The 268,350-nt window shown below is 45.4% G+C and overlaps 3 protein-coding genes across 5 annotated transcripts; 2 read left to right on the forward strand and 1 right to left on the reverse strand.

The window, feature by feature from the left end:
* Nucleotides 1-24,946: 24,946 nt before the first annotated feature.
* Nucleotides 24,947-175,438, forward strand: prkacb (protein kinase cAMP-activated catalytic subunit beta). Of its 2 annotated transcripts, XM_033029074.1 has the most exons (11): nucleotides 24,947-25,089; nucleotides 130,447-130,455; nucleotides 132,737-132,798; nucleotides 139,071-139,199; nucleotides 143,237-143,335; nucleotides 149,331-149,413; nucleotides 161,722-161,848; nucleotides 167,925-168,020; nucleotides 168,581-168,703; nucleotides 170,307-170,471; nucleotides 175,096-175,438. In XM_033029074.1, exons 1-11 carry the CDS (start codon nucleotides 25,044-25,046, stop codon nucleotides 175,219-175,221), a joined length of 1,065 nt encoding a protein of 354 aa, XP_032884965.1. In that variant the 5' UTR covers nucleotides 24,947-25,043; the 3' UTR covers nucleotides 175,222-175,438. The 2 variants fall into 2 exon arrangements, with proteins under 2 accessions (XP_032884965.1, XP_032884966.1); XM_033029075.1 differs by lacking the exon at nucleotides 130,447-130,455.
* Nucleotides 175,439-206,820: 31,382 nt separating this feature from the next.
* samd13 (sterile alpha motif domain containing 13) lies at nucleotides 206,821-236,725 on the forward strand. Of its 2 annotated transcripts, none has more exons than XM_033029078.1 (8): nucleotides 206,821-207,757; nucleotides 208,330-208,829; nucleotides 214,082-214,214; nucleotides 223,443-223,537; nucleotides 225,253-225,334; nucleotides 227,793-227,886; nucleotides 229,824-229,932; nucleotides 235,613-236,725. In XM_033029078.1, exons 2-8 carry the CDS (start codon nucleotides 208,332-208,334, stop codon nucleotides 235,760-235,762), a joined length of 1,161 nt encoding a protein of 386 aa, XP_032884969.1. In that variant the 5' UTR covers nucleotides 206,821-207,757; nucleotides 208,330-208,331; the 3' UTR covers nucleotides 235,763-236,725. The 2 variants fall into 2 exon arrangements, with proteins under 2 accessions (XP_032884969.1, XP_032884967.1); XM_033029076.1 differs by having other exon boundaries at nucleotides 206,822-208,181.
* Nucleotides 236,726-240,330: 3,605 nt separating this feature from the next.
* Nucleotides 240,331-257,816, reverse strand: LOC116978053 (uricase-like). The gene is made up of 8 exons (XM_033029079.1): nucleotides 257,681-257,816; nucleotides 252,831-253,046; nucleotides 250,440-250,556; nucleotides 247,613-247,691; nucleotides 247,050-247,236; nucleotides 245,406-245,529; nucleotides 242,890-242,973; nucleotides 240,331-240,573 (listed from the first exon to the last, which is right to left on the reverse strand). The coding sequence occupies exons 1-8, from the start codon at nucleotides 257,711-257,713 to the stop codon at nucleotides 240,499-240,501; spliced, it is 915 nt and encodes a 304-aa protein (XP_032884970.1). The 5' UTR covers nucleotides 257,714-257,816; the 3' UTR covers nucleotides 240,331-240,498.
* Nucleotides 257,817-268,350: the final 10,534 nt, after the last annotated feature.

The raw sequence follows: 268,350 nt of genomic DNA on the forward strand, positions 1-268,350 counted from the left end.
AGAGATAGATCAGCCATGATTGAATGGCAGGGTAGACTTGATGGGCCAAATGGCCTAATTCTGCTCCTATCACGTATGAACACGATCTCTGCAAAACTAATTGCCATTGATCCCCATTGCTCTCTGCAGCTTCAGCGAAACATCTTAGCGTCCAAACCACGGGTTACAAGGTTCCACATCAACTGGGACGAATGACAGCGGTGAAAAGACAGAGGAGCACTGAATTCACCAGCTCTAACCTGCATTCTGGTCTCTCCATGAGTACTGGCTGAACTTTGTTGCCTTCCACCACAGTGAAGAACGCTGTGGTGGATGTTTGTGTTAAATCTTATTGTGTATTGTGTGTTCTCTTTTTAAGTGTATCGCTGCTGGCAAATTCACTTCACTGCACCTCCGGGTGTATGTGGCGAATAAAATTGACTTTGACATTGACCTTGACGGACGGCACGTGAGACAGTCGTCACAGAAAACATCAGGATACGACAGAGCATCACTTTGTTTATTGTGCTCCACGTATTTCTGTCAGAGCACGGGGTAGCGGTGTGTTGACCTGTTTGTTGAAAAACAAAAGTGAAGTATGAACGGCTGGTCTGCCGCTGCTGGGCCAAAGCTGCTGGTTTGATGCGGCATGACACCAAATAGTAGTATAGATACTTGTATAGATACTTGCTATATGTATGTATGTATGTATGTACTTAATCTATGAACCACTGTAGTATAAGGTTAGTACCTCCACCAATGTAAAGCACTTTGGTCAACGAGAGTTGTTTTTAAATGTGCTGTAGAAATAAAAGTGACTTGACTTGACTTGTAAACAAACGATATTTCCAAAGAGGAACTGTTTGAACTAGTGATTGGAGTTTGGGTGAAGTAGTGAGAGCTGAGGGTTTTCTGTTTGCACTTGTATTTCTGTGGATTGGGCAGTTTCCACCACTCTCTGGAATCTCTTTCCTTCCTGGGGGTCGGTGTTGCCGAACCATGCCGTGGTGCAACCAGTCCGAGTGCTCTCTGCTGTACAGCTGTAGAAGTTCAATAAAGTCCGCGCTGACTTGACCAATCTGCCCAACATGCGCCTGAAGTCCCGCAAACCCTTCTGGTCTTCCGTTAAATCCCTGGAAGGCTTTGACTCCCGAGCCTGAGAGGCGGCGGAGCCTGGGAAAGATGCCGACACCAACAACGGAGAGGTCATCGCATACCCCCACACAGTGAAACCACCGGGTTTTGACCTCCATCACAAGCAATGGCCGACCCTGAACAGAATCCGCACCCTCCATGCAAGAACAGCCCTTCACCTGCATGAGTGGGGGACAGCCCTGCCTGCTACTGCGGCCATCCAGACTACACAATCCCACACATCGTGGATAATTGCCCACTGAGGCTTTTCCCTGGTGGCATCCACCCTGTAACTGATGCTGTCCTGTCCTGGATTTCTACCCTTGACCTACAAGTTTAGGCTGTGCACGCAACACACAAGTATTTGTTGATGTGCCAAAGTGCCTTCATGTTCTAAGGACATACGATACGATACAATACGATATAGCTTTATTTATCCCAGGACAGAAATTGGTCTGCCAACAATCATACTACACGACAGGAGACATGGAACATGAAATCAAAGTGAAGAGTGGAAAGTCCAGGATTGGGAATGTGCAAACATTGGGGAGAAGGAGGAGTCAGTCTAGCCCACGACAGAAGGGGGAGGAGTTGTACAGTTTGATAGCCACAGGGAGGAAGGATCTCCTGTGGCGTTCTGTGCTGCATCTTGGTGGAACCAGTCTGTTGCTGAAGGTGCTCCTCAGGTTGACCAGTGTGTCATGGAGGGGGTGAGCTGTATTGTCCAGGATGCTCCGCAGTTTGAGGAGCATCCTCCCCTCCAAGACCAACCTCCCATGAATCCAACTCCAACTCCTCCCCTAGGACGGAGCCAGCCTTCCTGATGAGCTTGCTGGTCCTGGATGGTGGGGTGAAATCCAACTCCTCCGCTAGGACGGAGCCAGCCTTCCTGATGAGCTTGCTGGTCCTGTTGCCATCTGCAGCCTTCGCCCTGCTGCCCCGGCACACGGCAGCGGAGAAGATGGCCACCACCCATTGATAGAACATCTGCAGCATCTCACTGCAGACGTTGAAGGAGCGGAGCCTTCTCAGAAAGTCCAGCCGGCTCCGTCCGTTCTTGTACACGGCCTCAGCGTTCCTGGACCAGTCCAGTTTACTGTCCAGGCTATCTCCAAGGTACTTGGTAAGCTGCACAGCCGCACCCTTGATGGAGACTGGGGACAGGGGTGTTCCTCTCCTCCTAAAGTCCACCAAGTAGAGGCGTTGAAATGCAGAGGAGTCCTCCGCAATCACAAAGGCACTCGCTGCCACCCGGAGTCGAGTGTGGGCAGTGGGAGGAGAAGTTGCCAAGCCGCAGCATGTATTTGTGAAGAAAGCCTAGCGTGAGCTGACACTCAGACGAGAGGAGAGAAAACTGACTGCATGGCCCCCCAAAATGATAAGAATCAGATTCCAAATGTACCTGTGCCCTAAGAGGAACTCAGGATGGGGGGGTTGCTGGGAACCAAGGGGGCCACCGAGAACACAGGGAGGGGGGGGGCCCGAGAACACAGAGGGACCTGGCATGGGGAGGGGGGTGGCCACCAAGAACAGAGAACAAAGGGGTACCTGGCATGGGCTGGGCGTGGGGAGAGGGGGGGGGGGGGGGGGGGATCGAGGAGGGGATGAGTAACTATTGTAACTTCGCCAGCATCTTTGTGGCCAGCCTTTCATGTTCCCTGTATGCAAAAACAAAGAATTCCACTGCACGGCCGTTGGGAGATGGGGAGGAAACCGGAGCAGCCGGAGGAAGACAACGTGGTCACGGGGAGAACGTGCAAACTCCACACAGAGCGCACCCGAGGTCAGGATCGAACCCGGGTCTCTGGCGCTGTGAGGCAGCAGCTCTACCCGCTGCACCGCCCTGTACTTGCCGCTCGCAAAGACTCGGCTTGATTGTATTTATGTACAGTATTGTCTGATCTGCTTGGACAGCGGGCAAAGCGATGCTTTTCACTGTACCTCAGTGCACGGGACAACAATACGCCGAAAGCTGAAGACGTGATGAGCCCACCCTCATGTTATAAACAAAAATGCTGGAGAAACTCAGCGGGTGCAGCAGCATCTATGGAGCGAAGGGTCTATCCTTCGCTCCATAGATGCTGCTGCACCCGCTGAGTTTCTCCAGCATTTTTGTGCACCTTCGATTTTCCAGCATCTGCAGTTCCTTCTTACACACTCATGTTATAAACATTGTGCGATGCTTAAATATGATACGATTCAGTGATAAACGTGAATGTGGGGGGCTGAGAGAGAGGGGGAGAGCCAGGGAAAGAACTAATGTAATCCCTGTCAGCACGGCCCATAGAACAGATGAATTCTACCGACTACATTTGATATCCAACACATTTGGTTTGCATTCTCAGTTGTCAGAGTTCTTTGATTCCAATCCAAGTTGAGTTCGACTTCTTAAGTCTCTGACTGAAACCAAACAGCCCGTGATATATGGAGGCTTGGAGCCCTATGGAAGGGAACTGACTCATGCTCCCACTACGCAGCTCCGTTTCAGGGCTGCCATCTTTCTGGCTGGTTGCTGCACCACTCAGAAATAAATCTAGCTGTCACTGAGGGGATGTAATTGAGCCACTGCACACATCTACATGATTCTTGGCAGCTATTGATTCCCTGAGTAATGAGCCTTACTTAATTCCATTTCTCAGCAATGCCTCGGAGTGGTGTCGACGGGAAGTCAAGTGGGCCTTTTATGCAGCCTAATGGAGCTGTGGGATCAGTCAAAGATCCTCTAGCGGAGCAAGATAGACCACTCCTTCTAAATGCAATGGGCTGACGTGTAGTACGCAACGGAACGGAACGTGGGCCTTTTTTTCATCCATTTCCGTAACCCGACCCGACCCGACCCGACCCGACCCGACTCGCACTGTAATCAACATTGCGGGGGAACAGTTTATGTTAATAAATTAAAATTCTGAAAATGAGGTGAAGATTTTTACCAAAGAACTTTTATTATTACGAGGATGTTTCCGTAACCGGCTTCTGTCTCTGCACTAGTATCCTAGAAACAGAAACATAGAAATTAGGTGCAGGAGTAGGCCATTCGGCCCTTCGAGCCTGCACCGCCATTCAATATGATCATGGCTGATCATCCAACTCAGTATCCCGTACCTGCCTTCTCTCCATACCCTCTGATCCCCTTAGCCACAAGGGCCACATCTAACTCCCTCTTAAATATAGCCAATGAACTGGCCTCGACTACCCTCTGTGGCAGAGAGTTCCAGAGATTCACCACTCTCTGTGTGAAAAAAGTTCTTCTCATCTCGGTTTTAAAGGATTTCCCCCTTATCCTTAAGCTGTGACCCCTTGTCCTGGACTTCCCCAACATCGGGAGCAATCTTCCTGCATCTAGCCTGTCCAACCCCTTAAGAATTTTATAAGTTTCTATAAGATCCCCTCTCAATCTCCTAAATTCTAGAGAGTATAAACCAAGTCTATCCAGTCTTTCTTCATAAGACAGTCCTGACATCCCAGGAATCCTATGGGATCTTTGGTGCGGAGACGGAAGCCGGTTACGGAAATGGGGCCGCAAATTACCCATGAATCTGCCCATGACCGTACTATGTCTTTTTCGTTGAGTGATCTATCTTGCTCGCTCTAGGGCCTTTGGGTTCAGTTACCGGCCACGGTGGCCGATGATGGCGAACACCCCAGACGACTGAAGAAGGGTTTCGGCCCGAAACGTCGCCTATTTCCTTCGCTCCATAGATGCTGCTGCACCCGCTGAGTTCCTCCAGCAATTTTGTGTACCCCAGACGACTATATGCCTGCTTGCCGCAGAACCAGATGTACAATCACATATTACAATCGCCCCGCACTCTTAACTCTCTACTCCTGCAGGAACGCTTCTTGCTTCACCTTCCCTCATCATGTACACTGTAAAAGGCTCGATTGTAATCATGCCATGTCTTTCTGCTGACTGGATAGCACGCAACAAAAGCTTTTCACTGTACCTCGATACACGTGACAATAAACTAGACTGAACTGAACTTATGTTTCATGAGTAGAAGATGATAGGTCAGGGATGAGTCGGTGGGGGCATTGCAAGCCGGCACCCCCTACAGCACCGTGTTAGTTTTTCTACTTTTTTTGTTTTTTTAGTGTGTCTCAATGTGTGTTTTTAATGTTTCTCTGTGTTTCCTGTGTGGGGAGTGGTGTGGGGGGGGTAAGGGTGAAACCGTTTCGGTCGCCTCCTCCACGGAGAGGCGACTTTTTTCATGTCGCCTCCCCCGTGGCCTAACAGCGAGGATCGGTGCGGCCTTTCCCAGAGACGTGCCCGGGGCTTCAGCTGCGGGCGCAGCGTGTACTTTCGTCGAGGAGCGGGCGGGCCCTCGCCGGGACTCACCGGAGGGGAGCACTCTGTTCGCTGGCCCGCAGCAGCCTGAAGCCACGGTCTGCAGAGCTCCAGCTGGCGCGGCGTCCGGAGCCTGGGATTCCTCGTTGGGGACCCAGGAGGAGAAGAGCTCCGACCGCCGGCATGTGGCCAACTTCTAATCGCGGACACGGCGGGGGCTTACCATCCGGAGCGGGGTCCCTCGCCGGGGACCCCTGGAGAGGCCTGCGGCCAACACCATCTGAAGTCACGGTCTCCGGTGGGGAGGCACCGAATCAGGACTTACCTGGACTTTACCTAGGTATGTTGCAAAGCCTACCTGAAGCGTCGTTGAAGATCTGCTGCTGAGGGTGTGCGCGATTTTGGCGCCGTTTAGAGGGGGCGGGTTTAAAACGCGATTTTCTCTAAGCTGTTCCAATCGAAAATGTTCAGCCTAGTTAATTATTAACGAAAAATCGCTGGAAGACCCCGTCGCAAAAGCTATTATTAGGTTTAAAGGCCTTGAATAATAGTTATAGTAGTTTAAAAATCAATCTCTAAACCCGCGACCGCCAGCAACCGCAGGGTCTCATAAAGCAAATAGCAGAAGTTAGGTTGTATATTTTTACATTAAAAAGGGCTTCTAAAGATCCCTTTATACAAAGTTTAATATTGCGAGTAGCTCAATTTGGGCCCATTATATCGCGCAGTATTTTTCTCGGCATTTGGGGCACAAATCTACCGCAATGTGAACGTTCTAAACCAGCGCGTTCCACAGGGACCCACTGGAAAGCTGATTTAAATGGGCATTTATTTACAGCAATTAAACACTAAATTCCTTCCATTTGGCCTATAAATTAATGTAAATGAGATTTAAAAATCATGTTTTATTGTGAATTATTTGTGAATATTATTTGGACATTTAGGCTATTTAAAAATGTTAATCATTTATTAAGAAATGGATAGATGTTTAGATCTAGTAATTGAAGTCTGAAATTAGCTACAATTAGGTAACTAACTAATTATATGCTTTAATTTCAGGTCATCCAAGTAAGATTATTTTATATTTGTTTCAGAATGCTTCAATCTATGATAACTGAAAATTTCATTCAGTTCTCTTAATTTTTAAGAAAGTTATGGGCTTTTGACTGTTCACGATCACAGCTTTTTTGTTATGTCCATAGAAAATCAATAGGGAACAAGATGCTCATTTCCCAGTATGAAAATGGCCATAACTTTTTAAATACTTGAGATATGAAAGTGAATTAGGTGTCAAATTAAACTTATTTTTATGCTTTATCTGATGGGATAAATTACAGACTTGATTTTTAAAATCTCAAAATTTTGTAACATTGCTACTTTACCTTGTCTGAACATCTGGACGCCCGCAGCAGCGGCTGCGGAGGGTTGAGGCCCCGACTACGGGGGGAAATGGAGGAGGACTGGCCAAATGTTGTGCCTTCCACCACGGTGATGAATGCTGTGGCGGATGTTTATGTAAAATTTTATTGTGTTTCTGTGTGTTCTTTTTCATTGTATCGCTGCTGGCAAATTCATTTCACTTGCACTTTATGTGCAAGTGACGAATAAAACTCATTGTGATTGTGATTGTGATAAACAAATCACATAGTTATTTGAAATACAGACGCAAAATGCCGGAGTAACATAGGCAGCATTTCTGGAGAAAAGGAATAGGTGATGTGTCGGGTTCAAGGTCAAGTTCACATGTATTGTCACATGCACCAATTGGTACAGTGAAATTTGAGTTACCATACAGCCGTACGATTAGCATTCACCACAGTGGAATCAACATTTCTCACTGTGATGGAAGGCAATAAAGTTCAGTCATCTTCCTCTTTGTTCACCCCGTGGTCGAGACCCTTCTTCAGACTGAGAGTCAGGGGAAAGAGGAACGAGAGATATAGATGGTGCTATAGAGAAGCAGATCAAATGAATAAAAGATATGCAAAAAAGTAACGATGATCAAGGGAACAGGCCATTATTAGCTGCGTAACTCCACGGGTCAGGCAGCATCTCTGGAGATATGGGTGGCGATTCGGGTTGGAACCTGTTTGGTATTTTTTCCTGTGCCCTGCGGCCACTTATTTGGAACAATAAACTGTACAGCACAGGGACAGGCCCATTGACCGACAATGTTTACGCCGAACAAGATGCAAAATTAAACTAATCTCTGCCTGCCCGAGATCCATATCCCTCCAAAAGATTATAATATTTTGGCCCAGAGAACACGGTTAGGTGACGCCTTGGGTCAGGACCCTTCTTTGGCCTGAAATCAAACTGTTTTATGTTATTTATTTTATATCAAGTCAAGTCAAGTCAAGTCAAGTCACTTTTATTTCTATAGCACATTTAAAAAAACAACTCTCGTTGGCCAAAGTGCTTTATATTAGTGGAGGTACTAACGTTATACAACAGTGGTTCATAGATTACGTACATACATATAGCCCTCACTCAGAGGACGTCAAGAAAGGCTTGAGAGTAAAGATGAGTTTTAAGTCTCGACTTAAAGGAGTCGATGGAGAGGGCAGTTCTGATGGGAAGAGGGATGCTGTTCCACAGTCTAGGTTCCACAGTTCTAAGCATATCATCTCTGCTGAACACCCAGTTTCCAAAGCTTCAAAAGACACATGCTGGAGTAACTCAGCGGGTCAGGCAGCATCTGTGGAGAACATGGATAGGTGACGTTTCACAGAGTGCTGGAGTAACTCAGTGGGTCAGGCAGCATCTGTGGAGAACATGGATAGGTGACGTTTCACAGAGTGCTGGAGTAACTCAGCGGGTCAGGCAGCATCTGTGGAGAACATGGATAGGTGACGTTTCACAGAGTGCTGGAGTAACTCAGCGGGTCAGGCAGCATCTGTGGAGAACATGGATAGGTGACGTTTCACAGAGTGCTGGAGTAACTCAGTGGGTCAGGCAGCATCTGTGGAGAACATGGATAGGTGACGTTTCACAGAGTGCTGGAGTAACTCAGTGGGTCAGGCCTCATCTCTGGAGAACATGGATAGGTGACGTTTCACAGAGTGCTGGAGTAACTCAGTGGGTCAGGCCTCATCTCTGGAGAACATGGATAGGTGACATTTCACAGAGTGCTGGAGTAACTCAGCGGATCAGGCAGCATCTCTGGAGAACATGGATAGGTGACGTTTCAGGTCGGGACCCTACTTTAGACTGATTGTAATGGGGGGAGAGGGCAAAGTTGAAGAAATTGGGAAAAGAGGGGGAGGACAAAGCCTGGCGAGTGATAGGTGGATGCAGGTGAGATGGGTTTTTGATGGGCAGATGTTTGAACAGATGGCTTCCTAGAACATAGAACAGTACAGGAACAGGCCTTTCAGCCCACAATGTTTATGCCGATCATGATGCCAACTTAAAATAATCTCCTCTGCGTCCACGTGATCCATATCCATCTGTTTCTTGCATAGAGAACGGCTGAGGAAGCACAATCTGCCACAGGCAATGACGGTCCAATTCTACACGGCCATCGTAGAGTCTGTCCTCACCTTCTCCATCATGGTCTGGTTTGGCTCGGCCACCAAGCACGACATCAGGAGGCTGCAGCGAATCGTCCGAACGGCTGAGAAGGTTATTGGCTGCAACCTTCCCCCCATTGACGAACTGTACACTGCAAGGGCCAGAAAGCGAGCGGGCAAGATCATCTCTGACCCCTCTCACCCTGGCCACAAACTCTTTGAATCATTTCCCTCTGGAAGGCGACTCCGGACTGTCAAAGCTGTCACAGCCAGACATAAAAACAGCTTTTTTTCCACGAGTAGTAGCTCTACTCAATAACCATAAATCTGTAGCCTCCTTTTGCCCTAGTATTTTATTTAATTCACATGTTTAATCAATAATGTTTTATTATTAATGTTTAATGTTTTATGTGTCATTCCTAACTGTAACTGGACGTCATATTGTCACTTGTGGGCGGAGCACCAGGGCAAATTCCTTGTATGTGAATATTTGGTGAACGGCTGCTAGCAGCAGCCGTCCGTCTTAAATTCGTTTTTTTTTTAGTTTTTAGTGAGTCCTGTTTTTTTGTTTGTAGGGGATATGGTCTTTTAATGTGGGGGGGTAGGTGTTACTTTATTTATAGGTCCCTACCTGGTCGGTGTGGCAGCCTTTTTTTCCGGGCTGCCCGTCGACCCGTCGGCGTGGCCTACCAGCGGGCTTGGAGCGCCGTTTCTTGGCGGGAACCTCGGCCTGCGTGGCGGCACTGCATTGGAGCGCTGGAGCGCTGGAGCGGAGCGGAGCGGAGCGGGCGATGCCTTGCCTGGGTCGCCGCGCTGGAGCTCTGGCGAGCTGGACCGCCGTGAGCAACATCTCCGGGCTGCGGGTTTGCGGAGCGGAGAGACGGCGTGCGTAGAGGCGGCAAGGCGGCAGTGACGAGAGCGGGCGCCGACTTTTTCATCTGGAGCCTAGGAGCGCCAAACCGGCGCGGCCTTGTCGGCTTCGGCAGCCGCGGGCTCCAACCAAGAAGCGGCCGTTCCAAGTGGCCCAGCCGCCGAAAGGACTCTCCCGACGCCGGGGCAAGACCACCCGGTGAGAACGGCCAGGGACATCGGGCCTCCGTAGAGGCAATTGCGGTGGCCCCAATAGGCCTGACTTTGGGGTGAACATGGGGTGGGGACTGGACATTGTGCCTTCCTCCACAGTGCTATCCACTGTGGGGGGATGATTTTTTTTTTTTTTGTCTAACTGTAGTCTTGTAGGTCTGTGTCCAAGATGGCTGCCGTGAAGGGAGAGTGGACGCTGGCACGAATTGGTTGCCGCTGCTCTCTCTTCACACTGTGTTTTTGATTTTCTGTTTTTGGATTGAATTCTGTTTTTAATTTGTGTCATTGTGATGTCTTTAATTTCTTGTTTTACTCCGATTATATGTTTTTATTCCGATTACTATGTAAGGTGTCCTTGAGATTTTGTATGAAAGGCGCCCATTAAATATAAAATTTATTATTATTATTATAAACGGATTCATTCATTCATTCATTTCCCAGTGATGGAAATGTCAAATACGAGATGGACATTTGCTTTAAGGTCAGAGGGGGAATATTTAAAAGGGATGGGCGTAGCAAGGTTTCCACTGCCTCTGACAATCTGCCTGGGGCAGTGGTGGAGGCAGATATGATAGTAGCATTTACAAGGCTTCTAGATATAGACAGATGGATATGCAAGGAATGGAGGGATATGGATCAGGTGCAGGCAGAGGAGATTAGTTTAATTAGGCATTGTGTTCGGCACAGGCATTGTGGGCCGAAGAGCCCGTATCTGTACTGCACTGTTTTACAGTACGTGTGGGAAGAAACTGTAGAAGCTGGTTTATACCAACTAAGTAGAATAGAGGGATCCACGTTTTCCATCATGAAACAAAGCCAGAGTTTGGGTAAAGGGCCTGTCCCACTTCGGGGATTTTTTCGGCGACAGTCACTGTCGTGGCGTGACGCTGAGAAACCGGCCCCCTACGACAATGTCCACGACCGGCTGCCACCTAGTCGACGTCAAGCTCCGACAAGCTACGTCAACTGGCATCCCAATTCTTCTCGACACGCGATGTCAACCCACGACGATATAGACAACAGCCTAAGACAACCGATGTCAACCTGATAATTGCTCATTTCTTAGCTTCCCCCCAGTCTAGTTTCAGTAAAAACACTGAATCAAGCACTTGAAACAACTACATTTTATTTTAACAAAAGCACGTCACAGTTCAACTACTGTACCTATCCCACCGTGGGTTCGATCCTCGTATCTGCCCGTTCAAGCCCTCTAGGCCTCGCTCAGACAGAGACACTCCAGAAGGTCACGCAGTCCTAAGCGCTCTCCAGAAGATCGACACTGAACCTCGTGGTAGCGGACTTTTATATGTCCCGGGACCTCGAGGGGCCGAACCACATGGGGGTGGTCCCTTAATAACCCAATTACAGATATCGATTAACCCACATTGAATGGCAGTGCAGCAAATGGCCTACTTCTGCACCTATTGTCTATTGCCGATACTGTCGCCAGTTGACGTAGCATGACATAGGCTGCCGCCACTTGAATTCGCCAAAGTCAGCAGCCGGCGACAGCCAACGTTAGATAGCGTCAACCTGGCGACAGCCTACGACAACACCTACGCCAGGAGAAGTCACGCAACGGCAAGCTAACTGTCACCAAGCATCGACAAGAAAAAGGCCACGTCACGCCCCGTCATCCCGCCACCATGTGGCCACAGTCTATTTCCCGGCTGTTGCCGAAAGAGTCGTCTAAGTGGGACAGGCCCTTAAAGTAAGCAATTAGGAAAGCAAATGGTAACATTGGCCTTTATTATTATGAGGGAGTTTAAATTTGGGAAAAAGGAACTCTTGTTACAATTGATAGACACAAAGAGCTGGAGTAACTCAGGGGGTCAGGCAGCATCTGTGGAGACAAATCATTGGTGAAGTTTTGGCTTGGGACCCTTCTTTAGACTAAGAAGACTAGATTTTATTAGTCTGGGAAAATTTCAGTCTGAGAAGACTTCAGACTTCAGAGTCTGTGCAGGAAGGAACTGCAGATGCCGACACCGAAGATAGGCACAAATTGCTGGCGTAACTCAGCGGGACAGGAAGCATCTCTGGAGAGAAGGAATGGGTGATGTTTCGGGTCGAGACCCTTCTTCAGACTGTGTTCACCTATTAGCTGCCGCACTTTGACCTGCCCCTCCTCTCTTTTTAGCTCTTGCCCCCACCCTACATCCCCAGACCACAAGACCACAATCAGTCTGATGAAGGGCCCTAACTCAAAACGTCACCTATCCATGTCCTCAAGGGATGCTGCCTAACCCACTGAGTTACTCCAGCATTTTATGTTTTGTTTTTCCCGGTAAATGTAGCCCATACCCTTTCCATCCACTAGGTGGTGAAGATTACCATTTTATAAATTGATAAGGGATAGGAGAAGGATTAGGCCCATCAAGTCTACCCCGCCATTCAATCATGGCTGATCTATCTTTCCCCCTCAGCCCAAATCTCCTGCCTTCTCCCCATAACCCCTGACACCCGTACTAATCAAGAATCCATCTATCTCTGCGTTAAAACATCCATTGATGGCCTCACCACCCTCTTACTATAGAAATTCCTGCTCATTTCCTTTCTGAAAGAACATCCTTTGATTCTGAGGCTGTGCCCTCTGGTCCTAGACTCTCCCACTAGTGGAAACGTCCTTCCCACATCCACTCTATCCAGGCCTTTCACTATTCGGTAAGTGTCTATGAGGCCCCACCCACCTCGTCCTTCTAAACTCCAGCGAGTACAGGCCCAGCGCCGACAAACACTCATCATATGTTAACCCACTCATTCCTGGGATCATTCTCATAAATGTCTGGACCCTCCCCAACACCAGCACATCCTTCCCCAGATATGGGGCCCAAAACTGTTCACAATCGTTGCAGTCTGTCCAGCGCCTTATAGAGCCTCAAGGATAAATTAACTGTGTAACCCTGTGCCAAGAAACGTATGGGTTTCAGTTCATTTCAAAGCACCTTTTTTAAAATCTTATTTCCAGTAAGAAAGCAAAGAGAAATAAACTAATTAAAAATAAACTGCAGATGCTAGTTTATACCAATGATAATCACAAAGTGCTGGAGTAACTCAGCGGGTCAGGCAGCGTCTGTGGAGAACATGGATAGGTGACGTTTCGCAGTGTGCTGGAGTAACTCAGTGGGTCAGGCAGCATCTGTGGAGAACATGGATAGGTGACGTTTCACAGAGTGCTGGAGTAACTCAGTGGGTCAGGCAGCATCTGTGGAGAACATGGATAGGTGACGTTTCGCAGTGTGCTGGAGTAACTCAGCGGGTCAGGTAGCATCTCTGGTGGACATGGATAGGTGACGTTTCACAGAGTGCTGGAGTAACTCAGTGGGTCAGGCAGCATCTGTGGAGAACATGGATAGGTGACGTTTCACAGAGTGCTGGAGTAACTCAGTGGGTCAGGCAGCATCTGTGGAGAACATGGATAGGTGGCGTTTCGGGAATAATATTTAGTGCAAGGTATAAAGTCAGCAAAATCTGATCACGGATAGTCCGAGGGTCACCAATGAGGTAGATAGTAGTTCAGCGCTGCTCTCTGGTTGTGGTAGGATGGGCCAGTTGCCTGATAACAGCTGGGAAGAAACTGTCTCTGAATCTGGAGGTGTGTGCTTTCACACTTCTGTACCTTTTGCCTGTTGGGAGAGGGGAGAAGGGGGAGTGGCCGGGGTGCAACCCGCCTTTGATCGTCCTTACTCTCACCAATGTGGAGGAGGCCATATTGCCAGCACTGTGTACAATGGGCCAGTTTGGACAGGTGCACGTGAATCTCTGCCTGACCTGTTTAGGTCCCTGGAGGGTGGGTGAGGGAGAGGAGGGCGGGCAAGTGTTGCAGCTCGTACGTTGCAAGAGAGAGTGCCAGGGGAAGGGTGGGTGATTGGGATGGGGTGGGCGGACTAGGGGATGGCCCATGGGGCTCCTTCTCCCCCTCATCCCATTCCTCACCTGCTTCCACTTCTCATCTACCAGTCCCTGCCTCCCCCCTCCCTCTCACTGCATTACGACAGGCACAAATAGCCGGATAACTCAGCGGCTCAGGCAGCATCTCTGAAGAAAAGGAGTAGGTGACATTTTGTATCGAGACCCTTCTTCAGACAGAAGAAGTCACCTATTCTTTTTTTCCAGATGCTGCCCGACCCACCGAGTTACTCCAGTATTTTGTGTCAGCCTTCGATTTCTCCAGCATCTGCACTTTGTCCTTACACGCTCCCACTACACTCTCAAAGCTGATAGGACTGGTTTGGTGGGATTTGGGCCAAACGCAGGCAGGTGGGATGGGGCACTTTGGTCAGCTTGGGCCGAAGGGCCTGTTTCCATGCTATATGACTTAGCACGCAACAAAAGCTTTTCACTGTACCTCGGTACATGTGACATGAAACTGAACTAAATCACAATGACTCTTTTCCTTCACAGATGCCGACTGACCCACTGAATTCTGCCTGCAGTTTAATTTTTGATCTTGATGAGTGACAGATTTGGATCAAAGTGCTCTCTACTGCTCGTGTTTCTTGTGTTCTGGTAATTTTCAGTGGTAAGGAGGCTGCTAGTAAGTAACACTTATATCATTGTTCGAAGGTAGACAAAAATGCTGGAGAAACTCAGCGGCTAAGGCAGCATCTATGGAGCGAAGGATTAGGTGGCGTTTTGGGTCGAGACCCTTCTTCATTGTTAGAAAGAATATTTTGAAGGAAATATACAGAGCTGAGAGATAAAAATCAGAATCAGAATCAGAATCACACTTTATTCGCCAAGTATATTTTGCAACATACGAGGAATTTCATTGGCCAGGTCAGTCGTACAATTAAAAGCAACAGATCACTTCAAAAACACATTTTAACATGAACATCCACCACAGTGACTCCTACACATTCCTCACTGCGATGGAAGGTGAAATAAAGTTCAAGTCCTTCCCTTCGTTCTTCCTCGGTCGTGGGCCTTGAGCCCCCGTTGACGGGACCTCTTGACTCCCGTAGTCGGCGGCGTTCGGGCCCTCCGCGTCGAGGTGATAAAGCTCTCACATCGAGGGGGATGTCAGCTCCCCCGCGCTGGGCGATCGAACCTCGAAGGCTGGTGAACCATCCGCGATGTTGGAGCTCCCGACTCGGCCTCACCCGAGACTGCGAGCCCTTGATGGTGATTCCACGGTGGTCGCGGTGGGAGCGATCCCAGGCAAGGAATCAGCCCTGATGTTAAGTCCGCGCCCCGCGGTGGGGCTCACGGCAGTCCGAGGAGGCTTCCAGCTCCAGCGATGGAAGGTCGCAGAGCCCGGAGAATGTGATCCGAAAAACATCTCCGGCAAGATAGGAACTTGAAAAAAAAGTTTCCCCCGATCCCCTCCCCCACATAAAACAAACCGAAGAACATTAAAACAAAACTTTTAACAAACTAAAAAATAACAAAAGAGTGAAAAGACGAACAGACTGCCGGCAGGGCAGCCATCTCCCCAGCGCCCCTGGTAATGTATCTTTTCTCAGTTGGCCTGTGAGCTTTAGAGGGAGCTCTTGACCTTTTTTTTAATCTCAACACCTTTGCACAGTTTATAGACACAAAATGCTGGAGTAACTCAGCGGGTCAGGGAACATCTCTGGAAAAAAGGAATAGGTGACGTTTCGGGTCGAGATTCATCTTCGACCTGAAACATCACCTCAAGGGAGAATAAAGGAGGACCTGGCAAGGGGGGACCGTTGAAAACTAAGGAGGAACCACACTTGGAATGTGTTAAAGATGGTTTGTGTTAAGCTGGGATAACTTTGTTGGCCCCCTTTATGTGGCCACCCTTTGCGTTCAAAATGTGTAGGAAGGAACTGGAGAATCCGGTTTAAACGGATGATAGACACAAAATGTTGGAGTAACTCAGTGGGACAGCCAGCAACTCTGGACCATTCCTTCTCTCCAGAGATGCTACCTGTCCCACTGAGTTATTCCAGCAATTACAATATATATTGACCAGCATTATATATATAGTATGTGTATTATATATTATATAATATTATTATATAATATTATTTTATAATATATTTTATATTATTTTATAATATAATATTATTATACAATATTATTATATAATATTATTAAATATATTATATGTGTTTTATATTACATAATATTATTATTATTATTATTATTATTATTATTATTATAGTATTATATGGCCCACTTTTCCTGGTGTGCTTTCGTGCCTTAAATTAAACTATTTATTCACAAAGAACTATCTATTATTTCCTTAAATGTTAACGCACAGTCGTTTGTTTTGGAGTCATTTCCCCGTCTATCATAGAAGCATGAACCAGGATAATTTATGGGATGAGGCTTTGTGTTTGTGTGGGGGGAAATTAAGTTTTAGAATTGAGAAAAATATGAGATGAACTAATTGAAATGTACAAAATGTAAGCAACTCGTGATTTTTTTTTCTATTTTCATATTTCTGCATAAGGGTTGACAGTTCATTGTTGGTTCCTGTCTAGATGAATGTGGTGTTCCACTTTACCATTTCAAATCAATTCCTGGTGCTCGTCTGCTGAATTCTAAAAATATTCCTCTTCCTGGCAAAATCATCAACCTTTTTCTTTGATCTGATATTCCCTTGAACTTCTCTGTTTATGCACAGTTGGTCGAACTTCCCATTCAGTTTTGGCTTTTCAATGGATATTCATTGTGCACTACATATTAATTATTTCAATGTTACCCATTGTTGAGTTTAGTTTAGTTTAGAGGTACAGCATGGAAACAGGCCCTTCAGCCTCCGAGTCCAGGCCCCGACCATCGATCAGCCGTTCACACCAGTTCTGTCATCCCACTTTCCATCCATTCCCTACTCACTAGGGACAATTTACAGAGGGCCAATTCATCTACCAACCCACACGTCTTTGGGATTTAGTTTAGTTAGTTTCGAGATAGAGCGCGGAACCAGGCCCTTCCGCACACCGAGTCTGCACTGACCAGCGATCCCCGCACATTAACACTATCTTACACACACACTAGGGACGATTTACATTTATACCAAGCCAATTCACCTGCAAACCTGCACGTCTTTGGGATGTGGGAAGAAAACTGGAGCACCCGGAGAAAACCCACGCAGTCACAGGGATAACATGCAAACTCCACACTGACAGCACCCGAGGTCAGGATCGTACCCGGGATTCTGCCGCTGTGAGGCAGCAGCTCTACCCGCTGTGCCACTGTGCCATACCTTTTACCGTTCTTTCCCAATCTACCAGCTTCAGCCTCATAACCTAGTATTTGTTTTGTTTAGATATGTGATCTTGGTTTTGTAACAAATCAGTCTTTATATAAAATTCTATCATATTTTGGTCACTCCCCCCCTAAAGGCCACTTAACTACAGGTTATTAATTTACCCTTTCACATTGCTCTTTTATCTCATTGGTTTCTCGACATACAGATCTGATGAATCATAGATAAACACAAAATGCTGGAGTAACTCCGTGGGTCGGGCAGCATCTCTGGAGAGAAGGAATGCGTGACGTTCTGGTCAAGACCCTTCCTCAGACTGAGAGTCAGGGGAGATATGGAAGGGTAAAACCTCAGTCTGAAGAAGGATCTCGACCCGAAACGTCACCCATTCCTTCTATGCAGAGATGCTGCCTGTCCCGCTGAGCTACCCCACCATTTTGTGTCGATCTTCGGTGTAAACCAGCATCTGCAGTTCCTTCCTACACATATTGTTTGATGAATGATATCCTGTATGCTTCATGAACTCAGCCTCCAACTGCTGTCTCTGATTCGGTGTACAGTGGCTGAGAGTAGTGGGAGGGGAATGTGCCAGTGCCTGAGTCTGGACAGAATACAGCTGCTGCTTGTGGAAGGAAATGGGAAGGTCACGGGAAGGATATTTATGGAAATACTTACGAATCTTGACAGAACTTTGTGCAATAGATTTTTGTTTGAGTCAGTCACCTTTTGGAGATGAAAATAAATGCTTGAGGAACGGGTGTAAAGGGAGGTATTTTTCAGTGCAAGATAAAGTCAGTAAAGTCCGATCAAAGATAGTGCGAGGATCACCAATGAGGTAGTCCAGGACTGCTCTCTTTAGCCCGATGGGAGAGGGGAGAAGAGAGAGTGGCCAGGGAGCAACTCGTCATTGATTATGCTGCTGGCCTTGCTGAGGCCGCATGAGGTGTGATGGTCTGGGCTGCGTCCACAATTCGCTGGCCTCCTCCTGTGTCTTAAACTCCCTTTGATATAAATGCAAGTGCTTCTTTTAATCTGACTGACTGCAGAGGGGTTATATCGTCAGAACATAAGCAGGGTCAGCCTCTCCAGACAGCTCAGCTCTTCAATAATGTGGCCAACCCAATTTTGCTCATAAATTCTCCTTTCCTGCATGCTGTCTATAACCTCTCATTCCCGATCAAAAGTATGTTTTAATTGTAATTTTACTCCGGAGATTGACTCGGGTGTCCTGACAATAAAGGGCCTGTCCCACGAGCATGCGACTGCACGCGGCAAGCGCGACCAAACCGGAAGCGGGAGCCGCGCGGAGGTCGAATGATCCCGTACGAGTTGACGTGAAGTTCGAGCGAAGTCCACGGGAAGTTCGCGCTAGGCGTACGGCGTCAAGACGCTGCGTACGGCATCAAGACGGTGCGTACGGTGTCGAGACGGTGCGCACGCCCGTCGAGGCGATGCGTACGGCCTCAATGCGGCTGCGGGCCGGCAGGCCGTTGCCGCGCGGAATTTTTGAACAGTGTCAGTTTTTCGGAGCTCCGCGCGATGTTGGGACCAGCTCCGCACAACTCCATACGGCTCCGGCGACCGGCCCTGCGAGGCCGTACGGCTCAAGTGTCCACGTTAGGTCGCGCTTGCCGCATGCAGTCGCATGCTCGTGGGATAGGCCCTTAATGAGTTTATTGGTTCGTTTCTGCCCTCTCGTACATTTAAAATAATTCTTCAATTTCCCTTAAATAAGATTGAAGAAGGAAGGGCATGCAGGAGCACATGGGCATGGCAAACAAGGTATAAAATGATGAGGGAGCCCGCTCGATTTATCATATCTCTGCTTGCCTTTTGAAATAGTTATCTAATTATACATCTGGCCCTTCCATGTTGCCCTGATCTTTTTGCGCCTTGTCCTCATTTACTTTACAAACCATTTCAGTATTGAAGTCCCCGCTACAGAAAACCACTTCAGCTTCCAGCGCCTCTCTGGAGATCTCCGGAGAATGTTGGTGGTTGTAAACAATTCACCCAAATCCAATCAGTTCAGAAGGTAGACACAAAATGCTGGAGTAACTCAGCGGGACAGGCAGCATCTCTGGAGAGAAGGAACGGGTGACGTTTCGGGTCGAGGCCCTTCTTCAGACTCTTCTCGAGGTACGTCATTCTTTCCTACACATTTTGTCCGCTCCACGGCGGAATCTCCTCAAGGTATGTCAACCCATTCCTTCTCTCCAGAGGTGCTGCCTGTCCCGCTGAGTTAAGGGCCTGTCCCACATTTCACGAGCTAATTCACAACCTTTTTTACACGTGGACATTTTTCATCATGCTAGAAAAATGCCCCGACCTACTTGATGCTACGAGTACCTACGACTCGCATCACGACCTGCTACGACCTACCTATGACCTCCTACGACCTTGTGACGACCATGCTGCGAGTATGCGTCAATGGCAATCTCGGCAGAGGTCGTGAATTAGGTCGTGAAAGTGGGACAGGCCCTTTACTCCAGATTTTGTGTCTACCTTTGATTTAAACCAGCATCTGCAGTTCTTTCCAATCCAATCAGTTCAGTTCAGTATACAAATTCACGTTATAGGAGTAGAATTAGGCCATTCAGCCTATCGAGTCTACTCCACCATTCAATCGTAGCTGATCTCTGCCTCCTAATCCCATTTTCCTGCCTTCTCAACATAATCAAGAATTTGTCTATCTCTGCTTTAAAAATATCCACTGACTTGGCCTCCACAGCCATCTGTGGCAATGAGTTCCACAGATTCACCACCCTCTGACTAAAGAAGTTCCTCCTCACCTCCTTTCTAAAAGAGCGCCCTTTAATTCTGAGGCTATGACCTCTGGTCCTAGACTCTCCCACCAGTGGAAAAATTCTCTCCACATCCACTCTATCTGTGCCTTTCATTATTCTCTAAGTTTCAATGTGTCCCCTCAACCTTCTAAACTCCAGCAAGTAGAGGCCCAGTGCTGTCAAATGCTCATCATATGCTAACCCACTCATTCCTGGAATATATATTACTAATAGTCTGATCTTGACCACTTCCTATTGTTCTGTATATTGATTTTAGAAAAAGCACGGCCACTTACGGCTGTGATTTTTGGCCATCTTACTCAGGGTCCCCCTCCACTGCGCAGGATAAGAGGATTTTCCCCATCTATGAAAAATAAAAGAGTTATTAGTGTTTAAAAAATGTTGAGATTCTCTCTCCTGAAGGCCACCCCCCTTCCGGAGGGGCTATAAAACCCGGTGTTGAGTGCCTCAGTCAGTCTCTGCAAGATGGGGGATCGAGAGGGTCACGCCTCTCAGTCTGAGCTGTGAATAACATTGAACACATACATGCCTACTAAACTGTGAGTGGTTTTACTGACCTGTGAGTGCCCTTAATGTGGTTTGAAAATATAGTTTGGAAATGCTAAAGCTGTGTTGCCTTTGGTTTGGAAATGCTAAAGCTGTGTTGCCTAATTAAAGTTGCAGTGCCTAATTAAAGTTGCCTTGCCTAATTAAAATTGCCTTGCCTAATTAAAGTTGCCTTGCCTAATTAAAGTTGCCTTGCCTTCTATATAATTAAAAGTCTAATCTTGACCACTTCCCGTTTGCGGTTTATATTGATTTTAGAAAAAACGCTACCACGTACGGCTGTGATTTTTGGCCATCTTACTCAGAGCCTCCCTCTGCTCATCAGGTGCCGAGGATTTTTCCCATCGATGAAAAATAAGAGTTCTCTCTCCTGTCAATCACGCCATGGTGGCCACGCCCCTTCTGGTGGGAGGGGTGAGGAACTATAAAACCTAGAAGTGTGGGCGTGGCTCAGTTTCTGCAAGATGGAGGAGGGAGAGGTCTTTGGTGGCCTTGCATCCTGGCTGTCTTTGGTGGCCTTGCACCCTGCTTGAAGTGGTAAGAAATTGCACTTGAATTTGGTGGCCTTGCACCCTGCTTGAAATGGAATTTCAAGGAATAGCCGTGAGTCAACTGCCAACCCACCAGCCGTGAGTGAGTGAGCTGCCAGCACAACAGGCTTGAGTGACTGAGCCGCCAGCCCAAGAATCCATTCAGCCCACAATGTCCATACTAGCCCTTTGGAAACCAGTCCCTTCAGCCCACAACCCATACTAGCGCTCCAGAAAGCCCCCCCCCCACCGTCACTGGCCACCAATATTGTGGGACTAAGTGGGACCTAACGGGTCCCACTTAGTCTAATATATATATTAGACTAGTCTAATATATATATATATATATATATGCATATATATATATATATATATATGCATATATATATATATATATATATGCATATATATATGCATATATATATGCATATATATATATGCATATATATGTGTAAGTCTAAAAAAGGGTTTCAACCCAAAATGTTGCCTATTTCCTTCGCTCCATAGATGCTGCCTCACCTGCTAAGTTTCTCCAACATTTTTGTCTACCTTTGATTTTCCAGCATCTGCAGTTCCTTCTTAAACAGGTACTGACCTCCCCACCATCGCAGGGATCTACAGGAGTCGCTGCTCAAAAAGGCTGCCAACATCATCAGAGACACACACCACCCACCCTGGCCACATTCATTTCACCCGTCATTTGGAAGAAGGTACAGGAGCCAAAAGCTGTAACATCCAGGTTCAGGAGCAGCTTCTTTCCTATTAAACAGCACCTCATATTTCACTTGGGTAGCTTACACCCCAGTGGTGTGAACATTGACTTCTCTAACTTCAAATAGCCCTTGCTTTCCCTCTCTCTCCATCCCCTCCCCTTACTCCCACCAGTGTTACTGTCTCCAACTACATTTTATCTCTGTACCGCCCACTCCCGACATCAGTCTGAAGCAGGGTCTCAGCCCAAAAAAGTCACCCATTCTTTCTCTCCAGAGATGCTGCCTGTCCCACTGAGTTACTCCGGCATTTTGTGTCTACATTCGATTTAATCCAGCATCTGCAGTTTTTTCCCACACTTAAGTATGTATGTATATATATATATATATATATATATATATATATATGTGTGTGTGTAGATAATCACATGAGGTTTAAGTGCACATTGTCAGATTTTAATAAAGGCCATTTTTATACATTTTGGTTCCCCCATGTGGAAATTACAGCTGTGTTTATACATAGACCCCCATTTCAGGGCACCATAATGTTTGGCACATATGGGTTCACAGGCGTCCGTAATTGCTCAGGTGTGTTTAATTGCCTCCTTAATGCAGGTATAAGAGAGCTCTCAGCACCTCGTCTTTCCTCCAGTCTTTCCATCGCCTTTGGAAACGTTTATTGCTGTTTATCAACATGAGGACCAAAGTTGTGCCACTGAAAGTCAAAGAAGCCATTATGAGACTGAGGAACAAGAATAAAACTGTTAGAAACATCAGCCAAACCTTCGGCTTACGAAAATCGACTGTTGGGAACATCAATAAGAAGAAAGAGAGCACTGGTGAGCTTACTAATCGCAAAGGGACTGACAGGCCAAGGAAGACCTCCACAGCTGATGACAGAAGAATTATCTCTATAATAAAGAAAAAAACCCAAACACCTGTCCGACAAATCAGAAACACTCTTCAGGAGTCAGGTGTGGATTTGTCAATGTCCACTCTCCGCAGAAGACCATGAACAGAAATACAGAGGCTACACACTGCAAGATGCAAACCACTAGATAGCCGCAAGATGGCCGGGTTACAGTTTGCCAAGAAGTACTTAAAAGAGCCACCACAGTTCTGGAAAAAGATCTTGTGGACAAATGAGACGAAGATGAAGATCCTTTTAAATTCCAGTGAATACAACCCGTCATTCCAATCTTTCCTCAAATGAGTCCTGCCATATGTAGGAAAGAACTGCAGATGCTGGTTTACACCCAAGGTAGCCACAAAAAGCTGGAGTAAGTCAGCGGGACAGGCAGCATCTCTGGAGACAAGGAATGTTACTGATCTGAAAAAGGGTCTCAACATCACCCATACATTCTCTCCAGAGATGCTGCCTGTCCCACTGAATTACTCCAGCATTTCTGTATCCATCTCCGGTGTGTATGTATGTGTGTTTACATGTTTTTCCCTCTCGTTCACTGTATGTTTCACAGAGTAACAGAGGCCAGCCACGATTGAATGGGGGAGTAGACTTGATGGACCAAACGGCCTCATTCTCCTGCTATAACCTGTGACTGCTATACGTACATACCGTGTCAGCGGTGCTGCTGCGATTAAGAGTTTTACTGCAGCTCGTTGTGTCTCTCACAATGTCGTCGTTGTGTCTGGGGACAACTAGACAATAAAACACAATCCGGACGGGAATCTCACCTGCTCGGCGTGTCACGTGGTCGCCGCCCCCAACGTCCGAACCCGCGTCACGTGGTCGCTGCCCCAATAGACCATAGGTGCAGGAGTCGGCCAATCGAGCCATTCAATGTGATCATGGCTGATCATCCCCAATCAGTACCCCGCTCCTGCCTTCACCCCATATCCCCTGACTATCTTTAAGAGCACTATCTAGCTCTCTCTTGAAAGCATCCAGAGAACCGGCCTCCACCTGCCCTCTGAGGCAGAGAATTCCACAGACTCACCACTCACTGTGAGAAAAAGTGTTTCCTCATCTCCGTTCTAAATGGCTTACCCCTTATTCTTAAACTGTGGCCCCTGGTTCTGGACTCCCCCAACATCGGGAACATGTTTCCTGCCTCTAGCGTGTCCAAACCCTTAATAATCTTATATGTTTCAATAAGATGCCCTCTCATCCTTCTAAACTCCAGAGTGTACAAGCCCAGCTGCTCCATTCTCTCAGCATATGACAGTCCCGCCATCCCGGGAATTAACCTTGTAAACCTACGCTGCACTCCCTCAATAGCAAGAATGTCCTTCCTCAAATTAGGGGACCAAAACTGCACACAATACTCCAGGTGTGGTCTCACTAGGGCCCTGTACACCTGCAGAAGGACCTCTCTGCTCCCGCGTCACGTGGTCGCTTCACGTGGTCTGCCCGACGGCCGAACGGCCGCGCCTTCACCCCCTCGTCACGTGTTCTCCCCGACGGCCCCCTCGTCACGTGGCCGTCACCAACGCCCGAACCCGCGTCACGTGGCCTCCCCCGACGCCTCGCCCCCATCACCGCCTCCCGCGTCGCTCCATGGGGTCACGTGGTCTCCCCAATGGCCGAGACCGCGTAACATGGGCGTTCCCTTCATACGTCACCAGGAGGGATGCCGTGACGACACACGGCGCTCCCCTCCCCCTTCATTGTGCAGCGGGGCCCCGCCGTGACGTCTGGACGCCGGACACGACTTCCGCCCCCCGACCAGCATGTTTGTGTGTGTGTGTGTGAGTGTGTGAACGGGTGCGGGAGAGCACTCCGTCACTTCCGCCAGCGAGTTTGGTTTGCGAGACCGTGACGTCACACGCCCCACCCCCCCCCCCCCCCCTCTTTCTCCTTCATGCAGCGGGGCTCCGCGGTGACGTCAGGATGCCGGCCAGGCCCCGCCCCCTGTGTGTGGCGCGGGCAAGCAAGCAGCGAGTTTGTGTGTGAGCGGGAGCGCGCCCGTCACTTCCGCCAGCAGGTTGGGTTGCGTTGCGCGTTGGCCCGTCGAGAAGACGGAGCGGCGGCGGTGGCGGCATCAGCGGGGGGAGAGAGAGAGTGTGTGTGTGTGTGGGGGAGAGAGAGGGAGAGTGAGGAGACGCATCCGCACCCGATCAACCCCCGAGCCGCTCCCCGCGGGGGCGTGGTGGGTGAGGGGGGGCCGAGGTCCATTTGTATTGTTTGTCCGCGGGGGGGTGGGGGTTTGAGGGAGGGGGGGGAGAGAGTGGTGGTGGTGGGGGGGCAACGCAGGAGCAGCCACAAGCCGCCCGCCCGCTTCACCCATCGAGTCTCCGCCGGCTCTTGCGAAGGATGGGAAACGCTGCGACAGCCAAAAAAGGCAACGAGATCGAGAGCGGTGAGTCGGCACTCGGGGAGGGGAGGGGAGGGAGGGAGTTAAAGGGAGGGAAGCAGAGACTGAGGAGGCTCATTCATCCCTCCTCCCCCAAACTCCCAGCGCCAGGCTTTGCTGAGGCCTACTGGGCCTTGCCTGGACGTCTGCTACTGCTTGTGTGTGTGAGAGTGTGGACACACACACACACACACACAGCCTCGGACCAGACTGCCACAGGCAGACAAACACAAAAGTGCAAACACAAAAAAATAATGCAAAAATAAAAATACCCCTCCTCCTCTCCCCCACCCCAATCCAGATAGGAAGCCCTCACCACAGCTAAATAGTCTTGTATACAATCAAAACGACACACACACACACCGTGAAGAATGCAAAAATAAAATGCCCCCCTCCCTCCCCTCCCCTCTCCTCTCAATCCAGATAAATGCCCCTCAATACTGCTAAAGAGCCTTGCAAGGAAATAGAAAGGGAGGGACACACACACACACACACACACACTGCAAAAATGATATACCCTCTCGAATTCACACCATAGCTAAAGAGCCTTGCGATGAATTAGAAAGGTACACACACGAAAGCAGATCAAGAAAGAGTAGACACAAAAAGCTGGAGTAACTCGGGGGTACAGCAATACTCTACTGGAGTAGACACAAAATGCTGGAGTAACTCAGCGGGACAGGCAGCATCTCTGGAGAGAAGATATGGGTGACGTTTGGGGTCGAGACTCTTTTTCAGAGGGACCGTCGGATGTCTGCACATGTCCACACCAGGGAAGGCACACACCCATATACATCATGACAGATAAACACAAGGGGATTAGTTGCCACATTATTATTATCCTGAGGTTAAAAATACACGTTGATTAAAAAAACCCATTGTTTTCAATTCCAATTTTCGTTGTGTTTTGGGTTGGAGGCCTGGTGTTCTATTATTAGATAATGGGTTGGTGTCGTCTAAGGTAAAGTCGTATTGCATGTTGAGGCCTATTTACTCCTGCAAACAGGTTTGAATGCTAGCAGTAATCCACTGTTGCTCCCCCTCAAATTTAGACAATTCATTGAATGATCTTGGTTGTTTTAGAAGCATGTAGTATTCAGATATCTACATTGCTAATATTTTGCACTCGTTAGTAGGACTGCCTTGTTGTGTAAGATAAGTGAATTAACTCGATGATGCGGATCTATTTTTGTCAACTTTTGTGCAATGCTGCTATGATAACCACAAATATTTGTAATGTGCATTCATTGTTTTAAAGTGGACAAAGCCACATAGGAAATGTGAGTTTATATCTGTAAGAGTTTTGGCCTCAAATGTTGTGAGCTAACTTGTGAGATATGAACTTTTGTGGTCGTTTTGCGGCATACAGCTCCAAGCAATCTGGCTACATTCATATAGACCACGTTGTTGCTGTTTTGTGCTGTTCATAGACTGATTCTCGGGGAACTTTGTGAGTTTCATTTTGTAATTGTTATATCTGTACAGCAATCTGAAGACAAAATGGTGATCTATTTTTAGAATATGGCTTCATAATGATAGACTCTGGACATTATGATCTTTGAAATCATTCATGGTAACTTGCCAAAGCAATTGAAAAATATGAAGGTTTTTCCATGCTTGGTTAATCATCTGAAATGTTGTAATTCTTTCACAAATGGATAAGCATTTTTTAATGAGATCTTAAACTTTCCCAATTCTAATGTTTCAGAGAAATGTTTAAAAATTATGATGACATAATTGACATGCCTTTGTGATTACTTGTATGTTCTACCATTTTGAAGTAAAAATTACGTTGAACATTTTTAAACAACTAGTTCCTTGTTATGTATTAAATATATGGTTTACGTTGGCTGATTGAAAATAACCTGGATAAATGGCAGTAAGGTTGGCTTAGCCGTTGATCTATTGATGAGGATATTATCATGTATCAAATATGGTGTAGCATGGCTGTTAGTGGTTATCACAACGTTTGTTGGTGTGGCAAACAGTGCAGCGAAAACCAAAAAAAAGACCCATTAGCTCTGTTTCTTGTTCGAAATGCATTGCAACAAGTAACTAGTTTGGTTGTTTAATTGGCATTCTCATCCAGTGTGCATGATAATTTCAATCCGTTCTGTATATAAAATGTTGCATTTTTAAAATATTCATAATTTGGGGTTGAATGGATGGTTCCTATTATTATGAGTGATTAGAAAACCTAACATTACTGGGTCTAAGTTGAGTCCATTGTTAATGTTGGATACAAGAGCAGACAGTAGGAATTTCCTCTGGGCACCCTCTCCCAGTTAGCAAAACCCCCACATATGTAGGTTATTGAGCCAATTGGGATAACCCCCCCCCCCCCAAGAAGATCGTCGATCGTCATTTATAAAATCAGAAATTATAAAGAAAAATTGTTTAATCCACAAAGATTGTTCTATCTGGAAATGATGTACAGTTACTCTAGTGTGACATTTACAGTGTGGGAACTATTCAAGATTAACCCGCATATCCGCTCGCTTTGCAGAGATTAATATCGGCCTCTTCTGGTTGTTAATGTGCCAAAAATCATCTGGAGTTTCAGGCAATCTGTTCTCTGCCCACAATCCTGAGGGGAGTTTTTTTCTCTCCTTAATCTGACCTTGCTCAAGGCTTTTGAGCTGTCAGAGAAAGCAGCAAACTCACTGTCCATTTGTAAGATTTAAGTCGTGTACCTTTCTTTGGGCTCTTTTTGTGGATTTTGTCTGAGGTTTTACTTTTCATCCTGATGTCAACTTTGCTCTGAATTACTTGTGCATTAATTAGGTTTCTGATTAATGGGTATTTTTCTTAATAGTGACCACAATTGCAAATCTGACCCATCACTGACCTCCACAGTGACTGCCCTGTATAACCTATCCTAATTCTTAATCCTGTTTCTAGGTAATGCTCTCAAACATGTTTTTAGACTGAGAAACTATATTCACTTTTGCCAGAAATTTATTTTACGCATATTTTTGTGATAGGCCCTTGTGCAGTTATATTGTGATCAAAATTATTCCGCGTGCCTAAGTATCAAAGAATTTGCTTCCCTCGTGCCTACCACATGTTCTTGCATCTAAAGATTTAGATTTATTATTGTCATTTGCGAAAAGCTTTATTTTGCAAACTTTCAAGACAGATCAGATACTATATATGAACACACTCAAGTACAATAGATAGAGCAAAGGGGGAGATGAACAGTGCAGCATATAGTTCTCAGCATTGCAATGTAAGTTCTTCATTTAGATCTAATTATAAAATATGTTTTCTGAAGGTTAAGTTCTGCTGTAATATTCTGTAAACTGATCCATCAAACTTGTCATTGTAGATTGTGGAGACCCATTAGTTTGGGGGTTGATTTTTAGGGTGGCATTGTGTGCCGTATAAAATAAACACTTTATTGGTTTATAATATTTACAACATATAATTGGTGCGGCGGTGAGGGGATCCTAGAAAAAAACAATAAAATGGGCCCGATATTTGAGGAAGGTTGCACTGCTCTGGAGAGGGTCCAGCGGAGGTTTACGAGAATGATCCCAGCAATGAGTGGGTTAACATATGATGAGCATTTGACGTAACTGGGCCTGCCTGTATTCACTGGAGTTTAGAAGGGGATCTCATTGAAAGGCCTGGATAGAGTGGATGTGGAAGAGGATGTTTCCACTCATGGGAGGGTCCAGGACCAGAGGTCATAACCTCAGAATTAAAGGAGGTTCTTTTTGAAAGGAAATGAGGATGCATTTAGTCAGGGGGTGGTGAATTTGTGGAATTCATTGCCACCTAAGGCTGTGGAGGTCGTCATTGGATATTTTTACGACAGAGGTAGATAGTTTCTTGATTAGACATAGAAACATAGACAATAGGTGCAGGAATAGGCCATTCGGCCCTTCGAGCCTGCACCGCCATTCAATATGATCATGGCTGATCATCCAACTCAGTATCCCGTACCTGCCTTCTCTCCATACCCTCTGATCCCCTTAGCCACAAGGGCCACATCTAAGTCCCTCTTAAATATAGCCAATGAACTGGCCTCGACTACCCTCTGTGGCAGAGAGTTCCAGAGATTCACCACTCTCTGTGTGAAAAAAGTTCTTCTCATCTCGGTTTTAAAGGATTTCCCCCTTATCCTTAAGCTGTGACCCCTTGTCCTGGACTTCCCCAACACCGGGAGCAATCTTCCTGCATCTAGCCTGTCCAACCCCTTAAGAATTTTGTAAGTTTCTATAAGATCCCCTCTCAATCTCCTAAATTCTAGAGAGTATAAACCAAGTCTATCCAGTCTTTCTTCATAAGACAGTCCTGACATCCCAGGAATCAGTCTGGTGAACCTTCTCTGCACTCCCTCTATGGTAATAATGTCCTTCCTCAGATTTGGAGACCAAAACTGTACGCAATACTCCAGGTGTGGTCTCACCAAGACCCTGTTCAACTGCAGTAGAACCTCCCTGCTCCTATACTCAAATCCTTTTGCTATGAAAGCTAACATACCATTCGCTTTCTTCACTGCCTGCTGCACCTGCATGCCTACTTTCAATAGGTACACAAAATTGCTGGGGAAACTCAGCGGGTGCAGCAGCATCTATGGAGCGAAGGAAATAGGCGACGTTTCGGGCCGAAACCCTTCTTCAGACTCCTTTCTGCCTACTTTCAATGACTGGTGTACCACGACACCCAGGTCTCGCTGCATCTCCCCTTTTCCTAGTCGGCCACCATTTAGATAATAGTCTGCTTTCCTGTTTTTGCCACCAAAATGGATAACCTCACATTTATCCACATTATACTGCATCTGCCAAACATTTGCCCACTCACCCAGCCTATCCAAGTCACCTTGCAGTCTCCTAGCATCCTCCTCACAGCTAACACTGCCCCCCAGCTTAGTGTCATCCGCAAACTTGGAGATATTGCCTTCAATTCCCTCATCCAGATCATTAATATATGTGTCAGGGGTTATGGGGAGAACGCAGGAAAATGGGATTAAGAGGGAGAAATAGATCAGCCGTGATTGAATGGTGGAGTAGACTTGATGGGCCGAATGGCTGAATTCTGCTCCTATCGCTTATGAAATCATTCTCGTGGGACTTGGCAGAAACTGTTGGGGAGTCATTGATGTTAATAACGTACACTGACTACAATATCAGAGTTCGAGTAAATTAACAACCATGTGCCACTTGGCCTTGTGCTAATCTTCCAATTCATTTGTGAACTTCCAACTAAAACAAAACATTTTTAGAACTCTAATTCTATATAATGTCTTATTTTATGTTCATCTTGTACCATTTTTTATGCTTGGGGTGTTTACCAAAATAGCTGGTTCCAAGTAATTGTATTAGATTACTCATCAGTGACACAGAAGACGACTATTTGGCCCATCTAGTCTACACCCATTCCGGTTAGTGCCAATTTTCTCTTTCCCTCGGTACATCCTCACAACTCTGCTCTGATTCTTTTTTTTTTGCCTTTAATGTCTTCACCACACCCAAGTCCAGGATTGAATCTACCATGCCTTTGTCCTACCATTGTGTTAGTACTACTACGACTCATTTCCATGATGTGACTTTGGGACAGAAAAAAAATTTTGCTTCATTTAACGCAAGTTTTGTAATAGAGATTCCCAATCGATTTAACCAGAGTGGAGTACAAAACGAACGTTTACAGCAACAATAAGGCGCTTGATATTTCATCTCCTTTGCAAAGTGTTGGGGACATATTGGTGAGAGAAGATGATTGTTAGTGCATTGGAAATGAAAGGAAACACTTAAGTGTTGTAATGGGATGAGAATAACTGCGAGTGTATGTAAAGATTTCTCAACCCGTTGTCAGTTTCTTCCACTATGAAAAGGGAGGGGATTAGATGAAAGGGAAAAGTGTAGTAGACATTGAAAAGGTTAATGTCAAGCAGGCCTGGACTGTTGGAATATGACAAATGAATATACTGTGCAGAAATGCAATGTTATTCATTATCACCAGAACAATAAGAAACAGCACAACTTTAAATATGTTGTAAGAAAATGTGACTTTTGAGTGCGTTGCATAAATCGTTGAAGGTGTTGGGCATACGGAAGGTGCTTTGCTAATAGAGTTTAGGATTCTGGACTCTCACCACACCAAAAAAAGGATGATTAATTTAAGTGGCCCAAATACAATTCAGGTTGCCTTGCCATGGACTAAAATGTGTCTTAAGATTTTTGGAATTTGAAGAAAAAAAGCTTTGTTACCCTGCTTGAGTATGAATTGGGTGAGGATGTAGGTGGTTGCTGCATAGCTGAAGGGCCAGGTACAGGGTGTATTTGGCCCTCTGGTCAGCATGACATGCCACCACATTGCTAGTGATTCACTGTTGCACCCTTGACATGTCTGGCCCTGTGAAATGCTGGTTATCGCACAAGTGGAGTGTTCTTCACTTCTGGTTACCACTTAGCCTCAATCTATAGAGACATATTGCATGGAAACAGCCCCTTTGGCGTGCCAAGCTCACGCTGAACAAACCACAAACCCGCACATCTTTGGGATGTGGGAGGAAACCGGAGCACCTGGAGGAAACCCCCATGATCACAGGGAGAACGTGCAAACTACACACAGACAGCACATGAGTTCAGGATCGGACCCGGATCTCTGGAGCTGTGAGGCAGCAGCTCTACCGCTGCACTGATATGCCTCTCTTGGAACAACATGCAAGCTGAAGAGGGTGCAGAAAATATATTTTTTTGAATGGTTGAAGGAACGAGGAGATTTTGAATCATAAAATCGCTAAAAGTATTATAAAAGTAGGTCTACCACTACCATCCAAACTATTGAGTTCCTTCAGTTAGATTTTTTCTCCAGATTACAGCATCTGCAATATTCTGATGCATGAAAGTATCACCCAGTGTGTGAATGTGTCAGTAGCCCACTTTATTACACTGAGATTAAACAGGCACTGCACAAAATGACCAGAAAGAGGATTGCCAACAGTGATCAATGCTTCAGTGCAGTTATGGTAGAATTAAGGCACAACTAGCTGGGGCTAGCTTGGGCACCTTATAACGCAGCGATAATTGATTTCTCTAACTTCAAGTTGCATCCCCCCTCTCTCCATTCTCCCCCCCTAAGTTGTACTAGCTTCAAAGTCGTTCAGATACTGGTGGAGAGATACTCGTTCAGATACTCGTTCAGAGTCTCGTTGCCTGTAACTCGTTATCACCTAGTCCCTAGCTAACAATGGTCTGTTTCCTTTATCATCGTGACTTTTTTGCATTTTGTTAGTTTAGTTTAGAGATACAGCACGGAAACAGGCCCTTCGGCCCACTGAGGCCGCGCCAACCACTGATATCCGCACACTAACACTATCCGACACACTGGGGACGATTCACATTTATACAAAGCCAATGAACCTACAAGCCTGTACGTCTTTGGACTGTGGGAGGAAACCAAAGATCTCAGAAAGCCCACGTGGTCGCGGTGAGAACGTACAAACTCCGTTCAGACAGCACCCATAGTCTGGATTGAACCCACGTCTCTGGTGCTGAAAGAGCTGCAAGGCAGTAACTCTACCGCAGCGCCACCATGCTGCCCCTTCATTTCATATCTTTCATTCATTTGTTCTATATCTCTCCATATCACTGTCATTATCTGTTGTTTCCCTTTCCCCTGACTTCAGTCTGAAGAAGGGTCTCAACCTGTCACCTGCTTCTTTTCTCCAGAGATGCAACCCGCTCAGTTACTCCCAACTATCTCACCTCGCACAGTTGTTTGTTACTTTTCATGTTAGTGGCAGGTGTTCCTATTACTTTTAACTTTTAAAACTCGCTCCACCAGTCTTTGTACTTCCACGGGCAGAGTTCTGTGTTGCTGTTGCCAGGTGCCCGGAGTAATTCCTTAGAGCAAGGCTTGTGGCATCTTGACGATTGCGTTTCACGGAGATTTGTTGGCAGTTTATTTGGCTTTCATACATTCCATTGGATCTGTGGTTTAATTTATCATTGTGTATCTTGGATGCCTACCTTTGTTCAGAGAAATACTAAATATTAATCCTGGTGTGTGTCTGGGCTTCACAAGCCTATTTGAAACCTGTTCCTTTGTATACCTGCTTTGGTTTCCCCCTAACTTCTGGTTTTTTCTATCTTATTCGTGAAAATGAAGTGTTTCAAAACATATTTTAAAATGCTATACGTCCTGAGTTTTGATAAAGCACTACAAAGAAATGGAGAAAACTGAGCCCTGCAAATTGTAAAGTTGATTATATGAATGCAACTTGAGTCATCAGAGGAACTGTTGAAAATCTACAAGTAGTTTGTTGGTAATTCCATGATTCTGATTTCTAGATAACATTTCAAGAATCAAATCTCGAATATTTAACTGCCATGTAGATTGGAACAATGAAACATAGAAAATAGGTGCAGGAGTAGGCCATTCGGCCCTTCGACCCAGCAAAGCCATTCAATATGATCATGGCTGATCATCCAAAATCAGTAGCCCGTTCCTGCTTTTTCCCCATATCCTTTGATTCTGTTAGCCCTAAAAGCTCTATCTAACTCTCTTGAAAACATCCAGTGAATTGGCCTCCATACAGAGAATTCCACAGTTCCACAATACTCTGGGTGAAAACCACAGATTCACAACAAAACTCTTGTTGCAGCTTCACAGGCACATTAACTTCAACAATAAATTATCATTTATAAATTACCATATGGTGCAAGCCAAAGTAAATGGTGCAACCTTGATGCAAAGTCATAAGTGATATGAGCAGAATTAGGCCATTCGGCCCATCTTATACTCCACCATTCAATCATGGCTGATTTACCTCTCCCTCCTAATCCCATTCTCCTGCCTTCTCCCCATAACCATTCACACCCGTACTAATCAAGAATCTATCTATTTCTGCCTTAAAAATATCCATTCACTTGGCCTCCACAGCCTTCTGTGGCCACCGTGGTTCAATGCTTAAGGGGTTGGACAGGCTAGATGCAGGAAGATTGTTCCCGATGTTGGGGAAGTCCAGAACAAGGGGTCACAGTTTAAGGATAAGGGGGAAATCTTTTAGGACCGAGATGAGGAAAACATTTTTCACACAGAGAGTGGTGAATCTCTGGAATTCTCTGCCACAGAAGGTAGTTGAGGCCAGTTCATTGGCTATATTTAAGAGGGAGTTAGATGTGGCCCTTGTGGCTAAAGGGATCAGGGGGTATGGAGAGAAGGCAGGTACAGGATACTGAGTTGGATGATCAGCCATGATCATATTGAATGGCGGTGCAAGCTCGAGGGGCCGAATGGCCTACTCCTGCACCTATTTTCTATGTTTCTATGTTTCTAATGCTGATGTAGGGTTGTGTAGGGTGTTTCTAATGTTTAATGTTTGATGGGAAGACGCTATTTTTGAACCCGCAGATAAAGGTTCTCCAGCTCCCATACCTTTTTTCTGATGATAGCAGTGAGATGATAGCGTGGCCAGGGTGATTCTTTGTGAGCTGCCGCCCTGAGACTGCTGTTCCGGTAGGTCCTTCGATGGTGAGGTGACTAACACCCGATAAGCCAGGACTTTTCCACAATTTTCTGCAGCCTCAATAATGATCCAATGACACTTTATTGTCACATGTAATGCTTTGTTTTGCAAACAGCCGGGTGAAATACAGTGAAATGCTTTGTTTTGCATACAGCCCGGTAAAATCAGACCTCATCCAGGCACCTCCTTCATTCCCGAGTGATCGAAATACCACAACCTGGCCATGAATCAACCAGTCTTCATGCGCTCCATTCTACACCTTAAGAACTTTGCTAAATGGCAAATCCTCTCAAATGCTGAGGAAGTAGAAGTGATGTTTCTTTGAGATTGCATTAATGTTCCGGGTCCAGGATGGATCATCGGAGATGAGTGCACCCCGGAACTTGAAGCTTTTAAGTTTCTGTGAATGCTGCCTTGCCAATGAAGACGAATGCATGGTCCCTTACCTTTCCCTCACTGAAAATGTCATTCAACTGGTGAATTGTGTAAGAACAAAATGAATGGATATAGGAGCAAGTTGCACGTCCCGTTGGAGCTCTGCCATTCAAGAAGTTCTTCCACATCACTCTCAAGTTGCCACGCGAACACAATACCCTTGGATTCTATGGATTCCCCAAACAAAATCTTACTTCAGCTTTAAATGTACTGCATGCCAGGGTTGGCGTACAAATCTCCAGTTTTTTTAAATTTTGTGACTTCAATTGTGGTAGCTTATTTGAGTTTAGGATTAAAGGATATGAGGGGGGTTTATGTTAGGCATAATTTTAACACTTTCATTTTTGCAGCATTTATCAATGTGCCCTTTAAGCTAATTATCAGCTATTAAAACTTGCCTGGTTTTGTATGAAATAGATCACAGAATTAAAAACAATTACAAACAATTTCCTACAAACTCTTAGCCACATCCAGAGAGAGAATGTTAACATTTGAGGTGAATGACCTTGCAGACTATCTTGGGTTACTGCACCCCATCGTAGGCCCCCCTCGGTCATGACTGACCATGGGTGATGCATCTTAGTTGCTGGCTGCTTGCTCCAAACCTCGGCTGGAGCAACGTAGCTTGTGCCTGAAGAGACCAATGCGGGAGTGACAGTCTCCGTGGCAAAGAGATTGACTATGGATTTGCACCAGTCTTTTCCTTTAATACTGTGGAATGCTTGCATTTGTGGTGTTTTAATTTGTTCTTCTGGACATGGTTGGTGACTTATTATTAATACACAATCTCTTTATCCCTTGGCTGGGAAAACCATTGTCTTTACTATCAAACATTATTCTGTAAACAAACTGCTGGAAGTACTCCGGGTCAGTCAGCATCTGTGGAGGGTCCCGACCTGAAATGGCGTCTGTCTATTTCCCACCACAAACATTGCTCGTCCCACTGAGTTCCTCCAGCAGTTTCCTTTTTATTCCTAGATTGCAGCATCTGCAGCCTCTTGTGTGTCCATTGGTTATGCTGTTATTTCTTAACATAACCAGTTTATATTGTTAATGATTACAAAGTGATATTTTGGATTCTGATTCTCCAATATATTATGCATTGGCTATAAGGATTAATCGGTATGTAGGAACTCCACAACTAGCCACCACTTTGTGTTCTGAGAAATGGATTTTACTCTGTAAATCTTTGTCATGAAAAAAGAAAATGGATAAAGAATAGTATTGTAATTCTTGGCTGTGCACAGACAGTAAAACAGATTTGATTAAGGGTCTCGGTGGCATTAACTCAGGTCGACCAGGACAGTGTTTTAATGTTACAGTTGATGTCAGTTGCATTGGGTTGGATTGGCTCAAAGGTTGAGCTACAGACCAACCTTTTATAATTTGCATAAAATGTGAGAGGTAATTGAGCAGAATTTGTATTGACTTCATCATCAACAAAGCCAATGTCAGGCGTGTATGTGAAATTTGACGAACTTTGCCACTTCAACGAAGAAAATACAATGAGGTAGCATGTTTGGATGAAAAGGATTGAAAGATAAAGCATGAAAATAGCCTTTGGCCCGCCGAGTTCATGCTCACAATCGATCTCCCATTCATACTAGTTTTGTGTCAACTCCCTACACATTAGGGGCAATTTAGAGCCAAATTAACCTGTAAATCTGCCCTTTGGAAGAAGCTGGAGCACCTAGAGGAAACACAAGCGTTTGACATGACCTTATGAACACCCACGGTCAGGATTGAATCAGGGTCTCTGGCGCTGTGAGGCAGCAACTCTACCAGCTGCGCCACCCCTAACATCGAGGTTTGTTAACAATAGCAAATTGGTCTAATATCTTGTCATTGTACTTAAAAACAAATCTAGCAATAGAAACAAGCTCTTAAAGTGAGAATTTGAGATGAATTTCTGTTAATTGAGGAAGTAGAAAATTGACTATTATTAGCGATTCTGTGGTTCACATTTTGAAATGGATGCCATTAATCGGGATAATAAAATTGCCATTTAAGGAGGATATGAAAGTACTATATTTGTTTATGTTACTCTGGCTGTGAAATCGAGCCAGTGAGATGATTTAGTTCAGAAGTTGTAATGTTGGCTCTGAGCAACTGAGACATGTATGTGTTGTGGGAAGTGAACTTGCCTTGTTCTGTGGCAGGCCTATTTTCCCAGTATAAATCGTCACCTTGTGTTGGAAATGGAACAGATGTTATGTAACCTTGTGTGATTATAGTTACAGAATTATATTAGTGTTGTTTAGTGATAAAATAAAAGGCTATGCATTGTGGAAATCAAAAATAAAAATAGATCGCGATTGGGCAGAGGCAGTGTATTTCCTATCAATGTGCTTCCATCTAAACTGAAAAATCATCAATGTGAATAGTGAAATTTTATTCCTTCTCCACAGACGTTGCTTGACCTGTGAATTTTGAGATTTTTTTTGAGTACTGCCTATTTGGACAAGGTAGACACAAAATGCTGGAGTAACTCAGCGGGTGAGGCAGCATCTCTGGAGAGAAGGAATGGGCGATGTTTTGGGTCAAAACCCTTCTTCAGACTGATGTCAGGGGAGGTGGCCAGGACAAAGATAGATTGTAGGCAGAGACAGTAAGACTAGTGGGAGAACTGGGAAGGGGATGGAGAGAGAAAGCAAGGGCTACCTGAAGTTAGATAAGTCAATGTTCATACCGCTGGGGTGTAAACTACTCAGGCGAAATATGAGGTGCTGTTCCTCCAATTTGCGCTGGGCCTCACTCTGACAATGGTGGAGGCCAAGGTCAGAATGGGAGGGGGAGTTGAAGCATAGATGAACTATGGGAGTCAGAAGGTTTGTAGTAGATGTCGGTCAATAGTCTGTTTCCTGTGATGGAGACGGTAGAGATCTAGAAACGGTGGTCCAAGTGAATTTGAGTGCAGGATGGAAATTAGTGGTGAAGTTGATTCCAAGTGAATTCTGCACTCATTCACTTGGACCATCTCCGACATCTCGCTACCGTTTCTAGATCTCACCGTCTCCATCACAGGAAACAGATTATTGACTGACATCTACTACAAACCTACTGACTCCCATAGTTATCTTGACTACACTTCTTCCCACCCTGCTTCCTGTAAAGACTCTATCCCCTACTCCCAATTCCTCCGTCTACGCCGCATCTGCACCCAGGATGAGATGTTCCTTACCAGGGCATCGGAGATGTCCTAATTCTTTAGGTAACGGGGGTTCCCCTCTTCCATTATAGATGAGGCTCTCATTAGGGTCTCCTCGATATCCGGCAGCTTCGCTCTTACTCCCCTTCCCCCATTCGTCCTATGTCCTCACCTTTCACCCTATCAGCCGTCATACATAGTATATTAATCCTCCAACATTTTCGCCACCTCCATTGGGATCCCACTACTCGTCACATCTCCACCACTTTCTGCTTTCCACAGAGACCATTCCCTCGGAAACTCCCTGGTCAACTCGTCCCTTCCCACCCAAACCCAGGTACTTTCCCCTGCAACCGCAGGAGATGCAACACCTGTCCCTTTACCTCCACCCTAGATTCCATCCAAGGACCCAAACAGTCTTTCCAGGTGAGCAGAGGTTCATTTACACCTCCTCCAACCTCATCTACAGTATCCGCTGTTCCAGGTGTCAACTTCTCTACATCGGCGAGACCAAGCGCAGGCTCGGCGATCGTTTCACTGAACACCTCCGCTCAGTCCGCCTGAACCTACCTGATCTCCCGGTGGCCCAGCACTTCACCTCCCCCTCCCATTCCCAATCTGACCTTTCTGTCCTGGGCCTCCTCCATTATCAGAATGAGGCCCAGCGCAAATTAGAGAAACAGCACCTCCTATTTCGTTTGGGTAGTTTACACCCCAGTGGTATGAACATTGACTCCTCTAACTTCAGATAGCCCTTGCTTTCTCTCTCCATCCCCTGCCCCATCCCAGTTCTCCCACTAATCTTACTGTATCTGCCTTCATTCTACCTTTGTCCTGCCCCCCCCCCCCCCCCCCCCCCCCAACATCAGTCTGAAGAAGGATCTCGACCCGAAACGTCGCCCATTCCTCCTCTCCAGAGATACTGCCTCACCCGCTGAGTTACTCGAGCATTTAGTGTCTACTTTCGATTTAAACCAGCATCTGCAGTTCTGTCCTACACTATTTGGACAAGGGTTCTGTTAACTGCATTCTGTAATTGTATTGGCCATATTAGTCTTGGCCAAGAAGTATAGCCAAGTTAGACACAAAATGCTGGAGTAACTCAGCGGGGCAGGTAGCATCTCTGGAGAGAAGGAATGGGTGACGTCACCCATTCGTTCCCTCCAGAGATGCTGTCTTTCCCGCTGAGTTACTCCAGCTTTTTGTGTATATCTTCGGTGTAAACCAGCAACAGTAGTTCTTTCCTACACAGTATAGTCAAGTTAATTTATTTCTGTTGTGCTCTGCATATTAGATAGTTTAGGGAAATGTATATAGAAAATGATTCTAATTTTGGCAAGAATTTGCAATCCTTGTTTTTTTTTTGTTTAGGCATCCTACATTTTACAAGCATCATATTTTGTGAAATATAAGCATCATATTTTTGGATGCGTTTTGCCTAAAAGATCTATGCCAGAGATAATAGTTGGGATATCTCCTAACTTAAATAATCACGTGCCGACAAGATCTCCAATTTGAATATCGCATTATTTATTTTCCCCAAAATCATATGTTTTAGGAACATTAAAGTCTCAACTCACTAAAAAAAAGCTTGGGTGTTTAAGAAGGAACTGCAGATGCGGGAAAAATCGAAGGTAGATAAAAAATGCTGGAGGAACTCAGCGGGTGAGGCAGCATCTATGGAGCAAAGGAATAGGTGACGTTTCGTTTCAGCTTGGGAAAAGGTTTACATCTCCAACTTATTCTTGCTGGTCCTCATAACATAAGCTAACATAACATAAGAGGTCCTCATTATGTTATGGTCCTCATAACATAAAACACCATTTACCCATCTGAAAAAATGAATGTTTTAGAAAGACACAACAGGTCCTGCAGCATCTGTGAAGAAATAGTCAGTTAACATTCCCCTCAGAACTGGAAATTATTAGGGAATGATAAGGAGATGTTAGATCTGTGGTTCGGTTCTGACAAAATTCATTGATGTAAATGTAACTTTTTGTCTCTATTGATGCGTGGCCTGAATTTTTCCAGCGTTGCTTTTATTTCAAGTTTGTAGCATTTGCACTTTTAAATTGTTTTTCATTTGCCTCTCAATGCATCATGATGAAGAAAATACAGGGGGGATATTTTTAAGTGCTCTCCACCAGTTTTAATGGTCAATGATATTTTCTGCTTAGTAAGATATTCTGAATTAAAACATTCCACTTTCTTCTGGATACTTTATAATTTAAATACAAAAGCAGTAGAAAAATGTGGTCACTGCGAATCTCATAAGTGGACAGTTAGCACTGATACAGTCCTGTGTGTGTGTGTGGGGGGGTTCCTTGCTAAATGCAATATGAAATAATCCAAAGAAGGAAATACTTCTGTAAATTAGAATATTTCTGACTCTAAATGTCAATATTCTTTGAAGGAACATTGGGTGTCGGGTTTGTTTTTACAAGGAAGCATTCAGAGATGGATTTGCCCCTTCTGCACCCCTGTCCGTTTCACTATTCCACCAATGGTGGCGTTGATTACTATTCTTGTGCCCTAAGTTCTAAAGTTCTTTCCCTGAGCCCCTCCACTTCCCTCTTTCCTCAAAATCTAGATCTTTTCCTAATTTTGTTACATTAGGCAAGGGAACTTTGAAAATTTGCAACAGAGATCATTGCTGGCATTGGAATAATTAAAATATTGGCAGCCAACTAGCCACTTGAGGAGTGCAGACAAAAAATGCTGGAGAAACTCAGCGGGCGAGACAGCATCTATGGAGAGAAGGAATAGACAACGTTTTGGGTCCCGAAACGTGGCCTATTCCTTCTCTCCATAGATGCTGCCTCACCCGCTGAGTTTCTCCAGCATTTTTTGTCTACCTTCGATTTTTCCAGCATCTGCAGTTCTTTCTTAAACACTTGAGTGCAGATCTTTTTATTAAAAAATATAAGATTGTAGAATATTACAGATATTTGGAGGCATTTTAAATAATGAGACTTTCAAACTAAAGATGTAGCCGAACAGTTGGTGTAACGTATAATATTCTGTCAATTTTTTGAAGCCAATCTGCTTGGCATTTTGTGTAGAAATACTTGTGTTAAATTACCTGTTTTGCTTAAAGTTTTTTAGAGCAATATTTATTTATATATATGCAATGACATTCGGCAGCCAATAATACGTAAAAAATGCAATATTCAAGATATAAAGGGAGTTAATGTTTAGAGCCAAGTTTTGGTTCAGCCACCGAGTTGAATACAATAAAGAAAAGTGTTTTTTGCAGTATTCACAAAATAATTATCGAGTGCCGTGCATCACTATAACTTGATATTTTGATGTAATTCTTAGAGGATTCCCATTTACCTCAGAAGCAGGAAACTACAATATCAGCTCCACACAATTGTTGACTGCGGACTTGATTTCTGACAACACCTCGCAAAGCTGCAACTCCTTGTACAGATGAGCGGACAGGAGCACCACCACCAGCAGGTTCCCCTCCAAGCCACATAGCATCCTGACTTGGAAATATACTAAGTGACCCACCTTTAGGCATTGGGTCTAAATCCTGAGCTCCCTAACTTTAAGCAGAGTTATTTCACTGGAAGAACTGCAGTAGCTCATGAAGACAGCTCATCCATCATCTAGTTTAGTTTATTATTATTGTCACGTGTACCAAGGTACAGTTAAAAGCGCTTTTCGTCTTGTGCTATCCAGTCAGCAAAAAGACATGATTACAATCAAGCCATCCTCAATGTACCGATCTGTTGAAATCAAGATTTAAAAGAGTGGAGTGATTGTAATGAATGATTGCAGATCAACTTCTGGGACCAGCAAGCAAAGTGCCGCCTGGCACTGGTGCCATCTTGCTCGAAGGCATTCGGAGATGAGTAATGTGTAGAAACGTGGAACGGCAGATGCTGGTTTACCAAGGAAGGACACAAAGTGCTGGAGTAATTTAGCAGCATCACTGGGGAACATTGATAGTTGACGTTTCGGGACGGGACTCTTCCGTCTGAGGGGTCGTGTTCTCCAGGGATACTGCCTGACCCACTGAGTCACTCCTTTTTGTGTCTTCCTTGGGATGGGCAGTGATGCCTGTGTGCTGAGCAATGACGTTTTAATCATTAACTATTTTAATTACAATTGTGCCACAATCTTTTGTTTCAAGGGAATTTATTTATGCTGTTTTGGAGAAGTACTGACTATATTTCCGTTTTTGGGGGAAATTAGTGACAGCAAACCCAATCTAAATTTTTATACAGTTGATCAGTTTCATATTCTGGAGTGGTCCTTATAGTTATTTTGATGCTTGAAACACAAATCGAGGTTTTTGAATTTGAGTACAGAAATGATTAGTGGCTCGTGAAATTGCTCTACTTCCCCTGCTCTTTCTGGCTATTGAATTTTCAGCAATGGTTTTTTAATCATTAAGAAGAAAACTATTTATTCATTCATGCTTAATCTAGTGCAAATATTGCATGTAGTCGAGGCTAACTTCAGCATCCCCAGTATATTTGCTTATGCTATATTTGTCATTTTCATAAATAATTTATAAAGTTAAACGCTCACCTGTCTGTCCTCTGGGGATTGACTCAAGTGAGCCACTCGCGGCCAATAAATAATTGGTATAATCAAGCTTGTAATTTGTTTTAAGTTGCACCGTTCAACATCGTATAAACTTAGATGCATTGCAGATTTTAAAATGGTGACATTGTAGTTTGATGACAATTGCAGTGCCCATCATTTAGCAAGTTCAGACCAGAAATGTCAGCGTGGAAAACTGCAATGGCAAGACTCAGCAGTCGATGACTAATTGCCCTGCAGAAATTAGCTACCTGTGGTGTGGCTTTTTAGCACCTCTTGATGTTGTGCAACCATTTCTGCAGGAGGAAATATGCTTTTGTTCTTTACCTCGGAGAAATGCACGTGAATCCTAGCTTGACAGTGGCCAGCCAATTTAACACGTTGGTTTTGCACTAAAATGTTGCCGTTACAGCACTAAATCCCTCTTATATACTTTTAATCTGTTCTGTTTTCAAGGTCTGTTTTGTCTCCTATTTGTCATTGAACATAGGGACATCTCATCAGACCTCCGTCAGAGGATCAGCATAATTATAAGCTTTACATGGTTTGACGCAGTTGGTCCTGGTCTCCCTTCTGCCGGTGCACACAACATGCTAATACCCGCTGAGTTACTCCAGCATTTTGTGTCTACCTTCGATTTAAACCAGCATCTGCAGTTCTTTCCTCCACCTGCTAATACTCAGTTTGTAGATTCAGTGATTTGTTCCATCTGTACTGATACTAACGTGAAATTGTCCAGTACACTTCATGCAACTTTCTTTTTGTGTCTCGTTAGATTTGAGATGCTGACACGCAGCACTAATGTGTAGCACCTCTATATTCAGCCCAGCTAATCCATGCCAGTGTTTGTTCCATACATGGCAAATCCTATTCCTCTTCATCTAACCCTATCAGTATAATCTTGTATTCCTTTCTTAATTGTAACTTTCACTTAAATTTATCCATGCGCCCCCCCCCCCTCACTATTTGTGGTAGGGAGTCATTATTGCAGTAAGTATAAGTAGCCTTTATGCCTGAACACACTTGTCTTAATTTTCATTTAGTTGCTGGATAATTCCGAAATAAAGTGAGAGAGGAGTAGAAATTGTGTGCAGCATCTGGATACTGAAGTGCTTTCAAACCAGATAGAGCTGCCTTCAGTATTAAGGAATATTTAATTGTGGTTAAAATTGCAGCAGTACACGGCTTCTATCGGTATTATTGCAAGAGCTTCTCTTGCATGATGGGTCTTTCCAGATGGTGTTCAATATGAGTCAATGAATGCTATTCGTTGTAGCAGATGACGGCTTGAAAAACAATCAACTGTACTATTCAGATGAATGGGCCATTGCGCTTGGCTTTTAAAAATACAAAACTAAAATGTCTTGGCGCCATGCATCATGAATAAAATAGTTGAGATATCCTTCCTAGAGCAATTCAGTTGCGCTGTAATGCCGCCTAACTGCGAGTCCTCTTTATATTATGCAAAGCACATTCATTGCAGGCGCACAGCACAAGGCAGTTTGTGAAAGGGTGAAGGAGTCTTGCATTGTAGTTTGTGTTGCTTTTGTGCTTAAACTGACATCCAGTTCAATATCTGAAGTGGATGGAAAAGTGCTAAAAGTGTAATTTAATTATCAGGGAATTCTCTAGTGTTCTGTCCAATCTTTGGCCTTGCCTTTTCTTCTCAATAAAGCTCATGTCAATGCTGTTATGGGATCTTGGCTGTCATGTTTTGTGTAAGAGGAATGTTTGATTGGCTATGATGCTCTGAGGTGGTTCTTTTCATAGCTTATTGCTTGTTTTGGTGATCTTGTCATGCACTAAATTGCATAATTTGTTCTTGTGTGAGTAAATTTGTTTTAAGCACTGGTATTTAATACGTAGTAGGGTTCTGCACTTAATGCATTTGTGCGCGATCATAAACTTAATTCTGTGATTCAGAGCAGCTTTGGGAGGCAGTGTTAAACAAGTGTAACAGAAGGCTTCAATATGTGGTACTGCTTTTATATTTATGTCACTTTATGAATGCACATCTGCATGATTTTAATCTTGTATATGAAAAGATATAAGATATTGCCCAGTAATAATACAGGCTTTAAGCTGGCATAGTGTTCACTGTACTAAGACCAGAATTAATGTTTAAACATACTTATATGGGTAGCTATAACCCATGCCCCTAATTATAGGGAGACCTACCTCTTTAATTTTACTTTAAGTCAGGGGAATAAACTGATTGTGTGTAGATTGTTTAAAATAAGAACACAAATGCTATGGCCTACCGGTCTGGCCTTGCATATAATACTGTGTAAAAAGCATAAAGTATTGTGTAGCAGTTCCTCAGCAGTTCCACTACTGCAAAAAGGTAAGATCATAAAGGGGGTTTATAAATGGATTGTCGCAATCAGTGGATTGAGGAATATGATGTAGAGCACATTGGACTGAAAGTTTGGGAAATGAGGGACATTAAGGAGAGGGGATCAGAGAGAGGATAATAAATGGAGATAACATTCAGGAAAGATTTGGGGTTAAGGAAGGTCTGCTGGTGTTTAGATTGTGGGATTCAGGTTGAGGAAGCATATCAGATGTTGTTGAGGAAGCATATCATCTTGCTTGACATGTTTGGAACTTCTGAATGAAATGTCAACTATCTGAATTTAAGATTTCTGGTAAGAATTTGGAAAAAATGCTAACTGCTGGAAAAGACACGTGTTAATAGAAACATAGAAACATAGAAAATAGGTGCAGGAGGAGGCCCTTTGAGCCAGCTTCGCCATTCATTGTGATCATGACTGATCGTCCCCAATCAATAACCTGTGCCTGCCTTCTCCCCATATCCCTTGATTCCACCAGCCCCCCTAGAGCTCTATCTAACTCTCTCTTAAATCCATCCAGTGATTTGGCCTCCACTGCCCTCTGGCAGGGAATTCCACAAATTCACATCTCTCTGGGTGAAAAAGTTTTTTCTCACCAGTCTTAAATGGCCTCCCCTTTATTCTAAGATTGTGGCCCCTGGTTCTGGACTCGCCCAACATTGGGAACATTTTTCCTGCATCTAGCTTGTCCAGTCCTTTTATAAATGTATATGTTTCTATAAGATACCCCCTCATCCTTCTAAACTCCAGTGAATACAAGCCTAGTTTTTCAATCTTTCCTCATAACAATAATGTTAACAATAATGTCTAAGATTTTAGCAGTTGAGCAGGTAATACATTTTATTTAGTTTCACTTAATTCCATCAAATCACGTGCAGTAAAAGGATATGCTTTATTAAACACTTCAGTTGTATAAATTCACCAGTAGAAAAGAGGAAATATGATAACCAACCACTTTCTCGGCTCTTCACACATGTGCATGTGGCTTATCTGGCAAGCTGCTTGGCGAATTCAGGTTGAAGAAGCATATCAGATATTTATCAACTTGCTTGTTGAAATGTTAAAATCCAGTGAACAGGAATAAAATTGCCATTTTTTATATTTATTGGATATTAACTATAACAATTCACATGACATTGGGTTTAGCTTTATTGTCATGTGTACCACTAAACAGTGAAAGCTTTGCTTTGCATGCTATCCAATCGGTCAGATAATACGATCTATATTACTAAAAGTCTGTTCTTAACCGGTTTTGGTCATCTGTGCTGCGATTTCCGAGAGAACGCCGCCGCCTACGGCCGTCATTTTTGGCCACCTCGCTCAGAGCCCCCCTCCGCCGCATGTGTGCCGAGGATTTTTCCCGTTGATGAAAAATGACAGAGATATTAATGTTTTTACAAAATTCCCCATTCTCTCTGCTGCCCCTGCTGGAGGGAGGGGGAGGGACTATAAAACCAGGAAGTGGTGTGCCTCAATTAGTCTCTGCAAGTGGCGTGCCTCAATCAGAGCTCTGAATGACACTGAACAAATGTCTCCACAGCTGTGAGTACCCATAATGTGGTTTGAAAATGAAAATATGGTTAGTTTGAGGGGAAAAAGCACTGCCTGCAAATGGTTGTTTGGGGGGTTTGGGTTGAAGTAAAAAGGCACCCTCCTCTCTCTCCCCACCTCTCTCTCTCTTTCCACCTCTCTTTCTCTCCACCTCACCTCTCTTTCTCCCCACCTCTCTCTCGCCACCTCTCTCCCCACCTCTCTCTCTCCCCATCCCTCTCTCTTTCTCTCTCTCTCCCCCCTGTCTCTCTCCCTTTCTCTCTCTCTCTCCCCACCTCTCTCCCCACCCCCCCCCTCTCCCCATCCCCCCCTCTCCCCATCCCCCCCTCTCCCCATCCCCCCCTCTCCCCATCCCCCCCTCTCCCCATCCCCCCCTCTCCCCATCCCCCCCTCTCCCCATCCCCCCCTCTCCCCATCCCCCCCCTCTCCCCTCCCCCTCTCTCCCCATCCCCCCCTCTCCCCATCCCCCCTCTCCCCATCCCCCCTCTCCCCATCACCCCTCCTCTCCATCACCCCTCCTCTCCCCATCTCCCCCCCTCTCCTCTCCCACCCCCCTCTCCTCTCTCCCCTCTCCTCTCTCCCCTCTCACTCTCTACCCTCTTTTTCTCCCTCTCCTCCCCTCCATCCCCTCCCCCACCATCCCTCCCCTAAACCCCCCTCCCCTCCACACACCCCTACCCCTTCCCTCCACCCTCCCTCCCCCTCCCTGCTCCCCACCTCTCCCCCTCCCCTCACCTCGCCCCCCTCTCAGCACACCCTCTCACTCCCCCCTCCTCTCTCTCCTCCTCTCTCTCCCCCCTCTCTCCCCCCCTCCCCCCTCTCCTCCCCCCTCCCCCTCTCTCCTCCCCTCCCCCTCTCTCCTACCCCCCTCCCCCTCTATCCTACCCCCTCCCCCTCTCTCCTCCCCCCCTCTCTCTCTCTCTCTCCCCTCACCCACCCTCCCTCCCCTAAACCCCCTCCCCTCCACACCCTCTTCCCTCCACCCTCCCTCCCCCTCCCTGCTCCCCACCTCTCCTCCTCACCCCCCTCTCAGCACCCCCTCTCTCTCCCCCTCACTCTCCCCCTCACTCTCCCCCTCACTCTCCCCCTCACTCTCACCCTCACTCTCACCCTCTCTCTCTCCTCCCCCACCTTTCCCCCCTCACCCACCCTCCCGTAGATAGGGTGGTTATGGGGTAAAAGGAGCAAATTAATAATATTAGTATAATATCAAGGGGGGTGATTAGCGTGAGAGCGGGGGGGGGGGGGGGGGGTATATTTAGTGTGTGTGACGCTGCATGCCGCCTCCCCCCCCACAACCGCACGTTGGGGGAACAGACCCAACGGGTCTGCACTTGGTCTAGTACATAAATATAATCATGTCAAACTAGTGTACATTGGGTAGAGCAGAGAATACAAAGTGCAAAATATAGTTCTCAGCACAGTTCTGATGCAGGGTATAACAGCACAGCAGTTCCATAGACCAAGTCCAATGTCTGCAGCAGGGTAGAACGTACCCTATCTTATGGAAGGATTGTTCAGAAGGATTAGCCAGTTATATTTGAGAAGACACAATTTATTTCTATTTTCACCTCTATCTTTTGTTTTCTTACCAGGAAGCCTTTATGTAAACCTTTCAACAGTTCCCATCAAGTGTTTTTAAAAATGTAGTCTTGAGAATTTGAGACATCGTCCTGTCCATAATACATCCGGGGACAAAGCACCTCCTTGATTACACAAAGTTTTCTGCCATTGTTTCCAAATAGAAGTGTCATTTTATGTAATAGTCCTTGAATCCATATTTAAAACTGAAATGGTATTTTTGTAAAAGAATTTCATACTAAAAAAATTCAAACAGCATTATTTTTTTGCTTTGTGTAATTTACCATTGGCTCCAGATTTGACGTTGCGATTTTAACCCACTCTTTTGAGCCTTTATAGCTTTGTTCAGCATTGCCTCCTTTGAAAAAGCAGACGGTTTATTTTTGGGTTATTTGGTGGGAGATCCCATAGTCTCTCTGACAGATTCCATACTGACATGTTTCAAAATGTTGGTTGTGCCTCAGTGTTCTATATCCTTTCAAAATTAAAACATTAATCCATTAAAAGCTAAATGTTAAGAAGCACTAACATTCAATGCTTGAATTATGGTGTATCTTAATTTGTATCACAAATATTGGTTGTTTATAATTTAGCGCCATGAGGAAATCATGTTATTTATAATTGGCATTGATAACTGATTATCTGTCCACATTTTATTTGGAACTTTGACCTTTTATATTTTTAATGTGCAGTTTATATTTAGATTCCAGTACTCCCCATCATGTAGACATAGTTTACAGTATGGATGGCTTTTAAAAAATAATCCTTCTGTCAGCTTTGATTTATAATATATATTTATGTTATTTCTAACAAACCCCGCTGGTGATGCTTTAGTTTAGTTTTGAGAGACAGTGTGGAAATGGCCCTTCGGCCCATCGAGTCTGCGCTCAGCAGTGATCCCCATACACTAGCACTATCCTACACACTGGGAACAATTTACAATTTTTTACCAGAGTCAATTAACCTACAAGCCTGTATGTCTTTGGAATGGAACGGACAGTGCTGCCAAAGAGAAAAAGTCAGTTAACTAATACCCTTGCAATGCCCTTAATTAATCATTGCTGTCATGTTGACACAACCGATGTTAGTGGAAAACATTTTAATGAGTGCAACCTCACCCCAGTATCAGGATAATCAGGACCGATACAGTTTTGTACTTGTGCATAACACACAATGGCTGTGCACTTCTACTTCACCACAATCCTAATTGTCTTTGAGCTTTGTTCTTCAAGAATGGCAACTTGCAAATCCACGTGCACTTTGACAAGAATCTGTGAGGAGGAAAATAGATCAACATTTTGAGTTGACCTTTCATGATCAAAGGAATAGTTTAAAAGGAGAGAAGTTGAGAGATTTCAGCGTTTTGGTTTAGAGTTACAGCATGGAAGCAGCCCTTTAGCCCACCAAGTCCACGCCAACCTCTGATCATCCATTCACATTAGTTCTGTTATGCCATATTCTCATCGATTCCCCAGATAAGGGGCAATTTAGAGGCTAATTAACCTACATATCCGCACGTCTTTGGGGTGTGGGAGGAAACTGGAGCACCTGGAGGAAACTGACCTGGTCACAGGGGGAACGTACAAATTCTGCAGACAGCATCCGAGGTCAGAATCAAACCCAGGTCTCTGGTGCTGTGAGGCAGCAGCTCTACCTGCTGCGCCATTGTTCCGCCCTAATTCAGAGCTGTCGGCCTTGCGTGCTTGATGGTAAGCTCACTGACATTCAGAGGGAGGGAAATGGAACAGGTGATGCATGGAAACCAGTAGAAGGAAAGCAAAGGTCTTGGATGGATTTAGGGCAGAATGAGATTAGAGGCAAAGGGGTAGAGATTTGATTCCCATCTGAACCTTTTTAATTTGCAATTTAGCAGTCAGATGACATTTTGATGCCTGGACAAGGAGCAAATACGAGCATAAGCTGGAAGGAGAAAATCATAGAATAATGTGGTAGGGCTGTTCAGTCGGTCGAAAGAAGGGTCTCGAGGAGAGGATTTACTCGGATCTGGAAAAGCATTCACTTATTAGGGATAGTCGGCAAGGCTTTGTGTGAGTTGGCATCACAGTGGGCATGGACATCGTGGGCTGATTTATTGTGTAGGAAGGAACTGCAGATGCTGGTTTAAACCAAAGATACACAATGCTGGAATAACTCAGCGGGACAGGCATCATCTCTGGAGAGAAGGAATGGGTGACGTTTCGGGTCAAGACCCTTCTTCAGACCCGTTACCAGATCTGTTAGAGAGAGTTAGATCTAGCTCTTGGGACTAACGGAATCAAGGGATATTGGGGAAAAAGCAGGAATGTCAAGTCAAGTCAAGTTTATTTGTCACATACACATACAAGATGTGCAGTGAAATGAAAGTGGCAATGCTCGCGGACTTTTGTGCAAAAGACAAACAACCAAACAACCAAACAAATTATAAACACAATCATAACACACATATTCTTTTACATAATAAATAATGGAAGGAAAAACGTTCAGTAGAGTTAGTCCCTGGTGAGATAGGCGTTTACAGTCCGAATGGCCTCTGGGAAGAAACTCCTTAACCTCTCCGTTCTCACCGCATGGCAACGGAGGCGTTTGCCTGACCGTAGCAGCTAGAACAGTCCGTTGCAGGGGTGGAAGGGGTCTCCCATGATTTTATTTGCTCTGGAGTTGCACCTCCTGTTGTATAGTTCCTGCAGGGGGGCGAGTGAAGTTCCCATAGTGCGTTCGGCCGAACGCACTACTCTCTGCAGAGCCTTCTTGTCCTTGGCAGAGCAATTCCCAAACCAGATGGTAATATTTCCGGACAAGATGCTTTCCACCACCGCTGCGTAGAAGCACTGGAGGATCCTCGGAGACACTCTGAATTTCCTCAATTGCCTGAGGTGGTAAAGGCGCTGCCTTGCCTTACTCACGAGTGCTGAGGCGTGTGATGCCCATGTCATATCCTAGGAGATGTGGACTCCCAGATATTTAAAACAGTTCACCCTATCCACAGGATCCCCATTTATCCTCAATGGAGTGTACGTCCTCGGATGATGTGCCCTCCTAAAATGTGGTACTGATTTTGAATTTAAGAAGGAACTGCAGATGCTGGAAAATCGAAGGTACACAAAAATGTTGGAGAAACTCAGCGGGTGCAGCAGCATCTATGGAGCGAAGGAAATGGGCAACGTTTCGGGCCGAAACCCTTCTTCAGACTTCAGACTGATCAGTCTGAAGAAGGGTTTCGGCCCGAAACATTGCCCATTTCCTTCGCTCCATAGATGCTGCTGCACCAGCTGAGTTTCTCCAGCATTTTTGTGTACTTACTGATTTTGAATGATCAGCCATGATCATATTGATTGGCTTGAAGGACCTATTTTCTATGTTTAACACTTGATGTCTCGTCAGAAGTATAAAGAATGACATTTGACTGCTGGAATGATGCCAGAAAATTGGAGGACTGATAACATACCCGTTTAAAAGTGAGAGGAAGTATAGCAAAACCAGGTAATAAGCGACGGGCCGGGGACTGTCAACTGCACCTCTCGCCTTCTCCAGTGGCTGTCGGTTAACCCCCTCGATGCCGACGAAAGCTGAGCACCAGTCATCAATGGGGATGCACACAAAATGTTGCATCAACGGGGATGCGCACAAAATGAAGTCCCAGTAAGAAATTGCAGTTAATTTATTTCGTTTTGCAGTAAGAGCGTGCACAAGTTTTTGTGCTTTTAGGAAATAGTGTTGCTTTTTTTTGGTTTTAACAGCTGGCTGCATACTTGCTTTGAAATCTACGACATCACCTGACCTGCTGGGTGTCATTCCAACTCATTTAAATTAACCAAAAATGCAGCACCTCCCCAGGCTGTGAACGCCCAACTCGTGTGCGGATGAACACGTGTCTGTGAAGCTGGCAGAATGGATTTGCTGGCTGCTTGCAGGGCTCCAGGCATCTTTCGCTATGTGGAAACATCTCAATGCTTGAGTTGAACACCCCTGTTTAACTAAACGGCACCCTTGGTTGGCTTATATTCTAAATATATTGTTGGGCGGTGGTATTTCGGTCTTGCGAACAGTTTGGGGTACGAGATGGGAACTAAATTCTGTCATAAACCCGGGGAGGACCTGCACGTACAAATCTCGAACAAGGCCAAAGTTAGCACATGCTGAATATTTCTTAACATGTTTGAAGGATGTTAAGCCAGACAGCGATAGACGTTACATGGTCTATCACAGGAACTGACTACCCCACCATTGATGGAATCCATAGCAAGTGCTGCCTTAAAAAGGCAGCTAATATCGTCAAAGACCCACTTCACTCTGGCCACGCTCTTATTTCACACCCACCAATGGGAGGAAGGGTCAGGAGATTGAAAACCGTGACCACTAGGTTCAAGAACAGCTTCTTCACAACAACCAGAACATTTGTGAAAAAGGTGTAACATGAACTTTAGCAACTAGTAACTTCTATGGACTTTCTTTGGTTGCACTGAGAACTTCAGTGTTTGCACACATTCAGGTTCTTGATTTGTTTAATATATAATCTGTGCATATTGCATTTATGGACCGGTAATGCGACAAGGAAGAATTTCAATCGGTTGTCAGTACACATGACAATTAAGCGCTTAACTCTTGACTCTAGATGCGGTCCCTTCACTCAGGTGAATTCATAATCCTGTGAGACTATTTGAAGGATAACGAAGAAGATCTCTCAACATACTGACCAATTTTTATTTTGCAGATGTAAAATTCAGCGTACAAGCAGTGATCAACTATTTGTCGCTTTAGCTTTATCTCAATTTATAACAATATTTATGAAATGTTCGGGTTATTGCTTGGCTGGCTACACTGCAATAAAAACTGTGTTCTAAATACTGCACTGGTTGTATACTCTGGGGAATTCAACTCTAAATAGATGTGCCAGGTTTCTGCAGAAAATCAATGTATTAATTTTGTTGCATAAATGGAACAAAACTTGTCTTAGATTTAACCCTAAAAAAATATGAAAAATGCTCTGTAGATGCAAAATATTATAATTTTACATTAAACTGAATAATGGGAGAACATTTTATATATTGTCAGCAAAGCAAGGTAACACATAATCCTCTTGCGCTGATTCTACCCATGCAGGAAGTGGTTAGTGATGAAGATATCAGCACACAAATCAGCCAATCTGGCCACACTGAACATATAAATGCCTCTGAAACAGCTCAGAGAAAGTTTTAGACAGTTAATGTTTAAAAACCGCTTGCAATAAATATCCAGCAGCAGCAGTGACTGGTTGTTGTGTGGGCAGGAGTGGCAGAGAAAGTAAGGGACACTTTAGTAAGCAGCAAATTGTGAAAAATGGGGTTACCGTCCAGAGATATTAACAATGATTTCCTCAATATCTCAAACTGGTTCTTATTCATTTCGCACTTTGTGTGTCCGGGGATATGTTGATGTGCAGTGTAAATGTAGTAATACCTAGTTTTTTAATTACATCAAAGTTGTGTGATCAGCTATTATTGTTGAATACATTTAATCTTTAATATTAAGGTAATATCTTGAAACCTCATTTCTTGCCTAATTTGAAATGAATCCACTAACAATGTGGATCTCAGGTCCACCAGAATGTTGTTCAGAAATAGGCCATAACATGTGTAGGAAAAAACTGCAGATGCAGGTTTAAATCAAAGCTAGACACAAAATGCTGGAGTAACTCAGTGGGACAGGCAGTACCCCTGGAGAGAAGGAATGGATGACGTTTCGGGTCGAGACACTTCTTCAGACAAAGTCTGACCCGAAACGTCACCCATTCCTTCTCTCCAGGGATGCTGCCTGTTACTCCAGCATTTTGTGTAGGCCATAATATGTTTAAATCATTGCACAGTTGCTTTGTTTTAGTAAAGGGCTGCTTACTGAGGAATTTAAGGTATTTGATAGTGGGGTTGAGGCTTTTAGATGGGTAAATGGATTTGCAGAGAATTAAAGGGATATGGATCATGTGTAGGTAGTAATTAATTTAGCTGGCTTCATGTTTGACATGGACACTGTGGACTGGAGCCCCTGTTCCTGTGCTGTTGTGTTTTATTTCTACCTTTACGTCACATCTCGATATATATTCTTAAACTGAGAGGGTGAGTATGATGTGTTTCTGCAACTCTTCCACTTTGCTTCGCCTTTGATCAATATGTCTAGAATGGAGGCAGCTCAGATGAGGTTAGCAGATCAGAGGGTCATGTCTGGAGACTTTTGCTGTTTGGGTGATTATTTCTTTGATTCCCTCACTGAGAAGAGTGATTGTTTTGACATTTTGAAATGCAATCATTATCAACACGATCACTCTACATTTAGCTAGCTGTCAGCTGTTAAGGACTTTTCTCTTTCTGATTTGGGTTATATTTTTGCAACAGAATTCCTTGTCCACGTGAAGCGCCTGGGTGAAACAACCAATACAATAGGTACACACACAGTGATATCTGCAGGATGGTGACAAGTTGTGGTGTGATTTTTAGCACATCAAAATATCACACATGGCTGTGTGAGGCCAATATATTGGATCTTTTTAAATGGAGATTGATAGGTTCTAAATGAATTAACAGGTTCTTGATTGGGAGCGGCACAAAGGTTACTGGGAGATGGCAGGAGAATGGTGTTGAGGGGGGGGAAATAGATCAGCTCTGATTAAATGGTGAAGTGGACTTGATGGGCCGAATGGCCAAATTCTGCTCCTATATCTTATGGTCTAAAATGACAAAAGTGTAATAACGGAATAACCAAATGGGGCACCACTAGGAACAAGTGATTGCGTCATAAAGCTCAAAGCATTGGGGAAGCTGTTCTTCAGTCAGGAGAAGCTGTGCTGGCTTTCAAGCTCCTGTATCTTCTCCCAGAAGGTAGAAGAGTCGAGAGTGTTTTGTCACGTGTCCCAAAGCAGACCAATGGCATTCTTGCAGCAGCACAGCAGATATATGAACATAGCGCTCTTAGAATGGCCAGGATATACATGCATCATTCATGCTGCAGATAGTTTCATCCATTACTGAAAGTGTATGAAAACTATATTCTGAAACTATATTCAATGACTATGTAACCCACCTGTTAAATGAATTAACAGAACACTTGTCATTGTTTGACTATTAAAAGTAAACATCTTTTGAAGTTTGTATAATGTTGGAAACTTTCTGAATTTATTTGTGATCTGTGGATGCGTAACTGATTTCTGTTCCACCCGTTCCCTAAATTGTATTGTACTGTATCAGAATGTAATGAATACATTGAAGAATTAGAGTGAAGATAAAATAATCTGATTAAAGTAGAGGTTTCTTGCTCTGGTTCAATTTTACATGCACCATTTCTCATCCATTCATACGCATTGGTTTCTTAAGTTACTTGATTCTAAGCCCTATTCTATTTATCCATCTGCTGCTCAGCAGCCATATTTTATGAAAATATCCTTACGGCATTAAGCTCCATTTCTCAAACATTGCCATTGACCACAGTCAGAACTGCTGCAATAGTTAGTAGCTTTTGTTTAGTTCATTGAATTGTAGGATCATTAATGTGCAGGAGCAGCCCATTCAGCACATCTCCAGGTTTTCCTTCTAAGTTTTGAAATTTTAACCATGCATATCATATTTAAGTTATTAAAAAAAAATACTCCAATCACTTGTCCTAGAGAGCACCACTTTCTATCCTCCTCCACTCTGAATAACAGCCACACACCATCCCTTTACTTTTTGTTCTTAAATCAATTTCTTATTCAAGATGCTGCTGGCGTTCAATGCCTTAGGCCTAAATTTTATGGGGAGCTTTGCTAAATGCGTTCTGTAAAGGACCTGTCCCACATGGCCGTCATTTGCTCCTCATTTACACGTCATTTGTAAAATAGGTTGACGCGTTGTTACGCGCGACGTCTCGCACAAATCACGCGTCATCATGCCGTGACATAATTACAATACCCTACGGCGCGCGGCGACGCATGGTTACGCACGGTGACATAACCATGCGTCACCAAGCGATACGCGTGAGATGTCGGGACGCCAGTGTGCAACGCCAATGTGTCAGCGTGCGTACACGATACGTCACGCAGGTGGCGCGCGAGGATTTCGTGCAGCAAGAAATCCTGGATCGCCGCGCGATACCACGAGCAACTCCACACTCCTCCATGCGCTCGTCCGGCGCTACCCACACACTACCCGTGCGTCACAATGCGACGACCACATTTTTGGAGGTCGGGCAAATGGCGTGCAAATGCAGCCAAGTGGGACTGGCCCTTAACTCCAGAGACTGCATTTTGCATTCCTGTCATTGACCATCAAAAGGACTTCAATTGTCTTCGACAAAGTTTGCCTCCGACAGGTTAACTGTGCTTTAATGTAAACTTCTCCAAGTTCCAATTAATCTTTTACTGCTTATTGTGTGGGAAGGAAATGCAGATGCTGGTTTACACTGAAGATAGACACATAATGCTGGAGTAACTCAGCGGGACATTGCTTATTGTTTGTTTTGCTAGTTTCTCTACCATTAAGCTTATATTGTTCACGCCTGTAGTTGCTGAGCATATGTTCACACTTTTTTTTTAACAAGGATATCATATTTCCTGCTTTCTAATCCTTTAGTGCCTCCTGTATTTAGGGATGATTAGAATATTGTTAAATCTGTCTGGATTCTACCCCCATCTCCCTCTGACCTTGCAGTCTGAAAAAGGGTCTCGATCTGAAACGTCAAGCGTTCCTTCTCTCCGGAGATGCTGCCTGTCCTGCTGTGTAACACCAGCATTTTGTCTATCTTCGGTCCATATAACTAGCATCTGCTCTTCTTTCATACACATCTATTTATCCAATGCTAGTTCATCAGTTTTTATATCTTCTGTAATATGTTAATTCAATTCAATGTGCACCTCTACTTGAATTTTGGTGTCCTCTTTCTTATGATCATTTAGTTCTCCAGCCTTTCTCTCTGCCTCAGTGTGCACATTACTTTCTTGGTCTGAAATTGGCCCCCATCCCTTTTGCTCTGTTTTTGCAATTTACATGCCAAGAGAAAACTTCTGTGTTCTATTTTTAGATTAACTGCCATTCTCTTGTCATTTTTTTGTCGTTTTGTCTTTTTCCTTCCACATCAACTTAAGGGCCTGTCCCACTTACACAATTTTTTTCGGCGACTTGCCGGTCGGTACCCGTCATAGTCGCAGCAGGTCGCCGAAAATGTTCAAAATGTTCAAAATGTTGAAAATCCAGCGGCAACCAGAAAAAGGTACGACTCTTTGGGCGACTACTCATGACCAAACAGGCGTCACCGTGCGACATGTCGACACGTGATGCCTGTATGGCCGTGAGTAGTCGTCTAAAGAGTTGTGCCTGGTCACCGCTGGATTTATGACATTTTGAACATTTTCAGCGACCTGCCGTGTGACTATGACGGGTGCCGGCAAGTCGCCGAAAAAAATCACCTTAGTGGGACAGGCCCTTTAGCCTTCCTCCCAGAATAGTTTCTCCATAAGAAATCAGGGCTTGTGGGTTAGAACTAATACGCATAAAAGGTTAGATTTTTGATTGAAAGATGCATGGAAACAGGCCCTTTGACCCATCAAGCCCATGCTGACCATCTATCACCCGTTACACACCAGTTTTATGGTATACCGCCATCTTACACTCGAGGGGCAATTTTACAGACCAAATAACCTTCAATCCAACAACTACTTTGGCACGTGGGAGGAAACTGGAGCACCGTGCCCATGCGGTCACAGGCAGAAAGTGTAAACTCCACACGGATAGCACCCAAGGTCAGGATCAAACCTGGTTCTCTGGCACTGAGGCTACAGCTCTACCAGCTGTGCCACTGTGCTGTCTATAAATGCTGTAAATAGCCATGGGGCCAGTAAGGGATTTGGAAATATTTTCTATGTACTTCAACCTAAATTAGTTAGTGGCTCCAAATTCAGCGATGTGATGTATTCTGCAGTGAAGGGTTGGAAGTTGTGCAAAGATTTCTGGCATGCATCAGATTCTAATTTGTTTATTAAAAAAGTCTCAAAGGAAAAAATACTTGGCAAGCTGGTTGCTTTGGTCTTAAGGCTGATGGTAGTCCCTGGAACAGTAATTAATGTGGGGGAGAAGGGCTGTGGATTTTGCTGGGACCACGCAAGCCTTTCATTCAAAAAGTTTGGGAACCAGTGCAACGGACTGATTTTCAAGTCCCTCATCGGCCCCTTGACTGTTTACAGTATTGATGGCATAAAAACTAACTGCTGGGAATACTTCAAAAGCATCTGGGGAGAGTAAAACAGAGTTAGCAGTGAATTGGCTGATGGCTTTTCATCAGGATAATATCTTAAGAACTTGAAAGAACAGGCTGCATCTTTGTTGCTGACATGAAGCCGGGTCAAAAATCAAAGTTGTGAGAGAGAAACAAAGTTTAAATGTGTTTAAGAAGGAACTGCAGATGCTGGAAAATCGAAGGTACACAAAAATGCTGGAGAAACTCAGCGGGTGCAGCAGCATCTATGGAGCGAAGGAAATAGGCAACGTTTCGAGCCGAAACCCTTCTTCAGACTGATCATAAATGTGATCATAAATGTGGATAGGTTAAGTGAGTAACAGGATCATTATTACATGGGGAAAATGAATGGTTAATCACTGTGGGAGAAATAATTAGTTTGCCAGATAGTGAATTTTGTGAACGTTGTATAAAGTCTTGCTGATTGAATCGATGTAGAGCAAAAAAAATCAGGGAGGCAACTGCGCAATGACTTTTATTTGTTGGGGTTTGGTGTAAGAAAAATGGCAAAAGCCATGCCTGAGTTAAGTTTGGTCAGACCATGAATGCAGTACGGTGTGCAATCTTGGGCTCCGAACACATAAGAGGAAATTTACAGACACTGGGAACTGCAGCTGCTGGAATCTTGGGCGGAACACAAATTGTTGGGGTAACTCAGGGGGTCAGGCAACATCTCTGGAGATTGACTGTTGATATTTCATGTCAGAACTTTTCTGCCTGAAGAAGGGTCCCAACTCACAACGTCGCCCATCCTTGTCCTCCAGAGATGTCGCCTGATCCGCTGATTTACTTAAGTACTTTGTGTTCCATTAAAGAAATGTAACTTGCCAACACTCTTGATTCCATATTTGAGAATCGATGGACCCATACCTCAAGCTTAGAATAAGAGGCGCTTTTGAAACACTAGCGGTGCTTGCTAAAACTGAGAGCTGTGGATGTTTAGACCTCTTTGTTTCAGGTTGGCAATTACAATAATAAAGTTTAGCGATTTGAGACTTTAGTTTAGAGATGCAGCACGGAAGCATGCCCTTCGGCCCAGCGAGTCCGCGCCGCCCAGCGATCCTCGCACATTAACATTACACACGAGGGGCCAGTTACAATTTTACCAAGCCAATTCTAACCTTCAAACCTGCACATGTGGGAGGAAACCGGAGTTCCCAGGGAAAACCCGCATAGTCACGGGGAGATCGTACAAACCATGTACAGGCAGCACCCAGAGTCAGGATTGAACCCGGGTCTCTGGCGCTGTGAGGCAGCAACTCTACCGCTGCGCCACTGTGCCGCCCTACTTTGACTAGTGGACATTGGGCAGGAAGTCAAGTTGAGGTAGCCACGACTTCCTTAGTGCTCGTTTATTGGATCAGTTTTGTACCTTGGAGTTGTGAAAGATGTTTGTCTTTCTAATGAGATGAACATGTTACAAAGAAAACCCCTTCCTGAATGAAGGCACGTTGGCATGTGATTCTCCAGCTGCTCGAGGATCTGACGTCACTGCAGCTGAACGATGCAGTTGTATGCACCAACCACATTTCATATGGGTTTCTGTTGGCCTACATGTGAAACACATTTATTCATAGTGTATTGAGACAGTGTAGAATTTGGCAAAAATTATTCCATGATGCAGAGGTACCTTGCTTATGGCACAGGAAAAAGTTCATATTAATTAGAAGCTCTGTGTAGTATTTTGTGTGAAGATATACAGACCGAGATGAAGAACCATGAATACTTTGTGACCAAAATAGCCACCTGCAGGCAGTTTTGTTTTTCTTTTATCACTTTGATATCAAAGTTTTCAAACTGGTAGCGCAGTTAATCACCATCCTTTTCTTAAAATGAACTCCAGAGGGCTCTTTAAATTGGAGCATAAAGCAAAGCTGCTGGAGGAATTTAGAGGGTCAGGCAGCATCCGGAATGACAAAGGGTGGTGGGAGTATGGAACAAACTACCAGAGGAGGTAGCTGAGGCTGGGACTATCCCAATGTTTAAGAAACAGTTAGACAGGTACATGGATAGGACAGGTTTGGAGGGATATGGACCAAACGCAGGCAGGTGGGACTAGTTTAGCGGGATATGTTGGCTGGTGTGGGTAAGTTGAGCCGAATAACCTGTTGCCCTGCTGTATCACTCTGATTGTCAATGCTTCTGGAAAGACCATGAATCGGGACAGTGTGTGTGTGTGTGGGGTGGAGGGGGGGGGTAGGGAAGGGAGTGATGTGGGCAGATGGTGCTGGGTAGAAGGAAGGGGGGGCAGCGGCTTAGACACTAGAGGGCTGCAGATGCTGCTGTCTAATAAGGAAGGCGATGGATGAAACCAGATAAGGGAGGGGGAGGGCAGCTCATGGGCCGATGGGTTAGTGGAGAAGTAGATGGGTGACGGACATATGGGACCAGTTGAGGGTGGGGAAAAATGGAACGTTGTAGTGGGTGGCTGGGAGAGATTGGAGAGGTAGTGGGAGCATCAGAAAGAGAATTGAACACAGATGGTGCAGATGCCATGAAATTGGAGAATTCAATGTTCATACCACTGCATTTTGGAGGACTGAGGTCGATTAAGAGGTACTGTCCTTTAGTTTGTGTTTACCCTCACCCTACCAATGGAGAAGCCTGAGAAGCCAGGTAGATGTGGCAATGGGAAAATATCTACCCCAGCTGAATCAACTCAGACCAGGATTCAAACGAGTAAAGCTATTTAGGACTGAACTGAGAAGAAATTTCTTCGTGCAGCGTGTGGTGAATCTTCGGAATTCTCCACCCCTGAGGAATAGGCAAATTCCAATATCGAGAAATCCAGGGAAAGTTAAGGAAGAATTTCTGTCAGGATTGTAATCATTTAGAGTTCCTTAATTTGGAGACTGGATGCTGATATGACTGTCCATCTGAGGGATTCCAGGTATATTAAGCAGACTACTGGACTCCCGTAAACTTGGGTGTATTCCCATGGCCTTATTGCAGACCTTGGACTGCTGTAACACTATCTTCGGTATGTTTCATCTTTGCATTCATTACCTGTTGTATTTGCGAATGGCATGATTATACTCGTAAAAAAGTATGATTTGACCGGATAGCATGAAACCAAAGCTTTTCACTGTGTCTTGGTATGCATGCCAATTACAAAATCAATGCCAATTCAAGATGTGTCCCTATGTTGAGAGTTTGATCTGAAGTAGTAAAGTTAAATTGTCAAGGAAGGTGTCTGCAATATCACAAGCCTGGGTGATCACACAATTCACATTGGGGTGAATGGCCTATTTCTGCTTGCATCTTATGATCTTATAACAGAAAGGAAGAAACCATTGCTGAGTGTGCTTTCAAGCTTCTGTATCTTCTGCCGGTTAGCAGCAGGGAGAAGAAGGAATGACTGGGGTGGGTCACGCTTTTGATTATGTTCGCTGCTGTTCAGAGGCAGTGTGAAGTGTAGATGGAATTGCCCGTGGGAAAGTCTGATCTGCGGGATGGACTGGGCTACATGTACAACTCTGCAATGTCTTTGTTTTTTTTAAGTTATAGGAATATTGTTGCCCACTTGGGGTGACATTTCCACTGAAATTCTGTTGCAGCTGAAATTCTGCCCACTGTTGCAGCTCTTCTTTAAATATCGTTAACAGTAACCATGTGGCATCCAAGGAATTAAAATATTTCAAGATCTGACATCCAGATCATAAATTTTAAGACAGACACAAAGTGCTGGGGACAAGCAACAACTCTGGAGGATGTGGACTAGGGGCTAGTGGAATCAAGGGATATGGGGAGAAGGCAGGCACGGGTTATTGATTGGGGACAGTGCTGGCTCGAAGGGCCGAATGGCCTCCTCCTGCACCTATTTTCTATGTAGACAGGTGACGTTTTGGTTCGGGATCCTTCCAAGACTTGTATTAATAAAGTTGAAGTATTGGTTGGTGTGAATTAATGCACAAGGTATTGTGTTAAAATACCAATTAATAGTGAAATGTAGTTGAGACTTCCTCTGATTGCAACTTCCTCATTTGAGAGTTCAGTGAGGAACCTGCTTTTATAGCATGACAACCATCTGAATCCCAAGCCTCTGCAGTGAAATCTGTTTGAAGATTCTGCTTTGCTTGCAGTGCCTGCTACCTTTCAAGACCAGTTAAAACGCAGTGCAGAGTTGTTACTTAAAAATAATGCACTTCCCCATGGGAAGGCGAGTGAGAGAAGTTTTCTTTGGAGCGTTATGGCCCTGTCCCACTTAGGCGATTTTTCAGCGGACTGCCGCCGACTGTCAACTTTCCGGCAGACGCCTGAAAAAGCAGGAACTGGAACGGCGACTGTCAGAATGGAACACACACACACACACATGTGAGATGAACAGGAAGGTTGGCGCTGTAAAAAACTGGCTAAAGCACAGTGTATGGTAAGTCCTTTAAGAGAGAGGGAGAAGAAGTGGAGACAACTTTTAAGAAGCCAGAGATACACGGCTGTGAAGTTCGGCGGACATTTAACATTACCGGTCGGTTATCGTTGGTTCTGAAAAATACTGCTTACCTTTTATTTTCCCAGTGAGCCAATGAAATTCACCGATCAGCACCGGCTACAGCCTACGACAACCTGGCAACTCACTAGGACCTCCTGGCGACCCACCTACGGCTCGAGAATTCTCGCTACTCTCCATGGCGGCTTCATTCTAGTCCGCGCTAATTTTTCAACATGTTGAAAAATTCCCGGCCATCATAATGAGGCCGTGACTAGTTGCCAGAATGCGGGAACTCCTCACGACCATGAAGGCGACTCCCCGGCAACCATGTGGCGACTGCATAGTCTCCTGCAGTCGCCTAAGTGAGACAGGCCCATTAGCAATTGAAAGAGTTAAGTTAGAATTCTGTGTGTGGTCATCGTGGATGACCTGTCCTCGGCCCAACACATAGATGTAAACATGAAAAAGGCATGCGAACGCCTCAAAGTTTAGAGAGATTCGGCATGTGACCAAATGTTCTAACAAACTCCTGTTCCCCCTGGTCAGCATCTATTCCCAGACACTTCATTTGCTTATTCGCCAGTTCTTAAACACTCCTATTGCTTTCCTTTATAGTAGGCGGAGAGAGCAATAAATATATTCTTGCTATTTTAGTCAAATGGATATACTGAAAATATAACTTGACATGTTGCATTTATTGTCATGTGTATAGATATAGTGAGGCACAGGTACAATGTCCATAAATATTCTTGGACACAGGCCCTTAGCACATACCACAAAAAGCTGGAGTAACTCAGCGGGACAGGCAGCATCTCTGGATAGAAGGGATGGGTGACATTTCGGGTCGAGACCCTTCTTCAGACTAAGTCAGGGGAGTGGGAGATACAGAGAAAAAGAAGTGTCAGGTGTGATAGCGAGCCAAGGGGGGATGTAGATCGAGGAAAATGTAGAATAGATCATTGTTAGCTGGGAGAAGGTTACAGCAGAGCATGGGACGACAGATGGCACAATGGGCTAAGTGTTCGGCTGGCGACCGGAAGGTAGCCGGTTCGAATCCCGCTTGGAGTGCATACTGTCGCTGTGTCCTTGGGCAAGACACTTCACCCACCTTTGCCTGTGTGTGAATGTGTGTGAGTGATTGGTGGTGGTCGGAGGGGCTGTAGGCGCAGAATGGCAGCCACGCTTCCGTCAGTCTGCCCCAGGGCAGCTGTGGCTACAGAAGTAGCTTACCACCACCGAGTGTGACTGAGGAGTGAATGAATAATGCGATGTAAAGCGCCTTGAGTATTAGAAAGGCGCTATATAAATCCCATCCATTATTATTATTATATATAGATAAAATGTAAACAAGGCCATTCAGACTAGTCTGAGAACTGGGAAATGGGGGATGGAGAGAGAGAGAGAGAGAGAGAGAGTGGGCAGGCAAGGGCTACTTGAAGTTAGAGAAGCCAATATTCATACCGCTAACCATAATGCAGACTGGGCTGGATGTTTTGCTTGGACTTACCTGCTCAATGGATGTCTTTGGCCCGGAGACTGAGATTACCGTTGTCAGTGGCTGTGGGGCATTGTGTCGGTGTGTCATTCTTCTCCCTTTCAAAATGTGCAGAAGGAGTTGAGCGTATGTGGAAAATATGCCTCATTGCTACAAAAGATCATTGTTGAGTTCTATGGGTGAAGGGCTTTGCATGCGCAGTCAAGAGGATAGCACCAGACTTCAGAAGGATAGTAAAACAGATATGTTTAACAGGAATACAGAAATATATCTTGCAGAGAAGAATGAGGGGGACTGTAAACAGAATGGGCCAGTTATAAACATGATACAAGGATAGTAATCTGCAATGGAATCATTGTTCTTTTGAAGATTGAACAATAAATGGAGTCCTAGATTTCATAAACTGAGTCATAGAATACTGATGGTGGGTGTGATGAGCATTTTGTAGGTCGATGATTAGGCTCGGTCTAATGTATAGCTTTAGTGGAATGGTACTGGACATAGGAATTTTATTTCAGTTTCAGTTTAGTTTATTGTCACGTGTACTGAGGTACAGTGAAAAGCTTTTGTTTTTTGCATGCTATCCTAATATCCATGAGGATATTAAGGTGAAGATAGACACAAAACGCTCGGGACAGGCAGCATCTCTGGAGAGATGCTGCCTGTCCCGCTGAGTCACTCCAACATTTTGTGTCTACCTTCGATTTGAACCAGCATCTGCAGTTCTTTCCTACACAGGATATTAAGGAGGATGGAGTCGTTTTTCTTTAAACATAAAGTTTAAGGTTGCACGGTGGCACAACAGTAGAGTTGCTGCCTTACAGGTGCTTGTCTGTACGGATTTTGTACGTTCTCCCCGTGACCTGCGTGGGTTTTCTCCGGGATCTGCTGTTTGCCCCAACACTCCAAAGACATACAGGTTTATAGGCTTACCTTGATTCTTCAAAGTAGGCATACCTTGATTCTTCAAAGTAGGCATACGTCGCCTATTTCCTTCGCTCCATAGATGCTGCTGCACCCGTTGAGTTTCCCCAGCAATTTTGTGTACCTTCAGGTTTGTAGGCTAATTGGCCTGGTATAATTGTACATTGTTCCTAGCGTGTCGGATAGCGTTAATGTGCAGAGATCGCTGGTCGGTGTGGACTTGGTGAGCCGAAGGGCTTGTTTCATTGCTGTATCTCAACAAAAAAAAAGGACTTTTTAGGGATGTTTCATTTTTTTTTTTTTTTTGGATGAGTTAATATGGAGAAATTGTGGGCAAGTAGAAGAGGATTTTGGGCTTGGAACAGCAGGCTTATGACATTATAAACACTGGTTAGGCTGCACTTGCAGTACAGATTTGGTTTTCCCACAATGGGAAAGGTGTGATTGTGATTGGGAGAATGCAAAGGGAATTTGCCGGGATATTTACTGGATTGGTGGGTGTAATTATGAGGAGATATTGAGTGGACTGTTTTCTTTGGTGCGAAGGAGGCTGACAGGTGACCTATAGATAGGGTAGGTAGCCATTTTTGTTTCATATTGTGGGGGTGTTTAGAAAGGAGTACATTGGTTTAAGGGGGAAGAGTTTGGAGAGGTTGAGTTATTTTTTTTTTACAGTGGTTGATATCAAGAGATGAGCGAGTCGAGAATGTTTAATTGTCATAAGTGCCGACAACACAACAATGACATTCTTATGTTAACCCATAACCACAACACACGGAAAATAAACAGATTTTCAATAAGTTAATAACTAGAATGTTAGGCTAGTGGATGTAGTAGATGCCATTACAGCATTTAAGGGCCATTCAGACAGATATAAATAGTCAAGACATGAAAGGCTATGGTCCCAATGCAAGCAATTAGTGTAGATTGGCAATCAGTATACACGTGGAGGGCCGAAGGGCCTGTTTTTGTGCTGCAAGACTCTTGCAATGTTTATGACTTAACTGGAGCAGGCACATTTAAGATAACGAGCAAAAGAACAGAAGGTAATAGGAGTATTTTAACATAGTTATTATTGTCTATTGTGTGGTGCCAAAAAAAGATGCATAATAAACGGATTGTATGGAAGCGTTCAAGTGGCTGGGTTGGGTGAAGTGGCAGAGTATATAAAGGAAATAAATACCTCTTTGAACTAAATGACCGTACGTATTATATCGTATCATATGAAGAAGGGTCTCGACACGAAACGTTGCCTATTTCCTTCGCTCCATAGATGCTGCCTCACCCGCTGAGTTTCCCCAACATTTTTGTCTACCTTTGATTTTTGTCTATCTTCGTTTGCGGTTCCTTCTTAAACACTACGTATCATATAATTCAGTATTATCATGATAATAAAGGCATATCTATCTATCTATAAGCTGCAACATGCTGATTCTGAGAATTGCTGCAAATTTGCTTTGTCTTGCATTCAAGTTGTAAATTAAGTATTTTATGTTGATCAGAATTGTGTATTGGGAAGCGTAGTTTAAATGAACATTATAGTGCAATACAACTTTTGTTTCAGTCCTTTAAGATGGTAGTCGTCTTTAAACCAACAATGGTCAACGGTCTCTTTATTGTCATCAATACCAAGTACAATGAAATATATTTTTTGCATAGAGCTCAGCAAGACTATGCCCATTCTTAAGCACAATCACCCCAGTTTGTATAGTATACACAGAACAGCTCACTGAGCTCAAGAGGCGCCATTTTACAGTCCCAGCTGCAGCTGGCCAAAAAGCTCGTTGCAGCCGTCACGTACATTTCGGCCGTCCAGCGATCCGATGTCCCTCTCCTCACCTGGCCCTCATCAGCCCTCGTTCCCCAGGGGGCTTCTCCTGCAGCTGACCTCGAGGGAGCAGAAGGTAAGACCCCCTCGGTTCCTCTCACCAGGCCCCTCTCTGCCGCCGTCGCCGTCTCCTTCCACCTCCACGATCCACGGAGCAAGCCAGGACCGGGCTCGGCGGCCTTCAGGTGAACCGGATAACCAACAGGTTATAGGTGTGGCATTGCGTTTAAGATTTTGAAAATTATTATTTCATGAGCATTCTAGGTTCAAGTCATACTACAGATACTTGAGCATAAGAACTTGTCACTTTGAGATACCATCTGAATGAAAGGTCGAGTCACGGTGAAAAATCATAATGCTATTTTGAGGTCCAGAAGATTTCGCCCAGTTATCATATTAATTACTTGCTCCTTAATTAAGGTAATTGAAAACTCCACTTTTTGTGTCTATCTTCGGTGTAAACCAGCAATGATCCTTCCTAAACATTTTGTCTGCTCCCCTGGAATATCTCCTCAAAGAATGCCTACTTTGAAGAAGTTCTCCTCCTCTCTCAGAGTTCTGCAACATCCTCTCTCGCTGCTCCTACTCTGTGATTTCTCCTGCTCTGGCCCTATGACTCAGACTCATTGCTCTTTGCATATCTTTTATTCATTTTTTCTATGTACCTTCTATATCTCTCTTTTCCCTTTCCTCTGAAGAAGGGTCTCGACCCAAAACATCACCTATTCCTTTTCTCCAGAGATGCTGACTGACCCGCTCAGTTACTCCAGCCTTTTGTCTATCTTCACTGAAAAATATTAGCTGGGAACTCCCGTGCTAGTGTGTGTAGGAGCTTGCCATGCACAGATTGACAAAGAAAGGTACAAAAATAGGTGCAGGAGTAGGCTATTCGGCCCTTCGAGCCAGCACTGCCATTCAATATGATCATGGCTGGTCATCGAAAAATCAGTACCCCGTTCCTGCTTTTTTCCCCATACCCCATGATTCAGTGTTTGTTGTCTAACCACAGCTGAACTTTGGTTGTGAAAAGCTTTGGGGCATCCTAGGGCTATGAGTTGTGTCACTCGTATATATGTCCTTTTTTCATAGTTAATCAGTATTTCTGCCCTTGGTCTTCTGGTATATGGATGATGTTTTAAATCACTAATTTTTAATGCCAGTCAATTGCTACCCACAATGTTAGGCAGAATACCAAAAATAGAAAATAGACACAAAATGTTTGAATAACTCTTAAGAAAAAAGCTTTTCAGATGAGGGGCGGCAGCGGTAGAGTTGTTGCCTTACAGCGCTTGTAGCACCAGAGACCTGGGTTCTCGACTATGGGTGCTGTCTGTATGGAGTTTGTACGTTCTCCCCTTGGTTTTCTCAGAGATCTTCGGTTTCCTCCTACACTCCTACACTCTAAAGAAGTACAGGTTTGTAGGTGAATTGGCTTGGTATAAGTGTAAATTGTCCCCCGTGTGTGTAGGGTAATGTTAATCTGCGGGGTGTGCTGAGCGCCTGTTTTCGTGCTGTAACTCTAAACTTAAACAAAACTCAGATTACTTTTGTTGTGATTGAAAGGAATGGGCAAGGAAGGTGGGGTTATTACAGACTAGCTTATAATGTAGATACAATTTGTTTTGAGGTGACATGAAGTACATTTTTTTTCTTCAATTCTACAATGTATCATAAGCTATCTGCCCAGCCTCTCTAATCACCCCAATTGGAGTTCATCTTAACCACATCCCTATTACTCGTATCTTCCAAATCCTCTCTGATCATGCTGTCTTTTCTTAGGTCTCGGAGCCCAAAATCTAAAATTTAGAACTGTTATCTCCCTTTTTTGGCCTTGCCATAACGCAGGCAGCTTGTTACCCCGTCTTTTCCCTGCTTTCTCTCCTTGCCCCCGCCCCTCCCCCCCTCCCAAAAAAGCTTCATTTTCCATAGTAGAAGGGACAGAAGGATTGAACGAAAAAGACCAGCATTTGTGTAGTGTCATTCGTGGCTTCAAAGTGCACTGGTTTGCTTTTCATCTCATTTGTGTTTATTCATATCTCTTTACACTGCTCCGAGCAAATCTCATGATTCCTGACTTTCTGTGCATCCTTCCTTCTGTCTGCCAGGCACCATAATAATGAATTCCCTCCCTAAATGACTCTGCCTTCACACATGCAACTTTCACTATTTAGGCCACATTTCTGCTAAGGCATCAGTTCCATTTTTTTTGTCTGAATTTTGCTTGTGAGCCGCTGTGGAATATTACTCTATGCATGTGACTAGATTACAGCTGAACACATCTTAGCATTTGTTTGTCCTCCTTGATTATTAGTCCAGGTGTTAGGGGTTACGGGGAGAAGGCACGATAATTGGTTTTAGAGTGATAGATAGATCAGCCATGATTGAATGGCAGAGTAGACTTGGTGGACCGAATGGCCTAATTCTACTCTGATAACTTATGAACTTTTGAAAAGTGGTATAGCACAGAGCTAGTGTGAACGGGTGATTGGTGGTCTGCGTTGATTCAGTGGTCCGAAGGGCCTGTTTCAACGCTGTATCTCGTTTTTTAAAAGCGTGGCTAAGCTCTGAGTCATACAGAATGGAAATTGGCCCTTTTGGCCCACTGTGTCTGTGCCAGCTATCAGGTACTCATTTGACTAATCATTTAATTCTCCCCACATTCCTATCACCAGCCTCTGGTGTCTACCACTCTCCCATTACTCCAGTGGCAATTGGCAGTGGCCAATTAGACCTCCTTGCATGTCTTTGGATGTGGAACAAGCCAGAGCACCCTCAGAAAACCCCATTGTCACAGGGAAAACATGAACTATACACAGCACCCGAAATCAGGATCGAACCCATGTTGCTAAGACACTTCACTATTCTGTGAGACAGGGCTTTTTGACTTTTGCACTTTATATCGTTTTGTTTCTCAGTTTTTAATATAATAATAATAATAATAATAACTTTATTTATAGAGCACTTTAAAAACAACCACTGTTGCAACAAAGTGCTGTACATGACTAATCATGAACAAAAAATTATCACAAGACAATAAAAACATTAAAAAAGAGTAAAAACAATATAAAACATTAAAAACACTAAAACAGGAGCAAAGTCTCATGCAGGGTCAAAAGCCAAGGAATAGAAAAGGGTTTTAAGACTGGTTTTGAAGATGGACAGTGAGGGGGCCTGTCTGATGTGCAACGGCAGAGTGTTCCATAATGTCGGAGCAGCAACAGAGAAGGCTCTATCCCCTCTGAGCTTCCGCTTAGACCTCGGTACCTCCAGGAGCAGCTGATCAGCTGACCTGAGGCACCAGGCAGGATTAAAAACGATATCAAATTAAAATGGATCTGTGAAGATCAGCTGAGAAGAAATTAATCTGCCAGCCTTAATGAATTGGCACATTCAGTGTAATAATGCCACAAGTTATTTGGAAACTGCACATCAAAAGCCAGCAGTGTAAAACACCCGCAGCAGTCATAAAAGAAAGCTTTGTTTTCAAGTACTTCAGTCAACTGATGGCTCTTTTACATAAATGAAGTGGTAAAATTCAACCAGCTGCTCACATTAATTACTCTGTATTGAATGTGGAATGTAAGAAACCTTGTGGATACAAGTCTTAGGCTTCTTTTGTACATGATAACTCCTTCAGAATCAAGATTGTAGATTTGTCAATAGAATGGTAAACTAGAAGAGGCTGGTGAGTGGCCATGTTAATAGAATTTGTTTAGTGTCACTCTCAAGTTCTCTTCAATGAGGAAGTTTCATTCACTCAAAACAAGTAATTACAATTAGATAGACACAAAACGCTGGAGTAACTCAGCGGGACAGGCAGCATCTCTGGAGAGAAGGAATGGGTCAAACCCCTTCTTAATTACAATTAGTTGGGTTTTGTGTGGCCTACGCTCCTTTTGTATAATTATAATTTTTATAAGTTAATCTTAACCCCACTTTGGGAAGCTGCCCCATCTCTATGCTCTGCCAAGTGTCTAATAACGTGGTCAGTATATTGCTATCTTACCATTTTCTCAATACGTGGAATATTTCAAAAAACAAAACGCCTCATGAAATTTAAAATTTAGCAATGTGGAGGTAATTTATCCTCTGCTTTTCTCTCAGTGGTGAAAAATACGTAAACTGTATGTTGCCAATATATACAAGGCAAAGTTCAAAATGAATCTTGGTCTTTGTGGATTGAACACATTTAAGTAACTTTAGTGTTTAAGAAGGAACTGCAGATGCTGGAAAATCGAAGGTACACAAAAAAGCTGGAGAAACTCAGCGGGTGCAGCAGCATCTATGGAGCGAAGGAAATAGGCAACGTTTCGGGCCGAAACGTTGCCTATTTCCTTTGCTCCATAGATGCTGCTGCACCCGCTGAGTTTCTCCAGCTTTTTTGTGTACCTAAGTAACTTTAGTATCTGCCAGCGAATTCAGCCCATTTCTTGAATTCACAAACTTGTTTTACGTGGGGAGTAAAAACAGTCCTAATGCTCAGTGCAAATCACACATTTTGGAATAGTTTTAAACTTCTACTTTTAATTTGAAGGTTAAATCCATGACGCGTGGCTCGTTTGTGTGCAGTTTTTCAGGCAAACATTTCCTGTTCGTACTGACCATAGCAAATCATTGCCAAAGATTTTGAAATTATGACTGCATTTCCAAAACCATCGCTATCTGTAAAGTAGAACAAGCTTACATAAAAGCAGCAGGCTGCAATGCCCTACATGAAACGCAGCCTCATTTTTAGGAAGCCATTCAAAGATCGCCACCAATGACAAGTGTACTGTGACATGCTGAGTGCAATTGTGAACAATTATTTGTTATTGCACTTATTGTTTATAACTGAATAAAAATTCAGATTTCATGGACCATTTCGTCCATTGAATCTAAACATCAGTATATAATTCTCAACAGTGTAAAATCTTTCGGACAGTGTCTCAGTGTGAATTGTGCTCCCAACCTGAAGAAAGGTCCCAACCCGAAACATCAGCTATCCATGTTCTCCCGGGATGCTGCTTAATCCGCTGAGTTAGTCCAGCATTTTGTCTTTCCCCGAATTGTGTCAAAGCTTGTAATGTACAAATTGCAAAAACTTTCTCCTGTAACAAATAGTGACATAATCATATACTTATTAAAAGTCTGATCTTGTACGTGTGTATATGTGTATATATATATATATATGTGTGTGGGTGTGTGTGTGTATGTGGTTGTCTTTACATCTTCGCAAAAACACTACGCGGTAACGATAACATTTTTACATATTCCGATCGACATTTTTCCCATCGAGGCCGGGAACACCTTATCTGAACATTTTATGCTTTATTTCTTGACTTATTCTCGACTCATTACTGATTAAAAGTCTAAAAGAGTCAAAAGACTTTGAAATTAAAACGACCAGCTTCAACTGATGACATCACAATGGCTCAGCTACCAGTGACCAGCCTCAACGAACATTTCATCCTATATGTGACACGTTATTCATGATTAAAGCTTTAAAAATGCCAACTTTCACAAGATTTTTACATATTCTGATTCACATTTTTCTCCTCTAGGCAAAGATCACTTTCACTGAACATTTTATACTTTATTTCTCGACTTATAACTGATTAAAGTTTTTTTTAAAATCAAAATACCTTGAATTTCAAACCGACCAGGTTCAACTGATGACGTCACAATGGCTCGACTAGCAGGGGGAAGGCAAATTGCTTTTGCAACACGCAGGGCACGTGCAATTGAATTTTTTTTAAAAGATCCCTACTGAGGGAGGCAAGGGGAGTGCTGGAATCTTACGTTCGGGAACGGCTTGATTGGAGGACCACGCCTCCCGTGGGGGCTACGGGTAGGGAACAGGTGCGTTGGGGGAGCACACCCAACGGGGTCTGCATTTGGTCTAGTAGCATATAAATGTCAAATTTTATGTATGGCTGCTCTTGAAACTGACAATTTCATTCAAAAGGAATGTGCTGACAGCGATGCTACTTGCCTGTAAGTGATATACTGAACATGGAAGGTAGAGTAAAAATGCTGGAGAAACTCAGCGGGTGAGGCAGCATCTATGGAGCGAAGAAATAGGTGACGTTTCGGGGGTCTCGACCCGAAACGTCGCCTATTTCCTTCGCTCCATAGATGCTGCCTCACCCGCTGAGTTTCTCCAGCATTTTTGTCTACCTTCGATTTTCCAGCATCTGCAGTTCTTTCTTAAACACCAGCATTTTGTGTCTATCTTCGGTGTATAACCAGCATCTGCAGTTCCCCCCTACACATCAAAAGGATGGTATCATTTCACCTGGCCGGGCAGAATAGGCACATTGCTTGTGTTTTTACAAAGCACTGGCACTGTACTGGCATAGCGGGTAATGGGTTTCAAAAATAGTCTAACGAGACTATTTTTGTAGTTAAGCTGTTACTATCAATGCGATTAAATGGGCCAGATGACCTCTAGTGGCTGGAACACTGAAGTATTGACTGACTAACTTACAACTTTAACTTTTTACAAACATTTTAAAACTAAGATGTAGATACAAGGAACTGCAGAAGCTAGTTTACATAAAAGGACAGTGCTGTAGTAACTCAATGGGTCAGGCAGCATCTTTGGATATTGTGGATAGCTCATCCTTCGGGTTGGGACACTTCAGACTGATTGGGATAATTAGTATGAACAAGGATCCCGACTCAACATCACCTATCCCAACTCTCCGGAGATGTTGCCTGACCCGCTGAGTTACTCCAACACTTTGTGTCATAATTGAGCTTGCTAAATCTTTTGCTGAACGTTCTTCAATGTACACTGCTGCAGAAAACCCTGGCCTTTAAGCATTTCCACTGTCCTTTTTGTGAGAATCCTCTTTACCAGCAGCACAGTGGTGCACCTGATAGAGTTGCTGCCTTGCAGCATCAGAGACCAGAGTTTGATCCTGACATTGGGTGCTGTGTGTGTGGAGTTTGCATGTTCTTCCTGTGACTATGTGGCTTTGCTTCTTGTGTCTAAGTTTCCTCCCACATTCCAAAGTTGAACTAGTTTGTAGGTTAATTGGTCCTAGTACGTGGGGAGTGGATGCAAAAGTGGTTGGTTGAATGGATGATCAATGATTGGTGTGGACTTGATGGGCCAAAGACTCTGTTCCATGCGATATCTCTAAATTAAATTTGCTTGAGTACAAAAAATACTTGCCCTGCATGTCTCCTTTAAACTTTCCCCCTCGCCCTATAGCATGCCTTCTAGTATTTGATATTTCTATCCTGGGAGAACGGTTCTGACTGTCCACCTTATGTGTATCTCTCTTAATTTTAGAAACTTCAATCAGGTCTCCTCTCAACCTCTGGTGTACAAGAGAAAATAATGAAAGTTTGTCCAACCTCTCCTTGTAGCTATTGCCCCCTAATCCAAGCATCATTCTGGTAAACAAACCTCCTCTGCATGTCACCTCTTTTTCACCCTGCCCTCCCAATTTCCCAGTGGCAACACACAGCCACTTTGGTTTTACTCCATGTACAAAAATACGCTAGTATTCTTGCTCCTTTTACACTCCACCTTCACTATTGTCAGTTCTGCCTTGAACTGCCTGGGTTATTTCATCAGTATTTTTTTCCTGAACCCCACCCCCACTTTGCCCTAGGTTTAAATTAAAGTTATTTTCATTTAACAGTGCTAAATCCGCATAGCTTTTGTTTAACTCTTGAAATTGTATCCATAAACTATGGCTTGAGCAAATGCAATATTGTCAATCGTGGTACATTTTTCCTAACATTTCTTTGGTCATTACTTCTGTTTTCCAGTACCTGAGTCATTCATTCATTTATCCTGCGTTCATTTATACAAAGATGACTAAGACCATACAAGGTTATTGCTATGTAAATACAATCACGTCAAACTCAAGTACATGAGGTAGAGGAAAGGGAACGATGCAGAGTACAAAATATAGTTCTCAGCATTGTTGTGCATTAGTTCCACAGACAAAGTCCAATGACCACAATGGGGTAGAGGTGAATCAGACACCACCCTAGCTTCTGGAATGACCTTCAGAAGCCTGATAACAGAAGGGAAGAAGCTGTTCCCGAGTTTGGTGGTGTGTGCTTTCATACTTCTGTACCTCCTGAATGGGAGCAAGGAGGAGGAGGAGGAATGACTTGGGTGGGACAAGTCTTTGATTATATTGTCTGCTTTACCCAGGCAGCATGAAGTGTAGATGGATTCAATGGTGGTAAGTCTGGTCTGAATGATGGACTGAGCTACATCAACAACTCTGCAATTTCTTGCGGTCTTAGGCAGAGTAGTTCACAAACCAATCTGTGATGCAACCCAACATAGAAAGTATGCTTTCTATGGTGCATTTGTAGAAATTTGTAAGAGTCACGTCCTTTGACTTCATCCATCGTACCAAGACACTTAAAATAGAATAGATACGTTACTAAGTTCCTCCTGGGGAATATCTTTCAAGATAGAAATTGGTCTTTATTGATTGCAGAAGAAACTGCGACTGTTTCAGTCTGATTCCAGCATTACTGAAAGAAGTGTTGATATTGTGTCTGAAATCTTTTAATTAGTTCTAATGAACCCGAAGTGACTAATGTTTGCCATGTACTATTTAATATTTTGCTGTTGGTTATCACCTATTCTCTAATTCTGATGTATGTTCGAGACATCAACATCCGTTCCAGTGGTTAGTTTATATTGTTTTAGAGTGACTAGTAAACTTTAGACCTGGAGTTTTATTCTAGTAACAAACACTGCAGAAGCTGCACCAAAGAGATAAAATACATCTGCAAGAGATTCCAAATAGTAGCATTGCTTTCGATAGCAATAACTGGTGAAAGATAAGGATGCTCAGTAGTTTTATCTTTATAAACTAAATTGAAGCAGCAACTTTATTGCCCCCTGTAATATCTTCTGTCGTAAGATCTTCACTTTCATTGTTTTGTTTTAAAATCATTGTTTCATTTCAAGGTATATTGCGTACCATTTAATTTAGTTTAAATCTCTTAGCCGTTTGATCACTGCTTAAAATAAGCCGAAACGTTTGTAAGGGGAGGGCTGGCTCAAAGCGTTTTTTTTTTTTTTTTTGCATGTCTCGTGTTTTATTGAGTGGCGACTATTGACAATTTTAAAAGGTTCCTTTTTGTACGTCGATTGCCGGCATCAGCCACTGCAGTTGTGAAGATGTTTTAAGGCTGCTGGGCTTTGCTCCAGTAATGCAATGGAATAGCAACGCAACTTTACCCACATCCGTTTTCTGTAGTTTGTGAACAAGTTTGCCCTTTATACCTAATTACAAAACTGCATTGAGAATGTAAAGAAAGGTGAGTTCAATGTAGATCAAAGACTTGATGTAAAATGTGAAAAATACTGCACTGTCTCTTTTTTGTTAATTTCTCCTTGTATGGGAAATGTTAAAAGATCCTTGACCTTGGTGTGAATTAACCTGACTGAATAGTGAAGGATCATTTTGCAGAGGTGTTACTGCATGGTATGAGAATTACTGCCTGAGATGTGATTTTCTCTCAACGGCTCAAGCATTGAATTGGATCCAAGAGCTAAATACAGCTCTGCTCCCCCTGCAAAATTGATTTTTGTGTAACTTCACTCGTGGTACCAAACTGCAAATGTATCTTGTCTGAAGAGTCTGAAGAAGGGTTTCGGCCCGAAACGTCGCCTATTTCCTTCGCTCCATAGATGCTGCTGCACCCGCTGAGTTCCTCCAGCAATTTTGTGTACCTGCAAATGTATCTTGTGGTGTTTTCCTCACTGGCGATATCTACCAATGTTGTGCCCTCTAGTGGTCCGATGCACTTTATCTTGCAGTTATGAGAGCTACATTAGGTGTGGCCTACCCGCTGAAATGTTTTCAGCATTTTGCTTTCCATAGTAATATTGTCTAAGAATCATTGCAAAGTTCAGTTCAATACATCACGAAACAGCCAGAACATTTCCTTGATGAGTTGTATTATAGGCATCAGTTAAAAATATTTACTTCACAGCAATTTTTTGGCAGTTTCTAAATCACTTAAATAAAAATCCTTAGTTTTAAATTCACTTATTATTTAAACCACTGAGAGCTTTGATTCACAACTTTAAGAGATGTTTGGTTAGATACCTGAACAGGAGCAGAGGGATGTCGACCATGTACAGGCAAATAAGATTAGTGTAAATTGGTGTTCTGGTATGCAAAGTATTGTGTGCTGATGGGGCTGTTGTGCTGTAATGTTCTATGTAGTTTGGTTCTAGAAGAACCTCAAATGAAAATTAATAGAATTCGATTTTTAGTGTAGGAATGAAGAATTGTAAATGCTGGTTAATAAATAAGACACAAAGTGCTGGAATAAGTCAGCAGGACAGGGGCATCTCTGGAGAACATGGATAGGTGACTTTTCGGGTTAGGGCCATTCTTCAGACCCATCCCAGTCTGAAGAAGAGTCCCGACTCTAAACGTCATCTATCCTGCTTAGTCGCTCCAGTGCCATCTTTAGATTTTTAGTATATTGGTTTTGAAAAGTAGGTTATATTTTACTGCCTTTCTGAATTGAATCACTCTGTGTGAAAGCTCCAATCTGTCATCCCGGTTTTATCTCCAACTAATTCCCATAACTATACCTGGCCCAGTTTATCACCATGAAAAAAAGTTGGCTTGTTTGCTATTTTCTTTCCCCTCTGAACAAGGGTTTGGCTCCTTTTTAAATATAAACAGTTCAGCACAGGGTGAGCTGTTCGGCCCTTGACGTTTGTGCCAGCCAGAGTGCCAATTTAAATCGCACATCTGCAATGTACCTTTTGTAAAGACCCAAAACACTAGTTTTCTCTCTCAACAGATGCTGCTTGACTGAGCATCTGCAGTTTTATATTTTCCCCAACGTAAAATCCAGTTCCCTGTTCCCGTTGCCAGAATATTGACCCAGGAAGTCCTGGTGTAATTTATGCTCCCAAAATAAGAGAGAAATACAGGGTATTGACTCGTGGAATCTGACCTGATTGAGTTGCCATTTTAAGAGGCTTTTGAGGCAAATCCTTATTTGGCAACATTTTAGATCTGTTAGGCTCTCTGAGTTCAGCGTAAGCAGACGCTTTCAAAATCTGTGCAGCGACATTGGAATTTTTTAATAGTTTGCCAGCATTTCTCCTCTTGGATGCCTTCCATCCAGCAGTAGTGTTTTAATCCTCGTTGGCTAGCTCAAAATTTGGCTCTGTTTCTTTGTCCGTGTAGTTGCTCATCTGCCAAAAGTGCCAGAGCAATTTCTCTGGAAGTCATGGACTGATTTTGTTGCATAAGCCTGTTTTGCAGGAATACTGATGTCATTTATTACACTGCATACGAACATCGTGGATAATTTGTGGGAGCAGAATTCTTTCCCTGCTTCACCAATTCTTGTCTTTTGACCTGGTACGGAAGAAGTCAAAAGCAAATAAGACGTGAATTTTTTTAAATCATTATTAATCCAATTTGAGTGCACATGATTGAAAAACAAAACAACCTGACCCAATACATCACCTGACCATGATCTTCTGAGATGCTGCTTGACCTGCTGAGTTACTCCCAATGCTTTTTTTTTTTAACTTAATAGCTTCACTGCCACAGAAGGTGAACAAGTTACCAGTGCAAACCACCACAATTTAACTGGTGGCAACATATTTAAGACAATGGGATCTTTATAAAAATCCACATCTAAAAATAAACAACAGCATGCATTAATATGATACCATCTACATCTCAAAAGAAATCCCAAGAAAGCTCGTGGTATGGGTGTCGGGTTATGGGAAGGCAGGAGAATGGGGTTGAGAGGGAAAGATAGACCAGCCATGATTGAGTGGCGGAGTAGATTTGATGGACCGAATGGCCTAATTCTGCACATATGACCTTATGACATTATGTATATGTGACCATAAATATACAATACAATACAATACAATACAATTCAATTTATTGTCATTTGGACCCCTTGAGGTCCAAACGAAATGTCGTTTCTGCAGCCATACATTACAAACAAGTAGACCCAAGACACAACATAATTTACACAAACATCCATCACATCGCTGTGATGGAAGGCCAAAAAAACTTATCTCTCCACTGCACTCTCCCCCCCGATGTCAGAGTCAAAGTCAAAGTCAAAGCCCCCGGCGGGCGATGGTGATTGTCCCGCGGCCATTAAAGCCACGCCGGGTGATGCAAGGCCGCACACCGGGTTCTTGATGTTAGAGCCCCCGGCGTGCGCTCACAGAGTCCCGCGGCCATTCCAAGCCGCGCGGGGCGATGATGTAAGGCCCCGCTCCAGGAGCTCTTCAACCCCACAACTCGGGCGGGAGAAGTCGCCGTTGCGGGAGCCCTGAAAAGCGGTCTCCCTCCAGGGACCCACGGGCTCCCGGTGCCGCCGTCCGCCAAACCCGCAGTTGCAGCCTCCGAATCTCCGGAGGTCGGGCCGCAGCAGCGTCCACCACAGCTCCACCCGCTCTGGACTCGGCCAGCTCCGCGACGGTGAGGTGAGTAGTCTGCACCAGAGCCCCCGGTCTTCCTGTTGGAGGCCGCTCCTCGTTGCAGCCCCAACGACAACGGAGACCCGACAAAGAAAAGGTCGGGTCTCCCGTGCAGGAAGAGATTTAAAAGTTACCCCCTCCCCCCCCACACCACCCCCACCCCCCCCCACACACATACCCCAACAAAAAATAACAAAAACTACATAAAAACATTGACATAAAATAATAAAAACGCAGGGACTGCAGAGGCCGCTGCTGACGAGAGTCGCGCCGCCCACCGAAAATCCATTGATTAATCAGGTAACTAACTCTTTCCATTAAAAGAATCCCCTCGCTGACATGCGCTATTGTGCAGCAGGTCTCCATGGGGTACACTATCAAGTTATTTTCCACCAGTTCCCCACACCATTCTACATCAAGCTATTCTACTAAATGTGTTGAGCTATTTCCCCTTCATGACTGACATTAATGAGCTAAATGGGGGTTTTTACAACAATCTGGCAATTTTATAAATGTTAACTTTGTAATTTGCAGATTGTTTTCGGAAAAGTATTAAAGAAACCGCCATAATGGGATTTGATTTTTAATCTTTGTCTGAAGTTTTTGATCTGTTAACTCAATAATTTAATCACAAAGCTACCAGTAATTGGCCTGCAATAAGGGATTCTCTTCAAACACAGATTAATCAAATAAAGATTTATTTTGTTTTTGTTTTTCTGCTGTGCAAAAGTTGGCAACAGAAGTGTGTACTGCAATTGTATCAGGCAGTTGTTAGGAGCTCATGTTTCCGTTCTCAAATGGAATAGAATTGTGTTTTCACTTTGTGTTCCTGTTGGCACTTGTCAGCAATAAAATATGGACTGCATTACCACCAAATTAATTTGTGCTCGATTACCACTTGAATTAGTTAGCTGGGTGACTTTCTGAAATGTTATGACCTGTACAAATGAGTGGCATGAAATACTGTGAAGTACCCAGTCTGCATTCGGTAATAGACTTTCGAACACTTAATGTGTTTTTTAAGATTAAAGGTCACAAATTTAGAGTAATACTTTTAAAATGTTTAACTTGAGAAAGAATCACTTCTGAAATAGCAATCCATTTATGCAAAACATGGAGCTGTTGAAGAAATTAACCAGTAGCCTTTTACAGAAAGTGTAGATTTTTTTTGTACGTATGTGAAAAGGCTAGGGAAATAATGCTCTTGGACCTATCAATGCAATCATATAATGCTGTCAGTAATCATCTCTGCTTACGACGGAAAATCTACCAGCCTCTATAGAAACTATTAAAAATATATATTTATTTTGCCACATTATGTATACCCCAATGGTCTAAGAACCTGTTATTCTGGAATACTGGATCAATGTATTGGGCCGGCAATCCTGCCAGAGTGTCCACATAAGGTTTATTTATAATCACCATATTTAGTTGCCATTGGGTTTCTAAAATTGGTTTCACTCGATGGTCTTATGTGTGGATGCAAAATATGGATGTTTATGTGTAGGCAACAGCTGAGAGGCTTCAGCAAAAACTGCAGTGTATTATTTAATTAAATGGCATTGCATCACTGGCACCAAGAGTGTCTTTCTACTCTGGCAGTTGACAGGGTTGGGAATGCCTTGCTTCAAGTCCGTTGCTGAGTTGGCTGAGACAAAAATGAGACCCGCACACTCTGCCAAAGTTGCGCAGGAGCTGCATGACGGGGTGGGCGGGCAAATAGTTTGGTAATCTAACAAAGTGGAATGCAAGTATTAAGCCTCTGATGCACACAAAATGGAGGAACAGTGCTTCATATTTCACTTGGATAGCTTATAACCCAATGGTATGAACAGTGAATTCTCAATTTTAGGTTGCTGATCTACAAACGCCCCCTGCTTTTTCTTCTCGGCCCCATTTCTCCCCCCCCCCCCCCATCCCACCACAACTATATTCTGGCTTCATATTTCACACTTCTTACCTCATTTGTTCATCTTAACCCTCGTCTGCTTATCACAAGCCCCCTCACCCACATCCCCCTATCACTTGCCAGGCTTTGCCCCTCCCCCACCTCTCTTCCAGCTTTCTGCCTCTTACTACAATGTCTGAAGAAGGATCCCGACCCAAAATGTCACCTATCTATGTTTTCCAGTGATTCTGGTTTACCTCCAAGGACTTCGTCCAAGGACCCCGACAGTCTTTTTTGGTGAGGCAGAGGTTCACTTGCACCTCTTCCAAACTCATCCACTGTATCTGCTGTTCCAGGTATGGACTCCTATATATCGGCGAGACCAAGTGTAGACTTGGCGATCGTTTCGCTGAACACCTCCGCTCAGTCCACCTAAACCTACCTGATCTCCCGGTTGCTCAACACTTTAACTCCCCCTCCAATTCCCACACTGACCTTTCTGTCCTGGGCCTCTGCCATTGTCAGAGTGAGGCCCAGTGCAAATTGGAGGAACAGCACCTCATATTTTGCTTGGGTAGCTTACACCCCAGCGGTATGAACATTGACTTCTCTAAGTTCATAGCCCTTGCTTTCCATCTCCATCCACTCCCCCCTCCCAGCTCTCCGACCAGTCTTACTGTCTCCGACTACATTTTATTTCCGTACTGCCCACTCACCTGACATCAGTCTGAAGAAGGGTCTCAACCTGAAGCGTCGCTCATTCCTTCTCTCCAGAGATGTTGTTTGCATGTCTCGCTGAGTTACTCCAGCATTTTATGTCTATGCTGGTTGACCTGCTGAGTGACTCGGCACTTTCATTTTATCTACCAGCACCTGAGGTACTTTGTCTACAAACCTTTGGTAGTTGGTCAGAACTGTTGTATTGTGCACCATTTGCACCCATCCTTTCTCTTCCTTTGTTCAATGGCACCTGTATCTCATTGCGAATCGACACAAAATGCTGGAGTAACTCAGCAGGATGGGCAGTATCCCCGGAGAGAAGGAATGGGTGACGTTTCGGGTCGAGACCTTTCTTCAGATTGAAAGTCACGGGAAAGGGAAACGAGAGATATAGACGATGATGTAGAGACATATAGAACAAATGGATGAAAGTTATGCAAAAAAGTATCTATGATAAAGGAAACGGGCCATTGTCAGCTGTAGCTACAGTGCATTCAGAAAATATTCAGACCCCTTCACTTTTTCCACATTTTGTTACGTCACAGCCTTATTCTAAAATGGATTAAATTCTTTTTTTTTTGTCATCAATCGGCACACAATACCCCATAATAAGAAAAGTGAAAACAGGTATTTAGAAATTTTTGCAAAGTAATTAAAAAGAAACAATTGAAATATCACATTTACATAAGTATTCAGACCCTTTACTCAGTACTTTGAGGCACCTTTGGCAGCAAGTCTTCTTGGGTATGAAGCCACAAGCTTTGGTGGTCCTGGTGGTTCCAAAGTTCTTCCATTTAAGAATGACGGAGGCCACTGTGCTCTTCGGGGCCTGCAATGCTGCAGAAATAGTTTTATACCCTTCCCCAGAACTGTGTCTCGACACAATCCTGTCTCAGAGTCTACGGACAATTTTGCTCAATTTTGAGTGTCATAGCAAAGGGTCTGAATACTTATGTAAATGTGATATTTCAGTTATTTCTTTTTAATGACTTTGCAAACATTTCTAAATGCCTGTTTTCGTTTCTTCATTCCGGGGTATTGTGTGTCGATTGATGATTTAAAAAAAAAGAATTTAATCCATTTTAAAATAAGGCTGTAACGTAAAAAATGTGGAAAAAGTGAGGGGGTCTGAATACTTTCTGAATGCACTGTAGGTGAGAATGAAAGCTGGTGTGACTTGGGTGGGGGGAAGAGATCTGTCTAATTGTGGATGCATTGTTGCTCTGCTTACAAGTTAGCAATATTAAATTTCAGCTGCCGTTCCCCTGATCTTGTCTGCTTCTACCTTTGGTAAGGCACGATAACTTTTTCAAATTAGGTTTAGAAATTGTAGAGTTCCCTGGTTGCAAGGCCTTCTATGCCTGCACCTCCAGACTCGGGAACAGCTTCATCCCCAGAGCCATAGCTGCTCTGAACCAGCCCTGCTGAGTGCCCGCACCTCCATGAACTGTCTCCCTCGGATGGTCACGTCGCACATTGACCCGGCACAGACCTATTTACACTTTATACTGTTTTACTGTTCTTTTTTATAAATCATGTTTCTCTGGTATCTAAATTTTAGTTGTTTAAGTTATGACATCGGATGGAAGCTGCATACCAAGCCTCGTCGCACCTATGTGCAATGACAATAAAAGATATTATTATTATTATTATTATAATTATTATTGCTGGGATGGGTGGCATGGAGATAGTTGATGGAAAAGTTTTGTTTTTTAATGGGACGGTAAGAGATGCTTCAAGGGCACATAAATTCTATTGATTCAACATAAGGCATGAGAACCCATAAGCCAGAAGGCCATTTGTGGAGCTGGTTAAGCACGAGGCTATTAAAGTAGGCATGTTTCAAGGATGGAAAAGATATCCATTAATATATACACTCCACCCAGTATTCACACCCAGCACCCTCGACCCTGTCATCTCCCATGACTTCACTACTCCCATTTAAATTGCCAGACATGCTTTTCAGGAAATGTGCCAAGAACTGCTTCCAGTAATTCAGGTGTGATTTAACCATTCTATGAAGAATGCCTTGAGGATATTATTCCCTTGTCACCTGAGGGGAAAAAGAATTAATCTCATTCATTGGACGTGACTTATACTTTGGAAAGCAATGCTGGCCGTCACTGCTGTGTGTTAAAAGTTTTCAGTTATTTTACACTCTGCTTGAAACTCCAGTAATTTCCCAACCACACGTATTAGGTTAACGTCTATTATCCCTTATATACCCTTCCATCTTTCTTCCAGACTAGGGAAACCATCGATTCTCTGTAAGAACTGTTGAATCAGTTTAAACTTGCAGATCCCCCGACTGTGCCCTTCCAATGCTATCTCGAACGTCCTGGAGATTTTTACTGGCATAACTTTCTTCATTATTGGTACTTTGCTGATGGACTAATATATTTGCATCCCAAGATTTCTCTGTTCTACAATATTCTCCAGGACCCTGACATTTGCTGTAGGTCCTGCCCTGATTTGTCCTACCAAAAATAATCCTCCAGCACCTTGCGTTTATCCGAATTTGAGTCCAACTGCCATTGATTGGCCTGATGACCTGATTGATAAAGATTATAGAATAGGTGCAGGAATTGGCCATTCGGCCCTTTGAGCCAGCACCATCAATCAATGTGAGCATGGCTGATGATCCAAAATCAGTACCCCGTTCCTGCTTCCTCCCCATATCCCTTGATTTGGTTAACCCTGAGCTATATCTAACTCTCTCTTGAAAACATCCAGAGAATTGGCCTCCACTGACTTCTGTGGCAGAGAATTGCAGAGATTCACAACTCTCAGGATGAAAAAGATTTTCCTAATCTCAGTCCTAAATGGCCTACCCTTTATTCTTAAACTGTGACCCCTGGTTCTGGACTCCCCCAACATGGGAACATTTTTCCTGCATCTAGCCTGTCCAATCCCTTAAGAATTTTACATGTTTCTTAAGGGATATCCTCTCATCCTTCTAAATTCCAGTGAATATAAGCCCAGCCGATCCATTCTTTCATCATATGTCAGTCCTACCATCCCTGGAATTAACCCGGTGAACCTATGCTGCGCTCCCTCAATAACAGGAATGTCCTTCCTCACATTAGGAGACCAAAACTGCACACAATGCTCCAAGTGTGTTCTCGCCAAGGCCATGTACAACTGCAGTAGAACCTCCTTGCTCCTAAACTCAAATCCTCTCGCTATGAAGGACAACATTAGCTTTCTTCACTGCCTGCTCTACCTGCATGCTTACTTTCAGTGACTGATGTACAATGACACCTAGGTCTCGTTGCACCTTCCCTTTTCTTAATCTAACACAATTCAGATAATGTGAAATAAAGAACTGCGGATGCTGGTTTAAACCCGAAGATAGACACAAAAGGCTGGAGTAACTCAGCGGGACAGGCAGCATCTCTGGAGAGAAGGAATTCTCTCCAAAGATGCTGCTGAGTTACTCCAGCTTTTTGTGTATTTACCATTCAGATAATAATCTGCCTTCTTGTTCTTGCCACCAAAGTGGATAACCTCACATTTATCCACATCATACTGCATCTGCCATGCATCTGCGCATTCACCCAACCTATCCAAGTCACCCTGCAGCCTCATAGCCTCCTCGCAGCTCACACTGCCACCCAGCTTTGTGTCATCAGCAAACTTGGAGATGTTACATTTAATTCCTTCGTCTAAATCGTTAATATTTATTGTAAATAACTGGGGTCCCAGCACTGAGCCTTGTGGCACCCCACTAGTCACTGCCTGCCATTCTGAAAAGGACCCGTTAATTCCCACTCTTTGCTTCCTGTCTGCCAACGAGTTCTCTATCCATGTCAATGCCCTACGCCCAATACCATGCGCTCTAATTTTGCACTATAAGTAACAAGCAATAATGGACCCACCGCCGATCCCTGTGGCACACCACTTGTTGCAGGCCTCCAGTCTCAGAGAAAACCGACGCAGGTCAAGGAGAGAACGTACATACTCCGTACAGACAAGCACCCGTAGTCAGGATCGAACCTTGGTGTCTGGTGCTGCAAGGCAGTAGCTCTACCGCAACGCCACCGTGCTGCCCTTGTATCCATTTATATCCAATTGGGCAGCTCATCCTGGATCCAACGTGACCATAGACTAGAGGATTCTTGCACACTATTTTGAACATATCCTCCATGTCCTGCTAAATATAGTTTCAACATCACATTTTTAAAAGAAAAATAGGTTGACTTTTACCAGAATTTTCATTTGTGGTAGCTTGCTATTCTGTAAATTGGCTGCCTTACTCTGATCATTACAACATTGACTTCCAAATGTGCTTCTATAATTAAGTCCTTGCATGCCCAGAGGTCATGAAATAGAATGATAGAAATTCAGGTTTAAGTTGAGGTAGAGAATCTATTCCCCAAGTATTGAACATGATGCCAAGATAAGTAGCGCAGCAGTTAGCATTGTTACCTCCAGACCCTTGGATCAGTATTGCTGGGCAGATGAGAGAGAATAAGTTGTGTACAGGGAAATGGGGAAAGAGAGGATAAAGGCATTGATGCTTAAATCTGTCATGGACCCAATGTTGCCCTCTGTGTGAGAAGGGGGTTTTATAGAAGATGCAGTGTATCCCATAGTCCTCTGCAAATCCTCTCAGCAAAGTAAACTGGCATGAGATGGTTGAATCAGTGGTGTGTGTTGAAGTGGAAGCTAATTGCATGCATGAAGGAGAATGAAATAGTGAGCAGGGAAGTTGGAGGTCATTAGAACGAGTGGAAGATTGATTGGAATATAAACAGCAATGCAAACAATAGATTTCATCCTCTAAAAACAAGTAACAGGATTTTAAGTTATCCTTTGATTTTATTAAATCTAGTTTGTCTTTATTCTTTTCCCCTGTTAATCAATTTCTTGAAGATGGCCCTGCTTTTGGCTTGGTAAATATGGAATCATCTCATTGTGCTCAGCGCACTTCTGTCTTGTCAATGGTGAACACGTTTGGACTTGTTTTAGAAGAGCCTTGTGGTACTAACCTTCTGGGTTAAATGAGGTCTATTTGTACATTTCAAAATGTGTTTGTAATTTGGTTATTCCACCTGGATATTTCATTTGCTTCGTGTAGAAGCAGCCCTTGAATTTGTAACCTTCTCTGCTATTTTTAGCACGACTATGCATTGCGTTCCTCCGCATAACCTTCTTGCATATATTTTAATGCCTTCTGCAAACTGGGATGTTTTATTTGATGGAGGTAATTATAATATCATAAACATTTGGATCCAGTAATGAGGTATGAAACAACAAACATTCTGCTGGAGGAACTCAGCGGGTCGACTAGTATCGGTGGATGAAAAGGAGTAGTGGACATTTCAGGTTTCCACCCGCAGATACTGCTCGACCTGCTGAGTTCCTCAACCAAATGCTTATTGCTCCCGATTCTAGCATCTGCAGGCTCTTTGTCTCCTTGTTGCTCAAGACCACAACATTACAAGAACCGAAATGCGCAGGAAGGAACTGCAGAAGCTGGTTTAAACCAAAGATAGATACACAATGCTGGAGTAACTCAGCGAGACAGGCAGCAACTCTGGAGAAGGGTCTCCACCTGAAACGTCACCCATTCCTTCTCTCCAGAGATGCTGCCTGCCTCGCTGAGTTACTCCAACGTTGTGTCTATTACAAGAGCTGACATAGATTGCTACACATGGCTTTGTGATTTTTTTTTTCCCCCAAAGCTAATCAAGTATGTCTGAACAGACTAAATCGCCATCTTGACCATATCAATTCACTTATAGTGGATGATCTGCTTTTCACAAACCTGCTCAATCTAAGAAATGTTGCCTTGGATCTTGCGCAATGCTCCATAAATTCTTCATTCCTATTGCGCATGGATGTGAAATTGGGATTGTTTTGTTCATTCTTCTTTTAGAAGCAACTTGTATTGGGAGGCACAAAATGCTGGAGTGTTAACTCAGGGACCCGAAACGTCGCCCATTCCTTCTCTCCAGAGAATATCTAAAATATCTTGTATTAATGATTGGCCTGGAATTGGTGGGCTGAAGGGTCTGTTGCCTTGCTGCATCTCTAAACACCCTTCCCTTCCTGTGAGATGGCGGTGCTGCCTTAGCAACTGCGGCTCACCTGTTCTTTTGTCCTGTTTAGTTGATTTTTGGTTTATTATGTTGTGTATGTGGGGGGGGGGGGGAGGAACACGTTTTTGGTCTCTTCCTTCGGGGGATGCGACTTCTTTTGTCGTATCCTCCGTCTCCGTCTCCGCCTGCGCCGAGGCCTAATGGCGAAGCTGGCGGCCTCGGAGCTGGGGCAGCGGCGGCTGGGACAGCGGCAGCGATAACGGCGGCCTGGCCTCAGAGCTGGGACAGCGGCAGCGGCCGCCTGGCATCTGAGCTGGGACGGCGGCGGCAGCGGCGGCCTGGCCTCGGAGCAGGGGCAGCGGCCACACGGCATCGGAGCTGGAGCAGCAGCACCGGCGACCTGGTCTCGGAGCTGGGACTGCGGTGACCAGAACTCGGAGCTGGGGCACGTTCCGGCGGCAGCGGCCACTCGACCCAACCGCAGGCCCAGTGGACGACAACGGCGGCTGGGACAGCAGCAGCGGCCGGGACAGCAGCAGCGGCCTCGGCGCAGAGGGAGAATAAGAAGGGATGAGACAAAGACTTAAGACTTTTGCCTTCCACCACAGTGAGGAGGTGCCTGGTGAACTCACTGTGGTGGATGTTAATTTGTGTTTATTGTGTGTTTTGTCATTTTTACTATATGTAGGACTGCAAGGCAACAAAATTTCATTCAGACCGCAAGGCTGAATGACAATAAAGGCTACTTGATACTTGGAGTTAAATATGTTGAGGTAAATATGAATCAGAAATCCTGTATCTTTTAACGAGCTTCGCAATGTTTCCAATTCCACAGTGCTCTTGACCCTATCAGAAGTTCCTCTGAAAACCCAAATACACTGCATCTACTTTTTGTCCTCATTTATTCTATTAAACACTGCAAAACTCTGACGAACTCCAGACCGATCAGAACTTTTCAGGACTGGTAGATCTCCAAGGCTCTTGCATTTTACTCCATATACTATACCATTTTTATTAAAAAGTGGTATTACAATAGTATAATTTTTCCAGGGAGCTAAATGAGTTTAAAGTGGGTGCTGCAAACATGGACCAGTGTAATTTAGAGTTCACATTGGGTTAGTTTAGAGATGGAGCATGGAAACAGGCCCTTCAGCACACCAAGTCTGCGTTGACCATCGATCGCCCGTTCACTAGTTCCATCATCCCAGTTTTACATCCTACACAGGGGCAATTTACAGAAGCCAATTCACCTACAAGTCTGCACATCTTTGGAATACAGGAGGAATCCAAAGCACCCGGAGAAACCCCACGCGGTTCAGACAGCACCCATAGTCAGGATCGAACCCAGTTTTTCTGATGCTGTGAGGCAGCAACTCTACCGCTGGGCCACTGTTTAAATGTGGGCAATAGGGAATGTGGGCAATAGAGTAAGCTTAAAGGAACCAAATAAAGCCCAAGCTGATGAGCCGAGTCGGAGCCATTGGGATTTCCTAACATATGCTTTATTGTACGTCCTCAAACTCCAGTAAATTAGTCAAACATGATGTTCCAGGTAATTTTTCTTTCTGTAAATCATGCCTTAAGCACTTTCAGGTAGCAGCAGCAAACCTATTTCTGCTTCATAACATATTTATGGCCATTGGGCCTACTTTTCTTGATAAACTACTTCTTCACTAGAAACTATCCAGTGATTGTTTCAAGTTGGGCCTTGAAAAATATTGTTAAAATGTTGTTTCTTTTGAAGCGGTTAGAGTTGAGGGTCTCTATGAAATATCATTTGACACCTTCAACTGATTTAACAGTGAGTGATTGAATCATATTTTTCCCCAGCTAGTTCATAGATCTTAGAATTGTACAGCACAAACAGAATTTCTGGCATGTTTGCCCAAGTAAGCTGTTGGAATAAAGACACAAATCAATCTCTGCTCCTTGCATTCCCCCCCCCCATAGTCCTGCAATTTCATCAAGTATTTATTTACTTCAGATAAATACCAAAACGCTGCTATTTTGACACTCTGTTAAATTCCCCAGAATGTTCACTGTTCCGCTGTAAGTTATCCTTCACTCGCCTTTCCACACAACTTTATTCACTAATCTCCGGTGCTTAACTGTTAAACCACCACAAATGCATTTCCAGCACACGAGCGGCCTTTTTAAAGCATGAGCCCAGAGCTGTCGGCATCGGAAGTCGGTCATGGGGAAGTGATCGGCCTGCTCCAGCCAGGCTGGAGTTCCAGAACCCTGGCCGCAGGAGGCAAATTCAATTTCTTCTCTCCCAGTGTCTCTCACATACTCCACCTTGGAAGCAGCAGATGAGAGGGGAGGGAGCCCCACGGTGACCGAGTACGTCTTGTCGTTGGCAGCAGCCTGCAGAAAGCGCTGACGGCCAGGGGATACCACGTGAGGGTTTCTCTGGTACAGACCAAAGATCCTATGATAGACCAAGATAGATCACTCCTGCTAAATGCAATGGGCACGCAACGCAACGGAACGTGGGCCTTTTTTTCCATCCATTTCCATAACCAGACCCGACCCGACTCGCAGTGTAATCAACATTGCGGGGGAACAGTTTGTGTTAATAAATTAAAATTCTGAAAATGAGGGGAAGATAACTTTTATTTTTACGAGGATGTTTCCGTAACCGGCTTCCGTCTCTGCATTAGTATCTTTGGGATCTTTGGTGCGGAGACGGAAGCCGGTTATGGAAATGGGGCCGAAAATTACCCATGAATCTGCCCATGACCGTACTTTTCGTTGAGTGGACTATCTTGCTCACTATAGGATCTTTGGTACAGACCAGCGGCATCAGTGCCTAGTTTTCAGGTGAAACAATGTGCTGGAGTAACTCAGCAGACTGAATCAGTCTGAAGTGGAATCCCGACGTTACCTATCGTGCTGAGTTATAACGGACAATCCTTCCCCACCCCTCTATGGTCCATTATGGTCCACGGGGGTTTACTATATTTAAGGGGAACTTTGCAAGGTTATGCAGTGTGAGTAGTGGGAGAACAAGGCTAACCAAATGCCTCGAAAAAAGCAAACCCAAATTTGGGCTAGATGACATTCTCAGAGAAACTAGAGGAGACGTAGCTGACTGGAGGGTTTGTCATGAAGAGTAACAGGAAAAACTTTAAACAAAAATGCTGGAGAAACTCAGCAGGTGCATCAGCATCTATGGAGCGAAGGAAATAGTCAACGTTTCGGGCCGAAACGTTGCCTATTTCCTTCGCTCCATAGATGCTACTGCACCCGCTGAGTTTCTCCAGCATTTTTGTGTACCTTCGATTTTCCAGCATCTGCAGTTCCTTCTTAGACAGGAAAAACTGTACACACTGGCTTCAAATTAAATAGGGCCTCTGGCAGGAGTGAATAATTCCCTGCTGTGCATTGTTCCAAGTCATGTAAAATTACAAGTAACATAGTCAATAACATGAAAATGATATTGAAGATATTTCGTTTAAAAAAAAGTAGGTAATTCACTCACCTTAACCACAACAAATAATTTTATACCACATTCTTATTGTGATATTAAACAGTTTCAATTGCAATAAAACAAATTTTAAAATGTCAAGTGCTATGTATCTGGGTGTAAGGAGGCAGACAAAGCTGTCACCCTTTATTGCCTTCAGAAAAGTCATTATGTATCACCATAAGATTGTGCTGCAGGGAAGAAAACAACAACATTTTGCTTGAGAGCAATTAAAATTAATTGTTAGGGAGTGAACAGGGAGACCTATATTTATTGGCTGTGTACAGTGTAGTGAAGGAGGAAATGCCTAGTAATGCATCATTAAAATGAAAAGCTTAAGAATATAAGGTTTGATATTATATTTTGTGAACCAACCCTTTTTAATAATTGACGTGAAGAGAGATTTTTTTTAATGTGCACTTAGAGAATCTGAATTGAAGGGTTCCACATCCCTCCTAAGCCTCGGGTCCTATGGTGCTGGTGGATAATGTGTATGGTTTTACAGGTGGCACAAGTCCCCCCCGGCGCTTTGTTTAGGTTGTCATTCATCTTTTGCAAGCTTCCATAGGTGGCAGGCAATTGGCTGTGGTTGATATTCAGGGCAAACGTCCGAGTGCCCTTCTGTGAGATTCACTTGGTTATACAGCAATGCTGGAAGGGCTGCTGAAGCGAACATCTTGTCATCTTGCACAGAGTCTCTTGCCCGGACTAGGTGAATCGAGGACCAGAGGACATGGGTTTAAGGTGAAGTGGAAAAGATTTAATAGGGATCTGAGGGGTAACGTTTTCACACAAAAGGTGGTGGGTGTATGGAACAAGCTGCCAGCGGAGATAGTTGAGGAGGCTGAGGCTATCCCAATGTTTATGAAACAGTTTGACTGGTACATGGATAGGACAGGTTTGGAGGGATATGGGTCAAATGCAGGCAGGTGAGACTATTGTAGATGGGACATATTGGACAACATGGGCAAGTTAGACCGAAGGGCCTGTTTCCACACTGTATCACTCTATGACTATCTTTTCTGCATTCAAGGATGATTGGCGTGTCCCAGCAAAGTGTGTTACCACATAAAGATCATGAATTTTATTTCATGGATGTGTTCACATAGGTCGACTAGTGTTTCAGAATTGTTTTAATACTGTTTTACACCATAAAACATTGTTTACGAAAGAATTGCAGATGCTGGTAAAATAGAAGGTAGACAAAAATGCTGGAGAAACTCAGCGGGTGAGGCAGCATCTATGGAGCGAAGGAATAGGTGACCTTCGCTCCGTTTCTCCAGCATTTTTGTCTACCATAGTACAAAAGAGGATCAGGTCCTTCGACACACAACATCATTGCCAATCATGATGCTAAGTTAAACTAATTTATTCAGCTTGCACATGACCTGTACCCCTCCATTACCAGCATACACATGTGCCTATCTAAAAGCCTGTTACATGCTGCTATTATATCTGAGTCCACAACCACCCCACAGCAGCACTTTCCAGGGCACCTTCCATAGTTTTTTTTTAAATCGCCATGCACATCTCTTTAAACTTTACCCCTCTCACCATAAAGCTATACCCTCTACTCCTTGACATTTCCATCCTGGGTAAAAGATTGACTGTCTTGCCAAACTAAGTACCCCATTATTCTAACAGGTCTCCCCTGAGCCTCTACTTCATAGAAAATAATCCAAATGTGTCCAAATTCTCCAGGTAGGTAATATCTTCTAATCCAGGCAACATTCTGGTAAGCCTAACAGAGACACAAAATGCTGGTGTAACTCAGTGGGACAGGCAGCATCTCTGGAGAGAAGGAATGGGCGACGTTTCAGGTCGAGACACTTCTTCAGACTGGTTAGGGATAAGGGAAACGAGAGATATAGGTGATGATGTAGAGAGATAAAGAACAATGAATGAAAGGTATGCAAAAAAGTAACAAAGGAAACAGGCCATTCTTAGGTGAAAATGAGGAGCTGGTGCGACTTGGGTGGGGGAGGGATAGAGAGAGAGGGAATGCCGGGGTGACCTGAAGTTAGAGAAATCAATATTCATACCACTGCTCTGTAAGCTGCCCAAGCGAAAAAAATGTTCCTCCAATTTGCGTTTAGCCTCACTCTTACAATGGAGGAGACAAAGGACAGAAAGGTCGATGTGGGAATGGGAAGGAGAATTTAAGTGTTCAGCAACCGGGAGATCAGGTAGGTTCAGGCGGACTGAGCGAAGGTGTTCAGCGAAACGATCGCCCAGTCTATGTTTGGTCTCGCCGACGTACATCTGGAACAACGGATACAGTAGATGAGGTTGGAGGAGGTGCGTAAACCTCTGCCTAACCTGAAAGGACTGTCGGGATCCATGGACAGAGTCAAGGGAGGAGGTAAAGGGACAGGTGTTGCATCTTCTGCAGTTGCAGGGGAAGGTACCCAGGCAGGGGGTCATTTGGGTGGGAAGGGATGAGTTAACCAGGGAGCTGCAGAGGGAACTGCAGTGTGTAAGAAAGAACTGCAGATGCTGGTTTAAATCGAAGGTAGACACAAAATGGTTGAGTAACTCAACGGGACAGGCAGCATCTCTGGAGAGAAGGAATGTGTGGCATTTCGGATCGAGACCCATCTTCAGTCTCCAGAGATACTGCCTGTCTTGCTGAGTTACTCCAGCATTTTGTGTCTACCTGTGGAGGGAACGGTATCTGCGGAAGGTGGAAAGGGGTGGAGATGGGAAAATGTGGCTGGGATCCCATTGGAGGCGGTGGAAATTTCAGAGGATTATTTGTTGTATGCGACAGCTGATGGGGTGAAAGGTAAGGACTAGGGGAGTCTCTCTGTTGCGACAAGGGCGGTGCTGTGGGATACCAAGGAAACACGGGTGAGGGCCTCATCTATGATGGGAGAGGGGATCCCCCATCCCTAAACAATGAGGGCATCTCAGATGTCCTTGGATAGAACACCTCATCTTTGGCGCAGATGCGGTGTAGACAGAGGAATTGGGAGTTGGGGATTGAGTCTTTGCAGGAAGCAGGGTGGGAAGAAGTGTAGTCGAGATAGTTGTGGGAGTCAGTGGGTTTGTAATAGACGTCAGGCGATAGTCTATTTCCTGTGATGGAGAATGAGATCAAGAAAGGGGAGGGAGGTGTCTGAGATGGTCCAAGTAAATTTGAGTGCAGGATGGGAATTGGTGGTGGTATGGTAGAGGGGAAGCCATCTTCAGAAAGAAGGAAACTATTTTGGAGGTACCTGTTCAGAAAGTCTCATCTTTGGAGCCAATATGACTGAGACAGAGGAACAGGGAAAATGGAAGGGAAATCTTACAGTAGGCAGGGTAAAATAAAATAAAATTAGGGTAGCTGTAAGATTTCTTGTTGATTCTATATTAATACAGTTTGACTAGCAGACACATCCCATAACCCTGCAATTGGCTATAAAAACACACACAAACATAATTCTTCTCTAACTGCCCCATGAAGCATTTGACCTCCATCCTATATTTCCATTCCTCCAGACACTTTATCTGCAGCTCAAAACTATTCTTTCCCAGATAGGATGAGTAGCTCTGACCTAAAATGTCAACGTTGTTTTTCTTTTCAAAGAATTGTGAATGACTTACTAAACATTCTTTACAATCTATTGCAAAGCTATTCTGTGGGACTCTTTCATACTTCAAGTGTAGCTAAATTGGATGCCATCCTCCAGTTGTGACCAGCGATTCTTACCAGTTCAATGTAATTTCCCTGCTTTTGTACATTCTGCTTCTACTTTTACGAGTTTTGCTTTCTATTTGAATTTGAACTGATCATATTTATGCTTGGTATATCTGATCTGATTGAATACCATGCACATCAAAGCTTTTCACTGTACCTTGGTACATGTGACAATAATAAACCTAAACCTATTGGTTTCCACTTCATGAATTCATAGGAACAGATGCTTTTCATTAATTCAAGGTATTTTCTGATGTTGATGAATTAATTGAAGCTTTAAATTTGAGTCAAAATCTGGAGCAGCGCTGCTTTTGCTCAATTTCTGGGGTAAATGTTGGTGGTTATAACTTTAAACAAAAGCTCAGTAAACTCAGTGGTCGTTGAGTAGCTTGATTTTAATCCATCCTCTCGGGTCACCTGTGTAACCTCCAGAAGATCATTTTGATTTTTAATTATGCCAGAATATGATCTGACGTTGTTTTAGCTGGGTCACCGCTGCAGCAGGTTTGAGAGCTGTAGACTAGTTGCGAATACAGCACATGCTTCTGATCGGGGTTGGTGGTTTGCTGTAGACAAGCAAATAAAGGCCATTCTCCTGAGCAATTGCCCCAACCTTTGAAATCACATGTGCCAGAGGGGGACCTCCGCATCATCCTTGGAAAAGCGCGTTGAAATTCACAAGATAGGGAACCCGGTGTTTCTGGAGCACATGAATGCCAAGGTCGGAAAAGATGGAAAACATGATTGGTGAGGCAGATGGAGCTAACTCCATCGAAGTTGTCATCCCCACAAAATGCTTTGAACAAGGTCTTGCCATAATTAACGAGCAGTTTCACCATGAAAGCAAAAGCAAGACCCTCTGGTAACACCCCTAATTTAAGAATGGCTTTTAAATATAGCATTTATTTATTAGATTATATCATCATTACTGCAAGGGGATAGAGAGGTGCTGGGTAGGAAGGAACTGCAGATACTGGTTTAAACAAATGATAGAGACAAAGTGCTGGAGAACTCGGCGGGACAGGCAGTATATCTGGAGAGAAGTAATGGGTGACGTTTCAGGTCTCGACCTGAAACGTCACCCATTTCGTTCTCTCCAGAGATGCTGCCTATCCCGCGGAGTTGTAGAGGGACTGATATACCAGGGATTACTAGCTGGCATCAAAATAATGTGGTAACAAAAACCATGCTGCAATAAGATGAGTGCTGAAGATTTCACAGACCCTGTCAAGGTCGCTCTTAAATGCGTACTCTCACCTTGCCGTCCCCTATCCTGTAGAAGTCGCCGTGTGTCCTGTGTCTGACCGCCTTCGTCCGCTGTAACTGCCACCTAGGCTTCTAAAGAAGGGTTTTCTGTTATGCTTGAATCTTTTTGATGCCGTACTCCATGCATCTGCAGTGCAATGAACAATTTGGATTCATGCAGGCACACTTCATGTCATATTGTCAGGCTGGTAGAATGTGATAGAAAAGGTACATGAAAGTGGTACTTAACAGCATCTTTTCTGAAGGGTATGAAAATTGAAAGTAAGGGAATATAGCTTTAAAATGCATTAAAATCATCTTGGGTCATCTTGCAGGATCTCGACTCAACAATGTCCACCATCCCAATGCTTTCACAAATGTAGTCTGACCAATCTTTCTCCACCAATTTGCCTTTAGCCTAAAAATCACATTATGGACACCGATTCAGTGTTGCTCATTCATTGTTAATATTTCTTTGAGCGAACTGCATTAATTTAAGTGTGAAGATAGACAAGAAAAAGCTGGAGTGAAAGTCCTGTCCCACTTGGGCGACATGGTCGGGTCATGACGCGCGGTAATGCGCGATGTCTCCCTGCCGTCCCAGGATTTTGGAAAGTTCAAAATCCTCGCTCGACATCTGCGTGTCTTATGTCGTGCGCCCTTCCGCACGATGACCATATAACCATATAACCATATAACAATTACAGCACGGAAACAGGCCATCTCGACCCTTCTAGTCCGTGCCGAACACGTATTCTCCCCTAGTCCCATATACCTGCGCTCAGACCATAACCCTCCATTCCTTTCCCGTCCATATAACTATCCAATTTATTTTTAAATGATAAAAACGAACCTGCCTCCACCACCTTCACTGGAAGCTCATTCCACACAGCTACCACCCTCTGAGTAAAGAAGTTCCCCCTCATGTTACCCCTAAACTTCTGTCCCTTAATTCTCAAGTTATATCCCCTTGTTTGAATCTTCCCTACTCTCAGTGGGAAAAGCTTATCCACATCAACTCTGTCTATCCCTCTCATCATTTTAAAGACCTCTATCAAGTCCCCCCTTAACCTTCTGCGCTCCAAAGAATAAAGCCCTAACTTGTTCAACCTTTCTCTGTAACTTAGTTGCTGAAACCCAGGCAACATTCTAGTAAATCTCCTCTGTACTCTCTCTATTTTGTTGACATCCTTCCTATAATTAGGCGACCAAAATTGTACCCCATACTCCAGAATTGGCCTCACCAATGCCTTGTACAATTTTAACATTACATCCCAACTTCTATACTCAATGCTCTGATTTATAAAGGCCAGCACACCAAAAGCTTTCTTTACCACCCTATCTACATGAGATTCTACATGTGCACAGTTATTCCCTGATCCCTCTGTTCACCTGCATTCTTCAATTCCCTACCATTTACCATGTACGTCCTATTTTGATTTGTCCTGCCAAGATGTAGCACCTCACACGTATGGATGACGCATGGTGACGCACGATCATTGCCTATGCACATTTATTTTGCATCACAACGCGTCACCCGTACGTCGTCGTGCGTCAAGATGCGTCGCGACACGTCCCCGTTTATAGAGAAGCTGGTCAATCAAATGACGTCTCGCGCTCCAGATGACGCAACCTGTCGTATCTTGCCATATCGTGTCGCGGGTGGACGTACAATGACGGCGCTTGACGGATGTGACGTCACAGGCGCTGTCCTATGGTGACGCACGGTGACGCATGTCCTGTCCCATGGTGACGCGTGGAAATTGGTGATGCATGGTGACGCGGAGTGACGTACCTTGTCGTATCCTGTCGTGCTACTTGACGGTTTTCAGGCGACATCAGGCGTCAGTCACTGACGGCCGTCGTTGCCCATAAAATCGCAAAGTAGGACAGGCCCTTAACTCAGCGGGTCAGACAGCATCTTTGGAGAAAAGGAATGTTTTGCGTCGAGACCTTCCATTTGGGTGTGTTGATTTACATTTTTCTAAGGCTTGATTACAAATGGATTTTGTTTTGCTTTCGTTGAATCTAATTGGTTGGTTCTGTAGTGTTTCCTCCGTGAAAGAGTTTCAAAAAAGTTGAAGAATGCTGAACGTTTTACTGGTATGTAACCACATTCTTCCCTCTACCAGATCAGATGAATCTATCATAGAAGTTCATTTTGGGTCCCATTTTTAAGAGACCTTGTGTTCAAATTGTTTACAGCTTTTGCCTGCTGATGATAAATGTACTTTTCAAATAATTTGAACAGTTTTGAGGTTTCCTGGTATTCATAAAAGATATTTTTGAAAACTAACAGGAATGTCAGCTTTGAAATCATACGATAGTAAAATACCGAAGCAGCAGTTACACAATAGACAATAGGTGCAGGAGTAGGCAATTTGGCCCTTCGAGCCAGCACCGCCATTCAATGTGATCATGGCTGATCATCCCCAATCAGTACCCCGTTCCTGCCTTCTCCCCATATCCCCTGACTCTGCTAATTTTAAGAGCCCTATCTAGCTCTCTCTAAAAAGCATCCAGAGAACCTGCCTCCACCGCCCTCTGAGGCAGAAAATTCCACACTCACCACTCTCTGAGAAAAAATGTTTCCTCGTCTCCGTTCTAAATGGCTTACTCCTTATTCTTAAACTGTGGCCCCTGGTTCTGGACTCCCCCAACATCGGGAACATGTTTCCTGCCTCTAGCGTGTCCAAACCCTTAACAATCTTATATGTTTCAATGAGATATCCTCTCATCTTTCTAAACTCCAGAGTGTACAAGCCCAGCTGCTCCATTCTCTCAGCATATGAGATAGTTAGTAGATCTGCTGCCTCACGGCACCAGTGAACCAGATTAATTCCTGGACTCCACTGCTGACTGCAGTTTATGACATTTAAAATGCACTTCAACGGGTACATGGATAGGAATGCTTTGGAGGAATATGGTAGGAAGGGACTGCAGATGCTGGTTTACACTGAAGATAGATGCAGAATGCTGCAGTAACTCAGTGGGACAGGCAGCATCTCCTGAGAGAAGGAATGGGCGACGTTTAGGGTCGGGCCCTTCTTCAGACTTGAGTCTGAAGAAGGGTCTTGACCCGAAATGTTATGCATTCCTTCTCTCCAGAGATGCTGCCTGTGCCGCTGAGTTACTGCCGCATTTTGTGACGATCTTTGGAGGAATATGGACTAGGTGGAGATAAGTGGGACCAGCTCGGTTAGACAACTTGATTAGCATGTTAGAGTCGGGTGGAAGGGCCTGTTTCCGTGCTGTATAGCTCTAAGGCTTCCAGATATGTACACTTTAATTTAAAAGCAGATTCAACGTCTAATTACCTTTCTATGTTCCTGTCTGCAGAAAGTTTTTAGAGGATTGGAGATAGCTTTCTAACTTTATTTCCTAATGACAGACATTTTTATCAGATTTGCATTTACAATACCAGGAATAGGTTTCATCAATACGTACCAGGGCCCCATCCCCGACCTTTTACCTCCGTTACATTGACGACTGCTTTGGGGCCACCTCCTGCACCCACACACAACTGACTGACTTCATCCACTTCACCACCAACTTCCACCCGGCACTCCAATACACCTGGACCATTTCCGACACTTCCCTACCATTCCTTGACCTCACCATCTCCATCGCAGGGGACAGACTTCTGACCGACATACACTACAAACCAACTGACTCACATGGCTATCTGGACTACATGTCTTCCCACCCTGCCCCCTGTAAAGACTCCATCCCCTACTCCCAATTCCTCCGCCTACGCCGCATCTGCTCCCAGGATGATACGTTCCACACCAGGGCATCGGAAATGTTCTCGTTCTTCAGGGAACGGGGATTCCCCTCCGCCACCATAGATGAGGCTCGCACCAGGGTCTCATCCATACCCCGCAACACTGCTCTCTCTCCCCATCCCCGCACTCGCAACAAGGGCAGAGTCCCCCTAGTCCTCACCTTTCACCCCACCAGCCGGCAAATACAACAAATAATCCTCCGCCATTTCCGCCACCTCCAACGTGACCCCACCACTCGCCACATCTTCCCATCTCCCCCTATGTCTGCCTTCCGCAAAGACTGCTCCCTCCGCAACTCCCTTGTCAATTCTTCCCTTCCCTCCCGTACCACCCCCTCCCCGGGCACTTTCCGTTGCAACCGCAAGAAATGCAACACCTGTCCCTTCACCTCCAACCTCGACTCCATTCAAGGACCCAAGCAGTCGTTCCAGGTGCGACAAAGGTTCACCTGTATCTCCTCCAACCTCATCTACTGCATCCGCTGCTCTAGATGTAAACTGATTTACATCGGGGAGACTAAGCGGAGGTTGGGCGATCGTTTCGCCGAACACCTCCGCTCAGTCCGCAATAACCTACCTGAACTCCCGGTGGCTCAGCACTTCAACTCCCCCTCCCATTCCCAATCCGACCTCTCTGTCCTGGGTCTCCTCCATTGCCAGAGTGAGCAACACCGGAAATTGGAGGAACAGCACCTCATATTCCGCCTGGGTTGCTTGCGTCCGGATGGCATGAACGTTGAATTCTCCCAGTTTTGCTAGCCCTTGCTGTCTCCTCCCCTTCCTTAACCCTCGAGCTGTCTCCTCCCATCTCCCCGCCCTCGGGCTCCTCCTCCTCCCTTTTTCCTTCCTTCTCCCCCCCCCCACCCCCCATCAGCCTGAAGAAGGGTTTTGGCCCGAAACGTCGCCTATTTCCTTCGCTCCATAGATGCTGCTGCTCCCGCTGAGTTTCTCCAGCATTTTTGTGTACCATAGGTTTCATCAACTTTGTTTAGCTCAACAGACCAATACAGTTGTTGCTGCTCATCATTAGTGATTTAATCTCAAGATCTTTTAAATGGTCCTGTTAAGAATATAAAATAGCATTTATTGAACAGATTGATCGCATCACCAGACATTGTATATTCCAATACAATTCTGGATAAGTGAATGGCACATTGTCTGTATTGACCAAACTGGCATACTGGACTAGTCCCATTTATTTCATTTGGCCCATAACCCTCTGGTCACTTCCTATCCATATGCCTGTCAAGATGTATTTTATAAGTCGTAATTCTATCTGCTTCTATAGCTTCCTCTAGCATCTCATTCCAGATGCAGACTCCCCTCTGAGTGAGAAAGGTGCCTCTGAGGTCCCTCTTATCTTTCCCACTCACCCTGTCACCTCACTTGTACTACACAATTGTTAGATCCATACATTCAATTGACAATAAGTGCAGGAGTAGGCCAGTCGGCCCTTCGAGCCAGCACCACGTTCCTTACCAAGCCACTGAAAGCTCAGGTATGCAAACCAGAATGCCTAGAGCCTCTCATTTGTATTAAACTATTTAGCTTAAATGTTGCGAGGTCTAAAATTGATTTTCAGTACATGTTTGCAAACATGAAGTGCATTGAGAGAGGCTGAGCTACAAGTGCCATTTAACAAGAGATATTATGATATTTTGCGATTGAGACCTGGCTGAAATGGGTTCTGAACATTTCTGTACACAGGATGTTGGGGAAAAGTAACAAAGTTGTTGGAAATGTTCTGAGGTGCAAATGTACAAGGAAGTTGATGTCATGGGGAACGCCAGCTGTTGAAATAAAGACGGGTGTTTATGGCAAAGGGCACATTATCTACAATATTCAAGAGAATTCTCTTGATTACTACATGTTGGCCCGACATGAGTGATAATATTGAGCACAGCTACGCTGGAATAACTCAGCAGGTCAGGTTAAAGGTCCTTGTCCAAAACTGCCTGTTCATTCCTCTCTGCAGATGCTGTTTGACCCACCAAGTTACTCCAGCACTTTGTTTTGCTCAAGATTCCAGCATTTGCGGTTCCTCGTGTTTTCATGAGTGGTAATATTGCTGGACTTGTTATTTTGGAAGAGAACAGATCCAGTTTAGGGAAACTGGAATAGGGGCTTTTGGTACAAATGTAACTGAACAATAGGAAGAATGGAGATGCTTCAGCAGCAGTTCAGGAGTATATTCATGAGGGGCAATGGAAGAAAAATGAAAGCTTGGATGATGAAATAAAGATACGCTAAGGAATCGTGGTATATGACAGACGACGGGTTATTAACACAAGTGAAAACCAGGATTACCTGAGGCTCAGAGGGGAAGTGAAAAAAGGAAATGGACAAGACAGCATGAGGAAATAGCAAATTCATTATCAGTGATCATGTGGACAGGATAAGAGTTGGAACAAAAGTGGAGCCAATTTGAATAGTGGTGACAGAGAGTGTGGGTACCGTGTTATATGGACACTGCAAATTCAAGTGGATATTGCTGGAGTCTCAACAAAAGGCACAGTGGTCCAGCGGTAGAGTTGCAGCCTTACAGCGCCAGAGGGTGCCATCTGTATGAAGCTTGTACGTTCTCCCCTGTGTGGGTTTTCTCCGAAATTTTCGGTTTCCTCCCACACTCCAAAGACAGACAGGTTTGTCGGTTAATTGACTTGGTATAAATGTAAACATTTTCCCTATTGCAGGATAGTGCGAATGTGTGGTGATCGCTGGTTGGAGTGGACTCAGTGGGCCAAAGGGCCTGGCTCCGCACTGTAATTCTAAACTAAACTAAAAATATATATAATTTGAGATGTTAGGTTGTCTAAAATTGAGAAAAGCTATTTGTACAAATGGACGGATCACTTGGTCTAGAGATAGGCTGCATCCTGAGCGAAATAAGGAAGGAAATTTCAAAAGAAGGATAAACCCAGTAACCACAGAGCAGTCAGTTTAACCTCTTGTTGGTCAAATGTAAAGTTTTTGAAGGAGTGCAGGGGAGATTCAACAATGGAGTAAAAAAACTGCTGGTCAGTCAGCATCTATGGAAGGAAATGGCAAGTCAAAGTTTCAAGTCAAAAATCTTTCAGTCGAGAGAGAGAGAGAGAGAGAGAGAGAGAGAGAGAGAGAGAGAGAGAGAGAGAGAGAGAGAGACAACGTTGACTCCTTACTTAGCCCATAGATGCTACCTCTCGTGCATTGGTGAATTAATAAGAGGATATGGAATGGTGTCCTCTTAATTGAAAACCAAAAGTGACATGGAGGAAGATATTTTTTCATAGTGATAGGTTACTATCTAGCATATAATTACCATGGTAATTATTAAAGCAGATTAGATTAAAATTGGAAGGGAGGTGGAAAAGTGTCTGAAAGAAATGTTTGTAGGGCTCGGGGGTGAACTGACTAGATAACATCTAAGTAGAGCTAGTATAGACTCAACAAGACTCCTCAACGGAGAGGATGTTTCCACTGGTGGAATAAACGAGGGCAGAGCCTCAGAATTAAAAGGTGTGCCTTTAGAAAGGAGATGAGTCAGAGGGTGGTGTATCTGTGGAATTCATTGCCACAGACGACTGTGGGGGCCTAATCATTATTTCTAAAGCAGAGAATGACTGATAATTGATCAATGAGGGTGCTATGGGGAGAAGGCAGGAGAATGGGGTTGAGAAGGAAAGATAGATCAGCCATGATTGAATGGCGGAGTTGACTTTATAGGCCAAATGGCCTAATTCTGCTCCTGCGACATGAACGTGAATAGACCAGTGGCTGCCTCGTGCTGTAATTATTCTGTGATTCTACAAAATTGGTGGGGAGAGGGGCGCTGACATTTTGTTGATCATTCAGTAACATCTCTGTGCTGTGAGAATCGCACATGAAGCCTCGAAATGGGCTCTGATACTTGCTAATCTAACGTTGCAAAACAAGATTGGATATTTGGGAAATTCATAGAGGCCCGCTGGACCCAAGCAGGACTCAACATCTTTCAGAAGAGCGAAAATTGATTTTTTAAAAACAAACTCTCAATTTAGTCTTTTCTTTGGTTAGAATCCGTGGGCTATGAATATTTCTGAAGTATTTTCAGAATGCATTGTGGTTTCTCACAGGCTCAGTTACAGGAAATACTATTTTGGCTTAAACATTTCCGTATTCAAGTTGTTTCTTTTCAGAAAAAAACGTGTTTGATCTTCAGAGAATTCTACTTCGAATATTTGTTTCAATTAAAAATATTTTAGCTGCTTGGTAAAATGTTTTTAAATGAACTGGAGTGGACATTATGAAATGTGCTGCTTCATGTAGACAGGAAGCTGCCGCAGTGACTCTGCCCGTGGTCAAACTGCTGATTGGAGTGAGTCTTTTTTGGTTACAAACAGGAAGTTTGCTCAATTTACAGACCCCAGCTACTTTTAGAAGTATAATAATGTGCTCCACATTTGCAACGGTTATTAATTATCAAAATCTTTAATGGGACCCAAAGAGGCTGATGGCCCAACCAAATAATGTGATCGGCTGCCAGCCCACAGGGCCAGAGTCATCAAAGACCTCATCTGCGCTGGTTAAACTGGAAGTCTTGGCCAGCAAAATCTTTCACAGGCAACCAAAGGTGCAAAGTCAGTATGTGGACAATGAAGGTTTCTGTGTGTCTGGATTTACACTCACTTGGGATGATTATAGTAAGTTTACATTTAATATAATTTCTGTATAAGATCACCTGAAATATGGAATCTAACTGTGTCTGAGTCTTGCCGCTATTAAATTGCCCTTCAGACTTTTGTGGGCACAATTAAAAATGACCTCATTCTAACATCATCTTGTAACGGGGAAGGCATTGAGGTATTTGGGCCCTTGTAACGGGGAAGGCATTGATGTATTTCTTTGCGTTTCAATGTTGGGAAGTTGTCACAAATTGTTTTCTCCCAGTGTTCACACTCTGTTTCCCCTTCTGCTACAAGTTCTCGTATCTCACCCAATTCTACCTGTGTTTGTTCTATTTAGATTTAATTAGTTAGATTTAGCTCTTCAGGCTAAAGGAATTAAGGGATATGGGGAAAAAGCAGGAACTGGGTACTGATTTTGGATGATCAGCCATGATTATATTGAATGGTGGTGCTGGCTCGAAGGGCCGAATGGGCTACTCTTGCACCTATTTTTCTATGTTTCTATAGAAGTAGATTAATAAGCAGTGAGAAGCTTTAATCATGTCTAATATTTATGTGAGCAGTTCATTAGCAGTAGCAGATCATAAGTAATCTGTTTTTCTTTAACTCTACCTATTGATGTTGGATAGTTTTCCTTATAAGTGCCTATAATTGACTCAAATGTGACACTTTGGAATCCATAGATTTATTTACATGTGCAGATGCATTTATCAATTGTTCCAAATCTGAAGTAAAAAGGTTGAAGAGAGAAAGTGGATCAGGCCTAGTTTTAATCAGCATAGTTTCACTTGCTATAATGCAGTCTGGTGCACGTTATGCGATAATTTTGAAGGTTATGTTTGGACAATTTTAGTGTAGAGTGCATTATTAAAGATTATATCATTAGTTCCCTTTATAGCATTCAGTGAGATTCATTCCCTCCGCTGTCCATATACTGTGGCTGATGTACGTGTAAGCCCCTAGCAATAGTTCCCAAGTCCATGCCTCCTGCTATTAAGAAGATGAGGCAGAGAATGCATAGGTACATCAATTCTAAACGTTCTAATTATGCATCCATTCCAGCTTTGAATTTTATTTTTGTTGCTCCCTCATCATTGTATTTCAAGGAGACCGACATCATCATGACTACTAAATGCCTGCCTTGTTTGATAATGACACCATCCCAAACATGAATACTGAAAAGCAAAACCTCTCATTGCTCAAGAGGTTTAGTCGAGAATGCCTGTTCTTGAGTATTATTTATTCCAGGGCTGAGAACATCATTAAAACAAAATGGCTTGATAATGTGATGAACTGGGACACTTGAGCTCAGATCTTTAGTGGGAAATATTAAATCAGGAATGTTGGCTTCTGCCCCTCTTGGTAAGGGTGTTGGAGGCACTGAGCAATTATCTTGCAATGGTTAAGTTTTCACAACACTAGTTCATGATATTTATCTTTGATCTGACTGGTGCACAGCTTCCTATTTTTGGGGTTATTTTTATTGTTGCAATTTTGGACCAAGTATAGTAGTAGAGAATAAAAGTATTTCACTGCGTTAAAACCTATCATTGATTCAAAACAGGTCTCGAGCATTATGCAGGTAGAAATATTGTATTTGCAGTCATTAGTTCATACGAGCAGAATGCTTATTTCTAAAATTACTATATTGGCTCACCATTGGCATTTCTCATGCTCTGTATTTTCCTTTGAAAGTTTGCCCACAAACAAGTGTGTAAAGTCCAGAGAAGCTGTTACTACACCAGAGTTGGTGTAGAGACAAATATTGGTCAGACTGTGAGGAACTCCTTTCACTCGATAACGAAAGGGCCGGCTCATTGTAGGACTGAGATCAGAATATGATCACTATTTTAGTTTAGTTGATTGTCACTTGTACTGAGGCACAGTGAAAAGCTTTTGTTGCGTGCTATAAAGTCAACGGAAAGACAATACGTGATTACAATTGAGCCATTCACAGTGGTTAAAGTAAGAAATGTTGTTGTAGGAATAGAGATTTAAGAGTGTGGAGCGATTGTAATGAGTTTGTAGATCTTCTGTGGCTAGCACGCAAATAGTCGCCTGGGTTGGGCGCCATCTTGGAAGCTGACATTTGACGTCTTGCCTGAACGATGTCACCATTGCCAGTGCAGAATCTCTTTGTCAGGCATTGATGTGGAGTTCAGGCCATGATCGCTCAACCATTTGACTTAGCAAAGGAATAACAAGAGATCAAGTGCAAAGTGACCAACTCCAAAGCATTTACAGGAAAATATTCCTGAAAATTAAAAAAGTTCCAGAATAGGGTGATTTCACGAAAGGTCACTGGATCATAGATCCTCACCCACGTGACCGCAAAATCCAACTGGGGTACAAACGTCACTTCCAGTACTTGTTATTGATGCTGACAACGCGTACTTTCAAACCTGTTAAAAACCGCGAAAACGGCCCGTTTTTGAGCTGTAAATAACTGTGCCAGTCGGGGTGACCGCGAGGCACAATTATCTTACTTTAGAGTCCAGAAGATAAAGAAAAACGAAGGTAAAGACAAGAGAGCGCTGAAGGGAAAATAACAGCGGAAGTTGTTGGCCGTGCAGATATAAAGATCGAAAATATCGGGAATTATCGCGTTTGCTCACTGCATTTCATCAAAACTAAGGCATTATTGATGTTTTGGATGACAAATTAATCTGCTGGCAGACCCTACAACAAATGCAGATAACCATTCCTATTGTGAAGAAGCTTTAGGATCTTGATGAATTTTGGAGCATTAACGAAGGCTTGCTCAGTTTGTAAATTTGTTTGTTTAAATAGTGTAATTTTGTGCTGTGACATATTTTACGGTAATATTTTATTTTCCTCATGTTCACAAGTGATAGGAGGAGAATTAGGCCATTTGGCCTGTCAAGTCTACTCCGCTATTCAATCATGGTTGATCTACCTTTCCCTCTCAACCCGATCCTCCTGCCTTCTCCCCTTAACCCTTGACACCCGTACTAATCAACCATAGTTTCATGCATTGAGTGTTGGTGCCTTTCTTTACCAGTGGGAAATGGAACCGTTGCACATTTAGCAGACTGCGATCCAACCTCCAGAATTTGCTCCAATTTAAACTCTTAAATGATCCTTTGCACAATGTGACTAATCTGCAGTTGGCTAAACATGTTGATTTTCTTGTGAAAGATTAAAAATTGTACTAAACATAGGCATTGCCTGCCATTGTTGATTATTTTCCAATTCCGCAGAACTTTTAGTTTTGTTCTTGAAGTACCTTTGCTTCAGATAGAGTAGATAAGGTGTGATATACAGCATGGTTCTGACATTGACCATCTGCAGAACATATGTTTAAGAAGGAACTGCAGATGCTGGAATCAAAGGTAGACATGAAAATGCTGGAGAAACTCAGCGAGTGAGGCAGCATCTATGGAGCGAAGGAATGGGTGACGTTTCCGTTCAAGACCCTTCTTCAGACTGATGAACATAGTCTGCAGAACATAGATACTTTGTACTTGGATTCTGCAGCCCCAGAAGGAATTGCACGATGCACCTGATCATGTTACACCAGCACGTTTTGGGAATATCAGCAATTTAAAATTTACAAAACAATCTACACAGGCAGTGTAAATCGCAGAGGCTGTTTCAGTTGCCAGTGTATATAAACTGAAAGCCTGCTGGAATTTGAGCAACAGATTAAAAAGTTGATCAATTATTAGGATTTCCTCTTGCCTAATCTTTCTGTCTTGAGATAGCTGAAACTGTGTTTGTTTTAGATCAGACATCTGCTATTTATAGTGTCATTGTAGACAGACTTCAGGGCCCTTCAGAGTAAAACATTCTGCGGGGGAGTCTGACTTCATTTTGTTGTCATGTTGGGCACATGCATGGTTTTCTATCACACCAATATTGTCAAAGCAGTGCAACTATGCATTGATGACGTTGTTGCAGTAAATAGGAGAAACTAATGTTTTAACTCTTGATTAAGAAATGTTTTGTTTTATCTATTAACATTGCAATTAGATTCAGAGATAAAAACTGGCCCTTTTGTCCACAATGTCAGTGTGAATCATCCACCCATCTATAATAATCCCATTTACTAGCACTCGGTTCTACACCATTTCTTTTTACTGTCAACATATTCAAGCTGAAAAACCTGAAGTCCAATCTTTTTATTAAAACTAAATCATTAAGCAACTCTGAGATATTCTTAAAAGACATCTGATAATTTAACAATTGTCAATGAAGTTTCATTTGGAAACCATGCAGCCCAGAATCTTAAGTATATTTGACTCGAGAGCTTGCTAATTGTGCAAAAAGACATGCACATAGATATATTGGATCTGAAAATAGTTCAGGTTAAGATTAAACATAGAAAGATAATATCTACAGAATATTGTTAAAATGGCTTCTTCTCTGATTGCACCTGCTTACCATTGTGATCTTGAGACAAAATTTGGTTGACGCATCAGTTAGTAAATCTAATGGATATGTGTCTGCTCTTCAGACATTTTACAGCCAGCACCTCAGCAAAGTTAATTTTCTCGGCGGTTTTGCAGAAGATAGCTTTTAAGGGTTACTAGACCAAGTAGGACCCATTGGGCCCTGTCCTCCAACGCGGGGAGTGGGGGGGGCAGCATCACACGGGAGGGCCGGTCCCCGAATGTCGGCGCTCACCCCAGAGACAGGCGCCCCCCCCCGGAGCCAATCACCTCCATCACCATGTAGACAAAAGTGCTGGAGAAACTCAGCGGGCGAGGGAGCATCTATGGAGCGAAGGAAATAGGCAACGTTTCGGGCCGAAACCCTACTTCAGACCCCCATCACCTGTTCCCCCAACTAAACCCGTTCCCCCAACGCAACCCGTTTCCACCACTCATTCACTGTGCAGGTCATTTTAAACTTTTAAAAAAAAATGCAATTGCACTAAGATTTAATATGATGTACCGCAAGGCCATATTTTGTGATCCAAATCTAATCATTGAGCTTTGCTGCGCTGGGTTACGCTGGCAGATTCTACACCTTTGTTATCCAAATCTAATCATTGAACTTTGCTGCGCTGGGTTATGCTGACAGATTCTACACCTTTGTTATCCAAATCTAATCATTAAACTTTACTGTGCTGGGTTAGGGTGGCAGATTCTTTCCCTGAAGGACATTTGCTGTGAAGGACTCAGTGTTCTGGGTTAGAAACATTGTAGCCGGCAGGGCATTGTGATGTCATAACTGCCGAACTGCCAGTGCAAATTTGAAGAAATCCAACTTTTAAATGTCACTTTAAAACTTTTAAATCTCCCCCATTACGTCCCTCTCCTTACAACAGAGATCAGCAGCAGAGAGCAGTAGCCGAGTCCCCATTGTGATGTCATTTCTGGTTTTCGGAATCTTCGCGGCAGCTTGTGTAAATGAGATCCCATTGTGATTGGACCACTGTGAGATGGCATTGTGACATCATCACTGGATGCTGATAGAAAAGTCTCACCCTCGCAGGCAGTTATTGTTTTCAAAGTTGGCTTTTAAAAAAAACTTTAATCTTCAATAACTTGTGGAATATAGCATCAAATCTGAAGGGAACCTGGTTTTGGCGTGGACGGGAAAAATGTGCGTAAGAATGCGGAAATTTTTTCAGAGTTACCGCATAGCGTTTTGACGAGGATAGACATGCACAGACACACACATACATACACACATATATACAAGATGTAACTTTTATAAGTATATAGATAGATTATCAGTTGATGGGCGTAATGTCTGATTGTGTATAATGTATAGTGACATTATTAGTGAAATAGGCAAAAAATGAATTTCACTTTACCAATGTACGTGCGACAAAGTTAACTGTACCCTTGTTCTGTCCATGGCCTTATATCTTCTACCTCAAACTGATCCCACAGCCTAGATAAGGAAGTGTTGTAGACTAACTGGGAGGGTCTGTAGACTAATTAGTGGGTCAGAGGTGTATTCTATCATTATTATGATACCACTGCTTTCGGCAAAACTGATATGGCAAGGCTCTGGGACCTAGGGGTGCTGGAAAACCAGTGGTGGACCTGCATTATGTTAAGTCGTATTGCCTGGGGAGGGCAGAGATTCTCATTTCAACCATAAAGTTGATGTGGTTGAAATATATTTTTCTTTGCTCCCTTTTTTTAAATCTTGCCAAGATGCAATTTAAATTCATAATCTGGCTCTTTGGAATAAACCCATTTCTCTGGAATGTAGGTATTTCCAAGATAATTCATTAAGGCAGGTGAATGCATATTTTTTCACTATTATAGAGATGTTGCTTCAAATGACTATTAAATTGTCTTGCTGTGACCTCATTAAATAAACTTGTTTGACAGATCAAGCTAAAGCAAGATCCAATGCAGTTCCTTGTGCAAGAAGTGCAAATGAAGCAGCAATTCATTTGCACTTCTGCTTTAGTACCCTGTTCACAGTGCAGCTTCACAGTGACCGACTCCCCTGTCTCTCGGCCTGAAGAAGAGCCTCGAAACGTCATCCATTCCCTCTCTCCAGAGACGCTGCCTGTCCCGCAGAGTTAAGCCAGCATTTTGTGTCCATCCCAGCAATCTGCACATTAAGAAACCCAGCGTAGGTTGAGTGACTGCAGAACACATCTATTCAGTTCATAAGTGGCCCTGAGTTTACATTTTTGTCTGTCTCTTCAATGTCCCTCTCCCCCTCTGACCTCGCTTAAGCTTCCCACACCATCTCAAGCTTGAGGAGCAGTACCTCATCTTCTGTCGAGGTCTGCTGCAGCACTCAGGACTCAACATTACATCCAACTATTTTGGATAACTATTTTACCATAGACAGCAGACCTGAATGAAACATTAACGCTTAACGTTTTAATATTTCCCCTTTGCTTCCCTAGGTATGCAAAACAAAGAATATCACTGTGACATGTCACATGTGATAATAATGTATTCGTTCATTCATTCTGGTCCTCATCTGGGTGCTCACCCATTTCTCCCACAATTCTGCCCCTTCCTTTCCCCAGCTCCTTATACCTACATCCCTGCCTCTGCCTTCACATTTCACTTCTCTTTCCTTATCTCCTTTTTTAAAATATCTAGCCTTTGTCCACCCGTCTGCCAACTAAAATAAACTCACCAACACCCACCTGTCACTTGCCAGGCTTTGTCTCACCCCCACCTCTTTTCCAGCTTACTCCCCCGCCCCCTACTACAATCATTGAACCTCATTGAAACTTGCCAAATAGTGAAAGTGGGAGAATCTATGACCAGAGGACATGATCTCAGAATTAATGGATGTTCCTTTAGGAAGGAGATGAGGAGGAATTTATTTAGTCAGAGGGTGATGAATCTGTGGAATTCTTTGCCACAGAAAGCTGTGGAGGCCAAGTCAATGGATTTTTTAAGGCAGAGATAGATGGACTCTTGATTAGTATGGGTGTCAAGGGTTATGGGCAAGAGAATGGGATTAGGAGAGAAAGATAGATCAACCATGATTGAATGGCGGAGTAGACTTGATGGGAGTGAATGGCCTAATTCTGCTCCTATCACTTATGACCTTATAATCAATCTGAAGAAGGGTCTGACCCGAAACATCATCCATCCATGTGCTCCAGAGGTGATGCCTGACAAGCTGAGTTACTCCAGCACTTTTTTTGTAACCCAGCATCTACAGTTCTTTGTTCATTCATCCTTTTTTTTTTGCTGGATGCTGCCATCATTCCCTATTGGTGTTTCAGATTTTCAGCAATTGCTGTTCTGTATTTCTCTCTCCTGTTTTGTATCTCTCTCTACTTTACTCCTCCCTCCGACAGACAAACTGCACATACAAATCTTCACCTTTCTCAGTTGCCATCAGCACTATCTGTCCATCGGGTTCCATTTGTCATTTTCCACCTCCGTTCCCTCCTGCCTAATCGCAACAGCTTCCTTTGTTCAATTAATCCCTCCGCTTTCCATTTACACCAAAGCTTATTTTCAAATTTCTCTGTCACTGCCTGAGATTTGTTGTTTTCACCGCTTTTTATGTTATTTTCACTTTAGATTTCCAGCATCTAATTTTTGCTTTTTATAGTCTGAACAAGATTATTTGATTAAAACACATACCCGACATCCTGTGACAAATAAGTTCCTGTACTCTGTACTATGCATCTTGGGTAAACATTGGTACAAATACACGTTGGAATAAAAGAATTTGAGCTCGACCTTGGAAAGCAGTTTAAAAAGCTCATTAAATTTAGTTAAACTTGCTGAAGTGATCTAGTTGCTCAGTAAACCCCCTGTCCCACTGTACGAGGTAATTCAAGAGTTCTCCCGAGTTTAAAAAAAAAATCAAACTCATGGTAAGTACGTAGAATGTACATAGCGGCTATGTCGGAGCTCGGGACGTCTCTTAGCGGCTCGGAACGCTAACGGCGGGTACCCGGGAAACACGGTAAGCTCGTGAAGTTTTTTCAACAGTGTGAAAAATGTCTACGAGAGCCCCGAGTACCTATGGACAGCCATTAATCCGAGTTCGAATCAGGGGAAACTCGGGAGAACTCTTGAATTGGCTTGTACATTGGGACAGGGGCATGAAGATGTCTGGGAGGGAAAAATTAAACCAGTTCAGCTGGTCACCTGAAGCTGTCAGGCTGAGTGTATTTGAGCTGTGCCCAAGCACACATTGCGAGTACACGATATAAGCAGCATTTGAAGGGATGCATTGTCATGAAATAAAAACATGTCAAAACTTTTTCTGTCAGCTAACTCTCATTTAAACATTCACAGTAGTGTTATTTCATCAGGATTATTGCAAAATTCTCAAAAAATTAGTTATATTACAAAATTATTTTTTTCACTGCATAACTTGTTATTGCCTTAACTGAATTTTTGTTCTTCACTCTCCACTTAAAACTTTCATCTGGAACAGAAGCTGGTATAATTATGTTTCAAGATGGGTAATATAAAAACTGATGAAAGTAATTTAAAGGGTTCCTGTCCCGATAATTAGTTCATCTGGTAAAGCTTTGAGTAACATGATGATTAAAGGGGCTGTCCCATTTGGGCGAGTTTAGAAGAGTTTAGGGGCTGTCCCATGTGGGCGACCTAATCCGCGAGTTGTGCCGAGTTTGCCCTCGACTCGTACTCGCAGCATCGTCTACACGAGGTCCTAGGAGGTCTTTGTAACGCTCCTTCATGCTCGAGAGTAGTCCCCGTGTACTCGAGGCCTCAGATAGGTCACAGCTTATTTTTCAACATGTTGAAAAATGCCCGCGAGTAAAAAAAGGTCGCCATGGAAAAAATCGAAACTTTTTTTACTCGTAGGTTTAGTCGTAGTAGGTCGGCATATTAGTCGTGGGTAATCGAGGGTAGTCGAAGGCAGTCGAAGGTAGTCATAGATAGTCTTCATCATAGTCGAAGGGATGTCGAAGGAGATCGAAGGAGGTCTTCATTCTCCACTATTCGGTGACCAATTTTCCCGAAGTTAGTCGTAGCTGATCTTCAACAAGGTCGAAGGAGGTCTTCAACATGACATTTTTTCAAACTCTCCTAAACTCTTCTAAACACGCCAATTAGGTTGCCCAAGTGTTAAACTGAGTTCTTTTGTCAATCTAAAGTCAACTTGACTCAAACGCTTGCAGCTGTCGAAATCTATTCTTTATTCAGCTGAGACTAGTCTCTGAACCTTCCAACACAGAGCTGATGCTCAGGGGCAGGTCCAGAGAAGAGTAACTTTGATAGAACTCATGGCATTTACATAGGTATTAGACATTTCAGATACAGAGGGTATGACAAGCTAGTAACCAATCATCTGAGTCTTTCTGGTGATTTACAATCAGTCACATGATCCCCCTTCCCTGGCCTCATCTTACAACCTTCGTTTGCCTGTGGTATAACTTTGCTTAGAATTATTTTATTTCAACACAGCAAAACCCCAGTAGGCTCAATTATCAAAGACCACCCCTCAAAATATAAGATACATATGTAATACAATTATCACACAAGTCATACACACTTTCCATACCAAGAAGAAAGATATTTCTATAAATCTAAACAAAGTCTAATGTTTACAGTCCTAAGACAATACATTTAATAAATTATTTCACTACAATTTTACACAGTTTAAAATACTATTACCTATGTATTTAAAACATTAATTATATAAGTTTGCCGAATTACAGTTTCTAAGTTCAAAACCCACACATACCTCCCAACTAGGCATACATGGATCGTCAACTTAATTAATAAGTGTTTGGTGCCAGGATACAACTTGATTCTAATTTGTAGCCCCTTTCCTGCTATCTGGAAGCTGGATTTCCAATCTCATGTACAAGGCAGAACACAAGGTAGATTTGCAACTCAGACCATGACATCAGAATTACATCTGCTTCTTCGACTTTCTATAAACAAATCCATCAATCTAATTCTTTTCTTCTCCAAGCATCCATCCCTTATCACAACCTCATTATAATTTAACGTAGCCAAGGCTAACTACAGAGTCTATTATCTCTCAGCCTTGAAGTCTGTCTCGATCTCAGCATAACCTCACAGCTCAAGAATGTGTCATAGAGAAAGAGCAGGTGACCTCTGGCCCAAGGAGAGAACCCATTCAGTAATCCATTCTTCAACACAATCATATCAAATACAATTTCCTTCAGCGTTATAATTGCCTCAAAGCAACAAACCAAGCTATGCGGGTTCAAATTCAGGTTTCTATTTTTTGATTCATCATTCCCTGTGTGTGTTTAGTTGTACTTTATTTCGTTAGGAGACATATGTTTCTGAAAACCTTAAGCTTTTCTTTTACAAATTACCTAGCATATAAAAGTCACTTTCCGAGTGGTTCTATTATATAATATTTCCTCACAAGTGGGACAGCCCCTTTAGTTTATGGCAAATGAAGTCTTGCAATTAATGCATTTGACTGCTGTTTAACTTTGGGTGAAATGTTTTTGTTTAATCCGGTGAAATATTTTTCTGATACTTTAAAGGCTATGGCAAACTGAAAGATTAAAAGGATTACTATGTATAGATGTTGATCATTGCCTAGGCTACGCCGCTAATAGGCGCCAAAACACGAGACTTTTGAATAGGCACACGGATATGGATCATGGCAGATAAGTGTTGGTCTTGGCATCATGTTCAGTATAGTATTATGGGCCGAAGGGCCTGTTCCAATACTGTGCTGCTTTGTCATTTTAGGCTTGAGATACAGTGTAGAATCAGGCCCTTCGGCCCACCAAGTCCGCGCTAACCAACGGCCACCCCATACTATTTGCACTATCCTATACAATATTACAATTTACAGAAGCTAATTAACTTACAGACCTGTACGTCTTTGGAGTGTGGGAGGAAACCCTAGCACCCGGAGAAAACCCATGCGGTCACAGGGAGTGATAGTCAGGATAAAACCTGGGTCTCTGGTGCTGCAAGGCAGCAACTCTACCAATGTGCCGTTCTAAAATTGCAATCTCTACCATGATGAAGGCGCCTAGAAATGCCATAACCTGCAGGTTTCTTGTCCTACCAACCAGACATGAAGTAATTCACTGCTGGGTGCAATACTCAATAGTGCGAGTGGGAATACCTACCCCAGAAGATGGTTCAAGAAGATGGCTTGTCATCACTCTCTCTCTCGAGCAATTACAGATGGGAGATTAAATGCTGGATTCACCACAGGTGCCCGGTTTACAAAACAAATCAACACTTCAGCATATTCTCAGTGTATAAATGTAACTGAGGACAGGATCAAACTCAAGTCTCTGGCGCTGTGAGGCAGCAGCTCTACCAGCTGCGCCACTGTGCCATCTGTGTTAAAGCTGGAGTTGCTGATAGTTTTGCCAAAGATTGTTCAAACATCAAAGTATCATTTAATATATTGTTTGTCACCAGTTCAGAGCCGATCGATAGATATCTGGGTAATAGGGAAATGGTGGTATATAGGAATATTGTGGGGAAATTATGCTGACATCGAGGATCAGCCATAATCGTGAAGAACAGCTCAAGCACAAAGGTCACTCATGCTCCTAATTATATTATGTAAAAGCAAAACTAAAGCTGTTCAACATGACATTGTGTGTGGCCTGTGGCTTCATACGTTCACAAGTGATAGGAGCAGAATTAGGCCATTCAGCACATCAAGACTACTCCGCCATTCAATCATGGCTGATCTATCTTTCCTTAACCCCATTCTCCTGCCTTCTCCCCATAACCCCGGACACGTACTAATCAAGAATCTATCTATCTGTGCCTTAAATATCCATTGACTTGGCCCCCACAGCCTTCTGTGGCAATGAATTCCACAGATTCACCAAGCTCTGACTAAAGAAATTCCTCCTCATCTCCTTTCTTAATTCTGAGGCTATGACCTCTGGTCCTAGACTTTTCCACTAGTGGAAACATCCTCTCCACATCCACTCTATCCAAGCCTTTCACTAGTTTAGTTTAGAGATACGGTGTGGAAACAGGCTTTTCGGCCCACCGAGTCCGCACTGACCAGCGACTCCTGCACATTAACACAATCCTACACACACTAGGGACAATTTACATTTATACCAAACCAATTAACCTACAAACCTGTATGTTTTTGGAGTGTGGGAGGAAACCGAAGATCTGTGAGAAAACCCACACGGTCACAAAGAAAACTTACAAACTCCATACAGACAGTGCCCGCAGTCAGGATCAATCCGGGGTCTCCGCACTGTAAGGCAGCAACTCTATCCCGTGCCGCCTATTCAGTAAGTCTCAATGAGGCCCCTCACCCTCATCCTTCTAAACTCCAGCGAGTACAGGCCCTGTGCCATCAAATGCTCATCCTATCTTAAACCACTCTTAACACTGACGGCTTTGGGAGGCGCAGATGGTCGGACCAGAGTTTCATTGGGGTGCAACCCTGGAGATGACATTGTGCAGTGGTCAACAATGGTGGACTCTTTATGGGTAAGAGAGCAGCTGACAGCTAGAGTTGTGGTGTGAGGAAAAGGGCTGAAGCAGGGCTGGGGGAGGTGGCAAAGATCTTTAATGGGGATTGTCTACACAATTAGAAGAATCTTTAAAGGGGACTTGTGGCTTGGAGTGAAAAGAGTGTAAGTCCTTTTGGAAGTGCTTAGTCATAAATTGTCTTGGGCCTCCTTGTCCTTGGGCAAGATTTTGCTTTGTCTACACCAGAGTGGGCCTTCTAGGTTATTAAGTGCGGCCTTTTGAATGAATCCAAATTTTGTAGAACAAATCCTTTTATTTTTATTAATATGTTTTTGTTCGTCTTTTATTATTTTAATTTTGATCTTAAAATGAACATACTTAAAATACCAAAGAATATAAGAAGATTCAACAAAATAATCCTATATCTAATTGAAGTTTCTTGGATGCGGCCTTATTAGATTACGGCTAACTTAATGTGGCCTTATTAGATTACGGCTAACTTAGTGCGGCCTTCCAACATGAAAAGGTTCCCCACCCCTGGTCTACACAATTAGAAGAATCCAAGCTCGTGCATTCCCCTCCTCAGAACTAAAGGATAAATAACGAGGAATTGCAAGAAACAGCAGATGATAGAATCTTGGGCAAAAAAACAATGTGCGGGAGAATCATGGACAGACATTTGGGGTCGGGACACTTCAGAAGTAGAAATAAGTCATCCTTCACGCAAAGGGATTGCTTAAGGAGTGGTTATGGATTCAGTTGCCTGTATGAGTATTATATATGAATGCGCAAAGTATAAGAAGTAAAGTGGATGAGCTTGAGGCTCATTTAGAGATTGGTAGATATGACATTGTGGGGATTACAGAGACATGGCTGCAGGGGGATCGGGACTGGGAACTGACTATTCAGGGTTATAATCCTATAGAAAGGACAGGCAGGTGGACAGAGAAGGTGGGGTAGCTCTGTTGGTGAGGGATGAAATTCAGTCCCTTGCGAGGTGTGACAGGGACTGACGACGTAGAGTCGCTGTGGATAGAATTGAGGAATTGTAAAGGTAAGAAGACACTAATGGGAGTTATCTACAGGCCCCAAAACAGTAGCCTGGATATAGGGTGAAAATTGCAGCAGGAATTAAAATTGGCATGTAACAAAGGTAATGCCACTGTGGTTATGGGAGATTTCAATATGCAGGGAGACTGGGAAAATCAGGTTGGTTCTGGACCCCAAGAAAGGGAGTTTGTAGAATGCCTCCCAGATGGACTCTTAGAGCAGCTTGTACTGGAGTCTACCAGAGAGAAGGCAATTCTGGATTTAGTGTTGTCTAATGAACCAGATATAATAAGGGAACTCAAGGTAAAGGAACCGCTAGGAGGTAGTGACCATAATATGATAAGATTTAATCTGCAATTTGAGAAGGAGAAGGTTAAATCGGAAGTGTCAGTGTTGCAGTTGAACAAAGGGGACTATGAAGGCATGAGAGAGGAGCTGGCCAAGGTCGACTGGAAAAGGATCCTAGCAGGAATGACGGTGGAACAGCAATGGCAGGAATTTCTGGGCATAATCCAGAAGATGCAGGATCATTTCATTCCAAAGAGGAAGAAAGATTCTAAGGGGAGTAAGAGGCAACCGTGGCTGACAAGGGAAGTTAGGGATGGAATAAGACTAAAAGAAAAGGTGTATAACATAGCAAAGAGCAGCGGAAAGCCGGAGGATTGGGAAACTTTCAAAGAACAACCGAAGGTAACAGAAAGGGCAATACAGGTGAAAAGATGAAGTACGAGGGTAAGCTGGCCAAGAATATAAAGAAGGAGAGTAAAAACTTCCTTAGGTATGTTATGAGAAAAAGATTAGTAAATACAAATGTGGATCCCTTGAAGGCAGAAACAGGTGAAATTATTATGGGGAATAAGGAAATGGCAAAAGAGTTGAACAGGTACTTTGTTTGTGTCTTCCTTAGTGAAGACAGAACCAATCTCCCAGATGTACTAGAGGACAGAGGATCTAGGAAGACAGAGGAACTGAAAGAAATAGTATTGGGTAGACTGATGGGACTGAAGGCTGATAAATCCCCAGGGCCTGATGGTCTGCATCCCAGCAGAGGTGTCTTTAGAAATCGTGGATGCATTGGTGATAATTTTCCAATGCTCTATAGATTCAGGATCAGTTCCTGTGGATTGGAGGGTAGCTAATGGACAGGTAGGGTATTGACATGGATAGAGAATTGGTTGGCAGACAGGAAACAAAGAGTAGGAATAAACGGGTCCCTGTCAGAATGGCAGGCAGTGGCGAGTGGAGTGCCGCAAGGCTCGGTGCAGGGGCCGCAACTATTTACAATATATATTATTGATTTAGATGATGGAATTAATAGTAACACTAGCAAATTTGCAGATGACACAAAGTTGGGTGGCAGTGTGAACTGCGAAGAGGATGCTAGGAGGTTGCAGTGGGTCTTGGACAGGTTGAGTGAGCGGGCAGATGCATGGCAGATGCAGTATAATAATGTAGATAAATGTGAGGTTATCCACTTTGGCAGCAAGAACAAGGAGGCAGATTATTATCTCAATTGTGTCAGATTAGGAAAAAGGGAAGTGCAACAAGACCTGGGTATCTTTGTACACTAGACACTGAAGAAAGCTAATGGCATGTTGCCTTCATAATGAAGGATTTGAGTATAGGAGTAAAGAGATCCTTCTGTAGGTGTACAGGGCCCTGGTGAGACCACACCTGTAGTATTGTGTACAGTTTTGGTCTCCTAATTTGAGGAAGGACATCCTTGCTATTGAGGGAATGTAGCGTAAATTCACGAGGTTAATCCCCGGAATGGCGGGACTGTCATAAGAGGAAAGATTGGAAAGACTGGGCTTGTATTCACTGGAATTTAGAAGGAAGAGAGGGGATCTTATATAGAAACTTATAAAAGGACTGGAAAAGCGAGATGCAGGAAAAATGGTCAGAATATTGGGGGAGTCCAGAACCAGGGGCCACAGTCTAAGAATAAAGTGGAGGCCATTTAAAACTGAGATGAGAAAAAACTTTTTCACCCAGAGAGTTGTCAATTTGTGGAATTCTCTGCCACAGAAGGTTGTAGAGGCAAATTCACTGGATGAATTTAAAAGAGAGTTGGATAGAGCTGTAGGTGCTAGTGGAGAAGGCAGGCACGGGTTACTGATTGTGGATGATCAGCTATGGTCACAATGAATGGCTCGAAGGGGCAATTGGCCTCCTCCTGAAAACATTTTCTATGTTTTTATGTTTCTAAGACTTCTTCCCATGACCAACAACATCACAGCTTTCACTTTTAACATTTTCTGTCTTCCAATTAATGTGCAATCGCATAATCTGGATCAATCTGTTGCTGTTTAACTGGTCCTTTTAAATTGCTGCAAAGTATTTGTGGTAAGTGTGACCATGTGGGGGGGGGGGGGGTCTCCTACAATATTATGCAGTCTATTGCACAGCCAGAAGCTGATTAAGTGCCCAAGAAGTCCTTTTTGTATCTTAAGCAGAATCGTCAAAGTTTTGAGATATGAGCATTTTTTTTTGGAAAGCATATTTTCCCAGGGTCTGACCACTGGCGTTGCTGCTGGTCATTGTTTTAGTTTTGGAGATGCAGCATGGAAACAGATCCTTCGGCCCACGTAGTCCACACCAACCATCAATCGCCCGTTCACACTAGTTCTGTTAGTACTTTGGCCCCCACTCACTGCATACCAGGGGCAGAGCCCAATTGACCAGCAAACCGCACGTTTTTGAGATGTGGGAAGAAATCGGAGAACTGGGGAGAACGTGCAAACTCCACAAGGATATTTGCCAAGGTCAATATTGAACCCATTTCTCTGGCGCTGTGAGCCACTGAATTTGTATTGGGCGTAGGCTGTACCAGGTTTATATTGCTGTCTGTGATCTCTAGTGGGTAGCTACAAAATAAATGTGCCCTTAAACTGTGGTATTCTTATCACTAATAATCCCCAATGATCAGAAATTATATAATTGGGTACAGTTAAATTATCCAGAGGCCTGAACTTTTGACCAGGTGATGTGAATTTAAATACTACTGCAACTGCCCGGGAACTTTAATTCAAGTAAGTAAATGTGGGGTAAAAAGATAACGGAGCCATAAATGATATTGGATTCCTATGAAGAAAAATAATTGGTTCACTAATTTCTATAGAGAAAATAAATCTAGCATCATTGGCCTTGTGTGGCTCCACAATAGTGTGATTGACTCTGAGGGACTCTGAGAGACTCTTATGATAGAATGATCATAAGTGATAGGAGTAGATAGGCCATAAATAGGCCATAGATCATAAGTGATAGGAGTAGAATTAGGCCATTCGGCCCATCAAGTCTACTCCGCCATTTAATCATGGATGATCCATCTTTCCCCCCTAACCCCATTCTCCTGCCTTCTCCCCATAAGATAGAAACATAGAAAATAGGTGCAGGAGTAGGCCATTCGGCCCTTCGAGCCTGCACCGCCATTCAATATGATCATGGTTGATCATCCACTCAGTATCCTCTGACACCCGTACTAATTCAATTCAATTCAATTCAAAGCACTTTATTCGTCCCCGAGCGGCAATTTAAAAGGGCGCATTACAGTAGCTTTTTTTAAAGAAAGGGACACAATCAACAAACATAAGCAGCACGCATACTGCACAATCAACCAACACACACACTTCACAGACACACTGCACAATCACACAACACACACCGCACATCAACATTCAACACATAGTAATAGTATTTAAAGTGCTTCCTTAGTGCTTCAATTAAAAAGTGCATATAGAAGGTTATTTCATTTCATATGTTCATGAGTCAGTGATCAGCATTAAGAAGCTGGACAGCCCTGGGGATGAAGGTTGCCTTCCTCCTCTGTGTCCGGCAACCAGGACAGCGGAGTCTGCGTCCTGAGGGGAGCCACTCAAACTCAGGAAACAGGATGTGAGAGGGGTCGTGAAGAATCCTGCGTGTTAACTTTACAGACTGTTGGTCGCATAGGGCAGTGAGAGTTCGGACGGGCTGCTCAATGATTTTTGAGCAGACCTTGACCACATTCAACAGGCGGTTTCTGTTTTGCAGGGTGATGGAGTGGAACCAGCTAGTGAAAGAGAAGGTTATTACATTTTCAATGAATGCGTAGTAGAATGTGGTGAGAATGTCTTTATTAATCCCAAATGACTTCAGCTTCCTGAGTAGGTACTGTCTCTGATGGCACTTTTTTAAGGATTTCCTCTGTGTTAGAGGAAAACCTTAACAGGTTGTCGAAGGCTGTTCCCAGGTATTTGTATACCTCCACTATCTCCACTGGCTCCTGCTGGATGATAGTGGTGGCTGCCTCAGCCATCTGTCTCTGTTGGGGGGGAAAGGTCACAATCATGTCCTTGGTTTTGCTTATATTTAGCTCAAGACAAGACTTTTCACACCATACTATAAAGTCCTGCAGGGCTGAGCTGTGATGTTGTGTATGGCTGGGAAGCAGAGACAGGAGGACTGTGTCATCAGCAAATTTTACAAAGTGGCAGTTTGGCTGAGTGGATCTGCAGTCATCAGTGTAGAGAATGAAGAGAAGTGGGGAGAGGACACAGCCTTGTGGAGAGCCAGTGAAGGTGAAGAGGGTGTCGGACAAGGTGTGGTTCTGTGATCTGTTGGTGAGGAAGTCTATAATCCACAGAATGAGTTGGTGGTTGAGGTGGAAGCGGGTGATGAGCTTCTCAGCCAAAATATGTGGCTGCATGGTGTTGAATGCTGATGAGAAGTCTGCAAACAGAAGTCTGGCTGTGGTCTTGGGGATTTCCAGATGCTTATGGATGGTGTTTAAGATGAATATTTTTGCGTTAATCAAGGATCAAGAATGGTTCCGTTACTTCCCTCCTGCTCCACCTTTACTATTAGTCCTTTACATTCTTACATGCTTAAGAACGCTTCACAACATTCACGCAGAGAGATGTGAATTTGTAGAATTCTCTGCCACAGAAGGCAGTGGAGGCCAATTCACTGGATGAATTTAAAAGAGAGTTAGATAAAGCTCCAAGGGCTAGTGGAATCAATGGATATGGGGAGCGGGCAGGCACGGGGTACTGATTGCGGATGATCAGCCATGATCACAATGAATGGCAGAACAAGCTCGAAGGGCCAAATGGCCGCCTCCTGCACCTATTTTCTATGTTTCTATGCTTCTAATGGGACTCATTACAATAGGTATGGTTACTACTTCAAGTGATTTTAATGTACATTCTGACAGTACAAAATCAACTCGTAGACGTCTGCGAAAATGGAAACAGTTTGTCACCCAAGGACGGACTGTACATTCTGATTCATACACTTGGTTTGAAAAGCTCGGCCTCCTTTATTGTAGCAGGCAGCAGGACTTGTCCTTAAATTACAACTGTTGCATTTGGAGAGAGAGAACAAGTCATTTGTATGACAGTGCTGATGGGTTGTTGAGGCCACTCTACTTTGAACACAAAGTGCTGGAGTAACTCAGCTGGAGTTTCGGTCAAGACCCCAAACGTCACCCATGCCTTCTCTCCAGAGCTGCTGCCTGTCCCGCTGAGTTACTCCAGCTTTTTGTGTCTATCTTTGGTTTAAACCAACATCTGCAGTTCCTTCCTACGCATCTCTTCAGCATTGATGGGTGATGGTTTGGGTCGGGCCACCGCTTCTGATGCTGCCTGACCTGAGTTACTCAAGCACCCTGAACCACAATCAGAATGTGGACCTGACCTGAGTTACTCTAGCACACTAAACCACAATCAGAATGTGGACGCAGCCCAGACCATCACACAAACCAGCCTCCCTTCTATTTACTCCATTTGTACCTCTTGCTGCCACGGCAAGGCCAGCAGCATAACCAAAGACGAGTCGTACCCTCTTCTCCCCTCTCCCTTCAGGCAAAAGGTACAGAAGTGTGAAGACACAATCCTCCAGATTCAGGGACAGTTTCTCTGTTCTCATGCAACTGAACCATCCTACCACAACCAGAGATCAGTGTAGAAATACTATCTACCTCTTTGGGGACCCTCAGACTATCTTTGATCGGACTTTGCTGGCTTTACCTTTCACTAAACGTTATTCCCTTATACACTGTAAATGGCTCGATTGTGATCGTATTGTCTTTCTGCTGACTGGATAGCGCGCAATAAAAGTGTTTCACTGTGTACAATAAACCAAACTAAATTAAACGTTGTCCTTTTTCATAAACCTGCATCTGTAGTTCCTTATTTCTACACTTTGACTCGTTATACTTGGTCTTGGATATCTTTAGCTCTTGAAAGTGAAGTTTTGGCACTACCCAACCTCCATTTCCCTGATCAGTCTGAAGAAGGGTCTCGACCCGAAACGTCACCCATTCCTTCTCTCCAGAGGTGCTGCCTATCTTTGGTTTAAACTAGCATCTGCAGTTCCTTCTTTTTCCATTAAAAAAAAATTGTTTTTTGTGTTAAGTTGCTTGAAAAGCATCTCGTACTTTGTGATGTAACTGGGATTACTGTGCAATAGTATCACTGTAGGGAAGAGTTTAAATATATGGACTTTTCAATCATTTGTTGCTTAATCTTGTAGCACTGTATAATTGTCCTTCATGTCCTATTATTTTGAAAGTTCCTTTACTGGAGCATAATGAATGAATGACTTTAATATTTAAACGCTGTAATGAGTAGCAATCAATTATGCAGCCAAGTATTCTTTCGTGATATTATTGTCAGTAATTTAAATAGTGTCAGGATTTTTAAGGAGATTTTCAAAGGGTTGATAGTCAGGTGAATCTGTAGATTAATACATTCAGCATTTTCCCTCTTCATACAGATATGCAGTTGATACAGGGAACAGCCTTGTTTCTCGTTTATCCATGCTAAATTGTTCCCACCAGTACAACTACTGTTTAAGAAGGAACTGCAGATGCTGGAAATTCAAAGGTAGACAAAAGTGCTGGAGAAACTCAGTGGGTGCAGCAGCATCTATGGAGCGAAGGAAATAGGCAACGATTCGGGCTGAAACCCTTCTTCAGACTGATCTGTCTGAAGAAGGGTTTCGGTCTGAAGAAGGGTTTCAGCCCGAAACGTTGCCTATTTCCTTCGCTTCATAGTACAACTACTGTGACAGGCCTGTAATGAGGAGTTCTTCACCCTGGTGTTAAAGAGCTTAAAATCATCGCCATATTTGTAATTAAGCCTTAAACGGTTGATCTATAATTGTACTGTTGGAGGTTTTTTGGCAGTTCAAGTGGACATTGATTAAAATATCTTCTTCTTCTTGCGTATGGCATGCACAGCCTAAAGTTGGAGGACAACTTGTTCTATTTGATCTTACTTGATTGTGCACGCCAGGTTGATTGCATTAGTCGAAACAGGGCGGACCCACGTGAAGGTTGTAATCTCCCACCCCGATTAAAATATGACATGACTAGTTTTCCTGAAATCTTGGTGACAATTTGAATCTACTCCTGGTTTAGAGATTGACAGACACCTCAAGCCAGCTAAAGTACTTGTGAGCTTTGCATCCTCTCAATGCCTTTTCACTTTTTTTTACTCAGTAATAAGTATTTTATGAAATTAAATGTTACTTGCATTAGCCATCAAAACCCACACACATGGTCCTCTTGTTTCAAGCATGGATATACTTTTTCAATGGTGTTAAGCCTCACTTTCTGTAATAATGTGGAATCCAGGAGACAAAACGGTTGAGTTTTTAATCTCACCTCAACCTCATCCTTCCCCACCCCCCCCTCTCAAATTCACCACTACTTTAGACTTTAGAGATACAGCATGGAAACAGGCCCTTTGGCCCACCAACTCCGCACTGACCAGCGATCACCACATCCACGAGCACTATCCTACATAAAGGGGCAATTTACAATTTTACCAAGGCCAATTAACCTACAAACGCATGTCTTTGTAGTGTGAGGGGAAACCAGAGCACCCATGCAGTCGAAGGGAGAACGTACAAACTCCATACAGACAGGGCCCATAGTCAGGATCAAACCTGGGTCTCCGGCGCTTTGCTGCCCAAATGACTCAACTTCCCAGTGACTCCCTCCCAATCACGATGACCTGCCCTCTCCTATTTGTTCCCATGTGTATCCTGACCATCATTCTCTTTGCTCCTATGGTCTGATTTAACACTCTTCCAATTCTGCACCTAGGCCATAACTTAGATTACAGATGCATTTGCCCTGTTTTGGTTTAAGGTCACCAGCTCAAGTGACCTGTCTTCATTATCCATTTGGCCCTCAAAAATTGTCCAATGTTCCAAATATTTGGCGCATCTTATGAATTTGTTATGAACAAATGTGTCATTTTTTCATAGTTGGCCAAAAATGCAGTTGAAAGCAGTAAAAGCTCGATCATGGGTCATAATTTCACTGGGGCACCAATGGTTTTAATCTCCATTACAAACTCCTTTTTATATGATTGATGATGTCCAGAAAACACTGGCTGAAGAATTGTAATATGGCTTGGTATTAACATTGGTGAGAGATTGAGCCTGTGGCAGGCAGATCTGCTGGCAGAGATTGCCATCAAATCATTGGAGTGCTTTTATGCCTCCTGATGAGTCAGTGATATGAATTATCCATTGAAGTCCCCATTAAAGAGAAATTCTCCAAATATATATTGTAATTGTGGCTGATCTGATTTGTTTGTACTTTGTCCTCTAGCGGCTAGTTCTTGTGACCCTTCCTCCCTTAAGAGCCTGTCCCACTTGGTCATTTTGCCAGCATCATATCAGTGTCGCCAAAAGATTTTTAACATTTCAAAATCCAGCGGCGACAAAAAAAATGTTGCGACAATTGAAAAGAAAACGCGAGTCAATACGTCATCACGCCGCGTCACACGTCATCACGCCGCGTATTTTTCGGTGACCTGATACATCAGTCAATGATGCCGGCCGTCGCCGAAAAAATCGTCAAGTGGGACAGGCCCTTTAAGGGCCCAACTATCACTTGCTAGGATAGACACAACAAGCTGGAGTAACTCAATGGATCAGGCAGCATCTCTGGAGAAAAGGAATAGGTGACGTTTTGGGTCGAGACCCTTCTTCAGACCCCTTTTCTCCAGAGATGTTGTCTGACCCGCTGAGTTATTCCAGCCTATTGTGTCTATCTTCGGTTTAAACCAGCATCTGCTGTGTCGTCCTGCAAATAAAACTAATTTGACTTGTCTGCTGCCTAATAGATGCTAACTATCCAGATTTTACTTGATAAAGAGTAATGAAATGTAGATATTGTAAACTTATAAAATATCATTGCACATCAGCTATCATTCTATAACTTCTGAATTTCAAAGTCGAGAGTGTCATTAGTACTGGCATTGGAGCAATGAAGTTCTTACCTCCATTCTCATCAGGCCCATTTACACAATTACACACAAATATACACTGATCAAAAGATATTTGCCAATGGAACAATCTACTATAACTTTATTTCAACAAATGTACCCTTCAATTGATTCTTATAAACAGGTTATTTTCTTATCACCTTTTTACTTAAAAAGATAAATGCATTTTAAAGGTTGATGGTCAGAATCCATCACTAAATGCTTAAATATTTAATGCATGCCTTCAATTGAGGAGGATTTGGCTGAAATGAATGTACTTAGAATTTGTTAGACGAGTCCTGCTTTGAAACCAAATAAGAGGTTTCTGAAACATGTCTTTACATTGGTGTAACTAAAATGTAACACGCTTCAAATTTGTTTGTAACCTTGTGGATAGTCAGTCTGCTTCTGCTGAACTTGCCCTGAGACTACCTGTAAAAGTCTTGTGTTTCATGTTGTAGAAATTAACTTGTTTTTGCACCTATGTGTGTAGGTGTGTTTTCTTTTCCTGAAATTCCATCCGTAATTTGCATTGTGCAGGGATGGAAAAAAGATGATTTCCTGGGAATTAACTGTTGGACCAAACTCAATTTTGTTCACTCCATTCTTGGGACATAGAGAGGGGCCTGCAAAGTTGAAACTCAGCCATAACCTGCATTCCAGTTGAGCCTGGAAGTTGGCCAAATGCTGCATGTTCCTCCGATAAGATGCAATAAAACTTCTCATCCCCGGAGGGAAATTGTTCTGCCGACAGTCACAACCCAAAACAAGGTACACAAAAACTTGAAATTAACAGTGAAAACAAAAAGAAAAAGACAAGCGACTGTTGGCTGGCTGCCGTGTGCACAGCACCTTCGCCAGAACGAACAAACAAACAAGCAAACAAATTATTAATATTTGTTTTGCATCCGTGAAGTTGCAGCTTGAGGAAGTATAGCAAGAATTTTTCAAGAAAAAAATTGCCATCAACAAAGATGGCCTCCTTTTTTAACCAATGTAATGTTGGCATCTTAACTTAACCATGGCTATTCATTGAGCACAGATTCATTGAATTACTCACCTTGCCAAGAAAGAATGTTGTCCCTCCCTCTGGACAAAGTCTTAATATTTCACTTGTGGCACTCAATGCCTCTTAAATAGAGCTTTGCTTCTTGTTCGTTGAGTTAAGTTTCGAGATGCAGCGCAGAGCAACACCCTTTGGCCCACAGAGTCCACGCTGACCAACTGAGTGCACGAACACTATCCTACACACTAGGAACAATTTACAATCTTACTTAAACCAATTAACCTACAAACGAATATATATTTTGGAGTGTGGGAGGAAACCGGAGCATGCGGAGAAAACCCACGCAGGTCACGGGGAGAACGTACAAACTCCGCACAGAGAGCACCCGTGGTCGGGATCGAACCCGGGTCTCTCCTGCTGTGAGGCAGCAACTCTACCGCTGCACCACCACGCCACCCATCATGACTAGAGAGAGAAGAGAGAGAGTTCAAGAGAGTTTATTGTCATGTCCCTGATAGGACAATGAAATTCTTGCTTTGCTTCAGCACACCAGAACATAGTAGGCACGAATACAGAACAGATCAGTGTGTCCATATACCATTGCATAAATATATACACACATGAATAATTGAACTGATAAAGTGCAAATAAACAGATTATTGGCTATTAATGTTCAGAATTTTGTCCGAGCCGAGTTTAATACCCTGGTGGCTGTGGGGAAGAAGCAGTTCCTGAACTTGGTCGTTGCAGTCTTCATGCTCCTGTATCTTCTACCTGAAGGTAGTGGGGAGATGAGTGTATGGCCCGGATGGTGTGGGTCCTTGATGATGCTGCCAGCCTTTTTGAGGCAGCGACTGTGTTAGATCCCCTCGATGGACGGGAGGTCAGTGCCGATGATGGACTGGGCAGTGTTTACCACATTTTGTAGTCTGTTCCGCTCCAGTGCGCTCATGTTTCCGAACCAAGCCACGATGCAACCACTATGATCGCCCTCCTGAGATAATGACTGCCCTTTGTTCCCAGGTTCTCACTTTTTTCCACTCCCTGTTTGGGTATGGTCATCGTTTACTAATTCAAGTGGAAAGATGTTATAACTTGTACTTTTGGGAGTGTGAAATGTATTGTATGTTCTATTTGTAATTCATCCTTCTACTGTGGTTAAATTCATGGACTTTTTTCTCTCCTTCTTTTCTTCTCGTCATCTCATGCCTTTGATTACTTGGGGTGATTGTCCTGAAAACCCTTGATGAACTGTAGAGACCTTTGGTATGCGCGTTATTTCATAAGAAGCCCAAAGTCACAGAAGGTCAAATTTTAACATTTAAAAAAATTCAAACCGTGACACAAGGCACATTTAGTTTTAAATGTAAACACCTTAACAAATGGAGACGTGTTGAAGATGTTCATTGCAAAATGCAATCATCACCAAAAATTATGATTTTTAAGTTTGGAGGCCTGTGACCTATTGTCAGTCTGCTTACGGTTTGTAATCCTATCAGTGATTTGGATGACAATATTGCAAAGTTTTCAGATTACACCAAAGTTAGCGATATAGTGCATTGTGAGTAGGGTTATCTAAGATTATAACAAAATCAAGAGCAGCTGGGAAATCTAGAACCAGAGGGCCGAATAAACGGACGTACCTTTTAGAATGAAGATGAAGAGGAATTTCTCGAACCAGAGGGCGGTGAAACTGGAATTCATTGCCATAGACGGCGGCTCTGGACATTGACATTGCGTATTTTTAAAGCAGAGATTTATAGTTTCTTGATTAGTAACGATGTCAAAGGTTACGGGGAGAAGGCAAGAGAATGGGCTCGAGAAAGAAAAACTAATCAGCCATGATTGAATGGACATGATGGGCCGTATGGCCTAATCCTGCTCCAATGTCTTTTGTCTTGTGGAGAAGTGAGGCAAAGAGTGGCAGGTGGAATTTAACTCAGACATGTGCAAGTTATTGCAATTTGGTTTATTAAACCACGGCAGGACTTGCACAGTAAATGGTAGGGCCTTGGGGAGTATTGTAGAAAGGAGACCTAGGGTACAGAAAGTGGAGACACAGTTCGGCAAGGTGGTGAAAGCAGTGTTTGGCATGCTTGCCTTCACAGGTCTGGACATTGAGTACAGGATCTCGGCATCATGTTTCAACTATACAAGATATTGGTGTGACTACACCTGGAATATTGTTTGATTCTGGTTGCTTTAGGAAGGATGTCGTTTAGCTGGAAAGGGTGCCGAAAAAATTTCACAAATGATATTAGGGACCAGAGGTGGTTGAAGGTGAAGGGGAAAAGATTTAATAGGAATCTGAGGGGTTACCTTTTACAAACAAAGGGTGGTGGGTGTATGGATCAAGCTACCTGGGGAGGTAGTTGAGGCTGGGACTATCCCAACGTTTAAGAAACAGTTAAACAGGTACATGGATAGGACCGGTTTGTAGGGATATGGTCCAAACGCAGGCAGGTGGGACTAGGGTAGCTGGGAAATGTTGGCTGGTGTGAGCAAGTTGGGCCGAAGGGCCTGTTTCCACGCTGTATCACTCTGTGACGCTAACTGAATGGCTGGAGTTTTTTCCCTGGATCATCGGAGACCAGGCATGACCTTGGAGTGGCATAACCGAGAGGATGTATATGTCTGTGAGAGGGGAATGATTTACAAGGGACATGAGGGTCAACCTTTTGAGACAGGATAGTCCCTATATGGAACGAGCTGCCAGAGCAAATGTTAGGGACAATTGCATTGTTTAGAAGACATTTAGAGAGGAACATGGATCGCAAAGGTTTGGAAGGATAAGGGCCAAATCCTGGCAAATGGGACAAAACAGTGGCATGAATGAGTTGGGCAGGAGGGCCTTTTTCCATGCTGCATAACTCCAATACTATATGCAAATCGAATAATGTTTCATGTGATATCTGGAAGTGGCTCCTGTATTTTGCAAAAACTTAATAAAACTTTAGAAATAATACCAAACAAAATGATGTACTCTCTGATGAAGGTTCAATGTGGTTATTATAAGATCACTTCCGAATGGCGATTTAGTTTCCTAACTTCAAAGTCCCCACAAAACACAGTCAGATCGGCCTCTTAAAACTGTAAAGAACTCAAAAATTCAACCTTCTGTGACTATGAGCAGCTTTGGTTTGCATTATTTTACAGCTTTTGTGTGTTTGTGCCTATGGTCATTTTGCATTTCCCTCCATTGCTTTGTAGCCGTGTAACATTAAACCTGCGTGCTTAGTTGTTGCCTGGATTTTATTTTACATTTGTTTTAAGTTGTTGCGAACTAGTAGCGATAGCTACAAGTTCTGATAAAACTCCACTCAGAAGCTTTCAGTTTGTGCCACGGAAATGTTGAAAAAATATTTTTGTATCTTGTGTACAAGTCGTTTTGCATATTTTGGCCATCCTTAAGGTTTGATTTAAAATTTTTGCAATGGTTTACCACTTGCACACCTGATAGATTCAACTATATTGCCTTCGCACACCATACGTTTGGCCCTTCCGCTGGTTTTGTTTCTAATCTATGCATCTCTTTGCTTTTTTTTAGTGAAAGAGTTCTTAGCAAAAGCCAAAGAAGATTTCTTGAGAAAATGGGAAAGTCCACCACAGGTAAAGTTAACATTTTTAGACCTCGGGGCAACTTGTTACATTTGGAGAGATCAATGAGAGAGCAATCATGTTTTACGTCAGTCAAGATTTGGGATCAGATCCATTTATAAAAGTTGGAAGTAAGCTATTAGCTCCACCTGACGAGAATCTGGCAAATAATCATTCTTCTTCCAACGGACTGCAAGCGACTCACCTCAAGGTGAAAAATACGTGTTGAAAATGGAAAATATTACAAATTTATGTAGAATTGGGTAAGCGCAGTCTTTTGCCCAGAGTAGGGACATCGACCTGCTGGAGGAAGTAGTTGAGGCAGGGACTTTCTCAACTTTTAAGAAACATTTAGACAGGTACATGGATAGGGTCGGTTTAGAGGGATGTGGGCCAAGAGCAGGCAGGTGGGATAGGTTCAGATGGGGCATGTTGGTCGGCGGGACATGTTGGTCCAAGAGCCTGTTTCCACACTGTATGACGTGAGTTCTAAGTTCTTAAGTGTTAGGAGCAGAATTAGGCAATATGGCCCATCAAATCTATTCCACCATTCAATCATGGTTGATCTATCTCTTCCTCTCAACTCCATTCTCTTGCCTTCTACCCATAACCCCTGGCACCCGTACTAATCAAGAATCTGTCTATCTATCTCTGCCTTAAAAATATCCATTGACTTTGCCTCCATAGATTTCTGTTGCATGAATTCCACAGGTTCACCACCCTCTGACTAAAGAAATTCCTCTGCATCTCCTCCCTAAAGAAGCGTCCTTTAATTCCGAGGCTATGACCTCTGGTCCAGGACTCTCCCATTAGTGGAAGCATCCTCTCCACATCCACTCCATGCAGGCCTTTCACTATTCCATAAATTTGAATGAGATTCCCCCCTCATCCATCTAAACTCCAGCGAGTAGAGGCCCAGTGCCATCAATCGCTCATCATATGTTAACCCAGTCATTCTCATAAACCTCCTCTGGACCCCCTTCAGAGCCAGCACATCCTTCCTCAGATATGGGCCCCAAAATTGCTCACAATACTCCACATATACTCTGTGACCTTGCTGCAAGGAGGAGTGTTTGAATGAAACAGGCTAAAGCAGATTAACGTAGTCGAGTTGAGACAAGGCCATCATTTACAACTGACTGGAGTTACCTATATGTCTGATGCTTAGGCAAAGTTATAAAAGTGATTTCTATTTATTTTCATTATCATATAAGAAAATGATGACATCGTGAACAGTGACGTTTAATCGATCAACATGGTTTATGAAAGGTAAATTATATTTGACAGATTTAAATAGGACTTCTCGCTGGTGGAGAATCCCATGGATAAATTCTTGGGTTTCAATCGTGTCCTATTTACATCAATGATCTGGAAGAGAGAACAAAATGGAAGGTATAAGATGGTGGCTATATGGAACGATCTGCCAGAAGTAGTTGAGGCAGGTGCATGGATAGAAAAGGTTTGGAGGGCTATGGGCCAAACACGGGAAGGTGGGACTGGTTTAGATAGGGCGCCTTGCTCAATATGTACGAATTTGGCCAAGGGATTTGTTTCCATGCTGGATGAGTCTATGATGCTACTCTCCCTCCAGCCAAGCAAAGTTTGGATTGAGTTTTCCAAAACTCTTGGAGCCAATGTGTCTTAACATTCTGTCCCAGCCATCCATGCGCATTGACTACAAGAGTGGTCAGTATTTCTGGTCACTGCCCTTTAGGAAGTCTTTTAGAAAGGATGTGGTAGCAAAATGCAAACGAGATTCACCGGGAGATTGGAGTGGAGGGCTTTAATTACAAATGAACTGGATAGGCTTGGGTTCTTTTCACTGGAGCCCAGGAAACTGAGGGGTGAAAAGGTTTATAAAATTGAGGCACATGACTCGGCAGTTGCTGGTTTCTTTTCAAAGGGTAGATTAGTCTAAAACTAGACATTTGGAATCGATTTAAGGCAAAAGGGGGAATATTGGAGGGCAGGATTTTTTCAGGTGTCAAGAGCCAAGTGTTAAATTGTCCTGTGCACCAACAAAAGACCAATGAAATTCCTACTTGCTGCAGCTTAACGGGCCTGTAAATGCAATAACGTGCAGATATTATAATCAAAAACACTCAATTAATCACTGTAATACCAGTTAACTAAAAAAGTGCAAAAATCAAAGTTGGCAGTGCAACCGAAGACACCATCCCTAAACGATCCAAGTTGCTGAGGTTAGTGTTGTGTTGCGTTCAAGAGCTTGTGAAATGAGAGTGTGGCCAAGGTGGTGGTGGTCTTGGCCCACAATGCCACCCATTCCTTTTCTCCAGAGATGCTGCCTGTGCCGCTGAGTTACTCCAGCATTTTGCGTCTCCCTGTGGTCTTTCATGACACTGACTGCCATTGGCTTTCCTGATATTCGCACAATACCAGCGGTTGAAGCGGATGGGCAGGTTCTGAATGAGCAGGGAACAGAGGGAACTGCAGGCAAAGTGGGATTAGCAAAGGCAAGCGTGATTGGCAATGATGAGTTGTGCTGAAGGGCCAGTAGAACTCCATGACTGACTCTCCGGAGAGGTGAGACATTTTACTAGGGGCGGTTTGCTTGCTTATGATGGTAACTATCAAAAAAATTAAGAAATTGGGTTTAATTTAGTATATCCATACATTATTCCTGGCGAACTTAGTGCTGATATACAGAATATGGAGAGATGATCATGTAGCTGATGATGACAATAATTTTACATTTCACCCAGAGAGTTGTGAATCTGTGGAATTCTCTGCCTCAGAGGGCGGTGGAGACCAATTCTCTGGATGCTTTCCATAGAAACATAGAAACATAGAAATTAGGTGCAGGAGTAGGCCATTCGGCCCTTCGAGCCTGCACCGCCATTCAATATGATCATGGCTGATCATCCAACTCAGTATCCCGTACCTGCCTTCTCTCCATACCCTCTGATCCCCTTAGCCACAAGGGCCACATCTAACTCCCTCTTAAATATAGCCAATGAACTGGCCTCGACTACCCTCTGTGGCAGGGAGTTCCAGAGATTCACCACTCTCTGTGTGAAAAAAGTTCTTCTCATCTCGGTTTTAAAGGATTTCCCCCTTATCCTTAAGCTGTGACCCCTTGTCCTGGACTTCCCCAACATCGGGAGCAATCTTCCTGCATCTAGCCTGTCCAACCCCTTAAGAATTTTGTAAGTTTCTATAAGATCCCCTCTCAATCTCCTAAATTCTAGAGAGTATAAACCAAGTCTATCCAGTCTTTCTTCATAAGACAGTCCTGACATCCCAGGAATCAGTCTGGTGAACCTTCTCTGCACTCCCTCTATGGCAATAATGTCCTTCCTCAGATTTGGAGACCAAAACTGTACGCAATACTCCAGGTGTGGTCTCACCAAGACCCTGTACAACTGCAGTAGAACCTCCCTGCTCCTATACTCAAATCCTTTTGCTATGAAAGCTAACATACCATTCGCTTTCTTCACTGCCTGCTGCACCTGCATGCCCACTTTCAATGACTGGTGTACCATGACACCCAGGTCTCGCTGCATCTCCCCTTTTCCTAGTCGGCCACCATTTAGATAATAGTCTGCTTTCCTGTTTTTGCCACCAAAATGGATAACCTCACATTTATCTACATTATACTGCATCTGCCAAACATTTGCCCACTCACCCAGCCTATCCAAGTCACCTTGCAGTCTCCTAGCATCCTCCTCACAGCTAACACTGCCCCCCAGCTTAGTGTCATCCGCAAACTTGGAGATATTGCCTTCAATTCCCTCATCCAGATCATTAATATATATTGTAAATAGCTGGGGTCCCAGCACTGAGCCTTGCGGTACCCCACTAGTCACTGCCTGCCATTGTGAAAAGGACCCGTTTACTCCTACTCTTTGCTTCCTGTTTGCCAGCCAGTTCTCTATCCACATCAATACTGAACCCCCAATGCCGTGTGCTTTAAGTTTGTAAACTAATCTCTTATGTGGGACCTTGTCGAAAGCCTTCTGGAAGTCCAGATACACCACATCCACTGGTTCTCCCCTATCCACGCTACTAGTTACATCCTCGAAAAATTCTATAAGATTCGTCAGACATGATTTACCTTTTGTAAATCCATGCTGACTTTGTCCAATGATTTCACCACTTTCCAAATGTGCTGCTATCCCATCTTTAATAACTGACTCTAGCAGTTTCCCCACTACCGATGTTAGACTAACTGGTCTGTAATTCCCCGTTTTCTCTCTCCCTCCCTTCTTAAAAAGTGGGGTTACGTTTGCTACCCGCCAATCCTCAGGAACTACTCCAGAATCTAAAGAGTTTTGAAAGATTATTACTAATGCATCCACTATTTCTGGAGCTACTTTCTTAAGTACTCTGGGATGCAGCCTATCTGGCCCTGGGGATTTATCGGCCTTTAATCCATTTAATTTACCCAACACCACTTCCCGGCTAACCTGGATTTCACTCAATTCCTCCAACTCCTTTGACCCGCGGTCCCCTGCTATTTCCGGCAGATTATTTATGTCTTCCTTAGTGAAGACGGAACCAAAGTAGTTATTCAATTGGTCCGCCATATCCTTGTTCCCCATGATCAACTCACCCGTTTCTGACTGCAAGGGACCTACATTTGTTTTAACTAATCTCTTTCTTTTCACATATCTATAAAAACTTTTGCAGTCAGTTTTTATGTTCCCTGCCAGTTTTCTTTCATAATCTATTTTTCCTTTCCTAATTAAGCCCTTTGTCCTCCTCTGCTGGTCTCTGAATTTCTCCCAGTCCTCCGGTATGCTGCTTTTTCTGGCTAATTTGTATGCATCATCCTTCGCTTTGATACTATCCCTGATTTCCCTTGTTATCCACGGATGCACTACCTTCCCTGATTTATTCTTTTGCCAAACTGGGATGAACAATTTTTGTAGTTCATCCATGCAGTCTTTAAATGTCTTCCATTGCATATCCACCGTCAACCCTCTTAGAATTAATTGCCAGTCAATCTTGGCCAATTCACGTCTCATACCCTCAAAGTTACCTTTCTTTAAGTTCAGAACCATTGTTTCTGAATTAACAATGTCACTCTCCATCCTAATGAAGAACTCAACCATATTATGGTCACTCTTGCCCAAGGGGGCACGTACAACAAGACTGCTAACTAACCCTTCCTCATTACTCAATACCCAGTCTAAAATAGCCTGCTCTCTCGTTGGTTCCTCTACATGTTGATTTAGATAACTATCCCGCATACATTCCAAAAAATCCTCTTCCTCAGCACCCCTGCCAATTTGATTCACCCAATCTATATGTAGATTGAAGTCACCCATTATAACGGTTTTGCCTTTGTCGCACGCATTTCTAATTTCCTGTTTGATACCATCTCCAACTTCACTACTACTGTTAGGTGGCCTGTACACAACACCCACCAGCGTTTTCTGCCCCTTAGTGTTTCGCAGCTCTACCCATACCGATTCCACATCCTGCAAACTAATGTCCTTCCTTTCCATTGCGTTAATCTCCTCTCTAATCAGCAACGCTACCCCACCTCCTTTTCCTTTCTCTCTATCCCTTCCAGAGAGAGTTAGATAGAGCTCTTAAAGATAGCGGAGTCAAGGGATATGGGGTGAAGGCAGGAACGGGGTACTGATTGTGGATGATCAGCCATGATCACAGTGAATGGCGGTGCTGGCTCGAAAGGCACCTATTATCTATTGTGTTTAGCCGAGGTATTTAAATGAGGTTGTTAAAATTGGCCAAGTACCTCTGGATTTAAGGAGAAGTTGTTCATTTTGCTGTCCATTGACCTCTGTAGAAGATATTTTAAATGCTGTGCCATAATGTTTTTACTGTGGTTCTCTGGTGCAACTACATTTGCTAACATAACTTGCAAATCTCAAAGAAGTGAAGACATAACTCGAACAAAAAAACAGAGTGCGAGAGGAACTCTGCGAGTGAGGCATTATCTGTGGAGGGAAATGGACAGACTACGTTTTGGGCCTTATTCACACATCGCCTCAGAGTCTAAAGAAGGGTCCTGACCCAAAACGTTGCCTGTCTCTTTCCCTCCACAGATGCTGCCTGACCCGCTGAGTTACACCAGCACTTTATTCTAAATACGTTCCCTCTCTGTGGTGACTTTCATAATCAATTAATGAGGCAACACCGGAAAGGAATAAGTGGCGTTCTGGAAGCAAGATGCTGGTGAAAATTAGTGAGAAGACACGCCCATAAATCTACATTTAGAAATACAGACTAGACCATCTTGATGCAGAAGAAAATAAATACATGGAGATAAAAAAATAATATTCTGTATCTTTCAGAACACTGCAGGCCTAGATGATTTTGAAAGGCAAAAAACACTTGGAACGGGTTCTTTTGGAAGAGTTATGTTGGTGAAACATAAAGGCACGGAACAGTACTACGCCATGAAGATACTGGATAAACAAAAAGTAAGTATGCCCGTTCATACAAGGCAGCAGACCAGAGAGTGAGTGTTTTTTATTTCCCATTGACTTAATGTCACTGTACCAAAACATTTTGTGGGATATTGTAGATTGCAATTTGTCAATAATATACGTTGTAATGTTTCGTTTAGAGATACAGCAAGGAAACGGGTCCTTTGACCCACCGAGTCTGCACAGGTCAGCGATCCCCACATACGAACACGATCCTACACTCACGGCTCGGTATAAATGCAAATTGTCCCGAGTGTGTGTAGGGTAGTGTTAATGTGTGGGGATTGCAGGTTAGTACGGACTCGGTGGGCCGAAGGGCCTGTTTCCATGCTGTATCTAAACTAAATTAAACACACTGGGGACATTTTATAATTATACTAAGCCAATTAGCCTACAAACCTGTACATTTTTGAAGTGTAGGAGGAAAATGGCTTGCTCATTATTCCTAAACTGAGTCCAGAACCAGGGGCCACAGTTAATGGCCTACTCCTGCACCCATTGTCTATTGAAACCAGAGATCCCGGAGAAAACCCATGTAAGTCACGGAGTAAACGTACAAACTCAATACAGACAGCACCCATAGTCAGGATCGAACCCTGGTCTCTGGCGCGGTGAGGCAGCAACTCTACCGCTGCGCCACCGTGCCACTCTAAATGTGTTGACAAGCATACTTACTTGCTGGACTAGGCACTGCCGCTTCCTGCAAAGATGTGCCCGTTCCAGTTTGATCTTCACACAGAGAACCAATACTTCTGATAAATACAAAAATGCCTTGAGTAAACTTTGAGCTTTAGCCTTTGCCTACGTAACTATACACAGATGCTGTAAAGGTCAGCTTAAGATAACGTCAGAAATATAGCAGCTTCAAAGACCATTTCCTTTTTAAGTTTGAGTAAGTATGACTGCAATGAGTAGATAGTTTAACAATATCAAACCACTGACTACATATATGGAACAAGGCAGGTTTATATTATTTGCAAATCCATATTTAGATGTTCGAGATGCAGTGTGGAAGCAGGCCCTTCAGCCCACCTAGTCCGAGCTGACCAGCGATCACCCGTACACAAGTTCTCATCCACCCCATACACACAAGGGAGTGAATGCGAAAGTGGGATAGCATGGACCGAGTGTGAACGGCTGATCGATGGTCGGCATGGGCTCGATGGGCTGAAAAGCCTATTTACATGCTGTATCTCTCAAATAAAAACTAATCCGAATATGTTCTCTAGATAAAAGGCTGATGGATAAACCTAGTTTAGCAGTGAAAGGCCCGTAATGTCTGATGCATTTAAAAAAATTATTCTGACTACGGGTGCTGCCTGTACGGAGTTTGTACGTTCTCCCTGTGGCCGCGTGGATTTTCTCCAGTGTCCTCTCACACTTCCAAGATGTTTGTAGGTTAATTGGCTTCTGCAAATTGTAAATTGTCCCTAGTGTATAGGATAATGTACAGTGCGAACACTGGTCAGCCCAGACACGACGAGCCGAAGGGCCTGTTTACACGCTGTGTCTCGCAAAAAAGTCTAATCAAGGTAAATCAAGCTGTTTTAATGCTATAAGTGGAAAGTATGGTTTTACAAAATAATGTAGCTGAACCTGAACCGATTCTATTATGTGGTCAGGAACCAAATCAAGCATTAATCCCACACTAGGAGGCATCATAAGCCCACGGGCAGACAACACAGGGAAGGTAATGCTGACCTGATTGCTGAGTACTCTGTTAACCATAGCAGCCTTTGTTTGGGCTACAAATTTAATGTTAGATTTGGACATTATTTCAAATATGTGAAATATGGTATGAAATGAGAGTGCGTTTTTATTTCCTTTATTAAATCCCTAGAAGATTCTGAGCTTGCTGGGATAGTATTTTGTTGATCATGGAAGAGCACCAGAACAGACCCTTCAGCCCATCTTGTGCGTGTCCATCACAATGCCAATTTAAATTAATTTGATCTCCTGAACATGCTCTTTCTCCTTCCATTCCTGCCTGTCCATGTGCCTGTTTAAATGCATCTTGTGGAACTATAGTATGTGCCTCCACCACCTCCCATGGCAGGCGTTCCAAGCATCTACCATAATGCTTTCAATTAATAATTGTTTTTATTTGCCCCCTCACACCATAATGCTATGCCCTCTAGCACCCCCTCCACACACACTTGGATCTCCTGCCATCAGGCAAGAGATTCCGTAGCATACAGCTTCCTGCCACAGGCTGTGAGGCTGTTAAACAGTCACTCCACCTGATTCTGCGGCTTTGCACTGACATTTTAATAACTCTGGCACTGGCCACTCAAATCAGCTGCCCTGGACATTTTAATGACTGTTTTTACTGTATTTTAATGTTGCTGTTTTACCTGCTTTTAACTATTTATACTGTTTCATCAGGGACTGGATTGTTTTTACTGTTATTATGTGTGAAATGGTTTAAGTTTCATGTGCGATGCTGGGAAACGTCTGCTCATTTTGCACTGTACAACTGTTGCTTTGCAAGATGACATTGATAGTATGTGACATTTCTACGCAGGGAAAGGATTCTGACACTCTATCCTATCTATGCCTCATAATTTTATAAACTTCTATCAGGTCGCCCCTCAGCCTCCGATGCTCCAAAGAAAACAATCCAAGTTTGCCGAACCCCTCCTTGTAGTTTGTAGTTAAAACTTTCCAATCTAGGAAACCTGCTGATGAACCACTTCTTCACCCTCTACAAAGCCTCCCCCACATCCTTCCTACAGTGTGGCAACCAGCACTGCCCACACAGTGCTCCAAATGCGGCCCAGCTGATGGTTTATCCATCTCTAATGTGACTTGCCATTAGGGCCCCGACGGATGAAGACAAGATATCATACGCTTTCTTTGCCACCCTATCGACTTATTTTGTGCGTTTCATGCAGGTCCGGACTTGCATCCTAAGACTCCTCTGTACATCACTGCAATTTATTATCCACGACTTGCATTTCAAAGTTCAGCATCTTGCACTTGGATATTGCAATAACATTGAGGCGTTAAACTTTGGAAGGTTAAATGTAAGAAGAACCCCGTGTTGAAAGAAGCTACATCTTTCATTACTTTTCATATTGTGGGTTTAATGATGTTATCGTTATAAGAGGCTTATTATAACCTCCACCTATCCCAGCAAGAAGCCCACACCAAACAAATGTATGAACACTAAAATATGCAATATTTTTTGGTCGTGGTGATTGGGATAGGATTGTCTATTAGATAGACATAAAATGCTGGAATAACTCAGCGGGACAGGCAGTATCTCTGGAGAGAAGGAATGGGTGACGTTTTGGGACAAGACCCTTCTTCAGACTATTGTTCTCTAGTGTTAAGTGAATGCTGATGATAAATGTTATAAATTGCATAGAGTACCTCGGCTAAGTACATCTAATATCTGTAGAGTTAATTGTTGCCTGTTAACTCATTGATTCTTTTTTTTGTTTTTGTTATTGAGTAACCCAGGTGAAAAGTGAAAGGCCAGGGCCACAGTGCAGGACACTATGCAGGACCAGTGTTGAAAAGAGTAGTAGAGAAGACAAGATAAATCAAGACGCAGTGGTTAGGTGATGCCAGGATTGCGTTTTAAAAGCCTTATAGATTATAGAAGGAAGGGAAGCCGGAGAGGTAAGAAGCTCTACAGTTTTTAGGTCCTATATAAGAGTGAGCTAGTGTAGGAGATAGTGCGATGAGTCTTGCTTTCAACGTTCCCTCTTCAGCACAAGAGGTGACAAAGTGCAGAATGAAATTTTTCGATCTTGCCATATTTTCGCTTTCTGCCCCTACCAATTTGAGCCAAATTAGATCCTTTTTGGACAAGACTCATTTCTCTTCTCCCACCCTTAAATGGGTAGCAATCAAATAAGCAGAATTCTTATTCCGAGAGAGTAATCACAGTTGAGACTTGGTGGTTATTGCTGATGTAATTACATGTTTTTTCATGCTTCCCCATGCATATTTACCCCCAATGCATAAATTAGCCATGTCATCCCTTCATCATGCATGATCATTAATGCGCTCTTTCTGTGCAGGTCGTCAAACTGAAGCAAATAGAACACACACTCAATGAGAAGAGAATATTGCAAGCAGTCAATTTCCCATTTCTGGTGAAGTTGGAGTATTCCTTCAAGGTAAATGTTCTTCATTTTGGAAGACTAGGTGAGACGCACCATTCCATATCTTTAAAATGGGTTTGAATCCTTCACACACATCAGCCTTCGAGTTGAGCTTGGGGAATTTCTGAATTTTATGATGTGCTAAAAAGGCCTGAATAAGATTTGGACAGGACTTCAAAATGTTTCATTATTGGAATTGAAGACGATTGATGTCTGGAAGATATCAATGTCTTTGTGCACTATTAAAACATTGCCACTATTGATACAGTGTTAGCACTTGACAGTCAAAATAATTGTTTATATTGCACATTTATTCTCATTCATTCCTGGTTCTGAGAGTTGTTTTAATACTAAATAGAGCAACACAAAACCTTGGTTAGGCCATACTGCACGTAGATCTTAAAGGATGTGATTAGTTTAGTTTATTGTCACGTGTACCGAGGTACAGTGAAAAGCTTTTGTCACGAGCTAACCAGTCAGCAGAAAAGACAATACATCATCCAACCAAGTTGGCGAAGGTGCAGAATAGATTCACAAGGATGTTGCCTGGATTGGAGAGCTTTAGTTATCAGGAGAGATTGGGTAGGCTGGGTAGGAAAGAACTGCAGATGCTGGTTTAAATCGAAGGTGGAGTAACTCAGCGGGACAGGCAGCATCTCTGGAGAGAAGGAATGGGTGACGTTTCGGGTCGTCTGTTTTTCCCTGGAGCAAAGGAAGCAGAAAGGTGACGTGCAAATTGTTTTTTAAATTACGTGGCTTAGATGGTGTCAATAGCCAAAGTTTCTTTCCCATAGTAGAGGTGATTAAAACCAGAGGGTAGAATGAGGAGGGTTTAATGGAATCTGAGGGGTATATTTTTCACGGAGTTGGTATCTGGAATGCCAGGGGTGATGGTGGAAGTGGGAAAAATGGCAACATTTGCATTATCTTGACAGATGCCCAACAAGACAGAAGGATATGGAATTAATGCAGGCAGATAAGATTAGTTTAGTTCAGCATCATGTCTGGCATTGACATTGTGGGCTGAAGTGGCCTGTGCTGTTTTATTGTGTAGGAAGGAACTGCAGATGCTGGGGTTTTTTTTCCTGAAGATGAACACAAAACGCTGGAGAAAATCAGCTGGTCTGGCAGCATCTCTTGAGAAAAGGAATAGGTGACGTTTCGGGTGGAGAACCTTCTTCAGACTGTTATTGTGTTCTAGGTGGGATTGGTCTGATGCTGAGCATAGATACAGAGGGTCGAAGGGCCTGTTTCTATGCTGTACATCTTTGATGCCCTGATAAATCAAGTCATCGACACATTAACCTTTTAATTGGATACCGGCAGGATATTAATTAAAACTACATTATGAATCCCCTTTCAGGCACAGCTGATAACTTTTCTAATTTGAATTGTTGTATAATAGCACTAAACTGAACAAATGTATTGTACTTAAATGTGGACAAGATTGATTAATGACCCATGCACTGACTGCCTTATTTTAAATTTAACAACTGTTAACTTGCATTGAAGACTTGCCAATGGGAATTTAAATAAAGACTTGCATTTCAGGCAGCACACATTTTGTTTCCTAGCATCCACAATGCAATCTCAGTACCAGCTGTGGCAGGTAGGTTCTCTACCAGAGGGCTGTGGATACAACCATTCAGTATCTGAAGCTTACAATCTGTGCAAATGGACAATGGGTGCTGGAGTGAACTTGCCCTGTTCATATTGAATACAGGAGATGAATGGAAATGTGGACACAAGGAACTCGTCTAGTTTACAACAACAAAAATCACTGCTGGAGTAACGCAGCGGGTCTGGCAGTTTCTCTGGAGAACATGGATAGGCGACATTTCAGATTGAGACCCTTCTTCAGATTGAACCTAAATGTCACCTATCCATGTTCTCCAGAGATGCTGCCTGTCCTTTTGAGTTACTCTAATATTTTGTGTCACTGAATGGACATATGGACCATTTCTGCTTCTGTTCCTTCTGTATATACGGAAGAGAGTGGCTTTGCTGGTGTGGAAAGACTCTCAAGCTTTTCATTTCAATGGGTTTCATTGCGCTTGTTCAGGTACAGCTAACAGTGTTTCTGTGGGACTTTTTTATTTCACCGGGTTCATACTTGGCTCCCAAGCCATGGCTTTAATTTTGAGATGATGTCTCTGTAACTGCTGTTCATCAGTGTCATTCTTCAGTGGAGGTGAGGTGGGAAGAAGGGGCGGAGGCGAGAGCTGGCAACTGATGGATGGATCCTGGCGAAGAGGGGTTGATTGACGATGAGTCGGGCGAGGGAGTGAAGGGTGAAGATGGCCATGAAAGTAGGAGGAAGGGGGACATAGAAAATAGGTGCAGGAGGAGGCCATTCAGCCCTTCAAGCCAGCACCCCGACTCAGCCTTGACCTTCCCCCCTCCCCTCATTGGGTGGGGGAGGGGGGTGGGGAGAAAGCTGGAAGAGAGAGGCAGGGGCAGGGTGGTGTCAAAGCCTATAGATGGATACAGTTGAAGGGGGGGTTACTTGTTAAATAACAAAGGCTAGAGTGAAAAGGAGACGAGGGTGGTGAATCTGTGGAATTCATTGCCACAGAAGGCCGCGGAGGCCAAGTCAATGGATATTTTTAAGGCAGAGATAGATAGATTCTTGATTAGTACGGGTCAGGGGTTATGGGGAGAAGGCAAGGGAATGGGGTTAGGAGGGAGAGATAGATCAGTCATGATTGAATGGCAGAGTAGACTTGATGGGCCGAATGGTCTAATTCTGCTCTTATCATGTATAACCTATTACCCAGCTCCTTTCCTCCACCACCACCTCCTGCTCACTGCCCAACCCAACCATCTCTAGGTGCCCTGGTTCTATCCCATCCCTTCCATTCCCTCCCTCAGGTTCTACATTCCACTACTCGCCTGTTCTACCATCTGCATCCCTGTTACCTCTGAACCTATGTTTGATCATCTCCACCCTGTTCTTCCCCCATCTGCCAATTAACCTCTTCATCCTGGATCCATCTATCTTTGGCTGCAGCCCTTCCCCTCCCCTCGTTCCACCAACTATTTTCCCTCTTCTCCAAGAGTCTGAAGAAGGGTCTCAACCCAAAAGTTCCTTCCACAGATGCAACTCTACCCGCCAACCCAGAATCCCTCCAGCAGTTTGGGGGTTTTTTTTGCCCAAGATACTGGCATCTGCAGTCTCTCGACTCCTGTACCGTATACAGTTTGTGTTGGTTAAAGTGGATCAACCTATACCCTAGCACTGGAGGAATCTAATGTAATGGGTAACTGGGAGCTGGTCAAAGTTCCTGCAAGCTGCTAGCCTTATAGACAAGATCCATTGTGCTGTTTGCTCTCCATGGTTGAACATTTTCGGTTAATGTGGCAGCCAATTTGTCAGGTGTTGGTCTTCAAATCTTTATCCTTCAACGAATACTCATTTCCTAAAAATCAGTGTCATGACATGGGATCGTGACAGAAGCCTCCTGGTGGCGATCCCTGGAAGCGACGACGCGATGCACTCTGTGACGCGTCTGGCGACATGTTGGACGATGACAAAAGCCAACAGCGAGCTACATCGTCTGACACACGCACGAACGAACGAGTGTCAGAACAATGCCTTCGTATCTGACCTTTTATGTATAGGTGGCTAAGGGATGTCCCTCTAAAGGTTGCTGAAATCATGGAGGGTGTAGTTGCGGTGAATTGCCATAGTATTTTCCCCAGAGTAGGGAAGTCTAGAGGCCATAGATTTAATGTGAGGGGTGAAAAGATTTAAAACGGAACTGAGGGGAAACTTTTTCACACACAGGGTGGTGTGTCCATGAAAGGTGCCAGAGGAAGTAGTAAAACTGGGTACAATTAAGACATTTTAAAGGAGAATTGAACGGGTATATGGATAGGAACGGTTTGGAAGGCTATAGGCCAGGCAAAGGCAAGTGGGACTAACACTGTTAGGCAACATGGTTGTCATGGACGAGTTAGACTGAAGGGCCGGTTTCCTTGCACCATAGGGGCCACCATTGGAGATTGACAGGTTCTTGATTAGTACGAGTGTCAGGGGTTATGGGGAGAAGGCAGGAGAATGGGGTTGAGAGGGAAAGATAGATCAGCCATGATTGAATGGCGGAGTAGACTCAATGGGCCAAATGGCCTAATTCTGCTCCGAGAACATGAATTTATAGCTCTTTGATACTGTGGCTTAAAAAAATGTTTCTGGAGCATCCATCTGTGGGAGAGGTGCCTTGTCCATGGGACAGACATGATTCACTGGAATGACGGCAGACGTTACAAGAGCATGTAATGTAGCCTACCACAATTTACTGATGTATTTGTGGCTTTTTCGCTCTGCAACCTTAATTCCCACGTGGCCTCTGGAACAAAGGGGTATAATCTTAACATAGCCAGCCACACAACAGTAAAATTCCTCGAGCACTATTTTCATGAATATCTGAAACTGGTTCTGAAAGATATTGTGGATGCAAACCAAATGTTCTTTTCAGTAGAGCAACAGATGTATTGGGGGTGCGATGCTTTTTCCTAAAATGGCCTATTGGTCAGTCAGGATGTTATTCACCGGCTGGATCAGCGTTGGAGCTAGGCAGCTGCTTTGTTTCATTGTGGAACGGAAGGAGGTGTGAAGAAAGTTAAATCTCAAAAGTTGTTGCAGCTTGTAGTTTTGAGTTCATGCAATCTACTCAGTACAGTAATAGCCAAATGTTCTCTTGCATGTCATAGCGTGCAAAACGTTTCATGAATCGAGTGCGCAATAGAGCTCTCTGAAGGCCAGAAGTGGTACTGTACCACCAAATGTCTCTTCCCTGCCTTGAGATGAACGAAAGTAGCAGAAATTGAAATTGGGGGAAATTGGGGGAATGAAATATAATTTGAAGCCATCATGTGCGATTGACCTTAGTCATCATATATATTCCCCTTCCAAAAGATTCTGTCAGATCCTCTTAAGATGTTAATTAGTACCTTGATTTTAACAGGCAGTTGTATTTACATACCATTCGCCAAGTTGTGTTGGAAGGAATGGGGAAGGGAAATTATTTTTACTGCATAATTCTTGCTATTATTTCATGTTGATCAAAAGTGAACAGAAAATCCCACGTGGCACCAAACACCTTGAGCTGGTGGAACAATAAAGCTGTGTGTGTTGCTTCACATTGGTTTGATATATCCAGTGTGAAATACCCCATTACCTGCAATGTACTTGATCACATCACCCATGATCACATTGAATGGCGGTGCTGGCTCGAAGGGCTGAATGGCCTACTCCTGCACCTTGCCTACTTGGAACCATACGGCACAGAAACAAGCCTTTTGACCAACTTGTCCGTGCCGACCGATGCCCATCTCGTCCAGTCCCATTTTCCTGCCTTTGGCCCATGTCCCTATCCACGTACATATCCAAGTGTCTTAAATGCTGTTATAGTTCCTCCCTCAAAACGAACTCCTCTGACAGCTTGTTCCATATTGCCACCCTCTGTGTGAAAACATTTCCCCGCAGGTTCCTATTAAATCTTTTCCCTCTCATCTTAAACTAATGTCCACTGGTTCTTGATTCTCCGACCATAGGTAAAATTCACTGTGCATCCACCCTATCTATTCCTCTCATGGTTTTATACACCCCTGTAAGATTGCCCCTCAGCTTCCTGCACTCCAAGGAATAAAGTCTACAGGACTGTAAATCTTTGCCCTCTGGTATTTGATTTTTCCATCCTGGAAAAAAAGCTTCAGATTGTCCACCCTATCTATGCCCCTCATGATTGTATGTACTTCTGTCAAGTATCCCAACAATCTCTGGCATTCCAGAGAAAATCCAAATCTGTCCAACCTCTCCCTGTAGATAATCCCATACGCTCTTATCCAAGCATCATTCTGGTAAAACATTTAACTTGGATGCTATTTCCAATATTCAGTGAAGAATGTTTACATATAACTGTAATATTTGCTCGTTAAGGGGATGTAACCATTGGCTGTCAATGTATCACTTTAATTCTTTAATTTATGGTCTAATTCTGTGTTTTAGGACAACTCTAATTTATATATGGTAATGGAGTACGTGCCAGGGGGTGAAATGTTTTCGCATCTTAGAAGAATTGGAAGGTTCAGGTAAGGCCCGTGGACTGATTGATTAAAAAAAATCTTGCTATTCGTTACATAGAATCAGAATTTATCAATGGCCAGAGAAGATGGGTTTATGGTCATAAGGAATAGGAGTAGCATTAGGCCATTCGGTCCATCAAGTCTACTCCGCCATTCAATCATGGCTGATCTATCTCTCCGTACTAACCTCATTTTCTTGCCTTCTCCTCATGACCTCTGACCCCTGCACTAATCAAGAATCTATCTCTGCCTTATTCACTGACGGCCCCCACAGCGTTCGGTGGCAAAGAATTCCACAGATTCACCGCCCTCTGACTAAATAAATTTCTCCTCATCTCCTTCCTAAGAGAACGTCCCTTAATTCTGAGGCTTTGACCTCTAGTCCTCGACTCTCCCACTAGTGGAAACATCCTCTCCACATCCACTCTATCCAAGCCTTTCACTGTTCTCTATGTTTCAATGAGGTACCCCTCATTGTTCTAAATTCCAGCGAGTACAGGCCCAGTGCCGACAAACACTCATCATGGATTAACCCACTAATTCCTGGGATGCCTTTATTCCTTCTACCAAAATGCATGACTCCACACTTTGCTGCACTATATTCCATCTGCCACTTCTCTGCCCACTCTCCCAACCTGCCCAAGTCCTCCTGCAGAGTCCCTGCTTTCTCTACTCTACCTGCCCCTCAACCTATTTTCGTATCATCCGCAAACTTGGCCAGAAGGCCCTCAATCCCCTCGTCCAAATGATTAATATACAACGTGAAGAGTAGTGGCCCTAGCACCGACCCCTGCGGAACTCCGCTAGTCACTGGCAGCCAACAATAAAAAGCCCCCTTTATTGCCACTCTTTGTCTTCTGCAATCCAGACAACCTGCTATCCATGCCAGTATCTGCCCTTCGATACCGTGTGCTCTCATCTTCCTTAGCCGCCTCATGTCTGGCACCTAATCAAAGTCCAGAACCAGGGGCAACAGTTTAAGAATAAGGGGTAAGGCATTTAGAACGGAGATGAGGAAACACTTTTTCACACATAGACAATAGGTGCAGGAGTAAGCCATTCGGCCCTTTGAGCCAGCACCACCATTCAATGTGATCATGGATGATCATCCCCAATCAGTACCCCGTTCCTGCCTTCTCCCCATATCCCCTGACTCCACTATCTTTAAGAGCCCTATCTAGCTCTCTCTTGAAAGTATCCAAAGAACCGGCCTCCAACGTCCTCTGAGGCAGAGAATTCCACAGACTCACAGCTCTCTGTGGTTCTGGACTCCCCCAACATCGGGAACATGTTTCTTGCCTCCAGCATGTCCAAACCCTTAACAATCTTATATGTTTCAATAAGATACCCTCTCATCCTTCTAAACTCCAGAGTGTACAAGCCCAGCCGGTCCATTCTCTCAGCATGTGACAGTCCCGCCATCCCGGGAATTAACCTTGTAAACCAACGCTGCATTCCCTCAATAGCAAGAATGTCCTTCCTCAAATTAGGGTACCAAAACTGCACGCAATCCTCCAGGTGTGGTCTCACTAGGGCTCTGTACAACTGCAGAACAGAGGAGCTCTTTGCTCCTATACTGGACTCCTCTTGTTATAAAGGCCAACATGCCATTCGCTTTCTTCACTGCCTGCTGTACCTGCATGCTTACTTTCATAGACTGATGAACAAGGACCCCCCAGATCCCGTTGTACTTCCCGTTTTCCCAACTTGACGCCATTTAGATAGTAATCTGCCTTCCTGTTTTTGATACCAAAGTGGATAACATCACATTTATCCACATTAAACTTCATCTGCCATGCATCTGCCCACTCCCCCAACCTGTCCAAGTCACCCTGCATTCTCATAGCATCCTCCTCACAGTTCACACTGCCACCCAGCTTTGTGTCATCTGCAAATTTGCTAATGTTACTTTGAATCCCTTCATCCAAATCATTGATATATATTGTAAATAGCTGCGGCCCCAGCACCGAGCCTTGCGGTACCCCACTAGTCACTGCCTGCCATTCTGAAAGGGACCCGTTAATCCCTACTCTTTGTTTCCTGTCTGCCAACCACTTCTCTATCCATGTCAGCACTCTACCCCCAATATCCATGTGGCCTAATTTTGCCCACTAATCTCCTATGTGGGACCTTATCAAATGCTTTTTGAAAGTCCAGGTACACTACATCCACTGACTCTCCCTTGTCCATTTTCCAAGTTACAGAGTGGTGAGTCTGTAGAATTCTCTGCCTCAGAGGGCGGTGGAGGCCGGTTCTCTGGATACTTTCAAGAGAGAGCTTGATAGGGCTCTTAAAGATAGCAGAGTGAGGGGATATGGGGAGAAGGCAGGAACGGGGTACTGATTGGGGATGATCAGCCATGATCATTGAATCGCGGTGCTGGCTAGATGGGCCGAATGGCCTATTCCTGCACCTATTGTCTATTGCTTCTGAAAATCTAAGTAAACAATATCTACTGACTCTCCTTTGTCTGTCCTGCTATTTACTTCTTCAAAGAATTCCAGCAAATTTGTCGAGCAAGATCTCCCCTTCACAAAGCCATGCTGACTTTGACCTATTTTATCGTGAACATCTAAGTACTCCATAACCTTATCCTTTATAATGGACTCTAAAATCTTACCAACAACTGATGTCAGACTAAAAGGCCTGTCCCACTAACGTGACTTTTCAGCGACTGTCTTCGACCATCAAGCTCGAGGGCGCTCGCCTGAAAAACCTCGAGCTGGATCGACCGTCAGCGATGAAACCACGAGCTGGATCGACCGTCTGCACGCACGCACGCACGCACACACGCACTCACACACACACACACACACACACACACACACACACACACACACACACACACACACACACGCACCCCCAAAGGCCAAGGAAAGCGGGGGAGCTCGATTCACAGCCACGATGAACCGGAAAGTAAAAGATGGCTGCCACAATGGACTGTTTTCCTTGGTTCTGAAAACTCCAATGAGCCAATTAAAATGCACGGTCAGCAAATGAGATTGCCTACGGCTACCTTCGCTGCCTAGTCACTCCACTGCACTACGAGTTCAAAAGAACCATGCTGACCAATTTTTACTCGCACCCGCGATGAACAAACTGAGGCCGCGAGTATGCGGGAACTTCCCTCGAGCATGAAGGAGAGTTCCAGTGACCTCCTAGGACCACGTGTCGAGCGCAAACTCTTCTAAACTCGCAAATTAGGTCGCCACAGTGGGACAGGCCCTTAACCTGCCTCTTGTTCCCACTATTCTGCCTTGCTCCCTTTTGTGCAGCGGGGTATGCGGAGCAGGGAGGTTCTACCGCAGTTGTACAGGGCCTTGGTGAGACCACACCTGGAGTATTGCGTACAGTTTTGGTCTCCTAATCCGAGGAAATACATTCTTGCCATACAGGGAGTACAGAGAAGGTTCACCAGACTGATTCCTGGGATGGCAGGACTTTCATATGAAGAAAGACTGGATAGACACGGCTTGTACATGCTAAAATTTAGAAGATTGAGGGGGGATCTTATAGAAACTTACAAAATTCTTAAGGGGTTGGACAGGCTAGATGCAGGAAGATAATTCCCGATGTTGGGGAAGTCCAGAACTAGGGGTCACAGTTTAAGGATAAGAGGGAGGTCTTTTGGACCGAGATGAGAAAATCATTTTTTACACAGGTGAATCTGTGGCATTCTCTGCCACAGAAGGTAGTTGAGGCCAGTTCATTGGCTATATTTAAGAGGGAGTTAGATGTGGCCCTTGTGGCTAAAGGGATCAGGGGGTATGGAGAGAAGGCAGGGATGGGATACTGAGTTGGATGATCAGCCATGATCATATTGAATGGCGGTGCATGCTCGAAGGGCCGAATGGCCTACTCCTGCACCTATTTTCTATGTTTCTATGTAATATTAGCAATTTTCCAATCATCTGGAACCACTCTTGACTCTAGTGATTCCTGAAATATCACAATCAATGCCTCCACAATCTCTAAAACCTCTTCCTGAACCCTAGGGTGCAGTCCATCTGGTCCAGGTGACTTATCCACCTTCAGCCCTTTCAGCTTCTTAAGCACCTTCTCCATGGTAATAGCCGCTCCACTAACTTCCACCCCCTGACTCTCTTGAATTTCAGGCACGTTGCTGGTGTCTTCCACTGTGTAGACTGACACAAAAATGTTATTAATCTCCTCTGCCATTTCTTTATTCCCCATTATCACTTCTCCTTCATCATTCTCCAGTGGCCCAACGTCCACTCTTGCCTCTTTCTTGCTCTTTATATAACTGAAGAAACTCTTGCTATCCTCTTTTATATTATTGGCGATCTTACCTTCGTATTTCATCTTTACTCCGCATATTGCCTTTTTAGTTACCCTCTGATGTTCCCAATCCTCTGGCCTCCCACTAATCTTTGCTATGTTATACGCCTTCTCTTTGAGTTTCATACTGTCCTTGACTTTCTTTGTCAGCCGCAGTCGCCTCTTTCTCCGCTAGAATCTTCCTCTTTGGATCCTGCGTCTTCCGGATTATTCCCGATAATTCCTGCCATTGCTGTTCCGCCGTCATCCGTGCTAGGGTCCCTTTCCAGTCAACTTTGGCCAGCTCCTCCCTCATGCCTCTGTAGTCCCCTCTGCCCAACTGCGATACCGATACATCAGATTTCACCTTCTCCCTCTCAAATTGCAGATTAAAACATTTAGAAAAAACAACTTTTAAAACGTTTAAGGCGAAGGAAGAAAACCTGAAGGGGCAACATTTGTACACAAAAGGCGTTAGTGGTAAAGAATGAGCTGCCAGAGGAAGTGGAGTCAGATACTGTCACAACATTAAAACAAATATTTTAGACAGGTACATGAATTGCATAACTTTGGAGGGATATGGGCCAAAAAGATGGATCCCTTCATCCAAGCGTCTCATTGAGGGAGTTGGCACCATGCTCGAGGTGATGGGTGGAGACAGTATCTGTGCGTTCTATCAACATACGGATGGATTGTTGGGTCAAGGTGCGGCCCTGAGCTCCATGTCTCAGTGTTGAGCAGCTGCACAGTTGGCTCTGCTCCACCCAACACCAACCCTTGCAGGAAACTTCTCCGCACTATCCCGCGGCAATTCCTTGCTGTGGGAGCTCCGGGGGAGGGCAGGGGTCCACAGCCTGAGCGGACATCTTGGAGTTCAGCAGGGTGATCTTATAGACATGTACAAGATCATAAGGGGAATGGATCAGGTCCCTTACCCAGAGTTGGGGAATCGAGAATCAGAGAACATAGGTTTACGGTGAAAGGGGAAAGATTTTAAGAATCTGAAGGGTAACTTTTTCTCGCAAGGGGTGGTGGGTGTATGGTGCGTGCTGCCGGAGGATGTAGTTGAGGCAGGGACAATCGGAACATTGAAGAACAAATTAGGCAGTACATGAATAGGACAGGTTTAGTGGGATATATGGGCCAAACCCAGGCAAGTGGGACTAGTGTAGATTGAGCATGTTGATTGGTGTGGGCAAGTTGGGCCGAAAGGCCTGTTTCCACGCTGTATGACTCCATGTATCTTTGAGTGGATTACCAAGCGCAGAGTGCTTCCTGCCCATCTTTCGGCCTACAATGTCCGTTCCAAACACGATGCCACACTAATAATGTGATATGCCTGGACATAGTCATAGAGCCATGCAACATGGAAACAGGCCCTTCGGCCCAACTTGTCCACCCCGACCAACATGTCCCACCTGCCTGCATTTGTCCCATATCCCTCTAAACTTGTCCTCTCCCTGCACCTCCATATCCATCCATGAGCCTATCTAAAAGCCACCTAAGCATCGGAGAACATGGTTTAAGTTCATTCAGGAAGGAACTGAAGGGGTGAGAAAGATTGAGCATTTCCTTCAGCTCTGTTTGGGTTTGGAACACACTGCTTGAAGACGAGAATCAAAAGATTTGCTGGCAGTTTTCACTTTGAAATTGGTTACTTGAAAATATACATCGGAACGGATCAGAAAAGTGGAACAAGAAAAGTCAGAAGAAGGGTCTCGACCAGAAACGCCACCTATTCCTTCGCTCCATAGATGCTGCCTCACCCGCTGAGTTTCTCCAGCATTTTTATCTACCTTCGATTTTTCCAGCATCTGCAGTTCCTTCGTAAACAGAAAAGTGGAACAAATAAGATTGCTCTTTCAAAGAGCCAGAACCAGCAAAGTGGACCGAGTGAATACTCCCTGTGCCTTACAACCGAGTTCCCTTGTTCTGGATATCCAGGGTAGCTACAATACCTCCAGCACATTGGGTACCTGCTTTAGATACATTATTGGCATGGGTGCCACGGTACAATTTGTTTAGTATGCCTCCAATTAATATCCAACACGATACATCGTCAAACTCAAGCACAACAGGTAGAGTAAAGGGGAAGATACAGACTGCAGAAGGTACAATGCCCCCATAATGTTTGTACTCCACAATTTGAGATTTGTAATTGAAAAAAAATCACATGTGGTTAAAGTGCACATTGTCAGATTTTCCCATTTTTATACATTTTGGTTTCACCATGTAGAAATTACAGCAGTGTTTATACATAGTCCCCCCCCATTTCAGGGCAACATAATGTTTGGGACACAGCAATGTCATGTAAATGAAAGTAGTCACGTTTAGTATTTTGTTGCATATCCTTTGCATGCAATGACTGCTTGAAGTCTGCGATTCATGGACATCACCAGTTGCTGGGTGTCTTCTCTGGTGATGCTCTGCCAGGCCTGTATTGCAGCCATCTTTAGTTTATGCTTTGGGACGACAGATGGCACAATGGGCTAAGTGTTCGGCTGGCAACCGGAAGGTAGCTGGTTCGAATCCCGCTTGGAGTGCATACTGTCGTTGTGTCCTTGGGCAAGACCCACCTTTGCCTGTGTGTGAATGTGTGTAAATGTGTGTGAGTGATTGGTGGTGGTCGGAGGGGCCGTAGGCGCAGATTGGCAGCCACGCTTCCGTCAGTCTGCCCTAGGGCAGCTGTGGCTACAGAAGTAGCTTACCACCACCGAGTGTGACTGAGGAGTGAATGAATAATGCGATGTAAAGTGCCTTGAGTATTAGAAAGGCGCTAGTGCCCTTCAGTTTTCTCTTCAGCAGATAAAAGGCTTGCTCAATTGGGTTCAGATCAGGTGACTGACTTAGTCACTCAAGAATTTACCATTTTTTAGCTTTGAAACACTCTTGTCGCTTTAACAGTATGTTTGGGATCATTGTCTTGCTGTAGAATGAACCGCCGACCAATGAATTTTGAGGCATTTCTTTGAAAATGAGCAGATAGGATGTGTTTATACACTTCAGAATTAATTATGCTACTACCAGCAGCAGCTGTATCATCAATGAAGATAAGTGAGCCAGTACCTTCAGCAGCCAGACATACCCAGACCATAACACCCCCACCACCGTGTTTCACAGATGAGGTGGTATGCTTTGGATCTCGGGCAGTTCCTTCTCTCCTCCATACTTTGCTCTTGCCATCACTCTGATATAAGTTAATCTTCATCTCATCTGTCCACAAGACCTTTTTTCCAGAACTGTGGTTGCTCTGTTACGTACTTTTTGGCAAACTGTAACCTGGCCATCCTATTTTTGCGGCTAAGCAGTGGTTTGCATCTTGCAATGTTGTCTCTGTATTTCTGTTCATGAAGTCTTCTGCAGACAGTGGTCATTGACAAATCCACACCTGACTATGAAGAATGTTTCTGATCTGTCATGCAAGTGTTTGGGGATTTTTCTTTATTATAGAGAGAATTCTTCTGTCATCAGCGGTGGAGGTTTTCCTTGGCCTGCCAGTCCCTTTGCGATTAGTAAGCTCACCAGTGTTCTCTTTCTTCTTAATGATGTTCCAAACAGTCGATTTTGGTAAGCCCAAGGTTTGGCTGATGTCAAACTGTCCATATGGTGCCAGCACAATAACCTGGCCCTCAACACCAGCAAAACCAAGGAACTGGTTGTGGACTTTGGAAGGAGTAGGATGGGGACCCACAGTCCCATTTATATCAACGGGTCGATGGTTGAAAGGGTCAAGTGCTTCAAATTCCTGGGCGTGCACATCTCTGAAGATCTTTCCTGGTCTGAGAACACTAATGCAATTATCAAGAAAGCACATCAGCGCCTCTACTTCCTGAGAAGATTACGGAGAGTTGGTTTGTCAAGGAGGACTCTCTCTAACCTCTACAGGTGCACAGTAGAGAGCATGCTGACTGGTTGCATTGTGGCTTGGTTCGGCATCTTGAGCGCCCTGGAGAGGAAAAGACTACAAAAAGTAGTAAACACTGCCCAGTCCATCATCGGCTCTGACCTTCCTTCCATCGAGGGGATTTATCGCAGTCGCTGCCTCAAAAAGGCTGGCAGTATTATTAAAGACCCACACCATCCTGGCCACACACTCATCTCCCTGCTACCTTCAGGTAGAAGGTACAGGAGCCTGAAGACTGCAACAACCAGGTTCAGGAATAGCTACTTCCCCACAGCTATCAGGCTATTAAACCTGGCTCGGACAAAACTCTGATTATCAATAACCCATTATCTGTTATTTGCATTTTATCAGTCTATTTATTCATGTGTGTATATATTTATATAATGGTATATGGGCATGCTGATCTGTTTTGTAGTAAATGCCTACTATGTTCTGTGTGCTGAAGCAAAACAAGAATTTCATTGTCCTATCAGGGACACATGACAATAAACTCACTTGAACTTGATGTCTCTAACAGTTTTATTCTTGTTTCTCAGTCTAATAATGGCTTCTTTGACTTTCATTGGCACAACTCATGTTGATAAACATGAATAAAAGTTTCCAATGGTGATGGAAAGACTGGAGGAAAGACGAGGTGCTGAGCGCTCTCTTATACCTGCATTAAGGAGACAATTAAACACACCTGAGCAATGAAACGCCTGTGAAGCCATGTGTCCCAAACATTATGGTGCCCTGAAATGGGGGGCATCATAATGTTTGGGGTCAGCCAGGAAGACAAATGACAATGGAGAACTATTTCTATCATTTTGTAGTGTGAATGGAATGTGCGTGGGCAACACACTATTTCAGCATGAATACATACACAAGAAATCTTGGCGATCACAGATGGAAACACGTGGAAAGAGATAGACTACATCTGCATCCGCAAGAGATGGCACAGTGCGATGCAAGATGTACGGAGTTACAGAGGGGCAGACATTGGTATTTACCGCTACCTTGTTAGAGGAACATTACAATTGAAACTGAAAAAGATGAAAGTTCAGAAAGTTATAAAACCATATGACATTGCAAAGCTAAAAGATGAAGAGATGTCAAAGAAATTACAACTTGAAGTGACAAATAGGTTGCAAGTGTTACAGGAAGGAGATGATGTTGAACAACAGTGGCAAACGTTCCAGGAAGCAGTTCGGGAAGCTGCAGATAGATACCACCATGGGCCGATGGCATGGGACCAGAAAAGAAAGTTGGATAAGATCAGATACATGGGCGATGATTGACAGAAGGAGAGACATAAAGCAGAAGAGAGAGAGAGAGAGAGAGAGAGAGAGAGAGCAAAGACAACTGAAGAAAGGAAAGAAATGGCAGAACATTATAGACAAATACACAAACTAGTGAAGAGGAGATGCAGAAAATATTTTTTTTAAAGCTTGGATAGAAAGCAAATGCGCAGAAGCACAAGAAGCCAGGGAAGCAGAAATGACACCCGTATACTCTACCGCATAGCCAGAGATCTGGGAGATCCCGATAGTAGCTCTGGTGCCCCCACAAAAGACAAGAGCGGGAGAGCACTTCTGACAGAAGACGAGCCTAACACGCAATGGGTTGAACACTTCAAAGAGATATTGAATCAACCTGAACCATCTGAGCTTGTCTTCCCTGAAGAGGAAGATACTCCAGAACTAGAGGTGGAGGTTGGACCAATCACAGAAACGGAATTAAGAATCTGCAAAATAACAAAGCAGCAGGCCTCGATCAGATTCCAGCAGAACTACTAAAGAACAGAGGGGATACGTTGAGAGGGAAACTCACAAAGCTATGTAGTAGCGCATGCTGGGAAGAAAAACGTGAACCAGAAGATTGGAGGAAAGATGTGATAGTGAAATTGCCAAAGAAAGGAGATCTGGAGAGGGATCACGTTGCTCTTAGTCCCAGGAAAAGTGCTTTGTTCTGTCATCTCGAGCAGCTCTGGATATGAAACTCCGTGATGAACAAGCAGGATTCCGCATGGGAAGATCCTGCAGCGAACAGATCTTTGTGTAGAACAATGCCTGGAATTTCAGAAGCCAATACTAATAAACTTTGTTGATTCGATAGTGTACATAGAGACACCCTGTGGCAAATTCTGAACGTGTATGGCATCCCAGAGGCTTTCATAAACATCTTCAAGAACCTTTACAAGGGATCCACTTGCGTCAAGGTTGGTTCAGGAGACACAGAATTCTTTGACATCGTCACAGAGGTAAAACAAGGTTGCCTTCTATCCCCCTTACTGTTTATTGTCACGATCGACGATGTCATGCAGAAGACAATGAACAAGCCTGACTTTGGAATACCATTCTCTTTGGAGGACAGGTAGACGCCTCACAGACCTAGATTTTGCCAATGACATTGCACTACGAGCAGAGTCGAGACACACCCTTCAAGGGATGACAACCGCTCTGGAGGAGAATGCATCAAAGGTTGGATTAAAGATCAGCTGCCAGAAGACTAAGACCAAGCTGACTGGAGACCAGCAGCCAATAGACCAACTGATAATCAATGGGGAGCCTGTGGAAAACGCTACAAGATTTACCCATCTTGGCAGCATGTTCACAGTAGATGGAGATGTAGAGTTCGACATCAACTCCCGAACTGGTAAAGCTGCATCAGTCTTCAGACGAATGCAGCCAATATGGTCTAGTGGCGGGATATCCAAGATGCTGAACGTCAAGCTCTTCCAGTCCGTAGTCCTACAGCCCTCTGTGCCAGTGAGACATGGAAAATCAATGTGAAGATGAAAAAGAAATTGGGTGCATCCCAACAACGCTGCTTGGGGAAGATCCTGAAGACTAGCTACAGAGATCACATCACAAACGAGGAGATCTACCGGGAAACTGCAACAAAGCCTGTCGGCCAGTACATAGAGGGACGCAGGATGAAATCTGCAGGACATGTTCGCAGAATGTCACCAGAACGTGCACCTAAGATAGCAATGACATGGCAATCTGACGGAAGAAGGAAAAGAGGCCGACCAATACTCACATGGAGGCGAACATTCCAGATGGATTTGGAAGCCCAGGACGCAAGCCTATCGAGGGTGGAAGACGTCTCACCGAACATAATGGCGAAAGCTTGCTGCCCAATGCACTCAACAGTGTGGGAGGAACTAAGTCTAAGTAAGAAATGGGGGGTCCATATAAACACTGCTGTAATTTCTACATGGTGAAACCAAAATATATAAAAATGGCCTTTATTAAAATCTGACAGTGTGCACTTTAATCTCAAATTGTGTACAGAGGCAAATAAATAAATGATGGGTCTTTGTCCCAAACATTATGGAGGGCGCTGTGGTTCTCAGCATTGTAGTGCATCAGTTCCAGAGACAGAGTCCAATGTCCACAATGGGGTGGAGGTGAATCGGACAGTACTCTAGCTTATGGAAGGACCGTTCAGAAGCCTGATAACAGAGGGAAAGAAGCTGTTCCTGAGTCTGGTAGTACGCGCTTTCAAGCTTCTGTACCTTCTTCCGGATAGGAGCAGGGAGAAGAAGGAATGAAGGGTAGATGTGAATCGGACCGTACCCTAGGTTATGGTATGGCCAAATCCAGGATCACTATACTGCTGTATGGTAAGGCGAAAGAAAGTCTGAAGAAGGGTCTCAACCCCAAACATCACCTATTCCGTTTCTCCAGAGATGCTGCCTGACCCGCGGAGTTACTCCAGCATTTTGTGTCTGACCAGGGTGAAGTTGCCCACAGACTGCCTGGGGGAGGGTGGAGGTGTACTCATTTATACAGTTATTACCGCCCGACCCAGGCGACTATTTGCGTACTAGCCACAGAAGCACATCTACAAACACGTATTACAATCGCTCCACACTATTAAATCTCGACTTCCTGCAGCAACATTTCTTATTTAACGAAAGTGTTGTCTTTCCGCTGACTGGTTAGCACGCAACAAAAGCTGAATGTGACAATAAACTAAACTAAACTATGTGGTTTGAGCTGTCGGTTATATTAATGTGGGTACTTTAAATGGCCCACGGCTGATGTTGATCTAACTAAAAAATTAGTTTGTGTTCCATGGATTTATCTGATTTTTGTTTTCCTTTTAATGACCGACATAAATGAAGCTAATTGTTTTTCCTTTACAGTGAACCTCATGCACGATTTTATGCAGCCCAGATAGTCTTGACTTTTGAGTACCTCCATTCATTAGACCTCATCTACAGAGACCTGAAGCCCGAAAACCTTTTAATTGACCAACAGGGGTATATCCAGGTAAGGCGATCAGACAAAGGAAGTTCTGAAATTGTGCAAAACCCATCGAACAGCTTTTTGATCATTTATTTGACTGTATATTCGTGTTTAAAATGAGGGGCCAATTATTGGATTGACTACACATTTAATATTTACTGCATTGGTAACTTCACTTTTTTTTGGAGTAAACAATTGAATGTCATAGAAACATAGAAAACAGGTGCAGGAGTAGTCCATTCGGCCCTTCGAGCCTGCACCGCCATTCAATATGATCATGGCTGATCATCCAACTCAGTATCCTGTACCTGCCTTCTCTCCATACCCCCTGATCCCTTTAGTCACAAGGGCCACATCTAACTCCCTCTTAAATATAGCCAATGAACTGGCCTCAACTACATTCTGTGGCAGAGAATTCCAGAGATTCACCACTCTCTGTGTGAAAAATGTTTTTCTCATCTCGGTGCTGAAAGACTTCCCCCTTATCCTTGAACTGTGACCCCTTGTTATGGACTTCCCCAACATAGGGAACAATCTTCCTGCATCTAGCCTGTCCAACCCCTTAAGAATTTTGTAAGTTTCTATAAGATCCCCCCTCAATCTTCTAAATTCTAGCGAGTATAAGCCGAGTCTATCCAGTCTTTCTTCATATGAAAGTCCTGACATCCCAGGAATCAGTCTGGTGAACCTTCTCTGTACTCCCTCTATGGCAAGAATGTCTTTCCTCAGATTAGGAGACCAAAACTGTACCCAATGCGCCAGGTGTGGTCTCACCAAGACCCTGTACAACTGCAATTGAATGAATTGAATGTGAATACAATAGACAGCTCATTTTCACTGTGTGAACTGACCTCTCTCCAATATAAGGACACCTTCCAGTGAGCCTTTTGGTTGCGTGTAGGAAAGAACTGCAGATGCTGGTTTAAACCGAAGATCGACACAAAAAGCTGGAGTAACTCAGCAGGACAGGCAGCATCTTTGGAGGGAAGGAATGGGCGACGTTTTGGGTCAGACTGTCCCGAAGAAGGGTCAAGACCCGAAGTGTCACCCGTTCCTTCTCTCCAAAGATGCTGCCTGTCCTGCTGAGTTACTCCAGCTTTTTGTGTCTTATCCTCTGGGATATGTGAAAGGTGTGTTTCAGTATCTGCTGACTTTAGTCAGTGACACACGGTGGCTCTGTACATGGTATCGCTGCCTCGCAAGTCCACTGACCTGGGTTTTATCTTGACCGCCAGTGCCCTCTGCAGTAGAGCTTGCACGTTTCTCCCCCTAACTACGTTTCCCAGGGTGCTCTGGCTTCCTCCCACATGCCATAGACGTGTAGTTCGGTAGATTAATCAACAACGTTAAGTTGCCATGAATGTAGGCAGGTGAGAGGTTGGAGTGACACGGTGGCGCAGCGGTAGAGTTGCTGCCTTACAGAGTCCGAGACCCTGGTTCGACCCTGACCTTGGGTGCTGTCTGCACGGAGTTTGTACGTTCTCCCCGTGACCGCGTGGTTATCCCTGGGATCTCTGGTTTCTCCCCACGCTCCAAAGTCATATACGTTTGTTGGTTAATTGACTTGGTATAATTGTAAATTGTCCCTAGTGTGTGTAGGACAGTGTTAGTGCGCGGGGATTGCTGGTCGGCGCGGACCCGATGGGCCGAAGGGCCTGTTTCCGCGCTGTATCTCTAAGCTAAACTAAAGAGAACATAGAACTGTACAGCGCAGGAACAGGCCCTTTGTTAACAATGTTAATGCCAAATATTACACCAATGCCTGTATCTGCCCGCACATAATCCATATCAGTCCAATCCCTGCATATCGAGTGCTTATCCAAATGTCTCTAAATATCGCTATCGTATCTGCCTCCATATTCACTCCTGGCACTGAGTTCCAGGCACTCACCAGCCGTTATGTTAAAAAAAATTGCCCTGCTCATCTCTTTTAAACTGTGCCCCTCACACCTTAATTCACACAGAGAGTTGTGAGTCTGTGGAATTCTCTGCCTCAGAGGGCGGTGGAGGCCGGTTCTCTGGATACGTCCAAGAGAGAGCTAGATAGGGCTCTTAAAAATGGCGGAGTCAGGGGGTATGGGGAGAAGGCAGGAACGGGGTACTGATTGGGGATGATCAGCCATGATCACATTGAATGGCGGTGCTGGCTCGAAGGGCTGAATGGCCTACTCCTGCACCTATTGTCTATTGTCTATAATGCTATGCCCACTAGTATTTGATATTTCCATCCTGGGAAAAGGATCTGACTGTCCACCTTATTTTATAAACTTCTACCAGGTGTCCCCACAGCCTCTGACTCTCCAGTTTCCGTGCTGCAGTGTGACTCCCCTCTGCCTTCCATGACTGGCAAAAACATCTGCCAACAAACCCGAAACTGCTGCTTTCCCACTAGCGTGCCAAAATTCCAAAGTTGCTGGCAATTCCACGGAGAAATGCACGATGCAGCTGGTATTTGCCTGCAAAATGTGGCCCGTTGTACCTTCAAAAGGGCGGCTAAGATCCAATGTGTCCCTTTTTAAGAGGAGACGGACATAAACAGCCTTCCTCAAACTGAGCAATGTAGGAAGGAACTGCAGGTGCTGGCTTAAACCGAAGATAGACACAAAAAGCTGGAGTAACTCAGCGGGACAGGCAGCATGTCTGGAGAGAGTGACCTTTCAGGTGTAGACCATTCTTATTCAGGTTGACGGGTGTAGGTTTATTATTGTCACCTGTCATGGTACAGTGAAAAACTTTGTTTTGGAAGTTATGCAAACAGTTTAGATATACCAGATATGGATATGTTTAAAAAAGAACTGCAGATGCTGGAAAAATCGAAGGTAGACAAAATTGCTGGAGAAACTCAGCTGGTGAGGCAGCATCTCTGTCTGAAGAAGGGTCTCGGCCCGAAACATCACCTATTCCTTCGCTGCCTCACACGCTGGGTTTCTCCAGTAATTTTGTCTACCATACATGGATACAGTATAGCAAAGGGCAAGATATAGAGTGCAGAATATAGTTCTCAGCACCAGTTTGGTGTCCACAATGGGGTCGAGGTGAATCGGACAGTGCCCTAGCTTATGGAAGGACCGTTCAGAAGCCTGATAACGGAGGGGAAGAAGCTGTTCGTGCATCTGGTGGTGCGCGCTTTCAAGCTTCTGTACCTTCTGCCGAAAAGGAGAAGACGGAATGACTGGGGTAGGAGTCACAGTCATGCTGAACGGAAACAGGCTCCTCAGCCCAACCCATCCATGCCGACCCACATGCCACATCTCAGCTAGTCCCACTTACCCACATTTGGCCCATACCCCTCTAAACATTTTCTGATTGTAAAACTTGTCCCTCGGGTTCCTAACTTGCCCTTCTCACCTTAAGAGGGTTTTGATTCCCCTACCCTGGATAAGAGATTATCTAGAATCGTAGAAACATAGAAAACATGTACAGGAGTAGGCCATTCGGCCCTTCAAACCAGCACTGCCATTCAATATGATCATGGCTGATCATCCAAAATCAGTACCCCATTCCTGCTTTTTCCCGATATCCCTTGATTCCGTTAGCCTTAAAAGCTCTATCTAACTGTCTTGAAAAAATCCAGTGAATTGGCCTCCACTGCCTTCCGTAGCAGAGAATTCCACAGATTCCCAACTCTCTGGGTGAAAATGTTTTTCCTCATCTCAGTCTTAAATGGTCTACCCTTTATTCTTAAACGGTGACCCCAGTTCCCCCAACATCGGGAATGTTTTTCCTGCATCTAGCCTGTCCAATCCCTTAAGAATTGTATATGTTTATGAAATCTAAGCCCCTCGTGATTTACAGCTATGTAAGATCACACCTTATACTCCTGCGCTACAAGGAATCGAGTCCAAGCCTGCTCAACCTCTCCCTGTAGTTCAGGCCCTTTTATTCCTGGCAACATCCTCATAAATCTTCTCTGCACTCTTTCTAGCTTAATGACATCCAACCTATAGCACGGTGACAAAACTGAATACAGTCGTCAGAGTGTGGCTGTAGCAACATCTTGCACAATACTAACATAACATCCCAAGTTCCATTCTCAATGGAACAAAGTTGTTTATTTTGCTCTGGCTTCAATGGCTCCAGTAGTTAGAATTTTAACATTAAATCAGCGACCAAACTTTGCGAACTGTTGATTAGTCCTGACAGTATCCCATGGTTTGTGTGTGTGTGTGTGTGTGTGTAGTTTGTGCACAACTCGACCATTCCCATCTTCTGCACTGCCTGGTTTGTGGAGGAAGTCCAGGATTTTTACATTTTGAGGATCTCCCCTTCAACAGTCGCATGAAGTCATGAGGTTTACTCATGAGGGCGGCACAGTGGTGCTGTGGTAGAGCTGCTGCCTTACAGCACTAGAAACCCGGGTTCCATCCTGAACATGGGTGCTTATCTGTACAATTTGTACATTCCCCCGCCCCGTGGCCTGCGTGAGAAGGGATCTTAATGAAACATATAAGATTATTACGGGTTTGGACACGCTAGAGGCAGGAAACATGTTCCCGATGTTGGGGGAGTCCAGAACCAGGGGCCACAGTTTATGAATAAGGGGTAAGCCAGTTAGAGCAGAGATGAGGAAACACTTTTTCTCACGGAGAATTGTGAGTCTGTGGAATTCTCTGCCTCAGAGGGCGGTGGAGGCTGGTTATCTGGATGCTTTCAAGAGAGAGCAAGACAGAGCTCTTAAAGATAGTAAGTGGGTCAAGGGATATGGGGAGAAGGCAGGAACGGGGTACTGATTGTAGATGATCAGCCATGATCACATTGAATGGCGGTGCTAGCTCGAACGGCCTACTCCTGCATCTATTGTCTATTGTCTATTGTTAGTTTTCTCCGGGAGCTCCGGTTTCCTCTCACACTCCAAAGACGCACAGGTTTGGTGGCTAATTGGCCTGGTATAATTGTAAATTGTTCCTAGTGTGTAGGATTGTGTTTGTGTGCGAGGATCGCGGGCCCGGTGGATCGAGGGGCCTGTTTCCACGCCGTATCTCAAAACAAAACGAATCTGAATTAAATCTGTTTTCCATTCATGTTCCTCCTGTAGCCCAATGAACAAGTCATGAACTCCAATTTCAGCGTAGCAGAAATGGAGCACTTGATCTTGTGATTAGCAACCTGGCACTAGATAATTGGAGCTCATTTTCTGAACACATCTGCCCCGCTAATGACCTCTGGGAAAGAAATGAAGCCAGTCTAATCTGGTGGTATATAATTATCAACCTTACAATCAGAGTTTTTGTTTGATCGATTGAAAAAATGCAGCATGGAAACGCACCCTTCGGCCCATCAGTCCCCTGCCCGCCATCCATCACCTTGTCGCACTATACCAATGTTATCCCACGTACTGGTCCACTGCGTACACACCAGGGGCAATTTACTGAGGGGTCAATTGAGCTGCAAACCCGCACGTCTTTGAAATGTGGGAGGAAACTGGAGCACCCAGAGAAAACCCACGTGGTCACAGGGAGAACGTGAAAACTATCTGTGGAATAATTTGCCACAGACGGCTGTGGAGGCCAAGTCAGTGGATATTTTTAAGGCAGAGATAGATAGGTTCTTGATTAGTACGGGTGTCAGGTTATGGGGAGAAGGCAGGAGAATGGGGTTAGGAGGGAGAGATAGATCAGCCATGATTGAGTGGCAGAGTAGACTTGATGGGCCGAATGGCCTAATTCTACTCTTATTCCTTATGACCTGGTGTTTGGCGCTGTGAGACAGCAGCAGTGCCACTGTGCCACCCATTAAAATAGTGTCCGCTCTACACATGTACCAAAGACAAAGTCGTGATCTCTGCTTGGTCACATGCTGTATTAATCTTTATAAAAATTAATTAATCTCTTGTTATAAATTGCAGCTGCTGGAAATGAAAATAAAAATTGCAAACACTGAAAATACTTGTCAGCTCTGGGAAGACAGAAAGTGCATTTTAGATTGATGATCTTTCGGGACTGTTTCAATATAATGCCAGTGGTTTGAAGCATTAACTTTGTTTCCCCCTCTGGTGACCTGCCGGTGATTTCCAGCAACCAGTTTTTATTTTAAACCATCATTTGAAGCTGCAAAGAGAAGGGACTGGTTTGACGTTAACGTTTGCCCCATGTTCTTGCAGGTCACCGATTTTGGTTTTGCAAAAAGGGTAAAGGGCAGAACTTGGACACTTTGCGGAACTCCAGAATACTTGGCACCAGAGATTATTCTCAGCAAGGTAAGCTTGCGATAGGATTGTACCTCTCGGGACACAGGTTTAGTTCAGTTGTCGGGGGGTTCGGATGTCTCGTGAAAGAAGACTTGGGGAGTTGTTGCAAATGGGACTGAATGTTTACAGTGAAAGATGAACTGGCAGTCACTTCTTAGCAGCCACAAGTATAAAAGTCATGCAGAAACAGTTATGCCACAGATTTAACAGGGCACATGATAAATCCAAGTTTGAAGACGGACACAAAGTGCTGGGGTAACTCAGCGGGTCAGGCAGCATTTCTGGAGAGAAGGAATGGGTGACGTTTCAGATCAGGACCCTTCTTCAGACTGTCTGATTGTCCTGTATAAACCTATATTCAGTGCACTTTGCGGCTCAGTACTTAACCATTCTTTAAACGTTGCCACTGTATGATCTGTGTACCTTCAAAGACGGCTTCTCATAGGATCAATTTCACTTTGCTCCATCTTTTGCAGAAAATGTAATTGATGGTGTGACCTTTGCTCTTACTCTTAGCGGTAGAGTTGCTGTCTTAGAGCGTCTGAACATTGTGTGTGTGCATTTTGCAGGGCTATAACAAAGCGGTGGACTGGTGGGCATTGGGCGTTCTAATCTATGAAATGGCGGCTGGCTACCCTCCATTCTTCGCAGACCAGCCGATACAGATCTACGAAAAGATCGTCTCTGGAAAGGTAAGACTTGATCATAGTAACCTTCTTCAAGGCACTTCCCTTTGCCTTCCCAGTTGACTTATTGAAACATATAAGATTGTTAAGGGTTTGGACACACTAGAGGCATGAATCATGTTCCCGACGTTGGGGGAGTCCAGAACCAGGGGCCCCAGTTTAAGGATAAGGAGTAATGCCCCTGTCCCACTTAGGAAACCTGAACGGAAACCTCTGGTGACCTGTAAGTAATAGCAACCCCACTCCACTGGCTTCGACCAAACAGCAACCTATTTTTAGTCGAGGCCGGTTTTGTTTTGTTTTTTAAATAATCGCAGGAACATAGAAGAATCCGCGACTATACGGAAACCACTTTCCACCATTAGGGAGAGTGACCAAAACCTCCGGGAACCTCACAGAAACCTTGGGTGGGGCGCAAGGTCTCCAGAGGTTTCCGTTCTGGTTTCCTAAGTGGGACAGGGGCTTAAGCCATTTAGAATGGAGACGAGGAAACACTTTTTCTCACAGAGAGTTGTGAGTCTGTGGAATTCTCTGCTGCAGTGGGCGGTGGAGGCCGGTTCTCTGGATACTTTCAAGAGAGAGCTAGATAGGGCTCTTAAAGATAGCGGAGTCAGGGGATATTGGGAGAAGGCAGGAGCGGGGTACTGATTGGGGATGATCACATTGAATGGCGGTGCTGGCTCGAAGGGCCAAATGGCCTACTCCTGCACCTATTGTCTATTGTCTATTGACTGCCCGAATAGTGAAAGGCCTGAATAGAGTGGATGTGGAGAGGGTGTTTCCACACTCGGAAAGTGTGCTCTCCTTAAAATAGCGGTTACATGGCGATCTTATAGGATTTTAAAAATCTGAAGAGATGTAGATTGAGATGAGCGTTCATTTACGGATTAGTCAAAAGTCAGAGGACATGGAATGAAATTTCCTCTTGATAAGAGTGTTTTATTGTCATATGTCCCAGACAGAACAATGCAATTCTTACGCAACAGAACAATAGAATATGTAAAGGATAGTCTGAAAACAATGTAATAAATGGGGAGAAAACAGTTATCTGTGTGTGTATATGTGTGTGTACACACGTGCATATATGAATTTATTTATTATATATACGCATTTATTTATTATATACATACACATAAATACAAACAAACAATAATAGTGCAAAAAGACAAAACCAATGCCCACAAGTCTATGCAGTTCAGAACTTCGTGGAGGTTGTCGTATTCGATAGCCTGATGGAAGAAGCTGCTCCTGAACCTGGATGTTACAGTTTTCAGGCTCCTATATCATCTTCCCGATGGTAGGAATGAGATGAGAGTGTGGCAAGGGTGTTGTGGGTCTCTGACGATGCTGGCTGCCTTTTTGAGGCAAAGACCCCAGTCGCTGGTCGGCACAGAGTCAGTGGGCCGAAGGGCCTGATTCCACACTGTGTCACTGAACTTAAATTCTGTCCACCTTATCTATGTCTATCATAACTTTACATACTACTCTCAAGTCTCTCTGGGATCCCGGGTGTAATTGGTGATCTGAAGTACAGAGGTGCGCCTGAGCTCCATGTTGTAAACGTGCAGAGGTTGCTGTCATCAGGACTGACCCGCTGCCTTGTTTTCAGGTACGGTTCCCTTCTCACTTCAGTTCAGACCTGAAAGACCTGCTGCGGAACTTGCTGCAGGTGGATCTGACCAAACGATATGGGAATCTCAAAAACGGTGTGAACGACATCAAGAACCACAAATGGTTTGCCACCACGGACTGGATTGCCATTTACCAGAGGAAGGTATGTACTTGGTTCCAACCCCCTCAAGGAGCTGGGGTGGGAAATATGAGATTCGGCTGCCTTCCAGAACCATGTATAATCATTCCTCCCACAACTGTACACAACTGCTGGGAATGATCAGCCATGATCACATTGAATGGCGGTGCTGGCTCGAAGGGCCGAATGGCCTACTCCTGCACCTATTGTCTTTAACTGCTCCTCCTGCGGCTCATTAATGCGTTTATTGTCACATCTGCAAAGTGCTAACACACAGTACAATTCTTTCTCTTACAAACAGTCCAGTAGAATATTGCCATGCCTCCTATCCCTGATTAGCAAACTGTACAGACATAGTCTACTGTGTCAGCATGCGAGAGACACCGTGATTTGGCACCATTTTATCACCATACTTGTGAGCAAGTCCTAGACTGTTGTGAGGCCTCCAGCCATCTCCACGTCCCTCTCCTCGCCCATCCACCTTTGTTCCTTGGGGGGAGGGGAGGGGTGCGGCAGGCCAGACCCCGGTTGCCTCCTCTCCTCTCCACTCCTACCAACCTCGCTCCTCTCTCTCCTCCCGGCCAGTCTCTGGTCTTTGGGGGACGAGCAGGGGCCGGCTCGGCGGGCTCCCCCTTCCAGCCCGTCGGGCCCAGCGCGCACAACGACTGCCTCCTGCAGGCAGGTGGACACAAAAATGCCGGAGTAACTCAGCGGGACAGGCAGCATCTCTGGAGAGAAGGAATGGGTGACGTTTCGGGTCGAGATCCTTCCTCAGTCTGAAAGTCAGGGGAGAGGGAAACGAGTAACACGGAAGGGTCAGGTGTGAAAACGAGAGATCAAAGGGGACAGAGGTCAAGGATCCCTTGTGACTAAAGGCATCAGGGGGTATGGAGAGAAGGCAGGGATGGGATACTGAGTTGGATGATCAGACATGATCATATTGAATGGCGGTGCAGGCTCGAAGGGCCGAATGGCCTACTCCTGCACCTATTTTCTATGTTTCAAAATGTAGAATAGGTCATTGTTAGCTACGAGAAGGTGACAACGAGGCGTGCAAACTATCCGCGATCCACCGGGTCTACCATTCAGCCGCGGGCAACCGCTTGGCGGGCTCCCTCTGATCCACCAGGTCTACTATTCGCCCGAGCAATGACCAAGTTGCCCATGTAGAGCCTGATATCTTTGGCTTCTTTCCAATGGGTGTTTGCAACATTTGAGTGAACCGTTGGTAGCCCTACCTGCTCCCCCATCCCCCACTCCACCACCAACCAAAGATCCTATAGCGGAGCAAGATAGATCACTCCTTCTAAATGCAATGGGCTGACGTGTAGTACGCAACGAAGCAGAACGTGGGCCTTTTTTTCATCCATTTCAGTAACCCGACTCAACGTTGCGGGGGAACAGTTTGTGTTAATAAATTAAAGTTCTGAAAATGAGGAGAAGATTTTTCCCAAATAACTTTTATTTTTAAGAGGATGTTTCCGTAACCGGCTTCCGTCTCCGCACTAGTATCCTATGGGATCATTGGTGCGGAGACGGACGCCGGTTACGGAAATGGGGCCGAAAATTACCCATGAATCTGCCCATGACCGTACTACGTCTTTTTCGTTGAGTGGACTATCTTGCTCGCTATAGGATCTTTGCCACCAACTTGGCCAACTCTAATTCAACAAGGAACTCAATTACCCTAAATTCAAGTTGGTCCATTTTATTTTTCAGTTTTAGAGACAGCACGGACACTGGCCCTTCGGACCACTGTCCGTACTGACCATCCATCGCTCCTTTAGGCTAGTTCTATGTCATCCCATCCACTCCCTACACATAGGGCCAATTTACAGAGGCCAATCACCCCGCACGACTTTGTGATGGAGGAAACCGGAGATCCCGGAGAAAACCCACGCAGGTCACGGGGAGAACGACAGCACCCGTAGTCAGGATCGGACCCGGGTCTCTGGCGCTGTGAGGCAGCAACTCTACCAGTTCTGTTATCCCACTTTCACATTTGTACGTTTCACTGACTGGACAGCACGCAAAAGAAAAGTTTTTCACTGTACATCGGTACACGTGACAATAATAAACTAATCCAAAGGGCCTGTCCCGCTTACGCGACTTTTTCAGCAACTGCCGGCACCCGTCATAGGTCGTTACAGGTTGCCGAAAATTATCATCATGTTGAAAATCCAGCAGCGACTCTTTGGGCGACTACTCACGACCATACAGGCTGCACCCCGCGACATGTCGCCAGGGTGACGCCTGTATGGTCGTGAGTAGTCACCTAGTCACCCAATGAGTCGTAGTGTCTTTCTGATCGCCGCTGAATTTTCAACATGTTGAAAATTTTCGGCGACCTATGATGGGTGCCGACAGTCACCGAAAAAGTCACGTCATTGGGACAGGGTCATAAAGATCCTTTCAGAAGGGTACGCAAAGAGCCGCCGTGCTCCAGCACCTTCTTAGAGGTTTAGAATAGAGGGGGTAGCTTTAAGGTGAGAGGGGAATTACTTAGAAAAGATGTGAGGGGCAAATCTCTCAGGGTGAGAAGATGGAACGAGCAACAAGGAGTGGTAGAGTCAGGGAGGGAATAAAAACATGGAAAGCAAAAATTGTATTTGGTGATTTTATTAGCACACTTATTCATTCAGTTAAATTTTTTGTGGACGTCAAACACAGCACAGTGGCGCAGCTGTTACAGCCGCTGCCTCACAGCACCAGAGTCAGAACCAGGTTTGAACCTGACCTCGGGTACTGTCTGTGCAGAGTTTGCACGTTCACCCTGTGGTTTCCACCGGGTGCACTGCTTTCCTCCCACAAAGACGTGCTGGTTGTAGATTAAATTGACTTCTGTAAATTGCCCCAAGTGTTTAGGGAATGGGATAACACGGAAATAGTGTGATTGATGGTCAGCATAAGGCCCGGTGAGCCAAAACGCCACTTTCTAAGCTGCATCTTGAAACTAAATGAAAATTGTCCACCATTAAAATTAAAGGCAGTGTTTACAGCTGGCAGTGTCCACCCTCCCCCTAATTCTCATACGGTCATAAGTGATAGAAGTGGAATTAGGCCATTCGGCCCATCAAGTCTACTCCGCCATATATGACTGTCATATGCTGAGAGAATGGAGCAGCTGGGCTTGTACACTCTGGAGTTTAGAAGGATGAGAGGACTCTCATTGAAACATATAAGATTGTTATGGGCTTGGACACGCTAGAGGCAGGAAACATGTTCCCGATGTTGGGGGAGTCCAGAACCAGGGGCCTCAGAGAGCGGTGGAGGCAGGTTCTCTGGATGCTTTCAAGAGAGAGCTAGATAGAGCTCATAAAAATAGCGGAGTCAGGGGATATGGGAAGAAGGCAGGAACGGGGTACTGATTGGGGATGATCAGCCATGATCACATTGAATGGTGGTGCTGGCTCGAAGGGCCGAATGGCCTACTCCTGCACCTATTGTCTATTGTCTATCATGGCTGATCTATCGCTCCCTCCTAACCCCATTCTCCTGCCTTCTCCCCATAACCCCTGACACCCGTACTAATCAAGAACCTGTCTATCTCTGCATTCAAATATATCCACTGACTTGGCCTCCACAGCCCTCTGTGGCAAATAATTCCACAGATTCGCCGTTGCAGATTTTGACCCGTTAGCATCCCATCGGAAGCCCCACCGCCAATCCGGAGCGCATGCCCGGATAGGCCAAGGAGGTGGAGGGGATTGATTCCCGTGTGGAGCAAGGTGGGAACGTTCCCGTGGGCGGATGGATCGCAGCTGCCCCTGCTTTGTGAGGGTTTGGGTAATTGGAGTCAGCCCCAAGTACAGGAAATGAAAATGTTGCACGACGCAAATGAACTGCACAGATGTGGAGGCCTGTTTGTCGGGTTGAAAGAGCTGGTGCACTGTTGCAACCTGTGAGAATTGGAGGTATTTTAAGATGGAAAAAAATGCCCCCGGTATTCTAGGTATTGCATTAATAAATATTGTTGTTTTTTTTTTTGCTAGTATGTGATTTTAATGTGGTCTGCAGTTCAACCGTTGTTTGATGAAAGTGTGCTTGATCGCTTAGAGTTCTCTGCATCAATAATTATGGTCGCAAGGCAGCCATTTTCAGTCACCTTGTCCTCTCCCCTCTCACTCGTAATTGAAAGTTCTGGATAGAGTGGATGTGGAGAGGATGATTCCACTGGTGGGAGAGTCTAGGACCAGAGGGCACAGCCTCAGAATTAAAGGACGTTCCTTTAGGAAGGAGATGAGGAGGAATTTCCTTAGCCATAGGGTGGTGAATCTGTGGAATTCATTGCCTCCAGATGACTGTGGAGGCCAAGTCAGTGGATATTTTAACGGCAGAAATAGATAGATTCTTGATTAGTTCGGCTGTCGGGTTATGGGGAGAAGGTAGGAGAATAGGGTTGAGAGGGAACGATAGATCAGTCATGGTTAAATGGTTCAGTAGACTTGATGGGCCCAATGGCCTAATTCTGTTCCTTGAACATGAGTTGGGCCGAAGGGCCTGTATCCGTGCTGTACGACTCAGTCATTTCCGCAGAAGAACAGGCAACAGAAACGTGTAACCAGCACCTTATTATTTTATTAGAAATTGATGGGCCGAATGGCCTAATTCTGCTGCCAGAACTGATGGGCTTGTGTGTTGTTTCCAGGTGGAAGCTCCGTTCATCCCCAAGTGTCGGGGCCCGGGCGACACCAGCAACTTCGACGACTACGAAGAGGAGGACATCCGTGTGTCTTTAACCGAGAAATGCGCAAAAGAATTTGCTGATTTTTAGAGAGAAAAGAGAACGAGACCATCAGGGCTATTGGGATCTCCGTACTGTGCTAACAGATGGGGTGGAGCTGACACCATCTTACTCATCGAAACAATTACCCAGTTTCTTCATTCCACAAGCCTGAGATCCCCACTTGCCATATAGTTCATGTGCACAGTTGCACAGCCCACTTACTCACACACACACACGCGCACACGCACACACACACGCGCACACACACACACTCACACACACGTGCACACTAACGCACACACACACACTCGAGCACACACTCAGACGCGCGCACACACACACACACGTACGCACACACAAACACACACACACACGCTCACACACACACACACACACGCACACACACCACTACCAGTGTTTCAACACAAAATGAAACTTAGACCACTTTCTTATTGTTTCCTTCCTTCCTCTTTGTTCCACAGCCGTTGCCTTTTATGTCATAGTTAGTTTCACCCCCACCCCCAGCCCCCCTCCAAACCCACTCGCCCACCCCTTCCCCTTCCAGCGCACCCACCCCCCTTTTTAAAACAAAAAAAAAAAGGCAATTTGCAGAGTGAAACATTTGTAACATAAATGTAAAGATAGAGCAAGTGTTTCAGGATTTTTTTTTTTTTTTTTTTTTTGCACTTGGTGTGAGTTAGCCCAAAGTGAAAGCTGAACATTGCTTCTCGTGCTTGCCAGCTACAAATCCCATCTGTGTGTCTGAGGTGTCGCCGTTGTAGAGCACCTTACCTTGTAGAGATTGAGAATCAGACTCCCGGAACCTAGACAGCATCTTTGGCATTTTTCCTTCTTTTTATTTTGGAAGTAGAGTACTTGTTCTGTGTATTTATATATAGACTGAACAAAAAAAGCAATTCTCCTGGACAGGACCAAAATGAAGCAGAATCAATTTGGATGGTTGGAGCAGGGGTGCGCAAAGCCTGTGGCTTGACTACCCCCTGTACTGTCAAATTCAGCCACAGTTCACTATTTTGTTTTTGTACACATCTGGGCAGGATCCAGTCTAACGTTGCCAGATGCTGCATCCCATTGAACATCACCCCAATCAAGAGCTGCCAGTAGGCTTTCTTCAGGCTAGCTTCCGCCACCCATCCCTGAGCTGTGTCAAAGCCGGCATGTCCGACCATTAGTCTGTGCATTTGTCCGTTTGCCCCCCACACCTCCCCCCCCCCAATTCAGTTTGAGTCGCGTCGTGTTCATTAGCGGATGGTAGCGGACGAGGGGGAGGGGGGGGAGTGGGATCGGGAGGGGTTTAGTGGGCTGACGGGTTGGGGAGGGGAGGAAGCGGGTGTGAAAGGGCAGGGCTCCTGTTACAAGCAGCATCCTTCAAACTGAAGGGATTTCGCAGCCGTGTCAGATACCAATGGAGATGCGGGCCGCGATGATTGGAAGACGGAGGATGCTGTAAAACCGCATGGGATGAGTGCCGCTGCCAATGGATTCTCTCTTCCCTCCCCCCCCCCCCCTCCCCCCTCCCCACCACATCCAGCACAGTGAGCCCATGCACTGTCTGTCTCTCCGCCGGCCCTCTAGCGTGTTGAAGATGCTGCAAAAATAACGATGCTCACTGCCAGCGTTGTGTTTGATTCCCAGGCACGACATCGTGATGCTGAAATGATGTTTGGGTAAATATTAAAAATGTAATCACTGGCTTCACAGAAATAAAAATCATTGAACGCTTCGATTCATGCTTAGTGAACACAGTTAACAACTGCCATGTTTCCACAATCTTTATATCTATATATATCTATATATAGGTATATATGAATGTTTGTGTCTGGGAACAGAGCATTGACTTTGCAAGCATTAGGTTCAGCTATTGAGTAGGTGCATTGTCATATGATGACATAACCTGTTCCTGCAGTTATGACTAGCCTTCATGAGTTAGTTTTCACAATTCCCCTCCAGTTTCAATGTTGTTAAGTCATAGATTATGGATTCAGCAAATCTACATGCTGACACTTTTAACCAATTCATTTTAATCAAATGAGTTTTATTTGCACATTTGCGGTACACCAGATTTGATCTTTCGCATGCATATATATGTTTATATGTATGTATGGATGTGAAACAAATCTCAAACTGTTTAAATTGAAATGGTTTCTTATGTACAGAAGTAGGCTGGATTCAGCGAAGATAGACACAAAATGCTGGAGTAACAACAGTGGGTCAGACCGCTTCCTTGGAGAGAAGGAATGCCTGAGGAAGGGATCGACCTGAAACCATTGTACAATTCCTTGAACATTATCCCATTTGATCTTTGTCTTCACACCTTACCCTACCATATCTCCATGTCTCTGACTCTCAGTCTGAAGAAGGGTCTCGACCCGAAAAGTCACCCACTCCTTCCCTCCGGAGATGCTGCCTGTCCCACTGAGTTACTCCAGCACTTTGCCTCTATCCTCGGTGTAAGCCAGCGTCTGCAGTTCCTTCCTGCACGTTTCGTAGGCTGGGTTCAGATTGCTTCCGACGTCTACGGGCGAGAGAAGCGATGGGTTTCAACAGACCATCTCAATTTGGCATCGAACCCCTTGTGCTTGCTTGTGTTAGCACTAAAGGAAAGCAGTGGCACAGTATCCTCTTTAACCTGAAGGGCACTCGTGGAGCCAGGCCTCTGTAGTCATTTACATTACCAGTATGAGCTGTAATATCAAACATTCTGTTTGTTGTCTTGGCTGTCAAACATTTGCACAACGATGTCCCTTAAAAGGCTGGCACCAGCAGCAGTTTTTTCATCCACCCATATTAACCTGTATGTGCAAGGCAAGTATACGATACTTTGCTGTCACAGATTTTATGTAACTAAAGAAATGTAAGGTCACATTAATAAATTTAAAAGTTCCTTTGTATGAAAATGTTAAAATCTTTTGTATTTCATTTAGACTGAGGACATGCTGTTGTATGCTAGCTGTATGCGATTAATTCTACAGTAACTTTGTTGTCGTTTATGGACTTAAAGGTTTTAATAAACGCTGAAGATCATATTTCTGACTGGCTTGTGTTATTAAAATTTGAACGATGTGATATTCTTGCGACTGGGAAAAGGTGTTAAATGGAGAGGAAAAAAGCTGCCTTTTCTGTATTATTGGAATGATTTATTTGATGCGAACATGGCTGGGTTTCTGAGAGTCCTTCGAGTCTTACACCACGGAAACACACCCTTGTTCATGCCCATAAAGAGGCCTCGTTTACGCTAGTCCCACCTGCCCATATCCCTCTAAACCACTCCTCCCACAACCAGAGAGCAGTCCTGAACTACTATCTACCTCATTGGAGACCCTTGGACTATCGTTGATCGGACTTTACTGGCTTTACCTTGCACTAAACGTTATTCCCTTATCATGTATCTGTACACTGTAAATGGCTCGATTGTAATCATGTATTGTCTTTCCGCTGACTGGTTAGCACGCAACAAAAGCTTTTCACTGTACCTCGGTACACGTGACAATAAACTAAACTGAAAAAACTAAACTATCCACATACCTGTCCATGTGTCTTTCACATGTTAGTGTACCTGCCTTAACTACCTCCTCTGGCAGCTGGTTCCATTTACCCACCTGCCTCTGGAAATGTGGCCCCTCAGGTCCCTATTAAATCTTTCCCCTCTCACCCGTGTCCTCTGGTTTGTTATTCTCCTACTCTGGGTAAAAGACTCTGCATTTACCAAATCTATTCTCAGGATTTTATACACCTCTGTTAGATCACCCCGCGAGGCCTACAATCCAAGGAATAACACCCTTGCCTAGATTCTGTCGTTTTGGCCAATATTCTTAAGGATGATCATTTATCTTGAGGGGTGGGGGGGGGGGGGGGGGGGGGGGGGAGAGAAAAAACATCACTGCCGGTCAGTTCATTAATAGTCTAAATCGATAGTGATTGTGTACAAAATTGGACGGCACAGTGGAGCAGCCAGTAGAGCTGCTGCCTCACAGCGCCAGAGACCCAAGTTCAATCCTGCCCTTTGGTGCTGCCTGTGTGGAGTTTGCACGTTCTCCCTGTGACCACGTCGATTTCCCCCTTATAAGTGCTCTGATTTATATGTTCATAAATGATAGGATCAGAATTAGGCCATTTGGCCCATCAAGTTTATTCCGCCATTCAATTGTGGCTGATCTATCTCTGCTAACCCCATTCTCCTGCCTTCTTCCCTTAACCCCTGACACCCGTACTAATCTAGAATCTATGTATGCCTTGAAAATGTCCATAGACTTGGCCTCCACAGCCTTCTATGGCAAAGAATTCCACAGGTTCATCACTCCCAGAGAGGTGTGGGTTTGTAGGTAAATTGCCCCTAGCGTATTGGGGTGTATGAGAAAGTGGGATAGTATAGAACTAATGTGAACGGGCGAATAGTGTGGGCCGAAGGGCCTGTTTCCATGCTGGATCCTGCCGTGCTTCCCACGGTTCAGGTTTGTCTTTCATTTCACGCACTTCCCATGTATACAGTGCGGTGGAAAATCTTGCCCTCCCAATGTTTGAGCCTCTTTTCCTCTAACTTCTGGATTCCTTCCGGGGGTATAAAACCAGGGTATGTATGTGCAGAGGTTGTACGTCCCCCCCCCCCCCGAGACTGCGCGGGATCTCCAGTTTCCTCCCACACTCCAAAGAGGTGCATGTTTGTAGGTTAAGTGACCCTCTGTAAATTGTCCCTTCTGTGTGGGACAGTGCTAATGAATGGGTGATTGGTGGTCAGCACAGTATCGGTGGGCCGAAGGGCCTGTTTCCACGCCGGATCTCTACACTAAACTACTGTCGGTCTCACAGCGTATCTCAGCTGCCTCTATTCTCTTCTCCAACTTGGGTCCAACTCTCAAAGCCACTAATGTAGAGACAGATTTTTATATAGTTTCAAGGAATCTTTCCTTTAGTCACTACGATTAAAGACGGGGGATCAGGAGATAATCGAAATGCACTCACGAGCTCTCCGCGACACATTCAATGCCGTCGGAAAAACATCTTCCAAACACAGTCTCGTGACTAATAGTTTCTTTAATATAGTAGTAAAAACAGTAAGATATTCATCCAAACTTGTTGTATACCTACATTTTGATCTTACTCGTGGTCAAACTCGTGCATGTTTCAAAGCTGTAACCTCTCCCCCATGCTTCTTGAAACTAAACTAAAACTACTAGCGAGTCTGCGCGAGAATCCCAGCCGCAAACACGCCTCAGACTACGTATAAATCCCGGCCAAATAATTACAGGCAGATAAAATTTAAAGGTAACTGGTTATAGTTATAACATAGGTACACAAAATTGCTGGGGAAACTCAGCGGGTGCAGCAGCATCTATGGAGCGAAGGAAATAGGCGACGTTTCGGGCCGAAACCCTTCCTCAGACAGGTGTGTGGATAGTTATAACATACTGAGTTAAGGGCCTGTCCCACCGTACGAGGTAATTCAAGAGTTCTCCTGAGTTTCCCCTGATTCGAACGCGGGGAATTACGGTAATGGCCGCTCGTAGGTACTCGGGGCTCTCGTGGACATTTTTCAACATGTTGAAAAAACTTCACGAGTCTTCATGAGCTTACCGCGTTTCCCGAGTACCTGCCGTTAGCGTTATGAGCCGCTAAGAGACGTCCCGAGCTCCGACGTACCCGCTACCTACATTCTACGTACTTACCACGAGTTTGATTTTTTTTTAAACTCGGGAGAGCTCTTGGGTAAACTCGTACAGTGGGGCAGGCCCTTTAAAGCTAAATGGCTACTACATCTTCTTGCGTATGGCGAGCACAGCCTAAATTCCACCAGGCACCTCCTCATTGTGATGGAAGGCAAAAGTCTTCAAGTCCTTGTCTCTTTCTTCCCTCCTTGTTCTCCCTCTGGGTTGAGGCGATCCAGGCTTCCAATGTTGTGACCTCGTCGGGTCCCGCGGCTGAATCCGTGCTCCGCGAACGGGCCCTCCAGTCCAGCAGCTGAAGCCGTCGTTGAGGGAGCTCCGGAAAAACCGGTGGAATGTCAGAGGCTGAGGAGAGACTTGATTGATGAAGTGTATAAAAGTAGGAGTGGCATAAATAACCTTTTGCCCAGAGTGGAAACGCCCAACACTAGAAGGCATACCCATAGGGTGAGAGGGGGGAGGAGGGGAGGGGAGGGGAGGGGGGAGAGGAGAGGAGATGTGCGGGGCACGTTGGTTTACACTGGGTGGTGGATGTGTGGAAGGTGCTGCCAGGGGTGGTGGTGGAAGCAGATATAATAGTGGCGCTTGGACGCCCAGGGAATAGAGGGATATGGATCATGTACAGCACAGGAGGTTAGTTTAACTTGCCATTGCGTTCGGTACAAACATTATTAACCACAGGGCCATTCATAGAGTAATACAGTGTGGGAACAGGCCCTTCTGCCCAACCTGCCTACATGTCCCAGCTACACTAGTCCCACCTGCCCGCGTTTGGCCCATATCCCTCCAAACCTGTCCTATCCAAGCGTTTAAGAAGGAACCGCAGATGCTGGAAAATCGAAGGTAGACAAAAATGCTGGAGAAACCCAGCGGGTGCAGCAGCATCTATGGAGCGAAGGAAATAGGCAACGTTTCTGGCCGAAACCCTTCTTCAGACCCGTCCTATCCATGTACCTGTCTAACTGTTTCTTAAACGTTGGGATAGTCCCAGCCTCAACTATCTCCTCTGGCAGCTTGGTCCATACACCCACCACCCTTTGTGTGATAAAGTTACCCCTCAGATTCCTTTTGTTCCTATTTCTCTGCTGTACAGATCTATATACTAAATAGACACGTGAAATAATGTAAAGAAAGTGGAGATATAGATCGCAAGGTTATGTCCATAATCTGGTTGGTGACAAATTACACTCGGTGGAAACTGAACTGTAACTTTTCACTGCACCTCTACACGTGACAATAAACTCAACAAGTGATACAGAAAGATGTTGAAGCTAGATAAAAATGCTGGAGAAACTCAGCGGGTGCGGCAGCATCTATGGAGCAAAGGAATAGGTGATGTTTCGGGTCGAGACCCTTCTTCAGAAGGTGACGTCTCGGCCCGAAACGTCACCTATTTCCTTCGCTCCATAGATGCTGCCTCACCCGCTGAGTTTCTCCAGCATTTTTGTCTACCTTCGATTTTTCCAGCATCTGCAGTTCTTTCTTAAACAGCAGAATGTTGAAGGATTTTATCCATTTGATGTACAAATTCGACAGCAGTTTGGATTTGGATGGGAATTGAAAGCCGCTGGCGGAGACTGGTGTGTGTGGGGGTTATATGTAGTTGCACATCAACCACCAGATACTTGTCAGTTCAAAGTTGCACATTGTTGGAATTGCCTGTGGGGGGGAAAAAGGACATAACTCCATTATGCAAAACTGAGGCAGGACAGGTGGTACAAACATGTGTAATAACTCAGGATCCGTAAATAAGTATAAGTTGTTTATTATAGTAAACACACAGAGCTCAAATTCATAGGTGTTATAAACTCAAGCTCAGCAACGAATCTAACTAGAGGCTGGACTAGATAATATGAGACATTCAACTAGATGAGTACACAGCGGTATGCAGTAAAACATGACGTGGATCACGTCAACAAATACTGACTGATCTACAGGTGGTACAGTGGTAAAATTGCTGTCTTACAGCGCCAGAGATCCAGGTTCAATCCTGACTGTGGGTGCTGTCGGTACGGAGTCTGCACGTACAACATTTGTAGGTTAATTGGTTTTGGTTAACAAAAAATGTAAATATGATCAGACTTTACTGTCTTGCACTAAATGTTATTCACTTTATCATGTTTCTGTACACTGTAGACGGCTCTATTGTCATCGTGTATAGTCTTTCTGCTGACTGGTTAGCACGCAACAAAAACGCCTTTCACTGTACCTCACTACACGTGACAATAAACGACACTAAATTGTCCATGGTGTGTAGGATAATGCTGGCGTGATCGCTGGCTGGCACAGACTCAGTGGGCCTGTTCCCACACTGTACATGTCTAAAGTCGACTCTCGGTACAAACGGAAGATAATAACACTGCCCGCCCAGTGGGCTTTAGGAGCACTCGCACAACAGCTTAAAGGGTGGATACAGTGCGACTTCACGGCAAAAGCCATCTCCACGCAAGAATAATCATCAACGTTTAGTCCAGAATGGACTGTAAAAGTGCAGTGTCCTTGGACAGGCGGAGTATTGAAGACTTGAGATTAGCTGGGGTGTTGGGCAGACAGCGTTACAACTCATCGTCATTGCAGCTGATTACACAAACCAACTAACTTTGGACAAAGGTACACAAAAAAGCTGGAGAAACTCAGCGGGTGCAGCAGCATCTATGGAGCGAAGGAAATAGGCAACGTTTCGGGCCGAAACCCGGAGGCCTATTTCCTTCGCTCCATAGATGCTGCTGCACCCGCTGAGTTTCTCCAGCATTTTTGTGTACCTTCGATTTTCCAGCATCTGCAGTTCCTTCTTAAATAACTTTGGACAAAGGTTAGTCAAGGAAATTGAAGCCAGACCTGAGAAAGGGGTTCAGTGTCTATGTTAGTGATAAAGCCTGCAGATTTGTTAAAGGATGTAGAGTCCCACAGCACAGAGACGGGCCCACCAGCCCGACTCTTTCATGCCAACCAAGCTGCCCCATCCCAGCTAGTTTATACGCCTGCATTTGGCCCATATCGCTCGAAGCCTGTCCATGTACCTGTCCAAATGGCAGTGCTGGCTCGAAGGGCCGAATGGCCTACTCCTGCACCTATTGTCTATTGTCTATGAATGTCTTTTAAATGTTATTGTACCTGCCTCAACCATTTTTGGCAGCTTACTCCATTTACCCACCAGCCTAGACGTGAAAATGTTGCTCCTTTGGGTTCTCCACTCCCATCTTAATCCTATGGCCCCTGGTTCTTGATTCTCCAGCTCTGGGTAAAAGACTCTTAGCATTCACCCTATCCATGTTCCCGATGTTAGGGGCGTCCAGAACCAGGACCACAGTTTAAGAATAAGGGGTAAGCAATTTAGAACGGAGATGAGGAAACACTTTTTCACACAGAGAGTTGTGAGTCTGTGGAATTCTCTGCCTCAGCTGGCGATGGAGGCAGGTTCTCTGGATACTTTCAAGAGAGAGCTAGATAGGGCTCTTCAAGATAGCGGAGTCAGGGGATATGGGGAGAAGGCAGGAACGGGGTACTGATTGGGGATGATCATCCATGATCACATTGAATGGCGGTGCTGGCTCGAAGGGGCGAATGGCCAACTCCTGCACCTATTGTCTATTGTCTATTGTCTATTATCAAAGGAGATGCAGGTGAAGTAAAATGCAGATGCTGGTTTACCAAGGAAAGACACAAAATTATGGAGTAACTCAGCGGGTCAGGCAGCATCCCTGGAAACCATGGATAAATGATATTTCGGGTCGGGACATTTCTTTAGACTGTGTATGATGAAATAAACTGATTTTTGGGAACAGCTCCATCCAAGACCACAAGAAATTTTTGCAAATTGTGGACGCAGCCCAGACCGTCACACAAACCAACCTCCCTTCCATCCACTCCATCTACACCTCACGCTGCCTCGGCAAGGCCAGCAGCATCATCAAGGACCAGTCGCACCCCGGCCACTCCCTCTTCTCCCCTCTCCCATCGGGCAGAAGGTACAGAAGTGTGAAAACGCACACCTCCAGATTCAGGGACAGTTTCTTCCCAGTTGTTATTAGGCAACTGAACCATCCTACCACAACCAGAGAGCAGTGCTGATCTACTATCTACCTCATTGGAGACCCTCGGACTATCCTTGATGGAACTTTGCTGGCACTAAACATTATTCCCTTATCATGTATCTGTACACTGTAAATGGCCCGATTGTAATCATGTATTGTCTTTCCGCTGACTGGTTAGCACGCAACAAAAGCTTTTCACTGAACCTCGGTACACGTGACAATAAACTAAACTGAACTGAAATGTACAATCAGTAAATCGAAACAACTGCTGAGAGACAGACGTGTGGTCTACGGAGGAATAAATGGGGAGCCTGAAGAAGGGTCTCGACCCGAAACGTCACCCATTCCTTCGCTCCATAGATGTTGCCTCACCCGTTGAGTTTCTCCAGTATTTTTATAGATAGATAGATTAACTTTAATTGTCATTCAGGTATACACATAGACACAGTGCACATTGAACAAAATGTTGTTGCATTGACTCTTCAAAGTAGCAGCAGAATATAACATTTATATCAGGCGATCAGTAAAAGTGCTTAGTGTGTCCATAACAAGTGCTTCATGTGCATAGTTCTGTAAAATAGATATGTAAGAAAGTTATTAAAAGTGGCAATGTATAAGAAAGTTATGGCATCGGTTTGATTGTGAGTTCAATAATCTTATGGCCTGGGGGATGAAGCTGTTGCAGAACCTGGCTGTCCCGCTCTTCATGCTGCGGTACCTCCTCCCAGAGTTCAGCAGTGTAAACAGTCCATATTGTGGGTGTGTGGGGGCTCTGGTAATGCCCTTAGCTCTTGTCAGACAGCGTTTGTAACCAATGTCCATGATGGGAGGAAGAGAAGTCCCAATGATTTTTTCCGCTGTCCTCACCACTCTCTGAAGGCACTTCCAGTCCGCAGCTGTACAGCCGCCGCACCACATAGAGATGCAGCTGGTCATGACTGATTCAATGGTGCTTCTGTAGAATGTGGTGAGGATGGGAGGGTGGAGGTGTGATCTTCTCATCCTGCGGAGGAAGTACAAACGCTGCTGTGCCCGTTTTACCAGAGATGTGATGTTTGTAGTCCAAGTTAAGGTATCCGTTATATGCACTCCCAGGAACTTGATGCTTTTCACCTGCTCCACTGCTAAGTTGTTGATGCACAGCGGAGTGTGACTGGGCTGATTTTACTTTCTGATTATCTACCTTCGATTCTTCCAGCATCTGCAGTTCCTTCTTGAATATATGTGGAGCAGTAAGTACACCACCAATCTTTGTTATTGAAATTCAAATGGATGGTACTCTTCAGAGCTGCCGTATTATCAAGCCGGGTATTTTCCAGTCAATTATACAGCGAAGATAAAGCAGTCATTCAGAGATTCACAAAGCGAGTTTGATTTAGTTGGGAGCCCTGCCAATGTGTGCATAAGTTGCTGAGTGGATCCAAGTCAAGTAGGGGTGACTCTTATAACAGACGGACCCTGGACTCTGAGCGAGGACTATATGTATGTAGTTTGTTTGTTATACTATTCTTATACAAATGTAAACACTTTGGCCAACGGGGGTTGTTTTTTAAATGCGCTATATAAATAAATGTGACTTGACTTGACATGGTAACGTGAAGAATGTCAGACGCAAGGAACTGCAGACACTGGTTTACAGAAAGAAAAAGACACAAATTGCTGGAGTAACGCAGCGGGTTAGGCAGCGTTTCTGGATTATGTGGACAGGTGACATTTTCGGGTCGGGACCCTTCTTCAGACTGATTGTGGTATTGGGGGGGGGGGGAGGAGAAAGCTGGAAGATGGGAGGATCGGGACAAAGCTTGGGGAGTGATAGGTGGATACAGTCGAGGGAAGCGGGTTGATAGGCGGTTGGATAAGGGTCAGAGGTGAAAAGACATGGTGTGAGATAAAAGGATGGAAGAGTTAGAGGAAGGAATGGAGGTGGAGAGGAGAAATAGGGGCGATTCTAGGTGGGGCACAGGGGTGTGGGAGGGGGGGGAGAGTTCTGTAGTCACCTAAAATTGGAGAATTCGATGTTCATACCGCTGGGGTGTAAGCTGCCCAAGCGGAATATGAGGTGCTGCTCCTCCAGGTTGCGCTGGGTCTCACTCTGGCAATGGAGGAGGCCCAGGACAGGAAGGTCAGTGTGGGAATGGGAGGGGGAGTTAAAATGGTTTGGCAACCGGGAGATCCAGCAGGCCTTGGCAGACCAAGAGCAAGTGTTTGGTGAAACGATCTGGACAAGCTAGATGCAGGAAAAATGTTCCCAATGTTGGGCGAGTCCAGAACCAGGGGCCACAGTCTTAGAATAAAGGGGAGGCCATTTAAGACTGAGGTGAGAAAAAACTTTTTCACCCAGAGAGTTGTGAATTTGTGGAATTCCCTGCCACAGAGGGCAGTGGAGGCCAAATCACTGGATGGATTTAAGAGAGAGTTAGATAGAGCTCTGGGGGCTAGTGGAGTCAAGGGATATGGGGAGAAGGCAGGCATGGGTTATTGATAGGGGACGATCAGCCATGATCACGTTGAATGGCGGTGCTGGCTCGAAGGGCCGAATGGCCTCCTCCTGCACCTATTGTCTATGTTTGTATGTTTCTATGATCCCCGAGTCTACGCTTGGTCTCGCTGATGCACAGGAGGCCACATCCTCTAATGTCATCTTTCTGCAGCCGGTGGCTTTAGATGTTCGTGGGTGGTCAGCACACAGGGCTGGTGTAAAATGGTTTTTGGGCAAAGCTTGGTCTTACCAAGAATCCAATTGAAATGGGATTAGTTTAGTTCAGCTCATAAGTTCAAAAAGCAGAATTAGGCCGTTCGGCCCATCAAGCCTACTTCACCATTCAATCATGGCTGGTCTATCTTTCCTTCTCAACCCCATTCTCCTGTCTTCTCCCCAAAACCCATAACGGATGAATACGTTTATTGGTTAAGTATGTTCACATAAAAGGTGTGAACCTGGACAGGTTGGGTGAGTGGGCAGATGCATGGCAGATGCAGTTTAATGTGGATAAATGTGAGGTTATCCACTTTGGTAGCAAAAACAGGAAGGCAGATTACTATCTAAATGGCGTCAAGTTGAGAAAAGGGGAAGTACAACGGGATCTGGGGACCTTGTTCTTCAGTCAATGAAAGTAAGCATGCAGGTACAGCAGGCAGTGAAGAAAGCGAATGGCATGTTGGCCTTTATAACAAGAACAGTTGAGTATAGGAGCAGAGAGGTCCTTCTGCAGTTGTACAGAGCCCTAGTGAGACCACACCTGGAGTATTGTGTACAGTTTTGGTCCCCTAATTTGAGGAAGGACATTCTTGCTATTGAGGGAGTGCAGCGTAGGTTTACAAAGTTAATTCCCGGGATGGCAGGACTGTCATATGCTGAGAGAATGGAGCAGCTGGGCTTGTACACTCTGGAATTTAGAAGGATGAGAGGAGATCTTATTGAAACATATATGATTGTTAAGGGTTTGGACACGCTAGAGACAGGAAACATGTTCCCGATGTTGGGGGAGTCCAGAACCAGGGGCCACAGTTTAGGAATAAGGGGTAAGCCATTTAGAACAGAGATGAGGAAACACTTTATCCTCTCAGAGAGTTGTGAGTCTGTGGAATTCTCTGCCTCAGTGGAGGCAGGTTCTCTGGATGCTTCCAAGAGAGAGCTGGATAGGGCTCCAACAGATAGCGGAGTCAAGGGATATGGGGAGAAGGCAGGTACTGATTGTGGATGATCAGCCATGATCACATTGAATGGCGGTGCTGGCTCGAAGGGCCGAATGGCCTACTCCTGCACCTATTGTCTATTGTCTACAAGGAACTTGCCTTGGTGCTTCGCTCGCAAGTAACAACACAACATACAGTAACAATTAAGAATGACACATAAAACATTAAACATGAATAATAAAACATTATAGTTTAACACCCTTACTAATATAGTATCACCCTTATTAATCGAGAATGTCAATCAGCCTTAAAAATATCCATTGACTTGGCTTCAGATTCCACAGATTCACTAACCTCTGACTAAAGAAATTCCCCACTGTGCCCCCCCTTAATGCATTGCATTAGCATGAGGTATAAATGGAGCCAATGGAAGGGATGTTGGTTTGTGTGATGGTCTGTCTGCGTCCACAACCTTTGCGGGTTTGGATAATCATCTGTAGAAAGTTGCGTCATAGAAAGCATTGTATCGGGATGCATTACTGCTTGGTTTGTGAACAGCTCCATCTAAAACTGCATTTGGAGGTGCAACGAGGCCTGGGTATCCTTGTACATCAGTCACTGAAAGTAAGCATGCAGGTACAGCAGGCAGTGAAGAAAGCTAATGGCATGTTGGCCTTCATAGCGAGAGAATTTGAGTTTAGGAGCAAGGAGATTCTACTGTAGTTGTACAGGGCCCTGGTGAGACCACACCTGGAGTATTGTGGGCAGTTTTGGTCTCGTAATTTGAGGAAGGACGTTATTGCTATTGAGGGAGTGCAGCGTAGGTTCACCAAGTTAAAGACCGGGATGGCGGGACTGACGTATGGTGAAAGAATAGGTCGACTGGGCCTGTATTCGCTGGAATTTAGAAGCATGAGAGAGGAAATATATACAATTCTTAGAGGATTGGTCAGGGTGCATGCAGGAAAAATGTTCCCGATGTTGGGGGAGTCCAGAACCAGAGGTCACAGTTTAAGAATAAGGGGTAGGCCATTTAGGACTGAGATGAGGAAAAACTTTTTCACCCAGACAGTTGTGAATCTGTGGACTTCTCTGCCACAGAAGACAGTGGAGGCCAATTCACTGGATGTTTTCAAGAGAGAGATTTAGCTCTTAGGGCTAAAGGAATCAGGGGATATGGGGAGAAGGCAGGAATGAGGTACTGATTGGGGATGATCAGCCATGATCATATTGAATGGTGGTGCTGGCTCGAAGGGCCGAATGGCCTACTCCTGCACCTATTTTCTATGTTTCTATGATATATAGAATTTTTCACACAGAGAGTGGTGAATCTCTGGAATTCTCTGCCACACAAGATAGTTGAGGCCAGTTCATTGGCTATATTTAAGAGGGAGTTAGATGTGGCCCTTGTGGCTAAAGGGATCAGGGGGTATGGAGAGAAGGCAGGTACAGGATACTGAGTTGGATGATCAGCCATGATCATATTGAATGGCGGTGCAGGCTCGAAGGGATGAATGGCCTACTCCTGCACCTATTTTCTATGTTTCTATATTGTATCAAGCATTGAATCCTCAGTGGAACTGCCTCTTAATTCAATGCAAATAAATATCACAACAGTTTATTTAATCTGTGTGTTTTACGACATTCCCAACAAAAGTGCCTGAAAACACAGGAAATAAAACACATGCATTTAGCTGTTCATTTCCTTAGAGAATTAGTCATAATTTCTCCAGCATTTCTGTTTCACTCAATTGGACCAAATCTTCCTTTTTGACATAAAATTGTCGTAGCTGGCTGGCCTGTGACTTTCCGCTGCAGATGTTCCTGGTCAGTTGGCGTTTGCACAGATGGTGTCTAAAGAGCCTGTCCCACTTGCATGCGATTGCGTGCGTTTGGCGCGACCAACCGGAAGCGGAGTTCACGCGAAGTTCGCGCTAAGTACGTGCAAAGTGCGCGGGTGACGTCATTTACGTCATGCTTACCAATCAGCTGGTAGGAGGCGGGCCGACTGAATTTGGGCGTCGCACGGCGTCGGCTGGTGACGTCATCACTCAATGCCACGTGCTAGGCGTACGCCGTCAAGACGCTGCGTACGCCGTCAAGATGCTGCGTACGCCGACAGGCCGTTGGCGCGCGAAGATTTCGGCCACATTTCAAGAATTTCGGAGCCCCGCGCGATCTCGGTACCAGCCCCGCACAACTCCGCGCTTCTAAGTGGGACCGGCCCCGCGCGGCCATACGGTGCCCGTACGCCTCAGGCGACCGCGAGGTTGTGTCATTTGCGAGCCAAGGTCGCGTAAGTGGGACAGGCCCTTAATTAACTTCATGAGCTCAAGGTGCTGGAATGGGACCGACAGTCAGAAGCCAAAGGTCGTCTCATCACCTCCCTGGCGGCTGCAGCGAGCGTCTCTGTCCACGCTAACTGTGCCCCTCTGGCGACAACCAGCTGAGGCGCGGAGTGAGGAAAGACACCAAACGCTGGAGCAGCCCAGCGGGACAGGCAGCGTCTCTGGAGAGAAGGAACGGGTGACGTTTCGGGGCGAGACCCTTCTTCAGAGTAGTCGGGGAGAAGGGAAACGAGAGATGTAGATGGTGATGTAGAGAGATGTCGAACAAAAGAATGAAGGATGTGCAAAAGAGTAACGCTGATTCAGACCGAGAGTCAGGGAGACACAGAGATAAGGAAGTGTAAGGTGTGAGAAGGGGACATCAAAGGGGATGATGTTCAAAGAAAATGTAGAATAGACCATAGTTAGGAGAAGGTGACAATGAAGCATACAGAGATAACATTTAATCAGGGGGACAGTCAGACAGATTGGAGAACTAGGAAGGGGGAGGAATGAAGAGTGAAGAAAAGCAAGGGTTACTTGAAGTTAGAGAAGTCAATGTACATACCACTGGGGTGTAAGCTGCCCAAGCGAAATATGAGGTGCTGTTTCTCCAACTTGCGCTGGGCCTCACTCTGGCCATGGAGGAGTAGCGGAGAGCCCAGTCACAGTGGTGCGGACAGGGAGATATAACTTCCACTGCCCTGGAGAGTCTAGGACCCCAGTAATTAATATTGATTTTTCCAACTTCAAATAATCCCTGAATCCCCCCCCCCCCCCCACCACCAAGTCACCCCAGCTTCACAGTCGTCTTGTTGAGTCTCATTGTCTGTAACTCATTTTCACCCGGCCCACAGCTAACAATGGCCTGTTTCCTTTTATCATCATTACAGTTTTGCACATCTTCCATTCATTTGTTCTATATCTCTCCTTTTCCCCCTCCCCTGACTCGGTCTGAAGAAGGATCTTGACCCGAAACGTCACCTATTCCTTCTTTCCAGAGATCCTGCCTGACCCGCTGAGTTGCTCCAGCATTTTGTGTCTATCTTCACCGGTTTCAGAAGCGACATTAAGATTGGGGATGATCAGCCATGATCACAGTGAATGGCGGTGCTGGCTCGAAGGGCCGAATGGCCTCCTCCTGCACCTATTGACTATTGTCTAGTGGTACATTTCTTTACGGCCGGTCAAATTCTCTTCTACAAAGAACACTTATTCCAGGGTCATTTTGTTAAGATAATTAACTATAGATTTGAGAGTGAGGGACCTCTATCCAGCAGAGATGTTCTTAAAATCACAGGTTTAAAGAAACATAGAACATGGAACAGCGCAGCACAGGAACAGGCCCTTCAGTCCAGTTCAGTTTATTGTCACGTGTACCGAGGTACAGTGAAAAGCTTTTGTTGCGTGCTAACCAGTCAGCGGAAAGACAATACATGATTACAATCGAGCTATTTACAGTATATAGAGAAATGCAAGGCAAAGCCAGCAAAGTCCGATCAAGGATAGTCCAAGGGTAGCCAAAGAGGTAGATAGTATAGACAATAGACAATAGGTGCAGGAATAGGCCATTCGGCCCTTCGAGTCAGCACCGCCATTCAATGTGATCATGCCTGATCATCCTCAATCAGTTCCCCGTTCCTGCCTTCTCCCCATATCCTCAGACACCGCTATCTTTAAGAGCCCTATGTTGTAGTTCAGGACTGCTCTCTGGGAAGTTGTGGTAGGATGGTTCAGTTGCCTGATAACAGCTGGGAAGGATGTCCATGCCGAACGTGACGTTATGTTGAACTGATCTCCCCTGCACGCAGGTGATCCATATCTCTCTATATCCAGGTGCCTGTCCAACAGCTCTGACATGCCATTATCGTATGTTCACAAGTTCACAAGTTATAGGGAGACCTGGTAGAATGTTTATAAAATTATGAAAAGCAGGTAAGGTTGATAGTCAGATCCTTTTCCCAGGGAGGAAGTATAAAATACTAGAGGGCATGGCATTAAGTTCACAAGTTCACAAGTTATAGGAATAGAATTAGGCCATTCGGCCCATCGAGCCTACTCCGCCATTCAATCATGGCTGATCTCTGTTTCCTAACCCCATTTTCCTGCCTTCTCCCCATAACCCTTGACACGCGTTCTAATCAAGAATTTGTCTATCTCTGCCTTAAAAATATCCACTGACTTGGCCTCCACAGCCCTCTGTGGCAATGAGTTCCACAGATTAACTACCCTCTGACTAAAGATGTTCCTCCTCACCTCCTTTCTAAAAGAGCTCCCTTTAATTCTAAGGCTGTGACCTCTGGTCCTAGACTCTCCCACCAGTGGAAACATCCTCTCCACATCCACGATAGACAAAAATGCTGGAGAAACTCAGCGGGTGCAGCAGCATCTATGGAACGAAGGAAATAGGCAACGTTTCGGGCCGAAACCCTTCTTCAGAAATGTTGCCTATTTCCTTTGCTCCATAGATGCTGCTGCACCCGCTGAGTTTCTCCAGCACTTTTGTCTACCTTCGATTTTCCAGCATCTGCAGTTCCTTCTTAAACTCTCCACATCCACTCTATCTGTGCCTTTCATTATTCTGTACGTTTCAATGAGGTCCCCCCTCAACCTTCTAAACTCAGCGAGTACAGGCCCAGTGCTGTCAAATACTCATCATATGCTAGCCCACTCATTCCTGGGATCATTCTTGTAAACCTCCTCTGGACCCTCTCCAGAGCCAGCACATCCTTCCTCAGATACGAGGCCCAAATTTGCTCGCAGTACTCCAAATGCGGCCTGACCAGCTCCTTATAGAGCCTCAGCATCACATCTCTGTTTCGCTATTCCAGCCCTCTTGATATAAATTCTTTCCCTTCTTTTCTACCGAATCGACTTGCGAATTAACTTTTTGGGCATCGTGCAGCAGCACGCCAAGTCCCTTTGCACCTCCGATATCAGGATTCTCTCTCCATTTAGAAACCAACCTGCGCCTTTAATCTTATTACCAAAATGCACTTTGATACACTGAATTTCACCTGCCACTTCTCTGCCCACTATCCTAATCTGTCCAAGTCCTTCTGCAGACTCCATGCTTCCTCCACACTGCCTGTCCCTCCACCTATTTTAGCATCACCTGCAAACTTGGCCACAAAACCCGCAATCCCCTCATCCAAATCGCTAATATACAACGTGAAGAGTAGCGGCCCCAGCACCGACCCCCTGTGGAACTCCGCTAGTCACTGGCAGCCAACCTGGAAAGGTGCCTTTTATTGCAACTCCTTGCCTTCTGCCATCCAGCCAGCCCGCTATCCACGCTGGCGTCTTCTCTTTAATACCGTGGGCTCGCATCTTCCCCAGCAGCCTGACATGCGGCACCTCATTGAAGGCCTTCTGATCATCTAGGTAAGCGACATCTACAACCTCCCCTCTGTCTGTCCTGCTGTTAACTTCCTCAAAGAAATTGACATGATCTTCCTTAAAGATGTTTACAGGCAAAAGGAGGCCATTCGGTCCATCTTGTCACTACTTGCCTTTGAGCGTGAGGTAAATTTGATCTTCAACTGCACATTGATGTGCTGTATTTCTTAAATGTTCTGTGCATAGACCATGGAACATAGTACAGCACAGGAGCAGGCCCTTCGGCCCACAATGTCCATGCTGAAAATAATGCCTAAGACCTGGATGGGATGGATGTGGAGAGGATGTTTCCACCAGTGGGAGAGTCTAGAATCAGAGGGCACAGCCTCAGAATTAAAGGACGGAGATGAGGACAAATTTCTTTAGCCAGAGGGTGGTGAATTTTTTTAGCCAGAGGCCTGTGGAAGCCGTCAATATTTAAGGCGGAGATTGACAGATACTTGATTAGCACAGGAGTCAGGGGATATGGGGGGAAGGCAGGAGAATGGGGTTCAGAGGGAAAGATAGATCAGCCATGATTGAATGGCAAAGCAGACTTGATGGGCCGAATGGCCTAATTCTGCTCCTATCACTTATGAACATGAATTTATGAACCAATTCTTATCCTCCTGCACATAATCCATATCCTTCCATTCCCTGCATGTCCATGTGCCTATCCAAAAGTCTCTATTGCATCAGCCTCCACCACCAGGTGCGTTCCAGACACCAACTAGCCTCTGTGTAAAACCCCGCACATCTCCTTTAATGTGTAATAACAAGGAACTGCAGGTGCGGGTTGATACCAAAGATACAACGTGCTGGAGTAACTCAGCGGGTCAGGCAGCATCTCTGGTGATGTTTCAGGTTGAGACCTCCTTCAATGTTTCTGCTTCTCAAGCTACATCATAGAAACATAGAAACATAGAAACATAGAAATTAGGTGCAGGAGTAGGCCATTCGGCCCTTCGAGCCTGCACCGCCATTCAATATGATCATGGCTGATCATCCAACTCAGTATCCCGTACCTGCCTTCTCTCCATACCCTCTGATCTCCTTAGCCACAAGGGCCACATCTAACTCCCTCCTAAATATAGCCAATGAACTGGCCTCGACTACCCTCTGTGGCAGAGAGTTCCAGAGATTCACCACTCTCTGTGTGAAAAAAGTTCTTCTCATCTCGGTTTTAAAGGATTTCCCCCTTATCCTTAAGCTGTGACCCCTTGTCCTGGACTTCCCCAACATCGGGAGCAATCTTCCTGCATCTAGCCTGTCCAACCCCTTAAGAATTTTATAAGTTTCTATAAGATCCCCTCTCAATCTCCTAAATTCTAGAGAGTATAAACCAAGTCTATCCAGTCTTTCTTCATAAGACAGTCCTGACATCCCAGGAATCAGTCTGGTGAACCTTCTCTGCACTCCCTCTATGGCAATAATGTCCTTCCTCAGATTTGGAGACCAAAACTGTATGCAATACTCCAGGTGTGGTCTCACCAAGACCCTGTACAACTGCAGTAGAACGTCCCTGCTCCTATACTCAAATCCTTTTGCTATGAAAGCTAAAATACCATTCACTTTCTTCACTGCCTGCTGCACCTGCATGCCTACTTTCAATGACTGGTGTACCATGACACCCAGGTCTCGCTGCATCTCCCCTTTTCCTAGTCGGCCACCATTTAGATAATAGTCTGCTTTCCTGTTTTTGCCACCAAAATGGATAACCTCACATTTATCCACATTATACTGCATCTGCCAAACATTTGCCCACTCACCCAGCCTATCCAAGTCACCTTGCAGTCTCCTAGCATCCTCCTCACAGCTAACACTGCCCCCCAGCTTAGTGTCGTCCGCAAACTTGGAGATATTGCCTTCAATTCCCTCATCCAAATCATTAATATATATTGTAAATAGCTGGGGTCCCAGCACTGAGCCTTGCGGTACCCCACTAGTCACTGCCTGCCATCGTGAAAAGGACCCGTTTACTCCTACTCTTTGCTTCCTGTTTGCCAGCCAGTTCTCTATCCACATCAATACTGAACCCCCAATGCCGTGTGCTTTAAGTTTGTATACTAATCTCTTATGTGGGACCTTGTCGAAAGCCTTCTGGAAGTCCAGATACACCACATCCACTGGTTCTCCCCTATCCACGCTACTAGTTACATCCTCGAAAAATTCTATAAGATTCGTCAGACATGATTTACCTTTTGTAAATCCATGCTGACTTTGTCCAATGATTTCACCACTTTCCAATTGTGCTGCTATCCCATCTTTAATAACTGACTCTAGTAGTTTCCCCACTACCGATGTTAGACTAACTGGTCTGTAATTCCCCGCTTTCTCTCTCCCTCCCTTCTTAAAAAGTGGGGTTACGTTTGCTACCCGCCAATCCTCAGGAACTACTCCAGAATCTAAAGAGTTTTGAAAGATTATGACTAATGCATCCACTATTTCTGGAGCTACTTCCTTAAATACTCTGGGATGCAGCCTATCTGGCCCTGGGGTTTTATCGGCCTTTAATCCATTCAATTTACCCAACATCACTTCCCGGCTAACCTGGATTTCACTCAATTCCTCCAACTCCTTTGACCCGCGGTCCCCTGCTATTTCCGGCAGATTATTTATGTCTTCCTTAGTGAAGACGGAACCAAAGTAGTTATTCAATTGGTCCGCCATATCCTTGTTCCCCATGATCAACTCACCTGTTTCTGACTGCAAGGGAACTACATTTGTTTTAACTAATCTCTTTCTTTTCACATATCTATAAAAACTTTTGCAGTCAGTTTTTATGTTCCCTGCCAGTTTTCTTTCATAATCTATTTTTCCTTTCCTAATTAAGCCCTTTGTCCTCCTCTGCTGGTCTCTGAATTTCTCCCAGTCCTCCGGTATGCTGCTTTTTCTGGCTAATTTGTACGCATCATCCTTCGCTTTGATACTATCCCTGATTTCCCTTGTTATCCACGGATGTACTACCTTCCCTGATTTATTCTTTTGCCAAACTGGGATGAACAATTTTTGTAGTTCATCCATGCAATCTTTAAATGTCTTCCATTGCATATCCACCGTCAACCCTTTTAGAATTAATTGCCAGTCAATCTTGGCCAATTCACGTCTCATACCCTCAAAGTTACCTTTCTTTAAGTTCAGAACCATTGTTTCTGAATTAACAATGTCACTCTCCATCCTAATACCCAGTCTAAAATAGCCTGCTCTCTCGTTGGTTCCTCTACATGTTGATTTAGATAACTATCCCGCATACATTCCAAAAAATCCTCTTCCTCAGCACCCCTGCCAATTTGATTCACCCAATCTATATGTAGATTGAAGTCACCCATTATAACGGTTTTGCCTTTGTCGCACGCATTTCTAATTTCCTGTTTGATACCATCTCCAACTTCACTACTACTGTTAGGTGGCCTGTACACAACACCCACCAGCGTTTTCTGCCCCTTAGTGTTTCGCAGCTCTACCCATACCGATTCCACATCCTCCAAACTAATGTCCTTCCTTTCCATTGCGTTAATCTCCTCTCTAATCAGCAACGCTACCCCACCTCCTTTTCCTTTCTGTCTATCCCTCCTAAATATTGAATATCCCTGGATGTTCAGCTCCCAGCCTTGGTCACCCTGGAGCCATGTCTCCGTGATCCCAACTATATCATAGTCATTAATAGCTATCTGCACATTCAACTCATCCACCTTATTACGAATGCTCCTTGCATTGAGACACAAAGCCTTCAGGCTTGTTTTTACAACACTCTTACCCCTTATACAATTATGTTAAAAAGTGGCCCTTTTTGATTTTTGCCCTGGTTTTGTCTGCCTGCCACTTTTACTTTTCACCTTGCTACCTATTGCTTCTACCCTCATTTTACACCCCTCTGTCTCTACGCTCACACATTTAAGAAACCCTTTCCCTTTAACTCCATCCTCCACTATTCCATTCGACACCCCACCCCCCTTATTCAGTTTAAAACCACCCGTGTAGCAGTGGCAAACCTGCCTGCCAGAATGCTGGTCCCATACCTGTTAAGATGCAATCCGTCCCTTTTGTACAGTTCCCCCTTACCCCAAAACAGATCCCAGTGATCTAAGAATCTAAATCCCTGCCCCGTGCACCAGTTCCTCAGCCACACGTTCAGGTCCCGTATCTCCCTGTTCCTGCTCTCGCCAGCACGAGGAACTGGAAGCAAACCGGAGATAACAACCCTGGAGGTCCTGTTTTTCAGCATTTTTCCGAGCTCTCTAAAGTCACGCTGCAAAATATTCATCCCCTTCTTTCCGACATCGTTTGTGCCGACATGCATTACCACTTCCGGATGTTCACCTTCGCCCTTGAGGATTTTCTGCACTCTGTCCGTGACATCCTGGATCCTGGCACCAGGAAAGCAGCACACCATCCTCGCATCCCGTCTGTTGCCGCAGAAACCCCTGTCCGTACCTCTCACAATGGAGTCTCCCACTACAATGGCGTTGCCTGCCTTAGGCCTTTTTGGTTTTGGCTCAAAAGCCCTATTCGCATCACAAGCCAGTCCGCCGCCCAGTGTAAACACCTCTTCTGTCCCGACAGCTTCTAAGTGGGTGAACCTGTTCACAAGAGGTACAACACCCGGGGACGTTGGCATTCCATGCTTCCCTCCCATTCTCACTGTCTCCCACCTTCTCTCTTCCAGTACCTTAGGTGTAACAATCGTACTGTAGGACTTGTCGAGGAACGACTCAGTTTCTCGGACGAACCGGAGGTCATCCACTTGCTTCTCAAGTTCCCCACCACGGCCCTTCAGGAGCTCTACCTGGATGCACTTCTCGCATTTGTAGCAGCCAGAGGCACCAGCGGTGTCCTTGACCTCCCACATACTGCAAGCATCGCACTGAATCAGCTTGCCTGACATCTCCTTCTTTCGTCTCTACCTCTCAAGCGTGTTGCGTGGTCTCCTCTCCTCAGCCTCCTCGCCGAAGACTCTCGAGCCAAAGACTCACACTTTTCTCACAGGGCACTTCCCTCGCAAGGCCGCTCACTCACTGCCGCTCCCTAAGAGCCGTCTTGCTTAAATTGACTGATCAGTTAGACATCAATGTTTTTTGGATTATATCGGGGGTTTTTCAAATCGCCACTAATCTGTAATTAATTTTAATCCTCTAATTAATTTGAATCAGCATTGTCCCTTCCCACCAGCCCATCGTCCAGGGCGTTGCTCATCTCTCCACCTTCTGTTCACCTCAAGGGCGGCACGGTGGTGCAGCGGTAGAGTTGCCGCCTCACAGCGCCAGGGACCCGGGTTCGATCCTGACTACGGGTGCTGTCTGTACGGAGTTTGCACGTTCTCCACCGTGACCTGCGTGGGTTTTCCCCGGGATCTCCGGTTTCCTCCCACACTCCAAAGACGTGCAGGTTTGTAGTTTAATTGACTTGGTATCAATGTAAATTGTCCCCAGTGTGTGCAGGATAGTGTTAGTGTGCAGGGATCGCTGGCCGGTGCGGACTCGGTGGGCCGAAGGGCCTGTTTCCGTGCTGTATCTCTAAACTAATCTAAACTACAATTGAGCTCTGCCTCCCCAGGTTTAGACACTTCTGTCAAATCTCTCATCGGTCATAAGTGATAGGAGCAGAATTAGGCCATTTGGCCCATCAATTCTACTCTGCATGGCTGAGACATGGCTGATCTATCTCTCCCTCCTAACCCCATTCTCCTGCCTTCTCTTATAACCCCATGACACCCGTACTAATCAAGAATCTATCTATCTCTGCCTTAAAAATATCCATTGACTTGGCCTCCACAGCCTTCTGTGGCAAAGAATTCCACAGATTTACCACACTCTGACTAAAGACATTCCTTGAATTCCTGGCCCCAGGAAGAGGGTGTTTAGTTCAGTCTAGTTTATTGTCACATGTACCGAGGTACAGTGAAAAGCTTTTTTGTTGCGTGCTAACCAGTCAGTGGAAAGACAATACATGATTACAGTCAAACCGTCCACAGTGTACAGATACATGATAAAGGGAATAATGTTTAGTGCAAGATAAAGTCCAGTAAAGTCAGATTAATGATAGTCCGAGTCTCCAATGAGGTAGATGAGTCAAGACCGCTCTCTCTATGTTGATCGGATGGTTCAGTTGCCTGTTAACAACTGTCCCTGAATCTGGAAGTGAGCGTTTTCACACTGCTGTGCTGCTTAGAGAGTGATACAGCGTGGAAACAGGCCCTTCGGCCCAACTTGCCTACACCGGGCAACATGTCCCAGCTACACTAGTCCCACCTGCTTGCGTTTGGTCCATGTCCCTCCAAACCGGTACTGCCCGAGATAGGAGCAGAGGTCCTTCTGCAGTTGTACAGAGACCTAGTGAGACCACACCTGGAGTATTGTGTACAGTTTTGATCCCCTAATTTGAGGAAGGACATTCTTGCTATTGAGGGAGTGCAGCGTAGATTTACAAGATTAATTCCCGGGATGGCGGGACTGTCATATGCTGAGAGAATGGAGCGGCTGGGCTTGTACACTCTGGAGTTTAGAAGGATGAGAGGGTATCTCATTGAAACATATAAGATTGTTAAGGGCTTGGACACGCTAGAGGCAGGAAACATGTTCCCGATGTTGGGGGAGTCCAGAACCAGGGGCCACAGTTTAAGAATAAGGAGTAAGCCATTTGGAACGGAGATGAGGAAACACTTTTTCTCACAGAGAGTGGTGAGTCTGTGGAATTCTCTGCCACAGAGGGTGGTGGAGGCCGGTTCTCTGGATGCTTTCAAGAGAGAGCTAGATAGTGCTCTTAAAAATAGCGGAGTCAGGGGATATGGGGAGAAGGGAGGAACGGGGTACTGATTAGGGCCCTGATCACATTGAATGGCGGTGCTGGCTCGAAGGACCAAATGGCCTACTCCTGCACCTATTGTCTATTGTCTATTGTTTATGGTGCTTGCCCGATGAGAGAGGGGAGAAGAGGGAGTGGCCGGGGTGCGACTGGTCCTTGATGATGCTGCTGGCCTTGCCGAGGCAGCGTGAGGTGTAGATGGAGTCAATGGAAGGGAGGTTGGTTTGTGTGATGGTCTGGGCTGGGTCCTCAACTCTCTGCAATTGCTGCCGGTCTTGGATGGAGGAGGGGAGATGGTCGCAGAGAGCAGGAGCCTGCAGGCTTTAAGCCACAGTCAGGTCACGGATGGCTGCCTAACCATTCAGAAGCCTAAATTAGCTTCTCACCAGTTCCCTCGCACAGAGACACTGATGAACGACGAGTGCAGAGTACTGTGCAGCAAACACCAAGGTCAGGCTCGGCCCTGTCTCAGTGTATAGTTTAGTTTAGTTTAGAGATACAGCGCGGAAACAGGCCCTTCGGCCCACCAAGCCCCACCGACCAGTGATATCCGCACACTGACACTATCCGACACACACTAGGGACAATTTACATTTACACCAAGCCAATTAACCTACAAACCTGCACGTCTTTGGAGACCAAAGATCTCGGAGAGAACCCAAACCAGGTCATAGAGAAAATGCACGCAGTCATGGGGAGAACGTACAAACTCCGTACAGACAGCACCCGTAGTCAGGATCGAACCCGGGACTCTGGCGCTGCATGCGCTGTAAAGCAGCAACTCTACCGCTGCGCCACCGTGCCGGCCCACCGCGACCGCATGTATAATGCAACATGAATTGGAGCATGCTGCTTTATAAGGCATTGGTCAGGTCACTAGAGGGCTTAAGGATGTTAAGCATGCCCCCCAACAACTCTCACCAACTTCTACAGATGCGCTGTTTATCGGGATGCATCACAGCTCGGTTTGGGAACAGCTCCATCCAAGACCCGCAAGGAATTGCAGCGAATTGTGGACGCAGCCCGGACCACCACACAAACCAACCTCCCTTCCATTGACTCCATCTACACCTCACGCTGCCTCGGCAAGGCCAGCAGCATAATCAAGGAAGAGTCGCACCGTGGCCACTCCCTCTTCTCCCCTCTCCCATCGGGCAAGAGGTACAGAAGTGCGAAAACGCACACCTCCAGATTCAGGGACAGTTTCTTCCCAGCTGTTATCAGGCAACTGAACCATCCTACCACAACCAGAGAGCGGTCCTGAACTACTATCTACCTCATTGGCGACCCTCGGACTATCTTTGATCGGACTTTACTGGCTTTACCTTGCACTAAACGTTATTCACCGATCATATACAGTGTAAATGGTTCGATTGTAATCATGTATTGTCTTTCCGCTGACTGGTTAATACGCAACAAAAGCTTTTCACTGTACCTCAGCACGTGACAATAAACTAAACTGATTTGGGGCATTGTTTGGTTATTGACCAGTTTTGGGCCCCATATTAGACGAGAGATGTGCTGGCATTAGAGACCAGAGGATGTTTATGAGAATGATCCCAGGAATGAGTGGGGTTAACGTACCGATAAGCATAGAAACATAGAAAATAGGTGCAGGATTAGGCCATTCGGCCCTTCGAGCTTGCACCGCCATTCAATATGATCATGGCTGATCATCCAACTCAGTATCCTGTACCTGCCTTCTCTCCATACCTCCTGATCCCTTTAGCCACAAGGGTCACATCTAACTCCCTCTTAAATATAGCCAATGAACTGGCCTCAACTACCTTCTGTGGCAGAGAATTCCAGAGATTCATCACTCTCTGTGTAAAAAATGTTTTTCTCATCTCAGTCCTAAAAGATTTCCCCTTTACCCTTAAACTGTGACCCCTTGTTCTGGACTTCCCCAACATCGGGAACAATCTTCCTGCATCTAGCCTGTCCAACCCCTTAAGAATTTTGTAAGTTTCTATAAGATCCCCCCTCAATCTTCTAAATTCTAGCGAGTACAAGCCGAGTCTATCCAGTCTTTCTTCATATGAAAGCCCTGCCATCCCAGGAATCAGTCTGGTCAACCTTCTCTGTACTCCCTGTATGGCAAGAATGTCTTTCCTTAGATTAGGAGACCAAAACTGTACGCAATACTCCAGGTGTGGTCTCACCAAGACCCTGTACAACTGCAGTAGAACCTCCTTGCTCCTATACTCAAATCCTTTTGCTATGCAGGTCTCGTTGCATCTCCACTTTTCCTAATCGGCCACCATTCAGATAATAGTCTACTTTCCTGTTTTGCCACCAAAGTGGATAACCTCACATTTATCCACATTATACTGCATCTGCCATGCATTTGCCCACTCACCCAGCCTATCTAAGTCACCTTGCAGCCTCCTAGCATCCTCCTCACAGCTAACACTGCCCCCCAGCTTCGTGTCATCCGCAAATTTGGAGATGTTGCATTCAATTCCCTCGTCCAAATCATTAATATATATTGTAAATAGCTGGGGTCCCAGCACTGAGCCTTGCGGTACCCCACTAGTCACTGCCTGCCATTGTGAAAAGGACCCGTTTACTCCTACTCTTTGCTTCCAATCTGCCAGCCAGTTCTCTATCCACATCAATACTGAACCCCCAATGCCGTGTGCTTTACTTTTGTATACTAATCTCTTATGTGGGACCTTGTCGAAAGCCTTCTGAAAGTCTAGATATAACACATCCACTGGTTCTCCCTTATCCACTCTACTAGTTACATCTTCGAAAAATTCTATAAGATTCGTTAGACATGATTTACCTTTCATAAATCCATGCTGACTTTGTCCAATGATTTCACCACTTTCCAAATGTGCTGCTATCCCATCTTTAATAACTGACTCTAGCATTTTCCCCACTACCGATGTTAGACTAACTGGTCTGTAATTCCCCGTTTTCTCTCTCCCTCCCTTTTTGAAAAGTGGGGTTACATTAGCTACCCTCCAAGCCTCAGAAACTACTCCAGAATCTAAAGAGTTTTGAAAAATTATCACTAATGCATCCACTATTTCTGAGGCTACTTCCTTAAGTACTCTGGGGTGCAGCCTATCTGGCCCTGGGGATTTATCGGCCTTTAATCCATTCAATTTATTGGCCTTTAATCCATTCAATCGTTGATGGCACTGGGCCTGTACTCGCTGGAGCTTAGTAGGATGAGGGGAGACCTCATTGAAACTTGCCAAATAGTGAAAGGCCTGGATAGAGTGGATGTGGAGAGGGTATTTCCACTAATTTAAGGTTTACAAGAATGATCCCAGGAATGTTAACCTATGATGAGTGTTTGTTGGCACTGGGCCTGTACTCGCTGGAGTTTAGAAGAATGAGGGGGGACCTCATTTAAAAAAACAGAATAGTGAATGGCTTGGACAGAGTGGATGTGGAGAGAATGTTTCCACTAGTGGGAGAGTCTAGAACTAGATGCCATAGCCTCAGAATTAAAGAATTAGGTAGATGAGGACAAATTGCTTTAGTCAGAGGGTGGTGAATCTGTGGAATTATTTGCCACAGAAGGCTGTGGAGGCCAAGTCAGTGGATATTTTAAGGTAGAGATAGATAGATTCTTGATTAGGACAGGTGTCAGAGGTTATGGGGAGAAGGCAGGAGAATGGGGTTTGGAGGCAGAGATAGATCAGCCCTGATTGAATGGCGGGGTAGACTTGATGAGCTGAATGGCCTAATTCTTATGACCTTATAAACATGGGTTATAGCCTCAGAATAAAAGGATGTACCAGTAGAAAGGAGACAAGGAGGATTTTTAAAACCTGTGGAATTCATTGCTGCACAAGACTGTCGAGGATATTTCTACGGCAGAGATACATTCTTGATTAGTACAGGTGTCAGAGGTTATGGGGAGAAGGTAGGAAAATGGGGTTGAGACGGATAGATCAGCCATGATCGAATGGTGGAGTAGACTTGATGGGCCGAATGGCCTAATTCTGCTCTGTCTTGTGGTCTACCCATGTTCTCCAGAGATGCTGCCAGGTCCATTGAGTCACTTTAGCGTTTTATGTTCTTTTTTTGCTGGTGCATAGTAGCAGAGTTTAGTTTAGTTTAGTTCAGCGATACAGCATGGAAACAGGCCCTTCGGCCCATCGCGTCCATGCTGGCCATCAATCACCTGTTCATGGTGGTTCTATGCCATCCATCTTTCGCGTGCATTTGGGGAAATTTTACAGAGGCCAATTAAACTTGTTCATAAGTTGTCGGAGCAGAATTAAGCCATTCGGCCCGTCGAGTTCTATCTCTCCCTCCTAACCCCATTCTCCTGCCTTCTCCCCATAAACCCTGATACCAGTTCTAATCAAGAATCTATCGATCTCTGCTTTAACCATATCCATCGACTTGGCATAAGTAAATGCTAGCTTCAGTAAAGACTTTAGTAAACAGTTTTTACAAGGCTCAGCGTCTCTGCAAGGCGAGAGAGAACACATGAGGTTTCTGGGGGGGGCTCGGGAAATGGTTACAAAACTGACCTGGATGTGAAGTGTTGCAATTACTACAAAATAAAAACCAAACCCACAAGTTATTTGACGTCGCGTGCCAGAAAATATTTATTGTGGAGACTTCATCAGCCTGTTGAAAATGCAATGTGCGAGGCAGGGCTTTTGTTTGCAGTCAATGGTGGCCACTTGGTCTAGTTGGTAACGGTGGCGGAGGGAGGGAGGGGAGGTGGGAGGGGAGGGGGGGGGGGGGGGGTGACAGGGGCCGCTACCTGCTGTTCCCCGGGGGTGCACTGGATATTTTATGGGGGGGACGGTGGGAGGGAAAGGTGGGGAGAGGATAGAGGCGGATTTTTATTTTGTGAGTAGTGGAGTCCCTCTGTGTCCAGCGCTGGGCTTCATGTAACCCGCTCCGGCGGGGAGATTGCTACAGCGTGGAGGGTGGGCTAGGGGGGTAAGGTTGAGGGGTAGACAGACGCTGGGGGTTAAAGCGAGTGAGCCACAGGAGTGCGGGGTGAGGGAGACGTGTGTGTGTGTGTCAGATGGGAGGGGCGGCTAGAGCTGGCAGTAGGCGCACAATTGTCGCAAATCTCCCAAAGGGGAGAGGGGAGAGAGGAGGGGGTTTGGGGAGGGGTTTAGTGGCGCTTCTGGTCCCGGGGGTGGCGGTGATTCTGTGGCCGGGGCTGGAGCCCCGCTCACCGGCAGCGCGCCGCACTTTCAATGGGCACCGTGTGAGTGAGTGAGTGTGCAAGTGTGCGTACGTGTGTCAGTGCACATGGTCAAGCGTGGATGTGCAGTGTGCAATTGCGCGAGTGTAAAATGTGCGGCCGTGAGCGTGCACGGGTGAGTGTGATGTGTGAGTGTCAACGTGTGTGTGAGTGTGAATGCTCGTGTGAGAGAGCGTGCGTGTGAATGAACATGCGTGTGAATGGATATGCGTGTGAATGGATATGCGTGAATGCCAGTGTGAGTGTGCGAATTGAGTGTGAGAATGAGTGAATGTGAGCGTGCGCGTGTTTTATGCGTCTAACCGTGTGTGGGTGTGCGTGTTTGTGAGTACGCGCTCCTGAGTGTGTAATGGAGCGAGTGAGTGTGTAATGGAGCGAGTGAGTGTGAGGGACTGAGTTTGTGTGAGTGTGTGTTTGGTAGCGAGGTTGCGGGCACATACTATTATGTCAGGTGAAAGGGCGCGTGTGGTTAGCGGGGTGTGAATAAGTGTGCGAATAAGTGTGCGTGTGAATGTAAAACGAGTGTGTGTTTTGTGTGAGCGTGACTGTGCGAGGGTGAGTGGGCTGAGTGAGTGTGCGCTGATTTTGTGTGTGTGTCGGACTGAGTGTGATTGTGAGTGCCAAGTGCGTGTGAGTTTGTGTGTGTGTGTGCGCGCTCACACTGTATTTGTGAGTGAGAGCGCGTTTGAAGACCGGGCTTGATGTGAATGCGAAGTGTGTGTGTGAGAGAGAGAGAGAGAGAGACAGAGCACTGGATGTGTGTGCGAGTGAGCGAGTGTGAAAGGGGACGCTGGTGTGATTGTGAGTGAGTGTGTGAATGCGTCTGAGAGAGCGTGTGTGTGCGAAAGCGCGTTAGACAGAGCGCTGGTTTTGTGCGTGGAGGAGAACATTTGAGCGTCGGGCTTTCTATGAGTGTGTGTATGGGCGCTCAGTGTGTGTGTATGAGCGTGAGTGTGAGATTGAGCGCTACCGCGTTGGATTGGTACGTGTGTGTGTGTAAGAGAGTGTGTGTGTGTGAGAAAGAGCGCTACAGCGCTGGTTTGGTGCGTGTGAGCGTTTTACACGTCGGACTTTGTGTGTGTGTGTGTGTGTGTGAAATAGAGAGCGCGTTTGAACGCTGGGCTTTCTGTGTGTGTGTGTGTGAGAGAGAGAGAGAGAGAGAGGGCGTGTGTGTGTGAAATAGAGCGTTTGAACGACGGACTTTCTGTGTGTGTGTGAGTGTGAGCGCTCCGGCTTTGTGTGTGTGTGTTACTGCGAGAGTGAGCGTGTGTGTGTGTGACAGAGCGTGAGAGCGCTGGTTTGTGTGTGTGTGTGAAAGAGCGTTTGTCAAACATCGGTCTTTCTTTCTGTGAGAGTGTGAGCAGCGGGCTTTTTCTGTGTATGTGTGAGAGAGAGAGAAAGAGAGCGCGTTTGAACGCTGGGCTTTTTCTGCGTGTATGATAGAGAGCGTGTGTGTATGTGCGTCTAAGGGAGAGAGAGAGCGCTGGTTTTGCGTGTGTGAGCGTTTAAACATCGGGCTTTTTTTCTCTCGCTGTGAGTGAGTGCGTTTTTGTGAGCGCCGGGCTTTGTGTGTGTGAGTGTGTGAGTGTGTGTTAGCACAGACTCCGCAGCCGCCCGTTCATTTCCCCGCACACACACACGGACACAGAGCCCGCACCTTCTGCGGGGATTATTCTTTGTCCAAGTTTGCCAGCCAGCCAGCCAGGGCCGCGGTGCGGGGGCTGTTGTTGTGGGGGGCATCGCTCGCCGCTCTCTGCGCCGCACACAGACGCTTCTGGCCGAATTCCCTCCGCTTTCCGCCGAAGATTCGCCCGTGTTTGCGCCGGGCGGGCGGGCGGTACGCAGGCGTACAACCAGTCTTCCGGATTTCTTTATATATATATATAAAAAATTTTCTCTCTGGAAGAGAAAGAGAGAGGAGAGAGGAAAACCCCCCCGCCCGGCAAATTTGCAACCGGTACAAATGTTTCCTTTTTTTTTTTTCGAGCGGAAAATTGCAATTAATAAATGGGTGCATGCGTGTGTTTTTTTTTGTGTTGAAAGTTGGGTTGGGTGTAATTCTCTCTCTCTCTCTCTCTCTCTCGCTCTGTGCTTTCTGTGTGCAGGAATGGAGATGAAGTACAAAGAGTGGATCCTGGAGACCATCGACTCTCTGCGTTCCCGCAAAGCCCGGCCCGACGTGGAGCGCATTTGCAGGATGATCGAGCGGCGCTACGGTCTCTCGCCCGCCGACACCGAGCAGCAGCTGAACAAGCTGGTCCGCGCCGAGCTGGTGGTCAAAGTGGCGTACAAGGGCTCCAACAGTTACCGCAACGCTGCCAAGTGGTACAAGAGCAAGGCGAGGAAGGGGCCGGAGTGCGGGGCAGAAGGAGGAGGAGGAGGAGGGGGGTCGTCGCCGCCGCCGCTGGAAGCTTTGCCCCGCTCCCCAGAGCCCGGCCGCCGGACCCTCGCTGCCAGGAAAGTCGGCAGCGGCCGCCTGCAGATCGCCCTGAAACGGGAGCTGAGCCGCGGGCGTCTCGTCCCCGTCCCCGCTGCTGCCGCCGCCCCGCACATCGACGCTGCTAAAGTCACAAGCGCGTCTCTCCGGGCTTTGCCCAGCTATAAGGTCGGTGTATGTATGTATACCTCTCCCTCCCACCTTTTACCCCCTTCCCCCCCTCCCTCTCTATCCCCCTCCCTCTCTCCCCCCTTTCCTCTCCCCCCCTCCCTCTCTCCCCCTCCCTCCCTCTCTCACCCCTTTTCCCTCTCCCTTCCCCAATCCAATTATTCCCCTCCTCTCTCTCTATTTCACCACCGCCTCTCTATTTCCCCGGCTACATTCCCCAGGATATATTTAGTCCAATGCCCTCCATCCGCTCCAACAGCCGAGGCTGCATTTCTCTCCCCCCCCCTCCCCCTCACCCTCCCCTCCCTCTCTCCCTCCCCCTCACCCTCCCCCTCACCCTCCCCTCCCTCTCTCCCCCATCCACCTCTCTCTTTACCCATCCTCTCCCTGTCTTTACACCCCCCCCCCCCTCCTCTCTATGTCTCTCTCTATATTTCCAAGTCTGCATTCTCCTGGATGCATTTATTCCAACCAAAGATCTTTGATTCCAACAGCCGAGGCTGCATTTCTCTCTTCCCCCTCCCTCCCTTTGCATTGCAATTTGTGACCTGTGCCCCCGACAACGAGGCGAAGGGAAGGGGAAAGGCAAGAGGCAAGAGAGACAGATTGCAAAGACATCCTGCGCTCCCCGGGGTTTGCTGTTTGCATTGAGTCTCAAAAGGTGTTCAACCTCCTCGCATCGAACCGGTTGCAAGAAGGACGCACAGGAGCAGTTGAGTGGCGCTTGCACGCAACCTGCCCGTGTCCAACGCTGCCTTTTTGCCTTTTGCAAAGAGGGTGGTGTGTGTTTTCCCTGCTCCTGGACCCACGTTTCTTGCAACCAGCCTATGCAAATGCAGATTAAAGGGCTGGGATGGGTTGCATAAACTTAAATGCAATTGCATTGAGAGTTTGCATACCATGTCCTCGCACCACCTCCCATGCACCGAGTCTCCCCGAGTTACTCCCATTCTAACGGAGTTCCATTACTACCTGGAGCTCAGAGACTACAAGTCCCACAAACACTCGGGGTTTTAACATTGCGGGAGCTTTGAGATTCAAACGTGCATTAAATTGCACGCACCCCGGGTGGTTTATTTTTAATTGATTTTTTCATAATTCATTTTTTGCTTGGGGCGAAGGCGAAGGCTTTGCAGATTTTATTGCGATTTCAACCGCAATTCTTGCTGCAATTGTGCTGCTTTTCTTAATGTTTGCAACGGGCGTCATTCCCGGGGACCGTTTGCAAGCGGTTGCAATGGCCGGCCGGCGCGGGGCAGGCTGGGGGTTGTAGTCCCGTGTGCGCCTGCGCCCGTTGGCCGGGGCGGGCTCGTAGACTACAACTCCCAGGCTGCGCCGCGCAGGCTGCTGGCGTGAGGAGCGATGATCAGTGGTAGGGCTAAGGTAGGCATAAGGTGGTGATAAATAAGGGGCATCTTTGCAGCTGCAGGGTGGCAGCTACACCCTCTGAGCAATTCCCTGCACCTCCAGCAAAAAAGCCTGGCCGTGATTTCGTAGGTTGCAATTATATGGTCAAAGTTTATTTAAATCTGATTTAAAAAAAAATATATATAATTGGCAGCAATTGAGAACATGTTTATGCAATGCATCAAATCCTGGCATCCTTGGCATGCAGAAATCGTGTAGTATTTTACACAATCAAATACAAGGCATATGAGCTGGAACCTGCTGTGTTGTGTTTAGCTACATTTTGTGTTGTGTGTGTGTGTGGCTGTGCTGACAACATCAGCTGCTGTGAGTCCTAAATTCATTATTTTTTCTCTTCCTTCATCTTCTTTAACTGCTAAGTTCGGAGCTATTTTCTTTTATTGTCGATGCCCAGTGATTACATTGTAACCACTGCAGAATCTTGCATCGCCTTTTTGCTTGCACGATGCACTGGTTCAACCCACATTATTTTGTATTGAAGACGGACACAAAATGACACTGGCTCTGAGTCTGAAAAAGGGTCTGGACCCGAAACGTCACCCATTCCTTCTCTCCAGAGATGCTGCCTGGCCCGCTGAGTTACTCCAGCATTTTGTGTCGATCTTTGGTGTAAACCAGCACCTGCAGTTCCTTCCTATACAAGTGCACGGTGGCGCAGCGGTAGAGTTGCTGCCTCACAGCGCCAGAGACCCGGGATCGATCCTGACTATGGGCGCTGGCTGTACGGAGTTTGCACCTTCTCCCTGTGACCTGCGTGGGTTTTCTGCAGGATCTCTGGTTTCCTCCCACACTCCAAAGACTTACGGTTGTAGGCTAATTGGCTTGGTATATTTGTAAATTATCTCTGGTGTGTACAGGATAGTATAAGTGTGCCGGGATTGCTGGTGTTTCGGGATTCGGGGGGGCTGAAGGGCCTGTTTCCGCGCTGTATCTCTGAAGTCTAAGATACACTATTTTGTCTTGCGCACTGAGGTTTCGAGTGAGGGTGAGCTTCCATTATATCTGATATGGAAGAAACCCTTTTTTTTTTGGTGAAGTTGCAATAATTGTTGGGGGAGTTGGAATAGAGAGAGTCTTGTTGTTGTGGTTGAGAAACTGACTCACCCTGTGTGATGTGTGGGGCAGAGCCGCAGTGAGAAAGAATTTGTGTATAATTTTAACCTTCCACGGCGTGGGAGTGAGCAGACCTCCATTTACATTCCTTATTCACAACATCTTCCCATTTTTTTTTCATTGGGTTTATTTTTGGAAGAGTTCAGAGTTTGTAGTGCATCGTAGCTGAGTTTAGTTTAGTTAACTCAGCGAAACAGCACGGAAACAGGCCCTTCGGCCCATCGAGTCCACGTCGACTAGCTATCACCTGTTCACGTTGGCTCTATGTTATCCCCCTTTCGCATCCATTTGGGGAAATTTTACGGAGGCCAATTAACTGTTCATAAGTTCTAGGCATGTTCGGCCCATTCAGTCTACTCTGTCATTCATTCGTGGGTGATCTATCTTACCCACTCAACCCCATTCCCCTGCATTCTCCCCATAACCCATGACTGAACCTTCAGCCTGAAGAAGGGTCCCGACCCGAAACCTCACCTATCCATGTTCTCCAGAGATGCTGCCGGACCAGCTGAGTTACTCCAGCACTTTGTGTACTTTTATATATTAGCCAAGCATCTGCAGTTCCTTGTTTCCTCAACCTACAAACCCGCACATCTCTATGATGTGGGAGGAAACCGGAGTACCTGGTGGAAACCCATGCGGTCACAGGGAGAACGTGCAAACTCTGCGCAGACTGCACCCGAGGTCAGGATCGAACCAGGGTCTCTGGTGCTGTGAGGCAGCGGCTCTACCCGCTGCACCACCATGCAGGTCACTGTATCCACCCTCCTTTAGACTGGCCTTCGTGTGCAGTGGGATAACTAGTGTGAGTGGGTGATCAATGTTGGTGTGGACTCAGTGGGCCGAAGAGCTTGTTTCCATGCTGTATCTGTAAAACCTCCTCAGGCAGCTCGTTCCATCAACCATGTTCTCCAGGGTCTCACTGCCCATCGGAATGGGTAAATGCAACACCATAACACCGCTCTCTACATTAGCAAGACCACCAACTCCAAGAAGGAAAAGCTGAGAGACCACGCACCTGCCTTAGCGATAGGTTTATTAATTTCACGTGTACAGAGGTACAGCGAAAAGCTTTACTTTGCATGCTATCAAAACAGACCAGATAATATTATGCATAAATAATATCGAGGGAAACGCAAGTACAATAGGTAGAGCAAAGGGGAAGATACAGAGTGCAGGATATAGTTCTCAGCATTGTAGCGCATCAGTTCCAGAGACAAAGTCCAATGTCCGCAATGGGGTAGAGGTGAATCAGAAAGAACCCCAGCTCATGGAAGGACCGTTCAGAAGCCTGATAACAGAAGGGAAGAAGCTGTTCCTGAGACTGGTGGTGTGCGCTTTCAGGCTTTTGTATCTTCTGCCGGACAGGAGGTGGGGAGAAGAAGGAATGACCGGTGTGGGACAAGTATTGGCTGCTTTCCCGAGGCAGCATGAAGTGTAGATGGTGGGGAGTGTGGTCTATGTGATGGACTGGGCTACATCTACAATGGTGGGGAGTGTGGTCTATGTGATGGACTGGGCTACATCTACAATGGTGGGGAGTGTGGTCTATGTGATGGACTGGGCTACATCTACAATGGTGGGGAGTGTGGTCTGTGTAATGGACTGGGCCACATCTACAATGGTGGGGAGTGTGGTCTATGTGATGGACTGGGCTACATCTACAATGGTGGGAGTGTGGTCTATGTGATGGACTGGGCTACATCTACAATGGCGGGGAGTGTGGTCTATGTGATGGACTGGGCTACATCTACAATGGTGGGGAGTGTGGTCTGTGTGATGGACTGGGCTACAGCTACAATGGTGGGAGTGGGGTATATGTGATGGACTGGGCTACATCTACAATGGTGGGAGTGGGGTCTATGTGATGGACTGGGCTACATCTACAATGGTGAGGAGTGTGGTCTGTGTGATGGACTGGGCCACATCTACAATGGTGGGAGTGGGGTCTATGTGATGGACTGGGCTACATCCACAACTCCCTGCAATTTCTTGCGGTCGTGGGCAGAGCTGTTCCCAAAGTAAGCTGTCATGCAACCTGACACTTTGCTTTTGTCCATGCTGCAGCAAGAAAGAACTTCATTGTTCTGTTGTCAGTACGTATGACAATTGAACACTTTTGACCCTTGGATGGCACTAACTGAGAGTGCATCTTGTCCTTGACTTGACTGCGCCATATACTGTTATGTTCATGAGGTTATAAGTGATAGGAGCAGAATTTGGCCATTCGACCCATCAAGTCTACTCCACCATTCAATCTTGGCTGACCTATCTCTCCCTCCTAACCCCATTCTCCTGCCTTCTCCCCATAACCCTTGACACCCGTACTAATCAAGAATCCATCTATCTCTGCCTTGAAATTACCCATTGACATGGCCCCCACAGCCTTCTGTGGCAAAGAATTCCACTGCTTCACCACCCTCTGCTGACAGAAATTCCTCCTCATCTCCTTCATAAAGGAATGTCCTTTAACTCTGAGGCTGTGGCGTTCTGGTCCTAGACTTTCCCACTAGTGGAAACATCCTCTCCACATCCACTCTATTCAAGCCTTTCACTATTCTGTATGTTTCAATGAGGTCCCCCCACCCCCTCATTCTTCTAAACTCCAGCGATTACAGGCCCAGTGCGTCCAATGCTCATCATATGTTAACCCACTATTTCCTGGGATCGTTATCATGGCACTGATGCATGTTTGTGGTTTTCATTGGCAGGGTTATGCCAAGATTCGCAAGGAGCGAGTGTTCGAGGCCAATGGCAGCGTCATTAACCCCTTGACAACTGCCCACACGCTAGATGAGTGTATGGAACCAGAACTGACAGAGATTGAACAACGCACCAATCTAGGTGAGTCTTGTAGCATTCAAAGCATTTAGTTCAGTTTCTTATTATTGTCACGTGTACCGAGGTACAGTGAATACAGACACAAAATGCTGCAGTAACTCAGCTGGACAGGCAGTTTCTCTGGATAGAAAAAAATGCAGAAAGTAATAATTCCAATTCCTTCTCTCCAGAGTTGCTGCCTGTCCCGCTGAGTTACTCCAGCATTTTGTGTCTACCTTCGATGTAAACCAGCATTTGCAGTTCTTTCCTACACCTTCAATACATAGCACATGTTCAGCACAGGAACAGGCCCTTTAGTCCACAACATCTGTGCCAAACAGTATACCAAGACCAACATCTGTCTGCACGTGATCCATATCCGTCTGTTCCCGCCATATCCATGTGCCTATCCAAACACCACTATGATATCTGCCTCCACCACCACCCCTGGCAGCGCGCTCCAGCCATCCACCACCCTAAAGTGTAAAATAACACTTGCCGCACACATTTCCATATAACCATATAACCATATAACAATTACAGCACGGAAACAGGCCATCTCGGCCCTACAAGTCCGCGCCGAACAATTTTTTTCCCTTAGTCCCACCTGCCTGCACTCATACCATAACCCTCCATTCCCTTCTCATCCATATGCCTATCCAATTTATTTTTAAATGATACCAACGAACCTGCCTCCACCACTTCCACTGGAAGCTCATTCCACACCGCTACCACTCTCTGAGTAAAGAAGTTCCCCCTCATGTTACCCCTAAACTTCTGTCCCTTAATGCTTTCCTTTAAGGCAATGATTTCCTTTAATCATTGCCCTTCTCATTGAATCATAAAGGAACAGGCCATTCGGCCCAACTCATCCACGCTGACCAAGATGCTCTTGTCTTTGATATTTCTTAATGTATATATTTCTACAATAATTATGTGTGTGTGTGTTTGTATATGTGTATACGTGTGTGTATTTGTGTGTATGTATGGATATAAAGAGATACAGTGTACTCAGACCGCTTCACTTTTCCAACATTTTGTTACTTTGCAGCCTTATTTTAAAATGGATGAAATTCTTTTTTTTTAAATTATCAATCTACACACAATACCCCAGAATGAAGAAGCGAAAACATGTGTTTGGAATTTCTAAACACCTGTTTTCACTTTTTTATTATGGGGTATTGTGTATACATTGATAATTTAAAAAATGAATTTAATCCATTTTAGAAAAAGGCTGTAACATAACAAAGTGTGGAAAAAATGAAGGGGTATGAATATTTTCTGAATGCACTATATCTATATTATATTACTAAAAGTCTGATCTTGACCGCTTTTGGCCCACTGTGCTGCGATCTCCGAGTGAACGCCGCCATCTACGGCCGTCATTTTTGGCCACCTCGCTCAGAGCACCCCTCCGCCTTCCGGGACGGGAGGATTTTTCCCATCGATGAAAAATCAGACAGATATTAATATATTTTTTAAATTCCCCATTCTCTCTGCTGCCCCTGCTGGCGGCAGGGGGGAGGCACTATAAAACCCGGAAGAGTAGTCCCTCACTCAGTCTATGCCAGACCCAGGAAGCGAGAGGGTCACGGTTCTCTGAGCTACGAATAACACTGAACGCACGTCTACTCCATGGTGAGTCTCCTCGATGCGGCTGTAAAGTGTTAACCCAATTGTTTGCCTCACCTTTTTAACAAGTTTGTGTTCACAAAATGAATTTTAGTTGTCAGGTGGCTGCAGCCCAATTGTTTGCCTTGGCTTGGCTTTTAAAATCCATTCGGCCCACAATGTCTATACTAGCCCTCTGGAAACCAGTACCTTCGGCTCGCAACGCCCATACTAGCGCAACAGACAGCCCCCCCCACCCCCACTGGCGAGCAATATGGGAATTGGTGGAGGGGTGGAATAATGTGTTGGTGACCAGTATATATATATACACACACACACACACACACACACACACACACACACGTGTGCGTGCATGCGTGTGTGTGTGTATGTATATATATGTATATATATATATATATATATATATATATATATATATATATATATATATATATATTAGACTAAGTGGGACCCGTTGGCACTAGTATGGGTGTTGTGGGCTGAAGGGACTCTTTCCCAGAGGGCTAGTATGGACATTGTGGGCCGAATGGATTCTTGGGCTGGCGGCTCAGTCACTCAAGCCTGTTGTGCTGGCAGCTCACTCACGGCTGGTGGGCTGGCAGTTGACTCATGGCTATTCCTTGAAATTCCATTTCAAGCAGGGTGCAAGGCCACCAAATTCAAATGCAGTTTCTTACCACTTCAAGTAGGGTGCAAGGCCACCAAATTCAAGTGCAGTTTCATACCGTTTCAAGCAGGGTGCAAGGCCACTAAAGACAGCGAGTCGTGACCTCTCCCTCCTCCACCTTGCAGAGACTGAGCCACCCCCACACTTCTGGGTTTTATAGTCCCTCCCCCACCTCCCACCAGAAGGGTCGTGGCCTTCATGGCGTGATTGACAGGAGAGAGAATCTCAACATTTTTTAAACACTAATAACTCTTTTATTTTTCATCGATGGGAAAAATCCTCGGCACCTGATGAGTGGAGGGGGACTCTGAGTAAGATGGCCAAAAATCACAGCCGTACGTTGTGGTACCGTGGTAGCGGTTTTTATAAAATCAATATAAAGAACAAACAGGAAGCGGTCAAGATTAGACTTTTAATTTAGGCAAGGCAACTTTAATTAGGCAAGGCAACTTTAATTAGGCAAGGCAACTTTAATTAGGCAAGGCAACTTTAATTAGGCAAGGCAACTTTAATTCGGCAAGGCAACTTTAATTAGGTAAGTCAACTTTATTTAGGCAACACAGCTTTAGCATTTCCAAACCAAAGGCAACACCGCTTTAGCATTTCCAAACCAAAGGCAACACAGCTTTAACATTTCCAAACCCAAGACAACACAGCTTTAGCATTTCCAAACTATATTTTCAAACCACATTAAGGGCACTGACAGGTCAGTAAAACCACTCACAGTTTAGTAGACATGTGTTCAGTGTTATTCACAGCTCAGACTGAGAGACGTGACCCTCTCGCTCCCCCATCTTGCAGAGACTGACTGAGGCACTCAACACTTCCAGGTTTTATAGTCCCTCCGGAAGGGGTGTGGTCTTCAAGAGAGAGAATCTCAACATTTTTTCAACACTAATAACTCTATTATTTTTAATCAACGGGAAAAATCCTCTTGTCCTGCGCAGCGGAGGGGGACTCTGAGTAAGATGGCCAAAAATCACAGCCGTAAGTGGCAGCGTTTTTTCTAAAATCAATATACAGAACAACAGGAAGTGGTCAAGATCAGACTTTTAGTAATATAGATAATTATATATATATATAATTTTATATAGGTTTTATATTATACGTGTGAGTGTGTGTATAATATACATATATATATATATATATATCCCATTTAGTTCTTTTTATAGCTTTTACAGTTAAAAATGTATTTTTGTTACTGCAAGCTAAAAATACTAAAAAGCAGTCTGAAGAAGGGTCTTGACCTGAAACGTCACCCATTCCTTCTCTCCAGAGATGCTGCCTGTCCCGCTGAGTTACTCCAGCATTTTATGTCTATCTTAGGTTTAAACCAGCATTGGCAGTTCCTTTATACACATGGACGTTGGGAGGTTATGTTATAGTTGGATGTGATGTTGGTGAGGCTGTATTGTGTTTAGTTCTGGGGCACTGTGTTATAGGAAAGATGTTGTCAAACTGGAAAGGGTCCAGAGAAGATCCACGAGGATGTTGCCAGGACTAGAGGGTGTGAGCCACAGGGAGAGGTTGAGTAGGCTGGGACTCTATTCTTTGGAGCGCAGGAGGATGAGGGGATATCTTGTAGAGTGTATAAAATCATGAGAGGAATAGATCGGGTAGACGCACAAAGTCTCTTGCCCAGAGGGAAATCAGAGACATAGGTTTAAAGTAAAGGGGCAAAGATTTAATAGGAATCTGAGGGGTCACTTTATCACACAAAGATTGTGAGGGATATGGACCAAAGGCAGGCAGGTGGGACGAGTGTATCTGGGCCATGTTGGCCGGTGTGGGCAAGTTGAGCTAATGGGCCTGTTTTCACGCTGTTTCACTCTATGACAATGACTATAACTGCAGATGCTGGAAGATTGCATAGAACACAGAGTGCGGGAATAACTCAGGGGTCAGGCAGCATCTCTGGAGAATATCATAGATGACATTTCACAGAGTGCTGGAGTAACTCAGCGGGTCAGGCAGCATCTCTGGAGATCATGGATGGCGTTTCGTGTTGGGACAGGTCCTGAGCTAAAACTTTGTCTATCCATGTCCTCCAGAAATGCTCCATTTAGTTCAGTTTATTGTCACGTGTACCGAGGTACAGTGAAAAGCTTTTGTTGCGTGCTAACCATCTCGCCAGACCTGCTGAGTTACTCCAGCACTTTGTGCCTATCTTTGATATAAACCAGCATCTGCAGTTCTTTGTTCCGACAAGATTGAAAAGACTAGGCTTGTATTCACTGGAGTTTAGAAGGACGAGGGGATATCTTATAGAAACATATAAAATTATAAAAGGACTGGACAAGCTAGATGCAGGAAAAATGTTCCCAATGTTGGGCGAGTCCAGAACCAGGGGCCACAGTCTTAGAATAAAGGGGAGGTCATTTAAGACTGAGGTGAGAAAAAACTTTTTCACCCAGAGAGTTGTGGATTTATGGAATTCCCTGCAACAGGGGGCAGTGGAGGACAAATCACTGGATGGATTTAAGAGAGAGTTAGATAGAACTAGTTAGGGGCTAGTGGAGTCAAGGGATATGGGGAAAAGGCAGGCACGGGTTATTGATAGGGGACGATCAGCCATGATCACAATGAATGGCGGTGCTGGCTTGAAGGGCCGAATGGCCAACTCCTGCACCTATTTTCCATGACATCTAATTTTTTTAGGTTTAGGTTTATTAGTGTCACGTGTGCTGAGGTACAGCGATGAGCTTTGTATCGCATGCTCCCTTAACAGATCAGATATACCATACATAAACACAATGAAGACAAACTCAAGTACAGCAGGTAGAGCAAATACACAATACACACAATACAATTTATTTGTCACTTGAGCCTCATAGAGGCTCAAATGAAATGTTGTTTCTGCAGTCATACACACATGAAAAAAAAAGACCCAACACACAACACAATTTACACAGACATCCATCACAGCGCATCTCCTCCTCGCTGTGATGGAAGGCAAAAAAACTTATCTCTCCCCTGCACTCCCCATTCCCCTCCCGATGTCAGAGTCAAAGCCCCCGGCGGGCGATGGCAATTGTCCCGCGGCCATTAAAGCCACGCCGGGCGATGCAAGGCCACGCTCCGGGTCTTGTTGTTGGAGCCCCCGGCGGGCTCTAGCAAAGTCCCGCAGCCGTTGAAGCCGCGCTGGGCGATGATGTAAGGCCCTGCTCCAGGCACTCCTCGACCCCGCGACTCGGGCGGGTGAAGTCGCCGTTGCAGAAGCCTCGAAAAGCGGCCTCCCACCAGGGACCCGCGGGCTCCCGATATTACTGTCTGCCAGACCTGCGGTTGGAGCCTCCGAATCTCCGGGGGTCGGGTCACAGCAGCGCGCCACCACCGCTCCTCCCGCTCCGGACTCGGCCAGCTCCATGATGGTGAGTAGCTCCGCAGCTCCGTGACTGGAGCCCCAGGACGTTCCTGCTGGAGGCCGCTCCACGTTGCAGCCCCAACGACAACGGAGACCCGACAGGGAAAAGGTCGGGTTCTCCGTGCAGGGGAAAGATTTTAAAAGGTTCCCCCGCCCCCCCCCCCCCCCCCCCCACACACACACACACACACACACACACACCATCAAAAAAATAATAAAAACTACATTAAAACGGGACAAAAAATAACAAAAAGACAAACGGACTGCAGAGGCCGCTGCGACGTGAGTCGTGCCGCCCACCAGGGGGAAGATACAGAGTGCAGAAAATAGTTCTCAGCATTGTAGCGCATCTGTTCCAGAGACAAAGTCCAATGTCTGCAATGTGGTAGAGGTGAATCGGACAGTACTCTAGCTTATGGAAGGACCGTTCAGAAGCCCGATAATAGAGGGGAAGAAGCTGTTCCTGAGTCTGGTGGTGCGCGCTTTCAAGCTTCTGTACCTTCTGCCGGACGGGAGAGTGGTGAGACTTTGATGAGGTTGACTTTTTTTACACAGTGGGTGGTGGGTGCCTGGAACACACTGCCGGAGGGTGGTGGTGGAGGCAGAGATGATAGTAGGGTTTTGGATAGGAACATGGATGTGCAGGGGATGGAGGAATGTGGATTATGTGGAAGCAGATAAGAGCTGGTCGAGGTATCGTGACGGGCACAGGCATTGTGGGCTGAAGGGCCTGTTCCTGTGCTGTACTGCTCTAGGTTCTATGTAAATATTTCCTCAACACCCCCCCCACGCTTCTTTCCACCTGTCGGCTTGAGAGTGGGTGCCTCTTAGTTACCGACGTCTCTGCTAGAGGAAACTGTTCCTTCCTGTTCACCCAGTCTAGGCCTCTCGCAATGCCGAGCGCCTCAGCGAACTCTCTCAGTGGCTCAATGCTGCTTTACTGACATGTGTGCCCTGCACGGTGAAATGCTTCTTGCATTGCACACACACAAACACACACACGCACACACACACGCACACGCACACAAACACGCACACACACGCACACGCACACAAACACGCACACACACACACACGCACACAAACAGAATTTTTCACACAGAGAATGGTGAATCTCTGGAATTCTCTGCCACAGAAGGTAGTTGAGGCCAGTTCATTGGCTATATTTAAGAGGGAGTTAGATGTGGCACTTGTGGCTAAAGCGATCAGGGGGTATGGAGAGAAGGCAGGCACGGGATACTGAGTTGGATGATCAGCCATGATCATATTGAATGGCGGCGCAGGCTCGAAGGGCCGAATGGCCTACTCCTGCACCTATTTTCTGTTTCTATGTTTCTATGTTCTGGAGCGGCTCCCGATCCAGGCGAGCCCCAGGCTGCTGCAGGGCCTCCACCGTCACCCTCGACCAGCTCGGCCCACCGGCCCACGTACCTCTCCTTGCCCGCCCGACCCCCTCTGTGTCCCGGGGGGTAAGGCCTCCTGCAGCCGGCCTTGAAGGCGCTGGAGGCAACACCCCAATCCCCCTCTTCCTTGCTCTCCATCTCCTTTGTTCCGAAGAGTCTTTTCTCCTTCACCTGAACTTGACCTCAGTCCGACAAATGAATAATCTTGTCTCTATAACAATGAGAAATCGCTTTGAAGCCCTCGGCCTTGAACCTCTGTGTTTAAAACAGTCACTGAATTAACGATAAATAATTCCACCCTAGATTACACTTATGCTCGAGAAAATAGGAGCAAGAATTGTGGACGTCACACAAACTAACCTCCCTTCCATTAACTCCATTTACACCTCATGCTGCCTCGGCAAGGCCAGCAGCACAATCAAGGACCAGTCGCACCCCGGCCACTCCCTCTTCTCCCCTCTCCAATCGGGGAAAAAAGGTACAGAAGTGTGAAAATGCACTCCTCCAGATTCAGGGACAGTTTCTTCCCAGCTGTTATCAGGCAACTGAACCATCCCACCACAACCAGAGAGCAGCGTTGAACTACTTTCTACCTCATTGGTGATCCTTGATTGGACTTTGCTGACTTTAGCTTGCACTAAACACTATTTCCTGATGCATACACTATGAATGGCTCGATTACAATCATGTATTGTCTTTCTACTGAACCTCCCCTTTCCGAAGCCTCCACATCCTTCCTGTCGTGGTTATTCCCGACATGTGTTTGTGATCTCATTGAGTCACGCAGCACGGAAACAGGCCCTTCGGCCCAACCTGCCCATGCTGACCAAGATGCCCCATCCACACCAGCCCCACCTGGCCACCTTTGGCCCATCTCCCACTTGTGTACCTGTCTGAATGTCCATAAATTATAGGAGCAGAGTTAGGCCATTTGGCCCATCAAGTCTATTCTGCCATTCAATCATTGCTGATCTATCTTTCCCTCTCAACCCCATTCACCTGCCTTCTCTGCATAATCCCTGATAACCGTACTATTAAAGAATATATCTATCTCTGCCTTAAAATGATCCATTTCATTTTGCCTCAGCAGCCATCTCTGGCAATTAATTCCACAGATTCACCACCCTCTGACTAAAGAAATTCCTCCTCATCTCCTCTCTAAAGGTACGTTTTTTTTTATTCTGAGGCTGTGTCCTCTGGTCCTAGGGAGAGCCTAGGACCTCTCCACATCCACTCTATCCAGGCCTTTCATTGTTCGGTACGTTTCAATGAGATTCCCCCCTCAATCTTCTAAACTCCAGCGAGTACAGGCCCAGTGCCGACAAACGCTCATCATATGTTAACCCACTCATTCCTGGGATCATTCTCGTAGAATGTCTTCTAAATGTCGTTATATCACATGCCCCAAATACCTCCTCTGGCAGCTCATTCCATGTACCCACTACTCTCTGTCCCCCCCCCCCACATGTTTCTTCCTCCCTATTCATGCCAACTTGGTGAGATAGCTCAGTGGACACGGAGTGAGCGGAAACATGTGGTCTGTAAGTTTGGAAATGGACGGTGTCGGACTTTCGATCATCCCGACGAGAGGGCCTGAGCATCGGACTGTCGGTAGCGGCGAACTGCGGAGGTGTCAAAGGCCCCGACCACCACGGGTGAACAAAGGAGGAAGATGTCTGAACTTTATTGCCTTCCATCACAGTGAGGAATGGGGATTCCACTGTGGTGGATGTTTATGTTAAATTTATTGTATGTGTGAATTGTGTTCTATTCACTTAGTGTGGCGGTCTGGTAAAGGGCCTGTCCCACTTTCACGACCTAATTCACCACCTTTTTTACTTGTGGGCATTTTTCATCATGCAAGGAAAAAACGCCCCGACCTACTTGATGCCACGAGTACCTACGACTAGCATCACGGCCTGCTACGACCTCACCTCCTACGACCCCGTGACGACCATGCTGCGAGTATGAGTCAAGGGCAAACTCGGCAGAGGTCGTGAATTAGGTCGTGAAAGTGGGACAGGCCGTTACCTCAAATTTCACTGTACCCTAGTTGGTTAAGTGACCATAAATGCGACCTTGAACTTGAACATTGGAGACGTGGACAGCCCGGCTCGGGGTTAAATGTGGAAGTTGTTATTAAATCTCCACATGTTTAATATCTCTCCCCCCCCCCCCCCCCCCAGATGTGGATCAAGATGCCTCTGAGGTGGAATCGGCGGGCCATTCTTCCATGGACAACATTCCCAAGGTTCCAGATTCTACCCACCCTTCAGAATCGGTAAGGGTGTTACTGAGAGGGTGAATGCTGAAGAAATCAGGTCAATGTTGACCGAACCCCAGGCGGTAGAGTTGCTGCCTTACAGCGCCAGAGACCCGGGTTCGATCCCGACCACGGCCACTGTCTGCGCGGAGTTTGCACGCTTCCCCCTGTTACCGTATGGGTTTTTCTCCGGTTTCCTCCCACATTCCAAGGCCGTGCAGATTTGTGGGTTAATTGGCTTCAGTAAAACTGTAAATTGTCCCTGGCGTAGGATAGTGATAGTGAGCGAGGATCACTGGTCGGCACGGACTCGGTGGGCCGAAGGGCCTTTTTTCAGTGCTGTATCTCAAAACTAAACATAAACAGTGCTGGACTACTGCCCGGGGGTAGTGGTGTGCGGTAGACACCACAGTGTCGTTCAAGAGCCTTTTGGATCGGCACATGGATATACATAGAGTGAAGTGGGTCACTTGCAGGCAGATAGATATTGGTTGGCATAAAGTGGTGGTGAATAAGATGTTTAAGATTTACGAGGATGTTGCCAGGACTAGAGGGGCTGAGCTACAGGGAGAGGTTGAGCAGGCTGGGTCTCTATTCCTTGGAGCGCAGGAGGATGAGGGGCGATCTTATAGAGGTGTACAAATACATGAGAGGAATAGATCGGGCAGATGCACAGAGTCTCTTGTCCAGAGTAGGTGAATCGAGGACCAGAGGTCATGGGTTTAAGGTGAGAGGAGGAAGATTAAATAGGAATCTGGGGGGTAACTTTTCACACAAAATTGTACTGGTGGGTGTATGGATCAAGCTGCCAGAGGAGGTAGTTGAGGCTGGGACTATCCCAACGTGTAAGAAACAGACAGATCCATAGGTAGGACAAGTTTGGAGGGATATGGACCAAACGCAGGCAGGTGGGACTAGTGTAGGTGGGACATGTTGGCCGGTGTGGGCAAGTTGGGCCGAAGGGCCTGTTTCCACACTGTATCACTCTTTGACAATTGAACCATTTACAGTGTACGGATACATATATAATATTTAGTGCAAGGTAAAGCCAGCAATGTCCGTTCAGAGATAGTCTGGGGAATGATAGTTAAAGGAAGGAATGTTGCTGTTACAGTAAAAAAGATGCTGCTTTCGTATAACCGTCCCGTACAGTGTGGTTCAGCTGCCACGTTATGTAGAATCTTTCTCTTGTTTGCCAGATCAAACTCTTTGGAGATAGCAAATCATTCCTTAATAGTTTGGTTTCTAAACCAGTGCCCCCATTCTCCGTGGATCGTCACCTTGTCGTTGTGGAGAATCTTGTGTGATCCTGAGATCCTGAGAGCGATGCCGTCTGGAGCTATGCTCCTGGTAGGGCCACCCATGGTGGTAAGGTCAAGGGGGGAGGTCTCTGACAAAGAGCAATCCAACCAAGACCTCAACGGTGGAACAGGCGGAGGATGATGGCTGACCTTAGTGGAGCGTCACAACGGCTGGGAAAGCGGATGGATGAAGGCTGCAGCAGAAAAGGGTCTCCGGTCGTCTTGGACTCCATGCCACTGGATCCTGACCCAGATCTGTCAAGGACCGTGGGGTGGCTGTCTGTGTACCAGTCTCCCCACGTCAAACAAAGCCACGCACAGGCGTCCACCATATAGGGAATAGCACCCTGGAGACACCCGTGGTCAGCCATGATCGAAGGGGGCCTAAGTAAAGCCCTCATCCCATTGTTCCCCTTCTCTTCTGTGTTTCAGATGGAGCTCTTGAACTGTGACGCGTACAAGAAGTCTCGTGCCTTGAACGGTCTTGGCCAGGATGTGTCGGCGAGTTGCGCAGGTAGGCCGAGGAGCAGCCTTTGAACGGCGGCTCAGCGGGTGGCGCGGGCGAAGACCCGGGTTCGACCCTGACCTCTGGCCCTGTCTGTCTGTGGACTCTGCCCAGTTCTCCCCGTGACCGCATGGGTTTTCTCCGGGTGCTCTGGTAACCTGCAAACCTGCACCTCTTTGGGGTGTGGGAGGAAACGAGAGCACCCGGAGATAACTCACGCAGGTCACGGAGAGAACGTGTACAAACTCTGTACAGACAGCACCCGAGGTCAGGATCGAACCCGCGTCTCTGGAGCTGTGAGGCAGCGGCTCTCTTTGAGATGCATATACAATAATTGGACAGCATAACACGTCACTTGGTGCAAGCTGTAATTTAAAAAAAACTATTAATATTAAATATAATGAGGTTTTTTATAATCAGCAAATTATTGTCCCAAGGCTGAATGTTGGCACAGGAGAGATTTATCATCAATTTTCCTTTGGTCTAAGGAGCGGGCTTTTCAGTACAGTAGTATGCAAAAATCTCCAGGTTATTTTTGATCTACTCCTCTCACGATTATATCTCACCCCTCATCCTCCAGCATTTCAAAAAATAAAGCCCTAGCCTAGTCTAGCTATCCCACAAAACCCCCCCACAAATTGCTGGAGTAACTCAGCGGGTCAGGCAGCGTTCCACGAGAGGAATACATTTGTGGGTGTGTGACACTCATTAGTTCATAAGGGCCATTCGGCCCATCAAGTCTACTCTGCCACTCAATCATGGCTGATCATTCTCTCCCTCTCAAACCCAATTCTCCTGCCTTCTCCCCGTAACCCCCGGCAACCTCACTGGGGATAAGGCACAACGTGACTGGGCTTCACGTTGGGGGAGAGAAAGCGGAGCACATGTACACACATGGGGCACGGTAAGAAGCTGCGATCTCTGCATTTGCCCCGTCTCTCCCCTTTCTCTCTGTAAGCCTCCCATCCACCTCTCCCTCTTTCCCCTTGCCCGCCTTGCAGTTTAGTGTAGAGATACAGCGTGGAAACGGGTCCTTTGCCCCACCGAGTCCGCACCGACCAGCAATCCCCGCCCGCTAAAACTATCCTTAACACTTTATCCGGGACAATTTACAATTTTACCGAAGCCGATCGACCCACAAACCCGTACGTCTTTGGAGTGTGGGAGGAAACCGGAGATCCCGTAGAAAACCCACGCTGGTCACGGGGAGAACGGACAAACTCCGTACAGACAGCACCCGAACCAGGATCGAACCCGGGTCTCTGGCGCTGCGAGGCAGGGACTATACCGCTGCCGCTTACGCAGTTATCATTATCATTATCACCCTTTTATTGTCATCTTGCAAAGCAACAGTTGTACAGTGCAAAATGAGTAGACGTTTCCCAGGGAATACCGGAGCATCGCACAAAGAAACTTAAACATTTCACGCATAAATAAAAACGATTAAAAAAAAACCAATCCAGTTCCTGATGCATCTTGACACATGTTTTGTGTTTTAATTATCCAGCACTGATGTATTTATTAGAATGTTTTATTATGTAATTGGATAATATAATTTACAGGCTTAATTCTGAATGCTTTAAATTAATATTTCTTTAATATTCAAAGGCGTCTGTACGGTTGGTAATTAAAGGATTCTTTGATGGAATGAGAGGAGCAAACAGGCTTAAAATATTTCTAAAATCACGAGTGGCAATTCACGATTTTATTTCTAAAATCACGAGTGCACCTATTTTCTATGTTCTAAAATTAGAGGGCAGGTTGGCGCAGCGGTAGAATTGCTGCCTCACGGCGCCAGACACCTGTTTCGATCCTGACTACGGGTGCTGTCTGTACGGAGTTTGTACGTTCTCACTGTGACCGCGTGGGTTTTCACCGGGTGCTCCGGTTTCCTCCCACACTCCGAAGACGTGCAGGTTTGTAGGTTAATTGACTTTGATAAAAATGGTAAAAATAGGACCGTGCTAAGTGCACGGGCGTTCGATTGGGGTTAAGAGGAAGAGATAGATCAGCCATGATAGAATGGTGGAGTAGACTTGTTGGGCCGAATGGACTCATTCTGCTCCTAGAACTTATGAAGGCACACCTCCAGATTCTGGGACAGTTTGTTCCCAGCTGTTATCAGGCAACTGTTCCCAGCTGTTATCAGGCAACTGAACCATCCTCTCAACAACTAGAGAGTGGTCTTGACCTCCCATCTACCTCATTGGAGACCCTTGGAAATGGGTGACGTTGCGGGTCAAGACCCTCACTGAAGAAGGGTCTCGACCGGAAACGTCACCCATTCCTTCTCTCCATAGTCGCCGCCTGTTCCTCGTGAGTTACTTCAGCATTTTGTGTCTGTCTTCGGTTTAGACCAGCATCTGCAGTTCCTTCCTGCACATCATGTACAGTCTTTCACTGCACCTCGGTACACGTGACAATAATACGTTGAACTAACCGCTGCAAACTCTTCCCTTCCCCCAAGGTGTGGAGATGCGAGGTGCCTCCTGCCTGCCCACTCCCTCCCCATCACCCGTGGAGATGAAGACTTTTGAGACCGGCACCCTGGGAATGGAGAGGTAGGTGTCCGCTCTCCCCCCTCCCCCCCAAGCGCAGGACTCACAACAGTACAGCACAAGAACAGGTTACAGATACAGGTGTATCGTCAAGAACCCTTCCTTACATCGAACAGTTCAGCACAGGAACAGGCCCTTCGGCCCACAATGTCTGTGCCGAACATGATGCCTAGACCAACTCTTATCTGCCTGCATGTGATCTGTATCCCTCCATTCCCTGCATATCCACCGATCTAAATGTCTCTGAAACACCACTGTCGTATCTGCCTCCACCACTACCCCGGCAGCACGTTCCAGGCACCCACCACCCTCTGTTTAGAAAAGTTGCCCCGCACATCTCCTTTAAATCTTCCCTCTCTGACCTTAAACCAATGTGCAATAAGGTCAAATGGTCATAAATGATAGGAGTAGAATTAGGCCATTCGGCCCATCAAGTCTACTCCGCCATTCAATCATGGCTGATCTATCTTTCCCTCTCAACCCCATTCTCCTGCCTTCTCCCCACAACCTCCGATGCCCGTACTAATCAAGAATCTATCTATCTCTGCCTTAAAAAAATATCCACTCACTTGGCCTCTGCAGCCTTCTGTGGTAAAGAATTCCACAGATTCACCCCGACTAAAGAATCTTTGACATTTCCATCCTGGGAAAAGGTTCTGACTGTCTACCCTATCTATGTCTCTCAATTTTATAAACTTCTATCAGGTCTTCCCTCAACCACCAATGCACCACAGAAAACAATCTGAGTTTATCCGACCCCTCCTAGTTGCTATTCCTCTCCCATCCAGGCATTAGTCTGGCAAACCTGTACTGCACCCTCTCCAAATCCCCACATCCTTCATGTAATATGAAGACCACCACTCCACATTATGTGCCTGGTGCGGCCAAACCAGGCCAGGAACCGTTCCGAGTGCTCTCCACCGTAGAAGGCAGGTAGACATGCCCGTTACCCTGGATGGACACCTTCCAGCCAGAGTTTACCTGTGACTTGCCTCGTCCTCTTGTTCACCTGCATTGGTGCAGTGTTGGTCCGCCAAGGCCTGCTGGTTCTCCCACTGGCCAAACACTTCAACTCCCCCTCCCTATTCCCACTCTGACCTTTCTGTCCTGGGCCTCCACCACTGTCAGAGTGAGGCCACTCGCAAACTGGAGGGACAGCACCTCGTATTCCGTTTGGGCAGCTTACACCCCAAAGCTGCCTCTCCAATTTTGGGTAACTTCTATAGACACTCCCCACCCTCCCCACGCCCCTTACTCCACTAAAAATCCGTGAACCAGTTCCTCACTGTCCCGGGACACCAATCAGCTTATCAGCGAACCTCCCTACCTGAGGTCACCTGGACCTGATCTTCTCACCCCCAGTTCCTTCCCACCCCCCCCCCCCACACACACACACACACACACACACACACACACACACACACACACACACACACACACACACACACACACACACACACACACACACACACACACACACACAATCAATCTGAAGAAGGGTCCCGACCAGAAACATCACCTATCCATGTTCTCCAGCGATGCTGCCTGGCCCGCTGAGTTACTCCAGCACTTTGCGTCTATCTTTGGTTCGGTTTTGTTTAGAAATACAGCATGGAAACAGGCCCTTCGTCCGACCGAGTCTGCACCGACCAGCGATCCCCGCACACTAACGCTGTCCTACTCACACTGGGGACAAATTACAGTTTTACCGAAGCCAATTAACCTACAAACCTGTACGTTTTTGGAGCACCTGGAGAAAACCCACGCAGGCCATGGGGAGAACGTACAAACTCCGTACAGACAGCACCAGTAGTCGGGGACGGGCACGGGTCTCTGGCGCTGTGAGGCAGCAGCACTACCCGCTGCGGTGCGGTTTGGTTGGCGGTCAGGCACGGCCCCGGGCTGATTGTTTGGGGCGATCTCTCTCTCTATCTCGGCAGCTCGGTGGAGAGAGTGCGGCTCGACCCTGTGGAGTGGACAATCCTGGACGTCTTCAATTACTTCAAGAAGGCCGGCTTCGAGGACCAGGCTGCGGCCTTTCAGGAACAGGTGGGTGCGTGAGGGACAAAGGAACAAGTCCGCAGTCGGGCGCGCTCTGCTTACCGACCCGGAGATCGACAGATTCTAGATTAGTACACCTGTCAGGGATTATGGCAAACTGGAGGACCAGCACCTCGTATTGTGCTTGGGAACCTTACAACAGATTCCTGATTAGTGCGGGTGTCAAGGGTTACGGGGAGAAGGCAGGGGAATGGGGTTTGGAGGGAGATAGATCAGAATGGCGGAGTAAACTTGATGGGCCGAATGGCCTAATTCTGCTCCTATAACTAATGAACATGAATCTTGGGTCGTAGAGTCAACGAGTGAAACAGCATGGAAACAGACCCTTCGGCCCAACTTGCCCACGCCGACCAAGATGCCCCATCTACACTAGTCCCTCCTTCCTGCGTTCGGCCCATATACCACTAAACCAGTCCTATCCATGTACCTGCCCGCATGTCTTTTAATTGCTGTTATAGTACCTGCCTCAACTACCTCCCCTGGCAGCTCGTTCCATATAGGCACCACACTCTGAGTGAGAAAGTTACCCCTCGGGTTCCTATTAAATCTTTCCCCCCTCATCTTAAACCTATGTCCTCTGGTTCTGGATTCCTCCCCGTCTGGGTAAAAGACTGGGTTTAATTCTCGGTCGACAAAAATGCTGGAGAAACTCAGCGGGTGAGGCAGCATCTATGGAGCGAAGGAATAGGTGACGTTTCTGGTCGAGACCATAATTCTTGAGTTGCCCTCCCTCCTTGTCTGAGCATGAAGCAGTAAGGTGGAGATTGACAGATTCTTGATCAGTATGGGTGTCGGGGGTTATGGGGAGAAGGCAGGAGAATGGGGCTGAGAGGGAAGGATTGAATGGCGGAGTAGACCTGATGGACCGAATGGCTTAATTCTGCTCGCATGGGTTTATGACGTTCCTTATTAAAGTGGCGCAGCTGGTGGAGGTTCGATCCTGACCTCGGGTGCTGCCTGAATGGAGATTTATAATGGGATCTGAACAACAACATTTTAAACAGAGGCTGGTGGATAGTTTCACTTCTGTTTAATAATAATAATAATAATAACTTTATTTATAAAGCACTTTAAACAACCGCAGTTGCCACAAAGTGCTGTACATGAGAACTCATGGACAAAAAGTTATTACAAACCATTAAAAACCATAAAACGAAGGACTAAAAAACAGTAAAAATTAAAAGACATTAAAAGCACTAAGAACAGGAGCAATGTCTCAGCCAGTGTCGAAAGCCAGAGAATAAATAGAGAATAGTTTAGTTTATTGTCACGTGTACCGAGGTACAGAGCTTTTGTTGCGTGCTAACCAGTCAGCGGAAAGACAATATATGATTACAATCGATCCATCCACACTGTACAGATACATGATAAGGGAATAATGTTTAGTGCAAGGTAAAGTCTGATCAAAGATAGTCCGAGGGTCACCAATGAGGTAGATAGTAGTTTAGTATTACTCTCTGGTTGTGGTAGGACGGTTCAGTTGCCTGATCACAGCTGGGAAGAAACTGTCCCTGAATCTGGAGGTGTGCGTTTTCACACTTCTGTACCTTTTGCCCGATGGGAGAGGGGAGAGGAGGGAGTGGCCAGGGTGCGACTCATCCTTGATTGTGCTGCTGGCCTTGCCGAGGCAGCGTGAGGTGTAGATGGAGTCAATGGAAGGGAGGTTGGTTTGTGTGATGGTCTGGGCTGCGTCTACAATTCGCTGCAATTTCTTGCATCTTGGATGGAGCTGTTCCCAAACCGAGCTGTGATGCATCCCGATAAAATGCTGCCTACGGTGCATAGTGACGTGGCTTTGGGGATTCCAGTCCTCTTGTGGAATGGATCTCCGGTCATTTTTGTCGTACGGAGATCGCGAGGATCACCAGATGTTGCACTCCGTATTCTCTTTAAACTCACTGTGCAACATCTGGTGAACCTCGCGATCTCCGTACGACAAAAATGACCAGAGATCCATTCCACAAGAGGACTGGAATCCCCAAAGCCACGTAACTATATGCCGTAGGCAGCATTTTATCGGGATGCATCACAGCTCGGTTTGGGAACAGCTCCATCCAAGACCCGCAAGGAATTGCAGCGAATTGTGGACCCAGCCCAGACCGTCACACATGACTCCATTTACACCTCGTGCTGCCTCGGCAAGAACGAGTCGCACCCCTGGCCACTCCCTCTTCTCCCCTCTCCCATCGGGCAAGAGGTACAGAAGTGTGAAAACGCACACCTCCAGATGCAGGGACAGTTTCTTCCCGGCTGTTATCAGGCAACTGAACCATCCTACCACAACCAGAGAGCAGTCCTGAACTACTATCTACCTCATTGGTGACCCCCGGACTATCTTTGATCGGACAATTGTAAATTGCCCCTAGTGCGTGTAAGATGGAGCTAGTATACTGGGTGATCGCTGGTTAGCACGGACTCGGTGGGCCGAAAGGCCTGTTTCTTTACTGTCTCTCTAAACTAAACACTTAAACTTGTAGACAGGTATATGGGGAGGAAAGGTTTAGACAGATAAACCTGTGTTCAGTTTTGGTCACCATGCGATAGGTAGGACGTTGTTAAGCTGGAGCGAGGGCAATTTACAATTAAGCCAGGCATATTAACCTACAAACCTGCAGGTCTTTGGTGTGTGGGAGGAAACCGGAGATCTCGGAGAAAACCCACGCAGGTCACGGAGAAAACCCACGCAGAGAACGTGCAAACTCCGTACAGACAGCACTCATAGTCAGAATTGAACCCGAGTCTCTGGCACTGTGATACAACAACTCTACCGCTGCACCACCGTGCCTCGTGTCAGCCTATTCCTTCCATGATGTTGTACATCTCCAGAAGCAGTTTCACTCTGGTTGACTATGCCTGTATCGGTGGCTTCTGACCGTGTGTGACCTTTGTCTGTCTTCAGGAGGTTAACACACGATGAGCGTTTGACGGCACTGGGCCTGTACTTGCTGGAGTTTAGAAGGATGAGTGGGTACCTCATTGAAACTTACCGAATAGTGAAAGGCCTGGATAGAGTGGATGTGGAGAGGATGTTTCCACTGGTGGGAGAGTCTAGGACCAGAGGTCACAGCCTCAGAATCAATGGACATTCCTTTCGGAAGGAGATGAGGAGGAATTTCTTTAGTCAAAGGGTTGTGAATCTGTGGAATTCTTTGCCACATAAGGCTGTGGAGGCCAAGTCAGTGGATATTTTTAAGCCAGAGATAGATACAGTGCCCTCCATAATGTTTGGGACAAAGACCCATCATTTATTTATTTGCCTCTGTACTCCACAATTTGAGATTTGTAATAGAACAAAATCACATGTGGTTAAAGTGCACATTGTCAGATTTTAATAAAGGCCACTTTTATACATTTTGGCTTCGCCATGTAGAAATTACAGCTGTGTTTATACATGGACCCCCATTCCAGGGCACCATAATGTTTGGGACACATGGCTTCACAGGCGTCCGTAATTGCTCAGGTGTGTTTAATTGCCTCCTTAATGCAGGTATAAGAGAGCTCTCAGCATCTAGTCTTTCCTCCAGTCTTTCCATCACCTTTGGAAACTTTTATTGCTGTTTATCAACAAAGTTGCGCCAATGAAAGTCAAAGAAGCCATTATGAGACTGAGAAACAAGAATAAAACTGTTAGAGACATCAGCCAAACCTTAGGCTTACCAAAATCAACTGTTTGGAACATCATTAAGAAAGAGAGCACTGGTGAGCTTACTAATCACAAAGTGACTGGCAGGCCAAGGAAGACCTCCACAGCTGATGACAGAAGAATTCTCTCTATAATAAAGAAAAATCCCCAAATACCTGTCCGACAGACCAGAAACACTCTTCAGGAGTCAGGTGTGGATTTGTCAATGACCAATGTCTGCAGAAGACTTCATGAACGGAAATACAGAGGCTACACTACAAGATACAAACCACTGGTTAGCCACAAAAATAGATGTCCAGGTTACAGTTTGCCAAGAAGTACTTAAAAGAGCAACCACAGTTCTGGAACATGGTCTTGTGGACAGATGAGACAAAGATTAACTTATATCGGAGTGATGGCAAGAGCAAAGTATGGAGGAGAGAAGGAACTGCCCGAGATCCAAAGCATACCACCTCATCTGTGAAACACGGTGGTGGGGGTTTTATGGTCTGGGTATGTCTGGCTGCTGAAGGTACTGGCTCACTTATCTTCATTGATGATACAACTGCTGCTGGTAGTAGCATAATGAATTCTGAAGTGTATAAACACATCCTATCTGCTCATGTTCAAACAAATGCCTCAAAACTCATTGGCTGGCGGTTCATTCTACAGAAAGACAATGGTCCCAAACATACAATTTAATTTATTTTTATTAGAAGCAATTATACACGGATAAATCGCTCGGCATCTACAATTATACAATTATTGTACAGCTTCATTTTTTTCAAATTTTATCTTAACAAACACACAGTAGACAGAGAACAAAAAACAACAATTAAAGAAACCAAAAAAACAAAAACAAACAAATAAACCCAAAAACATATCAACAAACAATAAAAACAAACAAAACAAAACAAAAAAAAAAAGTGGAGGGCAGCCAGAATATCAGTCAGAGTGCAAGATCAAAGTTCGCACTGATTAAAGACATAGCACAGCAGCAAAATAAACAAATCAGACTGTTATCATCAAGCAATATCAAAAATGGTTTCCACACCTTCAAAACATAATTTTGTGAATTCCCTTTGTTAAAACAAATCTATTCCATCTTAGCAATAGAAAGCATTTCGTTGAGCCACCTCTTGAAACATGGGGAGAGTGGAGACTTCCAATTCAGTAATATTTTTTTAGCTGCAACCATACCTGCTCTAAGAATCTGCTTCTGGTGGGAAGGAAGGGCTCCTGTATTGTCAGAGCAACCAAAAATAGCCAGATTACAATCAGGCGGAATATTTATTCGACATTGTTTGGAAAGACAGTTAAATATGTCACTCCAGAAATTACTTAATACTGGACAGTGCCAAAATAAATGTGATAGTGATCCTTCTGCAGTACCACATCTGTCACACATGGAGGAAACAAAACAAGAATCTTGTTAACCTTTTGAACAAAAATCTTGTTAACCTTTTGAAAAAAAATCTTGTTAAATTTGGTTTTAGAATAATGTAGTCTATGCAAGACTTTAAATTGAATTAATCTGTATCCAGAGAAGACACCCAGCAACTGGTGATGTCCATGAATCGCAGACTTCAAGCAGTCATTGCATACAAAGGATATGCAACAAAATACTAAACATGACTACTTTCATTTACATGACATTGCTGTGTCCCAAACATTATGGTGCCCTGAAATGGGGGGGACTATGTATAAACACAGCTGTAATTTCTACATGGTGAAACCAAAATGTGTAAAAATACCTTTTATTAAAATCTGATAATGTGCACTTTAACCACATGTGATATTTTTTTCTATTATAAATCTCAAATTGTGGTGTACAGAGGCAAATAAATAAATGATGGGTCTGTCCCAAACATTATGGAGGGCACTGTAGATTCTTGATTAGTATGGGTGTCGGGGGTTATGGGGAGAAGGCAGGAGAATGGGGTAAGGAGGGAGAGATAGATCAGCCATGATTGAATGGCAGAGTGGACTTGATGGGCCGAGTGGCCTAATTCTGCTCCTATCACATGACCTCCGATGTATCCACAGGAAATCGACGGCAAGTCTCTGCTCCTCATGAAACGCAGTGATGTCCTGACGGGACTGTCGATCAAGCTGGGGCCCGCACTCAAGATCTACGAATTCCACGTGAAAACCTTGCAGATGAGTCACTTAAAGGGCAGCTCGCCTGAGTGTTAAACTCCCGCCCAGGAGATGATGTCTTGGTGTCAAATCCACCCACTGTGTTTCTTCCCCTCCCCATCCGTGTCCTCCCCATCCCTGTCCTCCCCATCCATGTCCTCCCCATCCCTGTCCTCCCCATCCGTGTCCTCCCCATCCCTGTCCTCGCCATCCCTATCCTCCCCTTCCCTCCCCCTGGTTGCATGTAGGTTGTTGGTGGTCCATTATTAGGACGCGTGTGGTCGGGGCGTTGTCAGGCTGATGTCCGATCTCGAGGGACCTGTGGTTCGACGCCCTTTCCTTACTGTGACCTGGAACCACTTATTGTGAGCAGTGGTGTATTTTGCTGCCCCTGGTTCACCAAATGTATTTACGTTTGGACCTGAGCTGTAAGAACACGGCAGACCGGTCGGTGACCAAGGTGAAGCTACACCAGCCATAACGCGTTGCCTAAGTATGGGGAGCGTTATTTAAAAAAGACACTGCTGTGTTTGTAAGATGGACATATAATGCTGGAGTAACTCAGCGGGACAGGCAGCATCTCTGGAGAGAAGGAATGGGTGACGTTTCGGGTCGAGACCCTTCTTCAGACCGAGAGTCGGGGGGAAAGGGAAACAAGATATAGACGGTGATGTGGAGAGATATAGAACAAATGAATGAAAGTTATGCTTAAAAGTAACTGTTAAAATGGAAAGGGGCCGCTGTTAGCTGTGGGCTAGGTGAAAATGAGACTCAACACGACGACTTTGAAACCGGTCCATGTACCTGTCCTCGTGTCCTTGAACATGGTGGGAGCATTTGAATCGTCTCAGCTAAAGGGAACAGGATGGACTCTTTGAAATCCATGTTCAATGGTTCATAACTTCATGTGGTAGGAGCAGAATTTGGCCATTTGGTCCATGGAATCAACTCCGCCATTCAGTCATGGTTGATCTATCCCTCGAGACCCCATTCTCCTGCTTTCTCCCCATAACCCCTGACACCCGTACTAATCGAGAACCTATCAATCCTCACCGTAAATATATCTACAGCCTTCTGTGCCAATGAATTCCACAGATTCACCACCCTCCGACTAAAGAAATACCTCCTCATCCCCTTCCTAAAGGAACGTCCTTTAATTCTGAGGCTATGACCTCTGGTCCTAGGCTCTCCCACTAGTGGAAACATCCTCTCCACATCCGCTCTCTCCAGGCCTTTCACTATTTGGTAAGTTTCAAGGTTCCCCCCCTTGTTCTTCTAATCTCTGCTGAAGGAATATTGTAAACCTCCCTCCCTCCCCACCGAAAGAAAAGAAAACCCTTAAAAAAAAAAAAATCCAAGACACAAACAGAAAAAAAACCTAAAGAACTCTATGAAAATCCCTCCCAAAAAAAACCATACATAAATAGACAGAAAGACAAGAAGAAAACCTCCTAAATCCCGGAAAAACGCTAACCCTCCCCTATCCACTCTCCCTCTCCCAACTCTCCCTCTGCCCTCCCTCCTCTCCCTCTCCCCCCATCCATCCATCCCTCTCGCCCTCCCTCTCTCCCTCCATCCCCGTCATGCTTGTTCCCTGTATTTATAATTGCACAGCCTGACCATACGTGTTTGTTGCACTTGTACGCATATTATTTGAGCTGGAAACGAATGGTCATCGAATTCTTTCCCCCTCTCCCCACCCCACCCCAGTTCCCGTCCCCCTTGCTGTCCTGTTGTGGGACGGTTGGTTGCAACAGCAAGAGAGACGTGCAGACAGAAAAGCAGTGAAACGCTAACCACTGTGTCTCCCTGTGTGTGTGTGTGTGTGCGTGCGCGTGTGTGTGCGCGCATGTTTGTGAGTATGCGCGTGTGTGTGTACATGTGTGTGCGTACGTGTGTACATGTGTAAGTGTGTGCGTGTATGAGAGGAATGTTAAGTTATGATTATGTTTTTTTGTGTGTGTATATTGCAGACTTTATCAACATATTGTAACCAATCATCTCAAATTACAGATGTACATTGAAAGTATTTATACTTGTTGCTTAAGAGATGAAATGTTATATTAAGTTTTTTTTTAAATAACAAGTTGCTGGTGAAACATTTGTGTTGCCTGTTCTTTTGCGGAAACAGAGTCGTACAGCACGGACACAGGCCCTTCGGCCCAACTCATGAGTTCAAGGATCAGGATTAGGCCATTCGGCCCATAGAAACAGGTGCAGGAGGAGGCCATTTGGCCCTTCGAGCCAGCACTGCCATTCATTGTGATCATGGCTGATCATCCACAATCAGTACCCCGTTCCTGCCTTCTCTCCATATCCCTTGACTCTGCTAGCCCTAAGAGCTCTACCTATCTCTCTTTTGAATGCATCCAGTGAATTGACCTCCGCTGTCTTCTGAAGCAGAGGATTCAACAAATTCACAACTCTCTCCCATCAAGTCTACTCCGCCATTCCATCATGGCTGATCTATCTTTCCCACTCAACCCCATTCTCCTGCCTTCTCCCCGTAACCCCTGACACCCGTACTTATCAAACTTGCCCACGCCGACCAACATGCCCCATCTACACTAGTCCCACCTGCCTGCGTTTAGCCCATATCCCTCTAAAGCTGTCCTATCCAAGTACCTGACCAAATGTCCGTCAAATGTTGTGATAGTCCCTGCCTCAACTACCTCCTCCGGCAGCTCGTTCCATACACACACCGCCCTCTGAATGAATGTCGCTGAGTGAGTGAGCAACTGGCTGCTGACCTCGGGGCGCTGTCTGTGTGGAGTTTGCACGTTCCTCCTGTGTCCGGTTTCTTCCCACATCCGAGAGCCGTGCGGGCACGTGGATTAATTGACCCTCTTGTGTAGGGAGTGGATGGGAAAGTGGGATAACATCGAACTGGTGTGAACGGGTGATCGATGGTCAGCACAAACTGTATTTCTAAACTAAACTCGGGATCTTGAGTGTTCAAACCACATCCACATACTCTTCACCATCCCAGTAAAGTCATAGAAGAATACATCATGGAAGAATACGTCATATGCTGAGAGAATGGAGCAGCTGGGCTTGTATACTCTGGAGTTTAGAAGGATGAGAGGATATCTTATTAAAACATATAAGATTTTTGAGGGTTTGGACACGCTAGAGGCAGGAAACATGTTCCCGATGTTGGGGGAGTCCAGAACCAGGGGCCACAGTTTAAGAATAAGGGGTTGGCCATTTATAACGGAGACGAGGAAACACTTTTTCACACAGAGAGTTGTGAGTCTGTGGAATTCTCTGCCTCAGTGGGCGGTGGAGGCAGGTTCTCTGGATACTTTCAAGAGAGAGCTAGATAGGGCTCTTAAAGATAGCAGAGTCAGGGGATATGGGGAGAAGGCAGGAACGGGGTACTGATTGGGGATGATCAGCCATGATCACATTGATTGGCAGTGCTGGCTCGAACGGCCGAACGGCCTACTCCTGCACCTATTGTTTAAACTGGCCTTTCGGCCCATTTTGCTATGCTGTGCATGTTGGCATTCTGGACGAGTCCCATTTGACCCACATCCTTCTAAACCCTTCCTGCCCATAAATCTGGCAATGTCTTTTAAAATCCGTAATTATATTCGCTTCCAGATACGGACCACCCTCTTGGGGGGGGGGGGGATAAGACTTTGAGCCTTTGCTTTGTCTGCTCCCTCTTGGACACCACCTTAGTGCCTCACCTGACCCTGGACCTAACGTCAGCCTGATATATTTTACCAAGGACCAAATATTTACGCAAGAATCGAGAGGCAGAGATGCAGAATCAGAAATATAATTAAGAACTGGGTGGCACATAGAAACATAGAAAATAGGTGCAGGTGGAGGCCATTCGGCCCTTCGAGCCAGCACCGCCATTCACTGTGATCATGGCTGATCGTCCCCCATCAATAACCCGTGCCTGCATTCTCCCCATTTCCCTTGACTCCACCAGTCCCTAGAGCTCTATCTAACTCTCTCTTAAATCCATCCAGTGATTTGCCCTCTGTGGCAGGGAATTCCATAAATTCACAACTCTCTGGGTGAAAACGTTTTTTCTCACTTCAGTCTTAAATGACCTCCCCTTTATTCTAAGACTGTGGCCCCTGGTTCTAGATTCTAAGACTGGCCCCTGGTTCTGGAACGGGCAAGTTGCACAGTGGTGCAACGGGCAAGTTCTTGTTCATAAGAGGTAGGAGCAGAATTAACCCATCAAGTCTACTCCACCATGGCTGATCTATCTCTCCTGCCTTCTCCCCATAACCCCTGACGCCTGTAACTAATCACAAATCCATCTAAGCCTTACAAATATCCATTGACTTGGTCTCCACAGCCTTCTGTGGCAAGGAATTCCAATGAAGAGCCGCTGCCTCACAGCGCCAGTCACCCGGGGTTCGATCCTGGCCGCGGGCGCTGTCTGTGCTTCCCCGTGACCGCGTGGGTTTTCTCCGGGTGCTCCGGTTTCCTCCTGCTCTCCAAAGACGTACAGGTTTGTAGATTAATTGGCTTGGTATAAATTTGAATTGCCCCTAATATGTGTCGGATAGTGTTGGTGTGCGGGGATCACTGGACTGTGTAGTGGGAAAAACCGACCCATTAAACCAGGTGAACTTACATACAACAAACGAGTGAAGCATGAGGAATAACGGTTTAAGGTGAGCACAGAGGCCTCAGTGATCAGTCTTTACATGATGGTTCCTGGTTTCTACTGGACTTGTACCACTTGGGATTCGATCACTTATTTTGGACGACTTGAATCAGAAGTGCTGCGTTAGTGTTTGCCGTCTTCCTGTGAGGAGCTACTAGAGTTTGGATGCAAGTTTCCTGCGCACCGTTCCTGCGATGTTTCCCGATGGATTATCCACCGGCAGAAGAACCTAAAGAAGGTAAATGACACTCATCAATGTTTGAACTCGCGCTGGCACGGTGGCGCAGCGGCAGAGAAGAGGGGCAGAGCTAAAGTGGACGGTCAAACAGGATGGACCATAGGGTGGTGGAAAAGGCTTTCGGTACATTGGCCTTCATCAGTCAGTCTAGAAGTTGGGAGGTCATGTTGCAGTGGTATAAAACGTTGGTGAGGCATCATTTAGAGTATCGCGTTCAGTTCTGGGCACCGTGTTATTGGAAAGATGTAAGGCTGGAGAGAGTACAGAGAAGATCTACAAGGATGTTGCCCGGACTAGCGGGTGTGAGCTATAGGGAGAGGTTGAGCAGGCTGGGACTCTATTCCTTGGAGCGCAGGAGGATGAGGGGTGATCTTATAGAGGTGTATAAAATCATTAGAGGAATAGATCGGGTAGATGCACAGAGTCTCTTGGCCAGAGTAGGCGAATCGAGGACCAGGGGACAGGTTTAAGGTGAAGGGGAAAAGATTTTAAGAATCTGAGGGAAACCTTTTCATACAAAGGGTGGTGGGTGTATGGAACGAGCTGCCAGATGATGTAGTTGAGGCAGGGACTATCTCAATGCTTATAAAACATGTAGTCAAGTCAAGTCAAGTTTATTCGTCACATACACATACGAGATGTGCAGTGAAATGAAAGTGGCAATGCTCGCGGACTTTGTGCAAAAAGACAAACAAACCAACAACCAAACAAACTATAAACACAATCATAACACACATATTCTTTTACATAATAAATAATGGAAGGAAAAACGTTCAGTAGAGTTAGTCCCTGGTGAGATAGGCGTTTACAGTCCGAATGGCCTCTGGGAAGAAACTCCTTCTCATCCTCTCCGTTCTCACCGCATGGCAACGGAGGCGTTTGCCTGACCGTAGCAGCTGGAACAGTCCGTTGCAGGGGTGGAAGGGGTCTCTCATGATATTGAGGTACATGGATAGGACTGGTTTGGAGGGATATGGGCCAAGGTGAGACTTGTTTGCTGGCATGAGCAAGTTGGGCCACAGGGCCTATTTCTACACTGTATCACTCTATGACTCCATAACTAGTGGTGGCATGGTGGCACAGATGGTGGTTTTAAAACCAGAGGGTGTAGATTTGTGAGATGGGAAAGATGTGCAGGTGGCGCAGGGGTAGAGTTGCTGCCTCACGGCGCCAGAGACCCGGGTTTAATCCTGACTATGGGTGCTGTCTGTACGGAGTATGTACGTTCTCCCTGTGACCGCGTGGGTTTTCTCCGGGTGCTCTGGTTTCCTCCCACACTCCAAAGACGTACAGGTTTGCAGGTTAATTGTCTCTAGTGTGGAGGGCAGTGCTAGTTAGTGTACAGGGATCGCTAGCCAGCGCCCAGTGGGCTGAAGGGCCTGTTTCCATGCTGTATCTCTAAAGTCTAAAGCCAAGTCTAAACTTGTCCATTGATTTCAATGAGCAAACCACACAGTGCTGGAGGAACTCAGCGGGTCGGGCAGCATCTGCGGAGAGCATGGGCAGGCGATGTTTCTGGTTGGAAGCCTCTTCACCCCGACCACAAACATGTTCATAAACCACCCGTTCCTTCTCTCCAGAGTTGCTGCCTGCCCCGCTGAGTTACTCCAGCATTTTGTGTCTATCTTTGGTGTAAACCAACACCTGCAGTTCCTTCCTGCACCAATTCTTGTCTGCTTGCATGTAATCCATATCCTCCATTCCCTGCATTACCCATGTGCCTATCTAAAGACCTATCCAGCACTTTGTTCTTTTTGTTTGTAAACCAGCATCTGCAGTTCCTTATATCTACAATGTACAAGCCTCCTTGTATCCAGCCTGTTTCTGAACTTTGGCCCTATGTGTAAATTCATAAAGAATTAGGTCAGTAGGCCTATCAAGTCTACTCCGCCATTCAATCATGGCTGATCTATCTCTCCCTTCTAACCCCATTCTCCTGCCTTCTCCCCATAACCCCTGACACCTGTACTCATCAAGAATCTATTTATCTCTGCCTTAAAAATATCCACTGACTTGGCCTCCACAGCCTTCTGTGGCAATGAATTCCACAGATTCACCACCCTTTGACTAAAATTCCTCCTCAACTCCTTCCTAAAAGAACATATTTAAATTGTAAATTGTCCCTAGTGCATGTAGGATAGTGTTAATGTGCGAAGGGCCCTCGAAGGGCCGAATGGCCTCCTCCTGCACCTATTGTCTATTGTCTATTGTCCTTCCCTGTGTACATCTGATGAGTCATGTGAAATGGTTGTGGTTTCTCCGCGACCTCTGTCCTCCGACCTTTCCCACAGGTCATCGAGAACTTACCTCATTATTCTTTGGGATTCCAAACTTTGACATATCAATGGTGAAGTAGTGCTTATTGGGCATAATTATTTCAATCTCTTCAATCTAAAAATACAAGATACACAAGAGTCAGTATTACAGCTGGCAACTTACCTTCCTAGATTAAACACACTGCACGGTGGCGCAGCGGTAGAGTTGCTGCCTCACAGCGCCAGAGACCCGGGTTCCATCCCGACTACGGGTGCTATCTGTACGGAGCTTGTACGTTCACCTCCGTGACCCGCGTGGGTTTTCTCCGGGTGCTCTGGTTTTCGTCCCACACTCCAGAGACGTACAAGTTTGTAAGTTAATTGGCTTCGGTAAAGATTGTAAATTGTCCCTAGTGTGCGTAGGATAGTGCTAGTGTACGGGGATTGCTGGTCGGCGTGGACGCGTGGGCCGAAGGGCCTGTTTCCATGCTGTATCTCCAAACTAAATTATTATGGTGTTTAAAAATTTTCCGATACCTAGACTTTGTAAAACTCCCATGGAAAACAGAAGACATAGAGCTGGAACAAGTCTACGGGACAGGCAGCATAGAAACATAGAAAGATAGAAAATAGGTGCAGGAGGAGGCCATTCAGCCCTTCGAGCCAGCACCGCCCTATCAATAACCCGTGCCTGCCTTCTCCCCATATCCCTTGACTCCACTAGCCCCTAGAGCTCTATCTAACTCTCTCTCTTAAATCCATCCAGTGACTTGGCCTCCACTGCCCTCTGTGGCAGGGAATTCCACAAATTCACAACTCTCTGGGTGAAAAAGTTTTTTCTCACCTCAGTCTTAAATGACCTCCCCTTTATTCTAAGACTGTGGCCCCTGGTTCTGGACTCGCCCAACATTGGGAACATTTTTCCTGCATCTAGCTTGTCCAGCCCTTTTAGAATTTTATATGTTTCTATAAGATCCCCCTCATCCTTCTAAACTCCAGAGAATACAAGCCTAGTCTTTTCAATCTTTCCTCATATGAAAGTCCCGCTATCCCAGGGATCAATCTCATGAACCTACGCTGCACTGTCTCAATCACAAGGATGTCCTTCCTCAAATTAGGAGACCAAAACTGTACACAATACTCCAGATGTGGTCTCACCAAAGCCCTATACAACTGCAGAAGAACCTCTTTACTCCTATACTGAAATCCTCTTGTTATGAAGGCCAACATTCCATTAGATTTCTTCACTGCCTGCTGTACCTGTAAGCCAACTTTCAGTGGCCAGTGTACAAGGGCGCCCAGGTCTCGCAGCATCTCTGAAGAACGTGGATATACATGGGTGACATGTTGGGTTAGAACCCTTCTTCAGACTTTCCTGACCAAAACGTCACCTCTCCATGTTTTCCAGAGATGCTGCCTGACCCGCTGAGTTATTCCAGCACGTTGTATCTTTTTTTGTAAGCCAGCATCTGCAGTTCCTTGCATCTCCATTTGTAAAGGTGATTGTTTTTTCATAATAGCTACATCATGAAGGGTTTCTTTTCCTGGAACGTTTTGGTCTGAAGCAGGGTCTTGCCCAAAGCACCACCTACTCCTTCTCTCCAGAGATGCTGCCTGTCCCACTGAGTTACTCCAGCATGTTGTGTCTTATCTTCGGTGTAAACCAGCATCTGCTGTTCCTTCCAACACCTGCTTTTTAAATTATTTTTCTGAATTCTTTTCAAACTTTATTCCCGTTTGGGATTAAATGTAGCCTTAGTCTCACAGTCATCGAGACACAGTCCATGCTGACCGAGGTGATCCATCTAAATTAGTCCCATTTATAGACAATAGGTGCAGGAGTAGGCCATTCGGCCCTTCGAGCCAGCACCGCCATTCAATGTGATCATGGCTGATCATCCCCAATCAGCACCCCCTTCCTGCCTTCTCCCCATATCCCCTGACACTGCTATTTTTAAGAGCCCTATCTAGCTCTCTCTTGAAAGCATCCAGAGAACCTGCCTTCACCGCCCTCTGTGGCAGAGAATTCCACAGACTCACAACTCTGTGTGAAAAAGTGTTTCCTCGTCTCCATTCTAAATGGTTTACTCCTTATTCTTAAACTGTGGCCCCTCGTTCTGGACTCCCCCCAACATCGGGAACATTTTCCCTGCATCTATCCTGTCCAATCCCTTAAGAATTTAATATGTTTCTATATAAGATCCCCTCCTATCCTTCTAAATTCCAGTGAATACAAGCCCAGTCGATCCATTCTTTCCGTAGGATAGTGTTACCACAGAAGGCTGTGGAGGCCGTCGATAGATATTTTAAGGTGGAGATTGACAGATTCTTGATTGGTACAGTTGTCAGGGGTTATGGGGAGAAGGCAGGAGAATGGGGTTAGCAGGGAGAGATAGATCAGCCATGATTGAACGGTAGGGTAGACTCGATGGGCTGAACGGCCTAATTCTACTCCTAGAACCTTTGAAAGTTAAGTGACGGAACGATTGTCGTTGATGGATTGGCCAAGATGGAATTGGCGAACGGTCGACGAGACGTGATTTGTCAGCGCGCGGATGAAGCTCTAACCTCCGGAAGGCGGCTCAAACTCAGGCACTCAGCCTCGTACAGGGACTTCTGCACCGAAGGGGAATAGCTTCCTGAATCGTAGGGACCGGCGAATGTCTCCAGGATAGAATCCTTCACAGCATCCCTAGGAGAAAGGATGAACTCAGTTAAACCTCCGCCACTCGGGCGGTGCAGCGGGTATGAGCCGCAGGCTCACAGCGCCAGAGACACGGGTTTGACCCCGACTACGGGTGCTGTCTGTACGGAGTTTGTACGTTCTCCCCGTGACCTGCGTGGGTTTTCCCCGGGTGCTACTGGGAAAAATACAACGTACAGGCTTGTTGGTGAATTGGCTTTGGTATAATTGTAAAATTGTCCCATGTGCGAGTAGGGGGTCGCTGGTCGGTGCGGAGTTGGTGGGCCGAAGGTCGTAAGGTCATCAGTGATATGAGTAGAATTAGGCCATTTGGCCCATCAAGACTGCTCCAACAGAGGGGCCTTTTTACGTTAGCAGTCCTTCCAGGTGAGACAGAGATTCACATGCACCTCCTCTAACCTCATCTACTGCATCCTGTACATCGGCGAGACCAAGCGCAGACTCGGCGGCCATTTCACCGAACACATCCGCTCGATCCGCTGGGCCTCCCGGATGTCGAACAATTTTAACTCCCCTTCCCATTCCCACACATCCGACAAACAACCCTTTATTTTAGTTATTCCTTCCATAGAGTCATACAGTGTGGAAACAGGCCCTTCGACCCAACCTGCCCACGGTGACCAACATGCCTCATCTACACTAGTCCCACCTGCCTGTGTTTGGTCCATATCCCTCCAAACCTGTCCATCCATGTACCTGTCTAAATGTTTCTTAAACATCGTGGTAGTCCGAGCCTCAACTACCTCCTCTGGCGGCTCGTTCCATACACCCACCACCCTCCGTGTGAAAAAGTCACCCCTCAGATTCCCATTACATCATTCCCCCTTCTCCTTAAACCTATGTTCTCTGGTCCTCGATTCCCCTGCTCTGGGCAAGAGACTCAGTGCATCTACCCAATCTATTCCTCTCATGATTTTATACACCTCTATAAGATTACCCCTCATCCTCCTGCGCTCCAAGGAATAGAGTTCTAGCCTGCTCAACCTCTCCCTGTAGCTCACACCCTCTACTCCTAGCAACATCCTCATGTCATCTCTGCACTCCCTTGCAGCTTAGCAACAGTGTGGCACGGTGGCGCAGCGGTAGAGTTGCTGCCTTACAGCGCCAGAGACCTGGGTTCGATCCTGACTACAGGTGCTGTCTGTACGGAGATTGTATTTTCTCTCTGGGTGCTCTGGTTTCCTCCCACACTCCAAAGACATACAGGTTTGTAGGTTAATTGGCTTCTGTAAATTGACAGTGTGTGTGTAGGATAGAACTAGTGTACGGGTTGATCGCTGATCTGTGTGCTCGGTGAGCTGAAGGGTCTGTTTCCGTGCTGTATCTCTAAAACTAAAACTAAACTATGAATTGTTCCAGCATTGTCCAGATGGACCAAATGGCCTCCTCCTGCCCTGCAAATCTCTATGATGGGCCTGTTTCGACAGGGTGGTTGGCGCGGACTGGGTGGGCCAAAGGGCCTGTTTCCGTGCTGTGTCTGTGAAGTGTAGAGTGGAGCAGTGACGTACCAGGCTGTGTCATAGTTGGCCCGCCGTGACGCGGCGTAGCGCCACTTGGCGTAGACCACGGTGGAGAACACCCTGTCCCGCACCTCGGGCAGCGTGGTGAAGCGGTCCTTGCGGAAGCCCTCGAAGCCCGACTGTGTGGTCTTCAGCACTCGCATGTCCCTGATCCCAGAGTGGACGACGGGCGGCTCTGTAAATGGACAGCCGGTTATCACGGTGGAGCAGCGGTAGAGTTGCTGCCTTACTGCGCACGCAGCACCGGAGACACGAGTTCGATCCTGGCTATGGGCGGAGTTTGTACGTTCTCCCCGTGACCTGCGTGGGTTTTCTCCGGGTGCTCCGGTTTCATCCCACGTTCCAACGACGTGCAGGTTTGTAGGTTAATTGGCTTGGTGTAATTGTAAATTGTCCCTAGTATGTGTGTGTGTGTGTGTGTGTGTGTGTGTGTGTGTGTGTAGGACAGCGTTGATGTGGGGATCGCTGGCCGGCGCGGACACGGTGGGCCGAAGGGCCTGCGCCCTGTATCTCTAAACTAAACTAAAGCCGATGAGTGCGGTTGGCCTTACCATTCTGGATCACCTCCACCTCACAGAAGCGTGTAGCCTCTCTGCTGTGAATGAAGGCGTGCACGTGCTCCACCCCACCCTACAGGAGATAAGAAGCCCACGTTAATGCGAGGTAAATCAACGGTGTCTTTGTTCCAACCTGTACCGAGGTTCAGTGAAAAGCTTTTGTTGCGCGCTAACCAGTCAGCGGAAAGACAATACATGATTACAATAAAATCCTAACCTGCCCAACCTCTCTCTCTGTATCTCAGGCCCTCGAGTCTTGGCAACATCTTTGTAAATTCTAATTCTCGGGATGGCGGGACTGTCATATGCTGAGAGAATGGAGCACTCTGGAGTTTAGAAGGATGAGAGGATATCTTATTGAAACATATAAGATTGTTAAGGGTTTGGACACGCTAGAGGCAGGAAACATGTTCCCGATGTTGGGGGAGTCTAGAACCAGGGGCCACAGTTTAAGAATAAGGAGTAAGCCATTTAGAACGGAGACGAGGAAACACTTTTTCACACAGAGACTTGTGAGTCTGTGGAATTCTCTGCCTCAGAGGGTGGTGGAGGCAGGTTTTCTGGATGCTTTCAAGAGAGAGCTAGATATGGCTCTTAAAAATAGCAGTCGGGGGATATGGGGGAGAAGGCAGGAACGGGGTACTGATTGGGGATGATCAGCCATGATCACATTGAATGGCGGTGCTGGCTCGAAGGGCCGAATGGCCTCCTCCTGCACCACTACTCTATTGTCTAAATCTTTTCTACACCCTTTCCGGCTTAATAACATGGTTCCTACAACAGGATGACCAAAACTGAACACAATACTTTCAATGTGGTCTCACCAATGTTCTTACAAACCTTCTCGAGTAGGCTCAGAGGGCAGTTTCAGGTTAGTTTATTGTCACGTGTACCAAGGTGCAGTGAAACACTTTTTTTTTGTTGTGTGCTAACCAGTCAGCGGAAAGACGATACGTGATTACAATCGATCCATTTACAGTGTACAGATACACGATAAGGGATTAACATTTAGTGCAAGGTAAAGCCAGCAAAGTCCAGAGAAATGTTGCTGTAGGAGTAGAGATTTAAGAGCGTGGAGCGATTGTAATATGTGTTTGTAGATTTGCGTCTGTGGTTAGTACGCAAATATTCCCCTGGATTGGGCGCCATCTTGGAAGTAGCCCGGGCAGTTCAGAATGTACAGAACAGCCCACTGATTCCACGTGCAAGAGGCACCATTATGCGCTGGAGTCATGGAGCGATACAGCGTGGAAACGGGCCCTTTGGCCCAACTCGCCCACACCGGCCAACATGTCCCAGCTACACTAGTCCCACCTGGCCTGGCCACATCCTTGTAAATGTTCTTTGCACTCTTTCCAGCTTAATTACCATACAAGCTTCCTACAGCAAGGTGACCAGAACAGAGTACAATACTCCAAATGCGGCCTCAACGCGCCTTGTACAACTGTGAAACTAGGTCGGGGGTACAAATGGGACATGGTTGTGCCTACCTGTGGAAGAATATATTGTGGTGGTAGAGAGGCAGGGCGATAGAGGTGCCGCTTCCTAAAAACCTCTGAAACGCCACTATCGTATCTGCCTCTGCCAGCACTCATGGCAGTGCGTTCCAGGAACTCACCACTCTCTGAGAAAAAAAAAATTCTCCCCCCCCTTATCTCCTTTACACTTTCCCCCTCTCACCATAAAGCTATGCCCTCTAGCCTTTGACATTTCCACCCTGGGGGGTAATAATTCCGCCTCTCCTCTCTATGCCTCTCGTATTCCTTTTGAATGAAAGAAGTCCGGTGAAATATTTTTTGTTTAAAAAGTCTACTTCAATGTTTTAAAGTGTTTTTGTGGTGGAACGAGTGAGGTGCCGGTTGGTCAAAGGGGTAAACTTGAAGACGGATGAAGTTAGCGAGGGGAACAGAGTGAGATCGGCGGTAGACTGGTGAAAATAAGGAGAATTGATAGAGGGGGTGGACTTGGGCGGGATAGATGTGAGATGTCAACTCTTCCTGAAATGTTGTCCCTCGTGTGTAGGATAGTGTTGGTGTGCGGAGAGATCGCTGGTCGGCCCGGACTCTGTTCCGTTTACTTCACTTTAGGGTCAGGTGCACTGAGGAGCAGCGAAAAGCTTTTGTTGCGTGTAAACCAGTCAGTGGAAAGACAATACATGATTACAATCGAGCCGTCCACAGTGTACAGATACATGATGAGGGAATAACGTTTAGTGCAAGATAAAGCCAGTAAAGTCCGATCAAAGATAGTCCGAGGGTCACCAATGAGGTAGATAGTAGTTCAGGACTGCTCTCTGGTGGTGGTAGGATGGTTCAGTTGCCTGATAAGTAAGTAAGCAAGTAAGTTTATTGGCCAAGTATTCACATACAAGGAATTTGCCTTGGTGCTCCACCCACAAGTAACAACATGACATACAGTGACAGTTACGAAGGACTCAGAAAACGCTAAACATTAATAATAATAAAACATTAATGATAAAACACCATTGATCAAGCATGTGAACCAACAAAATACCAGATCAAAGGGAGGCTACAGATTTTTGGCTGTTGAGTAGGGAAACTACTCGTGGATAAAAACTGTTTTTATGTCTGGCTGTGGCAGCTTTGACAGTCCGGAGTCACATTCCAGAGGGAAGTGATTCAAAGAGTTTGTGGCCGGGGTGAGAGGGGTCAGAGATGATCTTGCCCGCTCGCTTCCTGGCCCTTAACAGCTGGGAAGAAACTGGGTCGAAGGGCCTGTTTCCGCGCTGTATCTCTAAACTAAACCATACTAAAAGACCGTGCATCATCGGAGCTTTGGCACTGTTGCCCCAAGCCCTTACCTTCTGCAGACGTCTCCAGGGGACTTCCTGCACGTAGACCTTGGCCCGCGAGACGTGATTGAAGGACGTCAGGAAATGGTCACAGATATCCAGCGCAAACTCTTCAATGGTGCAAATCTGGCAACACAGCACACATCAGTGTACACACGCAGGGGAGGCCCCCCCCCCCCTTTGTTTCCTCGCGGAGATCAGCGCGGGCTCCGACCTTATTTCTCGAGGCACAGGAGGATGAGCGGTGATGTTATAGAGGTGAATACAATCATGAAGGGAATATTTTCAAGAGAAAGTTAGATTTGGCTCTTTGGGCTACCAGAATTAAGGGATGTGGGGGAAAAGCAGGAATGGGGCACTGATTTTGGAGGATCATCCATGGTCATATTGAACGTGATCATGACGAGATTGATCCCTGGGATGGCGGGACTGTCATATGAGGAAAGATAGAAAAGACTAGGCTTGTATTCACTGGAGTTTAGAAGGATGAGGGGGTATCTTATAGAAACATATAAAATTATAAAAGGACTGGACAAGCTAGATGCAGGAAAAATGTTCCCAATGTTGGGCGAGTCCAGATCCAGGGGCCACAGTCTTAGAATAAAGGGGAGGTCATTTAAGACTTTTTCACCCAGAGAGTTGTGAATTTGTGGAATTTCCTGCCACAGAGGGCATTGGAGGCCAAATCACTGGATGGATTTAAGAGAGAGTTAGATAGAGCTCTAGGGGCTAGTGGAGTCAAGGGATATGGGGAGAAGGCAGGCACGGGTTATTGATAAGGGACGATCAGCCATGATCACAATGAATGGCGATGCTGGCTCGAAGGGCCGAATGGCCTGCTCCTGCACCTATTTTCAATGTTTCTAGATGGGGTAGACGTACAGGGATTAAAGTCCAAAAGTCAAAAGCGTCGTTTTATGGTGGGAGGGGGAAGGTTTAATGGAGATGTGTGGGACAACGCTTTTTTTTAACAGTGGTATAATATCATGAGGGGAATAGCAGGGGTAAATGCACAGACTTTTACCCCAAGTAGAGGAACCAAGAAGCAAAGGTTTACGGTGATGGGGGAAAGATTTGATAGGAACCTCTGGGTCCTTTTTAAAGAGGATGTTGCCAGGACTCGAGGGTGTGAGCTACAGGGAGTGGTTGGGCAGGCTGGGACTCTATTCCTTGGAGCGCAGGAGGATGAGGGGTGATCTTAAAGAAGTGTTTAAAATGATGAGAGGGATAGATGGGGTAGATGCGCAGAGTCTCTTGCCCAGGGCAGAGGAATCACGAACCAGGGGACACAGGTTTAAGGTGAGAGGGGAAAAGATTTAATAGGAACCCGAGGAACAACTTTTTCACACAGTGGGTGTATGTAACGAGCTGCCAGAGGAGGTAGTTGAAGCAGGTACTATAACAACATTTACAGTAAAAGACATTTTGACAGGTACATGGATAGGACAGGTTTAGAGGGATATGGGCCAAACGCAGGCAGGTGGGACTTGTGTAGTTGGCCTGTGTGGGCAAGTTGGGCCGAAGGACCTGTTTCCACACTGTATCACTCTATGACTCTTCCCTGAGGAAAAGATCATGACCATCTAACTATAGAGTCTTGCAGCGTGGAAACAGGCCCTTCAGCCCAACTAGCCCACAATGGCCAACATGTCCCATCTACACCTGATACACTTGACTGCGTTTGGCCCTAATCCCTAAACCTGTCCTATCCATGTACCTGTCTAACTGTTTCTTGAACGTTGTGATAGTCCCAGCCTCAACCACCTCCTCCGGCAGCTCGTTCCACACACCCACCACCCTTTGTGTGAAAAGGTTACCTCTCAGGTTCTTGTGTGAAAAGGTTACCCCTATTGTCTATTGAATCAGCCCCCCCTCACCTTAAACCTATGTCCGCTGGTTCTCGATTGCCTGACTCTGGACAAAAGGTTCCACATAAACTAGACACAAAATGCTGGAGTAAGTCAGCATGACAGGCAGCATCTCTGGAGAGAAGGTATGGGTGGCGTTTCAGGTCGAGGCCAAGGGCCTCAGAGGGCAGTGAAGGCCAATTCTCTGGATGCTTTCAAGAGAGAGTTAGATAGAGTTCTTAAAGATAGTGGAGTCATGGGATATGGGGAGAAGGCAGGAACGGGGTACTGAATGTGGATGATCAGCCATGAGGACAGTGAATGGCGGTGCTGGCTCGAAGGGCCGAATGGCCTCCTCCTGCACCTATTGTCTATTGTCTCGACACGAAACGTCACCCATTCCTTCTCTCCAGAGAAGCTGCCTGTCCTGCTGAGTTACTCCAGCTTTTTGTGTCTATCTTTGGTTTAAACCAGCGTTTGCAGTTCCTTCCTACACAAGAGATCACAATGAGATTGGTTAGCGAGATGGAGAAGGTGTCCTGGCCATACTCACCCCTCGGAGTTTGGCCAAGGCGTGGACGGTGTTCTTTATGGTGTCGGTGGGGATGATGTCGGAGTTGTCTCCGTGCATGTAGTCCTTCAGTGACTTCAGCGTCAGCTGCACGTTGGCCTCGATCTCCTTGACGTAATGGTGCTTCCCCTCCCGCCTGATGACCAGCACCTTCACCTCCTCCTTCCCGTACCCCGTGTGGACAAACTCCACATCTCCCTGCACGGGGCGAGAAAACGATGGGTCGGCAAGGTAGCGCAGCGCCAGAGACCATGGGTGCTGCCTGTACGGAGTTTGCACGTTCTCCCCAGAGACCCACGCAGGTCACGGGGAGAACGTGCAAACTCCATACAGGCAGCACCCGTGGTCTCTTGCGCTGTGAGGCACCAACTCTGCCACTTTTGTGCATTCTCCTTCGTGCTTCCAGTGACCTGCGTCTGTTATTGTACATTCTCCCCGTGAGCTTTCTCCGGGTGCTCTGGTTTCCACCCACTCTCCAAAGACGTGTGGGTTTGTAGGTTAATTGGCTTCAGTAAGTAAAATTGTAACTTGTCCTCTAATGTGTGTGTGATAGTGTTAGTGTGCGGGGATCACTGGTCTTGGTGGGCCGAAGGGCCTGTTTCTGCACTGTAGAAACTGAGCTAAACTGTGGGAGAGGAAACCGGAGCACCCGGATAAATCTCACGGGGAGAACGTACAATAACAGACGCAGGTCACTGGAAGCACGAAGCTGCTTTGACATCTACTGAGGGTTTACTGGCTGGGATCTCACCATCCCCTGTAGACTATTCATTAAGGTTGAAGACAAGGCTCCAGGATGGCATTCCAAAGATCTTTTATAGCGATTCAGCGCGGGATCAGGCCCTTCGGCCCACCAAGTCCACGCCGATCAGCGATCTCTAAGCACTAGTTCTATCCCACACACTAGGCACAATTTACAGAAGCCAATTCACCTACAAAAGCTGCAAGTCTTTGGAATGTGGGAGGAAACCGCAGCACCTGGAGAAAACCCTCGTGGTCACAAGGAGAACGTACAAACACCGTACAGACAGCACCCATGGTCAGGATCGAACCCGGGTGTCTGGCGTGGTAAGGCAACAATTCTACTGCTTTCTATTTTTCCCTCTCAACCCTATTCTCCTGCCTTCTCTCCATAACCTTGACCAGTTTTATTAATCAAGAATCTGTCAGTCTCCGCTTTAGCAATACCCAATGACTTGGTCTCCACAGCCGTCTGTGGCAATGAATTCCACAGATTCACCACCCTCTGACTAAAGAAATTCCTCCTCATCTCCATTCTGAAGGTACGTCCTTTTTAATTCTGAGGCTATGACCTCTAGTCCCAGACTCTCCCACTAGTGGAAACATCCTCTCCACATCCACTCTATCCGGGCCTTTCACTGTTGGGTAAGTTTCAATGAGGTCTCCCCACTCATCAATGGGTAGTTTGTCTCCTGAGATAGAGACGGTGAGATCCAGAAAAGGCGTCAGATGGAGCCAAAGGTAATGCGATAGTAGGATGCAAGTTAGTTGCAAAGGTGATGGGATTGGCGAGTTCTGCACGGATGCAGGAAGCTGCAGCAATGCAGTTGTCAATATAATGAAGGAACCTCTAGGAAAGATATTGTCAAGCTTGGAAAGGGTGCAGAGAAGATTAATGAGGATGTTGCCAGGACTAGAAGGTGTGAGCTATAGGGAGAGGTTGAGCAGGCTTGGACTCTATTCGTCAGAGTACAGGAGGATGAGGGGTGATCTCATAGAGGTGTATAAAATAATGAAAGTCTTAGTGCCTGGTACAAAAACCAGTAATGTCCAATCAAGGATAGTCCGAGGGTCTCGGGAATTTCTTTGAGGTCCAAAATCCACAAATCTTTCTTCAGGAACAGCGGGGAGCTGCCTGCAAGGCAGGGAAACGGTCAGTAACTCTAGAACTGACCAGTGGCAATGGCAGCTCAGATTGTAGTGGATAGAACAGGCCCTTCGGCCCACAATGTCCGTGCTGCACATGATGCTCAGTTAAACCAATCTCCTCTGCCTCCATGTCCTCATTGGTGACCCTCGGACTATCCTTGATCGCACTTTGCTGGCTTTACCTTGCACTGAACGTTATTCCCTTATCATGTATCTGTACACTGTGACTGGCTCGATAGTAATCGTGTATTGTCTTTCTGCTGACTGGTTAGCGCGCAACAACAGCTTTTCACTGTACCTCGGTACACGTGACAATAAACTAGACTGAACTAAACAAAAATATCCATGTCCCACCATTCCCCACACACCCTTATGCCTCTCAAAAAGCCTCTGAAACAATACTATAGGACACGAACAATAGACAATAGACAATAGGTGCAGGAGGAGGCCATTCAGCCCTTCGGGCCAGCACTGCCATTCAATGTGATCATGGCTGATCATCCCCAATCAGTACCACGTTCTTGCCTTCTCCCCATATCCCCTGACTCCGCTATTTTTAAGAGCACTATCTAACTCTCTCTTGAAAGCATCCAGAGAACCTGCCTCCACCGTCCTCTGAGGCAGAGAATTCCGCAGACTCACCACTCTCTGTGAGAAAAAGTGTTTCCTTGTCTCCGTTCTAAATGGCTTACCCCTTATTCTTAAACTGTGGCCCCTGGTTCTGGACTCCCCCAACATCGGGAACATGTTTCCTGCCTCTAGCGTGTCCAAGCCCTTAACAATCTTATATGTTTCAATGAGATATCCTCTCATCCTTCTAAACTCCAGAGTGTACAAGCCCAGATGCTCCATTCTCTCAGCATATGACAGTCCCGCCATCCCAGGAATTAACCTTGTAAACCTACGCTGCACTCCCTCAATAGCAAGAATGTCCTTCCTCAAATTAGGGGACCAAAACTGCACACAATACTCCAGGTGTGGTCTCACTAGGGCCCTGTACAACTGCAGAAGGACCTCTTTGCTCCTATATTCGATTCCTCTTGTTATAAAGGCCAACATGCCATTCGCTTTCTTCACTGCCTGCTGTACCTGCATGCTTACTTTCATAGACTGATGTACAAGGACCCCCAGATCCCGTTGTACTTCCCCTTTTCCCAACGACGCCATTTAGAGAGTAATCTGCCTTCCTGTTTTTGCTACCAAAGTGGATAACATCACATTTATCCGCATTAAACGTCATCTGCCAGGCATCTGCCCACTCCCCCAACCTGTCCAAGTCACGCTGCATCCTCATAGCATCCTCCTCACAGTTCACACTGCCACCCAGATCAAACGTTATTCATCCGCGGAGTGAAATAGTTCTGACGCCAGTCACAACTCACAACAAGGTACGCGAACACTTGAAAATAAAAGTGAACACAAAGAAAAAAGGACAAGTGACTGTTGGCGGGCTGCTGTGTGCACAGCGCCTTCACTGGAACTAACAAACACACAAACAAACGTAGATTTATCCCACTGGGCAGGGGATTCTAAACTAGAATCACCCCCCCCACGCTCCCCCACAAGCCACAATCTTATCTGCCTTCACCACCACCCCTGGCAGTGTGTTCCAGGCACCCATAGAGTGATACAGCGTGGAAACAGGCCCTTTGGCTCAACTTGCCCACGCCGACCAACATGCCTCATCTACACTAGTCCCACCTGCCCGCGTGTGGCCCATATCCCTCCAAACCTGTCCTATCCGTGTACCTGTCTAATTGTTTCTTAAACATTGGGATAGTCCCAGCCTCAACTACCTCCTCTGGCAGCTCGTTCCATACACCCACCACCGTTTGCGATTCCTATTAAAACTTCCCCCCCCCCCCCCCCCTCGCCTTAAACCAGTGCCCTCTGGTTCTTGATTCCCCTACTGTGGGCAGTAGCTACTCTGTGCGACTACCTGATCTATTCCTCTCATGATTTTGTACAGAATCAGACAGCACCAAATCAGGCCCTTCGGCCCAACTCATCCATACTGACCAATATGGCTCATCCAAGCTAGCCCATTGGTTCATGCTTGGCCCATATCCCTCTAAACCTTTCCTATCCATGTACCTTACTAAGTGTTTTTGAAGTGTTGTTATAGTCCTCGCCTAAACGACATCCTCTGGCAGCTCGGTCCATGTGAAAATGTTCCCCCTCAGGTTCCTGTTATATCTTTCCCCAGATCTTAAACCTATGTCCTCTGGTTCTTGATTCCCCTACTCTGGGGAAAAAAGGCTCTCCCTATATATTCCCCTCATGATTTTAGACACCTCCGTAAGATCTCATCCTCCTGCGCTCCATGGAATAAAGTCCCAGTCTGCCCAGCCTCGCTCTGTAGCTCAGGCCCTCGAGTCCTGGCAACATATTCGTTAATCTTCTCTGCACATTGTCCAGCTTTAACGACATCCTTCCCATAGCAGGGTGACCAAAACTGAGCACAATACTCCGATGAAGGGATCTCGCTCTGAAACGTCACCTATTTATGTTCTCCAGAGATGCTGCCTGACCCTCTGAGTCACTCCAGCACTTAGTGTCTATCTTCACACTATTCCAAATGTGACTTCACTAACATTTGGTCTTACAGACACTTGGTAAATTTATCTCTTGTCCAGAACGTCTTTTAGTTTCATTTAGAGATACAGCGCGGAGCAGACCTTTCGGCCCACCGAGTCCGCGCCGACCAGCGATCACCCCGTACACCTACACTACCCTACACACACTAGGGACTATTTACAATTATACCAAGCCAGGTAAGCTACAAACATGTGCGTCTTTTAAGAAAATACCAAATTTAATTAAACATGGATAACATTTTACTGCAGTGAATCAAAGATAAATATAGAAAAACTCAATGCCTGACTATACACATGCAATGTTTTTTTCAATAGTGTTACTCAAACACAATTTTGTTAACAAACCTTTTGATAGGCAGGATAGTATTTGCTGGCCATTTTGCTTGGAGATTGACAATGCCTGTGTCCAGGGGATGTGGTCGCTACTGATCAAGTTCACCTCACTGTGGTTCAGAGTCCCCGTCCCCCTGTAGTTAATAATTACATCTCTAGCTAACACTCATTTTAATTCTGAGGGAGGAGAGGGGGACTTTAGTTGGATTTGATCTTATCTCTGGTCAACATGCTTCATTGGGAAGGGCACTGACTGCAAACGTTGGGACATACAGGTCTTGGGAGAGGTCACAGTTGGAGTACATAGAAGATATCTGGGTAGGAAGGAACTGCAGACGCTGGTTTACACCAAAGATAGACACAAAATGCTGGAGTAACTCAGCGGGACGGGCAGCTTCTCTGGAGAGAAGGAATGGGTGACATTTCGGGTCGAGACCTTCCTTCAGACTAGACAAACCACTGAAGAAGGCAGGAGAAGGGTTGAGAGGGAAAGATAGATCAGCCACGATTGAATAGCGGATAGACTTGATGGGCCGAATCCCCATTCTGCTCCTAGAACCTATGAAGTATGTGCTTGTTTTTTCAGCATTTTCTGTTGCTGTAGCCAATGTGTCTCACTACTACAGCTGGAGACTAGACCTGGGCAAACGCAGAGACAGAGAGCTTGCACCTGTCTCACTGTGCAGCCCGTTCTGAGTGGTATGTGAGGAAGGAAACTGAATTAAAAATCCCCAAGCCAAAATTCCCCACGGACACAAATGCACAATATTTGCCTGAAACCTTTCACTTCTTCAAGTTCAAGTTCAAGTGAGTTTATTGTCATGTGTCCCTGTATAGGACAATGAAATTCTTGCTTTGCTTAAGCACACAGAAAATAGTAGGCGTTTACTACAAAACAGATAAATGTGTCCATATACCATGATATAAATATATACACACATGAATAAATAAACTGGTAGTGCAAATAACAGAAAGTGGTTATTAATAATCAGAGTTTTGTCCGAGCCAGGTTTAATAGCCTGATGGCTGTGGGGAAGTAGCTATTCCTGAACCTGGTTGTTGCAGTCTTCAGGCTCCTGTACCTTCTACCTGAAGGTAGCAGAGTGATGAGTGTGTGGCCAGGATGGTGTGGGTCTTTGATGATACTGCCAGCCTTTTTGAGGCAGCGACTGCGATAAATCCCCTCGATGGAAGGAAGGTCAGAGCCGATGATGGACTGGGCAGTGTTTACTACTTTTTGTAGTCTTTTCCTCTCCAGGGCGCTCAAATTGCCGAACCAAGCCACGATGCAACCGGTCAGTATGCTCTCGACTGTGCACCTGTAGAAGTTAGAGAGAGTCTTCCTTGACAAACCGACTCTCCGTAATCTTCTCAGGAAGTAGAGGCGCTGATGAGCTTTTTTGATAATTGCGTTAGTGTTCTCAGACCAGGAAAGATCTTCAGAGATGTGCACGCCCAGGAATTTGAAGTTCTTGACCCTTTCAACCATCGACCCGTTGATATAAATGGGGCTGTGGGTCCCCCTCCTACTCCTTCCAAAGTCCACAATCAGTTCCTTGGTTTTGCTGGTGTTGAGGGCCAGGTTATTGCGCTGGCACCATATGGACAGTTGCTCGATCTCTCTTCTATATTCTGACTCATCCCCATCAGTGATACGCCCCACAATAGTGGTGTCGTCAGCGAACTTGATGATGGAGTTAGCACTGTGGTTCGCTACGCAGTCATGGGTATAGAGTGAGTACAGCAGGGGGCTGAGCACGCAGCCTTGAGGTGCTCCCGTGCTGATTGTTATCGAGGCTGACACATTTCCACCAATACGAACAGACTGTGGTCTGTGGATGAGGAAGTCGAGGATTCAGTTGCAGAGGGATGCGCAGAGACCCAGTTCTGCGAGTTTGGTAACCAGTTTGGAGGGGATGATTGTGTTAAATGCCGAGCTGTAATCAATGAATAACAGCCTGACATATGAGTTTTTGTTGTCCAAGTGGTCCAGTGAGCTAAGGTGCACAAAGGGTTATGGTTCAGATCTTCTCGCCATCTTTCATCTTCCAAGATTTTGGATATGGTAAGGTCGCTGAAATTATGGGATTTGTAAGGAGAGGCCAGACCTGCTGAGATGTCCAGAGACAGGTACATAGAACAGTCCAGCACAGGAACAGTCTGAAGAAGGGTTCCAACCTGAAACATCACTTGTTTCTTCATCTGCTGAGTTCCAGGATCTATAAGGCCATTCGGGTCATCAAGTCTACTCCGTCATTCAATCATGGCTGATCTATCTCTCCCTCCTAACCCCATTCTCCTGCCTTCTGCCCACAAACCACGACACCCGCACTACTCAAGAAGACTCCAGTAACTCAAGAGGAGTTACTCCAGCACGTTGTGTCTATCTTCAGTGTAAAAAGAGCCCTAGTGAGACCACACCTGGAGTATTGTGTGCAGTTTTGGTCCCCTAATTTGAGGAAGGACATTCTTGCTATTGAGGGAGTGCAGCGTAGGTTTACAAGGTTAATTCCCGGGATGGCGGGACTGTCATATGCTGAGAGAATGGAGCAGCTGGGCTTGTACACTCTGGAGTTTAGAAGGATGAGAGGGGATCTTATTGAAATATATAAGATTGCTAAGGGCTTGGACACACTAGAGGCAGGAAACATGTTCCCGATGTTGGGGGAGTCCAGAACCAGGGGCCACAGTTTAAGAATAAGGGGTAAGCCATTTAGAACGGAGACGAGGAAACACTTTTTCTCACAGAGAGTGGTGAGTCTGTGGAATTCTCTGCCTCAGAGGGCAGTGGAGGCAGGTTCTCTGGATACTTTCAAGAGAGAGCTGGATAGGGCTCTTAAAAATAGCCAGGGGATATGGGGAGAAGGCAGGAACGGGGTACTGATTGGGGATGATCAGCCATGATCACATTGAATGGCAGTGCTGGTTCAAAGGGCCAAATGGCCTACTCCTGCACCTATTGTCTATTGTCTATTGTCTAAACCAGCTACACATTTTGTCTGCTCCACTGTGAAATCATCTCAAGGTATGTCTACAAACTGACGAGGGTTCTGCGACACCCTCTCTTGCTGCTCCCCCTCTGATTCCTCCCGCTCTCCGACTCCACCACCACGTTTTAAACCAAGTCTGAAGAGGGTGTTCGGACTCAAAATGTCACCTATTCCTTTTCTCCAGAGATGCTGCCTGACCCGCTGAGTTACTCCACCACTTTGTGTCTACCTTCAGCACAGGAAGCCTGGGTACATGAGCAGACATTAGGTGCAGCGGCAGAGTTGCTGTATTGCAGCGCTTGCAGCGCCAGAGAGTCGGGTTCGATCCCGACTACGGGTGCTGTATGTACAGAGTTTTACCTGCTCCCCGTGACTGTGTGATCTTTGGTCTCCTCCCACACTCCAAAGACGTACAGGTTTGTAGGTAAATTGGTGTGGTAAAAGTGTGAATTGTCCCAAGTGTGTGTAGGATAGTGCTTGTGAGCGGGATCGCTGGTCGGTGTGGACTCGGTGGGCCAAAGGTCCTGTTTCCTTAGTGTATTATTTCGAAACCCTCTAAACTCGGAACCTCAAGCCTAACTACACTAGAATGAAGTAGTTTAATTTATTATCACTATCACAAGTACCGAGTTACAGTGAAAAGCTTTTTTATTGCAAAGTCTCCAGTAAACAGAAAGATTATTCATGATTACAATTAAGCCGTGAATAGATGCAGGATAAAGGGAATAACATTTAGCGCAAGGTAAAGTCTAATCTGTGCAATTTTGGTCTCCAAATTTGAGGAAGGACATTCTTGCTATTGAGGGAGTGCAGCTTAGGTTCACAAGGTTAATTCCCGGGATGGCGGGACTGTCATATATTGATAGATGGAGCGGCTGGGGCTTTTATACTCTGGAATTTAAACGGATGAGAGGGGATCTTATTGAAACATATGATTATTAAGGGATTGGACACGCTAGAGGCAGGAAATACGTTCCCGATGTTGGGGGGAGTCCAGAACCAGGGGCCACAGTTTAAGAATAAGTATTAGGCTATTTAGAACGGAGATGAGGAAAAACTCTTTCACCCAGAGAGTTGTGAATCTGTGGCATTCTCTGCCTCAGAAGGCAGTGGAGGCCAATTCTCTGGATGCTTTCAAGAGAGAATTAGATAGAACTCTGAAAGATAGCGGAGTCAGGGGATATGGGGATATGTGGAGAAGGCAGGAACGGGGTACTGATTGTGGATGATCACAGTGAATGGCGGTGCTGGCTCGAAGGGCCGAATGGCCTACTCCTGCACCTATTGTCTGTTGTCTATTAAAGCTAGTTTAAAGGTCTCCAATGAAGTGGATGGCAGTTGAGGAATGCTATCTTGCTGGTGTTAGGATGATTCAGTTGCCAGATAACAGCATGGAAGAAACTGTAGACAAACACAAAATGCTGGAGTAACTCAGCAGGATAGGCAGCTTCTCTGGGGAAACGGAATGTGTGACGTTTCGGGTCGAGACCCTTTTTCAGACATTTCATCAGGAAGAAAATATTCATGATTCTGAAAATGTGTGTTTACACTCTTCTGTAACTCCCGTGTGATGGGAGAGGGGAGACCTAATCTGACCTGAATCCAGGGAAAATGTAATACAATTTGATGCACATTTGAAACCAAGTGAATAAATAGTGTTTTGAGGTATTATATGAAATGCAGGGCAGGCGAATGGGGTTAGGAGGGAGAGATAGATCAGTCATGATTGAATGGCGGAGTAGACTTGATGGGCCGAATGGTCTGAGTCTACTCCTATCACATGAAATAACATATGTTAATTGGAACAATCTCCCGTTTGGTATCGTTAACACATGCAGAATAATTGGAGATTTACTGCAGATTGTGTGTTTATACCTTTAAGACCATTAGAACATAGAAAATAGAACTACATTCAGGAACTGGCCCTTCGGCCCACAATGCCTGAACCGAACATGATGCCAAGTTAAACTAAGCTTTTCACTGTAACTCTGTGCATGTGACAATAAACTAAACTACACTACTGTGGGTCTACACCTCATCCAGTTCCCTCCATTCAGAACAAGGGGTCACAGTTTAAGGATAAGGGGGAAATCTTTTAGGACCGAGATGAGAAAAACATTTTTCACACAGAGAGTGGTGAATCTCTGGAATTCTCTGCCACAGAAGGTAGTTGAGGCCAGTTCATTGGCTATATTTAAGAGGGAGTTAGATGTGGCCCTTGTGGCTAAAGGGATCAGGTGGTATGGAGAGAAGGCAGGTACAGGATACTGAGTTGAATGATCAGCCATAGTCTTATTGAATGGCGGTGCAGGCTCGAAGGGCCAAATGGCCTACTCCTGCACCTATTTTCTATGTTTCTATGTATTCCCAGCCTATCCCAGTGCCTGGCGAGAGCCTCTTTTTTTTCTTTTTCTTTTTTTATTAAAAGCATATGTACCAATGATAATAAACGACAAACTGGTTACAGAGTTCTTACATAGCTTCAATTTTTTACGTTTTTTTTAAAAAGGAATGAAATAGAGAAAGAAAGAAGTAAAAGAGACGAGAAACTAATAGAAAGGAGAAAGAAAAAAAAAGGGCAAGAAGGAAAGGAGATTACAAATATAAAGATTGTGGAGATAGATGTTGGGTTTAGTTGTTCATCCAACTCTAAACTCAAGTTGTGACTTTAATTTTGTGTTAAACCAGTTTACTTTTTTTTTTAAATCAATAAATGGAGACCATATTCTAGAAAATAATTCTGGTTCGTCAATTAAGACAAATCTTATATTTTCCAAATGCAAGGTCTCGGTCATTTCCTGTCGAGAGCCTCTGAAACACCACTGTTGTATCTGCCTCCACCCCTGGCAATGAATGCCAGGCACCCACCACCCACTGTGTGAAAAAAAAACCCTGCCCAGCACATTTTCTGTAAACTTTTCCCCATCTCATCTAAACCAATGTTCTGATGCTGTCTGTCTACCATATCTAGGCCTCTCATAATGTTATAAACGCCTTTCAAGTTTCCCTTCAACCTCCAATATTCCAGAAAAAGCAATCCAAGTTTGTCCCTCCTGATACTGCCTGACCCACTGAGTTACTCCAGCACTTTGTGCTTTTTGCTTATGATTCCAGCATCTGCAGTTCCTTATATCCAGGTTTGCCCAACCTCTTCCTCTAGGTAATACTCAATAATCCAGGCAGCATCTGGTTAATCATGAGCTGGCACTTTAACTTCAAGTACACAAAGTCCTCGTCATTGGAGTCACAGAGTGATACAGCGTGGAAACAGGCCCTTCGGCCCAACTTGCCCATGCAGACCAACATGTCCCATCTACACTAGTCCCACCTGCCCGCACAGGGCACATATCCCTCTAAACCTGTCCTATCCATGTACCTGTCCAAATGTCTCTTCAATGCTATGATAGTATCTGCCTCAACTATCTCCTCCGGCAACTCGTTCCATACACCAAATGTTAGCCCGCAGGTTCCTTTCCACATGTCACCTTAAACCTATGTCCTCTGGTCCTCGATTCCCCTACCCTGGGCAAGACACTCTGTGCATCAACCCGATCCATTCCTCTCATGATTTTGTACACCTCTATAAGATCATCTCCGTGGACTGTCACCTTGTCGTGGTGGAGAAGCTTGTGTGTGGTCCTGAGATCCTGAGAGCGATGCCGTCTGGAGCTATGCTCCTGGTAGGGCCACTCATGGCGGTAAGGTTGAGGGGGGAGGTTTCTGACAATGAGCAATCCAACCAAGTCCTCAACGGTGGAACAGGCGGAGGACGATGGCTGACCTTAGTGGAGCGTCACAACGGCTGGGAAGGCGGATGGATGGAGGCTGCAGCAGAAAAGGGTCTCCAGTCATCTTGGACTCCATGCCACTGGATCCTGACCCAGATCTGTCAAGGACCGTGGGGTGGCTGTCTGTGCACCAGTCTCCCCACGTTAAACAAAGTCACGCACAGGCATCCTCCATGTAGGGAATAGCACCCTGGAGACACCCATGGTCAGCCACAACCGAAGGAAGCCTAAGATAAGATCACTCCTCATCCTCCTGCGCTCCAAGGAATGGAATCCCAGCCTGCTCAACGTCTCCCTGTAGCTCAGACCCTCTAGTCCTGGCAACATCCTCGTAAATCTTCTCTGCACCCTTTCCAGCTTGACAACACCTTTCCTATAACACGGTGACCAACAGTGAATGCAGTTAGCGTACTTACTAAAGATCGGCACAAAGTGCCGGAGTAACTCAGCGGGTCAGGCAGCATCTCTGGAGAAAAAGGGTGGGTGATATTTCAGGTAGGGACTGTCCTTCAGTGAAACTAGAGGGTGGGGGGGATGAGAAGAGATGGAGGCGGAAAAACACCAGAACCAATCAGGGTTAGGAACAAATGACTTCTGGCAGGTCAGTGGTGCCTGGAATGTCCACTGTTGTCTACAGGTATGATCTCAAAAACAAAGTGGAGGTGTGCGGAACCGGTAAAACCACTCTGGAAGAGTAAGGTGGCAAGGAGGGAGGGGGAGCGGTGGAGAGCAAAGATCCTATAGCGGAGCAAGATAGATCACTATGCAATGGGCTGACGTGTAGTATGCAACGGAACGGAACGCGGGGCTTTTTTTCTTCCATTTCCGTAACCCGACCCGACCCGACCCGACTCGCAGTGTAATCAACGTTGCGGGGGAACAGTTTGTGTTAATAAATTAAAATTCTGAAAATGAGAAGATTTTTACCAAATAACTTTTATTTATAAAGATTTAAGAGAGAGATAGAGCTCTAGTGGCTAGTGGAGTCACTGGGATATGGGGAGAAGGCAGGCACGGGTTATTGATAGGGGACGATCAGCCATGATCACAATGAATGGCGGTGCTGGCTCGAAGGGCTGAATGGCCTCCTCCTGCACCTATTTTCTATGTTTTGCGAGGATGTTTCCGTAACCGGCTTCCGTCTCTGCACTAGTATCCCATGGGATCTTTGGTGCGGAGACGGAAGCCGGTTACGGAAATGGGGCCGAAAATTACCCATGAATCTGCCCATGACCGTACTATGTCTTTCTCGTTGAGTGATCTATCTTGCTCGCTATAGGATCTTTGGTGGAGAGTATGAGATGACGTTAGTTAAAATGAGAGAATTCAATGTTGGGGTGCAAGCTGCCCAAGCGAAATATGAGGTGCTGTTCCTCCAATTTGCGCTGGGCCTCACTCTGACAATGGAGGAGGCCCAGGACAGAAAGGTCAGTGCGGGAATGGGAGGGGGGGATTAAAATGATTTGGCAACGTGGAGATCCAGCAGGCCTTAGTGGACCGAGAGCAAGTGTTCAGCGAAACGGTCGCCGAGTCTACGCTTGGTCTCGCTGATGTACAGGAGATCACACCGGGAACACCGGATACAGTAGATGAGTTTGGAGGAGGTGCTTGTGAACCTCTGCCTCACCGGGGAAGGACTTTTTATAAGATCAAAATAAAATGTATTTAGGGTTTAAAAAATGATGTACTAAACAAGAACTGTGCAAAATTCCCCCGACATTCTCCACGGCTACGCATACATTTGTTGGTGTTATATTTGGCAGTGTTCTCAAAAACCATCATTATATTCTGTCTGAAGAACGGTTTTGGACCTAAACGTTGCCTATTTCCTTCGCTCCATAGGTGCTGCCTCACCCGCTGAGTTTCTCCAGCATTATATCTCATGTGTCCCCCTGGGGTGATATCCCTTCCCTTGTTTGAGGGGTGTCTCCACCACACTCTTCCCCCCAAAGTCCAGCAGCGGAAGGACCCTAGACTGTGGTCCCACCCCGACAGAGCCTTGGCGTTGGCTGCACCGAGCTTCAGCGCGTCCCTCAGCACGTACTCCTACAGTCTGGGGCGGGCCAGTCGGACGTCTCGCGCTGCCGGGAGGCCAACACGATTCGGAACGACCAAAGAACGTCTTTCACCGTAAGGATTGTCGAGGTCCCTGGATGCACATAAAGATACATACATATTTTAGTTTAGTTTATTGTCACATGTACTGAGGTACAGTGAAAAGCTTTTCAGTTGCGTGCTAACCAGCCAGCGAAACAATACCACACATATAACGGACATTATTTCCTTTTAAAATATGAGTTCATAAGTGATTGGAGCAGAGTTAGGCCATTCGGCCCATCAAGTCTACTCCGCCGTTCAATTATGGCTGATCTACCTCTTCCTCCTAACCCCATTCTCCTGCCTTTTCCTCATAACCCCTGACACCCGCACTAATCAAGAATCTATTTATCCATTGACTTGGCCTCCACATGGATTTACTATCCTGGCTGACTTACCATTCACAAAACCCTTCCAAGTCACTAAGGCCCCAGTTCCTGCACATCTCCCCCACTGTCTGAGCCCCGGTTTCTTCCCACTCACCAGCGCCTGCCTCATCCACTGCCTGTAAGCTGCCGTGACTTGAGGGAAATAGTATTGTTATTTTATGCACATTCAAAGCAAAATGAATAAATTGTATTTTGAGGTATCAGTTGAAAAAACATCCAATAGTCCCATGTGGCACGGTGTCGCAACGGTAGAGTTGCTGCGTCGCAGCACTAGGGACACGGGTTCGATCCTGACCACGGGCGCTGTCTGTACGGAGTTTGTACCTTCTCCCCGTGACCTGCGTGGGTTTTCTCCGAGATCTCCGCTTTCCTCCCACACGCCAAAGACGTGCGAGTTTGCAGGTAATTGGCTTGGTGTAATTGTAACTTGTCCCCAGTGTGAGTAGGATAGGGTTGGTGTTTGGGGATTGCTGGTCGGCATGGACTTGGTCTTTGAAGAAGTTCTCCTCCGCTCTCGGACGTGCGTTCTGCAACACCCTCTCTCGTTGCTCCCCCGCTGTGATTCCTCCCGCTCTCCCGATCTACGACCACGTCTCTATATCACCGTCTGTATCTCTCGTTTCCCTCGCACCTGGCTCCCAGTCTGAAGAAGGCTCTCAACCCGAAACATCGCCTATTCCTTTTCTCCAGAGATGCCGCCTGACCTGCTGAGTTATTCCTGTTTTATGTGTCTATCTTTGATCTAAGATCACTGAAACATACTGGAGGATGGGAGTTTTACTGTACCTTTAAGACCAAAGAGCACCATGTTGTCTAACTTTGGATACACCGCTGTTGTTGTCTGGGCAAGGAATACCGTACAGTGCTGGAGTAACTCAGCGGGTCAGGCAGCATCTCTGGAGAACATGGATAGGTGACGTTTCACAGAGTGCTGGAGTAACTCAGCAGGTCAGGCAGCATTTTTGGAGAACATGGATAGGTGACGTTTCGGGTCGGGACCTTACGAATCTGTCAGAAGATTATGACTCTATCTGATCTATCAATATGAATCCATCTGTTGAATCTATCCATGTTCTCCAGAGATGCTGCCTGACCCGCTGAGTTACACCAGCACTTTGTGTCCTTTTGAACTGAACTGAAGAGAAAGACTAAACTGAAATTTTGTGTAAACAAGCATCTGTCGTTCCTTGCCTCTACATCTGGTCACCTCGTTACCTTTGTGTATAACATCAGGAAGAGCTCTGGAAACTTTCAAGAGAGAGCTAGATAGGGCTCTTGAAGATAGCAGAGTCAGGGGATATGGGGAGAAGGCAGGAACGGGGTACTGATTGTGGATGATCAGCCATGATCACATTGAATGGCGGTGCTGGCTTGCTTGGCCTACTCCTACACCTATTGTCTATTGACTAGTGTAGATG

This window comes from Amblyraja radiata, chromosome 10, assembly GCF_010909765.2.
Source record: "Amblyraja radiata isolate CabotCenter1 chromosome 10, sAmbRad1.1.pri, whole genome shotgun sequence".
Lineage (NCBI taxonomy): Eukaryota > Metazoa > Chordata > Chondrichthyes > Rajiformes > Rajidae > Amblyraja > Amblyraja radiata.

What these genes read in the sequence shown, in the direction of transcription:
- samd13 (XM_033029078.1), top strand. Translation starts at nt 208,332, where the DNA reads ATGGAGATGAAGTACAAAGAGTGGATCCTGGAGACCATCGACTCTCTG. An exon ending in TGAACAACGCACCAATCTAG is followed by an intron (nt 214,215 to 223,442) that starts GTGAGTCTTGTA and finishes CCCCCCCCCCAG; the next exon opens with ATGTGGATCAAGATGCCTCT. An exon ending in TGTGTCGGCGAGTTGCGCAG is followed by an intron (nt 225,335 to 227,792) that starts GTAGGCCGAGGA and finishes CCTTCCCCCAAG; the next exon opens with GTGTGGAGATGCGAGGTGCC.
- prkacb (XM_033029074.1), top strand. Translation starts at nt 25,044, where the DNA reads ATGGGAAACGCTGCGACAGCCAAAAAAGGCAACGAGATCGAGAGCG. An exon ending in AGTTGGAGTATTCCTTCAAG is followed by an intron (nt 143,336 to 149,330) that starts GTAAATGTTCTT and finishes TCTGTGTTTTAG; the next exon opens with GACAACTCTAATTTATATAT. An exon ending in ACCAACAGGGGTATATCCAG is followed by an intron (nt 161,849 to 167,924) that starts GTAAGGCGATCA and finishes ATGTTCTTGCAG; the next exon opens with GTCACCGATTTTGGTTTTGC.
- LOC116978053 (XM_033029079.1), bottom strand. Translation starts at nt 257,713, where the DNA reads ATGGCCAGCAAATACTATCCTGCCTATCAAAAG. An exon ending in GCCAACTATGACACAGCCTG is followed by an intron (nt 245,530 to 247,049) that starts GTACGTCACTGC and finishes CCTTTCTCCTAG; the next exon opens with GGATGCTGTGAAGGATTCTA. An exon ending in GAATCCCAAAGAATAATGAG is followed by an intron (nt 240,574 to 242,889) that starts GTAAGTTCTCGA and finishes TACCTTCTTTAG; the next exon opens with GTTCTTCTGCCGGTGGATAA.